This window comes from Lagenorhynchus albirostris, chromosome 8 (assembly GCF_949774975.1).
Source record: "Lagenorhynchus albirostris chromosome 8, mLagAlb1.1, whole genome shotgun sequence".
Classification (NCBI taxonomy): Eukaryota; Metazoa; Chordata; class Mammalia; order Artiodactyla; family Delphinidae; genus Lagenorhynchus; species Lagenorhynchus albirostris.
The window spans coordinates 35956892-36234203 of NC_083102.1; the positions used below are offsets into that span (position 1 = coordinate 35956892).

The window sequence follows — 277312 nt, forward strand, 5'->3', positions numbered from 1 at the left end:
CCCATGCCACCTCCAGCGTCTCATCTCCTACCATTCCTTCCCTAAATCTGTGTTCCAGCCTAACTGACTTCTTTGCTGTTCCTGCAACAGACCATGGACATGCTCTCCTAAGGGCCTTGGCTCTGCCTAGAAGGTTCTTTCCCCAGATATAGGTAAATCTTCTCTACTTCCTACATCTTTCTGCAAACCAAGGTGCAAATCCCAGCACCACCCACCACCATTTCTATGACTCTACCATGTTTACCTATCCCTTCTTCTATCCCAGTCTCTTTTTCTGTAGATATGAAATAATACCACATACCTGGGCCTTTGTTCTTATGGTTCTCTTTGCTCAATAACCATTACACCCAGATTTCTGCTTAGGTCTACCTCATTTCCTTCAGGACTCTGCTTACATTTTTTTCTTTATCAGAAACATTCTTTGGTCATCCCATATAAAACAGCATACATATCACCCCCTTTGTCTTCCATCTCACTTTACTCTGCTTTATTTCTCTTCAGAGCACTTTTTAACCACCTCCCATATTGTCTACTTACTCATTTGCTTATGGTCTGTCGTCCCTCACTAAAACAAAAAGTTCCTTTTTGATACTTTCATCTGTTTTGTTCATTGTTGTAACCCAGCATCTAGAATTGTGTCTGGCAAATACTCAGAGGTTAACAAATACGTATTTGTTGAACAAGTTAAAGAATGAAAGAACATGCATTTCACTCAAGGTGAATTCATTCTGTAAATTAATCAGAGGGATTATTTCTGAAATACTACATGGCTTTCAATATGACCCAAGTTTCTCCTATATTACACAATATATATATATGGAGAATGGTAGCCTTTACTTCAGCATGACTCACACTGTGTATGCTCACAAGATAAACTAGGGATGTAGCAAAATAAACACCAATCTAGATAATGCTGGCCCTCAGAGTAATTACAGAGTAGTTCAGAAATAATACATTTTAATCATCTACAATAATGAAATTATCTAACAACCTTCTGAAACCTCTACTCCATCTGTGTGTGTGAATGGTTTGGGGCATTAAATCCAAACTGAAGGATATCTGATATGATTATAAAAGCCAATGCAGGGATCTGCATTTATCGGCTCAAGAACTAAAACGATCATTGTTCCCATGCTAAGACCAGTTTTATTTCTTGTCAGCAGGTCTATTCATTGTTTTCTATGAAGAAGCCCTAAGAGATTACATATCTTTAAGTAACAGACTCGTTTTAATGAACTCTTTTCCATATTTAAAATGGCCCTACTACATATGTCTGCATCAAAGAGCCAAAGGAATTTAATCATCTCCAAGATTACATGCAAATGCAAATTTTTATGTTGGGGATTCTGTTTTATATTGGAAATATATCCTTCCTTGAGACCACTTCTTTCTCTGGAAATCACTCCTTGGCGAAAACAATATGAATTCCCTAGCTGCTTTCTCAAGCAGGAAATATATAAAGTTCAAATTAAACAGTGTAAAAAAAGACCAACTTTATTAGATTATTAAAATAGATAACCTCAAAAATAGATTTTCTGGTAAAATGCTAAAAATATTTTATATTAACTAAATCTATTAACTAACATATATTAAATTTTTGTCAGGTTATTTTTTTCTATTCAGTGTAACTATGGGTATATCTCATTTTATTGCACTTCACAGAGAGTGCATTTTTTTTTACAAATTGAAGCTCTGTGGTAACCTTGCCTGGAGCAATCTATTGGCACCATTTTTCCAACAGCATTTGCTCATTTCATGTCTCTGCGTCACATTTTGGTAACTCTCAGGATATTTCAAACTTTTTCATATTAATATATTTGTTTTGGTGATCTGTGATCAGTGATTTTTGATGTTACTATTGTAATTGTTTTCAGGCACCACAAATCACACCCATATAAGACAGTGAACTTAACTGATAAAACGTGTGTGTTCTGACTGCTCCATTGACAGGCTAATCCCATCTCTTTCCTGCTCCTCAGGCCTCCCTATTCCCTGAGACACTATAATATTGAAATTAGGCCAGTTAATTACCCTACAATGGCCTCTAAGTGTTCAAGTGAAAGGAAGAGTCAACCAATGTGACAAACTTCATTGTTGTCTTACTTAAGAAATCACCACAGCCATGCCAACCTTCAGCCGCCACCACCCTGATCAGTCAGGAACTAGCAATAAAAAGGCAAGACCCTCCACCAGCAAAAAGATTACCACTCACTGAAGGCTCAGATTTTGGTTAGCAATTTTTAGCAAGAAAGTATTTTTTAATTAAGGAATGTACATTTTTTGACATAATGCTATTGCACATGTAATAGACTACAGTATAGTGTAAACATAACCTTTATATGCACTGAGAAACCAAAAAATTCATGTGAATCCCTTTATTGTGATATTCACTTTATTGCAGTGGTCTAGAACCTTAGTATCTCCAAGGTATGCCTTTATTCAAAATCCTTATAATATATTGCAAGATTCTAAAGGAGTAGATTAGGATTGGGTATTTTACAATAGGCTTAGTCTGTAAAGAAAATATAGGAAAGAAAAATGATTTTCATATTCACATGAAATAGAGCAATATAGTACAATTCCAACTCTACACTATATTAATATATACAATGTGTTTCCAAACTGCTATGTCTGTATGTAAAGTTGGCTTTCACAATATGAAGCCACTGTCAAACATATCACTTTTATGCTGAAGATGGTGTAAAGAAAATAAATCAAGCCCAAATCAAATGAAACTCTATTCCATTCTTTCCCTCCAGGAATATCAGAATTCATTTAACTATCCATTTGTCCTAATGAAATCTTCTGCTGTACTCATAATGCAGGTGAGCTGAGCAGCATCCCCAATTTGATCTGCTCTCACAAACCAGAACAAACTACCAGAATGGTGAAACAGAAAGCACTGCAGATCAGGTTACACCCTGGCTCCTCAGCCAACTATATGGTTTGATTCTGTTTCCTCATGTGGAACATGTAGGAAATAAACCAGAGGGCTTCTAAGGGTAAAGAAGAGAGAGAGTTTGTTTCTTCAATGATTGCAGCAATAACGTTTCTCTAAAAGTACAGAAGAGAATTTTAGAGCTATTGAGATCTAGAGATTGTTAAAGTGGGAGATTTGATGCTGTTATCCACTCCCTGCTTCCAGAACTTTTATCAAAGTTTTTGTTATAAAATCTGATGATGTCATACCTCTGGTTAAAAGTTTTTGCTTCTCCACTTGCTTAATGGCTGATCTGGACATCCTTATACTTAGCACTAGAGACAAAGATCCATGCAATTTGGTCCACTGAACCACTGGTGCCCCATTCCCTACCATGCCTTTCATTCTTTTCATACATCCCAGGAGACGATATCCTAAGAAGTTCTACACATCTGTACATATGGTTCCTCCACCTTCAGTGTCGTTATTCCCTTTTTCCCTTGGCAAACTCCCACCTAGAGGGATGGTCCCCATTGAGTACTTACAACTATTTATTGATATTTCTATCACAACCTTTATTACACTGTACTGTAATTTCCCTTTTAAAATCTGTCTTACTCACTAAACCATTTCTTTTTGTGGGAAAGAGATCATGTCTTACTTATCTTTGTGTTGCAAGTGCCCAGTACCACGCCTGGCATGTAATGAGTGTTCTACAAGTATGTGCTTTATATGGAACTGTATAGATTTAGGCAATGAATAATAACTGCTATGAGCTAGCTCAGTTGCTGCCTGATGTTAATACAGTGACCTAAAAGCTACAAAAACATCCCCAGCATACATAATATTCCTCTTCATAATAAGTATGAAGGGTGAAAGGTTTCCTCAGTCAGAAAAAAATTAGCACATCCTTCACTATGCATTTTTTTAAAAGAGCAAAGAGTAGTTATCAACAGAAATTTATTCATAAACGCTTGTGTTTGTTCCAAATGGATGAAACAACTTTACAGAGCATGCTGAGTTTTGAGAAATTTGGAAAGTTTGAGAGGTCAGTTTTCCCCACAAAAAATCTGCCTCAGGACATCCTTTGTCACTTGCAAGCTCCTTTGAGCCTCACCATTTGCTTGCATATGAGGTTAAAATATAACTGAAAAGGCTCTCTCTGCAAAGTTAATAAACTCAAGTAAAGACTGGCTGGTGATTAGGGAAAAAATGACTATAAATCTGGTGTGTTTAAATTTATTGACACATACTGTTAATTATTGCAGTAGTAGGAGCAGCACCAAACTATTTTGGGAAGAGCATCCTATAAGCAAAAAGTTCTTGTTCTGAAATGGTTCTGCAAAATCAAAATAGATGATTTTTAGAGAGCCCAGAAATAAATCAATGCATCTACAGTCAACTAATCTTCATCAAGGGTGCCAAAATGAGGAAAGAACTGTCTCTCCAATCAATGGTGTTGGGCAAACTTGATATCCCCATGCAGAAGAATGATATTGGACACTTATCTCACACCATATCAAAAAATAAATGCAAAATTGAATAAAGACCTAAACCTAAGACCTAAAACTGTAAAACTACTAGAAGAAAACATAGACAAAAAGCTTACTGATGTTAGTTTCGGCAATGATTTTTTGAATATGACACCAAAACCACAGGCAACAAAAGCAAAAGTAGACAAATGATACTGCATCAAACTAAAAAGCTTCTGCAGCTCTCAGCCTTAGCACCATCTTCTTAGAAACCTTTGCATCATGAGAGCCAAGTGGAGGGAGAAGCAAATGCACAGGCTGAAGTGCAAAAGAAGAAAGATGAGGCAGAGCTCCAAAGTAAACTGCTAGCCTATGCACCTATGGAAGAGACAGGAGCAACAATATGGAAAGCTGGAGGCCAGGAACACAGGTAGAAATTGCTGGACTGGATGCTACTATCTAGAATTGTCTCATTGAATCTAGCACATCCATTGCCATCTGATCCTTGTGACCGACCACCTCTGAAAGACCTACCTTGCTTATACCAAAACAGTCCCTTTTGGTCCTTTGCTCTGGACTTGGTGACATTCTGGGCTACTTCTGTTCTCAGTTGTGGCTGACTATAACATGTGTACAATAAATCATCTCTTCTGCTGCCTTAGCTGAAGAATAAATAAATAAATAAGCTTCTCCACAGCAAAGGAAAAAATCAACAGATTGAAAAGTCAACCTACAGAAGAAAATATTTGTAAACCATATACCTGATAATGGATTAATATCCCAAATATGTAAGGAATTCATCCAAAAATCAAATAACCCAATTTAAAATGGCAAAAGGCCTGAACAGATATCTATCAAAAAAGACATACAAATGGCCAACAGATTTATGAAAAGGTGCTCAACTTCACTAATCATCAGGGAAATGCAAACCAAAACCACAATGAAATATTACTTCATACCTGTTAGAATGGCTATTATCAGAAAGATGAAAAACATGTATTGGCAAAGATGCAGAGAAAAGTAACCCTTGTATGCTGTTACTGAGAATGTAAGCTGGTATAGCCATTATGGAAAACAGTGGGAAGGTTTCTCAAAAAATTAAAAATAGTACTAACTTATGATCCAGAAATCCTACTTCTGGCTATATATCCAAAAACAAAAAAAAGAAAGAAAGAAATCAGTATCTCAAAGAGGTATCTGCACTCCCATGTTAATTTCAGCATTATTCACAATAGCCAAGATATGGAAACAACCTGTCTGTGGATAAATGGAAAAAGAAAATGTGGTATGTACATACAATGGAATATCGTTCAGCCTTTAAAAAGAAGGAAATCCCACTATTTGCAGCGACACAGATGAGCCTGTAGGACATTATGCTAAGTGAAATCAGCCAGATGCAGAAAGACAAATATTGCATAATCTCAATTATATGTGGAATCTAAAATAGTCAATCTCATGGAAGAAGAGAATAGAATGGTGGCTACCAGGAGCTGGGGAAAGGGGAAAATGGAGAGACATTGGTTAAGGAGTACAAAATTTCAGTTATGTAGGATGAATAAATTCTGGAGATCTAATGTACAACAATGTGACTACAGTTAACAATACTTTACTGTATACTCGAAATTTGCTAAGATGATAGATTTAAAGTGTTCTCATCTCACACACACAGTAAAGAAAATGGTAATTATCTGAGGTGACAGATACGTTAATGATCTTGATTGTGGTGGTAATTTCACAGCATATACATTATGTATATCAAATCATAATTGTATACCTCAAATATATACAATTTTTAATTTTCAAATATATCTCAAAAAAAATCAACATGAATTCTATATCATTTTTTGGTCACTTCCTAAACAAAGACAGGAGAATTATGTATATTATAAAAGTCAGCATTTTACAGTCTTTTCAATATCTGAATCAATTCAATCTGCTAAAAATAAAAGAAAATGTTTTCCTATAAAAACTCCTATATGGACTGCATGTGTTACAAAGAACATAATATAATGTCTATCTAATAACTTACATTTATTGAACACATACCATGTGCCAGGCCTAAATTGCTTGTCATGTAATAACTCAATCAACATAACAATCTTCTAGGTAGGAATTATGATTTTAATTTTTCACTTGAGGAGACTGAAGCACAGAGAGACTACATAATTTTTCATATCACCTGACTTGTTAGGGTCAGAGCTACATTACAAATCCAGAACCAACACTTGTAATCATATCACCTCATTCTTCAACACTGGACTACACTAACTTCTATACAAGAGCAATTTTAAAAAGTAAATAACTTTAATTGGTGATTTTTTTCCTGATAATAAAAATGAATCATGTTCATTGGAGAACATTTTTGTAATCAAAAATATAATAAAATCATATTTTAAAAGAAAGTAACCCAAAGAGGTTGAAATAGTACAAATTGTACCAGTGTGGCAATAGAATTAACTGTGGAATTTTAGGACCCACAGAAAGAGAGCAGCAGACCTCATTATTAGTTTGAGTCATATTCCATTCTATAGATGACACTCTTCTTGATAAGAAAGTAGCCACGACCTCAGTATCATGAGATATTTTATACATAGGTCCAGCTCCAACACCAAAAAATAGGGCATCAGTGGTCAGAAACATCTCTCTATAGTTACTGTTCTTTACTATGATTCACAAGAGTATAAAAGCTTGATATAATGGAAGGCATTTTTGTGTCAGCAAAGCACGTAATGACTTTTTCTGGTAGGTTCCTCAATTGCTTCATTTTGTTTAAGAAAAACTTAGAAGGAATTAGAGTAGCCTCAAGAATGCTCAAAGTTTTTCCTTTATTTTTAAAGAAGATGCATTTTTTTATTTTACATGATATAACTTGGATAGCATGAATATAAAAATTGCTAATGCTAAGACTAGGAAAAAGATACTAGAATTATTCTTATTACATTTTTATCTTTTTTCATTCAGATATATTGTGTATCAAATCACATAGAAATTTCTAAACTTTTCCTATGAGTTCTTAGTATGTTGGTCTTACATGAAATATGGATCTACCCTGAATGCTAGAAGGTCTCCATGAAGCACTAGAAAATTAAAGGAGGGAGCAAAACTTTAAATTTTTAGAATACTTCATATTCACCATATAGTTACATAATAATATCAAACTTGGTGTTTGTAGTGACCTCAACAACTTAGGTTAAGTATCTTGTGAAAAATAATTATAGAAGATATATGTATGTATTACATGTTTCGAAATACTAACATAGAAAGTTATAGATATATATTCATCCATCTAACAATACAATGTTGAAGGCAATAACAGCCAGCCTATTAACATCTAGCAAGTAGTAGGTGCAAAATAAATATTACTCACTGAAAGTAGATTATCCAAAAATAGCACTTTCATTATTCTTTATTACAAAGATTAAAATGAAACAACAGAAACTGGCATGTGTGATATTGTCAATAATCTGAAATAGATTAGAATTGATTGAATAAAACTAAAATGACATGAGGTAAAGCATCTCTGTTTCTAAACTAAATTAGGATGAAATCTACATCTAAATCTACTTAATGCAGCCTAGGCTAGAAATGAAATAGTGGACATGAAATGATAAATCATGTCAGTATTTTCTAGGCCTTAGCTTTTTATTTATTTTTTTTTCAAAATTTATTTTATTTATTTTTATTTTTGGCTGCATTGGGTCTTCATTGCTGCATGCGGGCTTTTCTCTGGTTGCAGCGAGCAGGGGCTGCTCTTTGTTGCAGTGGGCTTCTCATTGCGGTGCGTTCTCTTGTGGAATACGGGCTCTAGGCACGCAGGCTTCAGTAGTTGTGGCCCACGGGCTCTAGAACGCAGGCTCAGTAGTTGTGGCGCACGGGCCTAGTTGCTCCGCGGCATGTGGAATCTTCCTGGACCAGGGATCGAACCCGTGTCCCCTGCACTGTCAGGCAGATTCTTAACCACTGTGCCACCAGGGAAGCCCTAGGCCTTAGTTTTTTAAAAACAAAGTTCAAGTAGACCATTTGATCAGAGTCAAAGTAGACTGAAAATCAAGTGTGATGGATTTTAGCCATTAGTCATGATTAGAGCTATTAGAACAGTTAACAGAGGAAAACTTTTAGATACCAAAAAAAAATCCCGTAAGATTGTTGGTATCTTTTGATTTATCTGAAATCAATGCAGTAAGCTTCATCAATTATGTTGTTTTGCCAAAATAATTAATTGCAAAATGTGTCTCATCTTCAGAGAGCCTGCCATTTAACTTTCTTTATCAATCTTACCACATGCATGATGGAGAATTTAATTCTAGATGTATTCAAAAATAGTTATATAGAAATAAGTATTTTTATAAATTTCTACCTTCATCTTTGTATATGCTATAAACTGATGCCAAAATATCACAGATTGTATGTTATTTCTGAGCCTTTCCTGTTTATGTTCTCTGGAGTTCATGTAAAAGAAGTTCTTAATCTTTTAGGAATCATGGATCTTTTTAGAATATGATGATACCTATGATGTTTCCCTTTTTAAAAAAAATGTACATATTCACAGTTTGCATCCAATTTCAGATCATCTATGGACACAGGTTAAGAACTTGTGGTCTATAACAAATACTTGATTTTTCCGGAGGGGATGTATGAAATGTGTTGGACTTCTCAAAGGAAAAATGGATCAGTGAGCTTACTGAATGGAATCTTAGAATATTTTGGGGGGTGATTACATACAGCATTGGAAGTGGAATTTATCCGTTTATTGAGAAACATATCTCATTTCCATAGATGAATGCTTTTATATCAACAAAAGGGCCTCCACTGGCTTATTCATCTCTTTGGTGAGATGTCTTCTCCACGGTTTTCATCATTGTCAATTCAAGTGGCTTGGTGCTGCCAGCACAAGTAAAATGGTTCTTCTCCCCCATTCATTCATTTATTAAACAGATATTTATTGAGTACCTGTTACATGCTAGGATCCTCCTAGAACTTTCTTTGTGTCTATACCCTCCTAGGCTTTGAGGATATAGACACAAACAAAAAAATACAAGGTTCCCACTCTCATGGAGCTTGCTTTCTAGTAGAAAGCAAGAGGAATAATAAACAAGTAAACAAATAACCAAGATAATTTCAGAGAATGATAGGTTCATGATGACCATAAATGAAGGTCATGTGATGAGTCACCAAGGTGAGGGGAAAGACTCTAGAATGTGATATGAAATGTGATCTGAAATCTCAAAGGATGAGATTTAGCCAATAGTGGAAGAGAGTACCTAGCAAAGGGACCGTCAAGTAAAGGGCCCTGAGATGAGAGCATGCTTGGCTTATTCAAGAAACATAAATATGATCAGTATGGCTAGAGTATTCTAAGGGTGAGATGAAGTCAGGTGGATGGGTGGAGTGCAGATCCTGTAGGACCTTGCATATTATTAAAAGGATTCTGGATTTTATTCAAAATGTGATGAGAAGCCATTAAAGAGTTTTAAGCAGAGAAGTGACTAGCATAACCAGATTTATATTTTGTAAAGATGATTTTGTCTGATATGACCTTAGACCCAATTGTAGCCACAATAGAAAATGCAGCATTCAGGGCAGATAAATGAAAATTTCCACTGCTGATAGCAAGCAAAGCAAGTTACAGACTGTAAGTAAGAAGTTACCTTATGACTAACAACATATATATTTTAAGATTTGCTATTAACCATTAATTTATAATAATGTGAGACTTCAAAAATCTCTGGTTCTATCTGTACCTTACTGAAAGATCTAACCTTCCATTTGTCCAATAACTAATTATTGAATAACTTCTGTATCCAGGTATTGTTCTGCCTAGTGCTTTTCAAACTATCTGTGGAGAAGGACCAGTTTTTTCATTGTTGACTAATATTTTTATAAAATACATAAAAATAAGTTATTAAAAATAATTTTAAAAGGTGAAAACAAGCTTAATTTATTATTATCAGATTTAACAAACATAAAATTACATTTCAATAGATGTAATCAGAAGAAACATAACCAAAGCAGAGAAAAAGAATTGCAAAACTAAGCAAGTTTAAAAGTGTGTGCACAGGTGATTAATAGAGAATTTAATACATTTGTAATTTTTTGTCATTCCACAATAGTAACTAAAGAGTATTTGAGGAAATAGTGACTTCCCACATTAAATACCTATTCACACACTTCAAACACCAAGATATCAATATTTAAAGTTTTTAGTGCAATAAATGAGCTTTCTTCTTGCTTGTCAAATTATCTAATCAAGAGAGCAGTTTCTCAGAGTTATCTGAAACACTGTCTCCCAGGCTGCAGTTCTCATTTTGCCCCAAATAAAACTTTACTCACAGCTCTCACAGTTGTGCATATATATTTTTTTAAGTCAACAGTTATGGCGACCACGAATAAGGGACCCAGATTGGACTTCTCTCCTTCACCTGAACTCTGCAAGGAACCAGAGCCTTGGTACCAGCAGAGGCTGCTTGCACCCATCCACCTCCTCGGAGAGTCCAGACGAATCTGGACAATTCCACATGAGAATAGGCACCATGAAGATATATGAAGCAGACTGTGAGTTTCTGTGCCCTTAAGTGATCCATATTTGTTGTTTTCTTTTCGTTTTCCAACTTTGGTTAAATGAATAAGTATTGTTTCACAGTGACCTATGATCCTGTTGTGTTTTAAAAACTTTTTGATATTTTTAACGAACTTCTCAAAATCTAACTAAATTTGCTTTGGAAATTTATCTGAAATCCCTAACGTCTCATATGTCTTGATATAATGTCATAATTCCAGTTATTCTAAAATGCTGTATGTCACAGAAATATCCAAGTTTCTACTAATTGCATTATACTCAAATCTTTAACCATGCTATTTTAAGTTTTGTCCGATGCTTTTACAAAATGAAGATTTTCAAGAAGACTCATAAAAAGAACTTTTTAAACAAACACAAGTTTCTGATGGCCTTTAGATAATACCACTGAACTATGTAACAAATGACGGAAAACCTGATTACTTTATCCAACAACAGGAATCAATTACATGGGACTGAATGAACTGATGAATATGATTTATAACTTTATGACTTTGGGAAATATACTAGCTTTAATCTTTGTTTTTCAGAAAAACCTTTTCTCTTATGCTATGACTTACAAGTTGCTAAAGTAAACACTTGTAAACAAAGATAAAACATTTATCTTTTTCGCTCTACCTGATCCTACCAGAATTTGGCTTCTCCAAGTGGCTCTCCTATGGACTTGATGGTTTACTGCAACTAGATTACAACTAGTTATACTAATTGTTTTAATTTGTTCTTTGTTTCCAAATTGTTTATGATTGTGTCTCCCTGCTGCATTATGACTTTGCCAATATTACTAGCTGCATTACTTATCCTGTCTATTTCATAAGATTGTTGTCTCTTACAGCACTCAGTGATAGTAACCAGGCTACTAGCCTACTGAATTCTTAGGTCTCTATGATGAGAAAAGCAGTGCTACAAAACTGCGTGGTCCTTGACATCCTTACAGCATCTCAGGGAGGTACCTGTGCCACAATTCAAACTGAACGCTGTGTTTTCATATCTGATGAATCCTCTGATATAACACGTTTAATTAACCATATGAAAAATCAGATTTTTGCCTTAAGTGACCCACTCCCAAGTCTTGATGACCTCTTAGAAAAATGGTTTGGCATGGGAAGCTCTTGGCTTAAATATTTACTTATAACTCAATTAATGTTATTGGCTATATTATTTGTATTTTGCCTGTTTTACAAGATTATTATTTCTTGTATTACTAAATATATGACTGAGCCTCCAACAAAAATAATGATAACTAGGCGACTTGAAGCAGTTGATCAAATATATAGTTCTGTATGCGATCAACGATTGTAATAATGCAACTCTAGATACGGGAAGATGCAACTAGGGAAAACATTTCCTGGATCAAATTAAATTAGTAAGACAGAGGATCCAGGAATCTTTAATTATCAACAGGGCCTAATCCGAAAATTAGCACCTGGAGTGGCATATCAACAGCAATTTTCGTCTGATCTGGGATGAGCCTCCCAGCACCGTGGGACAAAATTTGGTCATGAAATGTTTTCCAAATATTGGTCGCATTCCTGACCAAGAGGAGGATATCTGAGAAATGAAATATTTTCTGCCATATCAATAAACAAAGGATGTCACAGTCATCAACAACTGTAGCCCTCCAACGTGAGCCTAGCCGAGGAAACTCAGGGCTGAAAAGAATACCTGCCATCTAGCAGCCATCAGACTGCAGCTGGTGAGTCCTGAGGAAACTCAGGATGTGTCAGGATACTGGCCCCAGATGGCTGAGGTGCATATCACAGGAATGATGTCAGTGAGCCAAGACTCTTGCATCTTCCCATAAAGAGAAAAGCGCTAAATTCCTTAACTTGAAATATCTGGTTTTCTTTAACAATAATCTTTTGACGTTTCTGACTACCTGTCCTTTGTTGCAAAACTCCTCTATATCCTGGCTTCTCCCCTCACCTCCTCAAGGCAGTTTCTCAGAGCTATCTGAAATGCTGTCTCCTGGGCTACAGTCCTCATTTTGCCCCAAACAAAACTACGCACAGCTCTCACGTTGTGCATATATTCTTTTTAAGTCAACAATCCCATGAGTGTATTATTTTACACAGCCAGGCCAAAGGGACTTTGAAGATAACGTTAAAACTGTAAACTTTAAAATAGGGAGAGTACCCTGGATTATTCTGATGGGCCCAGTATAATTACATGAGCCCTTAAAAACAGAAGGAGGCAAAAGAGCTGTCAAAGAGATGCAACCCGGGGAGAAGAGGCAACAGAAAGTCAAAGCATGACAGGGACTTGACCTGTCATTGCTAGCGTTCATTATGGAGGAAGCAGACTATGAACCTAGTAATCCAACGGCCTCCAGAATCTGGGAATGGCTCTCAAATGACAACCAGCAAAGAAACAGTCCTATAAATGCAAGGAACTGAATTCTGCCAACAACTTGAATAAGCAAGAAAACATTTTCATCTAGAGCCTCCAGAGAGGAACAGCCTGCTGACACCGTGATTCTAACCTGTGTCAGATTCGACCTGTGTCATTTTCTTACAACACTGTAAGAAAATAAATGTGTGTTAAACTGCTAAAAAAAAAAAAGAAAAATTATCTAATCAAGATCGGACTGACAACAATGTATTTCTAAACAGCTTCTGTTTTGTTTTTAATAACACTCAAAAGTAGAGAAACCAGTCTTGCAGAAGAATATTGATAGGAATGAAAAAGATTTTAAAGCAATTTTGGCAAGCTCGAGATATTCACTTTTAACTTTTATACAAAATAAAGTGATATATTTTCAAAATTAATCTTCAATCCCTCATCATAGTCAGATATAACAAATTACTCTATAAAAATATAGCTAAAACCCAAACTGCCTATTCCCCATTCAATGACTATAATCCTATCTTATAAATCCACTGATCATGAACTTGGATGTTGCAACAATGTCAAATTACTATAGAAGTTTCCAAACCCTTACTTCAACTTCTGCCTGTTTCTCATCACAGAAGTTACACACAGTTCTTCGACCCACACCGCTTGTGAACTATAGTTTGGGGAGCACTACTCCAGACTACCCTTTCTATGAACAAAATAAAGCTGTATGTTTTCAAAATCATTGAATTCACTGTAGAGGGATGCTTTCTACTCATCAGTGTTATAAGTCACAAATATTAGAAATAGCAATAAAAGTCAGTGTTAACCTGGAGGGATATCTCTCCAGATAAAAAATGATTTGGGGTAATTTATGTCTCTGACTACCTGGCTCTATTTCTGATGTCTGGGATTTGTTTAACACAGAATTTCCTGCAATGATCATCTGTTTAGAAGTACTCAGATCTTTTTCCTGCTTCACTCCTCTCAAAAACAAACAAAAAAGAAACAAAAAAATACATATATATTAATTTAGCATATAACACAATCTATTAGGATTTTTCAAAACTTCATTTAAAACAATCTTATAATTTCAACTTTCATTAGGTCAAATGACGATTTATAAAAATGGAATTAAAACCACTGGTTGGCTGCAGTTGGCCCATACTGGTTTGGGAGAACCAATTATGTGCATATCTTCCCACTCAGCTTTCAGTGGTATCAGGTTGGTAACTGAAATCAGCCTTGGTGAAAGTATTTACACCATGGAGATCAGCAAACACTACTAGTCAAGGCTTTTTTCTTTCCAGAGAGCTGGTTATTAAACATTTACAGTAATAACTGGTTGTAATTAATGTTAATTTCAAATTTCTTTAGAGTAAGAAGAATTGACAGAAATGGCATTATAAAATTTGAAATATTTCAGGTATTATTTTCAAGATGGTCTCATTCATGGCCTTTAACATCCGGCTAAGAACAAAAAAAAAAGTCTTCCTGGATTATATAAAATAATCTGTCATTCAGGATAAATTTATATCATACATACACACACCAAATCACAAGTAAGAATAGCAACAGGTATACAAGAAGAATAATAGTATATGTGGGTTTATGAGTGTAAAATTGTTTTCAAATGTGATTTAATAAATTATCTTTATGTTGGTCATAATACACTAGAAAAACTCCAACAATTTATTCTAGACAATAGCAAAAACTAGAGCTGATGAAAAGCTTTTTGAAACAATGGAGAAGCACAAGTCACTGTACAGGTGAAGGCTGTATTATTGAAGATAATAATAATAGCATTACTATTTCCAATAATAGTATTAAAGGTAGACCTCATGGCTTGCTTCTATAAACAAACAACAAGCTACACTAAAACAAATTAAATCCATTGTTGAGAAATTACATAAATTGTTTTTTAATAGTGTGCTCGGGGCACACTATCACCTATTCTGCCTTTTATTAATTTTATTTATTTATTTTTGCTGTGTTGGGTCCTTGCCTCTGTGCAAGGGCTTTCTCTAGTTATGGCAAGCGGGGGCCACTCTTCATCGCGGTGCGCAGGCCTCTCACCATCGTGGCCTCTCTTGTTGAGGAGCACAGGCTCCAGACACGCAGGCTCAGCAGTTGTGGCCCACAAGCCCAGTTGCTCCGCGGCCTGTGGGATCCTCCCAGACCAGGGCTCGAACCCGCGTCCCCTGCATTAGCAGGCAGACTCCCAACCACTGCGCCACCAGGGAAGCCCCAAGAAATTATATAAATTTTTAAAACAAAATCATTTTTAACAGAAATGGGAAAATGATAAATATAGGGATCTAATAAATGTTTGGTGAGAGAACAGATAAATGACTACCAAATAACATTTAAAGAAACAAGCGAGTTGCCTCGCTAATTAGAGTGTGGTTCCAAAGAAGTTAAGGGCAGGTTAGGTCACTCTAAAGCATGACCCTAGACTGAACACTTAGTCTGACTGAAAAATGAAAGCCTAGAGCCACAGGAGAAAGGCAGCAAATTCAATTCACCATTATGGTGAATAACCTACTGGTAACATACTAATTCATCGCTTGTGACTCTTGGGGGCAGTGGGCCAGTAGCCCAGCTTCTGATATCAGGGGTTTCATAAATCATTAACATCTACCTTGTTTCTATTCATTTCTTCTCCTGACAAGCAAAAGCACAGTGAAAACTAAATTGGAAATAAGAGCAATTCCAAACTTTAGGATAAACTATTTTTCAAATATGGTGAAAGATGTTTACAGCAAAAATGTTTAATACATTAGCCTCATCTGCACCTTGCAATACTATCTGTTCAAAAGAAATCCTCTTAAGGATTGCTATCTTTTCCTTTGAATAGTTATCTTTCTTATGCTATTTGAATCTGAGCTGATTTTCACAGCACAACAAAAACAGGATCTTACGGAGATTTAAATGCCACTTAAAATAATGAAATAGAGAATTAAGAAGCTATTCTTATCATAATATGTCTACCTTTCCCATTTTGTAAGGATTTTCTTATATTGAAAAAATTTTTTTAGTGACTAGGAATCAAAAGTCTGCTGCTTTTTAAATTATATGACAGATAATCTCTCTATTCTCAGTTTCTTGCTTTCTTTTCTTATTCAGGGAGGAAAAAGCCCCATCACAGTGCTGCTCACAAGCTCTAGTTAATAGTCTTTTTTTTTTTTTTAATAGTGTGCTCGGGGCACACTATCACCTATTCTGCCTTTTATTAATTTTATTTATTTATTTTTGCTGTGTTGGGTCTTCGTCTCTGTGCGAGGGCTTTCTCTAGTTGTGGCAAGCGGGGGCCACTCTTCATCACGGTGCACGGGCCTCTCACCATCGTGGCCTCTCTTGTTGCAGAGCACAGGCTCCAGACGCGCAGGCTCAGCAGTTGTGGCTCACGGGCCTAGTTGCTCCGTGGCATGTGGGATCCTCCCAGACCAGGGCTCGAACCCGTGTCCCCTGCATTAGCAGGCAGATTCTCAACCACTGCGCCACCAGCCCCTACTTAATAGTCTTCTTAAGTGAGCTGTGTCAGGTGATTGATTCCCTGTTCCCTGACACCGGCAGCCCTTTAATAACTCCCAGTGATAGCTGAGTGCCCCATGGTTTTACCAACTATATTATATCTTCCTCAAACATTTCTTACTTTCATAGACAAAATAAGGTTTATGTCAATATTAACTTCAACAATACTCGTTTAGCAGCTACAAAAATTTTTTCTTAAAATTAAAAAATATGCCAAATTTCAATTGATGTAAACATCAAAGAAAAACAAGATGCCCTCTCCATTTCCTGATCTTTCTATTACTGATTCACTGATTCAGTAAGTTGCTGGACTTACTTTGATGAAATTTTTTAAATTGAAAAATATAATGGCAAATATGATAGTATTCTTGGGATTTTCAAAAGGCTGCATAATTGTAGTCAACTGATAATAACCTCTTCATTTGAAATGGTTTTCTTGTCATAGGATTAGAACACACCTGACACTAAGCAATAGCAGTAAATAAGATCAAAGATTAATAAAAAACCATTTGTGTTCAAGTTTCAAGGCAAGCTCTCAGGCATAATTATATATTCTCCTAAGTCATGAACTTAACTTCACCTATTTCTTTACATTTTGGGAAATAACAAAAGAAATCTCAACACATTTAATTTTTAAATGGCTGTATTTTTCCTGCATTATCATATATAATCCCCACATGAAGAATTAACTATTATTATTCCCATTTTATGGATGAAACAATGGGGGCAGGATACAAATGACTTTAAGTTTTGAAGCCAATGCTCATTTACCATTCCAAAACTCCTAGAGCCCTTGAGAATTATGCTAAATCTACTCTGTGTCTATTCTATAAATTGAAAAACAAACCTTCTATGACAGCACATTTGTTTAAACTTGGTTTACTGAATGTTTTAAGGCCACTGTTGAGACCTATTGCTCAGAAAAAAAAGATCACTGCTTATTGACAATACACCTGGGTCACGCAAGAGCTTTGATGGAGATATACCACAAGATTAATGTTGTTTTCTTGCCCGCTATCACAACATTCATTCTGTAGCTCATGGATCAAGGAGTCATTCTGACTCTCAAGTCTTATGATTTAGGAAATACAATTTATAAGGCTATAACTGGCATAAATATTAATTCCTCTGAGAGATCTGGTCAACGTTAATTGAAAACCTTCTGGAAAAGATTCACTATTCTAGATGTTATTAAGAACATTCATGGGAAGAAGTCAAAATATCAACACTAACAGGAGTTTGGAAAAAGTTGATTCCAACTCTCATGGATGATTTTGAGGGGTTCAAGACTTCAGTGGAGTAAGTAAAAGTGTTTCAAATTCCACCACTGCAGTTGTGGTGGAAATAGCAAGAGAACTAGAAGTGAATCTGGAAGATGTAAGTGAATTGCTGCAATCTCATGATAAAAGTTTAATATAGGAGGAGGTGCTCCTTATGGAAGAGCAAAGCGAGTTATTTCTTGAGGTGGAATCTACTCCTGGTGAAGACTGTTGAAAGGACAAAAAAAAAGTGATTTAGAATATTATATAAAATTATTTGAAAAGCAGAGGCAGGGCTTGAGAGGATTGGCTCCAATTTTGAAAGAAGTTGTACTGTGGATAAAATGCTATCAAACAGCATCACATGCTACAGAGAAATTATCAGTTGATGCAGCAAACTTCGCTGTCTTATTTTAAGAAAGTGCACAGCCACCCAGTCTTCAGCCACCACTACCCTGATCAGTCAAGAGCTATCAATATCAAGGCAAGACCCTTCACCAGCAAGAAGATTATGACTTGTTAAAGGCTCAGATGATGGTCAGCATTGTTCAGCAACAAAGTATTTTTAAATTAAGGTATGTACATTACGGTTTTAGACATCATGCTATTGTACACTTAACAGACTACACTATAGTATAAACATAACTTTTATATGCACTGGGAAGCCAAAAAATTTATGTTACTCGCTTTACTGCAATATTTGCTTTACTGCAGTAGTATGGAACCAAAACCACAATATCTCCAGGGTATGCCTGTAATCTAATTGATTGCATTGTACTTGACCATATCTGAAATAGCTAATATAAAACACAACTAATCATATCAGTAATTCAGTACTTATTAGGTAAACAAAAGAAAAACTAGATCTCTTTTGTCACACTGAAGTTACCCGCTTGCAGCTAGACTTTAAAAAATAATTTGAAACACTTTTTATCTAATAGAAATGTATTTTCTACTATAAAGTAATTCATGCATCTTGTAAAAAGTTCAGACAATATGAAAGTACATAAAGCACAAAATTAAAGTCACCTTGTAATATTAACCTTGTTTCTAGTTTTCTAGGGAAATCTTACTTTGCCCTTGCAAAGTATGTTTTTAGATCATCTTCTAAGTTCCTAAGCAATCATGTAATCTCAAAATTGTAAATGGAAAAATCAAATTGTGATATTTAGGCAAAGAAATGCTTATGAAGACAGAGAAAAAACAAATTCCCTGCCACTTAGCAGAAAGTTTGTATTGTTTACTCTTGCTTCTTTAACACATCTGTTTATTATTTCTAAATTCAACTCCTTTAATCAATGAATATTTGGTGTTACAAGTTGCAATTTTTTCCATGATCATCCATTTAATTTTTATTTTTTAATTTAATTTACCCATCAGAAAATAACTATTACAACAAAACACAGAAAACTCATGTTCCAATTTGCATAAGTTGCTAGACTTACTTTGATGAATCAGATACTACATCTCTATTAGTGGTTCCCAAATTCCCAAACTTTAAGTGCGTATCAGAATCATCTAAAGGGCTTGTCTAAACACAGATTGCTGGGCCCCCATGTCTAGACTTTCTGAATTCCACAGATCTGGGAATGAGACAGGAGAATTTGTGTTTTGAACAAGTTCCCAGGCAACAGTGGTGGGGCTAGCAGAGACCACATTTTGAGAACTAGCGATCTATATAAAGACATTAAACACCACTTTAGAGCTCATCTAAGATTTATTGTCACTGGATCTTGATTTTAATGGACAATTTAGTGCCGTGTATATAGTAGGTTTCAGTAAATGTTATTAACTGATCAATTCTAAAATTAAATATAAAATAAATTGGGTTATAAATCTACCAGTTATTAAATAACCCATTTCCCCCCAATTTACCAATTGAGAAAATCTTGGCCAAGTTTTCAGAGAGCATACATACATAAAATGGTCTTTGGATACAGAATCTTTCTACCTATTAAGTTTCTTTACAGTGTACTTTTATTTTACTTACTGACAATAACAATCACAGTCATTCTGGTACAGGCAATATAATGGTAAAATAAAATGTGCTTAATGAAACATTAGTAAAATTGCTGATTAGATTGTTGATTCAAAGAATTTTTTTAGAAGCAGTGTTTTGATAATAGTAGAGAATGATTTTTGGAACAAAGGAGATCACAGCTTGCTTTTTTTAGTTTTAGTACAACATTAAGCTCATGTTGCTAAAATCTGGAATGTGCCTATTAGTTTGTTTTGATGTCTATGTTTCACCCTGCATGACTAATTTAAGTGAGACATTTTTTCTGTTTCCAACCCTACAGTGAGATGTTTTAAGTCTTTTCCCATAGTTACACCAGTTCTACCAAATTCTGAATGCTAGTTGAAGTATCAGTAGTACTGGGAGAAAATACTTAATGATTTTTCCTTTTCCTTTGTCAATATGTTATGGTATTCATATGACTCCCTCTGGTGGCAAATGCAGTATGGAACGTTAATCTTTTTCAAGAAATGTACATGTATATATTTCTCTTCTTATAAAGTCAATGATTTATTTTTTCCCTCCTGCCTGAAGTTTTTTTCTGTATCTTACTTATTAATGCTATGCATAATCTAATGTGACCATTGGAAGTCATCAAAAATGATTAGTTCAATCAATACAAAGATGGACTGAATCTCTCTGTAAAAAATCAGCCTGGAAAATGGAGTCAAATAGTTTTTGTAGCCTTTTAATAATCACACCAGAATATTAAAATACTAAAACAACTGATTAAAGAAAATGACTCCCCAAAATTCAATCTCAATTCCTCTACACATAGTTCATTCACAGTCATGTATATACTTAGTCTAAGAAACCTAAGTATTGGACTTCCCTGGTGGCACAGTGGTTGAGAGTCCACCTGCCAATGCACGGGATACGAGTTCACACATGCCATTGAGCAGCTAAGCCCATGTGCCACAACTACTGAGCCTGCACTCTAGAGCCTGCGAGCCACAACTACTGAAGCCTGCATGCCTAGAGGCCGTGCTCTGCAACAAGAGAAGCCACCACAGTGAGAAGCCCACGCACCGCAACGAAGAGTAGCCCCCACTGGCCGCAACTAGAGAATTCCCGCGTGCGGCAACGAAGACACAACACAGCCAAAAAATAAATAAATTTATTTTTTAAAAAAGGGGGCTTCCCTGGTGGCGCAGTGGTTGAGAGTCCGCCTGCCGATGCAGGGGACATGGGTTCGTGCCCTGGTCTGGGAAGATCCCACATGCCGCGGAGCAGCTAGGCCCGTGAGCCATGGCCGCTGAGCATGCGCGTCCGGAGCCTGTGCTCCGCAACGGGAAAGGCCACAGCAGTGAGAGGCCCACGTACCACAAAAAAAAAAAAAAACAGAAAGAAACCTAAGTATCTGCATTCAGAAAATGCCCTCAGAGCTCCATACAAATATAATATAGAGTCATTCAGAGATGAATTTGAATTCTACCTCTGCCACCTGATGGATGAGTAACCTACGTCAGGTTATGTAACTGCTGTGAGATATGATTTTCATATCTATAAAGTGAAATAATACCTACTTTATGAACTTTATAAGAATTAAACAAGACAATGTTAAAACCTAGCACTGTGCCTTATGTTTAGTAAGACACTAGCTATTATTATAGCTATTCCTTTTAACTAACAAACTGAAGCAAACACCTCATATTATCTATAGGAATTATTATCAACTGTCCCCTCTCCTACACTCTGTCTCACACAGGATCCTTTCAATTATACCATATTACAATGCCCCACATTTATCTACTCCTTCTGTCCTCTTGTGCGTCAGTCAGGGCCCCGGCAGAAAACAGATGGTACGTTAAGCTACATAATTTGATAGGAGCTTAATAATGAGAATATTTACAAAGGGCCTGAAGGAAACCATAAGGGTAATACAGTGATGCCTTGGGAGCTACCACACCTCGGCCAGAACGGGCGAGACTAGTAAGTGGCTACCAGACCTGGAGAGAAGAGTTATATGGATAGGGCTGCCAGACACAAGCTATAGGCTTTGCTGGCGGGATGCTGCCAACCTGCAGTGACCAAACTAAGAAAGATCTGCGGGGAACTGGTATCTCACCCTCACTCTTCTCCTTCCCTCTGATCACCTACGGGTGTCTCCCATTGGCCACATATACCTGGAAGCTGTAGGGCAAAGGTGATATAGCCCCTAAGGGGCAGCTTCCCAAGGCCCAGTGTAGCAGCAAGAAAGGCAGACAGGGGGATCAGGAGATGCAACAAAAGATTTCAAACACGTCCTGCAAACCCATAATTTTATTACAGTGGCCATCATCCCCTGCCTGGATTATTTCAATATCCTCCTAACTGGTCTCCTTGCCTCCAGTCTTGCTTCCTTCTAGTCCATTATTCATACAAGACAGAGTGATCTTTCTAAAAGTATAAATCTGCTTAGGTCACTTCCCTATTAAGTCATCCAATGGCTCCCACTGTTCTTGGGACAAATTCCAAATCCCTTAACATGTGTTTTATGAGGCCTTTGACTATCCAGCCTTGAAGAGCTCTCCAATCTCATTACTCACTGTTTTCCTGGTCACTTCACATAAGCTGAAGGGAATACAGGTCTTCTAATAAGTCGTGCTCACTTTCAGATCTATCTGCATGATGGTCCTTTTGCCTGAGTACTTTTTACCACCCTCTCTGCAGGTTTAGCTCAAGACTACCTCCCAAAAGTCTCCTCCTCTAGGGAGCTTTCTCCGTCTTCCCAGAATTAGGTCATATGTCTTCCTGGAACAGCTCCATCTGCTCCAGACATGGCACTAATACATTATTTTAATTGCCTCTTTACTTATCTATTCCCCCCCTAGAGAATCTGTGCTACTTGAGCACAAAAAGATTACACTGTTCATCATTGTCACCCCACCTCCAACCCAGGCGTGGCATCATGTGGGCACCAAGGGAACTTTTACTGAATGATTAAATAAACTAAAAGAAAAAATTCCAATCTCTTCATAATGACTTCCAGACTCTCCATAATCTACCTGACATTACAAAATCACTTCACCTCATATTATCCTATCTCCAACATCTGTTCCCCCAGTCCTACCCCCATCATAAACTCATCTGTCCAACCATATTTCCTCCCTAGATAGGAAATTAAAGGTCCCCTTTCCTTCCTTAACCCCTCTCCTAAAAATGGGTTAAAATGTAGGACTTCAATTCTATCTCCAAGGAGGAACAGTGTGCTCCTTGATTAGACTACAGCACAAAAGTACAGAGTATTAAACAGGTTTGAAAGATTACACAAATATAAAGATGGTTCTTTGGGGGTTTTCCTTCCAAGAGACTGGAAGGGTAAGGCAGGGCTCCAACCTGCCCCTCTGTTTCCAGTCAGTGAGTAAGATAGGCCTGGAAGTCTTTCCCTTTCCCCACACCACACCTGGGCATTGAGGCAAACCCTCTGTCTCTTACACACTCTTCTGTTTTTTGCTGTCATACTGTCTCACAAACCACACTGGAATTGTAGGTAATCTTAGTGTCCAGGTTAACAGCGCGTAACACTGAGGTTTAATGTTAAGGCCTCAGCTTATAGTCAAGGGTTAGCTTACCTGGCTTCCATTGTGTGAATTGCTTTCTTGGGATCTCAAGCATCAGGTACTTCATTTGAAGTAAGATTCAGATCTTTCTGTGAACTGGAAAAATACCATCTTTTCAGTTTTTAAAGTTGTTGCTGTTTCAATTTTCTTTTTGTTTTTTAAATACCACATGTACATGGAAAAAAATTCAAAACTTTACAGTGAGATGTGTCCCTCCTTCCCAGGTTCTGTCTCCTGGGAATTAGAAGAAGTATCTGCTAATTATATTTTACTATAAATATGTTCTTCACAAGTTTGCATTCTTTTCTGGGGTTTTTATATATATTGTGATTGGATACACCAGAACAATCTAATATCATCCAGAATGATACCAACCTCCGTGGAACCAATTAAGACTACTTATGAAAAACCTTCCATGAAGCCTGAAATACCTGCCAGGAGTACTGCTCAGAAAAACATGAGCTTTAACATCTAAATTATTAGGAGTTATGCTCAAAGAAATAGCCCTGCCACTGTAACCCGTTATCTCCTTGACCTCATCTTCTATTACTCTCCCCTCTGGCCCATTCCACTCTAGCTTCAAAGAAGCCAGACTTGCCTCAAAAAGGCCTTTAAAACATTTGCATTGCCTCTTCCTTCTGTCTTGGGCACTCTTCTCTCAGATAGCCACAGGGCTAATTCCCTCTAGCTCACTTTCTGCATGTCACCTGAGTGGAGCTACCTTCCTGACCACAGAGAAATCATTATTTTATGGTACCTATACCAATTTGTATTTATTCATTATTTACTTGTTTGTCTAATTGAAAGTTCTGTGAAGACAGGGACTTTGTTTTGTTCCCCACTGTCTGTTTAACAAATAGCCATTCAGTACCAACTATGTGCCAAGCACCATTTTAAGGGACACAGCTATGAAAGAAGTTTATATTATAGAAGAGTGAGAGGGGGACAGACAATAAAAGTATACACGTAAAATAGCGGGATAGTTGAGAGAGTAACCAATGATTTGAAGAAAACAGACAAGGGAATGTGATAAAGAGTGACTAAGGGTTGGAGGATTAATTTACATTGGCTGGTCAGGGAAGACCTCTCTAAGGAAGTAACGAGTTGAGATGGGAATTATATGAAGGAGACAGCCGTGAGACGTCCTGGTGGCTGAGCACTCCAGAAAGAGAAAACAAAGTGCAAAGGACCCAAGGCAGGAAAATCTTTGACATTAAGGGGCATGAAGAAGTCCATTGTGTCTAGGGCTTTGTGAATGACAGGAATGAGATGAAATGGGAATGGCAAGCAGGGGACAGCTCACATAGGGCACTGTAGATCATGCTGAAGCATTAGGTTACTTTGCCTGATATGTGTAGAATTAGATTATAGAAGAGCAAGAGCAGAGTCAGCAGGGAGGTGTGTCCTGGCAGATATAGGAGATTAACAGTGACTTGGATCAGGTATAGGTAGAGAGAAGTGGAAAAAGTAGAGATAGATAGTAGAAGTGGAATTGCCAAAACTTGCTGATGGACTGAACGTGTGCAGTGAAGGAAAAAGAGGAATCAGGATGACTCCCAGACTTCGGTCCGGACTTATCTGGTGGACGGATGGCATTTCCACTTACTAAGGCAAGTATTCAGTGCTTGTCACATGATAAGTGCTTAATAGTTATTGAACACATCAAACAGTACTGAGGTTCTGGGTGAAATTTTGTTTGAATACAACAGTTTTGATGAAAACAGAGGTTGAAACTACTGCCGTTAGGGAGATCAGAGTTGTACATGCTGTTTTTAATCTCATTTGGGTGACTTAGAGGAGATGGCTCTTCTATTACAATTTCCCTTGGCAATGCCTCCGATGCAGTAACAATGGGTACATGCATTCACAGAGCTGGCTTCTGGTATGGTGAGGGTAATGGGTGGTCCTTGAGAGGTTTGAAGATTACAGCCTATGAAACTAGGGCACTTTGGTTGTGAAGAAGTTCTCAATTGCGAGACCAATGGCTTAGTCAAATACAGCAGAGGTTGATGTTGATTAACAAGGAATTATAAAAACTAAAAAAATCAAAGAGTGAGCAGAAGTTTGGATTTCATCCAGGGAGGATGACTGTCTCCCAAATCATTTATATCCTTTTAAATAAAGTAATTTGAGGTCTTCTAGACATGCCAATTTTATAGGAAGTTAATCCCTGGAAATTGGGTGAGGAGTGAGAGGGTGGGACAAGGTATATCAAGGTCCTTTGCTGAGGGTCTCATAAATCACACCATAGAAGCAGTTACCTTATTTAACTGCACATAAAACCACTCTTAATTCTGATTGGTTGAACAAAGTAATCATGTTTGGAGAGATTATATGCCTTGCAGAACTGCTGGGAAAGAGAGTGGAGCAGAACCAAGAGCAAATACTTTTATCTCCTGATCAACACTGGAAGTTTAGATCGCTCAAACATGGGTAATCTAGAAACCTGCTGGCACTGGCACTGCAGCTAATAGGAACCAGCAGCAGCCTCACAGCTGCCCAGCGGAGACCTACTGGAGTGTCCGCAGTTGAAGTTTATAGATGTCCACTGGTGTGTCCTCTCCGGAAAGCTAGAGCTCAATTTCAGCAGGATTATGAGGCTTAATTGATTAGTGCTGCTAAAGTGTATACCATCTAGTTGTAGAGCTTGTAGTCTTAGCTTCATAGAATTGAGTTAATTTCTTCCCAAGGGAGGTATTTGCAATTTTCTTAAGTGATAGCTTTAACCTAATACCCTCAATGGTTAAAATCCTGATAGTTAAAAGTTAATGGGTTTTTAACAAGCTATTCCCAACATATGCATAATTTGTTTTCTTTTCTTTTCCATGGTAGTTCCACGTTAAGGTTGAACTGGATAAAACAAAAGAAATGCAAAATTCTTCTTCAGAATTTGGTTTCTGAGATAATATCAAGTTCCAGACCGTATTTTTAAAAACAATGGAATTTTCATTTTCATTGAAAAATGCTATTATTTTCTGACTATAAGAATTAACGGTGCTGAATTAAAATTCTACCACCTTGTAAATTTGGGCAAATTACTTAATTTCTCTAAGTCTTAATTTCCTCACCTGTAATACTGAGATAATAATAGTTGTGACTATTAAACGAGACAATGCAGGAACAAGAGTTAATACTTGTTTGGCAGAAAAATATTTTCTCAGTTTATTATTATTATTAAATGTTTTGAGAAGTGGTTTTATCCTCCAATTAAATAATTATGCATGTGGGTGTTTAATCCGTAGGGCCAAACTTGAGCTCCAAAGCTTGAGCAAAGACAAATATTTTAAATGATTTTTCAACTTATTTTCTGTTATTCCTTCATGTCAAATCTGTCTAATGTACCTGGCAGAACACCCCCTAAAGGAAGTGATTATTATCCTGACAACTCCAATTATCCAATCTTTTAAAAATCCTAATACACATATGTATTTTCACAGTAATCTTTGAATTTTCCAAGGTTATTAATTAGTTAAAAGAATGGCCTATCTGACAAGATAGTTCTTTGTCTATATTTACAGAAGGAAAGGGCACATGCTACTGTTCTGTTTTATTGATTGAAATAACCTGGGTTAATTCCTAATCTTACCACTAGGATAGTCTTAAAGAACAGTATATATATATTCAACTCTAGTGTTTAATCAGTATCCTTCTCTATCCTGCTATGTGCAAGGCACTGAAAATACAGTAATTAAGTCACTAAGAAGCAAGAGAAGCCGCTGCATTTTTTGTATAGCCTGTCTGTACCAGAAGCTGGTAGATCTTGCGAAAAAGGCTGTTTCAACAATTAAAAGAGCTTTCTTAATCTCTAATATAAAGAGAGTGAAAGAGTGAATATGTATTGAGAACACACCACCCCCCCAAAAAATCTAAATCTACATTTGAAGCTAACAATAAAGTATGTTTAAAGGTATAAAATGTTGGTCTGATTTTTATGTTGACCCTTAAAGATGTGTTAGGCTCTACCTTCATCCACACCTAACTAGGACTGAGCTATCCTCTGCCAATAACATTAGAAAACTCAGAACTATATGCTTCCCAGCAACAGAGTAAATTCAAAAACTTTTATGGTAGAAAAGGAAACTTCAGTTGAGCTTGTCCTTTGGGCCATTGAGCAAATTTAGAATAACGGAACCTACTTTTTTTTTTTTTAACAAATACTTAGACCAGGAAAAAAATGCAACAAGCAGCCTTAAAACTGTAGAAGTCTATGTATAAAACTTTATGGATTATAATGAAAATAAAAATTAATAGCATAAAAATTAACAGTCACAGTTAATCCCCAAACCTTTTTTTTATTAATCATGTCTCCCTTTTCACAAAACATCTTGTTCCCTATGCTAAATTATTTAGTATATAAATGAGCAGAGTTTTATCTGTAAAAAAAATTAGGTGGTGTATTTAATTCTGTATATATATATATATATATATATATATATAAAAATCAAAATATGTTGCTTTTATTAAAAAGCAGTAAGCTAGGGCTTCCCTGGTGGTGCAGTGGTTGAGAGTCCGCCTGCCAATGCAGGGGACATGGGTTCGTGCCCCGGTCTGGGAAGATCCCACATGCCGCAGAGCAGCTGGGCCCGTGAGCCATGGCCACTGAGCCCGCACATCCGGAGCCTGTGCTCCGCAATGGGAGAGGCCACAGCAGTGAGAGGCCCGCATACCGCAAAAAAAAAAAAAAAAAAAAGCAGTAAGCTAACAAATTAGCCTGCCACAAGCTAACATACTAGCTACTTGCAAGTTAAAAGGTAGCCTACCACAGTTTCATGGGTACTGGTAGAAGACATGAACCTCCTTAGAGACAAAACACAGGTAATGACTCAAAGCAATAGCAATAGCCAGACTGTCAGCATTTGCATTGATACCCAGCCCTACATTCCCATAACATTTAATAGAAAGAGAGGTACCCTGAGCTTAGGGAACACAAATCTTGTATTTGTGAGAGTTCCTGCCCACTGCTCCAGACAGAGATACTATCTCTATCTTCCTAGACTATAAACAATCCTACCCTTTTCTCTGGAGGGAGACAAAATCTCCATCTTCCAAGTCTTTTCTTTATACAAACATCCTTAAAACATAGTCAAGAACAAAGAGTAGTCAGTGCCTTGCTTTGCAAGAGGTGCAGAAATGCAGGACTCATGGAAGACTGTCTCTCAACAAATCTAAGCAGTGATTTCCAGGGAAAGAGTTTGGAGGAAGAAAGAGAATCCTGTCCTGGTGACTTTTCTGGTACTGAGGTTAGATGAATCCTCTTCATACTGGGTAATATGATGAGAGAATTTAGTCTGAGGTGAGCTTCCACTGCCACATGTGACCTGAGAAGAAGAAAATTCCATCTCCTATTCTTCCTTTTCACCCTGTCTCAATATCTCAGTTTCCCAGAACATATTTTAGTTTAGTCTTGGCATCCTGAAGTCTGACTTGGATATCAATTACCTTAGAAATAATTTACAATGGCAGTCAAACTCCCTGACTATTCCTCTCACTGCCTCCCATCTCAATCTCCCCAAAGGCCCTATTAACTGACAATGTAACTGATTTATAGAACATTCAGTTTCAACTGCATTTTGAATTAAATAAAATTGGCTGCCTAGCTGGATACCATAACCACTTATGGAGTCTCTAGTGTGGGAAAATGTGTCTTTATTAACAAATGCACTTAACAAATGATTTTATCAGCCATGCCTCTTATTATATTGCATCTCTGTATTTAATAAACAAGTTTTTAGAATGTTATTAGAGGAAATTTACTTTTGCAAATGTCTATGAAAAATGGCACTATTTTCTATGGCAGCAAAAAAGTTATCCCAAGCCAAAAGCCTGGAGAAAAAGTAGACTTACTCACTAACAGGAGATTAAAGTTAAGTGTATGAGCCAACATGCTGTCAGATTATCATATTCTCTCCCTAGAGAAGTGTAATGGCCAAAAAGCAAGCAGTAAAAGAAAAAAAATATTTTCATGATAGTTCACAAAATCCTTGAAAAATGGCAAGTTTATACTATGTCAGGGAGAAAAAAAAAAGGAATTATATCTCTCTCACTGGACAAGGATTATACCTTTGAGAACCTCTCTGAGCATTTCCAATTTACATTCAAATTCTCCTGTTTCGAGGAGCTCTTACTATGCAATGGAACATTGCCGCTTGTCATCAAAATACTCTCTGTGATATTCCACTTTCAAGTTTGCTTTGCTTGACTTCACCCCATTGCACACAGCTATAGAATGTTTTCTTATCTGCATTCCCATTTAGAACTTGTCAAACATTTTTATCATTTTTATATCAATTTTTACATAATTTTTTAGAATTCATGCTCCTTTTTTTCTGGTTGAAAAAACTATCCAGTTAGTTCTATTTTTCCCATGTGAGGAGACTAGAATGAAAGCAGACTAGCAAAGTCAAATGTGATTTTCTTCAGTTGTAGTGGGGGGGGGGGAATTCACTACTTCTGTGCTCTGAAAGATTGCTAACATTTTTTTCCATCAAAGTAAGGGTTTTGGGGGTAACTTTTCCACATTTAACTGTCCTTTACTTTTGCCCTTTTCATAGGATCTTACTTCATGTTGATCTGGGGGTAAAAATACCTTTGGTTCACTTGTAATTAAGGTGTTCCATCTCTTGATTTATCTTATTGTTGAATTTTTATCTTATTTTTCACATTTCTAGGGCATATTCTTGAAATTTTACAAAATATTATTTTAAAATGTCAAATTACTAAACTATTCTAGGAGGCCATTTTGAATAAAAAAGGAAAGTTCATATTAATTGACCCCCCAAAATTAAAAATATAAATGAATATTATCTCCTTCACTATAACTTAGGAATTTCTACTTTTATTCCATTGATCTTGCCATTGTTTAAAACAATTTGGGGGACTCCTCTTTTGGATTTGCCTTTAGAATCTGCTGCTTTATTTTAAATGAACTCAGTGGTAGTAAATCTTCAGCCTTTAAGTGTGGACTTTAATTTTTGGACAGAGGTAACTGTCATCCATAGTCTATACAGGTTGATGATCAGACCGGGAGAAAAAGTATCTGACTATAAGGAATGAGGGTAATATTCTTGTTTGACTAAACTCGCTGTGAAGACAACTTCAGGAAAAACTTCTAGAAAGTTCTTGAGCTTTGTCAAGAGCAACTGACTGCCATACATCCAGCTCCTGTGTAGATCCCTGGTTCAGCCAGTGGTAGTGGTATATCACATAGGTCCTAAACTCACCTGGTAGACCATTTTACTCTAAAGGAAATGGGGAGTCATTGGAGGGTTGTGGGCAGATGAGTGCCGTGAACAGGCATGTTTTTAAAAGATCACTCTGGAATGCTCTTTTGAGAAGACACTGAAAATGTAAGGGCAGAAGGTGGGACAGATGCTAGAAGTCTAATTAGGAAGCTACTGCAGTAATCCAGACAAGGGATGGTGGTGGCTTGAACAAAGATAGAAAAGGGAAGTGGTGAGAAGTGGTTGAATTCTGAATATATTTTGAAGATACAGTCAATAGGATTTCCCGATATTAGCCTAGATTTGGGCCTCGGCCAGGGACCATTTTCCCCCAAGAGGCATTTGGCAGTGTCTGGAGACATCTTTGATTGTCATGACTAAAAGCATGCTATAGACATTTAGTGAATAGAGGCTAGGGCTGCTGCTAAGCATTCTGCTAAGCATTCTTTGTTTAGCACAACAAAGAATTATCTAGTCCAAAAATGCCAATTGTGCTGAGGTCGAGAAACACTGCTCCAGTTGCACTTTGAGCATTACCCTTTGAATTTCCCCACTATATGCTTTAGGAGAGCCCTCTGTAACAATTTTGACACTAAGCTAAAACTATTGTTGAAATGCCCATGGAAGAGGACAGACTCTAGCAAAATCCATTCTGCCAGTGGACTCAGCCTAAATTAGAAAGAAACCTCCCCAATGAGCTTGTTCTAAGAATAATGAGTAAGCCTGTTTGGAGGTGGCTTTATTCACCAACACATCCAGATGGATGTGACCATAGTCAGGACTTCTGCTTAGATGCCCAGCATCCAGCCTCTACAGGAGCCAATGAAGTCTAAATTTATGAGAGTTCCTTCTGATTTTCCTGGCAGAGAGGGAGGAACAAATAGCGACAAATCCTTTCTTCATGAGCCCAAGTGGAGTCTGCCCTACCAAGTGTCCCAGGCCCATTACGCCAGAGGAGGGAATCTGTTGGCCACCATAGCAAGGCAGCCACTGGACAGATTTGCCATTTTAAGAATTAATCTAGTTGGATAGCCTCACTTTCTGAAGACATATCAACTCTATGATAGGTGTCAAATAATTACAACTTGGAGCACTACTCTATGAATGTAGGCATCCTTTTACTTTTAGAAATCTTTGGTTTGAGAAAAGAATCATCAAATCTCTAAATCCCAATTCTAGAAAACAGAGCTACTAGGTTGGAACCAATATCAAAGTAATGTGGGCGCTTCTACTGTCAATAACACATTAGGAAGGACAAGCCATAAGATTCCTGCCCTGAGTAGACACAAAATTATACAGGCCATCCTTTTTATCTACATATGTATTATTCAGGCTCTCAAACTTACAAGGTTTCATAGGCAAGCAAAACTATTATGACACAAGAATATTTGCTAAGGAACTCCCAAACATAAAATTAGTTCATACTCAAAAATCCTTTCCTGCTTCACACTAGCTTTTATCCTATGCACCATTTTCATATCTTTGACATTTTCTTACAAAAATTATGACATGTTATAATTATCAGTGAAACTGAAAATCTTACAAAAGGTGCAGGCTTTCTTGACGTCCATAAAAGTAAAATTAGAAAACAGATAAGCCACTGAGAAATAAAGATCTGATGACAAAGTAAATGCTTCAGAAGAGGCTTTGAAGAAGCCCTTGAATATTTTGCAAAAATAACTCTCTTTATGAGCATGCTACAAAAGTCAAGTGAGAAGTGAAGGATGCCCTATGGTGCCATTCTATAACTTGGTTAGAAAAATTAACCCCTCAAAAAGCCTTTGATTTATTTTTTTGTGCATCCTAAGAATTAGCATAATCATATGCAAACTCTAACCTAGATGTTGTTAATTAGGAAATAAAATAAGCTTATTTTCATAGTTTACAGACTAACAGCTTTATTCTTCAATATAAAAATACACAGGAATTTTCCTCCAAATTCCCTTATTCCCTGTCATACCCACCACTCACATTATAAACTCAATTAAACTTAAAGCTACAGTTGGCTTCTGTCTGCTTATTACAGTCTGAAATGCATCCTCTGCCCCAAGACTAGTACAAATTCCTTTTCTGCTCAGTGGTTATACACTGGCTGGATTAGTCACTGCCATTAGCTGGACACTTAACTCCAAAGAGCTATAGGAACACCTCAAAGTACCTCAAGAAGCTCCAGAACCCATTGAAATGTTCTATTAGATTGGGTTAAGACCAAAGCCTGTTTGGGAAACTTGCTATCTCAACAAATGGATGATCCTCCCCAAATCTCCAAAATTGTTTCACTGGGTCCCATTTCTTCCTGTCTTTTAAAAAAAAAGAAATAAATATATAGAGAGACAGATATAGATGTATAGATATGGATATAGATATGGCAGAAGCATAATTATTTTAAGTTCCCTTTTAGGGCCAGTGTTAATTGCACAGCCTCAACTGACTGTCTAAAACTTCAATATTTTTACTACATATAAGCAAACAAGGCTTTTACAAGTAAAAATTTCTAAGATTTAGGCTCTCTTTTTGCTGCCACAAGAGTTCCATTATAATGGTGGTTCTCAAAGGGTGGTCCCAGGACCAGTAGCATCAACATCCTCTAGGAACGTTTTAGAAATGCAAATATTTGCTCCCCCACCACTTCCCATACCTATTGAATCAGAAAGTATAGGGGTGGGGTCCAGCAACCTCTGAACAAGACTTCCATGTGATTCTAATGTTCGAGAGTACTGCATTTTAGAGATTATTTTTAAGGTCCTTGAAATCATGAATGGTGTCTTTCCATCTTTATATCACTACCATGAGTGTCCAATACTATGTATGCCCTGGCACACAATATTTAGTAAATACTTCTTCTATGAATGAATTTAATGATTGGTCTATCATTTCTATGATTTGTTTGGCATTGTCTTCTCCTGACTTCTCTCTTCTTCACATTTGTCATCCATAAAACTGAGGTAATAGTATGAAGAAGAGTTAAGTATGAACTGAACATGACTCTCACCGGGCTGTCACTGTTCTCTCAACACAATACTCTCAGTGTTTTAAATTCACCATGATCCGTATTTTTTCAGGATGCTTAAAAGTAACTTGCATACCAAGCAGGAAGAGCACAAAGAAACTGCAGGATTTTGAACTGTGCAGAACACTGCATTACACTTATATTATCATACCTTATTTCTCTCCACAATGCAAGAGAGAAAGTGTCATCAGATAAGCATTTAGCAGTTTCTGCCACATTGTACCCAAAATATATAGCCAGGAAGATTAACAATGATATTTGAAACTGTAGGTATAATTCTATGCTGCAGAAGTAGTATTTGCCTGACCTGGAAATTATATAAGAACATAGTTATTGTTTTTTTTCTTCAGAGAAAAGAATATCTTCATGAAGCTATCAAAAACACTGTACTTCTATATTTCATGAAATATTTACAGATAATGACAAGTTTGCTGAAATTATGTAATCAGCAATTCCTAAATGGGTACTGTTATAATTAATGTTTATTTGAAAATCCTGAGAGACAGAAGAAACATCTCCAGTTTTGTAATGATATGGGGTATTCTCCTGGCTGCTCTTCCAAACACCTGGGCTAATACAAATGTAAATCACCCAGTGCTAATTTCTGCATATTAATGAGGGTCAAGCTTTACTGTTCCCATAGCTAATTTTTTAAAAATTTCCTCCCTTTGACACTATTATCAACAGATTCTCAAACATAACACTAAAGAATAGAAACCTCCTCCATCATGCTTCTAATATCTCATCTCTCTTATTTTAAGATCCTCTTGATTGCCATTTCTAATAGCTTTGTCTGATGTGTTGTGCTATAGTATAAAGAGCCTTGTACTTGGGTTCTAAAAACCTGAGTTTCAATCCTTTAGCTTCTATTAAAGGCAAACACTGCTCCTTTGAACTGCAATCTCCACATCTGTAAAGAAAAGACGATAGCTTGGTGAAAGGGACCTTTAAAAAGTCACTTGCTGGAGCTGTTATCAAAACAAAACAAAACTTCAAAACAACCAGAAAATAACAAGTGTTGGCAAGGCTGGAGAAAAACTGAAACCCCTCTGCACTGTTGGTAGGAATGTAAAATGGTGCAGTCACAATGGAAAAACAGTATGGCAATTCCTCAAAAAATTAAAAATAGAATTACCAAATGATCTGGCAATTCTCCTTCTAGGTATATACACAAAAGAACTAAAAGCAGCATCTCAAAGAGATATTTGTACACCCATATTCATAACAGCATGATTCACAATAGTCAAGAGGTGGAAACAACCCAAGTGTCCATTGACAGATAAATGGATAAACAAAATGTGATACATATAATGGAATATTATTCAAACTTAAAAAGGAAGAAAATTCTGACTACACATAAACAAATCTTGAGGACATTATGCTAAGTGAAATAAGCCAGTCACAAAATATATACTGTATGATTTCAGTTATATGAGGTATCAAGAGCAATCAAACTCACAGAAACAGAAAATAAAATGGTTGTTGCCAGGTGGTAGGGACAGGAGGAAATGGAGAGTAGTTGTTTGATGGGTATAGTGTTTCAGTTTCGAAGATGAAAAAGTTCTAGAGATTGGTTGCACAATAATGTGAATATACTTACTACTGAACTATACAAAGAAGTTAAGAAATTAAAACAACGAGATATCACTACACACCTATTAGAATGACCAAAATCCAGAACGCAGACAACACTAAATGCTGGCGAGGATACAGAACAACAGGAACTCTCATTTATTGCCAGTGGGACTGCAATGTGGTACAGTCACTGTGGAAGATAGTTTGGCAGTTTCTTACAAAACTAGACACACTCTTACCATACAACCCAGCAACTGCACTCCTTGAAATTACCCAAAGGAATTGAAATGTTATGTCCACACAAAAACCTGCATATGGATGTTCATATCAGCTTTATTCATAATTGCCAAACACTGGAAGCAACCAAGAAGTCCTTAAGTAGGAGAATGGATAAACTGTGGTACATCCAGACAATGGAATATTATTTGACAATAAAAGGAAATGCACTATCAAGCCATGAAAAGTCACGGAGGAACCTTATATGTATATTACTAGGTGAAAGAAGCCAGTATGAAAAGACTACATACTGTATGATTCCACCTACTGTATATAACATTCTGGAAAAGGCAAAAGTATATACAGTAAAAAGATCAATGGTTTCCAAGGGCTGGGGGAGGGAGGGACGATAGATGGAACACAGAGGATTATTTAGGGCAGTGAAACTATTCTGTATGATACTGTATTGTTGGATACATGTCACTACAAATTTCTCCAACATAGAATGTACAACACCAAGAGTGAACCCTAATGCAAATTATGGACTTTGGGTGATAATGATGTGTCAGTGTAGATTCATCAATTATAACAAACGTACCACTGTGGGGGTAGGAGGGGAATACCGATATATATGGGGGGGCAGGGGTATATGGAACATCTCTGTACCTTTCTCTCAATTTTGCTACAAATCTAACATTCTTCTAAAAGAATGAAGTTTTTAAACTGAAAAAACAGTTAAGAAAAATTTTATGTTATTTGTATTTTATCTCAATTAAAAATAAAATCAGTTGCTATATAAAATTTAACTTCTTGAAAGTATTCCATATCAGTTTGCTATTTATCATTATACCTCAGTGTTATTATCCCCCCAAAAGAATAATCATAAAAGTATAATAAAAATATAATAGGGGACTTCCCTGGTGGTCCAGTGGGTAAGGCTCCCCGCTCCCAATTCCGGGGGACCGAATTCGAACCCTGGACGGGGAACTAGATTCCGCATGAATGCCACAACTAAGAAGCCTGCATGCTGCAACTAAAAAAGATCCCACATGCCACAACGAAGATCCCTCATGCCGCAACTAAGACCCGGTGCGGCTAAAATAAAAATAAATGTTTTAAAATATATATATAATAAAAGTATAGAGCTATATAGAATGTATCTTAGTTCCTTATATGGAAAATCCAGTGGAGCTTTAGAAATGTCACAAGTCTTCTACTTAAATTGACTCCCAGACTCTGCACTGGAGACAGGAGCAAGTGGAGTATTTTTATTAAGAGAGAACATTTCTCCAGTGGGAGAGGGGCTCTTTTTCCACTCACCAACCTAGTCTCTTTTTTCTGTCAGTCTGAGGGCGTGTGCAGTCCACAGGGCACAGCACTGAAAATGGCTGAGAGGACAGGTGGAGGCGATTGTAAGAAGCAGGCTCCATGAGTGCTGAGTGACTATTTGTCACAGCACCCTTCTTCTCTTCCTCCTTTGCTTCTCACAATCCCTTCCTTTCCCCCAGAATGAAAGTCTCATGAATGCAAAAACCAAGATAAGGCAGTGACCTTTCTCAAGGCTCCAAAGGCAACCATGGTGACAGTTCAGCTATTCTCTGGAGAATTCAACAGATAACCAGTTGGAAGAAATGTCCCCCCACCCCACCCCCTTTTTAGCCCTCTTTGCCATAAAGAGAAAACCAAGGTAGTAAGTTGGGCTGGCTCTCTGTCTTTCACAGGTGGGCTAACTTGTAAAGGAGGTCCAGTTTCTTCTCTGTTGACCATACCCCACTACCCGCCACCACCACAGTCATGAGCACCTTCTCTGTGCCAGCCCCCCATTCAGAGAGGGTCTCCACACCGGCCAGCCCTCTCCTTCCTGCTCCAAAGACTCTGAAAACAAACATTCCAGATTCTAAACTTTTCCCTCCTCCATTTCTCATCCCTCTTCTTCAGAAATGAAGGCTTTTTCTGTGCTAAATTTCTCCAACTGATGACAAACTAGCTAAAATGCCATACTGGTTGACACTAGGTTTTAATTGTTGATTAAGATTTATCTCCAGAATAATTCCCATTTTTGAACAGTATTCAAGGCCCAAACATAAAGTAAATATTTGTAAACCTAAGGTGAGAACCCCAGGCACTATATTACATCTGACAAATTAAGGGACCAGGCAGTCTTTTTAGTGCCTTTCAAATCACGTCAAGTGATTGCGGTCTGCTCTGCTACGCTAATCCACTTTACTCTTTCAACTTTGCTCATGCAGCTGTTCTTTCGTCACCAGAAAAGCCCACGGGGGTCCCCGGGAAAAATAATAAGATAGCGTTTAGGTGATAAAATAAGGTCTAACCTCTTTTTCTCGGTCCAGTTTCACCTGCTTATAGTGGGTCGGGTGCAGAGGCTTTGTGCCTAACGCGTCAGACCTCGGTTTCCACAGCAGACCTCATTCAAGATGGCGGCGGCCTGCAGCGTGCAGAGACGCTGTATCCCGCACTTCAGTCTGAAGTGCCGCGAGAGCAGCATAGCCACACCCGACCCACGAGAACGCTCCAGTTCTCCCCACCCACCCGCGAGAACTCTATAAACCAGCCCCGCCCATCACCTATTGGGGAGAGTTGTGCTCTATAGTGCGAGCTGGCGTCTCTGCCTTCTTTCATCAAAGAATCAAGCTTTCTTTTGCTACGGAACCGAACTGAGTCTCGTTCTCTTGGCTCGAATGACACCAAGCAGGAGCACCCTTCCTGGGGACTGACTCGTGAGGGTCGGTAGCACTTTCAATAACTACGTACTAAGCCCATGCTGAGTACAGGATACTGTACTTCAACCATTTCCTCAGCAACCCTACACACAGCCTTTGCCCACTGCTCACCAAAATGTGAAATAAAGACACAGAAAGAAGAAAGGAACTCACTACCACACTGGTAATCAAGACGGAAGCTAGCCTAACTCTAGTATGTGGGAAAGAGTAATGCTAATTCCAAAGCAGGGAGAACTTGATAGAGGCATCTTCTCAGAGATAAGGACATAACATTTCCCACCTCCAGTGTATAAAAAAGAAAACAATAAATAGTGCACTGCTTTTAAGGCCTGGATCCTAACATAGAATACAGTAAATATTTTATACAAGTAATTAAGATTCGTGATAAAAACTGTTTTCCTCTTCAATGTTACCATTGTCTCCAAATAGGCGTGGTTCTTCTGCAGAGTTCCTTTACCTCTGGTTTAAAATAAACAATTGAACAGGCTTTAATTTCTCCATTTTTACATTATACTGCTTATTTAATCCTTTATAATAAAATGATAATAAATTCAACATATTGTTGCCAGATTTGCATAGAAGCCTCATTTATGCATTCTCTTTTTTGATAACAGCATTTCATGGCTGACTCACATCCAGTTTAAAGTATGCTAACACTCCTAGAGCTTACAGTTTCTTTCCAATATCGCCATTAACTATTCTTCTCCTATAACTGATTTTCATTAGTTTCTGCCAGCCCTATGTTTTTAAAATAGTATCTGAAGTGCAGAACAGTTGCACAATCAACACAATTCAAGTAAATTCGGTTTTTTAAAGAGAGAGCACCTCAAAAATGTAAATAAGAAAACAAAAGCTGACCTCTGTTCTCAAGCAAATCCCACCTTAAAAAAACTGTTTTTATCTAGATGCATTTGAAACAAGTTAACAATTACTGGAGATGACAGTAAACTGGCATGAAAATTACTTAAATTATTCCATCTGGAGAAAAGAAAATGGAAGATAATCATAGATTTAAGACGTAAGGGATTATTTTAAAATGTATTCCAAATAGCAAACCTGTCCAAAAATGTATGCTCATTTATAGATGAAGAAACAGAAGTGTTAATTAATCATTGATCAATATAGGGAGAAGAACAGAAAACTTTCTGAATTTGAGGGTCTTTTAGTTTGTTTTGTGCTCCAACCAGTATGCACTTCTCCATTTCAAATGTATCACCAAATAATAAGAATGCAAAGAAAAGAGACATGAAGAAAGACTTCAAGCTTAAAATGACATAAGAACAAAACAGAAACATATTAGTAGCTTAGGCATAGCCACGTTTGCAAGCAACAATTTTGTGGAAGATAATGAACTATCATATGGTACAAAGGACTAAATGTTCACTGCTGACTCTCTAAAATAATGTTATGGAAAACGTTCACTTTTACAGCACTGTTTCCTTTATTAAATATTATGTGCCATAGCCCAGATGTAAGTCTGACCTAGCTTTTGGTCCAAGATAGCCCCTGAGAATACTAGAAAAGCTAAATGTCAGGATTATGCAGAGCCAAAATTAGCTGAGCATGGATAAAAGTGTGGAAAGATATACCCCAAATTGCTAACAGTGGTTGCCTCTGCAGGATGGAAGTAGAGCTGGGGAAAGAGGAGAATTATCACTTTTAAATCATGTATTTTCTGTTAAAAATTTTTTGTTTAGATTGGTTAAAATGATCACATGTTAAGGTTTTTAGGAAGATGGCGGAAGAGTAAGACGCAGAGATCACCTTCCTCCCCACAGATTACACCAGAAATACATCTACACGTGGAACAACTCCTACAGAACACCTACTGAAGGCTGGCAGAAGACCTCAGACCTCCCAAAAGGCAAGAAACTCCCCACGTACCTGGGTAGGGCAAAAGAAAAAAAAAAAAAAAGGAAAAACAGAGACAAAAGAATAGGGACAGCACCTGCACCAGTGGGACGGAGCTGTGAAGGAGGAAAAGTTTCCACACACTAGGAAGCCCCTTCGCGGGCGGAGACTGCGGGAGGCGGAGGGGGGAGCTTCGAAGCCGCGGAGGAGTGCACAGCAACGGGTGCGGAGGGCAAAGCGGGGAGATTCCCGCACAGAGGATCGGTGCCGACCGGCACTCACCAGCCCGAGAGGCTTGTCTGCTCCCCCGCCGGGGCGGGCGGGGCTGCGAGCTGAGGCTCTGAGGCTCGGGTTTCGGTTTCGGACGGAGCGCAGGGAGAGGACTGGGGTTGGCGGCTTGAACATAGCCTGAAGGGGTTGGTGCACCACGGCTAGCCGGGAGGGAGTCCAGGGAAACGTCTGCACCTGCCGAAGAGGCAAGAGACTTTTTCTTCCCTCTTTGTTTCCTAGTGCGTGAGGAGAGGGGTTTAAGAACGCTGCTTAAAGGAACTCCAGAGACGGGCGCGAGCCGCGGCTAAAAGCGCGAACCCCAGAGACGGGCGCGAGCCGCGGCTAAAAGCGCGGACCCCAGAGACGGGCGCGAGCCGCGGCTGAAAGCGCGGACCCCAGAGACGGGCGGGAGACGCTAAGGCTGCTGCTGCCGCCACCAAGGGGCCTGTGTGTGAGCACAGGTCGCTCTCCACACCCCTCTTCCGCGGAGGCTGTGCAGCCCGCCACTGCCAGGTTCCCGGGATCCAGGGACAACTTACCCGGGAGAACGCACGGCGGGCCTCAGGCTGGTGCAAAGTCACGCCGGACTTTGCCGCCGCAGGCCCGCCCCTGCACTCCGTGCCCCTCCCTCCCCGCCGGCCTGAGTGCGCCAGAGCCCCCGAATCAGCGGCTCCTTTAACCCCGTCCTGTCTGAGCAAAAAACAGACGCCCTCCAGCGACCTACGCGCAGAGGCAGGGCCAAATCCAAAGCTGAGCCCCTGTGAGCTGTGAGAACAAAGAGAAAGGGAAATCTCTCCCAGCAGCCTCAGAAGCAGCGGATTAAAGCTCCACAATCAACTTGATATACCCTGCATCTGTGGAATACCTGAATAGACAACCAATCATCCCAAATTAAGGAAGTGGACTTTAGGAGCAAGATCTATGATTTTTTTCCCTATTCCTCTTTTTGTGAATGTGTATGTGTATGCTTCTGTGTGAGATTTTGTCTGTATAGTCTTGCTTCCACCATTTGTCCTAGGGTTCTATCCGTCCATGTTTTTTTTTTTAAATTTTATTCTTAATAATCAATTTTAATTTTAATAACGTTATTATACTTTACCTTCTTTCTTTCGTTCCTTCCTTCCCTCCTTTAGACAACAAATCATCCCAAATTGAGGAGGTGGTCTCTGACAGCAAGATTTATGATTTTTCCCCCTTTACCTCTTTTAGTGAGGGTGTATGTGTATGCTTCTGTGTGAGATTTTGTCTGTATAGCTTTGCTTCCAACATTTGTCCTAAGGTTCTATCCGTCCCTTTTTTTTTCTAAATAAGAATTTAATTCAATAATTTTATTATACTTTATTTTATTTTTACTGTATCTTCTTTCTTTCTGTCTTTTTTCCTTCTTCCCCTCCTTCCTTCCTTCCTCCCTCCCTCCCTCCTTTCTTTCCTTCTTGCCTTCTTTCCTTCTTTGCTTCTTTCTTTCTTTCTTCCTTCCTTCCTTCCTTCCCTCCTTTCCTTCTTTCTTTCCTCATACTTCTACTAATTCCCTCTACTTTTTCTCCCTTTTATTCTGAGCCGTGTGGATGAAAAGCTCTTGGTGCTCCAGCCAGGAGTCAGGGCTCTGCCTCTGAGGTAGGAGAGCTAACTTCAGGACACTGGTCAACAAGAGGCCTCCCAGCTCCACATAATATCAAACGGCGAAAATCTCCCAGAGACCTCCATCTTAATACCAGCACCCAGCTTCACTCAATGACCAGCAAGCCACAGTGCTGGACGACCTATGCCAAACAACTAGCAAAACAGGAACACAACCCCACCCATTAGCAGAGAGGCTGCCTAAAATCATAATAAGGCCACAGACACCCCAAAACACACCACCAGACGTGAACCTGCCCACTAGAGAGACAAGATCCAGCCTCATCCACCACAACACAGGCACTAGCCCCCTCCACCAGGAAACCTACACAACCCACTGAACCAACCTTAGCCACTGGAGACAGACATCAAAAACAGTGGGAATTACGAACCTGCAGTCTGCAAAAAGGAGACGCCAAACACAGTAAGATAAGCAAAATGAGAAGACAGAAAAACACACAGCAGATACAGGAGCAAGATAAAAATGCACCAGACCTAACAAATGAAGAGGAAATAGGCAGTCTACCTGAAAAAGAATTCAGAATAATGATAGTAAGGATGATCTGAAATCTTGGAAACAGAATGGACAAAATGCAAGAAACAGTCAACAAGGACCTAGAAGAAATAAAGATGAAACAAGCAACGATGAACAACACAATAAATGAAATTAAAAGTACTCTAGATGGGATCAATAGCAGAATAACTGAGGCAGAAGAACGGATAAGTGACCTGGAAGATAAAGTAGTGGAAATAACTACTGCAGAGCAGAATAAAGAACAAAGAATGAAAAGAACTGAGGACAGTCTCAGAGACCTCTGGGACAACATTAAACGCACCAACATTCAAATTACAGGGGTTACAGAAGAAGAAGAGAAAAACAAGGGACTGAGAAAATATTTGAAAAGATTATAGTTGAAAACTTCCCTAATATGGGAAAGGAAATAGTTAATCAAGTCCAGGAAGCACAGAGAGTGTCATACAGGATAAATACAAGGAGAAATATGCCAAGACACATATTAATCAAACTGTCAAAAATTAAATACAAAGAAAGCATATTAAAAGCAGCAAGGGAAAAACAACAAATAACACATAAGGGAATCCCCATAAGGTTAACAGCTGACCTCTCAGCAGAAACCCTACAAGACATAAGGGAGTGGCAGGACATAGTGAAAGTGATGAAGGAGAAAAACATGCAGCCAAGACTACTCTACCCAGCAAGGATCTCATTCAGATTTGACGGAGAAATTAAAACCTTTACAGACAAGCAAAAGCTGAGAGAGTTCAGCACCACCAAACCAGCTTTAAAACAAATGATAAAGGATCTTCTCTAGGCAAGAAACACAACAGAAGGAAAAGACCTATAATAACGAACCCAAAACAATTTAAAAAATGGGAATAGGAACATACATATCGATAATTACCTTAAATGTAAATGGACTAAATGCTCCCACCAAAAGACACAGATTAGCTGAATGGATACAAAAGCAAGACCTTTATATATGCTGTCTACAAGAGACCCACTTCAGACCTAGAGACACATACAGACTGAAAGTAAGGGGATGGAAAAAGATATTCCATGCAAATGGAAACCAAAAGAAAGCTGGAGTAGCAATTCTCATATCAGACAAAATAGACTTTAAAATAAGGACTATTAAAAGAGACAAAGAAGGACACTACGTAATGATCAAGGGATTGATCCAAGAAGAAGATATAACAATTGTAAATATTTATGCACCCAACATAGGAGCACCTCAATACATAAGGCAAGTACTAACAGCCATAAAAGGGGAAATCGACACTAACACATTCATAGTAGGGGACTTAAACACCCCACTTTCATCCATGGACAGATCATGCAAAATGAAAATAAATAAGGAAACACAAGCTTTAAATGCTACATTAAACAAGAAAATAAATAAGGAAACACAAGCTTTAAATGCTACATTAATTGATATTTAGAGGAGACTCCATCCAAAAACAACAGAATACACATTTTTCTCAAGTGCTCATGGAACATTCTCCAGGATAAATCATTTCTTGGGTCACAAATCAAGCCTTGGTAAATTTAAGAAAATTGAAATTGTATCAAGTATCTTTTCTGACCACAACGCCATTAGACTAGATATCAATTACAGGAAAAGATCTGTAAAAAATACAAACACATGGAGGCTAAACAATACACTACTTAATAACGAAGTGATCACTGAAGAAATCAAAGAGGAAATCAAAAAATGCCTAGAAACAAATGACAATGGAGACACAACGACCCAAAACCTATGGGATGCAGCAAAAGCAGTTCTAAGGGGGAAGTTTGTAACAATACAAGCCCACCTTAAGAAGCAGGAAACATCTCGAATAAACAACCTAACCTTGCACCTCAAGCAATTAGAGAAAGAAGAACAAAAAAAACCCCAAAGCTAGCAGAAGGAAAGAAATCATAAAAATCAGATCAGAAATAAATGGAAAAGAAATGAAGGAAACAATAGCAAAGATCAATAAAACTAAAAGCTGGTTCTTTGAGAAGATAAACAAAATTGATAAACCACTAGCCAGACTCATCAAGAAAAAAAGGGAGAAGAATCAAATCAATAGAATTAGAAATGAAAAAGGAGAGGTAACAACTGACACTGCAGAAATAAAAAAGATCATGAGAGATTACTACAAGCAACACTATGCCAATAAAATGGACAACCTGGAAGAAATGGGCAAATTCTTAGAAATGCACAACCTGCCAAGACTGAATCAGGAAGAAATAGAAAATATGAACAGACCAATCGCAAGCACTGAAATTGAAACTGTGATTAAAAATCTTCCAACAAACAAAAGCCCAGGACCAGATGGCTTCACAGGCAAATTCTATCAAACATTTAGAGAAGAGCTAACACCTATCCTTCTCAAACTCTTCCAAAATATAGCAGAGGGAGGAACACTCCCAAACTCATTCTACGAAGCCACCATCACCTTGATACCAAAACCAGACAAGGATGTCACAAAGAAAGAAAACTACAGGCCAATATCACTGATGAACATAGATGCAAAAATCCTCAACAAAATACTAGCAAACAGAATCCAACAGCACATTAAAAGGATCATACACCATGATCAAGTGGGGTTTATTCCAGGAATGCAAGGATTCTTCAATATACGCAAATCTATCAATGTGATACACCATATTAACAAATTGAAGGAGAAAAACCATATGATCATCTCAATAGATGCAGAAAAAGCTTTTGACAAAATTCAACACCCATTTATGATAAAAACCCTGCAGAAAGTAGGCATAGAGGGAACTTACCTCAACATAATAAAGGCCATATATGACAAGCCCACAGCAAACATCATCCTCATTGGTGAAAAACTGAAAGCATTTCCACTAAGATCAGGAACAAGACAAGGTTGCCCACTCTCACCACTCTTATTCAACATAGTTTTGGAAGTTTTAGCCACAGCAATCAGAGCAGAAAAGGAAATAAAAGGAATCCAAATCGGAAAAGAAGAAGTAAAGCTGTCACTGTTTGCAGATGACATGATCCTATACATAGAGAATCCTAAAGATGCTACCAGAAAACTACTAGAGCTAATCAATGAATTTGGTAAAGTGGCAGGATACAAAATTAATGCACAGAAATCTCTGGCATTCCCATACACTAATGATGAAAAATCTGAAAGTGAAATCAAGAAAACACTCCCATTTACCATTGCAACAAAAAGAATAAAATATCTAGGAATAAACCTACCTAAGGAGACAAAAGACCTGTATGCAGAAAATTATAAGACACTGATGAAAGATATTAAAGATGATACAAATAGATGGAGAGATATACCATGTTCTTGGATTGGAAGAATCAACATTGTGAAAATGACTCTACTACCCAAAGCAATCTATAGATTCAATGCAATCCCTATCAAACTACCACTGGCATTTTTCACAGAACTAGAACAAAAAATTTCACAATTTGTATGGAAACACAAAAGACCCCGAATAGCCAAAGCAATCTTGAGAGCGAAAAACTGAGCTGGAGGAATCAGGCTCCCTGACTTCAGACTATACTACAAAGCTACAGTTATCAAGATGGTATGGTACTGGCACAAAAACAGAAAGATAGATCAATGGAACAGGATAGAGAGCCCAGAGATAAACCCATGCACATATGGACACCTTATCTTTGATAAAGGTGGCAGGAATGTACAGTGGAGAAAGGACAGCCTCTTCAATAAGTGGTGCTGGGAAAACTGGACAGTTACATGTAAAAGTATGAGATTAGATCACTCCCTAACACCATACACAAAAATAAGCTCAAAATGGATTAAAGACCTAAATGTAAGGCCAGAAACTATCAAACTCTTAGAGGAAAACATAGGCAGAACACTCTATGACTTAAATCACAGCAAGATCCTTTCTGACCCACCTCCTAGAGTAATGGAAATAAAAACAAAAATAAACAAATGAGACCTAATGAAACTTCAAAGCTTTTGCACAGCAAAGGAAACCATAAACAAGACCAAAAGACAACCCTCAGAATGGGAGAAAATATTTGCAAATGAAGCAACCGACAAAGGATTAATCTCCAAAATTTACAAGCAGTTCATGCAGCTCAATAACAAAAAAACAAACAATCCAATCCAAAAATGGGCAGAAGACCTAAATAGACATTTCTCCAAAGAAGATATACAGACTGCCAACAAACACATGAAAGAATGCTCAACATCATTAATCATTAGAGAAATGCAAATCAAAACTACAATGAGATATCATCTCACACCAGTCAGAATGGCCATCATCAAAAAATCTAGAAACAATAAATGCTGGAGAGGGTGTGGAGAAAAGGGAACACTCTTGCACTGCTGGTGGGAATGTGAATTGGTTCAGCCACTATGGAGAACAGTATGGAGGTTCCTTAAAAAACTACAAATAGAACTACCATATGACCCAGCAATTCCACTACTGGGCATATACCCTGAGAAAACCAAAATTCAAAAAGAGTCATGTACCAAAATGTTCATTGCAGCTCTATTTACAATAGCCCAGAGATGGAAACAACCTAAGTGCCCATTATCTGATGAATGGATAAAGAAGATGTGGCACATATATACAATGGAATATTACTCAGCCATAAAAAGAAACGAAATTGAGCTATTTGTAATGAGGTGGATAGACCTAGAGTCTGTCATACAGAGTGAAGTAAGTCAGAAAGAAAAAGACAAATACCGTATGCTAACACATATATATGGAATTTAAGAAAAAAAAATGTCATGAAGAACCTAGGGGTAAGGCAGGAATAAAGATGCAGACCTCCTAGAGAACGGACTTGAGGTTATGGGGAGGGGGAAGGGTGAGCTGTGACAGGGCAAGAGAGAGTCATGGACATATACACACTAACAAACGTAGTAAGGTAGATAGCTTGTGGGAAGCAGCCGCATGGCACAGGGATATTGGCTCGGTGCTTTGTGACAGCCTGGAGGGGTGGGATAGGGAGGGTGGGAGGGAGGGAGACGCAAGAGGGAAGACATATGGGAACATATGTTTATGTATGACTGATTCACTTTGTTATAAAGCAGAAACTAACACACCATTGTAAAGCAATTATACCCCAATAAAGATGTTAAAAAAAAAATTAAACCAAGTATTTAAATAAAGTTGAAAAAAATGATCACATGTTACTTTTATAATTTAAAAAATTCATTACTGAAACTTCCGACCAGATGTCAAATAATGTTGCTTCTCAGTTGAAGCAATATCTGACTTAAGAGAAACAGCACTTACTGATGATCCACAAATTCCATTCCCTGAACTGTATCTCTACCTTTTCTCCCTCTATTTGGACATATCAACAGCCCCACAGAAAAGTCCCAGAACTATTGCCAGGTGAGCTATCATAAGATGTAGAAAAGGAGCAGTACAGGTAGGCAGAATTTTTTTAGACAATCCTTACATTCAGAAGAGTGAGTAAGGGAAGAAGTTGTGAAAACAGTGAACACACCCTGAATCCAGTTTCCCAAATGGAACTTCTTGCTTGAATATTGTCCTGCATGCCCAAAATATTTCCTGGTTTGTTTGGGTTTTTTTCACTTCAGTTATTACACCATAGAATGGTACTATAGAATTCTACCAAAAAGATAATCCTCTGGTTTACATCTTTCTTTAAAATACAAATTCTTCTTGAAAGGGTAAATGGCTCTCCACTCTTCCCACATTAGTAAACGTTAGTTTAATCACATATCCTCATAACAGCCAGCTGAAATTAGACTTGCTGTTGAGAGAAAAAGCATATGAGAGAGTGTAATTACCAATGGGAGACATGGATGTTGAACTGAAGAGAACTTGGTACAAATGAAAGCATGTAAGCTAGGAACTACAAGAGGGCCCTGGAAAGTCATAAAAAAAGATGGGTCGTAAAGGAAGGTAAAGGATACCAGAAAAACTGTGGACTGCAGAATAAAAGCACCCAATGAAAAAAAATAGACTCCTTTTGTTCCCTTCACCTTCTCTTCTTTCCTCTCCTTCCTTCTCTTTTACTTCAAATACTAAAGCAAGTATGAGTACCACATGTGAGTTATATACAGTGGCCTAAATAAACTTCAGCTGAAGCGCCCTCCTCCATCCCTCTACTGCAAAGACTCACCACCACCTCCCACAGATTAAACACACAGTCATTTGTCCACTGCCCAGGAAAAGGTTTGAGAAATACTCATTGAACACTGCCAGACAGAAGTATATTTTGTCAATAATATTTCTATGGACTGGACGTTTATGCACCCCCCCCTCCCAAATTCATATGTTGTAACCTAATCCCCAATGTGATGGTATTTGGCAGTGGGACCTTTGGGAGGTAATTAGGTCATGAGGATGGAGTCCTCATGAAAGGAATAAGTGCCATCCTTATTCTCCATCCTGGCCTGAGTCATATTGCCTCTACCAAAGACTCATTACACTCCCTTGTAGGTTTTAGAGCTCTTTGGAACACAGACCTGAAATAAGACTCAGGGATTCTGAGATGAGCCTTCTGTGCATCCCAAAGACAAAGCAAATCAGCCAGGAACAGAGATGGCTGTGCCTTGTAAAACTGTGGTCATGAAATCCAACCAGGACAGCCAGGGATAGAGAACTCACTACACACACCATCAAAAGTGGTTGATAAAGTGAGCTAAATGAAAGAGTGACATTCACTAGAGGTGTTTTCTTAGTTTCCCAGTATCATCTCTTAATTGAAGATGCCTAATACTTTTAAGGAGGACTGGGAAGATAAGTGAGATAACACAAACTGTTTGGAGCACTCAATTCAAGACCAGGTATCCTAGGATTAGCTAGAAATATTTACATATTATATATAGGCCGTGGGGCCTATATAAATACAGGACTTGAGGCCATGGGGAGGGGGAAGGGTAAGCTGGGACGAAGTGAGAGAGTGGCATGGACATATATACACTACCAAATGTAAAACAGATAGCTAGTGGGAAGCAGCCACATAGCACAGGGAGATGAGCTCGGTGCTTTGTGACCACCTAGAGGGGTAGGTTAGGGACGGTGGGAGGGAGACGCAAGAGGGAAGGGATATGGGGATATAGGTATATGTGTAGCTGATTCACTTTGTTATAAAGCAGAAACTAACCCACCATTGTAAAGCAATTATACTCCAATAAAGATGTTTAAAATATATAAATAAATAAATAAAATAGATTTAAAAAATCATTAAACAATTTTTGACCACCAATTTACATTAACCTCCCTCATACTTATGCTTTCCCAGATATTTCACCTTTCTTCCTCTCAGTATAAATGCACTAAAAGAACAAAAGCATTCTGCTGAAGCAAAAGTAGTAAAAGCATTCTCATAGGCAATGGCTTTTATGCAAAAATCCAGAGGACTTGGGAAAAAACAGAGCTTATGCAGTTTCTTTTGGGGACACATTGGTTTCCCTTGTAGCCTTTCTGATCCCAATCTCAATTTTTGTAGTCCATTTAGCATATACAGGTGATAGGAGGATTAGAACTAGAGTCCCCTAGTGGAGGAACAGAAAAATGTGTGTGAAGATCATGGAACTGTAGAATAATGGGTAACCAAGAGCCAGATGGTCCAGATTCAAAATCTCAGCTCTTCCCCTCACTAACTACATGACTGTGGACAAGTTAACCTCTCTGTGCCTCAGTTTCCTCATTTATAAAGTTGGGATAATAAGTACCTGCTTTCCAAGGTTGGATAAATTGAGTAAATTCATATAAAGTGCTTAGGACATAGTCTAACGTATAATAAGACCTCAATAAACTTGACCATTAATATTGGAAGCATCATATTAACTTTTGTGGCACTTTAGGAACTCATACTGTGGTTTACTTGGAGTTGTCACTGGAAGGTAGGAAATGAGACTGCAGAAAAAGGCTGTCTTTACTCTCACAATCCTTTTGAGAGCATTTCAGCTTGTAAATGGAGAAATATAAAGGTTTCTTAATAATCATAATGATTCCATAATAATAATAAAGCACAAAATTTATAATTTACTTATGAGTCAATAAGATTAAATTATCAGTGTGAAAACTGAATTTAAAAAAGGAATAAAAATTTTATTCCCTGTTAACCAAGTGAATTTTAGCATTGGAAATGACTTTCCACTTCTTTACATAACTATAGCTAGGACATAAACGTTAAAAGATCTCTGGTCTTGCATAATTTTACGTTCAACCATAGTTAAAGGAAACAAATAGGAATAAATGTGGATACATGATGAAAAATTTTGCAATAAGCAAAGAATAATTTTTAACACTAGAAGAATTATTCATTTTACCAGACAGCTTAATATCTCACATAACAGTGAGATAGAACCTAACACCTGCAGGTAAGACAGGGTGGGTGAGAGAAGCTGATATTGAACGATTACATAAAATGACACTTGGCAAACAGAGAAAACCAAAGAATGACTGCAAATGTTCCATCACTGGTAGTTTGATACTAAGGAGTAGATAAATAAAAGAGGAAATTGGGAGGCATGTGAGGAATTGCTAAAACAGAGCTATGAGAGTTAGGAATACAAAGTTGCTTCAAAAAAGCATCAGAAATTTTCCAAATAACATGGATTCCCAAGTATTGCTTAATAAGAACTTTGGATGGAATAATACTATAATAGTCTCTGCAGCTTCAAGTTTTCTTGCTGTCCCCAAAGGCAAACACATAGGGCTTCTGGTTTAAGGGGATGACAGAACCAAAATGCATGGGAAAATCACGAAGTTTAAGTAATCTTATTATGTTCTTATGACTAGGTTTCCTGATCTATGGTTGTTGACTTCTGAGTGGTCATTGGAAGAACCACTGGACTTCTGCTGCTTAAGACTTACTCTTGAATGTGATTCTTTAATCTTCCCCTGTCCACTACATCTTCAGCCCACGTCTTTTGCCTAGAGAGAGACAATGACAACCGTTCATTCAAGAAGGACCCCCATGCAGAACTGAGGACCCAATCAGTGAAGAGCAAATACCAGCTTTTCCATGCAGTGGATGACAACCAATTCAACAGGTTCCTATCCTTCATGAGAATGTTGTCTTTGGAACATTTCCTTACAAGGAGTCCTATTGTCATTTGATCACCAGTTTGAAATATATTATTGCAATTGCAATATTTGTTGTTAACTTTTTAAAAAACACAAAGTGATGAAAATCACTGGATGTGATCAAGTTCAAACAGTCTAAACTATGCTCCCAAACTCCAAATTGATTCAAATTAAATGATGATTTTAGGGTTAAAATATCTCAATGAGAAATCTAAAAGTTAAAAATAAGCAAAATAACAAAAACATCTAAATACCAGAGTAGTCTTCTCTTTAGTTTAATCTCATATTGATGTTGTTTTTTTTTTAATTTTTATTTATTTATTTATTTTTAGCTGCGTTGGGTCTTCCTTGCTGCGTGCAGGCTTTCTCTAGTTGTGGTGAGTGGGCACTACACTTTGTTGCAGTGCGCAGGCCTCTCATTGCGGTGGCTTCTCTTGTTGCAGAGCACAGGCTCTAGGCACGTGGGATTCAGTAGTTGTGGCACACAGGCTCAGGAGTTGTGGCTCATGAGCCCTAGAGCACAGGCTCAGTAGTTATAGTGCACAGGCTTAGTTACACCACAGAATGTGGGATCTTCCCGGACCAGGACTCGAACCCATGTCCCCTGCATTGGCAGGCGGATTCTTAACCACAGCACTAGCAGGGAAGTCCCTCATATTGATGTTTTAAATGTACATACCATCTGTATACTTCTGAGCTATTAATCAACACTTCTGTTTTCTTTAATTTTTTGCCTCTTTTGACCTAAAATAAATTTTAAATGTAATATTTAGATATTAAAATTTTCCACTTTCACATTTTTGCAACTCTTTTAATCTGTGATTGAAGTTAAGGAATCTTCAAAAATGTTTTCATACCTTGAATGAGTGACATTGCCCTTATTTACAAAGGGTCTTTACTCTGAGATAATTGATAACAGAATTATATTTATGAGGATCCAAGCCCCAAAGTACCAAATGAGTAAATATGCATTTTCTACGGTTCATCATAAAGCTTAGAGAGAGCATGTAAAAATTTTCTCTTAGAAAGTAATTAAGATAAGTTGAAAGAATAATTAATAATTGTATGGGTTAATTTCATCCTGCGGTTCATAACTTTATTCTGAACCAAATATTTTTAATTTGGAAAGTTTTATGATTAATGTCATTTGATCTAAATCAAATTCATCAGTCCAAATTAAGGTATCGATGTAAGAAGCTTTAGTAATCAATCTTTGGTTTATTGCAGCCATCAAATCATTTATCCATGAATAATTTAGATCAATTCAAAAGAATCATATCTTTCAGCTATACATTTCCCAAATACGTGTGGTGAGGAATAGCAGTAATTGTTCAATATGCTACTAATAACATTATTTTATTTTCACAAAAATCGACTTTATATCAAATTGTTTTTTATTCTTTTCCCTCTCTTGTTAAAAAAAAAAGAAGAATATACACTTTCAGTTACCTGCATTCATGGCCAGATTTTTTTGATGAGTCAGTTAGTTGGTGGATCCATATATTGCTTGAGATCACCATCAACTCTTCTTATTAGGCATTTATCTCGTCAAGGCAGATATATCAGATGATTGTCAAAACAATCAAGCTTCTTGAGGGCAATTTAATGCTTCCTTGTAAAATAAAATACCACACAGAGAGAAGTCAGTCAAACAATAAAACAATAAAAATTTGAAGTTGAAGTGTTTTAAATTCTAGTAAGAAATAGCATGAAATGCCAAAATGTATGAGTAGAATGTCTCCTTTCATGTGAAAATACTGCTAGGCTTGGGGGTGAGGGTGGGGGTGGGATGAATTGGGAGATTTGGATTGACATATATACACTAATATGGATAAAATAGATAACAAATAAGAACCCGCTGTATAAAAAATTAAATTAAAAATTAAAATGGCAGATATGTTGATGGAATATTTATATGGAAAAATATGTGAAAATTGTTTAGCAAAGCTGTGTGTCCACTGATAAAAAGGGCCAAGGAAAAAGAATTGAAGAATATGAATAAAGGACATACCGTTGACTAAAAAAAAAAAAATACTGCTAGGCTTAAACAGCTATCATACTGAGACTTGATATTTTACAACTTAGGGCTTTTCCATAACTATGTAGCCAATAAGCTCCATCTCTAAACATATCAACAGTTTATATCCATGAAACCTAGGTCATAGAACATTAATGTGTATCAGATGCAGATGGACAACTCAACAGGTACAATTCTTAAGACAATTATAATTGGTGCTATCCTGAGGGTATGGATGGAAAAGGAGGTTGACAGAGAAACAAAACCAACTGACTGGACATGTATGACTCTCGGATGCTTTATGATACCACTGAGTACACGAGGGCACATACAGAAGAGCATTGATGTATGTGCAAGAGCTCATTGGCTGTTGCCATGGAGGCAGCCAGTAATGGTGTGCAGGGAACAAACAGAAGGACATAAAAAGAGATGACTGTGCCACATGTACTGAGAAAGAAACCTGTGAAATTCTCTCCGCTCATTGGCCATCACTATGGAGACAGTCTTTAAAAGCCCATAGGAAATGGAAATTAGATTCTGGTTTAAACACACACACACACACACACACACACACACACACACACACACACACACATATACCTCATAGAGGTGAGTATAAACATGAAAAATATTTAAGATCAATTTCATAAGCTGTTTTCAGGAACAATTACTAACATATAGCAAAATCCCCCTAGACAGAAAACATTGACATTATTCAATAATTATAGAGAGTATCTTTTTTCCTACCCTGGTATTCATTTCCAAAAGTTACCCATTTTGCTCAATTTTATCTGTAGGTTGTATGTCAGATGCCAATACCACTGTATGCTGTTAAAAGATCACTCTTTCAAGTGATGAATACAACCCCCTGCTGTAAAGCAAGGGCTTAGAGACCTTGAAACCCTGATGTTTGGCAGGTAGATATATTTCAAGTTTTATCAGCTCTTTGTACATTGGGTAAATGTTTTTCTGTGACGCATTATTAACAAGGCTCATCAACATCCTGTTATGCAAAAAAAAAAAAAAAAATCAGTTGAGCTTTAACCCGCTACTCATGAGGCATAAAGGAAATCGAGGTTTCTTAAATTATCCTCTTTTCTTTTTTTTGCATTAGAGTAGTTTGCCCTGACTCAATTACCAATACAACCATCATCTCTTGAATTCTTTTCAATTTTTCATTTGCTCTAGCCTCCTGCTATGTGTAGTAGCTGAGCTGCCTAAAGCTTAGGTTTATCTTGGTCCCCCAAAATACACAGACATATACAACTTGGTCTAAGGAAAATACGTATTGTAGGAAAAAATACAAAAATGATGACTTTTGAGAATATGGAAATTAATTGCCACTACTTATTTACTAAGAAAAAGAAAAGGACTATTCTAACCATGGAATGGAGCTTGAGAGAGAGGAAAAAGAGAGTCACAGGTGGCAAAACCCCCTAATTTACTCCTGGTAACTTTAAAATGGAAATTCTCAACCAAGGGAGGCACATACTTCTGTTGCAAAAGTCAAAATATTAATAGAGGTATAAATTACTGCAGAATGTTCTGAGTTTCCCCTCTAGCTGGGTGGAAGGGTTATATCTTCTGCCTGAGAAAGAGAGCGCTAGAGAGAGGAAGGCCGAAATAAGGGTAGACTTATCTACCAACTCTATGCAAGCAAACATTTAAAACAAACACTTCTGTCACCCAAAGGCATAGCCAAATGAGCTAGTTGATGGCAACATAACTGAGTCCTCATTGTAAGTCAGGATGCCCCCAAATTACAAATTTTCTTGGCTAGGGGTCAGCCTGTATTTGGAAATGATAAAGTTCTATCCATGTACTTGGTGTCAGAAGCAATCGTGATCCCAGTATGCCCTAACATTTGTCGAACACATCTGCTGCAAGCTGCCTGTACAACAGTGTGACAGATAAAGAAGCATCAGAACTATTAAGAGGATAAGCTGGATCTTATCAGTTAGACTGAAAAGTGTGCTTATATGGGCTCTGAAATGCTCCACAGTATCTAACTTTATTTCTCTGATGCCTAAAGAATGTGATTCAGCCTTTAAGCATGACTGGTGTGCTATTTTTAGGCAGAGGGGGAAATCTGGTTCAGTGTCACTATTAAGTACCATTGTTTATATAGGTCTTTTTATACTAGGATTTGACCTGAACTTTTAGCAAGTTGAGGGGTGGGTTGTGAAGCATATTATCTCATTCCCTTGATCCTAAACACTATCCTCAAAAATTTCATTTGCAGGATGAGTTTCATTTTCAAAGGACTTACTATAAATAATAATAACAACTTATTTCATGCTATCATAAAGGTGTAAAAAGCTTTTAGAGAATGTTTAATTTTCCTGGGGGTGTCTAATGTTCTTATTTTAGGTTATTTTGCACAGAGATCATTAATATTTTTTAAGCTGATTGAATTTTCATGCTCTAAATTTAGTTACCTCTCTACAGATCTTCAGTTGAAAAAAAAAAAAAACTCTAGGGGTTATTTCTAAGTTACATACCTGAAATTCCTGTAATTAGCCAGCCAATAAATTAGAACACCTAGGCTATGGCCTCCAGATCCAAAAAGTCTGACTTTCCATTACTGTATAATGAAAATAAAACATTTATTTATACTCAATTATGTTACTTCTATAAAATATTTACTCACATTATGATGTTATATTTCAGCAGTAAATATAGCAAAGTTTTAACATTCCTACAAATATATTCATCAAATCAGTAAGAAAAGTCACAAAAATCACAATAACAGATGAGAAAGGGCATGAATGAATCAACAGTTCACCTAAGATGATGACTAGAAAAAATGTTCAAACTCACTAAAATCTAAATATGCAAAATGAAATAATAGTTTAGCATATTATAGTTAAATTGCCCAAAATAAATAATGATACATCTTAGAGCTTATAAATTTAGAACAAATGATAAAATGAAAATGATAGCTTTTAAAGATTAGATAATTTAGATCAAAGTTTGAAAAAGTACAAATATTTGGGGAAAAATTTTATTTTTTTGGCTCTACCGTGAAGTTTTATCCACTGGACCACCAGGAAAGTCCTAACTGGGCAAAATTTGAGAACATCTTCATTAACTTGTAACAATTATGAATCTTAATCCAATTATATTCCCTACAGATTTAAACAGAGTATTGTTGTTCTCAAGTTTTGGAAGTCCAAAGTTCCTCAATTGTTGGAGTTAAAATTTTACTGCACCTTTTCTCATTTTAATAGTTATCTATGATCTCAGCTTACCTTTGACTTAGCTAGTGAATTCCCCAGAGGTTTAAGTCCCTTTGCCTCCGAGTTCTAGCTTTTCCTTCCTTATACGATTTGACAGAAAGAACCCAAGGTTGAATATGTCCTATATTTTCCAGTATAACTTCCATGTGACAGCATTTTTCAAATCAGCAGAAAAATTTCCTCTTCTGAACATATTTCTTTTTCATGCCCATTCTTCTTCCTTTAAGAAGCCAGGACTGGTTTAACTCCAACTTTGTACTGTATACTTAGGCTCATATTGCATTTTCCCTTGGTAATGGGTACAGGAGGTTTTAGATCACTCATAAATCTACTTGTTTTTGTTGTTATTTAAAATGGCATGGCCTTTCCATTTCAAAACAGACTATAACATACATTTAAACAGATATATAAAATTGTTTCTTTCTCTATATCAACTAAATAAACTGTCCTCACAGCTGCTCAAAAGCACAGATTCAATCTACTACAACATTTTCCTAATTCAGTGTTCCTTGAAAACAAACTACAAATTCAGAAATTTCATATTTCTTAATGATATGACCATATTAAACTTTTCATAAAACAAATAATGTTCCATATTTGGAAACACATAAAATATCTGTGATCCCACACTAGCTTATCAGACACTTTCAGTCATTGGAGGTAAACTCTGTATTTTCAGTAGATAAATTATTTTTTAAATTCCTATTTAGATAGCACCTAATAGTAAAATTATAGTTTCTAAAAATAGTAAACTTGATATAGTTGTCTCCATTTTTAGTTAAAACATTTCAATTTTAATAGTTTCCTTTATTCACCAGGAAAAAAATTCTAACTTTGTCATAATATGGGAAAAGAATTACCTTTTCAGCCTTACTTTCTGCTAACACTTTCCTGCCTGCTATTATATCCATCTGCCTGATATACCCTTGAGCTTTTTTTTCACATTTGACAGATTTGGTATTATTTTTCAAGGCCAACTCAAAGGTACTATATGAAGCCATCATTAACGACTAGATTTGAATTACTTATTGCATTGCACTGCTGACCTAAAACAAATAGATTGCCAGTTATTTCTGCATCAAAAATGGGTTTATTTGAATTCAGCAAAGAATTGTTATACAGGGGGATTGGAACCAAGATGGCAGACTAGAAGGACGTGCTCTCAATCCCTCCTGTGAGAACACCAGAATCACATCTAGCTGCTGGACAATCATCAACAGGAAGACACTGGAACTCACCAAAAAAGAGACCCCACATCCAAAGACAAAAGAGAAGCCAAAATGAGATGGTAGGAGGGCACAATCACAGCAAAATCAAATCCCATAACTGCTAGGTGGGTGACTCACAGACTGGAGAACACTTATACCACAGAAGTCCACCCACTGGAGTGAAGGTTCTGAGCCCCACGTCAGGCTTCCCAACCTGGGGGTCAAGCAATGGGAGGAGGAATTCCTAGAGAATCAGACATTGAAGGCTAGTGGGATTTGATTGCAGGACTTGGACAGGACTGGGGGGAACAGAGACTCTACTCTTGGAGGGCACACACAAAGGAGTGTGCGCATTGGGACCCAGGGGAAGGAGCAGTGACCCTGGGGGAGACTGAACTGAACCAGACCTACCTGCTAGTGTTGGAGGGTCTCCTGCAGAGGCAGGGGGTGGCTGTGGCTCACAGTGGGGACAAGAACACTGGCAGCAGAAGTTCTGGGAAGTACTCCTTGGCGTGAGCCCTCCCAGAGTCTGCCATTAACCCAACCAAAGAACCCAGGTAGGATCCAGTGTTGGGTTGCCTCAGGCCAAACCTCCAACAGGGAGGGAACCCAGCCCCACCCACCAGCAGTCAAGTGGATTAAAGTTTTACTGAGCTCTGCCCACCAGAGCAACAGCCATCTCTACCCACTGCCAGTCCCTCCCATCAGGAAAGCTGCACAAGCCTCTTAGACAGCCTCATCCACCAGAGGGCAGATAGCAGAAGAAAGAACTACAATCCTGCAGCCTTTGGAACAAAAACCACATTCACAGAAAGAAAGACAAGATGAGAAGGCAGAGGGCTATGTACCAGATGAAGGAACAAGATAAAACCCCAGAAAAACAACTAACTGAAGTGGAGATAGGCAACCTTCCAGAAAAAGAATTCAGAATAATGATAGTGAAGATGATCCAAGACCTGGGAAAAAGAATGGAGGCAAAGATCAAGAAGATGCAAGAAATGTTTAATGAAGACCTAGAAGAATTAAAGAACAAACAAACGGAGATGAACAATACAATAGCAGAAATGAAAACTACACTAGAAGGAATCAATAGCAGAATAACTGAGGCAGAAGAACGGATAAGTGACCTGGAAGACGGAGTGGTGGAATTCACTGCTGTGGAAGAGAATAAAGGAAAAAGAATGAAAAGAAATGAAGACAACCTAAGAGACTTCTGGGACAACATTAGACGCAACAACATTTGCATTATAGGGGTCCCAGAAGGAGAAGAGAGAGAGAAAGGACCCGAGAAAATATTTGAAGTGATTATAGTCAAAAACTTCCCTAACATAGGAAAGAAAAGAGTCACCCAAGTCCAGGAAGCCCAGAGAGTCCCATACAGGATAAACCCAAGGAGAAACACACTGAGACACAGTAATCAAATTGGCAAAAATTGAAGACAAAGAAAAATTATTGAAAGCAACAAGGGAAAAATGACAAATAACATACAAGGGAACTCCCATAAGGTTAACAGCTGATTTCTCAGCAGAAACTCTACAAGCCAGAAGGGAGTGGCATGACATAGTGATGAAAAGGAAGAAACTACAACCAAGATTACTCTACCCGGCAAGGATCTCATTCAGATTTGATGGAGAAACCATAAGCTTTACAGACAAGCAAAAGCTAAGAGAATTCAGCACCACCAAACCAGCTCTACAAGAAATGCTCAAGGAACTTCCCTAAGTGGGAAACACAAAAGAAGAAAAGACCTACAGAAACAAACCCAAAACAATTAACAAAATGGTCATAGGAACATACATATCGATAATTACCTTAAACGTGAATGGATTAAATGCTCCAACCAAAAGACACTGGTTTGCTGAATGGATACAAAAACAAGACCCATATATATGCTGTCTACAAGAGACCCACTTCAGACCTAGGGACACATACAGACTGAAAGTGATGGAATGGAAAAAGATATTCCATGCAAATGGAAATCAAATGAAAGCTGGAGTAGCAATTCTCATATCAGACAAAATATGCTTTAAAATAAAGAATGTTACAAGAGACAAAGAAGGACACTACATAATGATCAAGGGATCAATCCAAGAAGAAGATATAACAATTATAAATATATACACACCCAACATAGGAGCACCTAAATACATAAGGCAAGTGCTAACAGCTGTAAAACAGGAAATCGACAGTAACACAATAATAGTGGGGGACTTTAACACCTCACTAACACCAGTGGACAGATCATCCAAACAGAAAATTAATGAGGAAACAGAAGCTTTAAGTGACACAATAAACCAGATAGATTTAATTTTTTTTTTTTTTTTTGCGGTACGCGGGGCTCTTACTGCTGTGGCCTCTCCCGTTGCAGAACACAGGCTCTGGATGCGCAGGCTCAGTGGCCATGGTTCACGGGCCCAGCCGCTCTGTGGCATGTGGGATCTTCCCGGACCAGGGCACGAACCCGTGTCCTCTGCATCGGCAGGTGGAATCTCAGCCACTGTGCCACCAGGGAAGCCCCAGATAGATTTAATTGATATTTATAGGACATTCCATCCCAAAACAGCAGATTACACTTTCTTCTCAAGTGCGCATGGAACATTCTCCAGGATAGATCACATCTTGGGTCACAAATCAAGCCTCAGTAAATTTAAGAAAATTGAAATCATATCAAGCATCTTTTCTGACCACAATGTTATGAGATTAGAAATGAAATACAGGGGGAAGAATGTAAAAAACACAAACACGTGGAGATTAAACACTATGTTACTAACTAAGAGGTCACTGAAGAAATCAAAGAGGAAATCAAAAAATACCTAGAAACAAATGACAATGATAACACGACAATCCAAAACCTATGGGATGCAGCAAAAGCAGTTCTAAGAGGGAAGTTTATAGCAATAAAAGTCTCAAGAAACAAGAAAAATCTCAAATAAATTATCTAACCTTACACCTAAAGGAACTAGAGAAAGAAGAGCAAACAAAACCCAAAGTTAGCAGAAGGAAAGAAATCATAAAGATCAGAGCAGAAATAAATGAAATAGAAACAAAGAAAACAATAGCAAAGATCAAGAAAACTAAAAGATGGTTCTTTGAGAAGATAAACAAAATTGATAAAGCATTAACCAGACTCATCAGGAAAAAGAGGGAAAGAACTCAAATCAATAAAATTAGAAATGAAAAAGGAGAAGTTACAACAGACACCGCAGAAACACAAAGCATCCTAAGAGACTACTGCTAGCCAATAAACACTATGCCACTAACACTATGCCAATAAAATGGACAACCTGGAAGAAATGGGCAAATTCTTAGAAAGGTGTAACCTTCCAAGACTGAACCAGGAAGAAACAGAAAATATGAACAGACCAATCACAAGTAATGAAATTGAAACTGTGATTAAAAATCATCCAACAAAAAAAGTCCAGGACAGGATGGCTTCACAGGTGAATTCTATCAAACATTTAGAGAAGAGCTAACACCCATCCTTCTCAAACTCTTCCCAAAAATTACAGAGGAAGGAACACTCCCAAACTCATTCTATGAGGCCACCATCACCCTGATACTAAAACCAAAGATACTACAAAGAAAGAAAATTACAGACCAATATCACTGATGAATATAGATGCAAAAATCCTCAACAAAATATTAGCAAACAGAATCCAACAACACATTAAAAGGATCATACACCATGATCAAGTGGGATTTATCCCAGCGATACAAGGATTCTTCAATATATGCAAATCAATCAACGTGATACACCATATTAACAAACTGAAAAATAAAAACCATATGATCATCTTAATAGGTGCAGGAAAAGCTTTTGACAAAGTTCAACACCCATTTATGATAAAAACTCTACAGAAATTAGGCACAGACAGAACCTACCTCAACTTAATAAAGGCATATACAAGAAACCCACAGCAAACATCATTATCAATGGTGAAAAACTGAAAGCACTTCCTGTAAGATCAGGAATGAGACAAGGATTTCCACTCTCACTGCTATTATTCAACTTAGTTTTGGAAGTCCTAGCCTCGGCAATCAGTGAAGAAAAAGAAATAAAAGGAATACAAATTGGAAAAGAAGAAGTAAAACTGTCACTCTTTGCAGATGACATGATACTATATGTAGTGAATCCTAAAGATGCCAGCAGAAAACTACTAGAGTTAATCAATGAATTTGGTAAATTTGCAGGATACAAAATTAATGCACGGAAATCTCTTGCATTCCTATACACTAATGTTGAAATATCTGAAAGGGAAATTAAGGAAGCACTTCCATTTACCACTGCAACAAAGGAATAAAATACCTAGGGATAAACCTACCTAGGGAGACAAAAGACCTGTATGCAGAAAACTGTAAGACACTGATGCAAGTAATTAAAGATGATACCAACAGATGGAGAGATATGCCATGTTCTTGGATTGGAAGAATCAATATTGTGAAAATGACTATACTACCCAAAGCAATCTACAGATTCAATGCAATACCTATCAAATTACCAATGGCATTTTTTATGGAACTAGAACAAAAGAATCTTAAAATTTGTATGGAGAAACAAAGACCCTGAATAGCCAAAGCAGTCTTTAGGGAAAAAAATGGAGCTGGAGGAATCAGACTCTCTGACTTCAGACTATACTACAAAGCTACAGTAATCAAGACAACATGGTACTGGCACAGAAACAGAAACATAGATCAATGAAACAAGATAGGAAGCCCAGAGATAAACCCACACACATATGGTCAACTAATCTACGACAAAGGAGGCAAGAATATACAATGGAGAAAAGACAGCCTCTTCAATAAATGGTGCTGGGAAAACTGGACAGCTACATGTAAAAGCATGAAATTAGAACACTCCCTAACACAATACACAAAAATAAACTCAAAATGGATTAGAGACCTAAATGTAAGACCAGACACTATAAAACACTTAGAGTAAAACGTAGGAAGAACACTCTTTGATATAAATCACAGCAAGATCTTTTCTGATCCACCTCCTAGAGTAATGGAAATAAAAACAAAAATAAACAAATGGGACCTAATGAAACTTCAAAGCTTTTGCACAGAAAAGGAGACCATAAAGAAGACCAAAAGACAACTTCAGAATGGGAGAAAATATTTGCAAACATATCAACGGACAAAGGATTAATCTCCAAAATATATAAACAGCTCATGCAGCTCAATATTAAAAGAATAAACAACCCAATCAAAAAATGGGCAGAAGACCTAAATAGACATTTCCCCAAAGAAGATATACAGATGACCAAGAAGCACATGACATCTGCTCACCATCACTAATTATTAGAGAAATGCAGATCAAAACAATGAGCTATCATCTCACACCAGTTAGAATGGGCTTCATCAGAAAATCTACAAACAACAAATGCTGGAGAGGGTGTGGAGAAAAGGGAATCCTCTTGCACTGTTGGTGGGAATGTAAACTGATACAGCCACTATGGAGAACAGTATGGAGGTTCCTTAAAAAAGTAAAAATAGAATTACTATATGATCCAGCAATCCCACTACTGGGCACTCACCCAGAGAAAACTGCAATTCAAAAAGACACATGCACCCCAATGTTCATTGCAGCACTATTTACAACAGCCAGGTCATGGAAGCAACCTAAATGCCCATCGACAGGCAGATGAATGGATAAAGAAGATGTGGTACATATATACAACAGAATATTACTCAGCCATAAAAAGGAACAAAATTGGGTCATTTGTTGAGAAGTGGATAGATCTAGAGACTGTCATACAGAGTGAAGTAAGTCAGAAAGAGAAAAACAAATATTGTATATTAACACGTATATGTGGAACCTAGAAAAATGGTACAGGTGAACCAGTTTGCAGGGCAGAAATTAAGACACAGATGTAGAGAACAAACGTATGGACAACAAGGGGGGAAATCTGCAGGGGTGTGGTGGTGGTGGTGTGATGAATTGGGCGATTGTGATTGACATATATACACTGATATGTATAAAATTGATGACTATTAAGAACCTGCTGTATAAAATAAAAAATAGAGAAAACCTATTTATTAAATAAAAAAGAATTGTAATTTAGGTTGTGTAACCGTGGCGAGCCATGTGCAAGTCCCCAGAAAAAAATGGAGAGAATTCTTTCATAGAGGGGAAAAGGAACTTGGGAGGCCTATAGTAAACAAAGACTCCATGACTTTTCATTGGCTGAATTGTGACTGTCTCTCATTGGCTGAGCTCTTGCCAGGAAGGAGGAAGAAGTCTTCTTCCTGTTGGGCTCCCACTGTTGTTGGTCATAGGGCATGAGAGATCCCCCTTCTGTTCACCTGACTCTATTTTTTTGTTTGTTTCTTTTGGTTTTTGGTTTTTCTGGCCACAACCAGCAGCTTGCAGGATCTTAGTTCCCCAACCAAGTATTGAACGCGGGACCCCTGCAGTGGAAGCACGGAATCCTAACCACTGGTCTGCCAGGGAATTCCCTGACTCTATTTAACTGAGGTTTCCTTGTATTAATTTTTTATAGCACTATCTGTGATCTCCTAGGTCTTTGTCCACACTTCTTTCTAAACACTTGTTATCTTTTATTATGTTATAGACATGTGTCATCTCACATAGGTCTATATCTCCTTCTAGACTGTAAGATACTTAAGAGTAAGCAACATATCCTGTTTACCTTTATATCTTCAGGATCTTACAAAATAGCTGCTATATCAATAAAATACTGCCACACAAACATTTAATGAAAAAAATCATTATTGAGATTATAAACAGGCAGAATGGTAAAACCTATAAGGGAAGCAAAGTACTTCTTTGTCTGAAACAAGAGGAAAGAAAGTTGTCCATATATAGCATTGCTCCTTTGTGAGGTGTTTTCACCATTTCAAAGTTAAGGTTAAAAATCTTGGGGGAAACACTGTTTCAGCTAATTATGAATTTGTGTCCTAGATATTCATATTTTTAGTTTGGCCAAACTACAAATAGTTGTAAATAAACTTTACAAGATATTCTCCAAGGAAGCAGGAATAAACAAAGAATGTGATCCAGAAAATTAGAGAATAGTTCAATGGGGTGATTAACATCCTATCCATTTTCAGACCAGGCTGTCCTGAGGAAGAACACACTCAGCTTAAACCTATTTTAGGACCAGGGCTAGGAAGCAAGAGTCTATGAAGTCTTGAATGCCTGCAATATCTAAATGCAGGTATCCTTTTCTTCTTCAAAGGCACGGAGTATTTATTTTCATGAAACTTCTGAGTGGGCTGTGTGATATTGTGATTTATAATAAGAAACATATATCTGGTTTTTATCCCCATTAAAGTCATAGAGCTCCTAAAACCCTTGAAATTTCCTAAGTGACAAAAGCAATAAAGGTGTCTTTTGTTATGTTCTTGATGGAAACTTTTGGAAAACCCTTAGGTAACCTAGGGTGGGGGCTGATTACCAAGGGAATCAACCATGTGATTAAAGGGATGGAACTATCAGTTGTACATCCTGACCTTCCTGGGAAGGGAGAGGAGCTGGAGTTCAATGTCCAATGGCCAGTGATTTAATCAATCATGACTATGTAATGAAGCCTTCAAAAAACTCAAAAGTATGGGGTTTGGAGAGCTTCTGGGTTGGTGAACATGTGGAGATTCAGGGAAAGTGGAACTCCCTGAGAGCATGGACGTTCTGAGCCCTTTTCCTGTACCTTACCCTGTTCATCACTTCCATCTGGTTGTTCCTGAATTATATCCTTTTATAATAAATCAGTGATCTAGTGAGTAAACAGGTTTCCTAAGTACTGTGAGTCACTCTAGCAAATTAATCAAACCCAAGGAGAGAGCCGTGGGAACCTCTGATCTATAGCCAGTTGGTCAGATATACAGGTAATAACCAGGGCTTATGATATGAGTTGGAGGAGGTTGTTAGAACCTCCAATTTGTAGCCAGTTTGTCAGAAGCACAGGTAAAAACTTGGACTTGTGACTGATTGGCATCTCAGATGAGAGGAGGAGTGATCTTGTAAGACTGAGCCCTTAACCTGTGGAATCTGATGCTACCTCCCAGTAGATAGAGTCAGAATTAAAGAACACCCACCTGGTAACCTGAGCATTGCTTGTTGGTGTGGGGAACACCCTTCTCCAACATACATACACAAATTGGAATTGGGTCTAAGAACCCCCAAAAGACAAGATTTTAGATAAACTAGTTCTTATTCTTCAAGCTAGTGAGTAGCCATTCTCCCACACAAGCAATTGTAAAACTGTGCCTATGCTTTGATCAGAGTGAGCAGAGTGTGCAAGTAAACACACAGACTCTTGGTCCTGTTCTCCAGACCGTTTCAAATTTTCCCTCTTCTGTAAACCAATCTATCTTCAGATATGTGTCAATATCATTAGGCTCTAGCTTCTTTCACATTTACTCTTACTTTTAAATATATTTCTAGGTGCAATTCTCCTAACTTGACCCACAGATTTGCTAATTTAGTCAATTATATGAAGGTGTTCGTTATTTAGCTCTTAGAATTTCACCTTAATTTTTCTAGTTGTAAGATCATCTCACTCTAGCCCTTAGTACACTCTCTCTAATTCTCAGTGGATTACATAAATTATATCTGTACAAGCCTAATGTTTTAAGCCTTTATGAAGACTACAGTTGGACAAAAATAATGTCCTTAGGCAACTTTCATAACCATTTCCTACAGTCAATCAACTCCATTCTTACTGAAGGGGAAGATTTTTGCAAAACTTGACATTGCCCAAGTTAGGCAGCTTGTTCAGCAACCCTGAAGTGTAGACATCTAATCATCATTAATTGAGAAATCTTCCAAGATTTATTTGTTCAGCTTAGACTTTCTAACCCTTGGAATTAGATGTATCATGGAGACACTGTTTTATGGGCCTCCAGATAAGGTAAAAAGGTTTTTATAATATATTAGCCATAAGAGCTACAGAAGATAAGTTCTTTTGAAAACATCTACATCATTTCCTTTGGAGTCAACCTTGATCCTCAGTTCACATTCAATCTTCAAGAAATTTTAATGGCTCTTCTTTCAAAATATATCAGAATCTGACCATCTCTCACTCCTCTCCACCTCCCATGGCAGTGCCAGCACCTCTATAGACCACTATGAATTACTACACCTTGAATTACAATCTGCCCTCCACGTGCACCAATTTTGCATCCACGGATTCAACCAACTGCAGATTGAAAATATTTTTTTTAATTCCAGAAAGTTCCAAAAAGCAAAACGAATTTGCTGTGGACCAGCAACTACTTACATAGCATTTACATTGTATTAGGTATTATAAGTAGTCTAGAGGTGATTTAAAGTATGGAAGGGTGTATGTATATTATATGCAAATACTACAACATTTTATATAAGGTACTTGAGCTCCCTCAGATTTTGGTACCTGCAGGGGCCCTAGAACCAGCTCCCCGCAGTTACCAAGGGACGACTGGACTATAATGGCCTCACAACTGCTCTATTTTTATACTTTCTCTCCTATAGTCTGCCTTCAACACAGACATTAAAACATTAATCTGCTCTCCTCTGCTCGAAACCTTAGAGGGGTTCTCCTTCATTTAGGGAAGAGAGAACTCTGATTTCTACCAAGAATGTGGAAGAATAAAAGACCAAGCATTGCCAAGCATTCTGGCAACAAAGCCTGATTTTAAGACCTATTTTAGAAATTTTCACTAAGAAAAGAATATACAATTTGGGAAAAGATGCAAAGAAGACATACACATCAAGATCTATGTGCCTTCATGAACAGATGCTCAACATCGCTAATTACTAGAAAAATGCAAATCAAAACTACAATGAGGTATCACCTCACACCAGTTAGAATGGCCATCATTAAAATGTTGACAAATAACAAATGCTGGAGAGGGTGTGGAGAAAAGGGAACCCTCCTACACTGTTGGTGGAAATGTAAGTTGGTGCAGCCACTATGGAGAACAGTATGGAGGTTCCTCAGAAAGCTAAAAATAGAACTACCATATAACCCAGCAATCCCACTCCTGGGCATACGTCTGGTGAAAACTTTAATTCAGAAAGATACTACATGCACCCCAACATTCATAGCAACTCTATTTACAATAACAAAGGCATGGAAGCAACCTAAGTGTCCATCAACAGATGAATAGATAAAGAAGATGTGAGATATACATATATATATATGTACACACACACACACACACACACAATGGAATACTATTTAGTTATAAAAAAGAATGAAATTTTGTCACTTGCAACAATGTGGATGGACTTGGAGGACATTGTGCTAAGTGAAATAAGTCAGAGAAAGACAAATACTGTATGACATTGCTTATATGTGGAATCTAAAAAGTACAACAAACTAGTGAATATAACAAAAAAAAAGCAGACTCACAGATATAGAGAACAAACTAGTGATTATAGTGGGGAGGAGGGGGAGGGGCAATATAAGGGTAGGGGAGTGGGAGGTACAAACCACTGGGTGTAAGATAGGCTACAAGGATGTATTGTACAACATGGGGAATATAGCCAGTAATCTGTAATAACTGTAAATACAGTGTAACCTTTAAAAATTGTTTAAAAATTGTATAAGGACTTCCCTGGTGGCTCAGTGGTTGGGAATCCGCCTGCCAATGCAGGGGACACAGGTTTGATCCCTGGTCTGGGAAAATCCCACATGCAGCGGAGCAACTAAGCCCGTGCGCCACAGCTGAGCCTGCCCACCACAACTGCTGAAGCCTGCATGCCTAGAGCCTGTGCTCTGCAACAAGAGAAGCCACCACAATGAGAAGCCCCCACTCGCTGCAACTAGGGAAAGCCCGCACGCATCAACAAAGACCCAATGCAGCCAAAAATAAATAAATAAATTTATTTTTAAAATATTGTATAAAAATTAAAATTAGAAAAAATCCTATGTTCCTATATTCTGGTGAGGAGTGGTCCTTACAAAGGTCTACTGCCTGACTCTCAGGGACTGGGGCTTACTTCCTGGTCCCCACTTCTACCCCAGGATACCCCAGGCTACCTGGGTGGCACTTCTAACGCAAAAGCCTCTACCTCGGTCTCAGTCACTTCTGGCCTGAAAATTGCTGCTCCCCATTATAGATCTATTTGGTGGAGATGGAAGGAGCTGTTTCTGCCCTCTTCTCAGTTTTGACCTGGGTGTTTGCATCTTCTGCTCATTTTTTCCCCTTTGCCCATGATAAAAGCAAATATTTTTTTTCAAAAGGTTCAATTAAAAACCTAGAGTAAGGCTAATGGACAGATTAGGTTATGTTGTCAGACTTAAATCTTGAAATAACATGTCAGAAAGTCTGAAGAATTGGTTAACCTATTACCTTTTCCTCAAACTGTTCACAGAATTGCAGTGTTTCAATCATAGTTATAAATCCCAGGACTTTCAGACAAAGAGTTCAGCTACAATAACAATGTTGTAAATAGGCACAATTCTTTTTCTCTTTTATCCAATATAGTCATTACCTAAATAAAATATACGTATCTGGTCTGTCCATTCTGTTTAAAGTGGAAATAAACTTTTACGGGATACCTTACCCTTTTAGCGTTGAATTTTGTGGAGATTCAAAATGTCATACATGGGGCTTCCCTGGTGGTGCAGTGGTTAAGAATCCACCTGCCAATTGAGGGCATATGGGTTCAAGCCCTGGTCCAGCAAGATCCCACATGCCGCGGAGCAACTAAGCCCGTGCACCACAACTACTGAGCCTGCGCTCTATAATCCATGAGCCACAGCTACTGAAGTCTGTGTGCCACAACTACTGAAGACCTGATGCCTAGAGCCCATGCTCTGCAACAAGAGAAGCCACAGCAATGAGAAGCCTGCCCACAGCAACCAAGAGTATCCCCCAGCAACTAGAGAAAGTCTGCGTGCAGCAGCGAAGACCCCAAGCAGCCAAAAATAAATAAATAAATAAATTTATAATAAAAAATAGTTTAAAAAAAAATGTCGTACATATGTCCATATCTCTACTGACAATTTCCACATCAGGGAATGTGTGTGTATTTAAGGGTAACTGAAACTATTAGAAATAATAAGAAAATTCATGTCCATGGGTTACAGAGCTAATATTAAAAATAACGTTAGCTTTCCAATATTTAAGCAACAACGATACAAACTGCAGTGGAAGAAATTATCTTTTACAAGAACAATAATAAGATTAAATGTCTAAATATTAACTTACAGGAATTTTACAGAATCTCTATTCCTAAAACTTTAAAACTACACTGAGGAGTGTATAAAAAGATTTTTAAAAATTATTATGCACACTATCCACTTGTATACAAGGGAGACAATATTGTCATTTCCTTTCTAAATTACTCTATAGGTTAAATGTAGTCACAAAACACCAAAAGGATGATTTTTGCACCTGGACAAAGTTATACTAAAGATCATTTGGAAAAATAAACACACAAAGATGTTGAAGAAAATTCTAAAACAAAAGAGTGAATGGGGCTAGCCCTATTAGCTCTTAAGACATCGTGTAGTTTCCATAATTAAACAGATTGGAACATGAAAAGAAATAGATCAATGAAACAGAACAAAGTCAAAAAATAGTGTGCAGGACGCACAGAGATGTCCTTTATATTAAAATTGTGTTTCACATAGATGTGAAAAAACTTCTGTATGGCTAAAACTAAAATTATAACTGTAAACAAAGTTAATGAACATATACAAAAAAATATTTGTAACATGTTAAAAAAGGATTAATTTACAAAGAACTCATATAAATTAATAAGGAAAGAAAGAATCATTTTGTAGGAGAGAATAAGAGGAATGAGTTGGTTTTTTTTTTTTCTGGAAAAAAGCAAGAAAATGGTGCCTATCATTACTTTACACAAAGAAGACTGTGGTTGTGAGTGAAGCTGTTTAGAGAGACATGGGAAAAAGAGGCTCTACCTTTCAGTTTGTATCTTTCTCTACAACATGGATTTTTCTAATTATATTCAAGTATGTATTCATTTAACATGTCAACATATTACCTGGGTGATAGGATTTTAGGCCAGTATTTATTTTCATTATTTTACTTATTTATAAATAAACCCATATTATTGTTATTTTTAACATTTTAAAGAAATTGCTCTATATTATCTGTAATTTACTTTAGAATACCCCAGTGTAAATGGAGATATATATGAGTTTCTATTTAATTTTACCGTAGGAGCAAGTAATTATCATTGAAGTGTCCTGATCAGGAACATACACTTCATGGGTGGTTAACTGGCTTTGAATAGCTCTAACTAAAACAATCCAGAAACACCTACACCAGCCTTTCAAATATCTTTTTTTTTTTTTTTTTTTTTTGCGGTACGCGGGCCTCTCACTGCTGTGGCCTCTCCCGTGGCGGAGCACAGGTTCCGGACGCGCAGGCTCAGCGGCCATGGCTCACGGGCCCAGCCGCTCCGCAGCATGTGGGATCTTCCCGGACGGGGCACGAACCCGCGTCCCCTGCATCGGCAGGCGGACTCTCAGCCACTGCGCCACCAGGGAAGCCCCTCAAATATCTTTATCTCCAATCAGCACAAGAGGCTTTGATATATGTTAGAAGTAATTTTTCACTGTGAAATGAATAGTGTTTAAGATATATGCATTGGCTAGAAATATTATACAGATTTTCATATGTTTGAATGAATAACCTAATATCTAAGCAATCCAATAGCCTACACCTTTTAGAATAAAGCACTGATTTAGGATTATAAATAAATTGTTTGGCTGCCTAATGACAGATTTTCTCAACTGACTCTAACTAAAACGTTAGCTATATTTGACATTAAAATATAATCACGGGCTTCCCTGGTGGCGCAGTTGTTGGAAGTCCGCCTGCTGATGCAAGGGACACGGGTTCGTGCCCCAGTATGGGAGGATCCCGCGTGCCGCAGAGTGGCTAGGCCCGTGGGCCATGGCCGCTGGGCCTGCGCGTCTGGAGCCTGTGCTCCGCAGCGGGAGAGGCCGCAACAGTGAGAGGCCCACGTACCACACACACACAAAAATAAATTATATATATATATATATAATCACATCCATCTATATTGAAGCTTGTAGGCAAGATTCTGTCAGAGTGCCTAAAATGATGCAATTTATAGAGCATGATGACTTTTCCCAATAAACATTTCTATGTAATGTTTGTATGTGTGGCAAATTCGAGCTTCTTTCATTATGACATTTCACCTTACGGTGAAGCTATGGGGGAGAAGACCTACAGTCTCACCTAAATTTTAAGGGAGGTCACTCCACTTATCTACCCCAGAAGCTTAATTATTATGAATGACCAAATTACCTTAGGTCAATTTACAACACATTTATAATAGGGGTCTTAGGGGTGGCAGCTCTGAGAAGGAGAAAGCTTGGAAACAATCTCAGCATGGTATCCTCCCTCCCAGTTATCATAATTAGTCTCCAGAAATATAGACATAGAATTCAAAATGTAAGATTCAATCGTGGCTTTGATAAGGGTCTTTGTATCTCTTTATTAAGCTTATAGAGATATCTATCCTCCCTTTTCTATGTCACTATTATATTCCCAATTCTCCACCCCAATGAGCCTCTTCGCCAGGTGTATTACCAACTATTTTTTGGAGATATGCTAAGTATTCTGCTGGTTTCTGAATTTGCAATACCCAAGGGCTTGTTTAGGGCCTTTGATCATTCTGCTGAAAGCCCTGACAAACTCTGCTGACTTGAAAAATTAACAGTAAAAATAGAACCTCCATAATGTAAATTTCTCTGTTTTCATTCCATTTGTCCACATTTAGAATTGCCAGGCTACCTGAATTACCTGAAATAATAAACATTTGGGCAAAGTTTATTTTCTTGCTAACTTTATAGGTATGTGTCGCTTCTTAATTCCCCATACAAAAATTTAAATTATCTAATCCTTTGTACATTTATTAATCAATTCTTGGAATTTCATTTAGGTCTATTTTAAAAGTTTTTTCTTGGGCTTCCCTGGTGGTGCAGTGGTTGAGAGTCCGCCTGCCCATGCAGGGGACACGGGTTCGTGCCCCAGTCTGGGAAGATCCCACATGCTGTGGAGTGGCTGGGCCCATGGGCCATGGCTGCTGAGCCTGCGCGTCCGGAACCTGCGCGTCCGGAGCCTGTGCTCCGCAATGAAAAAGAAAGTTTTTTCTTAAAATCTACTGTAGTCTCTAGAATAGTTCACAGAAATTTGAATGCCCTACCTTTGCAAATCTAAATCTTCTGTGTATTTGACGGATAATTTCAATCTTGCCATCTCAAGTTTCAATCTCTAGCATTATTAATTCAAATTATAATCAGAGTTTCTTCAGTCTCATACCATCCTTCCCTATGTCCCTTAACAAAACAAATTTAATCTTTTCATCTGGAAACAGTTCATTCCACATCTTGTCATGAGCTCACTACACTCTCAGATCACCTGATATCTGTGAAAACAGATGTCTAACAATTATTAGAAACAAAATCTGTAAAAGGTCTCTGAGATATCTGGTTCAGCAGATTATCTTATTTTAGAGGTAAACTGTGTTTCCCAGAGAGGTTTAGCAAGTCTCTCAGTTATTCATCAACTTAGGGTCAAAGCTAAATTATTCAGAACCTAAATTTCCTTACTCCCTTAGGCCATTTCCCCCAAGGATACCACACCACTTCCTTATTCAATTGTCTGAATCACTAAGAGCCAACATTTCAGCAGTGGAAATACGGTGAAGTTGAAATAAAATCTATATGGAAATTTCAAGCTTTATTATTTAGATCTAGAAAAATACCCTAGGAATAGCAACATTAATTCTTTGACAGTTTTTAACAACAACAAAAATACTATCTCTTTTATACTTTCTTCTTTATATTCCCAGATTATAGGAGGTGGAGAGGACCGTAGTCTTATTTCTCTTTCCTCTCTTTGAAGCCATCACATAAAGTTAAGAACCCTTAAGCTCTTGCTCTGATTGAGCCATTCCTGAAGCATCTTTTTCACGTTCCATTCATTGTGTAATAATTTTGCTTCTAACCCTAAAACTGTCAACTTTTTTCCGTGTCCTTTTTTTTAGCTTTACATGAATTGACGAAGGATGAACAAATAGGTCAATAAATGAATGAGACTGTAAAATGGGTTCTTCCATTCTGAAACCAAGGTAATTTTTCAGTTATATATAATTAATGCTTTCTGATAATTGGCAAAGAACCTCAATGGTATTGTATCCAAATGACTGACAGACTCTATAGCATCAGAAATGATAGTGATAATATGGGATATGCTACCCAGAAAAAGCAAGGTTGACATCTATCAAATTATGTATGAAATCTAACATCTGTTAGAGCCATTCAAGGTGCAAAATAACTTAGTGAGTTAATATATACAATAACTTAGAAATGTCTAAATATTGTTAAGTTATTGCTGATTAAATTTTTAAAGATTTAGTTTCGCATTTTCTTTTTTCTTTTTTTTTTTCTTTTTTGCGGTACGGGGGCCTTTCATCGCCGCGGTCTATCCCGTCGCGGAGCACAGGCTCCAGATGCGCAGGCCCAGCGGCCATGGCCCACGAGCCCAGCCACTCCGCGGCATGTGGGATCACTCCCGGACCGGGGCACGAACCCGCGTCCCCCGCATCGGCAGGTGGACCCTCAACCACTGCGCCACCAGGGAAGCCCTCCCATTTTCTTTTTTTATTTGATCATATATGTTGTATTGAGCTTTTAAGTATCCCTCTCTAAAAAACTCTTAAGTCATTTTTGCTATCTAATCTGCACTGCTATCAATTTGCTATCAATGCAATCCCATTTCTCACTCTTGTAGTGTAGCTCTTTTTTCTTTTCAAGTACCAAAAATAAACATTTAACATTTGCAAACAGAAAACTCTATGTTTCTACATGCATGAGACATGAAAGACTTGGAGAAATGATTATCAACTGAATTCAGATATGGGAGAATGAAAGATGTCAATTTTAAAATGTTTTTTCACTTCCTTATGGAATCTCAGTGATCAGCTTCTGTGAACTTTCTTTCCTCATCTGTATAACAGGGATGCTAAGCTATATAACCTAAAATCTAATTATAGGAAATTAAAATAGCCACTTCAATGTCTATCCCATGATATATCATGGTAATATAATCAGATAATAATATAGTTCAGCAATTTGTTAGCCAGCAAATGCATCTCCTCTTTCATGCTGCTTTACTAAATTCAGGTTTTTAATAAACATTCATTTCTGAAAGGTCCATAAAGGTATAATTATGAGATTTTCCCATTATGGTGGCAGGTCTACAGAAGAACGAAGTGATAGTCTGATTATAAAATTATAACACATGCAATATGAGAGACACTATGGTAAGCCTAATCAGCTTCCTATAAAGTATTCAGAATTTTAAAGATGACATACATTCTATGAAGTTGCAACTGTCTAATCCATGTAATTGCTCTTTTTTCCCCACTTAAATTTTGAACTATTTCCTTTGTGTGGTTAGAACTGGAAAAAAAAACTGACAATAAATCAGCATTATACCATATATTGGAACGCTTAGTAAGTAAAACATCATACATTACTATTATAAAATTATAAAAAATCAATTATGGTATTGGGTTATAGATTCTTATGATAAAATATTTATTTTGTTTAGCAATAATAGCAATATAGTAAAATGAACTAAACTGGAAAAACTAAAAATCCCCCTCACCACTTTGTCAAGAGTACACACAGGAATGATGAAAGATTCCTTATTCTGTTTGTTTAATGTTTGGATTTCAGTGATGCCTACCTCTGAAGATAATCTTGAGTGGCACATTTGACATTATATGAATCTAAAGTAAGTTTGATGCCACATTTTCAAATACAATGAGATACTGCATTTCACTGTCAATTTCTCTGTTTCTAGAGAATTTCACAATCATGCAAGAAATATTAAGAATCAGCTCCTATCTTCTTATTTGTGAATATGAATTATTTCAAAATATATAGCATAAGGAGAGGAAGAGAAAATTTAAGGAAAATAATAGTATTACCTGGTCAAAGAAATCTAAATAGCTTTCAGTTAGAAACCCTAGTAATTAACATCATGAGTTTAATAATGAACAGTCAAGAAGATTTCAACCTTGATGTATTATACTTCTTGGGCTACTATAACAAAGTATCACACACTGGGTGGCTTAAACAACAAAAATTCATTTTCTCACAGAAGTCCAGGAGCAAGGCACTGGCAATGTTTGGTTTCTGGTGAGACCTCCCTTCCTGACTTGCAGAGAATCACCTTCTCAGTGTGTCCTCACATGGCCTTTCCTCTGTGTGTGTATATGCAGAGAGAGTGAGCGAGCTGTGGTGTCTCTTCCTCTTCCCATAAAGACATCTGTTCTGTTGGACTAGAGCCTCACCCTTATGATCTCATTTACTTCAATTACCTCCTTAAAGGCCTTATCTCCAAGTACAGTCACATTGAAGGTTAGGCTTTTTTTTCCTTTCTTTTGTGCTGTGCCATACAGCTTGTGGTATCTTAAGCCATGCGGCATGTGGCATCTTAGTTCCCTGAACCCGTGCCCCCTGCGGTGGAAGCACGTAGTCTTAACCCCTGGACCACCAGGGAAGTCCCCGAGGGTTACGCTTTTAACATAAGAACTTTGTAGGAACATGATTCAGTTTATAATATTTGGTATCCATTGGAAACCCCTCAAAATATTTCTCTCTCTACTTTAGGTCAAGCTAGGAATAACTGGCATAAGGTATTTATTAATTGTGACAATTGCAAGAAATTTATTCTCAATTAGAAGGAACATCTCAGTATTCTCATATTATAATTTTAGCCTTTACCTCCAGAAGAAGAATACAGAGGCATTATAACACAATCTAGAAGAAATACATTTTAAGACATTTTTTCCTATTGCTGAGTAGTATTCCATTGTATAAATATATCATAATTAGTTTATTAAACTGTTGTTGGTTTTGAATTGTTTCTGCTATTAACATTTGTTTGCAAGTATTTGTATGGACATATGTTTTCATTTCTCTTGATTAATAACCTAGAAATAGAAATGTTAAGTCATAGGACATATATATTTTACTTTATAAGAAACTGCCAAAAATTTTTCCAGAGTGGCTCTATCATTTAACACTCCCACCAGCAATGTATGAAGGTTCCAGTTGCTCTGCATCCTTGTTGATATTTGGTATTGTCATCTTTTAAATTTTAGCTATTTTAAGGGTATGAAATGGTATTTCATTGTGTTTTTAATTTGCATTTTCCTGATGACTAATGAAATTGATCATTTTTTCATATGCTTATTGTACTTTTTAGTTCTAGAATTTCCATTTGGTTCTCTTATATAGTTTCATTTCTCTGCTGAGATTTGCCTATCCGTTCACTCATTCTGATCATCTTTTTCCTAAGTCATGAACATCTTAATAATTATTTCTTTAAAGTACTTGCCTGATAATTTTAACATCTGGATCACCTTGGGATTTCTTCCTATTGATTCTTTTTTCTCTTGACTAGGGAGACTCTTTGTTTCTTGATATGTCTATTACTTTTTGATTGCACACTGAATATTGTGGATGATGTATTGTAAAGACTCCAGATTTCATTATATTTCTCTGAGAAGTGTTGATTTTAGTGTGACCAGGCAATTAAGTTACTGGCTGATATCCATGAACTTGTGGAGGCTTGATTTGAAAGAAGCCAGACACAAAGGCATATTTACTGTATGATTCCTTTTATATTCCTTTTATAATAAGCTGAAGAACAGGAAAAACATTCCTATGGTGACACAGTCAGAACATCAGTTGTATATGGGGAGTGGAGACTGAATGCAAGGTGCACAGTATAATTTCTTGGAGTGATAAAAACATTCCAAATCTTATTTGAATTGATGCTTACATGATCGTATTCATCTGTTGTAACTCACCAAACTGTATGTAAATTTTTCTCAATAAAAATGGTATCAGGGCTTCCCTGATGGCGCAGTGGTTGAGAGTCCGCCTGCCGATGCAGGGGACACGGGATCGTGCCCCGGTCTGGGAAGATCCCACATGCCGCAGAGTGGCTAGGCCCGTGAGCCATGGCCACTGAGCCTGCGTGTCCAGATCCTGTGCTCTGCAGCGGGAGAGGCCACAACAGTGAGAGGCCTGCGTACCGCAAAAAAAAAAAAAAAAAAAAAAAAAAATGGTATCAGAAAGTATCTGTAGACTACATATTCACTTATAAAATTTAAATTCCTCAATATCATTAGAGAATATGGACCTATTGCATATAATTGTCCTCCATGAATAGTTATCACTATATATAGTTTTCCATGCAATCAAATATAAATTCTAAATATAGAAAGCAATGAGAAAAAAAAAAAAGGAGCAAGAAATTTTCCAAACTTACAAAACAGTGCTTACTTAGGAGAGGGAAACTGCAAAGATATTTTCTGTTCCTCGTTAAGACCCTTTTTGCATTCAGGATTCCAATTTACATTTTAAGAGGGAGAGAATTCAAATTGTTCCACTCCTCTGGAATGGATTCTGTGTCCAGCTAAAGAGAATAATTATTTATAACATGGCATTTTATCTTGCATACTTATCTTATCCTAAAATATTTTAAGTTAAAAAAACAGTGACATATTGAAAGTGAACTCACATTCTGATAGAAAAAGTTGTCACTAGTGGTGCATGGTCAAAAACAAACAAACAAAAGGCAATAAAGGAGTATGTCATCCTAAAGCAATGGTTCTCAACTCCAGCTGTACATTAGAATAACCTAGGCAGATTGTAAAATAATAAATACTAAGTCTTAAGCCTCACTAATTACAGCAGAATCCTTGAGTTATTATCCTCCCTGAAATAAAAACTTCATGAGGGAAGAGCTGTTTTTTGATTTTTTTCTCTTTTGTTCATTCTTATATCCCCAGAGCTTAGAACAATGCCTGGCACTAGTATGCTCTCGATATTTGATGAACCAGTGAAGAGTAAACAAGTTATTACAAGCCAAGGACAATTTTGGTCTTGTTCAAAATGGCAGAATTCTTCTAGATAATAAAGAATACAGCAGTGTGAAGAAGTTATTTTACAAAAATGTCTGATGATTTGTATTCATTTTATTTTATTTGTTTATATTTTATACAGCAAGTTCTTATTAGCTATCTATTTTATACATATTAGTGTATATATGTCAATCCCAATCTCCCAATTCATCCCACCACCGCCACCCCCACACACATACGTCCATACGTTTGGTGTCCATACGTTTGTTCTCTACATCTGTGTCTCTATTTCTGCCTTGCAAACCAGTACATCTGTACCATTTTTCTAGATTCCACATATATGCATTAATACATTGTATCTGTTTTTCTCTCTCTGACTTACTTCACTCTGTATGTCAGTCTCTAGGTCCATCCACATCTCTAAAAATGACCCAATTTTGTTCCTTTTTATGGCTGAGTAATATTCCATTGTGTACATGTACCACATCTTCTTTATCCATTCGTCTGTCGATGGGCATTTAGGTTGCTTCCATGACCTGGCTATTGTAAATAGTGCTGCAATGAACATTGGGGTTCATGTGTATTCATTTTAGCTGAAAATTATTATACTAAGCATTTATTGAGCATTTCCTATGTATCAGGAATTATGCTCAGAGTAAGGTATACAAATGTTAATAAGGCATAGTTCTGCATTTGAGAAGCTTCCAGTCTGTTAGGGATTAGTGGTAAAGAGAAAGTCTAGCACAAAAACATATATCTATTTATTCATTCATTCAACACTTATTTATTAATTATTTACTCTGCGTCATGGACATATGTGCCAGTATATGCTGTGGTAAACAAGGCAAATATGATAACTCTCCTCCTGTCTAGTGAGGGAGAAAGATAATAAACAAGAGAAAAGAAAGAATTACAATTTGTGATAAATATTATGAAGGAAATGATTATAATGTTGTGATGGAGAATTTGGGTCAGGAAAAAGGCACTGTTTTGTATTGGATGGTCAGGAAATACCTCTCTAGGGAGAAACTTTAATGATGAGAAGAAGTCAAGAATGCAAAGTGCATAGAGAGTTTCTAGCGGAAGCAATATGTTCAAAATACTTGAGGTTGGAAAGAACTTAGCATGTTCAAGGACCTGAAAGAATCCAATGGCTAGAGCATAAATAGAAAGTAGAACAAGTTGAAAGTGGATTAATAGATGGGGTTATTAAATTCACAGCCTTGTAGGCCATGGTAGAAAGTTTGGATTTTATTCTAAGGGCAATATGAATCTATTAAGTGGTTTTAAACAATAAAATGGCATGATACAATTTATATATTTAAAAGATTAAAAAGATTTCTTTTTCCAAATTTAAAATAGATTAGAAGGTGGACAAAACAGAGGTGTGAATATTAGTTAGGAAGTTTTACAGAAGTCCAGGTGAGCGATGACAGAGGCAGTGAATTACAGAGATTCCAGTACATATGGAGAAAAGTGAGCTGCTCTGAATATATCCGAAGACAGATTTGATAGGACTTGGTGAGGAATTGAATGTGAGTGAGGGAGAAAGAAGAATCAGTAATGACCCATAGGTTTCTGGTTTACAAGAATGGGAGGATCAAGTGAATATGTACATAGATGGGGAAGAATAGGTCAACTCCAACATTTAAAATTTGGATAGAAAAGGAACCAAGGAAGAATATAGAATAACCAGAGAGGGAGCAGAGAACTCTAGAGCATGAGGTATCTCAGAATCTAAAAATCTCCCTAAAAGAGGAGAGTATTTCAAGAAGGAAGAAGTGATCAAATATGTTCAATGGGGTTAAGGGCAGAGAAGTATCCACTGGATATGGAAAACTGAAGGTTGTTTGCAATCTTGATTAAAGCAATTTCAGTAGAATTATTGGAACAAAATTCAGATGAAAGAGGACTGAAGAGTAAATGGGAAGGAAGGCAATGGAGGAAGCAGGAGTAGACAACAGTTTCAAGAAGTTTAGTTTCAAAGGGAAGCAGAAAAATGGAATGAGAGGTGGTATTGAATCAAGAGGAGATACCACAGCATATTTGTACATTGATGGGGATGCTCTAGTACAAAGAGACTGATGGTTCAGGGAAAGAGGGAGTATTAATAAAGAAGTCTGAGGAAGGAGCATGGTAATTGGGATGTCCTTGAGAGAATGATGACCTGTGGAATCTAAGCTGGACAAGGAGGGGAGAGGATATGAAAGCTAAACAAAGCTATGAATAAAGAAAGCTAAAAATAAATAAATAAATATAAATTTAAAAATAAAGAAAGCTAGAAAGAGCAATGAATACTTGACCTTCTGAGAAGGAAGCATGCTTGGAAAAGGAAGAGGACGACCTCATGGAGACATAAGGTTGAGCGAAAGTTGTATGGTCTTCTGAGACTATTACGGAGAATGGAGGCAGTGAAAAGAGATGAAACTTGAAAGCTAGCTTTTGAAGGATACTGCATGACTGCCAAAGAATTTGAACTTAATTTGTTAACAACCATAATTATTAAGACTCTTTGAGTTGCAAATAACAGATATCTACTTGGGTGGTATCTACAATGAAAGGGGTAAGGATATAGGTGTCTTACAGAATTCAAGAATGAAAAAGAAGTAATGGCCTGGGAAGCACTGGAATATAGTGTGTTTATTGTCACTCATTTCTCCTTTTCTTTTCTTTTCCAGTCTGTTTAATTCTTCTCCATTTCATATATTAGAATATGGTGACCCCATTGCTCATAAGTTTTTACAGGAGGGAGAGAGATTGAGCCAGTTCAGGTATCTACTTCTGTTCCAATCAACTATGGCTGGAGAGTGGGTTGTCACTGAATAAATATGGTTTCTGGAAGCCCATTCCTGTGGATCACTAGCTGAGTTCATAGAAGATAATATTTTTAGAAGTTTAGCAGGCAGCCCTCAAATCATCAAGACATAGGAGGATTTATTTTTTTTAATACGGAATTAACGTGATCAAACCCAACATTTAAAAAGATAACTCTGGCAGCAATATAAAGAATACATAGAGACAAACTAGATTCAGAAAGATAGTCGAGTTAGGAAAACACTAAGAAAAATGCCAAGCAAAAAAATAAAACGAACTCGGTTTGGGATAGCAGTAGTAGCAATGGAAAGTCGTGGACGGATATCAGACACATTTCAGAGGTTGGATGGACTTTAATATAAGCAGTGAGGAAAGGTGAAAAAGGACCAGACTTTAATATAAGCAGTGAGGAATGGTGAAAAAGAAAAGATTACTCCAAGATTTCTAGCTTGGGCAACAGGGTAAATATGATTGCTGATAACTGAGACATGAAAAACAAGAAAAGAAACAAACAAAAAACCCCACCAAGGTTTGAGGGGGCAATATCAAGACTGAAGAGTTACAGTAAATCCAATGACAAATCCAAAGCTCAAGAAAGAGTTGAAAAATCAGTATTTCAGAGACACAAAGGCAATAGTTGGAATGTTAGGATTGCATGAGATCATTCAGGAAGATCATGTAAAGTGAGAAAAGATAGTAACTCCCTTGGGAAACTCCATCAGAAGAGATGGAACTAGGAGAAAAGTAAAGAGCAGTCAGAGACGTTAGGGAAGAATAAGAGATAACTGTGTCTTAGAAGCCAAGAAAGAGCTTTACAGGAAAAAAAAAAAAGATCAAAGATATCAAATTCTGCTGGAAGGAAATATAGGCTGAGAGCTGAAAAGAGGCTAACGTATTTGGCAATCACATGATTGCTAACCTTTCTCACAGCAATTTCAGTAGGGTGGTGGGGGTGGAAGCCAGATTGCAGTGGTTTGAGAAGTGACTGAGAGAAGAGGAAGTGGAGGCAGTGCTTATGACCTGCTCTTTCCAAAAGTTGCCTATAAACTAGTCTATATACCAGCATAGAATGATTTATTCTATTAAAACTTATTTTTTCATTATTTTGGATTGAACTAAAACTAAATCATTGACAAAGCTCCAATTGAACCATGGACTCCTTACTCACAAATATCTAGAGATCACTTTATCTTTAAATAAATTAATCCTGTGGGCTCTTAGAGAGGTAGATCCAATGGTACTATATCTCATCTTTATTTTTACTGGTTTTCATGCCATGGTCTTTAATGATTTCTCCCATTATCATTCCTTTTTACTCCATCTCAGCTCTCAGACACATGACCCTTTTGCCAATCTCATTAAAGCTTGTGCTCATTTTCTCAAGTTTCCTATCAATCTGGGTAATTTCTTCCTACACAAAACCCAGTCTCCTATTAACTGGCTCATTACCTTGAGTTAAAAGTTTAGAAACTTCAAACTGAAATCACTGCAGTGTCCTGAAAAGAAACTACTTTTGAAGATGCTGACACATCTGTAAGCCAAGACATTTTTTAGATTGAATTATTGTTTTACAGCTCCAACTTATTCCTTGTCAAGTTCCTATTTTCACCAGTTTTCCTTCCTCACTGTAATGGTACATTTATTACTCTCCAGGTCATAACAGTTGCAAACATCTGGAGTAGTAGAGGACAAAAATCAGTTAATGTGTTGATCACAGCTCTGCCTGTGTTGACAGAGCTATGTGGTTCAGAAAATGTATACTATTAATGTTACTCCAGTTCTCTCTCCAGTTGAAGACAACTAGGTTAATAAACATTTCTCCTCATTTATTTGCATGCTAACTAGTTTTATCTTTGCATTTTTGGGCTTACCTCACTGATGCTGAACATCCTAAAAAACCGTTGCTGCTTTGGATCAGTGAGAAAGACCAAGAGACATGAAGAGAAAAAAAAAAAAGATTGAAAAAAATGTAATAAGATAAATGATCCAAACTCATTATACCTAATGAGTAATTAAAAATCTCCTTTGGTAGTACAGGTAAACATCTCCTTAAATAGATTTTTTTACAAAGCATCTATAATAAGTTCAAGATATACATCACTTCAAGCAGAATAACGTCTCCTAAAAAGAACTAAGATGCCCCAGTATTCAGCTGCCCTTTCTATCAAATATTTATTTAGTGCATATTTCATGGTGGTCACTGTGATATAGAGATATGGGCCTTGGTTTGTGTTTTGAGAACCATGTTGTGGGTTGAGGAGAAAGAATATCCTATCCACAGGAAAGTAAGTAATAATATAAGACAGTATATTTTCAGTGACAAATGAATTTTACAGATTATAAGAGCTGTCAGATTCCATATTGGTATTAGCATACCGATATGGAATAATTTAGAAAAGATTTCATGAAGGAAGTGCTCCTTGTGCTGGATCTTGGAGGAAGTATAAGACATAGGCTAGCAAAAAGGCATGGGGAAGACATTATAGGCAGAGGACAAAACTTAAACAATGATCCGGAGGAGATGTAGAATTGCTGAAGAATCAGGCCTGAAGGCCTGCAAGTGTCTTTCATTCTCTGGAGGAAGTTAGCCACCATGAATAAAGTCTAACTACCCTAAGCCTATCATCATGCTGTGAGAAGCCCCACCTACCCATGTGGAGAGGTCACATGGAGACCTGAGGCCACTGGTCCTGAGTTCCCAGCTGAAACAGCCAGCACCAATATGCCAGAAACATGAGTGAGGCCACCTTGGAAGTGGGTTTTCTAGGAGTAATTGAGCTACTTACCTGATACCATTGCTCAGCCCTGCCTAAATTTTGGAATTTTGAGCAAATAAATGATTGATACTATTTTAAATCATTAAATTTTGGAATGAATCACTGCCTCTTTTCTTGATATGGGTTAAAATTATAACAAGCAAAATTTATCTGTGAAGATCTCTTGCTTCAGTATTATTCACTTTCCCAACTTTGTCTTCTCTACCATGTAGCATAAATCTTTATCCTCAAAATCCATATCATATGATGACTGGTTAATTTATTTTTAAAAAAGGTCAAAATGTTCCTCTTTTTTTTAACATCTTTATTGGAGTATAATTGCTTTACAATGGTGTGTTAGTTTCTGCTTTATAACAAAGTGAATCAGCTATACATATACATATATCCCCATATCACCTCCCTCTTGCATCTCCCTCCCACCCTCCCTATCCCACCTCTATATGTAGTCTCAAAGCACCGAGCCGATCTCTCTGTGCTATGTGACTGCTTCCCACTAGCTATTTTACATTTGGTAGTGTATATATGTCCATGCCACTAGGGGCAGGACAGGAATAAAGATGCAGATGTAGAGAATGGACCTGAAGACACGGGGAGGGGGAAGGGTAAGCTCGGACGAAGTGAGAGAGTGGCATGGACAAAATGTTCCTTCTAATGTTATTCATCTTTTAACAAAGGAAGATAGGAATATCTTTTTATTTATTTATTTATTTTTGGCTGCATTGGGTCTTCATTGCTGCATGAGGGCATTCTCTAGTTGCAGCGAACAGGGGCTACTCTTCGTGTGGCGCACAGGCTTCTCATTGCAGTGGCTTTTCCTGTTGCAGAGCACAGGTTCTAGGTGCGTGGGCTTCAGTAGTTGTGGCTCGCAGGCTTAGTTGCTCCACAGCATGTGGGATCTTCCTGGACCAGGTCTCAAACCTGTGTGCCCTGCATTGGCAGGCGGATTCTTAACCACTGATCCACCAGGGAAGTTCCAGATAGGAATATCTTTAAGATGCAAGTGCTGAAAAGGAGGTAGGGTGGGAATGTAATGAAAAAGAAAGAAAAGAAAAAGTATAAAATCACCATATAAAAGTCCCAAACATCCAATTTAAGCTATATTGCTTCAGGTTATCTAGATCACAATTTTTCTTTTCTTGATTTCTCTACTTTAAAGTGTATGTCACTTCCGTAGGTTTTCTTTCTTTCAGTTGAGAAAAGTTAATTACTAACTATGATTGCTTTATAAACCTCATATGCCAATTTATTATAGGCTAAAATCAACTTGACAGATAAATATTTTAAAATAATCAACAAACAAAAGATTTTCCCCATGTCATGCTTTTTCTAAAACATGTAAAGTGAACAAAAGGGTAAAACAAAAATGTATTATATTCCTCTTCAACTGGTCTGCCACTAGTTCTCTTTAACTAGTCTGATATTTTAATGGGAATTTTCTTTTTCCATTTAAGAAAACATATTCTCCTAAAATTAAGTAGCACATATTTCAATTCAACACAAAAATCCAGTTTCTATCACTGTCACTTCTGGGAATTAAACCAAATTAAGAATTTAGGGGGAAGATGGCAGAAGAGTAAGATGCGGAGATGACCTTCCTCCCCACAGATACACCAGAAATACATCTACACGTGGAACAACTCCTACAGAACACCTACTAAATGCTGGCAGAAGACCTCAGACATCTCAAAAGGCAAGAAAGTAACCACGTACCTGGGTAGGGCAAAAGAAAAAGGAATAAACAGAGACAAAAGGATAGGGATGGAGCCTGCACCAGTGGGAGGGAGCCGTGAAGGAGGAAAGGATTCCACACACTAGGAAGCCCCTTCACGGGTGGAGACTGTGGGTGGTGGAGGGGGAAAGATTCGGGGCCGCGGAGAAGAGCACAGCAACAAGGGTGTGGGGGGAAAAGCAGAGAGATTTCCGCACAGAGGATCAGTGCCACTTTAGCACTGGGGACACACATCAAAAACAACGGGAACTACGAACCTGCAGCCTACAAAAAATGGAGACCCCAAACACAATAAGATAAGCAAAATAAGAAGACAGAAAAACACACAGCAGATGAAGGAGCAAGATAAAAACCCACCAGACCTAACAAATGAAGAGGAAATAGGCAGTCTACCTGAAAAAGAATTCAGAATAATGATAGTAAAGATGATCCAAAATCTTGGAAATAGAATACAGAAAATGCAAGAAACATTTAACAAGGACCTAGAAGAACTAAAGATGAAACAAGCAATGATGAACAACACAATAAATGAAATTTAAAATACTATAGATGGGATCAACAGCAGAATAACTGAGGCAGAAGAACTGATAAGTGACCTGGAAGATAAAATAGTGGAAATAACTATTGCAGAGCAGAATAAAGAACAAAGAATGAAAAGAACTGAGGACAGTCTCAGAGACCTCTGGAACAACATTAAACACAACAACATTTGATGTATAGGGGTCCCAGAAGAAGAAGAGAAAACGAAAGGGACTGAGAAAATATTTGAAGAGATTATAGTTGAAAACTTCCCTAATATGGGAAAGGAAATAGTTAATCAAGTCCAGGAAGCACAGAGAATCCCATACAGGATAAATACAAGGAGAAATACGCCAAGACACATATTAATCAAACTGTCAAAAATTAAATACAAAGAAAACATATTAAAAGCAGCAAGGGAAAAACAACAAATAACACACAAGGGAATCCCCATAAGGTTAACAGCTGATCTTTCAGCAGAAACTCTGCAAGCCAGAAGGGACTGGCAGGACATATTTAAAGTGATGAAGGAGAAAAACCTGCAACCAAGATTACTCTACCCAGCAAGGATCTCATTCAGATTTGATGGAGAAATTAAAACCTTTACAGACAAGCAAAAGCTGAGAGAGTTCAGCACCACCAAACCAGCTTTACAACAAATGATAAAGGATCTTCTCTAGGCAAGAAACACAAGAGAAGGAAGACCTACAATAATGAACCCAAAATAATTAAGAAGAAGGGAATAGGAACATACATATCGATAATTACCTTAAATGTAAATGGACTAAATGCTCCCACCAAAAGACACAGATTTGCTGAATGGATAAAAAAACAAGACCCATATATATTCTGTCTACAAGAGACCCACTACAGACCTAGGGACACATACAGACTGAAAGTAAGGGGATGGAAAAAGACATTCCATGCAAATGGAAACCAAAAGAAAGCTGGAGTAGCAATTCTCATATCAGACAAAATAGACTTTAAAATAAAGACTATTACAAGAGACAAAGACAGACACTACATAATGATCAAGGGATTGATCCAAGAAGAAGATATAACAATTGTAAATATTTATGCACCCAACATAGGAGCACCTCAATACATAAGGCAAGTACTAACAGCCATAAAAGGGGAAATCGACACTAACACATTCATAGTAGGGGACTTTAACACCCCACTTTCATCCATGGACAGATCATCCAAAATGAAAATAAATAAGGAAACACACGCTTTAAATGATACATTAAACAAGATGGACTTAATTGATATTTATAAGACATTCCATCCAAAAACAACAGAATACAATTTTTCTCAAGTATTCATGGAACATTCTCCAGGATAGATCATATCTTGGGTCACAAATCAAGCCTTGGTAAATTTAAGAAAATTGAAATTGTATCAAGTATCTTTTCTGACCACAACGCTATGAGACTAGGTATCAATTACAGGAAAATATCTGTAAAAAATACAAACACATGGAGGCTAAACAATACACTACTTAATAACGAAGTGATCACTGAAGAAATCAAAGAGGAAATCAAAAAATACCTAGAAACAAATGACAGTGGAGACACGACGACCAAAAACCTATGGGATGCAGCAAAAGCAGTTCTAGGAAGGAAGTTTATAGCAATACAATCCTACCTTAAGAAACAGGAAACATCTCAAATAAACAACCTAACCTTGCACCTAAAGCAATTAGAGAAAGAAAAGCAAAAAACCCCAAAGCTAGCAGAAGGAAAGAAATCATAAAAATCAGATCAGAAATAAATGAAAAAGAAATGAAGGAAACGAAACAAAGATCAATAAAACTAAAAGCTGGTTCTTTGAGAAGATAAACAAAATTGATAAACCATTAGCCAGACCCATCAAGAAAAAAAGGGAGCAGACTCAAATCAATAGAATTAGAAATGAAAAAGGACAAGTAATAACTTACACTGCAGAAATACAAAAGATCATGAGAGATTACTACAAGCAACTCTATGCCAAGAAAATGGACAACCTGGAAGAAATGGACAAATTCTTGGAAATGCATAGCCTGCCAAGACTGAATAAGGAAGAAATAGAAAATATGAACAGACCAATCAGAAGCACTGAAATTGAAACTGTGATTAAAAATCTTCCAACAAACAAAAGCCCAGGACAGGTGGCTTCACAGGTGAATTCTATCAAACATTTAGAGAAGAGCTAACACCTATCCTTCTCAAACTCTTCCAAAATATAGCAGAGGGAGGAACACTCCCAAACTCCTTCTACGAGGCCACCATCCCCTTGATACCAAAACCAGACAAAGATGTCACAAAGAAAGAAAACTACAGGCCAATATCACTGATGAACATAGATGCAAAAATCCTCAACAAAATACTAGCAAACAGAATCCAACAGGACATTAAAAGGATCATACACCATGGTCAAGTGGGGTTTATCACAGGAATGCAAGGATACTTCAATATACAAAATCAATCAACGTGATACACCATATTAACCAATTGAAGGAGAAAAACCATATGATCATCTCAATAGATGCAGAAAAAGCTTTTGACAAAATTCAACACCCATTTATGATAAAAACCCTCCAGAAAGTAGGCATAGAGGGAACTTACCTCAACATAATAAAGGCCATATATGACAAACCCACAGTCAACATAGTCCTCAATGGTGAAAAACTGAAAACATTTCCACTAAGATCAGGAAAAAGACAAGGTTGCCCACTCTTACCACTCTTATTTCACATAGTTTTGGAAGTTTTAGCCACAGCAATCAGAGAAGAAAGGGAAATAAAAGGAATCCAAATCGAAAAAGAAGAAGTAAATCTGTCACTGTTTGCAGAGGACATGATAATATACACAGAGAATCCTAAAGATGCTACCAGAAAACTACTAGAGCTAATCATTGAATTTGGTAAAGTAGCAGGATAAAAAATTAATGCACAGAAATCTCTAGCATTCCTATACACTAATGATGAAAAATCTGAAAGTGAAATCAAGAAAACACTCCCATTTACCATTGCAACAAAAAGATTAAAATATCTAGGAATAAACCTACCTAAGGAGACAAAAGACCTCTATGCAGAAAATTATAAGACACTGATGAAAGAAATTAAAGATGATACAAATAGATGGAGAGATATACCGTGTTCTTGGATTGGAAGAATCAACATTGTGAAAATGACTCTACTACCCAAAGCAATCTATAGATTCAATGCAATCCCTATCAAACTACCACTGGCATTTTTCACAGAACTAGAGAAAAAATTTCACAATTTTTATGGAAATACAGAAGACCCTGAATAGCCAAAGCAATCTTGAGAGCGAAAAACTGAGCTGGAGGAATCAGGCTCCCTGACTTCAGACTATACTACAAAGCTACAGGAATCAAGGCAGTATGGTACTGGCACTAAAACAGAAAGATAGATCTGTGGAACAGGATAGAAAGCCCAGAGATAAACCCACACACCTATGGTCACCTAATCTTTGATAAAGGAGGCAGTAATGTATAATGGAGAAAGGACAGCCTCTTCAATAAGTGGTGCTGGGAAAGCTGGACAGGTACATGTAAAATTATGAGAGTAGGTCACTCCCTAACACCATACCCAAAAATAAGCTCAAAATGGATTAAAGACCTAAGTGTAAGGCCAGAAACTATCAAACTCTTAGAGGAAAACATAGGCAGAACACTGTATGACATAATTCACAGCCAGATCCTTTTTGACCCACCTCCTAGAGAAATGGAAATAAAAACAAAAATAAACAAATGTGACCTAATGAAACTTCAAAGCTTTTGCACAGCAAAGGAAACCATAAACAAGACCAAAAGACAACCCTCAGAATGGGAGAAAATATTTGCAAATGAAGCAACTGACAAAGGATTAATCTCCAAAATTTACAAGCAGCTCATGCAGCTCAATAACAAAAAAACAAACAACCCAATCCAAAAATGGGCAGAAGACCTAAATAGACATTTCTCCAAAGAAGATATACAGATTGCCAACAAACACATGAAAGGATGCTCAAGATGATTAATCATTAGAGAAATGCAAATCAAAAATACAATGAGATATCATCTCACACCAGTCAGAATGGCCATCATCAAAATATCTAGAAGTAATAAATGCTGGAGAGGGTGTGGAGAAAAGAGAACACTCTTGCACTGCTGGTGGGAATGTCACTTGATACAGCCACTATGGAGAACAGTATGGAGGTTCCTTAAAAAACTACAAATAGAACTACCTTATGACCCAGCAATCCCACTACTGGGCATATACCCTGAGAAAACCATAATTCAAAAAGAGTCATGTACCAAAATGTTCATTGCAGCTCTATTTACAATAGCCCGGAGATGGAAACAACCTAAGTGCCCGTCATCGGATGAATGGATAAAGAAGATGTGGCACATATATACAATGGAATATTACTCAGCCATAAAAAGAAACGAAATTGAGCTATTTGTAATGAGGTGGATGGACCTAGAGTCTGTCAGACAGACTGAAGTAAGTCAGAAAGAGAAAAACAAATATCATATGCTAACACATATATATGGAATCTAAGAAAAAATAATGTCATGAGGAACCTAGGGGTAAGACAGGAATAAAGACACAGACCTACTAGAGAATAGGCTTGAGGATATGGGGAGAAGGAAGGGTAAGCTGTGACAGAGCGAGAGAGTGGCATGGACATATATACAGTACCAAACGTAAAGTAGATAGTTAGTGGCAAGCAGCTGCATAGCAAAGGGAGATCAGCTCAGTGCTTTGTGACCACCTAGACGGGTGAGATAGGGAGGGTGGGAGGGAGGGAGATGCAAGAGGGAAGAGATATGGGACATATGTATATATATAACTGATTCACTTTGTTATAAAACAGAAACTAACACACCATTGTAAAGCAATTATACTCCAATAAAGATGTAAAAAAAAAAGAATTTAAAACTTTGTCTATCGCTTTCTATTTTAAAGTTATGGACACTGTTAAGAGATATAGTCAAGAAGTATTTGATATCTCTCTTTCACTTTTATATATCTTCTCATTTAACAGATATGCTGAGTCCTTGCTATGTTTACACTAAATTTATCTAGGTAGCAAAATAAGTAAGTAGTTTGTATCAAATTTCCACTTACTTTATTTTATAAATAGTACATAAATAAGAATTCCATTGGTTTGCATCCTCTTACTAGTAACTGCTAACTTCATGAAAATATAGACAATCTCTCTTTTTTTTTTTGCCACTGAAGCTACAATACCTAGCAGAATGTCTGGCATATAATAGGTGTTGAATATATTATTTTTAACAGATTTATTGAGGTACAATTAATATACAACAAAGAACATGCATTTAAAATGTACAGTGTGACAAATTTTTACATCTGTACAGACTCATAAGACTACCACCAAATTCAGGATAATAAACATATCCATTGTCCTCAAAAGTTTTCTCATGCTCCTTTGTAATCCCTCCTATCATGACTACTGATCCACTTTCTGTCACTATAGATTAGTTTGCATTTTCCAGAGTTCTATGTAAGTGAAATAATAAAGTATGGTTTGCTTTCTGTCTAGCTTCTTTTACTCAGCTTAATTATTTTGAGATTATTTTTTGTTGTGTGAATCAATAGTTTATTTCTTCTTATTGCTGACAAGTATTCTGTTGTATGGCTAAACCACAGTTTGTTTATCCATTCATCTGCTGAGGGACATTTTGGTTGTTTCATTTGGGGCTGTTACACATAAAGCTGCTGTGAACATTCATGTATGTCTTTATATAGATATGTACTTTCATTTCTCTTGGGTAAATACTTAGGAGTGGTATGGCTGGATCATATGGTAGGTGTATTTTTAGTTTTTTAAGAGTGTCAAACCATTTTCCAAAGTAGTAGCACCATTTAACGTTTGCACCTGCATTGTATGAGAATTCTCCTTTCTCTATGTTCAAACCAATACTTGGTATGGCCAAACTTTTAAATTTTAGTCATTAGCACTGATGTGTAGTGGTAGCTCATTGTGATTTTAACTTGCTTGCCCCTAATGACTAACGATATTGAGCACTTTTTCACACACTTTTTGCCAACTATTTGCCCAACCCAAGGTCATAAAGATTTTCATCTAAAAGTCTTACAGTGTTAGATTTTATATTTAGGTCTATGTTCTATTTGGAGTTAATTTTTATATATGGCATGAAGCAGGGACTGACGAACATTGTTTTGCATATGGATGTCCAATTTTTCCAGCAACCTTTGCCAAAAACACTATCCTTTCTCCACCAATAAGCTTTGCAACTTTGTGGAAAAACCAGTTGTCTATACATGTATGGGTCTATTTCTGAATGTTCTCTCCTGTTTCATTGAAGTATTTGTTTCTCTTTATGCCACTGCCACACTGTCTTGATTATTGTGGCCATATACTAAATCTTGAGATCTCCAACTTTGTTCTTCATTTTCAAAATTGTTTTGAATCTTCTGAGTTTTTTTTTTTTTCCACATGAACTTTAGAATCAGCTTGTCAAGTTCTACAAAAAGGCTTGCTTGGATTTTGATTGGGATTACCCTGAATCTTTACAACAATTTAGGGAGAATCGACATTCTAACAACATTGAGTCTTCTGACCAATGGCTGAATACATTTTTAAGGGATAAAAGAAGAATTGTTGAAGTTCAGTTTTAGAATAAAGAATTTTAAGAAACTCTAGGTAAATTAGAAATATCATGTTTATTAAAATGTTATGGCGGGGAATTTTGATTTGGCTTTTCATAAAACATTCTAATTATACTTTCAAAATTTGGGGGAGATACGGTCAACTTTAGGAAATGTATTGTAATTGCTTCATTCTTTGACATATAACACCTTGTAATTTCAGAACTAATACGAGATCTTTGGAGCATGCTCTACCTTTAGAAAAAGAAAAAGAAAATAGTGATTTGGTGACAAACTATTAAAATCTAAAGGGAGACAGATGAACATTCAATAAAAGAATGTCTAGATTTAGCTTCCTGCATCCAGGCAATTTCACTTTTTCAGGTCCCTTAAAAACAAATAATACCTATCACATTCATTTGCTTTTGTAATTTTTTAACTTTTCAAAGCACTTTCAGTTCACGATTTTCTTTTATTCATACAACTTTGTGAAGTAAGAATGACAAGTCGCCATCATTGACAGCTGAGGAAATTGAGGAACCCAGCAGATAACAGATCACCAAAAGTCACAGTGAGAGCTAGTGAAAACTGCTTTCAGGTCACCTAATTCTCTTCTGAGATGTTTCTTCATTAGACACTTCTGTGCAAAAAATAGAATTCACTCTAGCTGTTCGAATAGAAAAGGCATTTATTAAAGGATGTTAGGTGTCCCCCTAATCTCCAGAAGGACCAGTGAGGCAGACTTGCAGACTACCCAGCCCAGATCAACACCTAAGTCAGACCCAGTGACTAATGTGCTAGGTCAGACCTCACTACCTTTGTTTTTTGGCTTAAAGGGCAAATGTTGGACACTAGAAGACAGGACCTCGGTCACTATGATCCTAAAAGACCCACACCAGCACAGTCTCCCTCAACGAACCAAAAGGTTCCCTGTAGCTTCTGCTTCATTGTTCTGCCCTTTTCTGAACAGACAGGTCACTCCAGAGAATATGATTAGCAGAGTCCAGTCACTTATTTGAGCCTACATTCATAATGGGGGAAATTCCCCAAACATAAAAATGAAATTTAAAAAGGAGTGAATAGCCTCAACAAGGCAAGGTACATGTCACAAAGCATTCTTAAAATCATTGTGAGTCACTGAATGACAGTGGTTTGGGGGTTGACAGGGATCTTTTAAATTGCCAATATTTTCCAAATTTTAGCCATGACTCATTAGAACATCATAAAAATCAATGTAGTGTGCTCCATAGTTTTAAAAATTAAAATAGAATTGAAAATACCACTATGGATTGCACTTAGGGAAGGTAAGTACTGTCTGGTGAAACTTTTGTCCTAATTGTATATGTGTGTCTACATGTGTATATATATGTATATGTACAATATATATGTATTCATACATATGTATAATATATATTTATATTTGTATATATATATAGTGTGTGTATATATATATATATATATATACATATATCTATATATATATTTTTTTTTTTTTTTACTTTGGGGCTTGGGTACATCCCAAGCCCCAATGTAAAATGTTTTTTACTGTGAGTCGTGGTGAATATAAAAAATTGAAAAATGCTAGTCTAATCCAATCTCTTCATTTTACATTTAAAGGAGAAAAAATAAGGCTCAGAGAAATCAAGTACCTTGCTCTGGCGGTTAGCATAAAGCTGGAATCAAGATGCAGAAAATCTCTCAGTCCTACTCTGCATTATAAGGACATCATCTATCACCTAGAAGAATACTTCCCATTTCCTAAGTAGATCTTCTCCTACATTAGCCTTGTTGTGGTAATTAAATGTATTTCATAATTAGTAAATCACAAAAATATTGTAAATTTTATAGTTGCATTTGGAGTGAGGCAGTAGTTAATTGTTACCACTTGCTGTAGTTAATACTAGTCTTAACACCATTCTGCATTTTAACTCTGGAAAGACAGCTAACCTCTGTTATTTTAGAGATTTTTATGTTGGCAGATATGTTAAGAATTGCAGGTGACACATTGTACTAGTTACTATAAACAAATTTTTAAAGAAAATAATTTTATTTTCAATAAATAGAAGGAATTTTAAAGTTGTAATCTGCCATACTGAATGAAGATATATCATTGAAAATATTTCTTTTCTTGCTAGTTCTCTGCTATGTTTGTTTCTATCAAAACATTAAATACATATTCCAAAAAAAGTTTCTGTGATTTGAAATAAAATTTGAAAAACAAAAGCTTCTCAACAGTTTCTCTAAATGTGCCCAATTAATGATACCTCTACACTTTAAAAATTTGAATTACTAGAAACAAAGTACTTAAACTTCATGGATATTTTTATATTAAGGGGTAAGAGTTATACAAATAATATATAAATATTTAAAAAAATAATATAGATTTTACTTTTCCAGTCCTCATTTTAACTGAATTTCTAAAAATTCTATTTCTAAATAGCCATGAGCCAAAGATTAAGCCAGCTTGCAATATCTCTATCTTCAATAATAAAGAGGTTCATCAAGTCTTTTTGCACTGTTGCACACCACTGTGTATTTTATAAACAGAAATTTAATATAAATACTTCTATTACACATTAAAACCTAATTGCTTTTAAGATTTTGATGATAAAGAGGGTCAAAGAGGAGTAAAAAATACCAATGATTAATGCTTTAGATAATCAAAGAACCCCAACTTCCATTGTGTAGGCTTCTCCCTCCTACAGGAAAACTCAATAAATGTAGCAATGAAAAGTACAACACTTTTGCAAAGTGCACCCAGAATCTTTCTATTTGCTAACTCAGTGCCACTACCCAGATTTTGATATGGATCCTACAAGTTTACTTTTCATCACCAGTTAATATGTTTTGAACTAATACTGAAAATAGAATGCACTTTATTTTTACATGTTGTCTCTTCTCGTTGCCTGTGGGAACTTGTTTTCCTTACAAAGAACATAGCTGCAAACAAAGAAGACACGGTATTTTTCTTGCCAACGATATTTTCCTATACTGAGTGGTCCTTTGACATAGGAAGCTTACTATGACATACCAAATGTGCATGGGAAAGGGTGCAAAAGTCCGTCAGGTAAGGTAAAGAATGAGGGTGAGAAATTTAGTTATCAGGGGTTTAGTGTAGTCGTTAGGAATGTTTCTTCCTCCCAGACTGTTTTGTCCCGTTCAGTGAATACTGTTTTATTCCAACATCCCTTTTCCCAAGAGCCATTTATAATAATAATGAGAAAAAAATTTTAAAGATATTTACAGTAAATGAAATTCTGTCACACATAGAGAGGGTAGGGGGAAGATGCTGATATTTTCCTGAGCATAGGATATGCTCGTTGAATATGGCACCAAACCTACTTTCTGCAGTGAATTCTTCTTACCAGCAATTGGGACAATTATTTTACTTAAATGGAAAATATTGCTACCATTCTTCTGCTACCTTAACAGCCAGAAAGCTTTTCCCAATATTGCTAATCACACTGGAGGAAGATTGTAAACTCCTTTTTATACTGTGGTCTATGGCTGGTTGCCACAGCCCTCCAAAGAAAATTCAGTATTGATGTATCTCAGGACATGTTGGCCTTCTGCCCTATGTGAATTCATTCAAATTTAGAATAAAATCCAGCTGTTTAGTTTCTAATCTTGAGTTGCTTCTCGAGAAAATATGAAATCAAAAAACAAATTAAAAGTGTGGAGCTCTTCAATTTGCTTGAAAAATGACAACTAGATAGTCTTAAATAAGTTCCTTTTACTTGCTCTTATATTAGTATTTAGTGTTAAAAATTATGCCAACCAGAATAGCCAGTTAAGAAACAGCAGAAAATTCCCACATGTTTCTTAAAAATAGAGACCTTTAAAAAAATCTCATTAATGACTTTGTAAATGGTACTACCTATAGTTGGTAAGGGTGCAATCAAATGAACACTCACAGTTACTGCTGGAGGTGACATAAACTGCTACCACTTTTCAGAAAAGACAATTTGACAATATACGTGAAAAACCTTAACATGTTTGATCCTTTGATTCAGAAATTCAACTTTTAGAAACTTAGTCTAGTGAAATGTATAATTAAAGAAATGGACAAGCATTTGTGTACAAGGGTGTTCATCAAAGCATTACTTGGAATACAGAAAAACTGGAAAAAACCTAAATATACAATAGCTGGGAATTGGTTACTAAAACGATAGGCTATTCATATAATAGAATATCACACAGCCATAAGAAATACCTCATTTGAAGTAAGTATGTACAAGCAAAGGAAAAAAAAAAGCACTGTTATCTTTCAATGCTGGGTTTCCAGGTGACTTTTACTTTTTTTCCACCAGCTTTATTGAGATGTAATTGACACATAATATTGTGTAAGTTTAAGGCATCCAATTGACTTGAAACTTTTATAAACTGCAAAATGATTACCACCGTAGTATTAGCTACCACCTCCATCCCATCACAGTTACCACTTCTTCTTGTGATGGAAACATTTAAGATCTACTCTCTTAGCACTTTTACTTTCTTTACTACTTTCTGTATTTTCCAGGTGTCCTTCAGTGTAATTTTTACTTTTTAAAAGGACTTTAAAATTCATGTGCTAGTAGTCGCATGGAGGGAAAAAAATTTTTTTAACTACAATTCAGTATAAATGAAATTTAATGCTCTCTTTACTATGATTATAACTTCCAAATATTTGCACCTCTTTCTGCCTCCGATAAATATTAAAATACGTAAGAGCCAAACGAGGTATGTCTTTTCAAGCTCCCTTTTTTCCCAAATGAAATCCCCCCAAATAAGACCCCCATATTCTCATGAAGCATATCCTCATTTTATTAGGCATGTCCATGTAATTTCTCCTCATAATTACAATTAGTTCTTACGAAGTTTATCTGTGTTTCATCTGCTTCTTCTCTGTGCTGGTAGGGACATAATCTTCCATCTTAAATTTCACCAGTATCTGCTTTCACTTCTTCCCTCTTGCTTCTCCTATGTTCTTGAGAGTGTATGCTACGTTCTTCAGGGTCTTCTTTATTCAGAAGGTGCCATACAAAACGGTTACATAACGCAGGCTTCATTCATATTTATAAAATTACTGATCAGATAGTTACTGCAACAATTTCCAAACAACATCATTTAACCGACAACTGCAGTGCGGTGGGTGGAGTGCGGGGGCTACAACCTAACACAATTCATTAAGGGCTCTCAGCTGGTTGACAATCTCACACTCCAGCAGTCTCTCTCTCTCTGTCTCTCTCTCTCTGTCTCTCTCTCTCTGTCTCTCTCTCTCTCTCTCTCCCTCGCAGCGTTCCACCTTTCTGGGGCAGAAGTCAGTAACCATATTCTCCATGAGCTTCCCATGAGAAGATGTAAGGGGAGGGAGGTAGAACTAACCTACCAAATAAAAGGCAGGAGGTCACCCAACCCAACTTTAAAAGCGCTCAGAGCTCTGACGCAAATTAGACCAACGCAGGCTTTCTCTGATACCCGGGCCACCACGAAACTTCTTGAAGTCATCTGTTGTGGATTCCCCATCTTTCCTTTCCCCTCTTCCATCTTATATTGTTTTTATTGCCCCTCTCCTCTCCCCAAGTTCTGTGCTTTTCGCCCAGCACTTGCACTACAGGCATTAACCATTGTTGGCCCGTGAATTAAGCCAGTACTTGGCAGCCATACCTCTCTTGCGCCCACCAAAGCATCCATGCCTGGGTTCCTTAAAGTCTAAAATTCTAGTGCTGCCAAGTCACCTCTAAAGCGCTTCTCAGGGCTACACAGCTAAAGGGAACCTACAACCGACAAGGTGCAGCGGGGGCTCAGGTAGAGGACCCTGGCTGCAACACACCAGAATATAACTCGCAAAAGGGGGAATAGCTAGAAGACGAAAGAACGCTAGGCGGTAGAAAGATGCCCAACCTAAGCAAGCTCAGACGCGCAAGCGCGTGGCTCACGGCGCGTCTCCGTGGCCTCACCACAGCGCCTGCGCACAGGATCCCCGGAGCGGCGGGGAGAGGAGAGGAGCAGTCGGGCCTGGCGCTCCTACCGCCTCGGCAACTCCAGCCTGCTAACTCCGCCTCCTTCAGCTGCTCGCCTTCCCAAACAAGCGGGTGCGTCCCTGGCGCTCTCCGTCCATTGGCCGTTGGCCTTTTCCGTTTCCGCCCAGCCCTCCAGAGTCCACCAATCAGCTTGTGCGTTTGGGTAAGTGGCCACCTCCTAGGCCGTCGCTCCAGGTTCTCTGTCTCCTCCCGCTGCTGCCTCCGCTGCTGCCGCCTCCTTCCCCACCTCCTCCGTCAGGCGGGCGGCTGCGGGGGCCCGAGGGGCGGCGGCGGCGGCAGCGATATGGAGCCGGGGGCCGGCGGCCGAAGCGCTGCTCGCGGGCACGGGGCCAGGCCCCCGAGCATTCCGCCGCCCAGGGAGCAGGAGCGGAAGCTGGAGCAGGAGAAGCTCTCCGGGGTGGTAAAGAGCGTCCACCGGCGGCTCCGCAAGAAGTACCGGGAAGGTAAACAGCGAGCTGAGCGGGGGGAAGGGGAGGCCTCGTCGCCCCCAGCCCCTTGTCAACCGCTCCCCTCCCCCCAAGGGGCCACCATTACAACCTGAAGGAGCTGCACGTCAGCCCCTGCTAGGGCCGCTCTCTCAGGTCCGGACGCCCCCTTCTCGGTCGAGTACTCGGTCGGCGTCAGGCGTGCTCCTCCCGCCCCCTTTTCTTCGAGGGCCCTTCAGGAGAGTTCCAGGCCTGTGGAGGAGCCGAGTGCCCACCTCCCCCATCCCCTGTCCCCAGCCGGGGTGCTGAGATTGTTGTCACCACACACACAAGCACGTAAATCCTCTCACAGGAGGCGGAGGTCGCTCGCTGCGAGAGACATGAAGCTAAAACACGAAGGCAGGTAGAATCCATTCGAGAAAGACGAACTGAAAGAAGCCCGAGTTACCCTTCGCTGCCTCGCGCCTGATGAGCCTGTTTGATTTGCTGCCCCGTCAGACCCCCTTCCTAGTACCTAATTCCTGCGGCTTTAGCCTGGGCCGGAGCTTCCTCGCATTGGCTTCCAGGGCTGCGAAGTCAGCAGGCCTTAGAGCTGACTAGACTTCACCTTGTTAAAAGGGGGAGGGGTTCCATCCTTGCTCCCCCCCCCATTCTTCAAATGCTGCATCTTAGGGTTTATTTAGGCGGGAGAGGAAGAGATCTGGGGCAGGTTCTCAAAATACTGTTTAGATTTGACTAATCCGTAACTACCAAGCCGCCTAAGGATACAGACCCTGGTGAAGCCGGCCGTCGCTGGGAACCCCTCTTATGGAAGGTCTTGAGCAAAGGAAGAAGCCATAGTAGCTTTTGCTTGGGCCTGAGGAAGGTTTATAGTTGGGATCTACAGTTATCCTTGGTATTTTAAAATATAGGCTTTTTTACAGAGCTATTTTATAAGAAACTAACAGTGAAAATTCTCAGTTTTTTCATGCGCTCAGGAGACATTTCTTCTAAAGATCAAAACGAGGGATAACTTTCTTCTGTCTTTAGCTTAATTGCAAACAAAAGTCGGCAGTCTTATACTTAGTTAAGTTAGGATTAGAAGCAAAATTATGACAGTGAAGGAACAGATAGGTAAGATCATGTTACTTTCGAGTTACAAACACTTTTCAATTACTCTGGAAGATAAAAACTAAGTGTCTTTTGTTCTCTTGAGTGTAGGTGATGTGTTTCATTTTTCAAACTTTAAGAGTTTTTTCCCCTTGGCAACTCAAGCCTCAGTTTTTTAATAGCTGCTTAAATAGTCCTCCTCAAAGCTAGCCTATAGTTATTGTTTAATAGGTAGCAATATAAAGAGACTTATCGGGCATACTGAGATGTTAAAATTTGTTTTTTAAAAGAATGCTTTAAACCCCAACCCACAATTTATTCAATAAAATGAGTAGTTACCATAGCAATCGTTGCATCATTCTTGATATTCATAGAGTGCACTTACATAATGGCATTCAGTGTAGGTTCTTGTGTTGTTTGGAGAAATGAGCAAATAAAACGGACACACTTTAATTTATCATGCTATTTTGCATAAACTTAAGCAAGTACATCTTTTTAAAGAAAAATGGGTAGCATATAATTCAGTTTCCATTTTTACCTTTTTATAATTATTATTCATTATTAACTTATTCATAAATGAATATATTCCACTTAATATACTACTAATGTGTCATCATGCGTTCAAGAGCTGTTTATATTTCCTTAGTTCTCACATGTTGAAACATGTCTTTAAGCCTGAATATTAACCAAGGGAACACTTGTTTATAATGAGAATTAGTATTTGGAAGTTATGAGAGCTAGAACAGATACATGTAGTACATAAGTGAATGATCTAGTGTGCTTTAGGGCAGGTAAAGTCCTGGCAGTTTGTAAACATGAATGAGACTGTTCTTTAGGCGTTTTAATGCCCTGAATTCCACCAGTGATCTAGACTTCTCTAGGCTTTACTCTAATGATATACAAAGCCCCATCAGTGAATTAGCAAAGTAAAAGATCCTAAAGAGTCTGCCCTTTCTACCTTTATTTCTGACCTGTAGGTCAAATCTTAGTTGTGATTTGACAAAAATCCATGAAAAGGCCATCTGTGAAAAAGTCTGATTATGCACATAATAATACCAAAGAAGTAATTTTTAGTGCTTTCCTTTGAGGTCTTAGTATCATTATCATATCATTTGCAAAGTCATCTCTGGTTATAAAATAATAATATAAATGGTGCTTAGGTTCTAGGTCAGGTTACAAAGGCCTGTTTGATCAGTAACATGCCTGCACTGTAACACCAATAACTATGGAAACTTTACTCCTTTTATAACAATATTCCTATCAGAAAATGCAGTGAAAATTCCAGCTTAGAATCTTGGAATGTTAAACTAGAAGGAACTTTAGCATTTATCAGTGATTCCCAAACATGGATAAACAATAGACTTATATGGGTGCCTTTTAGAAAATTACTCCATTCCACCTCAGATGTACAGTTTCAGAATCCCTATCAGTGGTGCTTGGAAATTGGTCAGCCAGATTTTGGACTGGTAATCTAAACTACTTCCTTTTTACACATGAGTGAGCTGAATCCTAAAAATAGTAAAATAACTTGCTTGAAGTTTGGATAGTTTATCATTAGCACAGAACGTATTTTATGGGAATAATGTGTTTTTCTTTCCAATTCAAAGCCTAATGGTGTCTCCAAATGTTGGAGTGGTAGGGAAAATGGGAAGCAGGACGTAGCCCTAGAATTTGTATTGGGTAAGAGGATGTAAACTGACGGGGATGGGGCAATCCATGGGATAGGTATGGTTCGCTGAGTTAGGGCTATGTGAGATGTGGGTTTCTTAAGGAGTTTTGGCAAAGAAGGAAATAAGTTGGGGTAGAATAAAGAAGGAGGCAAAACATTCACTGGGTAGTAAAGACAGGAGTGAGACCTGGATAATGAGTGTAGGGTTGGATAATATAGTTTTCCCTTTCCTTATCTCTGGTAGTGGAATTGAACATGAAGCAGGAATAAGATTGAAAATAAGATTTTTCTGATGTGGTAGAAAAAGGTTTTTCTCCATCCTTCCCAGTCCATTTGTCCAAACTGATGCTTGTTGTGGCAGTGAGCAGGCTTGGGGTAGGGGGTAGTGGATAGGATTGTAAAGACTAGCAGGTAAGTTTAATGTACTCTTTTACCACTTTTCCCCTCTCTGCTCCATTTTACTGCCTGTCCTGTGTCACCACTTAGAGATCCTTTCTCTATTTGTATAAGAGTAAAGTGAGAACTGGAGATAAACGTCAGTGTTCCAGGCAGTGCTGATATCTGAAGTAGTTACCAAAAGGAAATGGTAGGGAAATGTTTAGCAATGGTGATGAGAAGGGGTGTTTCTGGTGTCAGCCATTTATAGATAAGGGACAGTCTTTTAGACTGAGTTTATATAAATGGAAATATGCTTGCAGATGTAGGTGTTTTCTTTCTTTGCTATACAGAATTTTCAAAATAATGGCCTTGATATAAGCCAAAAATATTTAAAAATATATCATAGGATTGGAGACAGCTTTTAAATAAGAAACAGCTAGTTTTTCTTTCCAAACAGGGAGTTTGGAACAGGGAGTCATTGTTTAATCAAATCTGCCTGATAAGTACATATCCAATTGAGAACTGAAGTAGAGCCGTGTGTATTTTCAGTTGACTTTGTATGATTTTTTCCATAATCCTAGTCACATAATCTTATTCCTGTAATGATTGTTATTATGTTTGGCATCTCTTTTTAAATTGAAAGTATCCGTGTAAAAACTACAAGAAAATGTAAAGGCTACAGCTGTTAGGAATAAAAGTATGATCCCCATTCCTTAGTTTTGATTTTTTAACTTATCTTGTGAATGTCTTTACTTTAGCAATTTTCATCAACTTAATTAAGTCTCTGAATTTACTTATTCTGTATGCCAAAACAGGTTAAACAAGTTTGTCACATATATCCGTGTAGGTTATCAATCAGACAAAAACAAAAATGCACGTTACCCTGTTAACAGTGATATTCTCAAAGTCATGGTTTAATGGGAGATCTTTATTATACTTTTCTACATTAAAAAAAATCAATCTTATTAGTAGCAATGATAATATTATAAAAGTGGTTAGAGTACGTAAGACAGATTACTGATACTGAAACAGAAAAGGAGAACACAGAGTAGGTTGGTTCTGTAGACTAAGTCTGGAAAACATTGTTACAAAGGTTAACAGCTGTGAGCAGCATTTTAAGAGTCAACTACTAAATAGCCTAGTTTAGATGTTTACTTCTTATTGATTATTGAAATTATTCTTCCTTGTTTGAGACAAAGGGTGAGCTAGAATAGCAGTTTAGGATAAGCTGAAAAATACATTTGTGATTGAGTTTTCTTTAGCATACATCTAAAATGAGAATTGTAGGGGGGAAGGAAAAAAACATTTGAATTAGAAATAATTTTAAACTAAAACCAAAAGGTCTAAAAATGAAAGAATAAATGTATCGTCAGAGTTTTTCCTGAAACAAAGTTTTGAAATTGTTTTTAAAATTAGGATAACAGACTATGTGGGTTTTTTTTTTTTTTTTTTTTTTTTTTTTGCGGTACGCGGGCCTCTCACTGTTGTGGCCTCTCCCGTTGCGGAGCACAGGCTCCGGACGCGCAGGCTCAGCGGCCATGGCTCACGGGCCCAGCCGCGCCGCGGCATGTGGGATCTTCCCGGACCGGGGCACGAAGCCGTGTCCCCTGCATCCGCAGGCGGACTCTCAACCACTGTGCCACCAGGGAAGCCCAGACTATGTGTTTTTAACTGAAATTTTCTAATTTTTTTTTCCTTTGGTGGCTTTCAAAACTGTTTCAAAATACTGACCAACTCGATGACCCCAAGGCACTTTTCACAGGTTCTCCTTGTTTTACTTTTTTTTTTCTTGCGGTACGCGAGCCTCTCACTGTTGTGGCCTCTCCCACTGCGGAGCACAGGCTTTGGACGCGCAGGCCCAGCGGCCATGGCTCACGGACTCAGCCGCTCCGCAGCTGGGGCACGAACCCGCGTCCCCTGCATCGGCAGGCGGACTCTCAACCACTGCGCCACCAGGGAAGCCCTTTTTTATCAAGTGAAGTTTTACTCTTTTTTCTTTACATGGTCTTTTCTGATTCTGATATAGAATCTGAAAATGCTGGGTTTTTTGGTAGAATCTTTGCTCAATCAACAAAATAAGGTGAAAAGTGTCCACAGAAATGCTTGTTAACTTGGCCCTAGGAGAGTTTGAACTGCCATTCTAGCAGGGGGAACAAAAATGAAAAGAGTTTAATAATTAGTAACACTAAAAGATAAAGGGAACATTGATAAACAGTCAGCTCAGTGAGGTACACATAGTATATTAACTATTTGATTTCTAGTCATCTTTGTATCTTTTTAGGAATTTTTTGTATTTAAAAAGGTACGGTAAAACTAAAAAGTATTGGTATAGATCCTTTGATAGTTTTGTGGGGAAAAAATATAACAACAAATGCAGTGGATATTAGCCTTGATTCCACATCAGTATCATCTCTGGACCTTTGTGGAACACAGGCATCTGTATTATTTAAAAGCTCCATAGATTATACAGTGGACAAAAGGGTTGAGGAACACCTAGCTAAAGTACTCTAGATTGGAGTAGGAAGGATCTAGAAGAAAGCAGATCAGCTAGGAGACTCTTACACTAATCTATTTTTTAAAGGTGAATAATAGCATAAATAACAGTAGTGATCATGAAAATAGAGAAAGGTAAGTCAAATAGTCAAACATAAGTCGAAGTCAAAGTGAGCAGTTTTAATGAAGGTAAAGGGGAAAAGAGTCATTGATGATGCCAAGATTTCTTGCCTGGAAAAATATAAATAGCCATTTCCATCCAGTTTGGAAATGTCTGTGTTGAGGTGGGAGCAGGGAGAAAGGAGTAGACAGGCAGGTTGGCTTGTCATAGGGATAGTGGTAATGATTTAGTTTGGAATGTATCCCTTGGAAGTGAAGCTCTTGAAGTTGTAGCTTTGAGGGCAGATGAATGACCCAATGGAGTGATGGTAATGTATAACTGAGGACAGATCCTTGGAAGATACCAGTAGTGTCCAGTTTTACGTAAGTACTGCCCATTCTACCGTATGCTCCCATGGCACAATTGCCTTGCTTTTATCATAGTTATCACTTATCAGTTCACTTGTCTTTCTCACTGAATTTAGTTACTTGAGTAGGACTCTGCCTTTTATCTTTGTATCCCTAGTACCTAGCACCTTGCCTTGTAGATTTAAGGCACACACACACAAAAGAAAGAAGCTGATATACATATTTCCTTATAGTTTGAGTCTAATCTTTTTGTATTCATAACTTTAAAATTTTAACTTTGGATACAAATTTTTTGTAATGAATTTATTGTCATATCTTTTAAAGTGAGTATATTAGATTAATTTAACCTTTTGAAAATGGTCCAAATTATCATTATTAGTATCATTCCATTTTTTTATTAAAAAAACTGTAAATAGTGGCAAATATAGATTAAAAAAATTTTTGTTCTCAGAAAATGAGAACTAATAAGGATATAGTGTGTGGTATAATGTGTCTCTGTGTGTGTTGGTATAAGAAGGTGATAATTTTGTGTATGTGTATATATATTATATCCTCTAATTTCACACACAAAATTTTGCAACCCCAATATCAATTGCCTAAATTTTGGAGGTGAAATTTTTACTTGTTGTAAAATCCAAACATCTGAGAACCACTGATCTAAACTGTACTAATTTATTGTGCTTTAAGTGTAGGTATATTGATGCTCATTGCAAGGGTTATTTTAGAACCCCATGCCTTTAGAGGGACATCTGAGTATCCCCTATTCTCATTTATACAGAAATTGCTCTACTTATATAGAAATTCCTATTCCCATTTATATAAAAATTTAAGTCCCAGAAGTTTCTCCATAAGTCCTTTGCTTACACTAAACAAGAGATCTGTGTGGTGGTACACATTTCGGTAAAGTTGTTTCACAGGGGAATAACAGATACTGATGCCATTATTTCTAACTTCTTGATTTTTTCCATCTCTTGTACAGGATGTGTTCAAAGTTTTACATTTCAATTAACTTTTTTATCATACATATGTTTATAGTAAGAGAGTGCTCCATGCACAGAAGATGCACCATGGGCCAAACTGTGTTTATAAATGTGAACTTTAATCTATGCAGTGTTTTGTTTTTTAATTAAATTTTTGACTCTTCAGTTTGCCCCAGGTCTCAATTGCTCTGTGTATTATTTCACCAGACTTTTGAGTTTACAGTCTTGCCATAGACCCATGGCTTTAAGCCATGGCTGCACAGTGGATTCATTTGGGGAGCAGTGAAATAAATGACCAGTTCCCACCTCAGACCAATTAAATGAAACTTCTAGGGGATTCCAGTGTGCAGCCAGAGTTGAAATCACTGCCAGAAATCTCACAAATAATGCAGTTGCAGAGAGAAAATAACTGCGTTTGACTGACAAAAGACCATTTGTTTGTGGCTAGTAGAGTCAGTGTACTTTGCTTTAGTGCAAAGCTTTGTTCATATCCATGAAAGTTTATAAATTAAAAACTCATAAAGAGAGGCAAGGTGGTATAGCGGTTATGAGCATGGACTTAGGCACTTGACTGCCAGGTTTGATGTGTACCCTTGAGAAAGTTACTTAATCTCTCTATACTTCAATTTCCTTATCTGTAAAGTAAAATATCTGCCTCAATGGGTTGGTATTAGAATTAAATGAATTAATATTTGTAAAGTACTTAAAACAGTATCTGGCACATAGGAAGCATTACTTGTGTTAAATACATAATTTTAAAAATTAAAGGTGTATCTGTAGCTACCACCTGGATGCATTAAGGGCATTGAAGATTGAATGGTTTCTGGAATTTGTATCTAGACTATTCTATAGTGTCTTTCTTCTTCAGTACTAGGATTGCTGTAGTGTTTTTTCTTTTCTTTTTTTTCTTGACCCATTTGCTTTTTGTATTTCTAACTTTTTATGTGAAAGGTCCAACCTTTTTAGCACATTAGAATACTGAGTTTTTCCCCTTATCAGAGAAATGACTAGTCGCAACACGTTAGGTGTAAGATGCAGGTTTTCAGGTGGTTCGTTTGTTTGATTCTCAGGAGCTGCTTCAACACCAAACATCTTGGATGTTTTTGTCCCACCTCTATGTGTGTCACTATATCAGATGCTCAAGAATACTGAGAAAGCTGGTCTGTGTGTGGTTTAACTATGTTCGTGAGACAATCTTGTCCTGATCACTTTGTTTTAATGTCTTGGAATGGCTGCTGAACTTGTTTCCACTTGGTCATGAGTTTCTCTGCTTACTTCATATTAGAGAAAATGACCTTTAAATGTTCTTTGAACTTGAATTTGGTAATCTGGTCATCTATTTGGTAATATACCTAAGTAAAAGTGAAAATTTTCTGAATTTCTAAAAGTTTAAGACTTGTTTGTGATACTCAAGGTAACTCCTTGTTTTTGTTTTCAGAGTATTTGATGACCCTCAAATTTAATGAAATACAGTTTTTATTTTGTAACTTTTGCTGTGTTCACAGCACGTCATATTTTAAAATGAAATTTATTGAGGTACAATTTATATACAATAAACTACACACAGTTAAAGTATATAATTCACTGGGTTTGACAGATGTATACACCCTATATTCTTTTAGCACAATCAAGACACAGAACATTTCTGTTGCCCCCCAAATTTCCTCGTGCTCCTTTGCAGTCATTCTCTCACTCTACTCTTGGTCCCACTGATCTCTTGTCCCTGTAGATTTGTTTTCATATTTTAGAATTTTATATACATGGAATCATGTGATAGCTTCTCCATTGCATTGTACGCCACTTAAGGACCACAATAGTGCAATGTTAATCTTTGGTATTGTGACTCACAAGGCTAAACTGACAAGAATGACATGCTATTCTTATCTTAAATTGGCCTCAGATTTACACTTGCTAAATGTCTTACCTTCTGTGCTTTATATTCTGTCTTTTTATACTGAGAATTAGAATAGAGTTATTGAAAAAATAATATTATTTCTAATGTACTTCTAAACATCAAATGGTCCCAGCATGAAAAAATGCATGAACCTTAGCACCTCTTATTCATTTTATTCATTTATAAGTAATTTTTTATCTATGTAATGTGTTACCAATAATTTCTTCTTAACCTTATAGATTTTCCAAAAAGACCCATGTACTATAATCGAAGAATTTAATAGATGTGATTGTGTTTCCACTTGCAAGTTTGGTTGTTTTTTTTTTTTTGACAATAATGTGAAGTGAAAAAAAATGATAAGTTAGCTTAAAACAGTGGAGAGATTCTCCAGAAAATTGACTTTGAACCTATTGGTTTCCTAAACGTCTCGTAACTAATATTTTGAGAACACTGTTTGAAGTATTCAAATTTTACTGCTTATTCATCACTATTATCTATTGACAGTTATGAACTGTAATTTGAATTTTACTCTAGCAACTATTTAATTTGTAATTTTTGGTGTTTCTTATAATTTTTTTTTTTTGTTTGCCGTACGCGGGCCTCCCACTGTTGTGGCCTCTCCCGTTGCGGAGCACAGGCTCCAGACGCACAGGCTCAGCGGCCATGGCTCACAGGCCCAGCTGCTCCGCAGCATGTGGGATCCTCCCGGACCGGGGCACGAACCCGTGTTCCCTGCATCGGCAGGTGGACTCTCAACCACTGTGCCACCAGAGAAGCCCTTCTTATAATTTTTGAGCACGGTGAAAATTTAAATATTTTCTCCCCCATTAATGGGGTACCATGATTAACTTCTATAGCTTATATAAGTTATAAATCAAAAGTAGTCTTTGCCTTTCAATTTATACTTTCTAATGGGAAAAATCACACCTGGTTTTAATAGAAAACTCTTTATATAAACAAGTGACAGAGTACTATAAGGATGGCAACTGCATATGGGGGGAATTGTAAGATGATCAAATGGGAGGCAGGTAAATCCTCTTGAAGAACATGGGAATTCAGTTATGTTTTGAAGGCATGAGAGAGGTTAATTCAAAAAGGAAGAATAGTATCCATTCTAAAGAGACAGTTTAGAGATTCCATTGGTTCACCTGAGTTTGGACCTGTAATACAGCTGTTCTTGAGCAACAATAAATAACTCCTTAACTTATTATACTTGGTTCTTACAAAGACACCTGCAGTCAAAGTAATAATATCTTAAACTAATCACAAAATTCTTAAAAATGGAACTTTTTTTTAACAGCTCTATGACATGTTTATTTTATAACTGGAAGTTTGTACCTTTTGACCCCCTTCACCTATTTTGCCCACTCCCCTACCCTCTGCCTTTGGCAACTACCAGTCTGTTCTCTGTATCTATGAGCTTGCTTGGTTTTTTTTTTCCTTCTTAGATTCCATAGAACTTTGTCTTTTTAATCAACTAATGAATGTGCTATTTTTTCCTAGTTATTGTCTTTTCATAGGAAGTAACTTATATTTATTCTTTAGTTGTTGCATATGTTTGTGAAGGTGAGTTTAGTCAATAATTATGGTATTATTCCTGACAGTAGGACCAAGCTTCAGAATAATTTGGTTCATCCGATTTCCATACTGAATTTGGTTTGGCAACTTTAAGTTGGCATCACTTGTGTTTTGAATTATTAATTAATTTTTTAATTAGTGTTTTTAAAAATTTAAATGTAAAGAGAATATAATGAATAGAAGTCATGTTAATGTGAACTTCATTCTAGAATTTTATGAGAATCAGGTGACTTTATCTTTAAGACCTGGCAGAGCTTTAAGTTGATCTTAAAATGATGTATTTGAACAAATGAATACTGATTCCTTCTCTAGATTTATTATTTTAGTCTGACTATAAAATGTTTATTAACTATTAATTTCAAGTTAGGCTGCAGGACATATATATATTTAATTGTGCTTTCTAAATATAATTTTTTAATTGCCCAGACTTCTCTGTGTTAGGGCAAATTTGAATGTATGCATTAATTAGAGATTTTCCTCTCCTTCTCTCCATTTCCTTCTCTTCACTTCGCCCCTCCCCCCTTTTCTCTCTCTCTGTCTCTCTTTTTAACTAAGATACATTCATATTTTTATAGGATGCCTGTAAGAAATAAGTAAGGAAATAGATTATTAATCACAATGATTTTGAGTCATCACAAATACCAATATATAAAAATCATTATAAAGCTAATTATTAATTCATTGAGACCTCTGATTGATTGAATTTTAATACTTAAGCATTTCTTGTTCTGTTGAGTAGATCTTTGATGCAGACCTCAGGAAGTTCTTAGTTCTTAATTTACCTTTCGATAATGAATAAGTATTTCCTTTTAAATAAGACAGTCTTTTAAATATTGGTTGACCTAATAACTAAAAGATAACAACAACCAAAAAATCCTCAGAATTGAGTTTTAACATATTTTTTTGCATATGCAGTTTGACCAAGTTAGCAGCAGAGTTTTGAATTTGTATACTGGGCACTGGTGAACTTTAACTTTTTTTGACTTCTGGAACCCAAATCATAAATTATTTTGAAAATACAGTGATTAAAAGGTAAATAGCACTATTTTGAATACTGTAAAAACAAATAATGGGCTATTATGAAAAAATACTGAATTTTCCCATTCTGTTTTCAATAAATTTATTTATTTTAAAAATAACCTTTCAAGGGTATTCTGGAAAGTGGAATTTCTGAAGGCTAACTATATTTTTTGTTCAACTTTGTAACCACCAGACATATAACATAGTGTATACCTAGTAGTTGGGGTTTGATACTTTTTGTTGAATAAATACATGATTTAAAAGTTCTGGGTCCAGAATGGCTTACATGGACCATAGTGAATATGTCAGGTTCATATCTCTATTAGAGCAGATACCACATTTTAATACATCTTCTCCCCTTCCTTTGATGCCAGTGCTTGCTCGTTAGCTTTATTATTCTCTATAGTGTTTGACCTAGAGTATTTTCCCAGCAAATCTGTTGAAGGAATGAAAAGTATGTACAATTGCATTAGTTTCAATTATATATTAAGTGTACTGACTTTATTAATCACGTTAATCTCAGTATCAGCATATTTAGAGAGTCTGGAGACTCTTAAATGTTAGTGAAAACATTAAATAGAAGTTTACAATCAGTTTGATAGGCTTACAGACAAAATGTGAATCCTTCCTCAAAACTTTAGTAGAGCAGATAGTAAGCCTTAAAACTACATAAAAAATTGAAGTATTTAAAGAGAATTTTGAGTGTGAGAAACTAGAGGTCATCTAAAAAGCTGAAGGGCAATAGGTTTCCACATATATATAAACTCGTCTTTGTATCTCATAACTAGTAGAATAATTCTAGGGTAAATTGAGTTTCACAGTATACGATGTTATAGTAAGGACTCTGAGAATTTATAGTAGATGCCTTTGGCGGCTCACAGCATACCATTGGTCCTTGGGTGTGGTGGACAAACACTGTGAGCTCAGAGGCACTTGACCCCGACGGAGTCCCATTTTAAATGTGTGTTGCTTTCTTTTCTATTTTTCACCTTTTTCCAACACTGATGGAGCCCACTGAGGGAATCCCCTTTTTCAGTGCCTAAGTGTACACTTAGAGGTACAGGTTGTTAACAACCCTCAGTTAATGGGGGATAGTAACTGATAGATAAATGCTCCAGCCTCCCATCCTTTAGGTATACAATTCCAGAGGCTTTCTGTATGCTTCTGTGCTGCCCACAGCAGCAGCCTCAGTAATGCACCCTTGTATTAGCATTTTCTCCTCCCTTAACTTGTTCTCCCCACTCCCTCACTCCTGTTTCATAGGGTTCCCTCCTAAATAGACTACTTGAACCCAGGTCCTTGTCTTAAGTTGTACCTTCTGTAGAATCTAAACTAAGAAGTCTTAAAAAAAGGAAATCTGTTTAAGTATGTTAAACATAGCTTTTCCCGAACGTATTTGATCTTAAAACTTTTGTTTGAATGACTTCTATTACCAGAAAATGTAGTAAATTTATGTATTTATTTATAATATGTACATTACATAAGACAGTGAAACTTACATATTCAAACAAAGGGCCTTTTAGAGTTGACGATATCCATCTCAAAAAAAGATAAAGCACCTTTAAAATAATACTGTACCTTAATGAATCATTTGACATCAAGTCTGATGAGTAAAGTCAGTAATAGTCTTATGAACATCATAGGTTTATTAAGGTATCATTAATCAAAGTATTTGTTTCAAAGACTTTACTTCCTGTAGTCCTACTTAGATACTTGATAAATAACTACATTTGAAAGATGTTACTAAAACTGAGGGGTTTTTCTTTGAGAATGTAGAAAAAGTTGTTTGCCTGCTTTTCAGTGGACAGTTATTGCCAACCTGCTGTATAACAAATTGAGAGCCCTGTCACTACACAAATATTAGTGATTAATGAAAATATTATTGTATAAGAACATAACCATGAAAAAAGAGAAAGCTTTTCATTCTTTTGGGGTTTAAAGTCAATATTCAGACCAAGGCTGAGACTGATACATATTCATCTTAACTGAGCAATGTGAGTGTGAGGGCATATTTGTACCCTTATTGCTCTTTCTGGTATTGGTCAAACTAGAAGGCTAATAGTTTGGTTTTCAGCTCAGTATGTGCTGGGCTAAGTGCTTAAAATAACCAGTAAAGTTTTTCAAATTTTGAATAGATAAGTGTTGTTAAATTTGAACTATTATAATTCCTTTTCTGTTAAAAAAAAACCAACTCTTAAATACTGGAATCTAATTGTCTCACCTGGGGAAAGAACTTGAATATAATTATCATCCCCAAATTTGGTTGTTGTATTTATGTTTTTAAGTTTATTCTGTCGCTAAACAATTGCCTATATTTGAACATGTGGCAAGAGAACCTAGATTATGTCTAAGAACATTGATTGAAGCCAACTTGATAATTTTTTTTACTCTTTTACCTTTACAATTATGTAAATGTTATTTATTTGACTGTGGCATATTCATACCTTTCTTTATCAGAACTCACATTGATTTTTCAAATTAAATATGATGACTGATCTAATTAAAAAAGAAAAAAGGTGGTAGCTGGAAGTAATGCTGTGGCCAGATAATGTAGTCAGCTTATAATTTTTATTCATCTTATAAAGACTCAAAACTTTGGAGAGTTTTCCAAGGTAATTTCTCTAGCAACGTTTTTGCACTAGGATTATAATTTTTTAAGTGTAGTATGCCTACAGCAAGTCCAAGTGTATCAATACACAACCATTTAATTTGCATGCTAATTTACGTTGCCATCTCACTTATCAACCCCTTTTAATATAGAAAACTGATAAATTTGTAGAGATCCAAGAAAATAACAGACAAGAAGAAGGATTAAGTGGCTTCTCTGTTGCTGCAAGGTCGTATTGCCCAATGGTAGCAGGACAATTAATGTTTGAATGCCCAGCCATACTTGTCCCCTACCAGGATGTTTTTGGTTTATAAATTGATAACTTGTGTATGTCTACTTGTATTTATTAGTTTTATTCAGCTTCACAAATCCATCTGTTTAAAATGGTAAAATTTATTTGGTTATCAAATCATCATGGTTAAAATGATGGATCCAATTTGCATAAAGGAACTTCGAAAATTATGAAGTTTAAACTTCATAGAATTTTACTTCATGAGTTTGCTTTTATTCGTCTTTAAATAATTGTAGATTATGCTGAAGCTTTTAGGAGCCTGATGTATTTTAAGTCAACTTAATTTAATTTTTTCCTTGTTTTTAGTGGGAGATTTTGATAAGATCTGGCGAGAACATTGTGAGGATGAGGAAACACTTTGTGAATATGCTGTTGCAATGAAAAATTTGGCAGATAATCATTGGGCAAAAACTTGTGAGGGCGAAGGTCGTATTGAATGGTGTTGTAGGTGAGTGTTTTTATGAACTAACAGTTTTGGTTTCTAATGTATTATTTAAATTCTTAAGTCTAAGTAATGCCGTATATGATTCATTGTACCAAAATAAAAATGTTTTAAAACAGATGATGTCTTTTAAATAGCTTCTTCCCATTGCCTCACTTTCTCTATGTTTATTTCATTCACCTTTTTTTAATCAAAATGTTTTTCTTTGATATAACTTAAATTTCTTTGTTTCAACTTTTTAAGTGTATAACTTTAAATACATTTGTTTAATTAAGCATTGGTACATTTAAAATATGAGATTTAGCACTTGACTCATCATTAATAAGTTATAGTATAGAAAGTTCTTTAGATAATTATATTTGGATTCAAGTAAAAATGAATACTTTCCATTCTTTAAAGCTGAAAACATCTTAAAAGTTTCCAAATCCTGAATTTTTATATGTGATTCAGGGTATTCCAGCACTTATATTGACTTTGGATAATGTTTATTTTCTCATAGCAGAGCTTCTAATTTTAAAAACATCAGAAAATGGAATACTGCTGATCATTTCTCTCAAGTGGTAAAATAATAAGAATGAATTTGTATATTGACTGAATTTAAAAATCAATTCCCAGAAAACAAAACATTATCTTTCTGCTTGGACAATAAGTTTATGGTAACTTTAGGTTTATATTTCATTTCAATTATCTTTTATTCAAAGTTTCTGTTTTGATTTCATTTAAAAGTTATATAATAGTGCCTATTTCATTTATTCAATAAATAATCCAGAGAAAAATATGTATTTTACTTCGTTCTTTTATTTATTCATTTAATAAATAACTTTAAGTGATTGTCTTCTGTGTACCAGTCACATCATAGGCACTCTGAGTATAGCACTCAACCAAACAGATAAAATCCTTGCTCTCATTGAACTTACATGCTAGTGAGGGTTAGAAGCAAGAAACAATACATAAGTTAAATATACACTAGGTCAGATAATGGTAAGTGCTGTGAGAAAAATAAAGCAAGGAGAAATAAAACAATTTTAAAGAGGGTAGACAGAGAAGGCCTCACTAAAGTGATGTGTAAAAGACATGAAGGAAGTAAGAGAGCAAGCCTTAACAAGTCCAGAGGCCTTGAGACAGGAGCTTGCTGGCATGTTTCAGAAACAGCAAGGAGACCTGTTTGGCTAGAACAGAATGAGAAGGGGAGAGTGATAGAAAATAAGATAACAAACAGCTAGATTTTGTAGGATCTTGTGGACCATTGTGAAGACATTGGCCTTTATTCTGCATGAGATGCGAAGTCATTAAATGTTTTAAGAAGAAAAAGTTACAGGATCTTACTAATCTTTTGAAATGTGTCAAGGATTTTTAAGAACTAATTGTAGTGTTAAGATAGACTATAGAAAAGGCAAGGATGTTAGTAAGGAAACCAGTTAGGAAGCTGCTACAGTAATCAAGGCACAAAGTTATAGTGAAACAGTTTTCTTGGAGAAGGAGAGAGTGAATGGACAGACAGTGTGGTAGGATTAATGCTCAAATGAGTATAATGACTTAAGAGAGGAGCAGGGGAGATGGTGATGTATACATGGTGGTGATTATGATGATATGTAAGAAGTGAGCTGAAAATGTGAGGTAGGTGAGGAACAGTGAAAAGATTGGTATTATCAATGGATTGTGGAGCCAAAGAATTGTGGAGTTGAGGAACTAAAGGAAGGAGCCAGAATAATAAGAAATGAGATGCTTGGGATTAAAATGTTTGGGTTTTTTTTTTTCTTTTTCTAGAGAAAAAATGGTTATAAATGTGACTGTTCTACGGAGTATACATTTCTCCTTCAAGCTAAGAAACGCAAATTGAGGCATACTACTGAGCCAAATATTTCCCTTGTGACACAAAGTAATAATGTAATCCAATCAGGAAGTCAGTACCATCGCTATTTAAGACCAACATTCTTTGCTCTTAGCAGCACTGCTTTTAAATTAGTATTCCAATACATCAGGCAAGCTCTCAGACTTTATTTCAAATACCACTTTGATATGTGGTATTCTCATAGGAGCATTTGCTTGTACCTTCCACTTGAATAATGAATATGCCTCACACTTCGCTCTTCTTTCTTCTTCCTCAGATTTGTGTTTTTATCAGTAGTTTTTGTATCTACATGTGTTCTGAAAGAGGTTATTTTTAGGTCAAACTGCTGAAAAAGAACATTAATAAGAATTTAGGTCAAACTGCTGAAAAATAACAGTGGCAAAATATGGTAAAAAGATGTTACTATGGAAAGTAATCCCAAGAGAAGTTTTATAGTGTCTTTACTTTAAACTTAAAACTAGGTTGGGGAAAAAAGGCTTCAAAGCAATATTGAATTTTGAAATGAGTTATCTGTATTTCTAACTTGGGTTATATGTATTTCCTTTCCCTGTTGACAATTCTAAGAGAGCCGTGTCACTCTGAAAAGCTAAAATCAGCTTTAAAAGAGGTTTGACAAAAGTTTGCTTCCAGTAGTTATACTTAAAACTTTAGAGGAATTCGATATGTGAAATAAGTCTTACTGACATTACCTTGCTGAGATTTTGTTGACTGTTTAGCTTGAAGAATTATACATAAGATTTCCTTCTAAAAATTAGTAAAATTTTATTTGTAATATGAAGTATTTAAATTAGAAACAAAACACAATATAAAGTTATAGTTGTATGTTTAATAAAAGAATTTACCTTTTCTAACTCTCCACACAGAGGAAGGAACATATAAACACACCATTTCCTGAACCATTTGAAAGTAAATTGCAGATGACATGACATTTCATCTCCATCTCCTACATAACCACAATACTATAAACACATTAAGACAATTAACAGTAATTTCCTAAAATATCTAGTTCATAAAATTCAGATTTTTGTTATTGTCCCCATAACATGCTTTATAATTTTTTTCCCCTAAATCAAGGCTTGTGCTTTGGTGGTTAAATTTTTTAGGTTATTGTTTTTGTTTTCCCTAACATTGCATTGTTTTTAGAGAAATGTCAGTTGATTTGTAAAATATACCACATTCTGTATTTTGTGATTGTTGGTTTGAGGTGATTAGTAGCATTGTTCAAATATTCTGTATATCCTTACTGATTTTTCTTTTTGGCCTTCTATCAGTTACCAAAAGAGATGTTTCCAAGATATCATTTTACTTAATTTTTCTATAATAATTTGGCTCTTCTTTAAAGATTTCATTTTCTATTGAAGTTCTCCATATTTTCATCTATTCAGTTAATATTTTTCTCTATTAAAAAAATTTATAATAGTTATTTAAGTCCTTGTCAGCTTATTCCAACATAAAATTAATCTGTGGTTCTGTTTCTTTTGGCTGTTTTTTTCTTTTGGTTATGGATCATTTTTTTCTGCTTCCTTGTATGTCTGGTAATTTTAAAAGTACACTGGGTTGGCCAAAAAAGTTTGTTCGGGTTTTTTCGTAACCGCTTACAGAAAAACCCGAACGAACTTTTTGGCCAACCCATATATACTGGCATTATGTTTAGAAGAGACTGGGGTAAATATTATTTTCCCAGAGAGGGCATGGTTTTTTCTCTGATAGGCAGCTGGGATAAGAGATTGAACACTTTGATCTTATCAGGAGTTAGGCTGGGTTGAAGCTTGATTACCACTTTAGATAGTTTCAATTCACATCTGGCTTCAAATGCCTTGAGAGTGAGTCTTGTTCTGTGTTATTACAGGTACCACCTGTAGCAGGACTCTGGGACCTAAGCCCATGGAAGAGTGCAGAGAATTTTTTTGCTTTTTTAGTCCCACTCCAAGTCTCCAGTGCTCCCCCCTCCCCTATCTTTTTCTTACTTGAAAAAAGACCTATGGGGGAAGGCAGGAGAATGGCGAGAACAGTCTCTGCATTTGGGTTTCTTAAAGTTTCCAGTGTGTCACTCCATTCTAAGCAGCCATTGAAAGCTCTGCTGCTTTTCCTTTAATCGAACAAAATTCCTCTACCTTGGAAGGCTTGATCCTTCACCACTCATGCTCCTTTTCAGCAAATGCACAAAGTGCCTGTGGTCCCTTCCATTAGACCTCTTTGCGTACTCAGTTCTCTTGATTTCTTTTTAATACATTATTTTTAGATTGTATAGGTTTTTTTCTTTTTTCCTAGTTATAGCACAACCAGGGGTCTATTGTGATTATCTGTATCCTCATCCAAAACTAGCTTTGTGTCTTTGTTTTGGATTTATTTGATTGTTTTATCATGGTGCCATTTAACTACTTCCTCAGTCTCCTTTATTTCTTGTAAACTGAACATTGAGTCTAAAGTGTTGATTCAGGTCCCAGATTTTTGCCAAAATATTTATTAGGTGAAACTGCATACTTCACGTTGCATCACGTTAGCAAGTTCTTATTGTCAGGTTATTCCACTGTTAGAGACGATAAATTTTGCCATTTGGTTAAGGTGGTAACTACTAGATCCTTCCATTGTAAACTTATGTTTTCCTTTTGTAATTAGCCAGTCATACGTAGAGTGACATTTTTGGCTTGTGAATCAATCTTGTCTCCCAACAATCTTTCAACTAACAGGTTTACTCCATTTATTAAATAAATTTGGGGTGGTAAAATGATTTTTTTAATTGTATCATTCCTTGCATTTATTAGCGGTCATTCTTCTGTAAATAAAAACTTTCCCTTATGAACAGGGAATGATTACATGTTTTCTGGAAAGGCTAGGTAAAAGTAAACATATACATGTAATTCTTTCTGTTTAATTAGCAATTTTCAGAGTAAGGAGTTGGTGTAATGGTCAATTCCAATTGTGACAAGTGAGTTGTGGTTTTGTTGTTGTTGTTTGGTTGGTTGGTTTGGTTTTGGTGGGTTTTGTCTGTTTGTTTTTGGAATATCACTGCAGGCTCCTGGATTCACTTTTTCCATCAGTCTTTGATTTGTGTTTGAGTGTGTGTTTGTGTTCAAATTAATCTGTATTTAGCCAGTGGGAGCCTCTTCAAAGCTGGCTTCTTGGTTCTGACAGCACCTTTGAGCACTTCTTGCTATCTACTACAAGATAAGCTTTACCTTCCCAGTCAAGACCTACAATCAAGGAGCCTTAGTTTCTTGTAGTGAGAAATAGAAATTAAGATCTGGGCACTAGATATGCTTCTGCGGTGTCCTTTCTTCTAGACTTTTTCACTGAACAGAAATATTATATAGTCTTAAATTCATAATTGGTATTTGCTATTCAAATGTAACATTACAGGTTTTTTGCCTAACTTCTCTGTTTTATATTTCTATATTATCTCTTCTGTTACTCTGAAGGACTTAGTTTGGAATAACATCAACATATTTGCTTTGTTCTATAGTTCACATAAAATGGTTTCAAAATTACAGTACCAATTCTACTTCTAACAATAAACTGAGTGAAGTTTAAGATTTCTTTGCAGTTAGTTCTTTCGTCTTTAGAACATATCTCACTAAGGGTCAGAATACTGTGTGTAAAAGTTACATGAAACAATTCTTTTGTGTATAGTTATGTTACCAATTTACTATGCAGTTAGTTTCACTTTGTTTTATGGGCTTTTTTCTTATTTTCTTTTAATCTGGGGGAATATAAGGCATTTACATAGTTCAAAAGTCAAAACTTTACAAAAAGGTATACTCAGAATAGGCTCCCTTCCATTTTCTTCATTTGTTTCTTGTTTCTCCTTTTTGAAGAAATAAGCAAATTCATACAACGTATATACATGTATCCACACTGTCTTATCTCTTCAAGTGGTACATGTTTTATACTCTCTTTTGTACATTTCATTTTTACTTAATATTATGTCATGGAGTTCATTCTATTTGATATTGTATTAATCAGGGTTCTCCAGAGAATTGGCTCATGTGTTTGTAAAGGCTGACAAGTCCCAAGATCTGCAGGATGAGTTGACACGCCAGAGACCCAGGAGTTCCAAACCAGTGGTATAATTCCTATCCTGAGGCCAGCAGGCTCGAGACCCAGGAAGAGCTGCTGTTTCAGTTTGAGTCCAAGGCAGGAAAAATTCAGTGTTCCAGTTCAAAGGCAGTCAGGCAAGAAGAATCTCTCGTACTCTGAGGAGTGTCAGCTTTTTTGTTTTATGCAGACCTTCAAGTGATGGGATACAGCCTACCCTCATTAAGAAGGACAATCTGCTTTACTCAGTCTACCCATTTAAATGTTAGTCTCATCCAGAAATATCCTGACAGAAATACCCAGAACATTTGACCAGATATTTAGGCACCCCGTAGCCCAGTCAAGTTGACACATAAATTGACCACCACAAGTATATAGATGTTTTCCTCATTTTGTTAAGTTACATACAAGCTTTTTCTGTTACAAATAGTGCTGTAACGAATAACCTTGTGCATATTCATTTTGTATTTTTGGCATTGTATCTTTGTAGACGTGGAATTGCAGAGTAAAAGAGTAAATGCATATGTGATTTTGTTGGATATTGCCACATCACCCTCCATAGAGGTTATATCATTTAATTCCACCAGCAAAAATGACAATACCTGTTTCTCCAAAATCTTACCAACAGAGTATGTTGCCTACCTGTTGAATTTTTGCCAGTCTGATAGATGGGAATTGATATCTCTATGTGATTTTAATTTACGTGTCTCTTATGAATGATGTTGAGTACGTTTTCATATACTTAGGAAATATTTGCCTTTTCTTTCTGTGAATTATATGTTTGTATTTTTGATGCTTTTTTTCCTAACGGTTTTTGGTCCCTTTTTTCTTGATTTTTTTTTAGAGCTCTGTATATAATTTAGAGATATGTGCCCTTTTTCTTTGAGTTTGTATCTTTTGCCATGCAGGTTTTTGTTTTGCCATGCAGAAGGTTTTTGTTTTCACATAATCAGATATCTCTGTCTCTTCTTTTATTGCTTCAAGATTCCAGTTGTCTTAGAAAAGCTTTTCTGATTCCCAGACTGTAAGAATTCCTGTTAGAAATTCACTCATGTTTTCTTGTAGTACTTTTATGGTAATCATTTTTTTTTTGACATTTAGATCTCTGACCTCTTTGGAATTCATTCCAGTGTTTGTTGCAAAGTATAGATCTACCCCCCCAATAGTTATTTATTTCTCCAACATCATTTATGAAAACGTCTACCTTTTCTACAGTGATTTGACATATACTTACGTGATATACCAAGATTCCCCACATAATTGGTTCTGTTTTAGGACTTCCTGTAATGATTCCTTGTCTATATCATTTAATCCATGCTATTCTATATCATTCTTCCGCTTCCCCACCACCATTCTTCTTTCTCAGGATTTTCTTGGTTATTCTTGGTTTTTTTTTTCACCATATGTACTTTAGAATCAACGGGTCTAACTAAATTTTTTTTTTAACATCTTTATTGGGGTATAATTGCTTTACAATGGTGTGTTAGTTTCTGCTTTATAACAAAGTGAATCAGTTATACATATGTTCCCATATCTCTTCCCTCTTGCGTCTCCCTCCCTCCCACCCTCCCTATCCCACCCCTCCAGGCGGTCACAAAGCACCGAGCCGATTTCCCTGTGCCATGCGGCTGCTTCCCACTAGCTATCTACCTTAGGTTTGTTAGTGTATATATGTCCATGCCTCTCTCTCGCCCTGTCACAGCTCACCCTTCCCCCTCCCCATATCCTCAAGTCCATTCTCCAGTAGATCTGTGTCTTTATTCCTGTCTTACCCCTAGGTTCTTCATGACATTTTTTTTCCTTAAATTCCATATATATGTGTTAGCATACGGTATTTGTCTTTCTCTTTCTGACTTACTTCACTCTGTATGACAGACTCTAGGTCTATCCACCTCATTACAAATAGCTCAATTTCGTTTCTTTTTATGGCTGATAACTAAATTTTTTAAAGTTTGTATTTTTATTGGGATTACCTTAAATTTTTTAATAACTGGAAAAAAGTGGAATTTTTATAATGTTGAGTCATTGTATCCATGAAAAAGTTATATATCCTTCCATTTGTTCTAGTCCACTTTTGAATTTTCAGTAGTGTTTTAAGGTTTTCTGTATAGTGATTATGCACATTTCTTATTATGTTGATTCCTAGGTACTTTATCATTTGTTGCTATTATAAATGAAATCTTTCCTTCCGTTGTATATCCTAACAGGCTATTGTTTGTATACATGTGGAGGCTTTTGATTTTTGTATGTTTTACATCCTGTTTTACTGAATTCTCTTACTGTTTGTATTACTTTGTGATTGATTCTTTTGGATTCTCTAGGTATATTATCATATCTGTGTATATATAGAGTTTTATTTCTTTCTCTCCAATTCATTTAACTAATTATTTTTCTCTTGTCTGTTGCATTAGCTATGTTTTACTCATTCAGTGATGTGTGTGGTATGTCCCCATTATATAAGTTGCTGGCTTTTTTGGCTGATATATAGATACAATTTAACTGTTACGAAGCATTCACCAAGCCCTGATTGATTGATTGATTTTATTAGGAATAGCTGTTGGATATTGTTGAATGTCCTTTCAGTATCTATGGAAATGAATGTTTTCTCCTTGATTTGTGAATATAGTGAATTATATGGAAGGATTTTTTATATTGAATAATCCTCATATTCTTGAGATACATACTCGGTCATATTTGATTTTGTTTGTTAAAATTTTATTTCATATTTTACATTGATATTTATTTTTATATTTTGTATTTTATATTTCTGTATTTTTTGTAGACATTCTCACACCTGATTATCATTGTATTTGCTCCATAACAAATGACTTTAGAAAATTTTCCTTTGTTTATATGGTCTGGAACTGTTTAAACAGTTTTGGCGTTGCCTAATTTGTACTTGTGTGTTTTATTTATAGAGGTGACTGAGTGATGGCATGGAGAGGTCATTGCCATTGAAAGAATTTATTACTTACATGCCCTGAGAGAAGTGGGTATGCCATGTCACACAGGGAAGCACCACATTTGGTCAGGAGGCAGAAGCAGGAGTGAGGGGAAAAAATAGACCTGATCCTTTATAGGGTTTACATGGGAAAGGCAAAGCAGTGTAAACAGTATAGGACTGGCTAGTTTGAATAATTTTGGTGGGCTTTGGAACATACGAGCTGTCCCTAACTGTCTGGTACCTGGACCTGAGTTAATTTAGGATTTGGGAAACATGGACTTGTGTGAGAGTTAAATAAAGGAAATGGTTGGGTTGCAACCCATAGTTGCAACTCTGAGAGGCGCGCTCCCAAGTAAGTTGTTTATTATCTTTAGGAATTAGCTAGCCTTGGAGAGGCAGTTTCTCCCTGGGTCTGTAAGGCCCTCCCAGATGTCAGAACATCCTAAGTTACAGAAAATTAAAAGCTTGATAAATACAGGGGTTATCTGATTTTTGAAGCCTTGGTAGAATTCCTCAGTGGATACTGATGCTTTTTGGTGAAGCAACTCTTTGATAACTTTCTCTTATTTCATCTATGAATTTTGGGTTTGTTTAAATTTTGCAATTTAATTGCAAAATTAACTGCAGTTTATTAATTCTACCAGTAATCAAGAGTCAAGTTTAATAAATTTTCCTATATCCTATATTTAATATACTTACCTAGAAAAATTATGTTTCATCTAAGTTTTCAGCTTTATTTATATAAAGTTATACAAATTAAAGAACCAGTTTATGTATTTATTTGTTGGTTCTGTTTTTTCCCAACATTAATATCTTACTCCCTTTTTTTTGTTTTACTTTTTTCCCCTAATCCTTTGAGTTAGATATTTATTTTATTTATTTTGATTCTTTCATTTGTATTGATATAAATATTAAAGGTCTGAATTTTCCTCAGGTCGCTATTTTAGTGCATTTCTTAGATTCTGACTTGTGGTGGTTTTGTTATTGTTTTTTAGAAGTTCTGTGATTTTTATTAGTACTTTGACTCCAGACTTATTTAACTTTTAAAAAAATTTGCAGGTGAAATGAATTTTTTGTTTTATTTTGTTATTAGTTCTAGCCTTATTGCGTTGAGATTGGATGATTTTGTCTATTATTTTTCCTATGGCTCTTACTGTAGTTTTATTTGTGACCTAATACATGTATATGGTAATTTTTGTGAATATTCCATGTGCACTTGAAAAAGAATAGAGTGAAGTTTGTTATGCAGTGATAAGATAAACCTTATTATGCTCTTTAGGGCTTCTGTAACCTTACTTATTGTTCATTTACTTGATTGAGAGTGGTGTGTTAAAGTTCCCTGTTTTTAGTTTTGCCTGTTTCTCCATGCATCTCATGGAGTTTCTGCTTTGTAAGGATGGCTGCTATGATACATAGTACATGGCTTCACTGGGAATTGTGGTCTTCAGCATGATAAAGTATCCTTTTTTAATTCATTTAATGCTTTTTATTCTCTACCAGCCTCTTCTTCAACATTTCCCAGTCATCTCATAGATGAAGTTCATGCTTTAATAATCTTGCAACTGTGACATTCTATGAGTTCTTACCTACCAAAAGCTATATTTCTGTAGTTTTGTTACAAGGTGCATAACTTGGCTAGCTATAAAATCCTTGACTCACACTTTATTTCCTTCAGTTTTGAAAAACAAAATGTTGCTCTATTTTAGTCTCATTTTGTATCGTTTCCCCTTTTTCTCCCCCCGCCACACCCCCCTTGCCTTTTCCCTGCACTCTCTATTGAACCATTTGAAAGTCAGTTGCAGAGATCACAAGACTTTTGCTCCTGAATCCTTCAGTGTGTATCATTGCACTTAGTTGTTATCTCTCTTTGGTCTTCTTTAATCTAGGAAAATTCTCGGTCTTTTATGACATGGACATTTTGTAAAGTCAAAGTTTTACAGACTGTCTCTCAGTTTAGATTTGTATGGTTGTTTCTTTGTGATTAGGTTCAAGTTAAGCATATTATTAGCAAGAATATCACATAGGTGATATTGTATCCTTCTCAGGGTACTGCATCAAGAGGCACATGATCTATTCTGTGTTCTTTTTTTTTTTCTTTCAAATAGTCATTATTGTTTTAGAGCAGTTTTAGGTTCACAGCAAAATTAAGCAGAAAATACAGGTAGTTCCCATACATCCTGACCCCACACATAGGCAGTCACATCACAATCAACATCCATCTATAGTGCTACCTTTGTTACAGTTGATGAACCCACACTGACACATCATTAGAATCCAAAGTCCATAGTTTACATTAGGGTTCACTTTTGGTATTATATATTTTATGGGTTTTGAAAAATATATAATGACAAGTATCCACCATTATAGTATCATACAGAACAGTTTCACTGCTCTAAAAATCCTCTGTGCTCCAACTGTTAATTCCTTCTCCCCCCAACTTCCCCCCATACCCAGCAACCACTGACTGTTTTACCGTCTCCATAGTTCTGCCTTTTCTAGAATGTATGTAGGTGGAATTAAGGTATTTAACCTTTTCATATTGACATCTTTCACTTAATAATGTGCATTTAAGGTTCCACCATGTCTTTCTTGGCTTGATAGCTTATTTCTTTTTAGTGGTGAATAATATTCCATCGTGTAGATGGATCAAAGCTTGTTTATCCTTTCAGCTACTGAAGGATATCTTGGTTGCTTCCACATTTTGGCAGTTACGAACAAAACTGCTGTAGAGACTTCCCTGGTGGTCCAGTGATAAAGAATCCACCTTACAATGCAGGGGACGCAGATTCGATCTCTGGTCAGGGAACTAAGATCCCACATGCTGTGGGGCAACTAAACCTGCGCACCACAACTATTGAGCTCGAGTGCCTCAACTAGAGAGCCTGCGTGCCACAAACAACAGAGCCTGTGCTCTCTGGAGCCCGTGCTCCACAACTAGAGAGAGAAAACCCAAACGCCACAACTAGGGAGAAGCCTGTGTGGCACAACGAAAGATCCCACATGCCTCAATGAAGACCCTGTGTGCTGCAACTAAGACCCGAAGCAGTCAAAAATAAATAAAGTAAATAAATAAATAAATCTTAAAAAAAAAAAACTGTTGTAAACATCCATCTGCCGGTTGTTGTGTGGAAGTAAGTGTTCAACTCTTTTTGGAAATACCATGAAACTTGATTGCTAGATTATATGGGAAGAGTATATTTAGTTTTGTGGGAAATTACCTAACTGTCTTCCAAAGTGACTATACCATTTTGCATTACCACTAGCAGTGAATGAGAGTTCTTGTTGCTCCACACCAGCGTTTGCTGGTGTTAGTGTTTTGGTTTTCTGTCATTCTAATAATGTGTAGTAGTATCTCATTGCTATTTTAATTTGCATTTCCCCAATGACATGTGATATGGAGAGTCTTTTTCTTATGCTTATTTGATATCTGCACCTTCTTTAGTGAGGTGTCTGTTAGGTCTTTTGCCCATTTTTTAATCAAGTTGTTTGTTTTCGTAACGTTGAGTTTCGAGGGTCCTTCATATATTTTGGATAACAGTCTTTTATGAGATAGATCTTTTGAAAATATTTTCTCCTAGTCTATGGCTTGTTTTCTCATTCTATTGACATTGTCTTTTGCAGAAGTTTTTTATTTTAATTAAATCTAGTGTCTCAATTTTTTTTTTAAGGGTTGTGACTTAGGTTTGGCAATGACTTTTTAGATATAACACCCAAGTTCATCTAGATTTTCTCCTAAAAATTTATAAAACTCTCTTAAGAGTTTTAGAGTTTTGTGTTTTACATTTAGGTCTGTGATCCATTTGGAGTTAATTTTTGTGAAGAGTGTAATATCTGTGTCAGGGTTTATTTTTTTGGCATGTCGATATCCAGTTGTTCCAGCACTATTTGTTGAAAAGACTGTCTTTACTCCACTGTATTACTCCACTGCTCCTTTGTTAAAGATCAGTTGAATGTATTTACATGGAACTATATCTGGGCTCTCTCTTCTGTTCCATTGATCTACTTGTCTATTGTTCTGCCTACAACATACTGTCCTTGATTACTAATAGTAATGGTATAGTTACAGCTTTATATTAAGTCTTGAAATCAGATGGTGTCAGTCCTCCAACTTTGTTCATCACCCTCAATATTGTGTTGGCTATTCTGGGTCCTTTGCTTATCCATGTACACTTTAGAATCCATTTGTTTTATCTATAAGATATTTTGCTCTGCTTTTGATTGGGATTGTGTTGAATGTATAAGTCAATTTGGGAAGAGCTAACATAGTGACAGTATTGAGTCTTCCTATTCATATTCATGGAATATCTATTTATGTAGTTCTTCTTTATCCTCAGTTTTCTATTTAATTTCAAATTTGAAATGTTTTTCATATCTGCATTGCTTAATTATGTATAATTAATATTGAAGTGTTGTTACAGTTTTCTTCTCTTTTATAACTGTTATTTTCTGTGTTTTTGAGAATTTTCATCCACTGAAAAGTTTTGATATCTTTCTCTTCCCTTCTAATAGAAACTTGTACGATTGCTGGATTCATTGGACATCTCTTTTATGTGTTTTGTCTTTTATGTTAGACTGTGTATAGAGGTATAGGTGGAGGTTTGGGTGCTTGCTTTGTTTATTAATTCCAAAGATCCTTGCTTGATTGCTACAGATATGAAAGTGGAGTTCCTTTAATAAGTATTGTCCTCTTTTGGCTGATTTATGAATTTTTAATAGGTTTAACTTATGTCAGTATGCTCTTTATTCTTAATTGATTCTTTCCCTTTATCAACACACCTCCAGAGATACCCCCTTTTTTCAAGGTGCTTCCTTTCTCCCTCAGAAATAATATCTTCACAGAGCTCTCACCTTTGGTGACAGCCCTTCCCATATACTTTCCAGACTTTTTCCTTTTGGTCTTCCTGTGCCTAATGCCTTGTTTCACTATGTCCCATAAGTCTTAAGATCTCTCCATTCAGAGTTGGACTCTCTCTGTGGTGAACCTTAGCTAGTATTATCGATTTTTCTGTGACACCTCTAAGACCCCATCATACCTTCCTCTCTTACACAGTCCTCATCTGACTCTGTACTTCGGGTAACTCCAAAGCAAACTCAGTTGGCCTCAGATTTTTATTTCCCCAATTACATGTAAAATAAGGTGCTATTCCTGTTTCCTAGTTATGCCATAGGTGTGAACTGTGTGTGCTTTTATTTGCTCTTCCTAATGTTTTGTATATTTTTTGGAAGTTTTGTAGGGAGATTGGGGTTTAGATGGTGGTTATTATCCTATGAGTATCTGGAATTCTAGCCCTTTAAGTATTTTGCAGTCAAGTGTCTAGGTAACATTGAGATTGAACCACATAAAATTGCAATTTTTGTGGGTCAAGAACTACTGAATATCAGCAGCTCTTTGTGGTTCTACCTAATAGAAACGTAAGTAATCTCTTTACCCTTGTGTTTCATGCCTTAGTGAAATATTATATGATAAAGGTATTATTTTTAGTATTAATTCCAAGGTGATTCAGGCTATATTTTTCAATCAACCTTACTGAGGTTTAATTAATATTCAATAAAATATACCCATTCTAGTGTACAGTTCAGTGAGTAATGACAGTTGTTTACACTTGTGTAACCATCACCACTGTCTAGATACAGAACTTTTCCACGACTCTAAAAAGCTCTAGTATACACCTCTGTAGTCAGCCCACCCCCCACTCGAAGAAACCACTAAACCATTTCTGTCATTAGATTAGATTTCTAAAAAAGACCACATTCCTAAATAGGCCTGTCAGTCTTGCATGATCTGAAGTTTGTTTACCTCTCCAGTGTCATGTGGCTGTCATTCCTCTCTATATGTGTGTTGGCCTTAGGGCCTTTTCACTTATGAGTCCATCCATCCATTTTCTGCCTGGCAGTTTAAATTTCACATGCCTTGAACTGATGTCTATCTCTGCGGGATCCATGATGCTTTTCTGTTCCATGCCTTTGCTCATGCTGTTCTCTCTGCCAGGAAAGCACTTGCCTCCTTAACTAACATTCTTCCTAGCCTGATTTATTCCTACTTATCTTCCTAAAATCAGCTTATACTACTGATTTTAGATTGGGCGTTAGGTATTTATCAATTGTATTTTCTTTACTATTGGGTTGGCCCCAAAATTTCTTTTGGAAACCCACACAAACTTTTTGGCCAACCCAATATATAATTATTTGTCTCCTTCACTAGTCTGAGCTCCTTGAGGGCAGCAATGCCTTCTTCAATTTGTTTTTCCATCACCTATGTGCCTGGCACATGATAGGTACTTAATAAATGTTTGATTAATGATAAATGAGTTTCAACTCCTGTATATAATTTGAGTTAAAATTAAATCTCCATAGGATAAGTTAAAGAAGTCTTTATTAGATACTTAGACAAACTGAAATTGAACTAATAGCATCCTTTAAGTGTGAGGGGAAATAAGCATTGTTTCGTTAGACACCATAGTTCTACTTGCTGAAATCAGTTTTAAATTAATTCTTCACTTCTTCTCTAGCCATGTGTTTTTGAAACTGCACCAAGGAGTGTTTATGGAGAAAAATAGTCTAGCTTGTTCAGAGTATGAGCTATATGGAATAATAATGTGGTTTAAGAATCTAAAAATAAAGAAAATTTGTTTAGTTTCCATTTACATTCACTTTAAGCTTTGATAAGTATATCAGTTAATTGTCTAAGTATGTATCTCCTGTCATATTGTAAGCTCAAGGGCCAGAGGCAGATCATACCAGTCTTGCTTCCTTTAAGTTTTTTGTCTTTAATAGCTAGTAAGTGTTTTGAGTTGATTCTGTGGTTCATGTTTATTGTCCTGTTACATACCCAGGCATGGTACCCTACTATTTTCACCCTAAAATTGTATTAGGTATGAAGAAAATTGTTTAATCTTAATGCCAGTCATCAGTTTCTGATTACGGATAACATCCTGATATGGGCTAAACTAAATGAGTTTGAAATAATACATCTTGAAAAATCTGCATTTTAATATCCATTTATATTATAAGAATTGGGACAAGCAGTAGTGGTCTCTTGATGGACAGGAATAATTTCCAAGTGTTATAAAAATCACTATTATGTTAAAACCTTTGTTCTCTCTGAATGTATACCTTTATAATATGATACCATTTTTACCTTAACCAGATTTTTATGTTCTTCTTTCAGAGCAAATAGCATGATTCTTAATATTTTGGCAACCTGATTTTGTGACTTTTTTTTTTAACAGCAATTGGATATAGTTTAATGGAGCTTCTCTTTTGTGTGATAACTATACATATATATATATATTTTATTGGTATAGTTGTTTTACAATGTTGTGGTATGATAATATATAATATGATACCATTTTTACCTTAACCAGATTTTTATGTTCTTCTTTCAGAGCAAATAGCATGATTCTTAATATTTTGGCAACCTGATTTTGTGACTTTTTTTTTTAACAGCAATTGGATATAGTTTAATGGAGCTTCTCTTTTGTGTGATAACTATACATATATATATATATTTTATTGGTATAGTTGTTTTACAATGTTGTGGTAGTTTCTACTGTACAGCGAAGTGAATCAGCCATATGTATACATATATCTTGCTTTTTTGGATTTCCTTCCCATTTAGGTCAACACAGAGCACTAAGTAGAGTTCCCTGTGCTATACAGCAGGTTCTCATTAGTTATCTGTTTTATACATATTAGTGTATATATGTGTGACTTTGTTTTTATAAACCAGGAGGGATCTGAAAAACAACTGTCTACTACCAGCAGAGCTGGCTCAGAGTTAACTGTGACTACTTTTTGAATTCTGTCACTGAATAACAGAGTTATTTAAGCTTTTCTGGAGGAACTTATGTTTTAGCTAAGAATAAAGTTCAGCAAAACATACAGGCACATTGTACTTCTGAAAAAACACTTTTAAACATAATCTATGATCATGCTTTGTTGTATGGTAATTTTAAAAATTTGAAAATGCTACAGGTGCTCAAACTTACCTCAATGTGACATTTTAAAAATAGGACACTATAATTTGAAAATTTCCCATTTTGATTAATAAAGGTTAATATTTTCCCATTTTATTTTATATTCATACCTATTGTTTTAAAATATAACTTTATTTTGCCTTGTAGTGTATGCAGAGAATATTTTCAAAATGGTGGGAAGAGAAAAGCACTTGAAAAAGATGAAAAAAGAGCTGTACTCGCCACTAAGACCACTCCAGCCTTAAATACGCATGAATCTTCTAAACTTGAAGGTCATTTAACCAACCTCAGCTTTACAAACCCTGAATTTATAACTGAGTAAGTATACTTTTCTACTTAGATTATTAACATTATCCTGGATAGCTGTGTTAATAATGTAAAATAGTGTAATGGTTTACACCAAGTAGTGGGCATTTTGCTTGCTTCTCTGGTCATATGTTAGTCTGAGAAATGTAAATTTGTTATATTATTAGGTAGGAAAGTAGCATAAAATTTTAAGGGATATCTGGGAAACTAGTAGTTCCATAACATCGATTGTTCTCACTAAAAATGAGAAAGAATCATTCATTAAATGTTACATTTTATGGTAATACAAAGAATCAAAACAGTGAAATCCAATTAAATTAAATATAAAGTGTCTATCCACTGACAAATCACAAATAAGGAATTAATGGAAGATTATTAATAGAACCAATTCCCATTATTTTATTTTCAATATAAAAATCTGCCTGCTGGTAATATTTATATATATGCATATAGGCATAAATTTTATTTAATAAGTACATGAGTATTTTCCCAGTTTTACTGAGATATAATTGACATGTAACACTGTTTAACACATACAACAAAGTGATTTAATATATGTATATATTGTGAAATGATTACCACAGTAAGTTTAGTTAACCATCCCTCACCTCACCTAACTACCATTTTTTTTCCTTATGAGAACTTTTAGCAATTTTCAAATATACAATACAGTATTGTTAACTATAGTTACCATGCTGGATATTACATCTCCAGAACTTATTTATCTTATAATTGGAAGTACCTTTCACCCAATCCCTAAATTTGTGATCTGACAGTCACAAATCTGATTTTGTTTCTATGAGTTTGACTTTTTTTTTTGACTCTACATAGAAGTAAGATCATACAGTATTTGTCTTTTCGTGTCTGACTTACTTAGTGCAGTGACCTCAAGGTCCATCCATGTTGTTGCAAATGGCAGGATTTCCCATTTTTTATGGCTAAATAATATTTCATTGTGTATGTATTATAATCCAATTAATTTTAGTAGTATTAAAATTATTTATATACCTTAGTACCAGAATAAATTTGTGGAATCGAGTAATATTGTATTACTCTCTTGAAAATGTTAAGCTCGAATAATTCTAGAAACATTCCTAATAGACACTGCAGGCTAACCATGGAAATAAAATTAAATTAACCTCTTAAAACATTTCCAAACCTGTAGATATCAACATAACATTACCTTTGGTTACTTTGATTTTATACCATGTTGAAATATTATCTAGTTAGGTATAAGCAGTTTCATTCAAAAATTAATATATACCTTTGATTAGTTCTGTAGGAAAAGATCTTTACTTTTATTCAAAGGTTACTACAAAGCTTACAAAGCATAATGAGTTACTAAACATCTTATAACTCAGGTGTTACGAACATTCTTGAATATTTTTAAAATATTGACCAGCATAAGAAATTATATAGTTAACAGTGCTATCAAAAACAGGTACATATGGAAAACGTGAACCCTAGAATTTCTATATCGTTCTTTTTTATAGTCTCTGTTTCATTGTTGAGATTACTTTGTTTGTTAAGTCATTGTCATATTTTCCTTTTACTCTTCTGAACGTGGTTTCTTTGAATTCTTTGAACATTTTTATAATAGCTGATTTGAGGTCTTTGCTAAATACAACATTTGGGCTCACTCAGAATCTATTTACTGCTCTTTTTCTTGAATATGGACTACACTTTCCTGTTTTTCTCTGCATGTCTCATAATTTTTTGTTGAAAACTGTCCAGTATATTTTTGAAGTTATAGAAACTCTTGTTTTGGATTTTTCCCCAAGGAGGGTGGCGATGGTGGTGGTGGTTTTTAGTAATCTCCCTGCACTTAATCTGTGGAGTCTGTTTCCCTGGTAGTTTGTACATTACTATTATTTTTATTTTTTTAGGCTGGTTTCCTACAGCTTGTACTTGTGTCTGCACAGATTAGGGGTCAATGATAGGTCAGAGGTTGTGCTCAAACACCTCTCCAGCCTGTAAGGCTCCCACCCTCTGCCAGTGGATGTGTGTTGATTTGGGAGTACATTTAAAATTCAGGCAGTTTCCAAGTCTGCCTCACTTTTTGCTTTCCATCAGGCCCTCGTGGGTCTCCCGTGCATGTTCATTTAGCCTCCCAATCAACCAAGGCTATGTGGAAAGCTTATTTAGCCCTTCTGTGCCTCTTTCATTTCCAGGATATTTCTGGAATTTCTAAATTTCTGACCAGTCTTCCAGTCTACAGCTCTGGCCAACCAAAACTGCAGCCTGAAGCTGGCATAGCTGCTGACTTGCCCTGTTTGTTTCTTACCATTTTGTTACTTTTACTGACATTGTTCTGTGGGTTTTTCACCCTCTGCTCCAAATCCTGTTAACCCCTTCCAGCAGGGAATTTGCTGTTTCTCACAGCCAGCCCTGTCCTCAAAGAACTTCCATACCAACTGAGCAAAGGGCGGGGATGATGAGAGTGGCTTCAGGCAAAGACACCACAGATCCCCACTGTTGTTAGCTAAGATTTAGCTGGTTTTCATGAATGAACACTTTGCAACGTGTTTGCCTAGGTTTGAGCCCTGAAATGGTTGTGTTTGATGATTGTGTTCTTTGTTATAGTTGTTTACTGAGGAGTGGATTTGCCACCAGCCTCTCCCCTGCCATAGTCAAGAAATTTCAGTCTCTGTTTTAATTTTAAAGGAGAAAAAGTAGTTTTAAGTATTTAAAGGAAATATGATTGTTATAGGTCAGGACTTACTTAGTATTGAAATTAAGCATTGAAACATCTTAGCCTAGGATGGCTAGGTTTAGATTTTCTTCATTCTAGAAACTACTTTGTATAGCATTTGGCCCCAACATGTGTATGTAGACTTATCCCTCCCACTCCTCCTACCATTATTGCAGCCCATATTCTAGTCTTATGGAACTGTTTAAATTCCCCTAGTGGCACATGCATGTTCTCACTTTCTGGCATTTGCAAGTACAATATATCCTCTTTCTGATCAACTGTTGCTGTATTATATTAGGCTATATTTGAAGCATCTTCCCTTCCAGAACTTAACTTGAACTTCTCAAAAGAATTGGTACTCTGGTACCAATATCAAACTTTTAATATCTCTATTACAGTACTTATCATGTTGTATTAAAATCAGTATTTTATATTTTCCTGACTGCAGATGAAATAAGATAACAGTATGAAAAATTTGCATGTAGAGAAGATTATAGGTGTAGAAAAATTATTACTCAATCCTGGTTACATTTAGGTGTATTTCTTTCCAGTCTTTTTAATAGGCACTGTTTTCTTACACAATAGAGACCATGCAGTATAAAAAATTTTGTGTAAACTGCTCTTCCTATGCTATTAAAACACTCATTCTGCATTATATTTTATCATAAATATCTACCACTTTATGTGTCTAAATATAAAGTGATACTCATACAAAATAATAATCAATTTTTCCAAAGAGAATTTCTCGCTCTCTTACACATACACACTTCTAGAGAGGTAGATGAAATAGTCAAAGGTCTGATGTTTACTCTCTTTATTTATAGATATTATTATTTAGGAAGATATGTATTTGTTACTATCTAAATCTGTTTGACTTCCGACTTTGGATAGCAAGTGTAGCTAGCAAGGGTTATCTTTTTCCCAGTGTTATCACAAAATCAAGTCATTTTGATTTCCGAGTTCAGATAGTGATGGCTCACATAGCAAAAATACCTTGGGTTTTTTTAACTTACATTTCATGAAAACCAAAAATTTATTACTACTAGAGTCACTTTTTTTTCTTCTAACTTTATTGAGATATAATTGACATATAACGTTGTGTAAGTTTAAGGTTACGATGTAATGATTTTATACATGCATATGTTACAAACTGATTACAACAATAAGGTTAGTTAATACAGCAGTTACTTCACATAGTTAGAATTCTGTGTGTGTTTGTGAGGAGAGAACTTTTAAAATCTCTCTTAGACAACATTCAAATATAAAATACAGTATTGTTAACTATATTCACGTACAGAACATTACCTTACATTACATCCCCAGAAACTGATTCCTCTTATAAGTGGAAATTTGTACCCTTTGGCCACCTTTACCATTTTCTCCCCCTCCACCTCCTGCCGCTGACAATCTGCTCTCTGTTTCTATGAGTTCGGTTTTTATAGATTCCACATTTAAGTGGGATCATAAGTGTTTTTCTCTGTCTGACTTATTTCCCTAAGCATAATGCCCTCAAGTTATATCCACGTTGTTGCATATGGCAGAATTTCCTTCTTTTATGGCTGAATAACATTCCAGTGTGTGTGTGTGTGTGTGTGTCTATCACATTTTCTTTCTTAAACACCTTTATTGGAGTATAATTGCTTTACAATGATGTGTTAGTTTCTGCTTTAGAACAAAGTGAATCAGTTATACATATACATATGTTCCCATATCTCTTCCCTCTTGCATCTCCTTCCCTCCCACTCTCCCTATCGCACCCCTCTAGGTGGTCACAAAGCACCCAGCTGATCTCCCTGTGCTATGCGGCTGCTTCCCACTAGCTATCTATTTTACCTTTGGTAGTGTATATATGTCCATGCCACTCTCTCACTTTGTCACAGCTTACCCTTCCCCCTCCCCATATCCTCAAGTCCATTCTCTAGTAGGTCTGTGTATTTATTCCCATCTTAGCCCTAAGTTCTTCATGACTTTTTTTTTCTTTTCTTAGATTCCATATATATGTGTTAGCATACGGTGTTTGTTTTTCTCTTTCTGACTTATTTCACTCTGTATGACAGACTTTAGGTCCATCCACCTCACTACAAATAACTCAATTTCGTTTCGTTTTATGTCCAAGTAATATTCCATTGTATATATGTGCCACATCTTCTTCATCCATTCATCTGTTGATGGATACTTAGGTTGCTTCCATGTCCTGGCTATTGTAAATAGAGCTGCAATGAACATTTTGGTACATGACTCTTTGAATTATGGTTTTCTCAGGGTATATGCCCAGTAGTGGGATTTCTGGGTCGTATGGTAGTTCTATTTTTAGTTTTTAAAGGAACCTCCATACTGTTCTCCATAGTGGCTGTATCAAGTGACATTCCCACCAACAGTGCAAGAGGGTTCCCTTTTCTCCACACCCTCTCCAGCATTTATTGTTTGTAGATTTTTTGATGATGGCCATTCTGACCGGTGTGAGATGATATCTCATTGTAGTTTTCATTCGCATTTCTCTAATGATTAATGATGTTGAGCATTCTTCCATGTGTTTGTTGGCAATCTGTATATCTTCTTTGGAGAAATGTCTATTTAGGTCTTCTGCCCATTTTTGGATTGGGTTGATTGTTTTTTTCATAGTGAGCTGCATGAGCTGCTTGTAAATTTTGCAGATGAATCCTTTGTCAGTTGCTTCATTTGCAAATATTTTCTTCCATTCTGAGGTTTGTCTTGTTCATGGTTTCCTTTGCTGTGCAAAAGCTTTTCAGTTTCATTAGGTTGCATTTGTTTATTTTTGTTTTCATTTCCTTTCTCTAGGAGGTGGGTCAAAAAGGATCTGGCTGTGATTGATGTCATAGAGTGTTCTGCCTATGTTTTCCTCTAAGAGTTTGATAGTTTCTGGCCTTACATTTAGGTCTTTAATCCATTTTGACTTTATCTTTGTGCATGGTGTTAGGGAGTGATCTAATTTCATACTTTTACATGTAGCTGTCCAGTTGTCCCAGCACCACTTTTTGAAGAGGCTGTCTTTTCTCCACTGTATATTCTTGCCTCCTTTATCAAAGATAAGGTGACCATATGTGCATGGGTTTATCTCTGAACTTTCTATCCTGTACCATTGATCTATATTTCTGTTTTTGTGCCAGTTCCATACTGTCTTGATTCCTGTAGCTTTGTAGTATAGTCTGAAGTCAGGGAGCCTGATTCCTCCAGCTCCGTTTTTCGTTCTCAAGATTGCTTTGGCTATTCGGGGTCTTTTGTGTTTCCACAAAAATTGTGAAATTTTCTGTTCTAGTTCTGTGAAAAATACCAGTGGTAGTTTGATAGGGATTGCATTGATTCTGTAGATTGCTTTGGGTAGTAGAGTCATTTTCACAATGTTGATTCTTCCAGTCCAAGAACATGGTATATCTCTCCATCTATTTGTATCATCTTTAATTTCTTTCATCAGTGTCTTATAATTTTCTGCATACAGGTCTTTTGTCTCCTTAGGTAGGTTTATTCCTAGATATTCTTTTGTTGCAATGGTAAATGGGAGTGTCTTCTTAATTTCACTTTCAGATTGTTCATCATTAGTGTATAGGAATGCCAGAGATTTCTGTGCATTAATTTTGTATCCTGCTACTTTACCAAATTCATTGATTAGCTCTAGTAGTTTTCTGGTAGCATCTTTAGGATTCTCTGTGTATAGTATCATGTCATCTGAAAACAGTGACAGCTTTACTTCTTTTCCAATTTGGATTCCTTCTTTTCCAATTTGGATTCTTTTTATTAATTTGGATTCCTTTTATTCCTTTTATTTCCAATTTGGATTCTCTGTGTATAGTATCATGTCATCTGCAAACAGTGACAGCTTTACTTCTTTTCCAATTTGGATTCCTTTTATTCCTTTTACTTCTCTGATTACTGTGGCTAAAACTTCCAAAACTGTGTTGAATAAGAGTGGTGAGAGTGGGCAACCTTGTCTTCCTCCTGATCTTAGTGGAAATGGTTTCAGTTTTTCACCAGTGAGGACGATGTTGGCTGTGGGTTTGTCATATATGGGCTTTATTATGTTGAGGAAGGTTCCCTCTGTGCCTACTTTCTGGAGGATTTTTATCATAAATGGGTGTTGAATTTTGTCAGAAGCTTTCTCTGCATCTATTGAGATGATCATATGGTTTTTCTCCTTTAGTTTGTTAATATGGTTTATCACATTGATTGCTTTGCGTATATTGAAGAATCCTTGCATTCCTGGGATAACCCCCACTTGATCATGGTGTATGATCCTTTTAATGTGCTGTTGGATACTGTTTGCTAATACTTTGTTGAGGATTTTCGCATCTATGTTCATCAGTGATATTGGCCTGTAGTTTTCTTTCTTTGTGACATCTTTGTATGGTTTTGGTATCAGGGTGATGGTGGCCTCGTAGAATGAGTTTGGGAGTGTTCCTCCCTCTGCTATATTTTGGAAGAGGTTGAGAAGGATAGGTGTTAGCTCTTCTCTAAATGTTTGATAGAATTCGCCTGTGAAGCCATCTGGTCCTGGGCTTTTGTTTGTTGGAAGATTTTTAATCACAGTTTCAATTTCAGGGCTTGAGATTGGCCTCTTCATATTTCTGCTCTTCCTCATTCAGTCTCAGCAGGTTGTGCATTTCTAAGAATTTGTCCATTTCTTCCAGGTTGTCCATTTTCTTGGCATAGAGTTGCTTGTAGTAATCTCGTGATCTTTTGTATTTCTGCAGTGTCAGTTGTTACTTCTCCTTTTTCATTTCTAATTCTGTTGATTTGAGTCTTCTCCCTTTTTTCTTGATGAGTCTGGCTAATGGTTTATCAATTTTGTTTATCTTCTCAAAGAACCAGCTTTTAGTTTTATTGATCTTTGCTATTGTTTCCTTCATTTCTTTTTCATTTATTTCTGATCTGTTTTTTATGATTCCTTCTGCTAACTTTGGGGGTTTTTTGCTTTTCTTTCTCTAATTGCTTTAGGTGCAAGGTTAGGTTGTTTATTCGAGATGTTTCCTGTTTCTTAAGGTAGGATTTTATTGCTATAAACTTCCCTCTTAGAACTGCTTTTGCTGCATCCCATAGGTTTTGGGTCGTCGTGTCTCCATTGTCATTTGTTTCTAGGTATTTTTTTATATCATCTTTGATTTCTTCAGTGATCACTTGGTTAATAAGTAGTTTATTGTTTAGCCTCCATGTGTTTGTATTTTTTACAGATCTTTCCTGTAATTGAAATCTAGTCTCATAGCGTTGTGGTCCGCAAAGATATTTGATACGATTACAATTTTCTTAAATTTAGCAAGGCTTGATTTGTGACCCAAGATACGATCTATCTTGGAGAATGTTCCATGAGCACTTGAGAAAAATGTGTATTCTGTTGTTTTTGGATGGAATGTCCTCTAAATATCAATTAAGTCCGTCTTGTTTAATGTATCACTTAAAGGTTGTGTTTCCTTATTTATTTTCATTATGGATGATCGTCCATTGGTGAAAGAGGGTGTTAAAGTCCCCTACTACGATTGTGTTACTGTCAATTTCCCCTTTTATGGCTGTTAGTATTTGCCTTATGTATTGAGGTGCTCCTATGTTGGGTGTGTGAATATTTACAATTGTTATATCTTCTTCTTGCATCGATCCCTTGATCATTTTGTAGTGTCCTTCTTTGTCTCTTGTAATAGTCTTTATTTTAAAGTCTATTTTGTCTGATATGAGAGTTGCTACTCCAGCTTTCTTTTGATTTCCATTTGCATGGAATATCTTTTTCCATCCCCTCACTTTCAGTCTGTGTGGGTCTCTTGTAGACAGCATATATATGCGTCTTATTTTTGTATCCATTCAGCGAGTCTTTGTCTTTTGGTGGGAGCATTTAATCCATTTACATTTAAGGTAGTTATCGATATGTATGTTCCTATGACCATTTTCTTAATTGTTTTGGTTTTGTTATTGTAGGTCTTTTCCTTCTCTTGCGTTTCTTGCCTAGAGAAGTTCCTTTAGCATTTGTTGTAAAGCTGGTTTGGTGGTGCTGAACTCTCTCAGCTTTTGCTTGTCTGTAAAGGTTTTAATTTCTCCATCAAATCTGAATGAGATCCTTGCTGGATAGAGTAATCTTGGTTGTAGGTTTTTCTCCTTCATCACTTTAAATATGTCCTGCCAGTCCCTTCTGGCTTGCAGAGTTTCTGCTGAAAGATCAGCTGTTAACCTTATGGGGATTCCCTTGGGTGTTATTTCTTGTTTTTCCCTTGCTGCTTTTAATATGTTCTCTTTGTATTTAGTTTTTGATAATTTGATTAATATGTGTCTTAGCGTGTTTCTCCTTGTATTATCCTGTATGGGACTCTCTGTGCTTCCTGGACTTGATTAACTCTTTCCTTTCCCATATTAGGGAAGTTTTCAACTATAACCTCTTCAAATATTTTCTCAGACACTTTCTTTTTCTCTTCTTTTGGGACCCCTATAATTTGAATGTTGGTGCATTTAATGTTGTTCCAGAGGTCTCTGAGACTGTCCTCAGTTCTTTTCATTCTTTGTTCTTTATTCTGCTCTGCAGTAGTTATTTCCACTATTTCATCTTCCAGGTCACTTATCCATTCTTCTGCCTCAGTTATTCTGCTATTGATCCCTTCTAGAGAATTTTTAATTTCATTTATGGTGTTGGTCATCATTGTTTGTTTGCTCTTTAGTTCTTCTAGGTCATTGTTAAACGTTTCTTGTATTTTCTGTATTCTATTTCCAAGATTTTGGATCATGTTTACTATCATTATTCTGAATTCTTTTTCAGGTAGACTGCCTATTTCCTCTTTAGAGTCACTTTTTAAAGTCATCTATAGCTCAGAATTGAGACGTGACACTTTTTGAATCTGTATATAATGTGATTGATGGAAATTTTACCCAAGCCGCAATTACTACCAATCCTTCTAATACTAAGATAGCTGTGTCCCAACCCTCCTTCTTGTTGTACATATATACTTGTAAATGATACAAAATAAGTACTTTGCTTCCTTTTAAAAAGTATTATTTTTTCAAAATGTTTACCAAATAGGCCGTAATTCTGGGCCATAAAACACACCTTAACAAATTTAGAAAGATTTGAGTTATATAAAGTATTCTCTCAGACCACAATAGAATTAAAATATAAACCAATAACAAAGAGAACTGGAAAATCCCAAAATATTTATTGATTATCTAATTAGCATGTGGGTCAAACAAGAAGTCTCAGGCGAAATTTTAAAATACTTTGCACTAATTGCACTAAATGAAAATGCATCTTATTAAAATTGAAGATATGTAGTGAAAGCATGCTTAGAGGGAAATTTTTAACATTGAAAGTATATATTAGAAAAGAAGAAAAATGTAAAATCAGTAATCTAAACTTCTACCTTAGGAAACTAGAAAAACAAGAGCAAGTTAGATCCAAAATAATCGGAGAAAAAGAAATAATAAAGATCAGAGCAGAAATTAATGAAATTGAAAACAGGAAAGCCATAGAGAAAATCAGTGAAACTAAAAGTTGGTGTTTGAAGGTCAATAAAATTGATAAACCTCTGGTCAAGCTAACCAAAAAAAAAAAAAGAAAGACAAATTACTAATATTAGAAATTAAAGAAGGGCCATCACTACTGATCTCATTGACAATAAAAGGATAATATAGGCATATTATAAATAACTCTATGCCCACAAATTTGATAACTTAGATGAAATTCCTTGAAGGACACAATCTACCAAAACTCACACAAAGAGAAATAGATCATCTGAATAGGTTTTTATTAATTAAAGAAGTTAAAGCAATAATGAATAGTCTTCCAAAAGAGAAAGCATCAGGCCTAGTTGGTTGTACTGGTGATATCTACCATTTAAGGAAAAAGAGACCAATTCTCTACAGTCTGTTCCACAATATAGAATTAGAGGGAACACTTCTGAATTCATTCTGTGAGGCCAGCAGAATGTAATTTAAGATGTTAAACCAGTCTTCCCATTTCCCAATCTAAAGTAAAAAGGAAAATTTTTAAATAAAAGAAAATCATATGAAATCAGAAAAATAAAATTCATTCTGTGATGTTCTAGTACTTGCCATGGTAGAAACATGGCATACATGGCTTTCATAATACTTTCCAAAATCCATGATAAATGTAGGTAGTTGGTCATTGGATCTTTCCTACAGAGCCTGGACTTGCCTCAGAATCCCTTTTACACAGCACTCTAAGAAGCTGTCTCCAATTAATCAGTCAATATAAGAGAAGAAACTCATCATCTGCCATTTATGTCCATTACTGTTGTTACAAATAGAACACACAGTTTTGACTCTAAGTTTCTTAGCATCTAAGCCAAGGCTTCGAATAGTATCATTTCATTATTTCTTTTTTTTTTAAGGATTGTCTGTTCATGTCATTTGCTCTCTTAAGTTTTATGATCTTAAGTCTGTCAATTTGTATGAGCTCTTTAGTACTCAGGATATTACTGGACATTTATAGTGATTTGAGTGGGGGCTTAACACATGCTTCATGGGTAAAAGAACAGACAGACAGATGGACGGATGGATGGAAGGAAATGAAAGAAGGAAAGACATATTTAGGACAGTAGAATCAGGTTTTTCTAATCATCTACTTGAGATTTAGTTAATTGGTAGAGAAAGGGGGAAGGAAGAGGTGGCACTGAGCAAAAGGAAAGACTGTTTATTAGATGGTCACTGCCAATCCAAGAGTCTTATGGACTTTACCTGCATACTGCCTTAGGATGTAAGATATTGGACATATTCTTAAAAGACTTGTGACAGAAAGAGAATATAATACATGATGATAGGTAATATCTAATAAAGAGGACCTAATTTGACATATTAATGCTGGTTTTGAGAGTTTGGTTTATAATAATTAAATAGTGGTTTTGAATACCATTTTAGTGTTCTTTTTTTTCAAAGTTTTAGTTAGCAGTTGATTTTTATTCAGTTTTTAGCATTCTTCGTATTTTCTTTGGCTTTTAACGTTGAAGGTTATCCTAGTAAGTAAAAGATATTACGGTAGTAAAGGAGGAAGTTAAATGTCTTTTGAACATAATACAGTATATAAATGAAAAATTTGTTTCAGTAGTGCTTTTCAGGTGTTTTGCTCTTAGTTTGAAATGCATTACATATTAATCAAAGCATATATACAAATATAAATTTGAACCTGAGAGTAAAATTTTTCATTTATTTCACTGAAACACTAAATGGATAAAATTGTGATTACAAGTATCAAATATGGAGTTTTAGAAATATTAAGATATTAAGTCCCACTTCCCTGGTGGCGCAGTGGTTAAGAATCCACCTGCCAGTGCAGGGGACACAGGTTCGAGTCCTGGTCTAGGATGATCCCACATGCCGCAGAGCAACTAAGCCCGTGCGCCACAACTACTGGGCCTGCGCTCTAGACCCTGCAAGCCACAACTACTGAAGCCCATGTGCCACAACTACTGAAGCCTGTGTGCCTAAATCCCATGCTCTACAACAAGAGAAGCCACTGCAATGAGAAACCCATGCACCGCAACGAACGTAGCCCCCACTCGCTGCAACTAGAGAAGAGCCTGCGCACAGCAATGAAGACCCAACGCAGACATACATACATACATACATACATAACTAAATAAATAAAATTTTAAAAAAAGAGACAGACATGGTGGCTGATGCCTTTTGTTAAAAAAAGAAAAGATATTAAGTCCCATTTAAAGCCATGTATAATATTTTAAAGCTATTTCTACAGAAACAATGTGTATTAATTACCAATTCAAAATGTAAAGTTTTCCTCCATAGGTTTTCTTCATTTAAAAAATATATATATATTGGAGATTATGAATAAGCTGAATGCTAATAATCCATGCTTATCAGTTGCTCCTTTTTAAAACGTTAGATAGTTCCTTTCCCAATTTTAACACTGGCTCAGAGAATAACCTTGGGAAAATATCTAACATTCCTGAGTCTCCCTTTATTTATAAAAATAAAATAATGCTGTATAGTCTTCTGTTAAAAAAAAATAGGAAGAACTACGTATAAAGACCCCAAAGGTCTGAGCTTTCAGATAATGACCCAAAGTACTAGATGTTGGGAATGAAAGTAGTGATGATTATATAGGTTCAAAGCATCATTTGGGTAACAATAGCACAAGGGGCAAATTGTCATAAGAAGAATACCGTGATCCAGCCCTCTATAATCTGACTGTATATATAAAGGAAAATAATGACCAAAAAATATTTTCTACGAAAAATTCTGTTTGGAGGCATTCTGTTATTTATTTAATTTTTGGCTGTGTTGGGTCTTCACTGCTGCGCAGCGGCTTTGTCTAGTCGCGGTGAGTGGGGGCTAATTTTCGTTGTAGTGCACAGGCTTCTCATTGCGGTGGCTTCTCTTGTTGCAGAGCACGGGCTCTACGCATGTGGGCTCAGTAGTTGTGGCTTGCGGGCTGTAGAGCGCAGGCTCAGTAGTTGTGGCTCATGGGCTTAGTTGCTCCATGGCATGTGGGATCTTCCTGGACCGCGGCTTGAACCCGTGTCCCCTGCATTGGCAGATGGATTCTTAACCACTGCGCCACCAGGGAAGTCCCTGTTTGGAGGAATTCTTAAAGTAAATATGCTTCCTTAGTAAGATTTAAAGCATTCCCCCCAAATTCTGTTAACTTCAGTTTATAGGATTTTTATTATAGTTCTGTATATTATGTCCTCAACAGATAGTAAATTAAAGATTTACTATCTAAAACAAGTTGTTTATTATTTTGGTAACTGGAGTTGAATCTAATTTGATCTAATAAAAAATATAAAGCTAATTAGACTTACATGGAATTATAGAAGTATAATTTAGGAAATAGAATCTTTGGTGTTTTAACTAACAAAGTACCGTTTTCTAGTGAGTTACCTAAAGCCTAATAAAACTCATCCTGAAACAAATATCAATGAATGTTATTCATTTTATGGGGGTGGTAGAGGCATGTGCTATATTACCTATTTTATGAGTCTTAATGGTAATTTAGTGGTTATTAACAATCAACTTATGTATTCTTCTCCTTATGACTGCAGTGTTATCTTTAAAAAATAAATGTCTTCATCTTAATACATGTGCTGTAAGGACACGTCCTTTTATCAGTACATTTCTTGTCATTTCTTAATAGCAGTACATCCCCTTTCTTTGCCTCTTAAATGCTGGTCCTGTGCTCTCTACTCTTCATTTTCATATCCTCTCATGGCAGCTTAATTTACTTCCATAGTTTTGGTTACCACGTATATGCTGGTGATACCAAATCTGTATTTCCAGTTCAGAGCTCTGATCTGAGCTTCATATATCTATCTAGGTGCCTACTAAACTCTGTTTGCGTTTGTGCCTGTGAGATACCCTTGTATCATGAGCAAGCTAATATTCTCCCCTTTCCTACACTCTGAATCACCCAAATTTGTTCCTCTTCCAATGTTCCCTGTTTCATTAAACGCATCTGTATGCCCAAGCTAGAAACTTAAAGATTTTATCTTGACTCCTTCCCTGTCTCACTTCCCACATCCAGTTAATCACCAAGTCCTATTATCATTTCTAAGTTCTCAATATCACTTCAGTCAGTCTACATCTCTCTGTCCTCTTCTCCCACCAGGGCAATTACAATAGACTTCTATTTCCAGTCTTACTGCAATTCATTCTCCACAGTTCATCCTGAGAATTTTTTTCTGAAACATAAACCTGATAATGCCAGCTCTCTTACCTAAAACTGTTCAGGGATTTTCTTTTGCTCTTCAGATAAAATGCAGGCTCCTTAACATAACATAGAAAATCCTTCATTATTGACCTCGGCATCCCTCATTTCCTCAGTACCTTTTCTTTTCAACTATATGACCTAATAATACTGATGTTTCTTTAATTCATGTAGAACTCCAGCTTCGGCCTGGTGTTTTTCCTTCTGCCCAGAGCATCCTCTCACAACCCATCATTCAACCCCTTCACCTGGATAATTTCCTGTTAATCCTTACATATAGTCTTATTCAACACTCTGAGGAGGAACTTCCTTTACTCCTAGATTTGGTATCATCAACAAGGCTACCAGAATCCTCTAACATAGCAGATTTCAAAGTGTGATCCATGGATCTCTAGGAGTCTCTGAGGCCCTTTTGGGGAGGTCTGTGAGTTCACAGTATTTCCATGTTAATATTAAAATATTATTTGCCTTTTTTACCATGTTGCTATTTGTACTGATAGTTCAGAAGCAATGGTGGATAAAGTTGCTGACATCTTAGCACAAATCAAGGCAGTGAAACCAAATTATATTAGTAGTCGTATTCTTCGCCATGAACCCACAATTTAAAAAAAAAAGTCCAGTTTCAACTTGATTGTTGGTGATGAAGCAATAAAAATTATAAATTGTATTAAACTTAACTATTGAGTAATTGTCTTTTTAATGTCATGTGATGAAATGGGAAATACACAAAAAGCACACTAAAGCATGATGGCATGATTATCCAGCTATTATCTGTTTAGCTAGACAACAGAGATCTACAAAAAAAATGTAAAACAGTGTCACTTTTCTCATTAAGTTTTTGTTTGGAAAATATAATTTTCTCCAAAAATGCTATTTATAAAGTTAGCCTGTGATGATTTTACTATTGCCATTTTTATGAATAAATTTTTAAAAATTTACTCAGCTATAATTTTTATACAGTAAATGTCAATTGATATAACCCACATAAACAAAAGTTCTTTGATGTCTTCAGTAACTTTTAAGAGTAGAAAGATATTCTGAAACCAAAAAGTTTGAAAACCCCTGCTCTAACTCATTGTATTTTCCTTATTCTGTTTATGGTTTGTCTTTCCTCTTAGACCACATTGTAAACCCCGTGAAGATAAGGTCCATGTCTGCCTTGTGGGTAACTCAGCTCCTAGCATAGTGCCAACACATACAAGGTCCCCAATAGATACTTGTTAAATTACTGAATTCAACAGCATGTGTTTATTATTATCTTGCATATTGTTGAAATGTGAGTCTAGAGCTAGGAAAAAAATTTTAAAAATCAGAAAGTAGATATAGAAGTATCATCTGCATTTGGGGATTATTTTGATTGTTGGAAGTACATGATATCATCTGGATATACAGAATATCACCTGAATCATTCTGGAGAAAAATTGTAAAGTAGAAAGAGAGAAGGAAAGAGAGAAACCTTAATTATGGAACTTTAGGGAATGCTTGTGTATAACAGGAATGAAAAGGAAGATATAATGAATGTAAGAGTTAGGAGGATAATCATTAATTGGATACAGATTGAGAGGATGTTCTTCGGGTGGGGGGGCTTTATAGAGTAATGATCCTCTAAAGAGAAGCATGATAGCAAGTGAAAAGGTTAAGATAGGATAATGTCTTTAGGGAAATTCAGGAGTTCTCCCCAAGTGACTACAACACACACATTATTTTGTACTTGTAAGTCTATAGAGTAAATTTTTTTATTATCTTGAGTCATCTAAATAAGAATTTAACTGGATTTATTTTTAATGCTAATACAACAGCATTAACTAAATTAGAGGATGGAGATATACAAGCAACTGGCTAAAGTCAAGGAACAGAGGATGTATGTATATGTATAGAACTGAGTGGGTTGAACAGTAAATTGTGTTGTTTGTGCTGCAACTTTAAATCATCACCTCCTTCTTATCCCTAGGAGAATCACTTTCTTAATAAAAATCTCCTGTTTAGTACTTCTCCAAAAGAAATGCTTTATTTACTTGAAAGCTTTGTTCTTATCCCCCGCCTCATTTGTAGGTAAGTCTTTCTGGTCCGTAATTTTTAAAATCATTCATTACACTCAGAGAATGGATTTTCTATTAGTTAGTGCTATCTTTCCTAGTTAACTAGGATAACTTGGTTTTTTGGTATTGAACCTTAGAAAACATTCACTAATTTTATATGGAGTATTCGAGAGTGATGGTACTTATGTTTTCTTTGACATTTTTTTTCTTCAGTCACTTGCCTTTTGATAAATATAACTCAATCTTTGTCACAGCATTTTGATATGAAAGTGTCAAAATATTGCTGTGATAACTGTCATGGTTAAGGATAGTACTCTACAGATTTTATAAAGCTCTTCTGAGATCTAGTACTTAGGCCTAGACAGGATCTATAGTTTGAGATCTATAGTGAAGAATAGTTAGTGTCTGGCTTTCTAAACCTTCAACCATGAAGCTTGTGGGAAAGCTGCTATTTAGAGATAAAATAGGAACTGAAACTCTGTAAACAATAAACAGCCGCCTTCCTGGGTTTCAGCCCACTCCCTCCTGACCTCTTCTGTTTCACCAGGCAGCAGCAAGTAGTTCATAGCTTTCCCTCCTTGATTCTCACCCGATAGTTTTCCTTCCTTGATTCTCGACCGTTCTCTGTGCTTCACTTGGCCCATGGAGACTGCCTACTTGCGGATCTGCCAAAGTCAGAGCTGGAGTCTTTAGATTAGTCACAGTGTTGCACAGAATTCTGAAATGTTTCCCTGCACCAAATTTAATAACACATTGTTACTAAGTTTATTCTTACTATACTGGTAATAGCCAAATTAGTGATACTGAGTAACTGTATATGGAGGAGTGAATAGACACTTCAGTTCCCAAATCATATATTATTTATGACTCTTTTTTGAAGTGGTGGTCCTCATGTAGTACTATATATTTATTATATTGTGTGTATTTCCCATTCTCACTCAGTTCAGCTCTACTTATAGAAAGCCATATGAAGATAATTCATGATGTTTTATTTATACAGCACTTACCTAAATTAGATTCCTGCTGTGTAAGTTTAAGGACAGTAAGTTTGCCTTACCACTGTATCATCAGTACCTACAGAATACCTGGCATACAATAAGTACTCAGTATATATTTGAATAAATGAAAGAAAAATGGAAACAATTGAGTAATCTAATATAGAAAGTATGAGCATAATTGCTTTACTTCTGGAGAATATTTTAAAATTAAGAATGTGGCCTTAAGAACATGACCAGACATGAAATGTGAATCTGAGGTGGAAGCCTTCTGTGAAATATGTAAGTTGTTAAAGAACCTTAGCCAGCTGGATTCTTTTCTACCTCAGTTTTCCAAAGCAGTGGTTTTTAGCCTTCAAAGAAACAATGTTACCTGTGTTAATTTTTATCTACGCAACAGTGATAGAGGTCACAGCCTACAACTTAAACTATAAATATGAGTGTAGAGTAGTAAGGTATTTCAGAATGACATTGTCTACCTCACTCAATCTCTAAGCCTTTAGGCAATGTTTATGTCTATTTCCGTGTAAGAGGAAAAGCCTATTCCTCCCAAGATCTCTGTACTGTTATGGATTAACTCTAGATTGAATACATATTCTCAAAGGTAGAAACAATTTTGAAAACCTGGGAAAGTCTGTATGTTTGAGAGAATTCACAGTAAATTAATCTAAGTAAAATAATCTACTCTATCATAAAATCACAAGAGAACTTGTGTCTGTGTCTAAAGGCCAGGTTTTCTTTAGGCTTTAGTAGTAGTTGAGAACTTTAAAAAAGGGTTAGAAAATTCTAAAAGAATTAAGTTATTCACTTTAGTAACTGGCCCAAGGGGCATTATAATCTTCCTAACCATTATAATTTTCCAGACCATGTACTGGTGTATAAAGCATCATGAGGACAGATGATCAAACTCTGTTATTCTCTGCTATAATTTGGGGGCTTAACACAGTAACCTTGCACATAAAGGAACACACTAAATCGGTGAATGAATGAATTGTTAGAAGGGACTATAAAATTAATTTTAACCAAAACCCCAAATAGTGCAAATCTCATGATTAAGTTAACTGTGACTTTAGAAAAAGATGACTTAATCAAGGTTAGAAACAGGGAAAATCAGTAGTACCCTGTTTCCTTTATTTTCTTTTTATCCCTAGAATATCTTTGCAGTTCTGTATACCATTGAGTATGGTGATGTTGGCCCAAAGTATTTAGAGTAGGATGGAGCCATAAATACAACAGATTATGGGTGATCCCAAGGAGAAACAACAAAGGATTAAAATGTTAGAAGTAGACTAAGAAAAGGTTTTAAAAAGGGGGTGCAGATGTTGGGGGGTGTTGTGTGTGACACTTTATATCTTCAGAAAACATTGGTAATCTAATATCTCTACTATTTGGCTTCTTACCCTGGTTAATAAAAGACAGTATATCTAGTTTTAGCCGACTTATATTTAACCACCCTGAATAAAGATGAGATCAGTTCAAGTAATTGCCATGGAATTAGGCCTTCATACGCAAAAATGAAGAAGAGGAAATAAAGGAGAGAGTTTTTCAAAGCATAATAGATTAGAAACCTTAAGAAAACAGAAGAGTCAGTTTACATAATAACAAAATGTGACAGAGAAAAGACCAACTATCTTAAAGAAAAGCAACAAATAATTCTAGAAACAGGCAAATTTTTTGGAGGGGCAGAGTCTTATATATCTATAAAGATGATTAATGGTCATGATGAATACCTCCAATGTCCAGAAAAGATAATGTTCAAGTCATTTTTAAGAAGACAGGTAAGAATATATTAACTCTTAAAAGATTTCCATTACATATAAAATATATTGTCACTCAAGCACTAGATCCTTGCCTTTAAAGAATCATGCCCTATCACAAAGTTTTGAGTTAAAAAATACTGAAGTGTAGGTTACCAACAAATTGTTTATTTCATAAATAACAGGTGAGAAAGTTGAAATAAACAGTATTTTTAAAATTTATTTTATTTGAGAAAGTTGAAATAAACAGTATTTTTAAAATTTATTTTATTTATTTATTTTTGGCTGCATTGAGTCTTCGTTGCTGCGCGCGGGCTTTCTCTAGTTGCAGTGAGCGGGGGCTACTCTTTGTTGTGGAACGCGGGCTTCTCATCACGGTGGCTTCTCTTGTTGCGGAGCACAGGCTCTAGGCCCACGGGCTCAGTAGTTGTGGCTTGCGGACTCTAGAGCGCAGGCTCAGTAGTTGTGGTGCATGGGCTTAGTTGCTCCGCTGCATGTGGGATCTTCCCAGACCAGGGCTCGAACCTGTGTCCCCTGCATTGGCAGGCGGATTCTTAACCACTGCGCCACCAGGGGAGCCCTAAACAGTATTTTAAAATATCACTTAGGACAAGGTCATGAGTGAATATAAATCTGCATTTCAATTAACTTTATAATTTTGAATTTTTCCAATTTCTTGCCAGATCTGATTTAGTCTTTTTTTTTTTTGCTTGCTTCAGTCTAGCTAAGAAATGTTTTTACTAGGAATCGAAGTGTCAGATCTGTTTTGTTTTGTTTTGTTTGTAACTCCCTTGCGTTTCCATTTTTAGATTATCTTCAACCTTTAAGCTTCTTTTTTTCCTTTTTTTTTTTTTTTGCGGTACGCGGGCCTCTCACTGTTGTGGCCTCTCCCGTTACGGAGCACAGGCTGTGGACGCACAGGCTCAGCAGCCATGGCTCACGGGCCTAACCGCTCCGCGGCATGTGGCATCTTCCTGGACCGGGGCACGAACCTGTGTCCCCTGCATCGGCAGTCGGACTCTCAACCATTACACCACCAGGGAAGCCTCAACCTTTAAACTTCTTTGCCAGGAATCTTGATAAGCTAGTCTTTCATGAGGCTTAGTTTAATTAAAATCAATAATTCAGTCATCTATTGACTTACCTGGGAGCAAGGAAACTCAATATATTGTGGTATGCTGCTAGGGAACAAATAGCAGGGATATGCCACTGGTATTTCTCCGTGTTTTGGAACTCCTTCTCATCTCTCAGGTAACCCTACACAAAAACAGGAAGCTTGACCACCAGATACAGGGATTCTTTTGGGGAGTGTGTATTAGTTAGTGTTTTCCAGAGGAATAGAACCAGTATAGTATGTGGGTGTGTGTAGAGGATCAGAGATTTAAGGAATTGGCTCACATGATTATAGGGACTGGCAGGTCCAAAATTGCAGGGCAGGAAAGCGGGCTAGAGACCCAGGGAAGTGGTAATGTTGCATCTTGAGTCTAAAAGTAGTCTGGAGGCAGAATTCCCTCTTCCTCATGTGACCTTAGTCTTTTTTCTGGTAAGGTTACTAATCCATTGATTAAGATGGGAAGATTATCTGGGTAGGCCTAATCTAATCACATGAGCCCTTAAAAACACAGAACTTTTTCCAAATGCAACAGAACAGGAGGGGAAAAGGAGGGTATCAGGGAGATTTGAAGCATAAGAAGGATTCAATATGCTGTTGTTGGCTTTGAAAATGGGGTGGGCCATGAGCCATGGTATACAGGTGGCCTCTAGAAGCTGAGCAGACAGCCAGCAAGAAAACAGGGCTCTCAGTCCTACATCCACATGGAACTGGTTTCTGCCAACAGCCTGAATGAGCCTAGAAATGGATTCTTCCCTCACAAAACTCTTAAATGAGAGCCTAGGCCTGCTGAAACCTTGATTTCAGCTTTATTACACCCGGAGCAGAGTACCAGGCAAGCATACCGGAACTTCTAACCTATAGAATTAGGTTGTATTTTAAAGTTAGCTTTGTGGTAGTTTATTATATAGTAATAGAAAACTAATACATATGACTAACTTGTATTCAAAATGAAGAACTCCATTTATAGTATATATTTCCATAGCATATTTATTTTATGCATGGACAACTGTTAATTTGTATCCAAACTGCTACTTCCTTCTATGCTAAACATAGTGAGCATAATTGTTAAAAGCTCAGGCTGCTGAGTTAGACAGATTTTAATTCCACCTGAAATCACTTACTAGCTTATGACCTTCCATGCATTATTTAACTTCTCTAAGCCTCATTCCCCTCATCTATAAAATGAGAGTAGTAGTACCTACTCGTAAGAATTTTACATTGCCGATATAGTGACCATTGTTACATGATTACACTGATCACCATGATGGCAACACAAAGAATGTTGTCAATAAGAGCGTGAATCTGGGCATTCATGTGAAACCATGCTGAGATCTTTTCACTTAATTTTTTATACCCTTCTCTGATCTCTGTATATGGATTTTCTGGGTCATCCTTTCAGTTTTTTTCAGATGTTTTGCTTAAAAACTAGATATCCATGCCTTTCTCATGAATCCCTATCTCGTCTCAAAAGTTTCCCAGAGAAGTTCTGTAAAATAAGTAATACATAATTTGAAAGGGAGTTTGTCAACAAAATTAATTTGGACATTAAAATTAAATTGAGTTTCTTAATTGTAGAGCTATTATATGGTTACGTGCCTGTAGCTCTTCAAAAAGAGACTATATTTTCCACATTCATTGACCTATTGACAAAGAAGCGACTTGCAAGACTATTTCGTGAAATGCACTTTGGGAAAAACTGTCCCTTCAGATATAAATCAACTCCATGAGCTAACTCTTGTTTTCTCTTTTCCTCTTAAAGCCTGACTTCATCTACTTAGTGCAGATTATTTAGCCTATAAACAACCTTTACTCACACACTTAATCTCCCTCCAATATATTTTTTGTTCTTTACTACCAAAATATGGAGGGGAAGCTGTTGTCTGGCTTTACACATTGCCATCAAAATCAATAATTGTTAGCGTCATTTCAGGGATTTGTGATACATATAGAAATGAAATGGATTATGTACAATGCTAAGAACGAGTTGCTAAATAAATGATAATAAACCAAGTCATCAGAGTCAGAAGTTTTCTATTTTAACTGTTTTTTTTTGCTGTTCCTTGAAGGAATGATTGAGACAAGAGGATAGGTGGAACTAAGGATTTTTATATGATCCAAGGTATCTAGTAATAAATTTTCCCCACTTATTTGTCATCTATCAGCCCTAAAATTTGGCTTTAGAAAAATTTCCATATATATGACTGTCATGAATTCAGAGTCAGAGTGACAGTGCTGTTGTTTTACATACTAACTCTCAAAAATGCATTTTCTTCTTGTTTTTTCTTCTCAAAAAGATAAGATATGGAAATCTAATTTCTCCCTTCCTCTACATCAAACCAGCAGGGATAATTAATAAGGCCTAGATCATTGATTTCAACCATTTTAGCCATAGAACCTTTTCTTCAGAGGAAACATTTTATGGTACGCTCAAAGGGTATAGAAGTTGTAGCCTCCAGATATCTCCCATACCTGCCTTTGTTGGCCCTTGAATGGACTCTGGAAAATACCTACAGCTTTGTAGAGAGCACTTTGAAAAACTGTTGTAAACTGCATACTTGGGTAAATATTGCCAGATTTTCTTATGTAATGAGCAAAAAATTTTACTTAGAGTTTACAGCTCCCTCTTAATATGTCTTGAGGAGTTCAAGATGCTGTTGTTGACACTGGCAGCATGCCAGACAGAAAATTTTGTAGGAAATAAAATCCTGCATTTCCTTACTAAACTCCTTAACCAGTGGATGGGAATTGAGGGGGAGAGAGTAAAGAAATGTGATGTTTTACTATAACTGTTTTGGAAAAGAGAACAAAGACAATATTGAGTAAACACCAACATGGGAAATTTAAATAGAAAGTTATCATTTGACCAGCCTATACATGTTTTTTACATATAAGATTTTTTTCTTAACACTTCTGAAAAACTGCAAATGAAGTTAGAAGACTATGAATTCTTAAGTTTTAAAAATCTTTTTAAATAATACAATTTTAAGATTCTCTGCGTAAATCTGTCTAAAGAAGCAAAATGAAAATTTACTGAGGAATGTAAATGAACATTTGAAAGAGGCATTAAAATGTAGAGGAAGCATTACAAACTTTCTAGCTAAACTTTGTTTTCTAATCAGTATGTTTTATCACTTTACAGAATGTAAATAAGTGAGTACATATATGCTGAAATTAGGAACCAATCTAACTGTATTTCAATTAGCTGTCCTTTAGAAAACCATTTGTTTCCTGACTAGTCAGACTGTTGACCTGTTATAAAGATTTTCCTGATCAGAAAAACTAATTTTTTCCAAATATTTGCCTTACCAACATTAGTAAATTCAGCCATTTCTTTTTGTTTTGTTTCTCATAAGGTATAATGACTTTGTTTTTCTTTTCCTTGATCTCTTTGGAATCACATTTTACGTGTCAAAAAAAGGCTTTAAAATCTAAGGCTTACATACAGCCTAGTGCACATTTAGAAAAATGTGTTTAAATGCCCCAGAGTAGTCTCCAGAGAACACTAACATGTTCCAACAGTGCTGCCGTAGACCACAAAATTTATTACAACTGTTTAATGAAGTTACAACTCCTACATTTCGCATTTCTTTTAAACATTCTTAATGGTGGCAGATTGTCTATTGTGGTTGAGTTTGATGTTAATTTTTGGAGAGATGTTTCAGTAGAAAATGATATAGCTGTAATAAGTCTTAGGTTGCTATGGGAAGAGGGATAAAGCATGAAAAGTATAATCTGAGAAGGGCTATCTGAGAGTTACAGGTGTCTTGGAAGGGATTTAAAGAGCACATCCTAACAAAGAATGCTAAACGTTAACTCAGAGAGGAGTTCACAAATATTACTTTATTAATCTAGCTCATATCCTGACTGTGTATGTAAATACTAACTACTCTAAACTGAAGTGAAAAATAATTATACTTTAATAGTATAGTTCAGGGATATAGGACCATGTCTATTTTTGTCATCAAAGTCCAGAAATTTTTTGTAGGCAACTGAGGCAGCTTTCTGGAAAGAAGAAGGAGACAGAAGACTATCTCCTTGGTAACTTTTCTGTTCCCATGAAGACCAACTGTGCTTCTTAAAGTTGAATTCCATGAGCTATCTTTTCATATTTAAAATAAATTTGACTTTACTTAAGCTAGTTTAAGTGGTTTTCTGTTCCTTGCAACAAAACTATACCAGACCAAGACAATGATTCTATAAAACTTTATCTTCATCATCACTGCCTATACATGGAAACTCAGATAATCCAAGCAGAGTCTGTGAACCACCCTGAATTATATAAAAATGTGATTTGTGTATCATATGTGTATTGTTGTCTAGGGGGAAAAGGCCATAGATTTCATCAAATACTCAAAGAAGTTTGTTACCCAAAAAGATTAAGAACTATTGGTAGAGAGCCTCATGCAGAGGCATCCTAAGTGACAGAGTCCCTTTCCATTTTGCCTCCATGTTGAGGCAGTGAAAGACTTTGATTCATTATTGTTGCATCTGACAGTGCCATAATTATGCCAGTTTTTATCCTATATATGGAACGTTGAAAAAGATGCCCCTTAGAGCTTTGCTGCTATTAGATGTCTATTAACAATCTGACAAAATAGATTTTCATGAAATTTGGACCTCAGGAAAATTCACTAGGTAGTAATTTTTTTAAGAAGTCTTAGTTTTTGTTTATTTGATTATTTTCAATGGGACATTGATACAGGCAGGTTTCAAATCTGCAAGAGGGTGGTATTCTATCAAGAACTGATCTAGAATTTTAGAATTAGAATGGCCTTTCATTTTACAGATGAGGAAACTGAGACGCAAAAAAGGGTAAGTAAAATTTCTAAGGTCACTTGGTAGTAAAGCAGAAGTGAAGATAGAGTTCTGTTGACTGTCTCCAGAGCCTTTTTTTTTTTTAACTGTACCAAACTTTTGATAATTATTACTTCTTTACTCCTTGTCCCCATCTATGATGCATAGTCAACTCATTTAATGTTTATACAACACTATGAAGAAGGTGCTGTTACTGGCATTTTAGTAACTACTTCTGGGGAAATTTTCTTGGGGAAATTATATTGTGAATGTTCTATTAAAATATGTAAGTCAGTTTGAAAAATAGTGCCATATACATATATGTACTTATTCATGGTAGTGGAATTAGATTTCTAGTCTTGGATAAATCAATGAAAGAGCCATTTCAGATAATATTCTTCTCTGTTTTCTAGGAAATATGTTTAGAGGCTTTTTTGTTTGTTTGCTTGTTTTTAAAATTCAAAGTTTTAAAAATGTTAAGGGCAAAAAGAACAAAAAATTGTCACTCTGGACTTAAAAACTACAATACAGTGAAATCAGTTACTGGACATTTCAAAAGGCACTTTATGAGTTTCACAGATTTTATGGAAAGTCCACACCTACTTGGAAACATGTACCTTTGCACTTACTATGCTTTCTGACTGGAATGACAGTCACCTACCTCAACAGTCCTTCCCTTTATTCTTCACCCTCCATTTCCCATTTTCTCCTGGGAGAAGCCTGCTTATCCTGCAGGTCCCAGATATGGATTTCCCTTCTCTTCTACCAGTGTTCTTCTGCTCCTATAACATTTTATACACTCCTTTACTATACAGTCATTGCATTGTTTTCATGTTGTATTTGCATGTGTGTCTTCTTTACTGAACTGAATTACTTGGGAATCTCAAGCTCCTAAAAAGAGGTAGACAGGTACAATAAGTATTCAATAAGTATTTGTCAAGTTATAGTTATGTATACATTTAAAGTATTTTTAAAAATGATACTAAAGCTATTCAGGTTTTTTGTAGAAGATTTGAAATACTGTTTTGATGAATAATTTCAATTTAAAACAACTTCTAAGCTAAGATTAAACAGTCTTAACTATATATTTATGATTATAGCTATTTAGTATAAACTTGAAAATTTCCTTCCAAAATCTAATCTTATTTTTGATTTTAGAACCTTGAGGCTTCAGACTTACATTTCCACATCAAAACTTAGAGCATACGATCTGACAAAGATTTTGTTTTGTTTTTGTGTTGTGAATGAAAGGTATTCTGAAATATAATTTGGGTGCCAGGATACTGGAATTTCAAGATCTTTCAGCTTCAGTGAGGAAGAGTAGTTTGTTGGTACTATTGAGAAAAAAAAGAAAAACGCCCTATTATACTGTTTAAGTATTTCTTTTGTTAAATGAATTACTCTTACTTTGCTGAGGCCAGTGTTTTGAATTCCAGATACCTAACCACCACCTTACCTATCATTTAACTTGCAAATAAAATGGGCTTTTCCTCCAAGTAAATTTATAATATGAGAATTTGCATAAGTAGTAATGTTTGTTGCTTAATTTTAAAGTTTTGGTGCTTCAAATACAGAAATATAGGTGCCAGGATTTAGTCATTATCAATAAAAATCATCTTGATGTGAAAGTAGTCCTTATAAATTTTATTTATTTTGGACTATGGGATTACAAATCCCATAAGAATTTATTAAGGGTAAACCTGAGAGAGACCAGGATAGCTTTTACATAGTATTAACGTAAAAGACTTGCTTATTTCTCTTGCAGAAAAATTTGAAATAGTGATTAAAATGAGAAAATTGGGTAATTCAATGTCATTTTAGTCATATCTGTATTTGGCATTTTAACTATGAAGTCTGTCATATAAGGTCACTTAAGGTTGGCTCTCTGGCCTTTTTTGATTAAGAAACTTCAAAGTCATTTGATAGATTATTCAGAGGCTATTTTTGCTCTTAGCACACCTAGTGTATTCACATAATAAGTATTTTCATATCTGTGAATAATAATGAAATACTTCTTATACTCCTTTTATAATTATTGACTCTTTTTGTCACAGACTGATTTTATGCTGACCAACTAGACTAAATTAATTTTATCTGTTTATATATTTACTTTGAAAGTTAACTAGAATATGCTAGCAGGATATTCTAACTAATCTCTCAAACTTGAAAAGAATAATTTTTTTAAAATGTTGGATAAATCTTAAAAACACCAAAGAATTGGTAGGGCCAAATGCAAATGCTGGCAGGAACCCAGAAAGGGAGGCAGAGCACAAAGCTTCTTTAGCCTTGAGAGCATTTTTCCAAACTGCAGACTTCAACTTTAGTTTTTATACTCGACTGGTTGGAGCTTCAACTCTGAAAATTACTTTCTCAGTTTAAGGGTGAACCAGAATAAATCTACCCCGTTCGTCCACAGCATGACAGACTCTGACAAGTTGAAACTACAGGACATCCTAAACATAAACTCCTAAATTCCCATCACAAGGGTGGTCCAAAAAACTTTAAACCCTGTTTATTTGGTTGAAAGTGGTCCGGCACTGGTGGTATCCCAGATTGCCTGACAGAGCAAAAATGAATACTTCTGCTCAAAGAAACTTCGTAAATAATTTTTTAAGAAAAACATCTCACAGTAAGAAGTAATTACGAAGCATGTATGGAAACAAGGAACCATGATCTAAAATCAGCACGTATCAAGAATAGATATTTAAAGGCCTCAGACACTAGAATTATGAGTCACTGTTTATAAGATAATATTTTAAAAATAAAAGAATGCTTGAAAGTTTCTGAAGGAACTAGAAACTTTAAGAACCTACAAGCCATTTGGAAAGCCAAAATTAAAAAGAAAACCTCTAGAGATAAAAAATAAAATAATTAAAATAACTCAGTGTATGACATGAATTAAAGAGGAAATTATTGAACTGAGTGAGACAGAGTAAATGAAATTATCCAGAATGCCACATATGGACAAGGAAAAAAAATAATAATGAATTAAAATGGTTAAAGACACAGAAGATAAAATAAGGTTTAACTTCTTAATGGAGTTGCAGAAGGAGAGAAAAGAATGGGAGAGAGAAATCTCTTACTAAAAGAAATTCTAGAGGTGTATTTCAAGCAGAAAGAAAATGACCCCAGATGGAAAGTCTGAAGTGAAAGAAAGAATGAACAACAACAACAACAACCGAAAAGGTAAATATGGACAAACATTTATAAAACAGAATACACAAAAAGACTAACATAACCACACAACAGAATTGTGGTCTCAAGCATTTGTATGGTTTGAGAGAAGGGTAAGATTATTCAATAGTTAAATATATATTTTTCTAAAAGAACAAACTATAAATTTTTGAAATCAGTAAAATGAAACAATATGGAATTATTAAAATTTAAAAGGAAAAATCTAAAACCAATTCTCAACCTTGGCTTACACAATACATTCACTTGGGAAGCTTTTAAAAACCCTAATGCCCAGGCTCCATCCTAAACCAATTAAATCAGAGTCTTTAAGTAATTTTGAAGCTCCCAGGGTGATTCTACAGAAAGCAAGGAGCAGAGGAAAAGAAACGTAGAACAGATAGAGCAGATAGAAGGTGCAAGGTAAGGTACTATATATAAATCAAAATATGTTGGTAAATCACTTTAAAAGTAAATGATCTAAATACTCTAATTAAAAGAAATTTTTTATTGTCATAAAAATCCAGTTTGTGTTGCTTATGAGAGACATATCCAAAATATAATATGGTAGAATAAATATAATTTCTAGAGATAAAGTATATTTCTCATAATAATAAAAGGTGTGATTTAACAGGAGAATATGTGTTTAATTTGTACGTGCCTAATAGTATAGCTTCAATATACATAAAGCAAAAATTGACAGACAAACCTACAGTTGTTTTGAGGAGGTTTGTTTTTTTTTTCCCCAGCATTAAAGTTTGATAAGTTTCAAAACTCTAAGGGAGATTTTAAGAGTAGTACAACCAATACCCTCATTTATGTTTGTTACCAAGATTCATTAACAGTTAATATTTTGCTACATTTACTCCATAAATCTGTGTGTGTATATATAGACACATTTTTCCTTTTGTTTCTTTTCTGAACCATTTGAGTTACTTCAACATTAAATACGTTATCATGTATCACCAAAGACTGAGGACATTTTCCTACATAACCACAGTACAGTTGTCATCACATTCAGGAAATTTAACATTGATATAGTTACATGTTTACATAGTTCACATTTGAATTTTCCAGATTGTTCTAATAATGTTCTTTATAACTGTGGGTTGGTAGTTTGATCCAAGATCCAATCAAATATTATATATTGTATTTAGTTGAATATCTCTTAGGCTTGATTAATCTAGAAAATTCCCCATGATAGATCCATGTTAAACATTTTTGATAGGTATAGATGATACTGTGTTCTCAGTATATCACTAAGAGGGCATATGTCAGTTTGTCCCATTATCATTCATGTTAAGTTTCATCATTTGACTAAATTGGTATCCTCCAGATTTCTTCACTGTAAAGGCACTTTTAATCTCTAATCTGTTGGGTTATACGTGAAGATCGAGACAATTTCCTGTTCCTTGACAATTTTCACTGTAACTTTAACATGGTCTTGCCTGAGTCAAGTTTTGTTTCGGTTTTTTTTTTTTTACTATAATAGTTGGAAATAGGTGATTTTTCTATTTCTAGCTTGCTTACACATTCATTGGTTGGTATTCTTCTATAAAGAAAAACTTTCCCTTTTCCCCCTCTTTTTTAAAGTTCTGTAGACTGATAGATTTTTTAAAAAATTCAGTGTGTTATAATTCATTCCTATCATTATTATGATGCTAAAATCATCTCAAATTAGGCCAGTGGAAACTCCTGTAAGCTAGCTCCTTTGACCTTTTGGTATATTCCTATTAGTTTTTGAGCGTTACCTTACTTTCTTGTACAACAAGATAGTTGAAGCTCACCTTGTACTTTCTCTGCTTCAACCCTGAAATAAGCCTTCCTGTAAAAAGTTCAGATTCCTTTTAGCAAGGGACCAAATTCTGGCATTAGGTATCCTTACTGCTACTGGGGTGTTATTGCATCTACACCCTTTCATATGAAACCTCTAATTCTAGTCTATCTCCGAAGGATTCTTTCTCTCCTTTCCCTCATTCTGAATTTGTATCTCCCAGCAACTTTAGTTTATTTCCCTATTTGCTCAGCCCTTCAATACACACAAAATAGTTTTTAAATGGCTGCAGTAGTACTACAACAACATACTAAGTATAATTCAGGATTTCTTTGCAGTTTTTTGTCCTTAAAATTTCACCCATTGATATGATTATAATCAGAATACTGTGTTCATAATTATTTAATTTCAATAACTATTATTTCAAATCAATTTATGGCGATCTTTATCTGCTTCTTTAAAAAAAAGTTGGAAGATTTTTAACACACCTTCTCAATAACAGAGAGCAAGCATTCACAGTGAGTAAGACTGTAGAGGATTTGAACAACATAATTAACAATCTAATAGCCATATATAGAATAGTGTACCCAAAAGCTACAAAGTAATATTCTTTCAAGCATACAGGTAACATTTATAAAAATGTTTTTTAAAAAATTGTGAATTTAAAAAATTATATTAAATATTTAAGGTATTATTTAATTTATAAAAATTTATAAGTCAAATGTTAGTAAGATTCAAAGGGTTGAATTATGTAGACAATGCTATTAAGCTAAAAATTGGTACCAAATTGCAATAAGGAAATACCCAAAGGTTTAGAAATTAGTAAATAACCTTCCAAAAAAAAAAATCCATTAGATGAAAATTTATAATAAAAATTAGAAAATATTTTCAACTAAATAATAATGATACTTTTTGTGAAGAAATTTTTTGTCAAAAGTTACAAATGTACTTTTTATTAAAACTTGTGGATATAGATAAAGCATCACTTAAAGGAAAATGTATAGCTTAAATGCATATATTATAAAGAAAAGCTGAAACTAGTGAACTAAGAATCTATCTCAAGAAATTAAAGATACCTCAGCAAATAAGGCCCTTTCCCCTCCAGAAAAAAATGAAAAGGAAATAGTAAAGAGCAGGAAGATAGAAAAAGTCAGAGATAAAAGTTGGAATTTTGTAATAATATTAAAGAAATTAAATCAGTGATTAAAGATCTCAGAAATAAAACTCCAGGCCTAAATGGCTTTACCAGCGAGTTCTAGTAAACATTTAAGGAAAAATGAATTCTGTTCTTACACATACTCTTTAAAAATAGAATGAAAGGAGTTATCCCACACTCATCTTAAGAGTCTAGCATAACCTTGATATTAAAACCTATCATGGACAGTACTAGCACAGAAAATTATAGTCTGATCTCACTTATGAACATAGATGCAAAAATCCATACACACACACACACACAGTTTATCCTAATTATTCAGAAATTCCATATCTGCAAATTCACCTACTCACTAAAATTCAACTCCAAGGTGAGTACTCATGGCATTTTCAGACTCGTTTGTGGACATGCTGAGGGTGGTGAAAAATTTGTCATCTGACACACACCTTCCCAGCTGAAGTTGAACAATGCAAGCTCTGCCTTACTGTTTCAGCTCTCAAGTATAAAAATGTCCCATTTTCAGTCTATTTAATATCACATTTTTTGTGCTTTATTGATTTTACGTTTATTTTTTAAATTTTATTTTTTGCTGCATTGGGTCTTCATTGCTGCGCGCGGGCTTCCTCTAGTTTCGGCAAGCGGGGACTACTTTGTCGTGATGCGGGGGCTACTTAGTTGCGATGCGCAGGCTTCTCATTGCAGTGGCTTCTCTTGTTTCAGAGCACGGCCTTTAGGCGGGCGGGCTTCAGTACTTGTGGCTCGTGGGCTCTAGAGCGCAGGCTCAGTAGTTGTGGCACATGGGCTTAGTTGCTCCGCGGCATGTGGGATCTTCCCGGACCAGGGCTTGAACCCGTGTCCCCTGCATTGGCAGGTGGATTCTTAACCACTGCGCCACCAGGGAAGCCCTATTTTGCTTTAAAAATGGCCCCTAAGCATAATGTTAAAGTTCCATCGAGCCTGTCGAAGCACAGGAATGCTGTATTATGCCTTACAGAGAAAATAGTGTATTAGATATGCTTCCCTTAGGCATGAGTTATAATGGTGTTGGCTGTGAGTTCAGTGTTGATGCATCATAATACATATTAAATAAGTTACCTTTAAACAGAAATACACATAAATCCAGGTTATGTGTTGCTCTGGTGTTGAAAGTATTGTAACCAGAGGCCTAGTCTTGTATTTCCCTTAGGAGCATGGTTTAGTGATCGTGGTGACTTTATAGACCAGACCCATCACAAATAGAACCAACTGTATATACATATATAAAACAAATCCTTTAAGTTATGAAGACAGTAATTTATCAAAACCAAATTAGATTCTTCCCAATAAGGCAAGATTGATTTAGCACTACAGAATTAATGAGTATACTGTATCACATAAACAGATCAAAGAAAAGTCATATCTCAGTAGCTGAGTACATTTGATAAAATCTAACATAGATTTGTGTGAAATTTTTTTTTAAAAGGAGCTAGCAAAATATAAAAGTAGCTTCATCAGCTTTATCAAGGATTCTATATAAAACCTGCAACAGTCATTATATTTAATGGTGAGTTATACATTAATGGTGAACATTATACTTAATGTTCCCTCTGAGACTGGAAACAAAATAGTACCTGCTTGTATTAGTCCTGTTTAATATGGTATTAGAAGTCCTGGGCAAAGCAGCGAGGCAAAAAATAGATGGGTGGGTGGGTGGATGGATAGATAAGAAAAGAAGAAATAATATTATTTTTCACAGATTATGTAACTACGTACCTAGACTAGAATACCCCAAATAATATACAGATAAGCAGTTGAGATAACAGGAATTTAGTAATGTTGCTGGATACAAATCATTGTACAAAACTGAATTGCATTTCTGTAACCAACAATGAAAAATCAAATTTTAAAAAATAACAAGGTTTATCCATAGGGGAAAAGCAATAACAGCACCAAAAAATATGAGTTAACAAGAAATACAAATCCAACAAAATATACATGGGACCTTTTAAGAGAAATTGTTAAAGCTATTGAGAGACAATGAGGAACTAAATAGATGGAGAACTATGCCATGTCCATGGATTAAAAGAGTCCATATTGTAAAGACGTTAATTCTCCCAAATGATCTTTAGATTCAGTGCCACTCTAATCAAAATCACAATGGGATGTGTTGTATAAAGGTACTATCACACAGCCATGTACATGAATTAACTACAGAAACACAAATGACACAAACTTAATATTAAATGAAAGAAGAAAGTCACAAAAGCAAATGTGTAGTGTAAAACTAAACTATGTTATTCAGAAGACAGTCATAGGTAGCAAGACTATAAAAGGAAATCAAGGGAACGATTATCACTAAAATCAGGATAGTGGCTACCATTACAGAAAGGGGTAGGGGATGTCGTCAGGGAGGATCCTGTTTCTACGGTGCAGGCAATGTGTTATTTCTTGACCTGGGTGATAATTACTTGGATATTCTGTTCACTTTGTGATTAGTCTTTAAACTAAATATATGTTGATGCAAAAAAAAATTACAGAGCTCAACCAAAGAATTTGAAATGGATTAAGTGTATTACTGAGAGTTAATGTTATTAAGTTAATCCATGATATTAAGTTATTGGTAATTATATTTCAAAGTTGAATTAAGTTGAATGATTTGGAATACTCCATCCAGGTAGAAAGGTTAATTTCTAAGAAGCACTTTTTTAAAGACTCTCAGAAATTTTTTGTTACCCAATTTACTAGAGTCTACCAGTATTCTGCTTTTACCATGTTCAGGAAGATCATTAGGGGACAAACCACAAAAGATTTTATATATAACATGATATTAATAGCTAACAATGATATCTACCACTTTTTGAGCGTTTACCATGCACCAGATACTAGGGCAAGAATTATAAACGCATAATCTCATTTAATCCTAGAAACGACTCTTAAGTGTGGGTACCATTGTTGTCCCCATATCACACAGGTAAAGGGCAGAATCACGTTTTGATTTTAGTCTCTCTTATTCCAGAACTCTTGTTCTTAACCATAGCCCCACATAAGGATTAGAATGGCAATCTAGTAGTGTACTTAGTATTACATGTTGTTATAGATTCATTTATTCAAACTGGTTATGGTTTAAGTATTCAAATTTGTTAATTTAGCAGTAAATGTCAGCTATATGCCAGGCATTTCAAGGTACCTATCTACTGGATCTTTTGCTCTGTTTAGCAACTTGGAACCTATACCACAGTAGTTCGCTGGCCTCCTTCTTCCTTAGAGCTAGTGTATTGTGATATTTCAAATATCACTAAACTTAATTCAACTTTACAGATGATTGTTATACACATCACCCAAACTACATAATAATCTACTTCCTGATTTGGCTGCAGTACAGAAAATTACCTTTTGAGCCCTAGGATCAGCTCTTGTTGCTGAGGGAGTTTCTAGCTATTCCTTTTATTTCCTTATACCCTCATAACCCCTTCTTTGGATGAGTTCTTAAATAAAATTTGGTTGACAAAAATCTTTTAATTGGTTCATATTGTTTTTATGGTACTATAAAATGCCATGTACTGTATTAAACAGGTCCTGTATACAGTTTATTTATAATCAAATGGTGATTATGGTCATTTCTATAAAATGTTAGGACATCAGGCTCTTGGTAAAAAATGTAACCCCTATTTATTGTGTTCCTTTTCTGAAAAAAAAATCAACTTTAGATTATATTATTTTATTTTGACTTACAGTGCCTTTTCCAGGAGCTTAACTACAGTCTGTAGTTTAACACCTCTCTAATGGACACTATGGCAATATGCTAGCTGAGGTAAAAGGAACAGAAGCTGGGCAGATTTTCTCTGCCCTATAGGCTTTAAAGAACCAAGATTCTGTTTTTACCCAGTTATTTCACTATATTTCTTTCCTTTATGTTTCCAGTGTCTACTCATAATTTTTTTCAGCAAAATTGTCTTAATATCAATAAAATGGCATATGTCTTAAGTTGGTTTTTATTATTGCTTTACTTGTCTGAACACTAGGACTATAGGCTTCAGACCAACAAAAATCCACTGTTTTCCTTCATCCTTATTTGCCGCTATGTAGATCCGTATTATCAATAGTTGCATTTGACTAACTTTAATGGTCATGTCCGGTTTTGTTTACCTTCTTTTTTCCTACTACTTTTGGACGCAAGGAACACTCCTGAACAAAATAAAATTTTTCATAACTTAAGAAATACTATCCTTTCATTGCTTTGCTCTTTGGTCCTTTTAAATCATTGAGACAAATTAAAGTCCAAAGACATCATTATATTGACTACTGAGAATTAATTTGTGAATGGATTCTTTCATCTACAAAGACAGTTTTCAAAGTGTGGTCTGGGGATCTGAGACCCTTCTAGGGTCTCTGTGGGGAGGAAATTATTTTCATCATAATACTAAAATATCATTTGCCTTTTCTACTCTCATCCTCTCTTGAGTGTAGGGTTGAGTTTTCTAGAAACTTCATGGCATGTGATGTTGCAACAGCTTGAATGCAAAGCAGACGTGCAAATCCATCTGTCTTCTATTAAGCCCAACATTAGAGAGACTTGAAAAAATGTAAAACAGTAACTCATTTTTACTATCTTTCTAATCTAGACTTTCATTAGAAAGTATAATTGACATTAGCATATACTATAGTGTTATTGTTTTATAAATGAATTGATGTTTTTAAACCATTGAGTTTTAATTTCAAATATGGTATTATTGATAGAACCTGCATAAACAAAAGAGCTCTTTTAGGCCCTCAGTAATTTTTAAACATGTAAAGGGATCATGAGACCAAAAAGAGAGCCAATAATCTATACTATTTTTTTTATTCTCAAATGTTTGAATTTTTCTTATATTTTATTTCATCTTATAAAAAGCATAATGAAAATAATCTATTTTTAGGTTGCTACAAACCTCAGGAAAGATCAGATTACTTGATGTTGGCAGCTGCTTTAACCCATTTCTGAAGTTTGAAGAATTTCTAACTGTTGGCATAGACATCGTACCTGCTGTAGAGGTATGCATAGTTCTGTTTGTTTTGAGATGAATATTTTACATGTATATATACAAAGGAAAGCACTGTCTTTACACTCCTGAAATAGCAAATATATTTCTTGTGTACAAGTTGATAAGAGACTATTTCTATTCAAAACTAAAAGTATATTTTGTGAAAATTTGAGCATTTAGTTAACTAATATTAATTTGACCAATACCATATTTGTCTTCATTTTGTTTTGGTCCCTGTTTATCATCTATCATTTCAATCAAGAAACTTCAGTAAGTTGCAAAGATTCCTTATTTTATTTTTTAATGCATCTCTTTCTGAAACGTACTCTGATGTAGAGCTATTATGGAATAGTGGAAAGAGCAAGGGCTTTGGAGACAGCCAAAACTTTATTAAATCCCAGCTATTTGTACTTAGTAGATTAAACATCTTTACAAAGAATGTTTCCTCTGCTTTTAAAATTAGATTTTTTTTCCCCTCAGTGACATAAGTTTATAACATTTGCCATTATACTTTTGATATGGCACCAGACACAAAAATTTTTTTACAAATTTTTATTGCTATAAAGAGATTGTGGTAGAGTATAAACTCAGGCTCAGAGATTTTTTTCCTCCACTGCTATATTCCCAGTACCTAGAAGAGTGCCTGGCATACTAAGTACTCATTAAATACTTCTTGAATAAAAGAATGAAATCTTATTTTCAACCTTGATTTGACTCTCTGAGCCTCAGTTTTCTCGTCTGTGCAGTGGGGTTTGTAATGGACTATACCTTATAAGATTGTTGTTGTGTTTACTTGAGAAAAAGTATTTAAAGCACCTAACAAAGCACCTGTTATATTGTGAGTGCTAAAGAAATGTTTGCTGTTATTATTGAAAAGTTCCTGCATGAAGAGTCAACTTTCATATGAATTTATTCTTTGATTCTTATGAGCTTGACTGTCTATATTGAATCTATGTGACTAACACTGACGAATAAGAAAATGCTAAAAGCGTTACTATTATCTCCTAAAGGTAGACAGATACTTGCTGTACGGTAAAACAGCTGTTCTTAGCTTACCACTGCAGAGAATTCCTGGGCCATTAGAAGCTGTAGTTTTAAAGTGCAGGTGGATTTGTACATGGATTCTCTCCCCTTCCTTCCTCAAGACACACATTAGAGATGTCCTTCAAGGACTGGTAAGACATGATGACCATTTGATCTAAACCTAAGGCTCAAATATTAAAATATTAAGCTTATTTATATATAGGGCTATAAATTTTCAACTGTAAAGCCATTAGATAGGCAAAAGAACTACTATACATGAGTTCAGTAGTAGAATCAGACTTTGATAGTTCCAGAACCCTATAACTAATTTTAAAACAAAGGGAAGAAACTTATACTTCCAGTCGAGATGGGGTGACAGGGACCAGACTGATGCTCTTTCCCCCTGCCTGCAGCAACTAAAAAGTGGACAAAATATTCAAAATAATATACAAGAACTGGACATCAGGTAATGAAGGACAGTGATCCCCAAGAGATGGAAAACAAATGAGATGAGCCATATGGTTGCACATACAGCCTTCAGAGAGTTTCCAATGTGTGGCACAAACAGGGGATTCCCAAGCAGAGTCCAGCTGGTAGTGAGTTGTAGAGGCAGAGGTGAGAGTCCTGAGAGACCAAGACAGCTAAGGCTCATGGACAAAGTACCAAAGATATGAGAGCTACACAGAGAGAAAACTCCAGGGGTCTGCAAAGAATCCTCCGTGAGTACTCAGCTGAGTACTTATCAGTACACGTCTGTGAGAAAACTACATGAGACTGGAGGAAGTACCACCTCAAAGATCTAGAGGTTATAGTGCCCAGCACACTCACACAGGCTGGAAGTAGCACCCGTTCCCACCAGCCACACTGGAAACCTCAAGAATCACAGTAGCCTGGGTAGAGTACACAGAAAAGCCTTGCATCAGTAGTGGAGAATAATTAGCCTTAGACTGAAGGCTGCTGTAGTCCCACCTAGCAAATCCTGAAACAAAAACCAAAAAGATCAAATTGTCTCCAGATAATTTAACTACATCCTAGAGCAAAGTTAGAATATTTATAGCAATACCAAGTCATCCAGGACGCAGCAAAGTAAAGTTCACCATGCCTAGCGTCCAATAAAAAAGTAATCAGCCAAGTAAAGAAGCAAGAAAATAGGACCCACAATGAGGAGGTCAGTCATCCAGCAAAGACCAACTGTGAACTGACACAGATGTTAAAATTCGGAAACAAGGACATTAAGATAGGGACATTATGACTGTATTCTGTATGAACAAAAAGTAAAGTAGAGACATGGAAGATAATTTTAAAAACCCAAATCTAACTTCTGGAGACGGATACTATGATCTATGATATGAAACATGTACTAAATGGGATTAACGGTACATTAGATATTGAAGAAGAAAAGTTAAACTGAGGACATGGCAATAGAAACTACCCAAAATTAAACTGAGATATTTTTTTTTAATGGAAAAGCATCAGCAAGCAGTGAGTTAATTTCAAATGGCCAAATATAAGCATAATTGGAGTCCCCCTAAGAAAGGAATGAAAGAAATAATGGTCAGAATTTTTCTGAACTTGATAAAAGCTAACTAATAGTAGAGCTGACCCTTAGCACCCAGGGGAATTGTTCCAGGACAGCCCACCACCACCACAGATATCAAAGTCTGTGGATGCTCAGGTCCTTAGAGTTGGCTCTTCATATCCCTGTGTTCCATGTCCACAGATACAGAGGACTAACTGTATATTTCTTGGAAAAATCCATGTATAATTGGACCTGTGCAGTTCAAACTCGTGTTGTTCAAGAGTCAGTTGTAATGTAGAGTTTATAATCTATATAAAAATAAAATGTATGATAACAATAGCAGAAGAGGGGAGAAAGGGAAATATACTATATGTATAGTAATAGGTTTTTATAATATATATAAAGTGGTAAAATACTATTTGAAGGTAGACTATGATAGGTTAAAGATGTAGACTATAAATTCTAAAGCAACCAGTAAAATAAAGAGTTACAGCTAATAAGCCAGCAAAGGAGATAAAATAGAATTACAAAGAAATTTCTTTAATCCAAAAGATGACAGAAAAGGGAAGGAAACAATGAACAGATGGGAAACATAGAAAATAAATAGCAAGATCATACATTTAAACTTAAGTTTACCAATAATCACATTAAATAGATATGGCCTAAATACCCCCAATTAAAAGGTGGAAATTGTCAGATTGGATTAAAAAAAGCAAGACTCAAATATATGTTGCCTATAAGAAATGCACTTCAATTATAAACACACAAAATAGGATGTGTAAAAGAAAGACACTGTGGCACTATTACAGTCAGACAAAGTAGATGTCAGAGCAATATTACCAGCAGTAAAGATGGCCATTTCATAATGATAAAAAGTTCAATTCATCAAGAGTACAAAACAATCCTCAATATATATGCATCTAATAACAGAGCTTCAAAATACGTAAACCAAAAATTGATAAGGTAGCAATTACAAATAGACATTTATAAAATTATAGTTGAAGATTTCATTACCCCTCTCTCAATAATTGATGGAACAATTAGAACATTGGTCAAAGAAGAACTCACAAGGAAAGTTAGACCATATTTTCTTTTCTTCTTTCTTTTTTTTTTTTTGCAGTACGCGGGCCTCTCACTGTTGTGGCCTCTCCCGTTGCGGAGCACAGGCTCTGGACGTGCAGGCTCAACAGCCATGGCTCACGGGCCTAGGCGCTCCGTGGCGTGTGGGATCTTCCCGGACTGGGGCACGAACCCGTGTCCCCTGCATTGGCAGGTGGACTCTCAACCACTGTGCCACCAGGGAAGCCCTAGACCATATTTTCAAATGAAGATAAATAAAAACATATGATATCAAAAACATAAGATATGCATAGGATGCCACTAAAAACACTAAAATAGTACTTAGAGGAAATTTTACAATAGTAAACACCTTTATTAGAAAAATAAGAAAGGTCTCAAAGTAATGACATCAACTTTCCAACTAGGAAAAAAACCAAACCCACATTAAATCTAAAATACAAGAAAGAAAATAATAAAGATTACAGCAGAAATCAATGAAATAGAAAACCTTTAGAAAATAGTAGGGAAAAACTGATGAAAGCAAACACTACCTCTTTGAGAAGATCAATAAAATTTATAAATCACTAGCCATACTGATTAGGAAATAAAGAGAAAGGTGTGACATCATGTATATTTTACCAATATTAAAAGAAAGGAAAATATTACAAAAAATTTTATGCCAATAAATTCCACAACTTAAGTGAAATGGTCAAACTCCTTGGAAGACACATACTGCCAAAGCTCACTCATGAAGAAATACATAACCTCAGTAGCCCTAAATGTATTAAAGAAATTTGAATTGGCAGTTAAAAACTTTCCCACAAAGAAAATTCCAGGCTCAAATGGCTTCACTTCCCAACTTATTCTATGAGGCCATTACCCCAATGCCAAAACCAGAGACATTACAGAACAAAAACAACAACTTATAGACCATATCCATCATAAACATAGAAAAGTTGTCTACAAAATTCTAGCATATTGAACCGAACAGTATTTCAAAAGGGATAATACATCATGGCTAAGTTTGATTTATTCTAGGAGTATAAGATTGGTTTAATGTTAAAAAAAATAATCTATAACACCTATACAAAAATCTACTGAAAATGGATTAAAGACCTAAATATAAGACCAGATACTATAAAACACCTAGAGGAAAACACAGGCAGAACACTCTGACATAAATTGCAACAATATTTGTTTTTTGATCCATCTCCTAGAGTAATGGAAATAAAAACAAAAATAAACAAATGGGACCTAATTAAACTTAAAAGCTTCTGCACAGCAAAGGAGACCATCAACAAAACAAAAAGACACAACCTACAGACTGGGAGAAAATATTTGCAAACAATGCTACCAATAGGGATTAATCTCCAAAATATACAAACAGCTCATACAGCTTATTATCAAAAAAACAACTCAGTCAAAAAATGGGCAAGAGACCTAAATAGACGTTTCTTCAAAGAAGACATATGAATGGCCAACAGGCACGTGAAAAGATGATCAGTATCACTAAGTATTAGAGAAATGCAAATCAAAACTACAGTGAGGCATCACGTCACAACAGTCAGAATGACCATCATTAAAAAGTCTACAAATAATAAATATTGGAGAGGGTGCGGAGAAAAAGGAACCCACTTACACTGTTGATGGGAATGTAAATTGGTGCAGCCACTATGGAGAACAGTATAGAGGTTCCTTAAAAAACTAAAAATAGAGTTACCATATGATCCTGCAATCCCACTCCTGGGCATATATCTGGAGAAAACTCCAATTTGAAAAGATACATGCACCCCAGTGTTCATAGCAGCACTATTTACAATAGCCAAGACATGGAAGCAACCTAACTGTCCATCAACAGATGAATGGATAAAGAAGATGTGGTATATATACACAATGGAATATTACTCAGCCATAACAAAGAATGAAGTAATGCCATTCGTGGCAAAATGGTTAGACCTAGAGATTATCATATTAAATGAAGTCAGACAGAGAAAGATAAATAGCATAGGGTATCACTTATATGTAGAATCTTTAAAAATAATGATACAAGTGAACTTATTTACACAACAGAAACAGACTCACAGAATACAAATGTATGGTTACCAAACGGGATAGTGGGGGATGGGTTTGGTGGCGAGATAAGTTAGGAGTTTGGGATTAACATATACACATTACTATATAGAAAATAAACAACGAAGACCTACTGTATAGCACAAGGAACTCTACTCAGTATCTTGCAATAATCTATAATGGAAAAGAATCTGAAGAATATATATATAAATGAATCACTTTGCTGTACACCTGAAACTAACACAACATTGTAAATTAACTATACTTCAGTTTAAAAATGGTTAAAAATAAAATTACATATACCATAAAAAAACCCCACTTATTCTTTTCATCACAGTAATACACTAAAAAAGAAACCTACAGCTAACATCATACTTAATAGTGAAAGAAAAATGTTTTTCCAATAAAAACTGAAAAAAGAACAAGATAAGGTTACTCTCACCATCTCTATTCAGCATTCTCTAAAGGTTTTTACCAGTGCAGGAAAGCAAGAAAAAGCAATGATAGGCATCCAAATTGGAAAATAAGATGTAAAACTGTCTTTGTTCACAGATGACATTGATCATCTATTACTTTATTCTGTGGAATCTACAGAGAAGCTACTAGAACCAGTAAGTGAGTTTAACAAGGTTGCAAGATATAAGATTAACATATAAAAATCAATTCATATGTACTAGCCACAATCAACTAGAAATTAAAAATAGTACCATTTATAATAGCATCAGAAATATGAAGTATTTAATATATGAACATATATTTATATGAAATATAAAGCTGACAAATACATGGCAAACCTGTATATTGAAAACTATAAATTATTAAGAGAAAGTAAAGAAGACCTAAATGAGTAGAGATATATACTGTGTTTATTGGTGGAAAAACTCAAAATCTTTAACACATCAATTTTCCCAAAATTGATCTATAGATTCAGTGCAATCCTGATAAAAATTCTAGCAGGTTTTTCTGTAGAAATTGAAAAATGTTCTGTAGAAATTGAAAATTCTAAAATCTGTGTGGAAATCCAAAGGTCCTAGAATAACAACTTTTTAAAAGGATAGTGTTGGAGAGTTTCGAAATTTATTTTAAAGTTATAGTAATGAAAAAAAACAGTGTGGTAGTAGTGTCAAGATTATCAATGAAATATAACAGAGAGTCCACAAATAGGGCTAAACCCCTTGTAGGGGTCCCAGAGGGAGAAGAGAGAAGAGGATCAAAAATGTATTTGAGAAAATTATGGCTGGAAACTTCCCAGACCTGAAAGAGAAAAAACTCATATCCAGGTACAGGAAGCACAGAGGGTCCCAAAAAGATGAACCCAAACAGACCCATATCAAGACATATCATAATAGAAATGGCAGATTTAAAGAGAGAATTTAAAGACAGCAAGAGAAAAACAAAGAGTCATATACAAGGGAATTCCTGTAAGGCCATCAGCTGATTTCTCTGCAGAAATTTTGCAGGCCAGAAGGGAGTGGCATGATATATTCAAAATGCTGAAAGGGAAAACCTACAAACTAGGATACCCAGCAAAACGATTATTTAGAATAGAAAGCAATAAGAACCTGCTGTATTAAAAAATTTTAAAAAGAAAAGAAAAAGAATAGAAAGCTAGATAAAGAACTTCCCAGAGAAGCAAAAAATAGTTTATCAGTACTAAGCCTACCCTAAAAGAAATGTTAAAGGCTCTTCTCTAAGTGGAAAGAAGTAAGGATCTACAGGAAAGGGAAGATCCCACTAGGAAAGGCAAATATATAGTAAAGACAGAGAATCAATTGTGAAAGCAACTGTAACTGCAATAAACAGTTAAGGGAGAATCATGCAGATGTAAAATATGACGTCAAAACACAAATGGGAGGGGAATTAAAAATGTAGATCTTTTAGAATGTGTTTGAACTTAAATGACTGTAAGTTCAAAATAAGTATTTATATTATAGGTCAATACATATGAACACTGTGGTAACCATAAATAAAAAAACTTAAAATAGATAGACAAAAATTAAAAAGAAAGGAACACAAGCTTACTACTAAAGAAAGTTCATCAAACCACAAGGGAAGAAACAAAAGAAGAAAAGAACAAAGCTACAAAAACAGCCAGAAAACAAGTAATAAAATGGCAATAAGTACATACCTATCAATAATCAGTTTAATGCCAATACACTAAATGTTCCTATCAAAAGACATAGAGTGGTTGATTGGCCTAAAAAACAAGACCCATCTATATGCTACCTATAAGAGACTCACTTCAGAGCTAAAGATACACAAGTGAGGGGATGGAAAAGATATTTCATACAATGACAAGAAAGTGGGGGTAGCAATACTCATATTAGACAAAATAGAACTTAACAGAGTGTATAACAAAAGACAAAGAAAGGCATTATATAATGATAAAGGGATCACTATAAGAAGTTTTACACTCATTAACATATATACATCCAACACAAGGGCACCTAAATATATAAAGCAAATAACTAACAGACATAAAGGGAGAAATTGACAAGAATATAATAATAGTAGGGGAATTTAACACCTTACTGACATCAATGGACAGATCACCCAGATAGGAAAAAAATAAGGTAACAGTGGTCTTAAATGACAGAATGGACCAGTTGGACTTAACAGATATCTACAGGACATTCCATCACGAAACAGCAAAATACACATTCTTTTCAAGTGCATGTGTAATGTTCTCTAGGATCGATCACATGCTAGGCCACAAAACGAGTCTCAACAAATTTAAGAGAATAGAAATTCTATCAAGCATTTTTTCCAGCCACAACAGTATGACACTAGAAATCAGTTACAGGAAGAAAAATGGGAAAAGAACAAATGGGGAGACTAAAACAACATGCTGCTAAAAAAAACAATGGTTCAATTAAGAAATCTAAGAGGAAATCAGAAAATACCTCAAGACAAATGGAAACGGAAACACAACTTCCCAAAATCTGTTGGATGCAAAAGCAATTCTAAGAGGGAAGTTTATCACAATACAGGCCTTCCTCAAGAAAAAAAATCTCAAACAACCTAATCGTGGACCACCTAAAGGAATTAGAAAAGGAAGAACAAAGCCCAAAGTCAGCAGGAGGAAGGAAATCATAAAGATCAGAGAGGAAATAAATGAAATAGAGACCACCAAAAATAATGGAAAAGATCAATGAAACCAAGAGCTGGTTTTTGAGAAGACAAACAAAATTGATAAACTTTTAGCTAGGGTCACCCAAGAAAAAAAGAAAACCCAAATTAACAAAATAAGAAATGAAAGAGGAGAAATAACAACTGATACCACAGAGATACCAAAAAATAATAATAATAATACTATGAACAGTTATATGCCAACAAATTGGACAATCTAGAAGAAATGGATAAATTTCTAGAAACATACAACCTGCCAAGACTGAATCAAGAATAAACACAATTTGAACAGACTGATCACTGGTAGTTTAACTGAATTTGTGATTTAAAAGAACGCCCAGCAAACAAAAGTCCAGGACTGGATAGCTTCACAGAGGAATTCTGCCAAACATACAAAGAAGAGCTAATATCTTTCCTTTTCAAACTAGTCCATAATATTGAAAAGGACAGAACACTCCGAAATTCATTCTACAAGCCACCATTAGCTTGATACCAAAAACAGCAAAGATACTACAGAAAAGAAAATTGCAGGCCAATATCTTTGATGAAAATAGATGCAAAAATCCTCAACAAAATATTAACTAACCAAATCCAACAACAATACATTAAAAAGATCATACACTATCATCAAGTGGGATATAGTCCAGGGATGCAAAGATATTTCAATATTTGTAAATTAATGTGATACACCACATTAACAAAAGGATAAAAGTCACATGATCATCTCAATAGACACAAAAAGCATCTAACAAAATTTAACATCCATTCGTGATAAAAACTGTCATCATAGTTGGTATAGAGGGAACATTTCTCAACATAATAAAGACCATTTATGACAAACCCACAGCTAACTTCATACTCAACTGTGAATAGCTAAAAGCCTTTCCTCTAAATTCAGTAACTAGACAAGGACGCCCGCTGTCACACTTCTATTTATCATAGTAGTGGAAGTCCTAGCCACAGCAGTCAGGCAAGAAAAGGAAATAAAATGCATCCAAGTTGAAAGGGAAGAAGTAAAACTGTTATTACTTGCAGATGACATGATAGTTTATATAGAAAACTCTGAAGTCTCCACCAAAAAACTATTAGAACTAATAAATGAATTTAGTAAAGTTGCAGGATATAAGGTTAATATACAGAAATCTTATGCTTTTCCATACACTAGTAATGAACTATTGGAAAGTGAAAGTAAAAAAAAAAAAGTCCCATTTAAAAATCACATCAAAAGGAATAAAATACCTAGGAACATACTCAACCAAGGAGGTGAAAGACCTATACTTTGAAAACTATAAAAAATTGATGAAGGAAATTGAAGATGACACATAAACTTGGAAGTATATCCTGTGCTCTTGTATTGGAAGAATTAAGGTTGTTAAAAGGGCCATACTACCCAAAGCAAACTACAGATTTAATGCAATCCATATCAAAATACCCATGACCTTTTTCACAGAACTAAAACAATTAATCCTAAAATTCATATAGTATCACAAAAGACCCCAAGTTGCCAAAGCAGTCTTGAAAAAAGAAACAAAAACAAAACTGGAGATATCATGCTCCCTGGCTTTAGACTATACTACAAAGCTACAGTATTCAAAACAGCATGGTACTGGCACAAAAACAGACACATAGATCAATGGAACAAAATAGAGAGCCCAGAAATAAACCCACACACCTATGGTCAATTAATCTATGACAAAGGAGACAAGAATATAAAATGGGCAAAAGACAGTCTCTTCAGCAGGTGGTGCTGGTAAGATTGGACAGCTGAATGTAAGCCAGTGAAGTTAGAACATGCCCTCACACCATGCACAAAAATAAACTCAAAATGGCTTAAAGACTTAAACATAAGACATGATACCATAAAACTCCTGGAAGAGAACATAGGCAGAACACTCTGACATAAATTGTAACAATATTTTTTCAGATCTGTCTCCTAGGGCAAAAGAAATAAAAGCAGTAATAAACAAATGTGACCTAATTAAACTTAAAATCTTTTGCACAGCTAAGGAAACCATTGACAATACAAAAAGACAACCCACAGAATGGGAGGAGATATTTGCAAATGATATGACTGACAAGGGGTTAATATCAAAATATATAAACAACTCATACAATTCAATATCAACAGAACAAACAACCCAGTCGAAAAATGGGCTGAACACATGAATAGACATTTTTCCAAAGAAGACATACAGATGGCTAATAGGAACATGAAAAGATGCTCAACACTGCTAATTTAGAGAAATGCAAATCAAAACAACAATGAGATATCACCTTATACCTCAGAATGGCTGTCCTCAAAGTCTGCAAATAACAAATGTTGGAGAGGATGTGGAGAAAAGGGAACCCTTGTACACTGTTGGTGGGAATGTAAATTGGTGCAGCTACTAAGGAAAATAATATAGAGGTTCTTCAATAGACTAAAAATAGATAACCATATGATCCAGCAGTTTTACTCCTGGGTATATATTAGAAGAAAATGAAAACAGTAATTCAAAAAGATAAATGCACCCTTGTTTTCATAGCAGCGTTATTTACAATAGCTGAGATAAGAAAGCAACCTAAGTGTCATCAACGGATGGATAAAGAAAATACATACACATATATATACATACACACAGGTATATACACATACATACACACACAATGGAACCTTACTCTGCCATAAAAAAGAATGAAATTTCTGCCATTTGCAAAAACATGGTTGGAACTAGAGAATATTATGCTTAGTAAAATAAGTCAGACAAAGATAAATACTATATGATATCACTTATATGTGGAATCTAAAAGATAAAACAAATGAATGTATAGTAAAACAGAAACAGACTCACAGATATAGAAAACAAACTAGTGTTACCAGTGGGGAAGAGGGAAGGGAAGAAGGGCAAGATAGGAGTATGTGATTAATAGATACAAACTACTGTGTATAAAATGGATAAGCAACAAGGATATATTATACAGCACTCTGGAATATAGCCATTTCATAATAACTTTTAATGGAGTATAATCTCTAAAAATACTGAATCACTGGGCTGTATACCTGAAACTAATATTATAAATTAACCATATTTCAATAAAAAAAGAAGACATTGTTAAAAGAATGAAAAGAAAGCCATAATCTGAGAGAAATATTTTCAAGTTATATATCAGATTAAGGACTTGAATGAAGAATAAAGAACTCTCAAAATTCAATAAAAAAATAGGTTTTTAACATTTAAAACAACCCAATCATTTTTCACTATGCAAAAAAATTGAACAAACACTTCACCAAAGAAGATACTTAGGTAAACATTACTACTCATTAGGAAAATCCAAATTAAAACTTCAATATACTACTACACACCTGTGACTATGATTAAAATTTAAAAGCCTGGCCATTCCAAGTGTTGATGAGGATTTGGAGGAACTGGAACTGCAATAAACTCCTGGTAGAAATGTAAAACTCAGTATAAGTGCTTTTGAAAATAGTTTTGAAGTTTCTTTAAAAGTTAAACATGCACGAACTGTATGATCCAGCCACCCCTTTCCTCAGTATTTGCCCAAGACAAATGAAACATGATCATTCAAAGACAAACAGGAATGCTCATAGCAGCTCTAGTTGTAATAGCCAAAAACTGGAAACAACCAAGTTATCTATGAAAGGTATATGGATAAACGAAGTGTGGTATATCTTAATATAGTAGCCTACCTCAGCAATTAAAAAGGAATAAACTATCAATACAAGCAAAAAAATGGATTAATCTGAAAATAATTGTGCTGTATGAAAATAGTACATTATTCTGTATTATTCCACTTACATAAAATTCTAGAAAATACCCATTGATCTATAGAGATAGAAGTCATATCAAAGATTGCCTAGTGGCAGGGGAAGAACAGGGAGGGTACAAGGAAGGGATTATATAAGGGGCACAGGAAAACTTTGGCAGGTGTTGGATCTATTCATTAATTTGATTGTAGTAGTGGTTTCATGAGTGTATAAATGTTAAAACTTACCAAAGTGTGTACTTTAAATGTTTGTGTGTCAGTTATACTTCAGGTTGTACATCAGTTATACTTCAATAAAGCTATCCCCCTGCCCCAAAAGGAGCAAAAGGAAGAAGAAAATCTTTTTCCGCGTAGTTCCACGTAGTAGAACTTTGTGTCGCATTTCCTAATAGATAGTCCAGATGCTTATGTGACCAGCTTGTCTACACACTAACAGAATTGAGGGACTAAGGTATTAGCTCATATCTTTGATAATTAATTAACTATTGTTGTATATAAGGGTAACTAATTTTTATCTAATTTTAAAACTGCTTTCTTATTCTGGATTATTTCCACAGAGTTTGCTTTTTTTTTCCATCTCCAAAAAAGTTTATTAGCATGATTAAAAACATTTTTTGAATAATGATAGAATTTCTAAACATAAAAGAGTATCAGTGGCTATATCCTATAACCAGTATTTGCAACTGGATGGACAACTTTATTGCCAGTCTTCATTTTATTAAAGACAATCCATATTTATTGGTTCCGTGTGAAGTCATGACTGTTGCTTTGCCTGAGAATGAGTCCCTACTGCAATTAAGTATAAAAAAAATATATTCCAGGTGAACCGGTTTGCAGGGCAGAAATAGAGACACAGATGTAGAGAACAAACATGTGGACACCAAGGGGGGAAAGTGGCCGGGGGCGGGGAGTGCTGTGATGAATTGGGAGATTGGGATTGACATATATACACTAATATGTATAAAATGGATAACTAATAAGAACCTGCTGTATAAAAAATAAATAAAATTCAAAAAAATACATATATCTCCCATAATCGGAGTGTGACCTGCATTACTGAGTAAAGAGTTAATAAAAATCCTCAAAGAATTGGGGTTTTGTTTTTCAAAAACATTTTTTACACACTACAAAGAAATAATTAGTATTTTGGCTTTTAAAATTCCTGCATGATATTTAGAATGGCAGCCCCCAAATGTCCTCCCTTCACAAAATTGAGAACACAGACCCTCTTCCGGAGCATACATTCTTGGGGTGGACTCTGAAGACTTCAACCTCCACATGTTTATACTGGTTTGAGAACAAAGACAGCGTCATCCAGAACGTAGTAGTCTTTATACATATCACCTTCACACAGGTATGGCAGTCTGGTGAAAGCTTCGATAACAAAACCAGCTTTTCTGAAAACTTCAGGTAGACTATTCACTTGTTCTTCCCAGTTCTATCCCTTGATTTTCAAAATTTCTGATGGTTTATCCCACTTGCCATCTATGTTTTCCACATAGGGATGAAAAGGTAAGACCAGACCAAGGATGACCCTGCCTCTAGTTGGCTCCAAGACGCTTCTGATATCTTTTAACAAAGTCAGGGGCTGATCACAGCGGTCCAGCAAATTCAAGCAGCTGATGATATCATACTGGAACCCTGTATTCTGCCATTCATTTTTACCAAGCACTCTGTATTTCTTCTTCTGAAGCTGCCATATTATAGTTTCAGACAGCTCAGTGGCATAAATTTCTTCAAAATGAGGGCTCATGATTTTTGTGACTTCTCCATCTCCAGCAACTAAATCAAGAAATCTGTGGGTTTTCCAGTGTGGATTAATTTTAAGCAGTCTCTGAAACTGATCTGGTGAAAACACAAACATTGAGCCTCTTCCTAGCAACCCATTGATAGATGTTCTAGACATAAACTGGCTAAAAACAGATGACACAAAAGAGTGATATAATTGGATAAATAGCCAGCCCGATTTCTCAGTGTTGTTGTTTAGGTCTGTGTTCCTTGATCAAGGTAACTCTGAACAAAGACAGCCTGGAGTGATTCGCATAGTTTCTCTCTGTTGCACACAAACCACTGGTGGTTCTTCCTGCTGTCTTCGGCTGCCGCCAGCCCACCCTGGTCCGCTCGTCATGTTCACGTACAGGGAGCGGGTGAGCGGGCTCCGCAGGGTCCACATCCTCCGCGCCAGCCACACGGACGCCGGGCTCAGACAGCCAGCCCGCGAGCAGTCTCATCGGGGGCCGCGGCCACTCGCTCCGGTCACCGCCGGTGCCGGGGCAGGGAGGAGGACGCGCTGCCGCCTCCAGCCGCCGCCGCCGCTGCCGCCTCCAGCCGCCGCCGCCGCCGCCACCGCCGCCGCCCAGGATCGAGCCATCGCGCCAAACTCGCCCATCCAGACCCTTCAGGGCAGAGGCGGAGGGTCTCCATAGAGTTTTAATATTCAGCAAATGATACAGTGCTGTTTATTTCTTTACTTGCAGTGTATCTCATGGTCATTTGACTCAGTTAATTAATTTAATACATAGTTTGTTTCAAGCCGGAGATTAGCTTTTTAATAGAATCAATATATTATTAAAATTACTTTTGAGATGGTTAAAGTTAATGGTTGAAAAGAGGTTTTTCATGACCTTAACAGTTCTGGTATTTTGCTTTTACACATTTATAACTGCTTTCATTATCCTCTTTGACTTCTTTGATTCATCTTTATTTCATGGTATTTCTTGTTTAAAGTTATTTTTATGTAAACCTGTTTTTTGGTAACTATAAATGTTTAAGTGAATATAAATATGACTAAGTTTAGAAATAAATCATCCCTGTAGGCTCTTACCCAAATAAAATTTCAAATAAACCCTTATTATTTTTAAAAAATATATACTTAAACATTATTTCTAATTTTTAATTAATTGTTACTCAGAAATATTTTTTTTAAATAATGACTAGAAATTCTTTGGGCTTAATTACTCTGAGATTTTTCTGAGTAAAAGTTTTGGTTGAATAAGTCTGTGCAAGTGGAATATTTATAAGGGAAAGGTACATAATTAAAGCTTGAATTATATAGAAATGCTATGAAATAGCTTGGTTTAAAATTTATGTAATTAGGTGGAGGTGATCTTAAAATTCTTAACATGCCTTGTTTTTCCCTTTCTGCAGAGTGTGTATAAATGTGACTTCCTGAATTTGCAGCTTCAGCAACCACTCCAGCTTGCACAGGATGCTATAGATGCCTTTTTGAAGCAGCTAAAAAACCCTATTGATTCTCTTCCTGGAGAACTTTTCCATGTGGTTGTTTTCTCTCTCCTTCTTTCCTATTTTCCATCACCTTACCAGCGATGGATTTGCTGCAAGAAAGCCCATGAACTGTTAGTGTTAAATGGTTTATTGCTTATCATCACACCTGATTCCTCCCATCAGAACCGTCACGCTATGATGATGAAAAGCTGGAAGATTGCTATAGAGTCCCTGGGCTTTAAACGTTTCAAGTATTCAAAATTTTCACATATGCATCTGATGGCATTTAGAAAAACCTCCCTAAAAACCACAAGTGACTTGGTTAGTAGGAACTACCCAGGGATGTTATATATTCCTCAAGATTTCAACAGTATAGAAGATGAGGAATATTCTAACCCTTCCTGCTACGTTCGATCAGATATAGAAGATGAACAGCTAGCATATGGTTTCACAGAGCTCCCTGATGCTCCATACGACTCAGATTCTGGAGAAAGTCAATCCAGCTCTATTCCCTTCTATGAGCTAGAAGATCCCATATTACTTTTAAGTTAATATAAAAGCAAAAGGCCCTTTCAGTCCAGACTCCTAAACTTAATTGCTTACACTAATCAGAAATACTAACATGAACTCAGTACTTAAAACCTGCTTTGCATAGAAGAAATGCAAAGGTTTACAGAGTTTGCTATTTTTTTCTACTTCTGGATTTTAAAATTTATTCTTATATAGAAAGCTTAAAGTTTCATGCAGAGTGACTCCTGTCATAGCAGAAACCACTGTTATTTTAGCATTTAGCACTAAGATATTATAGAAAGGTACCTTTTTCTCTTTAGTGCTATTGTGAAAAATGAAGCATAATTTGCTATGTATTTTTCTTATTTTCATCTTTTCAGTGTTGACTTTAAACCATTGCAATGAGAAACTAAGATATGTAGAAAGCTGTAGATTGCACTTTGATGACTCACAAGTTAAATGTGACAGAGATAGATTGGTTTAGTAGTTTTGTGATGCACTTATTCTTTTTTCTAACTAAATTGTTACCTGTTATAGAAAGCCATTTTGGCTCAGTTTTGTCTGATGATTGAACATTCCCCAAACTTTTTGGAATTAATAATTCTTATTCTTTCTTGCTTGCTCATTTGGCAGCATCAGACATTGGGGAGATATTTCCCCCAAAGTGTGTATTCTAATTTGATTAGCATAGTACAGTAAACACCATTGCCAAAATAGAGTTTTCATATCTTTCTTGTTGATTTGGGCCTTGGTGTAAAGTATATTTAACGGTGAGAATTCACTTTTACTTTTTTACATTTAGGTTTCATTTACAAAATTTTCTATTTAAGCAAGGAACAATATAATACTCAATACTGACCCGAAACACATATGTGAAAGGGTTTGCACTTGTAAGAGAGCTTATGTTCTACCTAGACCAACCTTAATAGGGTCCTCACCTTTCCATTAGGAGGTGCTGCACTACAAGTCTGGAATTATATAGAAAAATTTTAAATTAACCCTCTGCTGGTAATCTCATAAAATGGTTTTGACGTTTCGGTATTCTAATTTCTATCTAAATCCTAGCAGAAATTTTTCTTTGAATATATAAACCATTAGTTGGCTGTGGGAATTTTCCCTTTCCACATTGATAAATGCCTTTCTGTGTTTCTGAATCAGAAGCAAATGATTAAGGAGAAATATATGTCCAACAAGACAAGATTAGTTTAAATGGCTAAGAACATTTAGTCCACATTGTCTTGTCAGCCAGCAATTGTCATGTAAACTATCATTTTTAAGAGTGCCACTGTGTGGATTTTTTTTCAAGTGGTTATTACATTAAAATTACCTCATACTGAGGTTTTTGCACTGAAATATCACAGTTTCAGATTTCATGGTTAATGTTGTGTGTGTGCGTTTTTAAAGGAAATTTGCATTTTCAATAGTTGATCCTAAATTCATAAACTGAACTTCTTTACTCTGATAAAAGTGTTTTTGTGCTTATTGTGAATTGCTGTAGTTAACTCTGAATGTCAAACTTTACTTAGAAATAAAAAATTTACCCTTTAAGATATAAATGGTTGAGTGTGTATACCCAATATTTGAAATTAAATTTCACATTCTAAATTAATGAAAGTAACAAGACTGTAATTAACCTAAAAGTCAGTTGAGTAAATGCAATAAATATTGGTTGCTCAAATATGCCAGAAGTAACTTGAAGTTTTTCGTTTACTTTCAATAGCATAAGATTACTTAATAATAAGGAATAATTAGACTTTCTTTCCAATTAAGAACTACAGGTCAAGTCTTGTAACTCGCCCAAAAGAAGAAAAAAAACACTGTGTTCAGGGTAACATAGAAAAATGTGTGTTGTTAGTACCTCCTTTACCATACGGTCCGTTTTCTGTGATTTGGCTAAATGCTATCTTAAAGGCAAAGAAAAGCAACATACCAAACAAAAGCGCTTTGAAAGTAAATGAAAACAGTGCTTTTGAGAGGCTGGTGTAAGTATTGATATATGACCTTGGAGTTAGCCCATGTGTTACAGCTAAAATGTTGGTGCTATAAATTCTTCTGATTGTTTACAGATATTGATTCTGCTTATGCTCCAAAGTGTGCATGATGTATTTTAAGTAGTACTTTAAAGAAAAATCTCTTTATAAAAACCTATACTCTCACTTAGTATAAATTTGTTTGGATTTATAAATCTCGTTTGTTACTACTGTAAATTCATCTTCAAAATTAGGTTGGCGCAGGATTTAAACTAATACGTATTCCACCAAAGCCAATTCAACATATAAATGTTAAAATATAAGCAGTCATGTGGCTTGGTGCCAGATTATATATGTAATGACACAAGAAGTTATTAGAGCCTTTAATACTGTATGGGTACTCTTGAGAATGATTTTGTTTGGATATGAAGAAGTTAAGGGGCCTCCTGTCACATTCACAACAGTATTCTCCAAAATAATTTGATGTTTCAAAAACAAATGATCATTTGCTTGGTTTCTTCAGGATTATGAATAGATCAAGTGGTTTATATGGTAGTTGCCAAGTGGTGGGAGGTGGCTTACCTGAAAATGTATGTTTGTGTTTGTTGTATTTTTTCACATTTTGTGAACAAAGCACATTTATTAAAAATTTTAAATTTTCTAATATTCCTTGTCTGTTATTTACGAACTGAAAGTTTTGTGGTCTTGACCTAATCTCACTAAGTGATTTCAGAATTGGGAAGCAATTTAAAACTTAAATGACTTAGAATTTTCTATCTGGTTTCATCTAGTCCAGTCCCTTAATTTCATAAATTCATTCACTGAGATCCAGAGAGCTCAAGTGACTTATCCATTATCATGCTATTTACCGACGAACAAGGACAACAAACAACAAATTCTAGTTCATTATATGTCAACTATGTCATACCCTGCTTTTCTTGAAAGTTAATTACATCCAAGATAATTTACCTAAGTATATCAGTTATTTTAGGGCAGCAGATGGCTTTCTCATAATGTGAAAGGGTTCTTTATTCATTAAACAGATATTTGAATTCTACCAAGTGCAATATGCTGGGGAAACAGCAGGGCTTGGTGTGTTCACAGTCCCCTGCTTTCATTGGAACTTACGATCTAATGAAGACAACAAGCATTCTACATGGAGTTAACATCTGTATCTAGGAATGATTGCCTACTGATCCTATACCTTTGCTCCTGCTTAACTTCCTTAATTTGTTTCCTAAATAGAACAGGAGACAAAAAAATTTTAAAACACAACAAAAACTGTTTAGCAAATCACAAACACATTGTAGATAAGAGGGATATATTGTTCATCCCTCCAGAAAAGTGCAAACTGAAAATTCTGATTGTTAAAAGCAAGGAAAAAATGGAATTGAGCTTTTGCTCCATTTTCCCACACTTTCTGAGCACAGTGCTGCAATGGTATTCGTCTTCAAGAGTCCACATACTAGGTAAGTAGAATGTAGACTTAAGATCTGGCTCCTTCTTCGTGTTGGAAATTGTTAGACAGCAAAGGTGAAAAACAAATACCTCTAAATTACTAGTCCCAAAAAACATAACACAAACGTTTATTACAAAGAATGTTTGTATTATAGTTATTTTATTCGTTCCAAAAACTTGATTTGCAGTAACTTGCATGATAGTTCACAATAAAAAATTCATGTCAATGATCAACTGAACACAAAGCTCCCCAAAATTATTAGTGGTGGCCTATATTACATAATACCCAATAAACAAGCATGCTACAATAGCTAACAAATTAAGACCTCTAAATGTTATAAAAGGAGAGAAGTATTAGGTTTTCTAAACCCTATTTTGTCTTAGAGATATTCAAACCTTAATAATTGGAATCTCTTAATTTATTTTAAACTCAAGTTTGTATGTTTTATCCCAAATTTGTTTCAGAATGAGCTCGGTAGTTTAGTATGTATTTTTCAGATAAGAATTTGTTACAGATGGCACTGCTGAGGGGTAACTTTGAGTCTACATAAGCAGTGTTCAACTGTGAATTTTATTTTTAAACAGAACACCTTTGCTCAATTAATAGAAAGCTATTCCACTTTTTGCAATAATATAAAGCACTTGTTATTCATGTCACTGCTTGTCTTTAGTAATTGAATATATTGATAACTGTTTTGCACTATAGATTTTAACAATTTCTAAGATTGGCCCCATCAGTAGTACCAAAGATGGTACCTATGTTTTTTAACTTACAGGAAAATACAAAAATTTAGGTCATAGGCGTTGACTGCAGGATTGTTTCTTAATTTGTCAATAAGATTGTAAAACATAAATTTGTTAATATTGTTGGATTGGAATACCCACGTAAACAATAAAAGTAGTAGGAAGCATTACTCAAAAGACAAAACAATGCCTGGTAGCATTTCCTGGCACTGGGCCTATTTGCACCTCTTTACAGAGAATAGCCAGGAGAATGTACATGCATTTTTATTGCTTGTATGTCTTATCTATTGAAGGCAGACACAACCAAGTAAATCAGTGATCTCCTAATAACATTCTTTCCATATACCTTTGAGCTGGTGTGGGGGAATCAGATATCTAGAAGAATATGACTTGTTGTCACAGATACAGTCTACATGAGGCTATTATGGAATCCACATGTAAGTCATTTACATTTATTCCCTAGACCTACAAATCTTTCCTAGAGTTAACTAATGCCACGCTAGCTATTCCCATTGCCTTCTGCCAAGGAAAAAGAATACAAACATGGCCATGGCCAGTATTAATTTAGTTCTCCCTCAAACTCTTGTCCTGTAACATATCCCCTGTTTGGATAGAGTTTGCTGAGACAGGCTAAAGTATGTAGGAAAGATAAAGTCATCCAGAAACAATTATAGTTTTTAAATCGCCACAGGCCTTTTCACTAGGAATCTAAGAGATAACATTCGCAAAGCCAGGCCTAGAAGTAAAGTAGATGCATGATTGCTGGCAAGAAGAGAGGTAAGCAGGCTAAATGAGCCTGCCTGCAAGTAGAAAGATGCTTAGGAAAGAGACCTGAGACAGAAAGAGGGTCTAATGGCTTGACTGTGAAAAGGAGCTTTTATGTTTTTCAATTCCATTGAAATATTAGCACAGATTAAAGTACCAGAGTGCAGGTTACTGTGGAAAATTAGAGACCTGGGAATTTAAAAGTTAAGATAACATTTTGATAGGAAAAGCTCTGGATCTTGTGTGACCAGAAGTATTATCAAGGTAGGAGGGACCCCAGTGGCCTGGAGAATGATGCCAATTGGAATGAGCTATAGAATGGGAGTTAGAATGTCACAAACCATCTCCTTAGTCCTGCTTGATTCATCATTTGAGGTTTCATTACTATAGTATTACACTAGACTAGGTACTGTAAGGAATAGGTGTCTGTTGTGCTCTTCAGAGCTAACAATGTAACTTAAGAAAAAAAGAAATACATTTGCATTAATATGAAGCAAGAAAAACTTCAAAATTGAAGAATAGTATATTCTGGCACTGCTGCATTTGGTGATACATATCATTGAAATCTGTTCATGTGATTATGGCACACTGTTCATAACCAATCTAGATGCAATTAAATACGGGTATCTCTCATCATGGAAGTACCAAATATAAATTATGCCCCTCCCTGCCGCTCCCAATTCAACCTCCTACACTCTCTCCTTCACCTCCAATGTTAACCCCCTGAGGGTGGGGCAAGGGAGAACCCAGCCTGTGCTCACCTTTGCAACAGCTAGTCCCTCTGCCTAGAATTTCTCCCTCTTATATTGGATTTGCATGGCTAGCTGATTTTTGCTAATCAGATCTTAGCTTGCATGTCACCTCCTCAGGAGGATCTCCCCAGTCCACATAATCTAAAGTAGTCTCTGCATCACTCTATCTGAAGTTTATCCTTTTCCTTGTTTGTCTATACATATGGGCAAGGCCCTCTTCCATCCTATTCTGTATCTTCAGCTGAGAAAAGTGCCTTGCACAAACAGGTGATCAATAAATATTTGCAGATGAATTCATTTTACTTTATAGAATGCAAGCGAGATGACACAGCTTCACTGCCAATACTTAGTTTATGAATTTTTTTTCGGGGGAGGGGAGAAGGTCAAGGTCTGTTTTATATTGTTTATTACTTAATGTATTCTCAGAATCAGGATATAGCTCAATTTATACTTCAGAAAAGTCTGAATTGGTTTGTATAAAATGTAGCTTAGATCAATACTAAGTAACTTCCCCCCTCCCCCCGCTTGCTTACTCCTACCCATTTAGATTTCTTGTATCTTAATCTCAGATCCGTTCTCACCATGTCTCTGTGACATCCAATCCCCACCTCTCTCTCATTGCCAATAAAATAATTTAAGTTTGTAAGCCATCATTACCTTTACTACATACTAAAAAGAAAGACTTAGCTAATTGATATCTTTCAACTCCACAAGAGAAGTGGTACTCCAGCAGTTTCTTAATTTGTGTAAGGGATACATTATTCCAACTACTGCCCAATGACTTTATATCCAGATAGGTTTCCACCATTAAATACTATGACATCTTGGGCAAATTTCCTCGGGACTTATTTCTTAATCCACAGATTTTGCTGTGTTGAAGATAGGTTTAAAAACAATTTATATAAAGCAAGTAATACAATCTTGTCACATGGTAGGGATATAACACATAGTGAGTATTATTTGTTTTAGCAAATAGGCTTTAATAGCCCTGTTACTTTCTCTTAGTCTTGCCTGTTCTGTACCTTCCACACACATTAACCATTTCACAGCCACCATCACCACTCTCACTACTGCCCCAGGAACTTACCTTGCTTCATTCCTGCAGTTACCCAGGGAGCATAGCTTTCTGTGCCTGCTTTCTTGAGCCAATAGCTCCCAGCTGGTGCTCATAATTGGTTGAGTAAATACTTGGCATTTCAGTTTCAGCTACTAGACTTGTAAGGTTGGGGGGTGTGAGTGAAAAATGTTGGCTGCCATGTCAGTAAACAAAGAATGTTGCAGCCATCAAATTACAGGTCCCTCCCCACCCCCGGAAGGTGAGACCTGAGGAGTCAGGATGGGAAAACACAGGATACTGGCTCAAGGTAGCTGATGTACATATCAAAGAAATGATTTCAGTAAGCCCAGACTATTGCATCTTCCCATACATAGAAAAGTGTTAAATTCATTAACTTGAGATGTCTGGTTTTCTTTAATTAACACTAATCTTTTGAAATTCCGATTACTTGGTCTTTGTTGTGAAAACTCCCATATATCGAGGCTCCTCCCTTACCTCTTTGGAGCAGTCTCTCAGAGCAATCTGAGACTGTGTCCTGGGCTTAAGTCCTCTGTTTTGTCTGCCAGATAAAACATAATTCTCAACTTTTAGGTTATGCATTTTTTTCAGTCAACAGGGGAGAATTCACCACACTTGGAAACAGGGTTCAGGTGGTGGGAATCCATTAAAGGCAAGTTGAATTAGAAGTGAGGACAATATATTCAAGTAGAAACATCTAGCAGGTAGTTGGAAATGTGACGCTGTGTTCCCCAGAGAAACAGAGTTACAGATTTGGGAGCTGGGTACTGATTGAATTTAGAGTTAGACAGGAGTCTGGAGAGAATCAAACACAAAATTTTCATTTACAAATGAGGAATCTGAGTCTGAGGGTGCTTCATCACTTATAGACGTGCTGTCCACTCCAACCCCTCACCATCTATGAAATGAAAATGAAGAAATTCATACTCTGTTAGGGGAAATAGAACAAGAATATAGAAGACACTAATAGAAAATAAGTGGGAGGAGAGGACCTACTCTGTTCTATTATTTCATTTAACAAATATTTAAGTACCAACTATATATCAGGCACCACGTAGGCCTATTTAATGGTGAGCAAAACTGGACATGTCCCTGCATTTGAGGAAATGGAAGCAGGCTAGGGTGCAGAGTTGGGGGAGTGTGGTGGTGAAATCATGCAACTCAGATTGGGACTTCAACCCAGCCGGAACCCAGATTGGGACCTGAACCCACGGTCTTTTAGTTGAGATCACACAGCTGGTCTCAGGACTTAAAGAAGCTCAGGTTCTTGATGTTTCCTTGCAGAAAGAATTCAGTGAGAGACAAAGTGATAGGTAAGAAGTGAATTTACTTAGAGAGAAACACATTCCACAGAAAGAGTGTGGGTCATCTCAGAAGGCGAGAGGCCCCAAAATATGGGGTGGTTAGTTTTTATGGGCTGGGTAATTTCAAAGGCTAATTAGTGGCAGAATTATTCCAGTCATTTTGGGGAAGGGGTGGAGATTTCCAGGAGTTGGGCCACGGCCCACTTTTTGACCTTTTATGGTTGACCTCAGAACTGTCATGGCACCTGTGGGTGTGTCATTTAGCCCGCTGATGTATTACAATGAGCGTATAATGAGGCTCAAGGTCCACTGGAAGTCAAATCTTCTGCCATCTTGGACCTAGTTGGTTCTAACCAGTTTTTGTCATGTCCTACGGCTATGTCATTCTTTTAAAGGTTGTGCCCTGCCCCCTTCCCTACTGTTTCAGTTGGAGGTCAAGCTGCTGTATAGTCTGTTGTTGTGCTTTATCCCAAAGGAGATAAACCATGTAAAGGTTTTAAGATAATTTTTATTTTATTTTTTGTGGTACGCGGGCCTCTCACTGTTGTGGCCTCTCCCGTTGCGGAGCACAGGCTCCGGACGCGCAGGCTCAGCGGCCATGGCTCACGGGCCCAGCCGCTCCGCGGCATGTGGGATCTTCCCGGACCGGGGCACGAACCCGTGTCCCCTGCATCGGCAGGCGGACTCTCAACCACTGCGCCACCAGGGAAGCCCTAAGGTAATTTTTACATACATCATCTTATTTAATCCCTACAACAACCCTGTAAGGTAGGTATTATTAGCATTCTACTTACATATGAGGGAACTGGGGTTCATAGAGACTGACCTCGCTAAGTGCTATGAACAGTAGAAAATTATGGTAGGGACAGAAGGCTGGCAGGCAGGAAGGGCTTCTTGGAGAGGGAGGGGGAATTCATACTTTTTGAGGGCCTACCTTATGATGCCAGAAAAAAAAAATGTTTTACTGAATATTCACAACATAGAAGGAAGGTTTCCTTCCTTTGCAAAGGTTTTGTTACCATTTCTTAGATGGAGAAACCTAGGTGGCACATAGGAAGGGGAGAAACCAGAATTCAAACCCCAAAATCATCAGCTCCACAGCTGTTGTGAAACGCTGCCGAGGAATATCCCCTTATGTTTATTCAGTGCGTTCAGATACAAAGAAGAATTAGCCCTGGAATGTGAAGGACCCTCAGGATGCGGGGCCGGTGAACGTGTAAGGGACGGGGGGCGGGGGGAGAGGGGTAATGGAATTGGGTCAGGACTGGGGGAGCTTAGCGTTGTCGGCGGAGTAAAGACCCAGGCGGTTTATGAAAGGAAGTCTTAATTAGAAAAGGAGGCGAGGAGGGCTTTGAAGGCGAGCCTAAGGAGCTTGAGCTTTTAGCTGGTCAGGGACACAAAGCCATATATTATGCGATAGGTATTAAAGAGCAGCAACGCCTCCTACAGTATCTACTGTTCTTGTGTGGCCGGCCGGCCCGGCCGCTTTGCCCCGGTCTCGGTCAAGCCCGAGGTGGCGGCCTAGAGGCTTGATGGACACGGTCGGCCTGATCCTTCGTGGTCTTCCAGCTTCCTGTTCGCCGCCCATTCCAGGTCCAGGAAGGCGGCAGCTTGTACCCCAGATGGGGCCGTTTGCGCTCGCGCAGCGCCGAACGCACCTGGGTCCGCGGCGGCTCGGAGGGTTTGGGCGGGGAGGGGGGCAGGGCCTGGGCCGGCTCTCAGGGAGGAAGCGCGTCGTGCCGCTTGACCCCGGCGGCGTTCCGTACCGTCGCGGATCCGGCGGCGGGAATATGGCGGCCGTAACCGGGCCAGTAACGGAGAAAGTTTCCGACAAGACTGGCCTGTGCTAGAGCGTGCGGCCTCTGGCCCTCGACTCCCCTGGGGTCCCGCCTCCCCGCTGCGAGTCGCAGGCTCAGCCGCAAGGGCCCTCCCTTTACCGTGCTGGCCCCAGCGCCGACTCGGAGGGTTGAGAGAGTTGGTAGCAGCGGCCGAGTCAGGTAGGTGGGCGAGGGGGTCACTGGCGAGGCGGTGAGACCTGGGCATAGTCACCGCCCAGGGCTCAGAGTGGTGCGGGCCCCAAGCTCCGCCCAGCCGGCCTCCCGGGGCGGAGGTAGGGATACCTGCCCGGAGAGAAGTTGATGGTGTGGGGTGGAGGATGGAAGGCGGGGCGCCTCTCCGTATCCCCCAGCAGTTCCCCACTCAGCTGGATTATGGTCGACAACAGCGAGGCTTCTTCTTGGGCCTCCCACATCTTGCTAGGAGGAGGCAGAATGGAAGAAGAATTGTTATTGCTGCCCTATTGCTGAGGGATTTAGTATTCGAGGTGCCATTCTCCTTGTATGAGATGGGTCCAAAGAGTTATTATCATGAATTCATAGAACCGAAGCACTGGAATTCCCCGACCCTGGGTGCTCAGTATGTTCTTTCAGCTTTTGACACTTCCCCTAGATGGGACAGAAATAGTTTCTGAGTCTAAAGACGTTGCACGTGATATAGTGTGTCTTGGATTCCCTAGAAGTAGGACATGAAAGAGAACTTGTTGGTTTGGAGGAATTTGGATGAATTAAGTGAAGGCTGGCATAAGGCCGAGAGAGAAGCAAACCAATTAGACAGCTCGTTTACTCTTTGTATATTAATACGTGCCCTATAACTGATTGGCATTGTTGTTAAATATAGTTATTTCTGCATCACTCTTTATTTCTTCAACAAGTACGTGTTGAATACCTACTTGGTGTCGAACTTTCTGCTAAACAGAAAGTACTTTCTGCTAAACAGTATTGTCTTCAATACTGGTGTACAGTATCGAAGACAGACTTTCAGAGACCTTTTGATCTAATGGGGAATGCAGATTTTAAACAGTTGATGGTCAATATTTTGCTGTTACAGAGGAAGTACATGGATCATATAAATGAGTCAAGGTGATTGCCCTAAGAAAATCATTTAAGCTGAGGTGTAAAGAGTAAAGAATAGGAGTGAGCCAGGTGTGAGGACTGGGATGGGGCCAAGAGGAGGGAAAGCAGTGCACCTGGAGAGGGAATAGCATTAGTATGGTTCAGAATTGAAAGGTCCGTATGGCTAGAATACAAGTTCAAGAGGAAGAATGGTAAGAGATGAGGCAGGAGAATTATGCATATCCAATGAGGAGAGTGTTATAAGGCATTTTAAGGAGTTTAGACTTTGTTGCTTAGAGTGATGGGAAGCCGCTGGGGGCTTTTACGTAACAGAATGATGTGACAAATTTTGGCTTTAAAAAAAGATACTTCTTGGAGAAGGGCAAGAGTGGATGCAAGGAGACATTCAACCATGAGATGATGGTGGCCAGAACTGGGATTGTGACCTTGAGGATGAAAAGAAGTAGATACTTTTAAGAGGTGTGCAGGAAAAAGAGTGGACAAGACTTGGGTGACGATTACATACAGGTGGTGAAGGAGAAGAGGGTTTAGAGTAGTACATAGGATTTTATAAAACAGACTCTGGCAGTTGTTAGTTAACTTTTCTGGTATTCAGATTGACTCTTCTGTGCTCCTTTTTTATCTGCCTCTCAAGGAATTTCCTACTGAATCATTAGTGATGGCAGACCCACTGAAAAGGTTTGCAGTGCTTTGTTGTTTTACTCTGATTCAGGCTGTTTGTCTTTTGAAGAAGGTCAGAATGGGAAAAGACTTGTAAATTAGCTATTTAAAAATAATATTCTGTCATGTTGGTTTTGGCCTATAACAGGGTGGCTGCATATATTCCATGCTATGAATGTGCTGTACTTTATTATTTACGTGTTTTCCTTTACCTTTTTCTAAGCTTTTACCTCAGTGCAGAACCGAGCTAGTGCTTTTATTTCTGTCAGGTAGGTTTATATATATGTGTTTAAGTGTATAGTGAGAGAAGAGCCTAGGCTTGGGATTGAACATCCAAAGGATAGATTCAGAATGAAAACCCTGCAAGGAGACAGAGAGGAGAGATCAGTGAGTTAGGAAGAAAATCTGGAGTCTGGTCTTTGGAAGCTAAAGGAAGGGCAGGTTTCAGAAGGTGAAAGGAATCAAAAACGTCAAAGGTTGTTTGAGGAATGTGCAAGATAATGAGTGAAAAGAACCCATGGGATTTAGGAATTTGCAGGTTATTTTAGAACTTGGCAGAGCAGTTTGTTGTTGTGTGGTGGAAACCACTGTTTAGTTGGTATGAGAAGTAAAGCAGTCAAATATTGGCTGTCAAGAGGACCGAAGATTGAACTTGGAAGAGGAGATGAGGATTAGTGAGGATTGTTTAGTTTTGTTTGTTGTTTCTGTATTTTTTTTTTTTGGTATCATTTTTTGATTTGTTTTGTTTTGTTGTACGCGGGCCTCTCACTGTTGTGGCCTCTCCCGTTGCGGAGCACAGGCTCCAGACGCGCAGGCTCAGCGGCCATGGCTCACGGGCCCAGCAGCTCCGCGGCATGTGGGATCTTCCCGGACCGGGGCACGAACCCGTGTCCCCTGCATCGGCAGGCGGACTCTCAACCACTGCACCACCAGGGAAGCCCTGGTATCATTTTTTAAAAAGAGCTTTGCAAATGGTTGTGTCAATGGATAAGAGAAGAGTTGGAGTTTAAAGAGAGAGGAGAGAGTGTGAAGTTCTGGAAGAGGCAGAGGGGAAGGGATACGTGTGTGGCTAAAATATGTAGCCTTAGATAGGGAAGGGACAGCCTTCCTTTCTTGAATCAGGAAATGTAAATAGAGGTGAGTTTGTGGTGTTGGAAACTCAGGTAAGCTCCCTACTGATGACTTCATTGGAGGCAAAGTCATCTGGTGAGAATTTGGTGGGAAGTGGATGTCAGAGATTTGAGGATAGGGAAAAGAGGTTTGCATAATCACAGAGAATGAGAGTGTGTTGACCAGAGAAACACAGAACTATGTCTCATGAGTTGAGTGGCAACCATTTAGTCTAGTGTGTGATTTTTTTTCTCCAACAGTGTTCAGTCATCTGAGCCCAGACTGTACCATCGACCTTTTGAGGACATATATTCCAACATATTTGTTGAATGATTATATAACACATAGAAGTAATGTTTAAAAAAATGCAACGTACTCTAGATACTATCAGTTTCTTAAGTAAAAAGATAAAACCTAAATATACCAAGGAAGATATTTTCTTTAGTGGTGTGTGGTTTCTTAAGAAATGATTGAATGAAAATGTAATTGCGGAAAAATTAGCATTCTTAGTTAATTAAATAAACTTAGCTGTAAAAAATATACATGTTGAACATGTAAATTAGTAATAATACTTGGAACCTCCCAGAGACCCTAAAGCTGTCACCTGGTGACATTCTTTTCCAGCTAAATGGGTAATTAAGAGTTAATTCCAAGTTATCTCATATTTCTCTTGGGTCTTTCTTTTAGTGTCCTGCTATTAGAAAGTATAAATAAGCTGATCACAAACTAGTTACTTTTTGAGTTTTTATTGATTGAGTTCTCTATGGATATTCAGTGTGACCCTGAGCCATTGCATGGATCATTTCTTCTGAAATAGCATACTAGAAAATTTGAAGAATTATGTAGTAGATAGTTAAATCATTTTTTGACTACATCATGTTTGAAGTGCAACTTGAAGGGGCACTTAAGATTGAAATAATTATCTGGGTTCTTTGACAAATAATTGTGGTAACTTTTTAAAAGTAAAATTATAGTTTTAAAAATTTACCTTACAATAAATATTGGTCAGCATTCCAACTTTACAGTTTTGACTAGAAAGGTCCAGAATTGGTTTGCTACAAAGATTGTAGGTTTGATAATCAAAGTAATTTAGTAGAGGAAAAAGTACAGGGAGAATTATGGATCAACTTTAGTGACTGAGTAACTTTAATACAGTTAAACTTCTAATAAGTTTATTAGTTAAACACTGTTAGATTAAGATTTCATCGCATTTTAGAGGTGACTGGTAAAAAGATGTAGATGATTTTAGGCAGGTAGTAATGGTTGCTATTATTGGATACTAATGCTTTTCAAATTAGAGGTAATGATGAGGTCCCTTGTTTCATTTAAGAATTGAGTAGCTTTCCCTTGTGCCAGACGCATCTGCTACATCTAAGCTAAGTTGAATATCTCATCTTTGCGTGTTGTTGAAAAACCACGTATCGGAGTAAAAATGAATTATGTGAATTCCTCACCATCTCTGGAAAAACAGTTTCATTGATGGTGACTTAGTCATACAATCCTAGCATAGGATGAGTAGAAAAAAATCTCAATTTTTGTTTGGATAAACTGCAGAGTTTTTAAGCCAGAGACAATTACCATTAAGATACACACAAGTCACATTTTAAGCTGGGTTTCAGAACAAACTTTATTTCTCACTTATTCATTATTTTGTATAAGGAAGATACATGTGAAAGGCAAATTACATAAAATTAACAACGAAATATTTTTTCTTCTTTTTAGATCACTACAAACAAATTCCACCAGAGAAAATGCTGAAGTAGGAGTTACAGAAACATTGGATTTGCTGGATGAAATACAAGCAGTTAATTTTTGTAACGTGGGGAGAAAGCCCAGATTGACAGATTAATGTGTAAATCACTGCGTTATTGCTTTAGTCATTGTCTCTATTTAGCAATGACAAGACTGGAAGAAGTAAACAGAGAAGTGAACATGCATTCTTCAGTGCGTTATCTTGGCTATTTAGCCAGAATTAATCTACTGGTTGCTATATGCTTAGGTCTTTATGTAAGATGGGAAAAAACAGCAAATTCCTTAATTTTGGTAATTTTTATTCTTGGTCTTTTTGTTCTTGGAATTGCCAGCATACTCTATTATTATTTTTCAATGGAAGCAGCAAGTTTAAGTTTATCCAATCTTTGGTTTGGATTCTTGCTTGGCCTCCTGTGTTTTCTTGATAATTCATCCTTTAAAAATGATGTGAAAGAAGAATCAACCAAATATTTGCTTCTAACTTCCATAGTATTAAGGATACTATGCTCTTTGGTGGAGAGAATTTCTGGTTATGTCCGTCATCGACCCACCTTACTAACCACAGTTGAATTTCTGGAACTTGTTGGATTTGCCATTGCCAGCACAACTATGTTGGTGGAAAAGTCTCTGAGTGTCATTTTACTTGTTGTAGCTTTGGCCATGCTGATTATTGACCTGAGAATGAAGTCTTTTCTAGCTATTCCAAACTTAGTTATTTTTGCAGTCTTGCTGTTTTTCTCCGCATTGGAAACTCCCCAAAATCCAGTTGCTTTTGCATGTTTTTTTATTTGCCTGATAACTGATCCTTTCCTTGACATTTATTTTAGTGGACTTTCAGTGACTGAAAGGTGGAAACCCTATTTGTACCGTGGAAGAATTTGCAGAAGACTTTCTGTTGTTTTCACTGGGATGATTGAGCTTACATTTTTCATTCTTTCAGCATTTAAACTTAGAGACACTCATCTCTGGTATTTTGTAATACCAGGCTTTTCTATTTTTGGAATATTCTGGATGATTTGCCATATTATTTTTCTTTTAACTCTTTGGGGATTCCATTCCAAATTAAATGACTGCCATAAAGTATATTTTACTCACAGGGTAGATAACAATAACCTAGATCGAATCATGGCATCCAAAGGGATGCGCCACTTTTGCTTAATTTCGGAGCAGTTAGTTTTTTTTAGTCTTCTTGCAACAGCAATTTTGGGAGCAGTTTCCTGGCAGGTAAGCTTACAGTTTGTTTATTATGTCAGTGCCTATGATATGTGATTAAATGCTTGCTTCAAGAGTTGAATTATTAGAATTGAAAGGTCAAGTTCCTGATTTCAGAAGTAGATGGTGGGGCACTTAATTTTGTTCCTGGAATTGAAGTACTGAATGAATATTGACAGGATAATTTCACTTGCTTTCTAGCAAGAAGAACCAGAATATTAGGAATACTCAGCATGTGACATGCCTCCTGCCTTCTTATTGTTCATTAATGAAACACTCATGGATTAAAGATCCTTAGAATATTAACATTTGAAGGGTGCTTAGAGATTGTTCTTTAATTTTTTCACTTTACACATGAGGAAACTGAAAGCCAGAAAACATATCCAGAGTCACTGGTACTAGCCAGAACTAGGTTACCTAGCTTCTGTCTAGTCCATTGGTCTCCTCATTACATTTCTTCTATATAGTCATTTTCCTAAGATTTTATGTAAAAGGTGATTAGTTATATAGTAACATATCAGATTCTTAATTACAGATTAGAGCCTCTCCTAAGAAAGAAAAAAACTAGTTTTACAATACATTTGCTTCCCACAATATGTTTTTGTTTTTTTTTTAAAAAAGGTCTTTTGTAGACAAAGACATTCAAACTATATGGCTAGAGTTTATATCTGTAGTTTATATCAGTCTTCCATTCTCTGAACATTTATTGACTGTACTGTATATCAGGTACTGTACTGGTGCTGAAGATCTTGAGATGAGTAAAAAATGTCTCCGTCATTAAAGAAGGCACAATCTCTAATGGGAGGCGGAAGAGGCAAGGCACGTAAACCAATAATTATTATTACAGTGTCACAAATACTGTAATTTGGGTACATTAGGTTGTGATGTAGGGCAAAAATGAAGGTGAATTTTGCTTGGTGTAGTTCTCTGCTTTGCACCAGTTGCAGCAGAGTGATTTGTCAATGTGAGTGTCTGAAGAGGAGATGTGGAGACTTGCCTGGGAATGGTACATTTTAGTCATTGTGGGCTAGGGCATGGAGCCTGTGTGGGAGTCAACCAGATGATTAAAAAAGAAAAAATCATGGGTGTTGCCTGAGGATATCTTACTCTATTTGCCAGTGCTAGGGACTATCAGAACGATGATGATGGATGAGAACTCTACCAAGAGTTCTCATTCCTCTTCCTCTCTTCTCTCCTTCCTGTTAGCTCCTTTCCCAGCCCGACATTTTTTTAATTCCAAACCAGCCTCATTCATGCTTGACACCTTTCTAATCATCAAATCCTGAAACCAAATATTTTGTAAGTCACCAAATTATTGTTTTCTCATACAAGTGGTCTTAAACATGGTGTATGTACTACTGGAGATACACAGAAGCTTTCCAATGAGTCTGTCAGCAAAGATAATTTTAAGACAGTTTCCAGATTCTCACCTTCCAGTCAACTGTTTCTTAAAGTTTATCTACTTGAGATAGGTGTGGAGTGGTATCTAATTGTGATTTTAATTTGCGTGTCTCTAATGACTAATGATGTTGAGTATCTTTAATGTGTGTATTAGTCATTCACTTACCTTTGCTGAAGTATCTATTCAGATCTTTTTTTGATCTAAATTGGGTTGTCTTCTTATGATTGAATTTTTTTAAACATCTTTATTGGAGTATAATTGCTTTACAATGGTGTCTTAGTTTCTGCTGTATAACAAAGTGAATCAGCTATACATATATCCCCATATCTCCTCCCTCTTGCGTCTCCCTCTCACCCTCCCTATCCCACCCCTCTAGGTGGTCACAAAGCACCCAGCTGATCTCCCTGTGCTATGCGGCTGCTTCCCACTATCTGTTTTACATTTGGTAGTGTATATATGTCAATGCTACTCTTCACTTCGTCTCAGCTTACTCTTCTCCCTCCCTGTGTCCTCAAGTCCATTCTCTACGTCTGCGTCTTTATTCCTGTCCTGTCCCTACGTTCATCAGAACCTTTTTTTTTTTTTAGATTCCATATACATGTGTTAACTTACAGTATTTGCTTTTCTCTTTCTGACTTACTTCACTCTCTGTGACAGACTCTGGGTCCATCCACCTCACTACAAACAACTCAATTTCATATCTTTTTTTGGCTGAGTAATATTCCATTGTATGTATGTGCCACATCTTCTTTATCCATTCATCTGTCGATGGACACTTAGGTTGCTTCCACATGCTGACTATTGTAAATAGAGTTGCAGTGAACATTGTGGTACATGACTCTTTCTGAATTATGGTTTTCTCAGGGTATATGCCCAGCAGTGGGATTGCTGGGTCATATGGTAGTCCTATTTTTAGTTTTTTAAGGAACCTCAATACTGTTCTCCATACTGGCTGTATCAGTTTACATTCCCACCAACAGTGCAAGAGGGTTCCCTTTTCTCCACACCCTCTCCAGCATTTGTTGTTTGTAGATTTTTTAATGATGGCCATTCTTACTGGTGTGAAGTGATACCTCATTGTAGTTTTGATTTGCATTTCTCTAATGATTAGTGATGTTGAGCATCTTTTCATGTGTTTGTGGGCAATCTGTATATCTTCTTTGAAGAAATGTCTACTTAGGTCTTCTGCCCATTTTTGGATTGGGTTGTCTGTTTTTTTGATATTGAGCTGCATGAGCTGCTTGTATATTTTGGAGGTTAATCCTTTGTCAGTTGCTTTGTTTGAAAATATTTTCTCCCATTCTGAGGGTTGTCTTTGCGTCTGGTTTATGTTTTACTTTGCTGTGCAAAAGCTTTTAAGTTTCTTAGATCCCATTTTTTTGGTTTTTATTTCCATTTCTCTAGGAAGTGGGTCGAAAAGGATCTTGCTGTGATTGATGTCATAGAGTGTTCTGCTATGTTTTCCTCTAAGAGTTTTATAGTGTCTCCCTTACATTTAGGTGTTTAATCCATTTTGAGTTTATTTTTGTGTATGGTGTTAGGGAGAGTTCTAATTTCATTCTCTTACATGTAGCTGTCCAGTTTTCCCAGCACCACTTTTTGAAGAGGCTGTCTTTTCCTCATTGTATATTCTTGCCTTCTTTATCAAAGATAAGGTGACCATACGTGCATGTGTTTATCTCTGGGCTTTCTATCTTGTTCCATTGATCTGTATTTCTGTTTTTGTGCCAGTACCATACTGCCTTGGTTAGTGTACCTTTGTAGTGTAGTCTGAAGTCAGGGAGCCTGATTCCTCCAGCTCTGTTCTTCTTTCTCAAGATTGCTTTGGCTATTCGGGGTCCTTTGTGTCTCCCTACAAATTGTGAAATTTTTTGTTCTAGTTCTCTTAAAAATGCCAGTGGTAGTTTGATAGGGATTCCATTGAATCTGTAGATTGCTTTGGGTAGTAGAGTCATTTTCACAATGTTGATTCTTCCAATCCAAGAACATGGTCTATCTCTCAATCTGTTGGTATCATCTTTAATTTCTTTCATGAGTGTCTTACAGTTTTTTGCATACAGGTCTTTTGTCTTCTTAGGTAGGTTTATTCCTAGGTATTTTATTCTTTTTGTTGCAATGGTAAATGGGAGTGTTTCCTTAATTACTCTTTCAGAGTTTTCATCATTAGTGTATAGGAATGCAAGAGATTTATGTGCATTAATTTTGTATCCTGCTACTTTACCAAATTCATTGATTAGCTCTACTAGTTTTCTGGTAGCATCTTTAGGATTCTCTGTGTATAGTATCATGTCATCTGCATACAGTGAAAGCTTTACTTCTTTTCCAATTTGGATTCCTTTTATTTCTTTTTCTTCTCAGATTGCTGTGGTTAAAACTTCCAAAGCAATGTTGAATAATAGTGGTGAGAGTGGGCAACCTTGTCTCGTTCCTGATCTTAGTGGAAATGGTTTCAGTTTTCACCATTGAGGACTATGTTGGCTGTGGGTTTGTCATATCTGGCCTTTATTATGTTGAGGTAAGTTCCCTCTATGCCTACTTTCTGGAGAGATTTTATCATAAATGGTGTTGAATTTTGTTGAAAGCTTTTTCTGCATCTATTGAGATTATCATATGGTTTTTATCCTTTGGTTTGTTACTGTGGTGTATCACATTGATTGATTCACATATAATGAAGAATCCTTGCATTCCTGGGATAAACCCCACTTGATCATGGTGTATGATCCTTTTAATGTGCTGTTGGATTCTGTTTGCTAGTACTTTGTTGAGGATATTTGCATCTATGTTCGTCAGTGATATTGGCCTGTAGCTTTCTTTTTCTGTGACATCTTTGTCTGGTTTTGGTATCAGGGTGATGGTGACCTCATAGAATGAGCTGGGGAGCATTCCTCCCTCTGCTGTACTTTGGAGGAGTTTGAGAAGGATAGGTGTTATCTCTTCTCTAAATGTTTGATAGAATTCGTCTGTGAAGCCATCTGGTCCTGGGCTTTTGTTTGTTGGAAGGTTTTTAATCACAGTTTCAATTTCAGTGCTTGTGAGTGGTCCGTTTATATTTTCTATTTCTTCCTGGTTCAGTCTCGGAAGGTTGTGCTTTTCTAAGAATTTGTCCATTTATCCAGGTTGTCCATTTTATTGGCGTATAGTTGCTTGTAGTAATCTCTCATGATCCTGTGTATTTCTGTGGTGTCAGTTGTTAGTTCTCCTTTTTCATTTCTAATTCTGTTGATCTGAGTCTTCTCCCTTTTTTCTTGATGAGTCTGGCTAATGGTTTATCTATTTTGTTTATCTTCTCAAAGAACCAGCTTTTAGTTTTATTGATCTTTGCTATTGTGTCCTTCATTTCTTTTTCATTTATTTCTCATCTGATCTTTATGATTTCTTCCCTTCTGATAACTTTGGGTGTTTTTTTTGTTATTCTTTCTCTAATTGCTTTAGATGTAAGGTTAGGTTATTTGTTTGAGATGTTTCTTGTTTCTTGAGGTAGGATTGTATTGCTATAAACTTCCCTCTTAGAACTGCTTTTGCTGCATCCTATAGGTTTTGGGTTGTTGTGTCCACATTGTCATTTGTTTCTAGGTACTTTTGGATTTCCTCTTTGATTTCTTCAGTGATCTCTTGGTTATTGAGTAACGTATTGTTTAGCCTCTAAAGATTTTGTCCTGTAATTGATATCTAGTCCTATAGCATTTGGTCAGAAAAGGTACTTGATACGATTTCGATTTTCTTAAATTTACCAAGGTGTGACTTGTGACCCAAGATATTATCTATCCTGGAGAATGTTCCATGAGCACTTGAGAAGAAAGTGTATTCTGTTGTTTTTGGATGGAATGTCCTATAAATATCACTTAAGTCCATCTTGTTTAATGTATAATTTAGCATGTGTTTCCTTATTTATTTTTATTTTGGATGGTCTGTCTGTTGGTGAAAGTGGGGTGTTAAAGTCCCCTACTATGACTCTCTTCCTGTCAATTTCCTCTTTTATGGCCATTAGAATTTACCTTAGGTGTTGAGGTGCTCCTAGGTTGGGTGCATAAATATTTACAATTGTTATATCTTCTTCTTGGATCGATCCATTGATCATTATGTAGTGTCCTTCTTTGTCTCTTGTAGTAGTTTTTATTTTAAAGTCTGTTTTGTCTGATATGAGAATTGCTACTTCAGCTTTCTTTTGATTTCCATTTGCATGGAATATCTTTTTCTATCCCCTCACTTTCTGTCTGTATGTGTCCCTAGGTCTGAAGTGGGTCTCTTGTTGACAGCATAAATATGGGTCTTGGTTTTGTATCCATTCAGCCTGTGTCTTTTGGTTGGAGCATTTAATCCATTTACATTTAAGGTAATTATCGATATGTATGTTCCTATTTCCATTTTCTTAATTGTTTTGGATTTGTTATTGTAGGTCCTTTCCTTCTCTGTTTCCTGCCTAGAGAAGTTCCTTTAACATTTGTTGTAAAGCTCGTTTGGTGATGCTGAATTCTGTTAGCTTTTGCTTGTCTGTAAAGGTTTTAATTTCTCTGTCAAATCTGAATGAGATCCTTGCTGGGTAATCTTGGTTGTAGGTTTTTCCCTTTTATCACTTTAAATATGTCTTGCCACTCCCTTCTGGCTTGCAGAGTTTCTGCTGAAAGATCTGCTGTTAACCTTATGGGGATTCCCTTGTATGTTTTTTTTTTCTTGCTGCTTTTAATATTTTTTCTTTTTATTTAATTTTTGATAGTTTTATTAACATGTATCTTGGCATGTTTCTCCTTTGATTTATCTTGTATGGGACTCTGTGCGTATCCTCGACTTATTTCCTTTCCCATATTAGGGAAATTTTCAACTATAATCTTTTCAAATATTTTCTCAGACCCTTTCTTTTTCTCTTCTTCTGGGACTCCTATAATTTGAATGTTGGTGCATTTAATGTTGTCCCAGAGGTCTCTGTGACTATCCTCTATTCTTTTTTCTTTATTCTGCTCTGCAGTAGTTATTTCCACTATTTTATCTTCCAGGTCACTTATCTGTTCTTCTGCCTCAGTTATTCTGCTGTTGATTCCTTGTAGAGAATTTTTAATTTCATTATTGTGTTGTTCATTACTGTTTGTTTGCTGTTTAGTTCTTCTAGGTCCTTGTTAAACGTTTCTTGTATTTTCTCCATTCTATCTCCAAGATTTTGGATCATCTTTACTATCATTACTCTGAATTCTTTTTCAGGTAGACTGCCTATTTACTCTTCATTTGTTTGGTCTGGTGGGTTTTTACTTTGCTCCTTCATCTGCTGCATATTTCTGTGTCTCCTCAGTTTGCTTAGCTTACTGTGTTTGGGGTCTCCTTTTCGCAGGCTGCACGTTCATAGTTCCCATTGTTTTTGGTGTCTGCCCCTGGTGGGTAAGGTTGGTTCAGTGGGTTATGTAAGCTTTCTGGTGGAGGGGATTGGTGCCTGTGTTCTGGTGGATGAGGCTGGATCTTGTCTTTCTGGTGGGCAGGACTGTGTCCAGTGGTGTGTTTTGGGGTGTCTGTGAACTTACTATGATTTTAGGCAGCCTCTCTGCTAATGGGTGGGGTTGTGTTCCTGTCTTGTTAGTTGTTTGGCATGTTCAGCATGCCAGTTGTTTGGGTGTTCAGCACTGGTGCTTGCTGATCGTTGAGTTGAGCTGGGTCTTAGCATTGAGATGGAGATCTCTTGGAGCGCTCTCACTGATTCATATTACTTGGGGCCGGGAGGTCTCTGGTGGTCCAGTGTCCTGAATTCGGCTCTCCCACTTCAGAGGCTCAGGCCTGACACCCGACCGAGCACCAAGACCCTGTCAGCCACACAGCGGTCGATCAGCCCCCTTAGAACCAGTCTGCCCTCCTGTTAGGGATTCGATATCCTGCTGGTGTTGTAGGGTCTCCTGCAGAGGCAGTGGGTGGCTGTGGCTCATCGCGGGGAGAAGGACACTGGCAGCAGAAGTTCTCCTTATGATTGAATTTTAAGCGTTCTTTTTATATTCTGAATACAAGCCTTTTTATCAGATATATGATCTGGAAATATTTTCTTCTAGTGTGTGGCTTATCTTTTTTTTTAATGATACTTTTTTTTTTTTGTGGTACGCGGGCCTGTCACTGCTGTGGCCTCTCCTGTTGTGGAGCACAGGCTCCAGACGCGCAGGCTCAGCGGCCATGGCTCACGGTTCCAGCCTCTCCGCGGCATGTGGGATCTTCCTGGACCAGGGCACGAACCCGTTCCCCTGCATCGGCAGGCGGACTCTCAACTACTGCACCACCAGGGAAGCCCTTTAATGATAGCTTTTGAAGAGTGCAAGTTTTCAGCTTTATGAAGTCCAGTTTGTCAACTTTTTCTTTCTTTTTTTGCGGTACGCTGGCCTCTCACTGCTGTGGCCTCTCCTGTTGTGGAGCACAGGCTCCGGACGCGCAGGCTCAGCAGCCATGGTGCACGGGCCCAGCCGCTCCGCAGCATGTGGCATCTTCCCGGACCGTGGCAGGAACCCGTGTCCCCTGCATTGGCAGGTGGACTCTCAACCACTGCGCCACCAGGGAAGCCCCAACTTTTTCTTTTATGGGCTGTGCTTTTAGGATCACATCTAAGATATTCATTGCTTAGGCCTAGGTCACAAAGATTTTTCTCCTATAGTTTCTTCCAGTAGTTTTATCATTTTAGTTTTAACATTTAGGTATATGATCCATTTTGAGTTAATTTTTGTTATGGTATGAAGTAAGGATTTTTTTTTTAATATGGCTTTCTAATTGGTCCAGCACCATTTATTGAAAAGACTATCATTTCCCATGTTGAATTACCTTGGCACCTTTGTCCAAAATCAGTGTCTGAGCTCTCTTTTTTGTTCCATTGACCTGTATATCTATCCTTAAAACAGGACTATGCTGTCTCACAAGGTATGTTCTAATTTTCTTTGCAATTTCTTCTTTGACCTATGTTAAAAGTTTATTGTGTGATAGTTTAATATTTGGGGGATTTCCCACATTTTTTCTATTATTGATTTCTAATTTAATTCCAGGTGATTGGAGAACATAGTTTGTTTGATTTTAGTCTTTTATTAAGACTTGTTTTGTAGCCTGGCATGTGTTGTATTCTCGAGAATACATCGTGTTTACTTTAAAAGAGTAAGTTCCTGATGTTGTTGATTAAAGTGTTCCATAAATACCAGCTAGGTTATGTTGGTTGGTAGTGATGTTCATGTATCTATATCCTTGTTGATTTTCTAATTCTGAGAGAGTGATATTGAAAATCTCCATTAAAATTAACTAAATTGTGTACTTCTCATTTCAATTCTTTCATTTTCTTGCCTTATGTATTTTGGGGCTCTGTTTCTAGGTGTATATACATCTTTTTTTTTTTTTTTTTTTTTTTTGCGATACACGGGCCTCTCACTGTTGTGGCCCCTCCCGTTGCGGAGCACAGGCTCTGGACGCGCAGCCTCAGCGGCCATGGCTCACGGGCCCAGCCGCTCCGCGGCATGTGGGATCCTCCTGGCCTGGGGCACGAACCTGTGTCCCCTGCATCGGCAGGCGGACTCTCAACCACTGCGCCACCAGGGAAGCCTTATACATCTTTAATTATACCTTCTTAATGTATTGACCTTTTTATCTTTATGATAAACAGCATAGTTGAATAGTTACAACAGTCACCTAATGGCTTGCAAAATGTAACATTAACTAGCTAGCTGTTTACAGAGTTTGCCAACTCCTGTTTTAGGCCAGTGCTTCTCAAACTTTAATATACATAGGAATTGCGTGGGGATCTTGTTAAAATCCCAAAGACTGGAATTAAGTAGTTTTGAGGGAGAGCCTGAAACTCTGCATTTCCAGAAATCTTAAAAGTTATGCAGAAAGTCCTAGTCAGAAGTACACCTACTGAGTGGCAAGGTATTAATTTAGCTATTCAAGACTAATGTGTATCTATCAGAGTTTTGTATGCATTAGTTGCTCTTTGGTAACTGCTACTTGTGGTGTAGGCATTGTGTCTTTGATGCAATTAACTTTTTTTTTTAATTGAAGTGTAGTTGATTTACAGTGTTGTGTTAGTTTCAGGTATACAGCAAAGTGATTCAGTTTATGTATATTATATTCTTTTTCAGATTCTTTTCCCATATAGGTTATTAAAAAATATTGAGTATAGTTCCCTGGGTTATACAGTAGGTCCTTGTTGTTTATCTATTTTATATATAGTAGTGTGTTTGTTACTGTCAAATTCCTAATTTATTCCTCCTTCCCACGTTTCCCCTTTGGTAACCATAAATTTGTTCTCTATGTTTGTGAGTCTGTTTCTGTTTTGTAAATAAGTTCATTTGTATTTTTTTAGATTCCACATATAAGTGATATCATATGATATTTGTCTTTCTCAGACTTACTTCACTTAGTATGATAACCTCTAGGTCCATCCATCTGGCTGCAAATGGCATTATTTCATTCTTTTTTATGGCTGAGTAGTATTCCATTGTATATATGTGCCACATCTTTATCCATTCATCTCTCGGTGGACACTTAGGTTGCTTTCATGTCTTGGCTATTGTAAATAGTGATGCAGTGAACATTGGGGTGCATGTATCTTATTGAATTATGGTTTATATCCTCAGGAGTGGGATTGCCAGATCATATGGTAGCTCTGTTTTCAGTTTTTTAAGACCATCATCAAAAACTCTACAAATAATGAATGCTGGAGAGGGTGTGGAGAAAAGGCAACCCTCCTACACTATTGGTGAGAATGTAAATTGGTACAGCCACTATGGATAACAGTATGATGCAATTAACTTTTTAAACTTAATTTTTTAAAAAAACCATTTATTTATTTGGCTGTGCCAGGTCTTAGTTGTGGCACGTGGCATATTCACTGCCGAGTGTGGGATCTTTTTTTTAGTTGCAGCATGGGGGATCCTTAGTTGCACCATGTGGGATCTTTTAGTTGCAGCATGCAGGATCTAGTTCCCTGACCAGGGATTGAACCCAGGCCCCCTGCCTTGGGAGTGTGTAGTCTTAACTGCTGGACCACCAGGGAAGTCCCTAAACTTAATTTTAATTTAACTGATCTGTGCTCTGCCGAGTGTTCGGTGAGATCATCTCAGATTCTTCCAATTAGATTTTTCTTGAACTATTTTTGCTTAACATTCCTAAATGATATTGATACTGATTAGCTTTTTAATAATATAATCTAAACCCATTTTTCACATTTCTGTGAGAGTAATACTAAAGCATAAAACTGATTTTCCCCTCTGTCCCATTAAAATATCCTTCAATGGATGGATTTCCACTGGAAAACTGATTGGGTGGGGGCAGACCCAATGTGGCAGGAAAAAAATGAGAAACTAAAGCCTTTTGAGTAGATCAAATAGTCAGCCATAAGTAGGATCAATGAAAGTAGAGGTAGACTGAAATCTAGAAGACTAGGTAAGAGCAAGGGATAAGGACCTGGACTAAGGTGACAGGGAAAAATTGCTGAGCTAAGGATATAACTGATAGAATATCAAGGGAAAAACAGATCTTGTTGAAAAGTAAAATTTATAGAGAATTTGAAATAAATTGATGAAATTTAGAGATGAAGAGTGTTTTGACATGGTATTTAGATAGTCTAAATATTAAAAAGATGTTGAGAGGCTAAAGGGAGCGGATGGGAATGTAGGATGATGGATTTCATTGAGTTAATGACCTAGTGGGCATTTGTTATTAACAAAACATTTTAGAGTAGGTTTATTTTTTAAAGTATATTTTTAGGCAGTCAAATGTACTCTCATTTTACTACCAGAAAAGTAAAACCAAACAGACACAAAGATGAGACTAATCTGCCTCATGGAACACAATGTGGTTTAGACCTTACTTCCCAAAATGGGCTTAGCCACTTTTTCTTATTTTAAACTCTTTTGCATGTCAGTAGTTTGGGGGTTTTTTTAGTTTTACATAACTTAACAAAAATTTTTTATTAAGGAAAAATTTGCATACAGTAATATTCACCCTTTTTAGTGTACAATTCTGTGATTTTGACAAATGCATATAGTTGTATGACCACTACATTCAAAATATAGAGCAGTTCCATCACCCCCCAAAATTCCCTGCCGCCCCTTTGTAGTTAATCCTGCTCCCAATCCCCAGTACTTGGCAACTAAACTGTTTTCTGTCCCTAAACACTTTTCTAGGGTGTCATATACATGAAATAATATAGTGTATAGCTGTTTGAGTCTGGCTTCTTTCACTTAGCATAATTCATATGAGATTCATCTTATTGTTGTGTTATAATATCAGTTTATTCCTTCATATTGCTGAGCAGTATTCCATTATGTGGATGTCTCACAGTGTGTTCATTACTCAATGGAGGGACATTGAAATTAGTTTTTGGTGATTATAAATAAAGCTGCTGTAAACATTCATAGACAGGGTTTTGTGTTAACATAGGTTTTTATTTTACCTGGTGTGGGTTGTATGATAAACGTATGAGCCATGTTTAACTTTATAGAAACTGCCAAACTGTTTTCCAAAGTGGCTGTACCATTTTGCATTGTCACCCGCAATGTATGGGAGTTATCTCTTTGTTTTTTAACCATTCTTATAGGTGTGTGATGGTAACTCATTGTGGTTTTTATTTGCTGTTTCTGTAGTAGCTAAAGACGTTAAGTATCTTTTCATGTGATTCCTTGTCATGAGAATTTCAGATCTCAGCAATTTTTAAAACTGGGTTGTTTGTTTTCATGTTGTATTGAGATATAAGTCCTTTATTAGATGTATGACTTGCTAATGTTTGCTCCAAGTGGCCTTGTTTTCTGAAGAGCAGTTCTTAATTTTGCTATACTCTAATTTATCCATTTTTTTCTTTTATGAAATTATCTTTTGATGTCATACCTAAGAAATCTTTGACCTCATTTGAGTAGACTCTCTGGATAACCCCACATGGATAGCTTTGTTTTTTGTTAGTTTTACTGAATTTAATAACATTTTCAAAATGAGTCAGTAGTATCATTCCAAGTCATGTACATTAAAAAGCTGGAATTTTACAATTAACTTCTGTTGTGTTTGGTTCATAATCTCATTCCAATCTTAAAATGCAACCTTACAGCTGTTGTTTCCTGCAATTTGTGTTATGCTCATTGAATTTGCTACTTGCTTTCCTCTTTTGTACTTTTCTTCCTTAAATAAGTCAATAAGAAGTACTTACACAGTACCATAGCCATTTGGTGCTAGTTTTATTGCTCAGCCATAGGCTTTTCTGAAGTTGATACTTGACAATTCATATAAGGATAAAAAGGGAGGAAAGTGTCCAGATACCCAAGGAAGCATACCCCATGGCTTGCTCTTTTGTTTAGGAATTTTCTCTGAAATCTTTCACATGAGATTTTATATGCCTTTCCTTGCTACCATCATTTGCAGATTCCATGGGGGTCTGATGCAACTTTTTGGAGGAGCCCTTTGACCCAAACCAGAAAAACCATAATCACCGTTAATTTCTCTGTAGGGGAAGCACTAGCAATCACTGGGTTTGACAGATGTAACAAGACCAGTTTCATATCCAAGGAAGGGAGGGAATCCACAGATGCAGCACAGTTTCATTTCTAGCAAGATGGCTGGATCAGCCATATTATCTCACTTGACATGGGGAGCAGGGAGTTTTCAAATCTGTTGCCAAAACTAGAAGTTCACGTTTCATAATTTTTTGTTTTGTTTCATTTCTCTTCCTAAAGTTTTGAGATATTTTAGTCTAGATTAGAGGAGGGGACACTAAGTCTTTTTAGATTGAAGTTATACTTTTAATTTGATGTTTTATGCATTCTGCCAGAACACAATGAAACAGGAGTAGATGCTTTTTTTCCCCTAAAACAACAATAACAATGATCTGAATATTATTTTATTCATGAAACAAGCACATGAATTTCTCCTTTGCCCTGATTTTCCAGCTTTAAAAAAATTTTTTTTAATAACTGGAGATATTTTCATTTTAATAATACGGCTTACCAGTTATTAACTGTTTTTTATGTGCTATCCACCATTCTATGTACTTTGAGTGTATTTATTTAATCCTCATGACACTCTGAGATAGGTACCATTATTATTCCCATTTTGTAGAGAAGAAACATGCTTGAGAGATTAGGAAACTTGCTTGAGGCTACACAGCTGGTGTGAATCCAGGCAGTCTGCCTTCACAGCCTTTACTCTTAACCACTTTACTTAGTTCCATGTATTTTTAGAGTTGGAAATGAGCATACAGATTATTTAATGTAACATCTCTATTTTGTCCATGGGGAGAAGTAAGATTCAACACACTGTCCAAGTTTGATTCCCATACCAGTGTTTTACCTTTATCAAGATTGTGGTCTACAAAAATTTCTATTTTTGCTATCTCTTTTGAGGCTACTCGAAAAATATTTTTTTTCTAATGCATCTACTAGGGCCTTAACTCTATAAGATCTCCTAAATAGCAGTTGTCATTTAGATTAAAAGGTAATTGTCATTTAAATTTCTATTTTTTTGTTCATAATAACCTCATTGCAATTTATAAATGCTTCATTGTAAATTACAGCTACCATTTTATTGTACTAGACATATTTCACATATTTCTAATCTATGTAATAAGCTCATAAAATATCCCTCTTTTATAGATTCAGACTGAAAAGCTTAATTTGTTCATGTACACACAGATGGTAAATGACTATGCTAGGACTGAACCAAAGTCTAACTCCAAAGCTTGAGTCCTTTCCCCTACAATTTCTCTATTGCCTCTACTTAAAGAAATCGCTGCTTTAAAACTAACTGTAAAGTAGCTTTCCTAATGTTCTTAAAGTTCTGGAACTAAGCAAAGTTTTGGAAGTTGCCTATTGTTTCTTAAATATGCGTTTCTCACATTGAAGAGCATAATATCTCCATTTACATATTGCATTGTAACATACATTTATATATTGTGTTTCTTAGTTAGACTTCTATGTATAATATTTCCCAAACTTGGTTACTAATGTGACTCATACAAAAATATTTCTAAACAAACAATATTCATATCTCTTATGTAAATGCCAGGTTTTTTAAAAAAATGAAATTCCAACATTGGATAAATAGATTTTGTTCCTATTAGCTGAGAAAGTTTTAGGATATGAAAATATTGAATCTTTTGACCATGACTTGAAAGCCCAGATGAATAGAGAATAACTAGTAACTACATTTTATGGAAAGAATATTACTTAAAGTTGTTTATTGGTCTGCTATTATGTTCAGCTCATACCTGCTTTGAAATTTGAGCCATGTCTTAAAAGTTTGCTAGTGAGCTTAGGGTGATTTGTAGAAGCAAAGGAAGAAAAGTATCTATACTTACTAGTTTTGGTCAAATAAGTTGATCTTATTTGTTACAGGGAGTTGTTTAAAATGTAAGGTGTACTCCAAGTCACAAATGACTTTTAGGTTGAAGCTGTAGAATAAAGGGTTGCAGGCCAGTAAAATTGAAGCTTTCTGAGTGTGGCAAATGGACAAAACATCCTAAATTTATTTTGGCTCCCCTGGACATATTTGCCAACTGTTAAGACTCCAAATTTTTTGTATTGCCAAACTGTTCACTTTTATCTATGCTTTTTTTTAATTAAATTAAATATTTTAAATTGAAGTATAGTTGATTTACAGTGTTATGCCAATCTCTCCTGTACAGCAAAGTGACTCAGTCATACACGTATAGACATTCTTTTTTATATATATTCTTTTCCATTATGGGTTATCACAAGAGATTGAATATAGTTCCCTGCGCTGTACAGTAGGATGTTGTTGTTTATCCATCCTATATATAATAGTTTACATCTGCTAATGCCAAACTCCCGGTCCTTCCCTCCCCCACTTCCCTTCCCCTTGGCAACTACAAGTATGTTCTTTATGTCTGTGAGTCTGTTTCTGTTTTTTTAAAATCAATTTTATTTATTTATTTTTGGCTGTGTTGGGTCTTCGTTACTGTGTGCAGGCTTTCTCTAGTTGTGGCGAGCAGGGGCTACTCTTCATTGTGGTGTGCAGGCTTCTCATTGCGGTGGCTTCTCTTGTTGCGCAGCACTGGCTGTAGGAGTACAGGCTTCAGTAGATGTGGCACACGGGCTCAGTAGTTGTAGTGCATGGGCTCAGTTGCTCTGCAGCATGTGGGATCTTCCCGGACCAGGGCTCAAACCCGTGTCCCCTGCATTGGCAAGGGGATTCTTAATCACTGCACCACCAGGGAAGTCCCTATTTCTGTTTTGTAGATAGGTTCATTTGTGCCGTATTTTAGATTCTACGTGTAAGTGATATCATATAGTATTTGTCTTTCTCCTTCTAACTTCACTTAGTATGATAATCTCTAGTTGCATCTGTGTTGCTGCAAATGGCATTATTTCATTTTTTTAATGGCTGAGTAGTATTCCATTGTATATACATACCACAACTTCTTTATCAATTCATCTGTCAATGGACATTTGGGTTGTTTCCATGTCTCAGCTATTGTGAATAGTGCTGCTTATGAACATTGGGGTGTGTGTATCTTTTTGAGTTATAGTTTTGTCTGGATATATGCCCAGGAGTGGGATTGCTGGATTATATGGTAATTCTATTTTTAGTTTTCTGAGGAACCTCCATATTGTTTTCTGTAGTGACTGTACCAACTTATATTCCCACTAACAGTGTAAGGAAGGTTCCCTTTTCTTCACACTCTCTCCAGCATTTGTTATTTGTAGACTTTTTATGATGGCCATTCTGACATGTGTAAGGTGGTACCTCATTGTAGTTTTGATTTGCATTTCTCTAATAATTAGTGATGTAGAGCATCTTTTCATGTGCCTGCTGGCCATCTGTATGGCTTCTTTGGGGAAATGTCTATTAAGGTCTTCTGCCCATTTTTCAACTGGGTCGTTTGTTTTTTGTTGTTGTTGAGTTGTATGGCTGTTTGTATATTTTAGGGATTAAGCCCTTGTCTGTTGCATCATTTGCAAATATTTTCTCCCATTCCGTAGTTTGTCTTTTCGTTTTTTCAATAGTTTCCTTTGCTGTGCAAAAGCTTGTAAGTTTGATTAGGTCCCATTTGTTTAGTTTTGTTTTTATTTCTTTTGCCTTGGGAGGCTGACGTAAGAAAACATTGGTACGATTTATGTCAGAGAATGTTTTGCCTATGCTCTCTTCTAGGGGTTTTATGGTGTCATGTCTTATGTTTAAGTCTTTAAGCCATTTTGAGTTTATTTTTGTGCATGGTGTGAGGGTGTGTTCTAACTTCATTGGTTTACATGCAGCTGTCCAACTTTCCCAGCACCACTTGCTGAAGAGACTGTTTCCCATTTTATATTCTTGCCTCCTTTGTCAAAGATTAATTGACCATAGGTGTGTGGGTTTATTTCTGGCCTCTATTCTGTTACACTGATCTGTATGTCTGTTTTTGTACCAAAACCACACTGTTTTGATTACTGTAGCTTTGTAGTATTGGCTGAAGTCTGGGAGAGTTTTACCTCCTACTTTGTTTTTATTTTCCCCTCAGGATTGCTTTGGCAATTCTGGGTCTTTTATGGTTCCATATAAATTTTGGGATTATTTGTTCTAGTTCTGTGAAAAATGTCATGGGTAATATGATAGGGATCGCATTAAATCTGTAGATTGCTTTGGGTAGTATTGCCATTTTTACAATATTAATTCTTCCAATCCAAGACCATGGGATATCTTTCCATTTCTTTGAATCCTCTTTTATTTCCTTTATTAATGTTTTATAGTTCTCAGCATATAAGTCTTTCACCTTCTTGGTCAGGTTTATCTCTAGGTATTTTTTTTTTTGGTGCAATTTTAAAAGGTATATATATATTTTTTTTTTACATTCCCTTTCTGATATTTCATTGTTAATGTAAATAAATGAATGTTAATCTTGTATCCTGCTACTTTGCTGAATTCATTTATTAGATCTAATAGTCTTTGTGTTGAGTCTTTATACTATACTATATACTATATACTATAAAGACTGTATAGTCTTTATACTATACTATACTATATATAGTATTGTGTCATCTGCATATAGTGATAATTTTACCTCTTTCCTTCCCATTAGGATACCTTTTATTTCTTTTTCTTGTCTGATTGCTGTGGCTAGGACTTCCAATACTACGTTGAATAGAAGTGGTGAGAGTGGGCATCCTTTTCTTGTTCCAGATTTTAGCAGGAAGGCTTTCAGCTTTTCACTGTTGAGTATTATACTACTAGCTGTGGGTTTGTGATAAATGGCTTTTAGTATGTTGAGATATGTTCCCTCTATTCCCATTTTGGTAAGAGTTTTTATCATGAATGGATGTTGAATTTTGTCAAATGCTTTTTCTGCATCTATTGAGATGATCATGTGGTTTTTGACTTTTCTTTTGCTACTGTGGTTTATTACATTGATTGATTTGAAAATGTTGAACCAGCCTTGTGAACCTGGGATGAATCCCACTTGGTTGTGGTGTATGATCTTTTTTATGTGTTGTTGGATTTGGTTTACTAATACTTTGTTGAGAATTTTTGCATCTGTATTCATCAAAGATATTGGCCTGTAATTTTCTTTTTTAGTGATGTCTTTGTCTGCTTTTGGTACCAGGGTGATGGTGGCTTCATAGAATGTCTTTGGGAGTGTTCCTGCTTCATTCTTTTGGAAGAATTTGAGAAGAATTGTTATAAGTTCTTCTTCGTATGTTTGGTAGAATTTGCCTATGAATCCATCTGGTCCCACACTTTTGTTTGTAGGGAGTTTTTTTAATTACAGATTCTATTTCACTTCAAATGATCAGTCTGTTCACATCATTTATCTATTTCTTCTTGATTCACTTTTGGTGGGCTCTATGTTTCTAGAAAGTTGTCCATTTCTTCTAGGTTGTCAAATTTGTTGACATATAATTGTTCATAGTATTTCCTTGTGGTTTTTTGTGTTTCTGTGGTGTCAGTTGAGATTTCTCCTTTTTCATTTCTTGTTTTGTTTATTTGGGTTCTCTTTCTTCTTGGTGAGCCTGGGCAGAGGTTTGTCAATTTTGTTTACCCTCTCAAAGAACCAGCTCTTGGTTTTGTTGATTTTTTTCTGTTGTTTCTTGAATCTCTGTTTTTTCCTCCCTGATCTTTATTATTTCCTTCCTTCAGCCGACTTTAGGTTCTGTTTGTTCTTTTTCTAATTCTTTTAGGTGGTAAGTTAGGTTGTTTACTTAAGATTTTTCTTGTTTTTTGATGAAGGCCTCTATCGCTATGAACTTCCCTCTAAGAACTGCTTTTGCTGTGTCCCATAGATTTTGTATGGTTGTGTTTTCATTGTCGTTTGTCTCAAGTTATTTTTTAATTTCCTTGTTGACCCATTGGTTTTCTAGTAGCATGTTGTTTAGTCTCCACGTAGTCATTTTTTTTCTCATTTCTTTTCCTGTGGTTGATTTCTAGTTTCATGCCATTATGGTCAGAGAAGATGCTTGAAATAATTTCTGTACTCTTAAATTTGTTGAGGTTAGTTTTGTGCCCTAGTATGTGGTCAATCCTAGAGAATCTTCCATGTGTGCTTGAAAAGAATGTGTATTCAGGTTTTTTTGGATGTAATGTCCTGAAGATATCAATTAAGTCTAACTGTTCTATTGTATCATTTAGGATCTCTGTTGCCTTATTGATTCTCTCTCCGGAAGATCTGTCTGTTGATGTGAGTGGGGTGTTAAAATCTCCTACTATTATTGTATTTCCATTGATTTCTCCCTTTATGTCTGTTATTATTTGTTTTATGTATTTGTGTGCTCCTATATTATGTGCATATAAGTTGATGAGTGTAATATCGTTTTCTTGTATTGATCCTCTTATCGTTATATAGTGCTCTTCTTTATTTTTCTTCATAGTCTTTAAAGTCTATTTTGTCTGAGTATTGTAACTCCCGCTTTCCTGTCATTTCCGTTTGCCTGAAATACTTTTCCATCCCCTCACTTTCAATCTGTCTGTGTCCTTTGCCCTGAGGTGGGTCTCTTATAGGCAGCATATTGTAGGCTCTTGATTTTTATCCAGTCTGCCACTCTGTCTTTTGATTGGAGTATTCAGTCCATTGGCATGTAAGGTAATTATTGGTACATATGTATTTATTGCCATTTCAACCTTTTTTTCCAGTTGATTCTTTGTTTCTTCTTTGTTCTTCTTCTTCTTGTGGTTTGATGATTTCCTTTCATTTTATGCTTGTATTCTCTTCTTTTTGGTTTTTGTGAATCTATTGTATGTTTTTGATTTGTGGTTGCGCTGTTTTTCAAGTATGTTAAACCCTTCCTATATCTGCTTGCTTTAGACTGATAATCAATATATGGCCTTTATTATGTTGAGGTAAGTTCCCTCTATGCCCAATTTCTGGAGAGTTTTTAATCATAAATGGGTGTTGAATATTATCAAAAGCTTTTTCTGCACCTATTGAGATTATCATATGGTTTTTAGTATTCAATTTGTTGATATCACACTGATTTGCAGACATTGAAGAATCCTGGCATCCCTGGGATAAATCCCACTTGATCATGGTGTATGATCCTGTTAATGTATTGTTGGATTCGGTTTGCTAGTATTTTATTGAGTATTCTTGTGTCTATGTTCATCAGTGATACCTGTAATTTTCTTTTTTTATCATATCTTTGTCTGGTTTTGGTATCAGGGTGATGGTGGCCTCATAGAATGAGCTTGGGAATGTTCCTTCCTCTGCAGTTTTTTAGAAGGGTTTCAGAAGGATGTGTTAACTCTTCTCTAAATGTTTGAAAGAATTCACCTGTGAAGCTCTCTGGTCCTGGACTTTTGTTAGTGGGAAGTTTTTAAATCACTGTTCCAGTTTCAGTACTTGTGATTGGTCTGTTCATATTTTCTGTTTCTTCCTGGTTCAGTCTTGGAAGGTTGTACCTTTCTAAGAATTTGTCCATTTCTTTTAGGTTGTCCATTTTATTGCCATACAGTTGTTTGTAGTAGTGTCTTATGATCCTTTATATTTCTTTGGTGTCAGTTGTAACTTTTCCTTTTTCATTTCTAATTTTATTGATTTGCACCCTCTCCCTTTTTTTCTAGATGAGTCTGGCTAAAGATTTGTCAATTTCATTTATCTTTTTAAAGAACCAGCCTTTAGTCTCATTGATCTTTTCTATTATTTTCTTCATTTCTATTTCATTTAGTTTTTGCTCTGATCTTTGATTTCTTTCCTTCTACTAACTTTGGATTTTGCTTGTTCTTTTTGCTCTAGTTGCTTTAGGTGTAAGATTAGGTTGTTTGTTTGAGGTTTTTCTTATTTCCTAGGTAAGATTGTATTGCTATAAACTTCCCTCTTAGAACTGCTTTCACTGCATCCCATAGGTTCTGGATTGTCATTCTTTTGTTTTCATTTGTTTCTAGGGGTTTTTTTGTTTTTAATTTATTTTTGTCTGCGTTGGGTCTTCGTTGCTGTGTGCAGGCTTTCTCTAGTTGTAGCAGGTGGGGGCTACTCTTTGTTGTGGTGTGCAGGCTTCTTATTTTGGTGGCTTCTCTTGTTGCAGAGCATGGGCTCTAGGCATGTGGGCTTCAGTAGTTGTGACTTGCGGGCTCAGTAGCTGTGGCTTGTGGGCTCTAGAGTGCAGGCTCAGTAGTTGTGTCGCAGGGGCTTAGTTGCTCCGTGGCATGGGGGATCTTCCCAGATCAGGGCTTGAACCCATGTCCCCTACATTGGCAGGTGGATTCTTAACCACTTCACCACCAGGGAAGCCCATGTCTCCAGGTATATTTTGATTTCCTCTTTTTCTTTCTTCAGTGATCCATTGGTTGTTTAGTAGCATAGTGTTTAACCTCCATGTGTTTGTGTTTTTTTACCTTTTTTCTTACAGTTGATTTTTAATCTCATAGTGTTGTGCTCAGAAAAGATGCTTGATATGATTTCAGTTTTCTTCAATTTACTGAGACTTGCTTTGTGACCCAGTATGTGATCAATCCTGGATAATCTGCTGCTTTTGGATGAAATGCTCTATAAATATCAATGCAATCATCTGGTCTAATATGTCATTTAAGGCCTGTGTTTCCTTATTGATTTTCTACATGGATTATCTGTCCACTGATGAAAGTGGGATGTTAAAGTGCCCCACTATTATTGTGTTCCTGTTGAGTTCTCCTTTTATGGCTGTTAGCATTTGCCTTATGTATTGAGGTGCTCCTATGTTGGGTTCATATATATTTACAACTGTTATATCTTCTTCTTGGATTGATCCCTTGATCATTATGTAGTGTCTTTCTATGTCTCTTGCAACAGTCTTCATTTTAAAATCTATTTTGTCTGATATGAAAATTGCTACTCCAGCTTTCTTTGAATTCCATATGCATGGAATACCCTTTTCCATCCCTTCACTTTCAGTCTGTATGTGTCCCTAGATCTGATGTGGGTCTCTTGTAGACAGCATATATCTATGTCTTGCTTTTGTATCCATTCAGCCAGTCTGTGTCTTTTGGTTGGAGCATTTAATCCTTTTACATTTAATGTAATTATCAATATGTATGTTCTTATTGCTGTTTTGTTCATTGTTTTGGATTTGTTTTTAAAGGTCTTTTTTCTTCCCTTTTTCTTTATTCTCTTTTTACTTGATGTCTATCTTTAGGATTTCTTTTTCTTTTTTTTTTTCTTTTTTTTTTTTGCGGTACGTGGGCCTCTCACTGTTGTGGCCTCTCCCGTTGCGGAGCACAGACTCCGGATGCGCAGGCTCAGCAGCCATGGCTCACGGGCCCAGCTGCTCCGCGGCATGTGGGATCTTCCTGGACCAGGGCACGAACCTGCAACCCCTGCATTGGCAGGCGGACTCTCAGCCACTGCGCCACCAGGGAAGCCCTGCTTTTTCTTTTTTGTGTGTGTATCTATTGCAGATATTTGGTTTGTGGTTCCCATGAGGTTTTGATATAGCAGTCTGTATATGTACAATATTGTTTTAAGTCGCTGGTCTCTTATTAATTTCCAGTGCATTTCCAATATCCTGCATTTGTACTCTCCTCTTCTCACGATTTCTGGTTTTGATATTATATTTGTGTGGGGGGTGATTTCCTACCTTTGTTTTATGTTTGCCTTTACCAGTGAGCTTTCCCACTCATAATTTTCTTGTTTCTAGTTGTGGTCTTTTCTTTTTTGCCTAGAGAAGTTCCTTTAGGATTTGTTGTAAAGCTGGTTTGGTGGTGCTGAATTCTCTTAGTTTTTGTTTGTCTGTAAAGCTTTTGATTTCTCCATTTAATCTGACCAAGGGCCTTGCTGTGTAGAGTATTCTTGGTTGTAGTTTTTTTCCCTTTCATCACTTTAAATATATCATGCCACTCCCTTCTGGCCTGCAGAGTTTCTGCTGAAAAATAGCTGAAATGGGCATTCGCTTGTATGTTATTTGTTGTTTTTCCCTTAATTGCTTTTAGTATTTTTTTCTTTGTGTATAATTTTTGTCAGTTTGATTACTATGTGTCTCAGTGTGTTATTCCCTGGGTTTATCTTGTATGGGACTCTGCACTTCCTGGACTTGAGTGTTTCCTTTCTCATGTTAGGGAAGTTTTTGGCTATAATCTCTTCAAATATTTTCTCAGACCTTTTCTCTCTCTCTTCTCCTTCTGGATACCTTTAATGCAAATGTTGGTGTGTTTAGTATTGTCCCAGAGGTCTCTATAGACGGTCCTCATTTCTTTTCATTCTTTTTTCTTTATTCTGCTCTGTGGCAGTGATTTCCACCATTCTGTCTTCCAGCTCACTTACTCGTTCTTCTGCCTCAGTCATTCTGCTATTGATTCCTTCTAGTGTATTTTTCATTTCACTTATTGTATTGTTCATCTCTGTTCTTTAAATCTTGTTCTTTGTTAAACATCTCTTGTATCTTTTTGATCTGTACCTCCATTATTTTTCTGGGTTGTTGGATCATCTGTACTATCATTACTCTAATTTCTTTTGCAGGTAGGTTGCCTATCTCCTCTTCATTTGGTTGTTCTTATGGGGTTTTAATCTCATTCCTTTGTCTGGAGTATATTTCTCTGCCTTCTTATTTTGTCTAACTTTCTGTGTTTGTGGTCTCCTTTCCACTGGCTGCAGGATCGTAGCTTTTCTTACTTCTGGTGTCTGCCCCCTGCTGGGAAAGGTTGGTCCTGTGGCTTTTGTAAGCTTCCTCGTGGGAGGGACTGGTGCCTGCCCACTGGTGGGTGGAACTGGGTCTTGTCCTTCTGCTGGGCAGGACCATGTCAAGGGGTGTGCTTAGAGGTTGCTGTGAGCTCAGTACAGCTTTAGGCACGTTGTCTGCTGATGGATGGGGCTGTGTTCCTATCCTGATGGTTGTTTGGCCTGAGGCATTCTGGCACTGGAGCCTGTAGGCTGTTGGTTAGGACTAGGTCTTGATACCAAACTGGCAATGACCTCTGGGAGAACTCATGCTGATCAGTATTCTCCGGGGCCTCTGCCATCAGTGTTCTTGCTCCCCCTTCCCACTATTTAACCACAGCTGCCCCCCATCTCTGCCAGAGATCCTCCAAGTCTCGTAGGTAGGTCCAGCCCAGGTTCCTATGGAGTTACTGCTTTGTGCTGGGTCCCAGTGTATGTAAAACCTGTGTGCACCCTCCAAGAGTGGAGTCTGTGTTTCCCCCACTCCTCTGGAGCTCCTACGCTCAAGCCCTGCTGGCCTTCAAAGCCAAATGCTCTGGGGGTTCCTCCTCCTGATGCCAGACCCTCAGGCTGGGGAGCCGGACATGGGACTCAGGACTTTCACTCTTGTGGGAGAACCTCTGCAGTATAATTTTCCAGTTTGTGGGTTGTTCACCTGGCAGGTATGGGATTTGATAATGTCACAAAAGCACTCCTCCCATCATCTTGTTGTGGATTTTTCTCCGTCTTTGGATGTAAAATATCTTTTTTGGTAGGTTCCAGTCTTTTTTGTTGTTGGTTGTTCAGCAGTTAGTTGTGATTTTGGTATTTTTATGGGAGGAGGGGGGCTCAAGTCCTTCTACTCCGCCATCTTTTCCAAAATAGAGGGGCAGCTTTTAGTTTGGATGCTTGCTGTCTCTTTCCTCAGCGTGTGCTGGCCTTTACCTTTTTATGTGGGGTGTGCGGGTTCAGCGGCCCTTGTGCACTCACAGGACAGTGGGGGCAGGGCTTGGCACCTGCTTGGGGGTCTCCTGTGGGCGGCTGCTATCCGTGCACTCCTGGGATAGTGAGGGCAGCCTGCTTTTAGGTCTCATAGTGGCGACCTGTGCCCACCTCTGGAGCCCAGGATGGCAGTGATGACTTGCGCACCACCACCCCCTCCCACCAACAGCTCCTGTGGGCGGTGTCCTGTTGCCTGGGAGCACTCACAGAGAAAGGAGCTCTTAATGGTGGTCCCACCCCTCTCCCCCTGCACCCCCAACAATGGCACCTTGCCTCTGTGGCAGGCCCTGGCTTCTTCTGAGTACCCCCTCTGTTGCCACAGTCTAGCCTCTTCAGGCTGTCTCCATGCAGCCAACCCTGGTCCCTTCCCTGGGTCTGACCTCTGAAGCCTGTACTTCAGCACCTAGCCCCCACCCTCACCAACAGCTGAGCGTCTCAAGCAGGGGAGCACAGGGTGGCACTGATGACCTTCTGTGCAGGTGACTGTTTTGCCTTCTGCAAACCTGTTGCTGCACTCTCCTCCTAGGCTCCAAAGCTCCCCTCCATCCAGGCTGATTTCCCTACCAGTGAGGGGACTCCCCAAAATTCAGGAACCTTTTCTCATTCACAGCTCCCTCCCTGGGGTGCAGGCCCTGTCCCGATTTCTTTCTTTTTCGTTTTCCTTTTGTCCTACCCTGTTACATGGAGGTTTTCTTGCCCTTTGGGAAGTCTGAGGTCTTCTGCCAGTGTTCAGTAGATGTTCTATATGAATCGTTCCACTTGGAGATGTGTTTTTAATGTTTTTTTGGGGGGGGAAGGTGAGCTCCCTGTCCTACTTCTTCACCATGTTGATCACCCCACCAATAATTATTTTATATAAATGGCTGACATAATTTGAATGTACAGTCCTCCCTCGGTATCCACAGGGGATTGGTTCCAGTACCCCCTGTGAATACCAAAATTCGCAGTTGCTCAAGTCCCTTATATTTATGGTGTAGTACAGTTGGCCATCCATATCTAAAAGTTCCGTATCCACTTTTATGTGAATAAGGGTTTAATTGATCAAAGCATTTTCTATTATAATGGAGCAACATATGTAATAGAAGGTATAGGAATTGAAAATAATGAAATTATCAATATTTGTAGATAAGATGATTACCCGTTAAACCTAAGAGTTAACTGAAAAAGCAGTTGAAGTTGCTGTAGTAATAGTTGTGAGAATTGTTGCATCTTTTAAGTTGTAAGCTATGTCAAAAAATGGTAATTGTGCTCACATCATTAACCCAACCAATATACAAACTATGTAAATTCTCTTGGACATACATAAGTTGTATGAGAAGAAATGGTGTTTATAGCGGAAATATATTTTTTAATATGTACATTACATCCTTTAACGAATTTGCCTCCTGACATTGTATCCTATTAGTGATCCAACCTGGATTAAGTGGTCAAACCTGGATTAAGATATGTAGACTGTTAATAACCCCCAGCATCCTGGAAGAAACAAACATCCTCTTAGAGAAGGTATAATTATCCTAGGTCCAAAATTAATCATATAATAGTTTTTTTGCATACAGTGTTCAGCTCATAAATAAACCAGATGCACGCACACACACACACTCACATGGCATTGAGAGCAAGAAGCAGCAGAACCAACAGACAATAGGCAGACCAAAAAGTCTTGAGATATTGGAATTATCAAACAAAGAAAGCCATCATACTTAGCAAGTTGAAAAAAAAGCAAAGATAATACATAATGGTAGGAAGTTAGAAATTATAAGAAAGTGACAAGGCAGATTTGAAAAAGAACTAGACAGGTTTTAGAATCAGAAAATAAAATATCTGAAATTCATTCAGTGTGCTAGTTTAACAGATTAGACAAATGAGAAGTGAGCATTAGTGAACTGGAAAATATAGTTCAGATGAAGCTATGAAAGAAGGAGCTTAAAGAGGAAAAATAGAGAAAATACTATACAGAGAAAAGGATAAGACTCATTGAGGATACAGAGAGATATCATCTGTGTTTTACTGGAGTCCCAGAAATAAAGGAGGAAATGTAGGCAAAAGGAAATATTTGAAAGGATAGACAGATAGGCCAGTGGAACATAAGAGTATAAAAGTAGATACCAGAATACTTGATTTATGACAAAGATGGCACAGTAATGTGGAATGGTTGAGATTTTCAATAATTAGTAATTAGATAATTGGGTGTTCACATAAAAAACTTAATTTGGACTGTTACTATAAAAATAACTACATTTGGATTATAGACCTAAAAGCAAAGTGCAAAACAACAAAGCCTTTAGAGGATAATGTACAATACCTTCTTGACTTTTATGTGGGTGGAGATGATTTAACAAGACACAAAATGACTATGTTACACTTAAGAACTTAAGTTAAGCAAAAAACAGCATTAACAGTCACAGAGGGAAAGGTATTTGCAATACAACCAACTAAAGACTTTTTTTTATACATCTTTATTGGAGTAATTGCTTTACATTACTTAATTAATTACATTACATTAATTAATTGCTTGACAATGTTGTGTTAGTTTCTGCTGTACAACAAAGTGAATCAGCTATATGTATACATATTACCCATATCCCCTCCCTCTGGAGCCTCCCTCCCACACTCCCTATCCCACCTCTCTAGGTCATCACAAAGCACCGAGCTGATCTCCCTGTGCTATGCGGCTGCTTCCCACTAGCTATCTATTTTACATTTGGTAGTATATGTAAGTCCATGCCACTCTCTCACTTCGTCCCAGTTTACCCTTCCCACTCCCTGTGTCCTCAAGTCCATTCTCTACGTCTGCGTCTTTATTCCTGCCCTGCCACTAGGTTCATCAGTACCATTTTTCTAGATTCCATATATATACGTTAGCGTACGGTATTTGTTTTTCTTTTTCTGACTTACTTCACTCTGTATGACAGACTCTAGATCTATCCACCTCACTACGAATAACTCAGTTTCACTCCTTTTCATGGCTGAGTAATATTCCATTGTATATATGTGCCATATCTTCTTTATCCATTCATCTGTTGATGGACACTTAGGTTGCTTCCATGTCCTGGCTTTTGTAAATATGCTGCAGTGAACATTGTGGTACATGTCTCTTTTTGAATTATGGTTTTCTCAGGGTATATGCCCAGTAGTGGGATGGCTGGGTCATATGGTAGTTCTATTTTTAGTTTTTTAAGGAACCTCCATAGTGTTCTCCATAGTGGCTGTATCAACTTACGTTCCTGCCAACAGTGCAGGAAGGTTCCCTTTTCTTCACACCCTCTCCAGCATTTATTGTTTCTAGATTTTTTGATAATGGCCATTCTGACTGGTGTGAGGTGATACCTCATTGTGATTTTCATTTGCATTTCTCTAATGATTAGTGATGTTGAGCATCTTTTCATGTGTTTGTTGGCAATCTGTATATGTCTTCTTTGGAGAAATGTCCATTTAGGTCTTGTGCCCAGTTTTGGATTAGGTTTGTTTTTTTTTTGATATTGAGCTATATGAGCTGCTTGTATATTTCGGAGATTAATCCTTTCTCAGTTGCTTCGTTTGCAAATATTTTCTCCCATTCTGAGGGTTGTCTTTTCGTCTTGTTTATGGTTTCCTTTGCTGTGCAAAAGCTTTTAAGGTTCATTAGGTCCCATTTGTTTATTTTTGTTTTTATTTCCGTTTCTCTAGAAGGTGGGTCAAAAGGATCTTGCTGTGATTTATGTCCTAGAGTGTTCTGCCTGTGTTTTCCCCTAAGAGTTTTATAGTGTCTGGCCTTACATTTAGGTCTTTAATCCATTTTGAGTTTATTTTTGTGTATGATGTTAGGAAGTGTTCTAATTTCAGTCTTTTACATGTAGCTGTCTAGTGTTCCCAGCACCACTTATTGAAGATGCTGTCTTTTCTCCATTGTATATTCTTGCCTCCTTTGTCATATAGGTGCATGGGTTTATCTTTGAGCTTTCTATCCTGTTCCATTGATCTATATTTCTTTTTTTGTGCCAGTACCATACTGTCTTGATTACTGTAGCTTTGTAGTATCGTCTGAAGTCAGGGAGGCTGACTCCTCCAGCTCCATTTTTCTTTCTCAAGATTGCTTTAGTTATTGGGGTCTTTTGTGTTTCCATACAAATTGTAAAATTTTTTGTTCTAGTTCTGTGAAAAATGCCATTGGTAGTTTGATAGGGATTGCATTGAATCTGTAGATTGCTTTGGGTAGTAGAGTCATTTTCACAATGTTGATTCTTCCAATCCAAGAACATGGTATATCTCTCCATCTGTTTGTATCCAACTAAAGACTTTTATCTAAAATATACTGAGAGCAAAATAAAACTGTAAATCAGTGACAGAAAGGCAGCCCGGTGGCAAAATGCTTCACCAAAGATGAAACCAAAATGATCAAAGGTATTTAACATAAGTAATAATCAGAGAACTCCATACTTATTCTGGTTTTGTTTATCATAGGGGAAAATTAAAAGGAATCTAAATACAACAAATAGGAGATCAGCTAATTAAAATTTTATAAATATGATAGTAATGCCATTTGATATTTACAAATAATTTAGAATTACATTAATGGGCTTTAACATATTAAAAAGTTTGCAGAACATTATATATCATTGCACTTTGGTAAGAAACTAAATATTTGTGAATATTTATATATATTGTATGATGTCTGAACATATTTTAAAAAGTTAGCTGTGTGTGGGTGATGGTACTTGGAATTATTCTAATCATAGTTTTACTCATTTGTATTTTCTATTGTTTCTAAATTGAGCATGTACTGTATTATTTATGTAACTGATAACACAGAATGTACCAAAAATAGGGCATTATATCCATTTTTCCATTATCGGAGTCAACTTTATTTTTTTATTGAAATTCCGATCAAATGAACCACTTCTTAGTGTTAGAAAACTGTATTCATGCACATAGACACATAACTCTGTAATATGTGCAGTAGCAACACAAAAAATGTGGGATACTATCCGTATTGTAAAAATATAGGTCAGTTCTGAGTGACTCATCCTTCCTTTTCCTTTTCATTTAAATGGATCCTTTAATTTTTTGTTTGTTTCTTTTAATTGCAAATACTACTTAAATCTTGTCTTCTCTTAATATGTCTCCTGTCTCCCTTTTTCCATTCTGTTTTTAGGCTGCTTAAATGTCTTCAATATATGTCTTTATATGTATGTATGTATATATATATATATATATATATATACTTTTTTTTTAGTTTTGAATTTATAGTCTAGAGCTTTTCAAAGGAAAAGTTTGTTATAAGTTTAAGAATGGAATTCATTTTGATAGCTTTAAGGAGCTTACAGTTTAAGATTTTCTCTTAATTTCTGGACATTTCACAGGGGAAAAAAAAGCCCTTTCTGAAGTACCTTTTCTGATAAAGTAAATGAGTGTGTTATTTGTAAAATGATTTAGAGCATGTGGGTTTTAACAGGAAAGGATTTGTTTTGTGGCTTTTTCTCTGTCATATCAAGGGTGTTGTTATATTTTTGTTTTGTTTTTTAGTTTGAGTGGGATGTTACTTGACATCCCATCATAAAAATACAGCACATCATAAAAATGCAGTGTGCTGTATTTGTTTTGCCATGACTTCCAAGCAGCTTAGAGGTAAATTTAGGGTTCATTGCTTATCCATGTATACACTTGTCTCTTTCAACTTATAACGATTTTTAGGTCATTAATTATCCTTTTTATCCTTTTTGGAAGTAGAGGCAAAAAATGAATATGCGTTTATGTAAATATATATACATATACACATATATAAGTTCAGTCACACACTCTGTGTAAACATGCTGTTTTAAATTTTTTTTAGCCAACAAATGGAATCTTCTTGAGCATGTTTCTGATTGTTTTGCCATTGGAATCTATGGCTCATGGCCTCTTCCATGAATTGGGTAACTGTTTAGGAGGAACATCTGTTGGATATGCTATTGTGATTCCCACCAACTTCTGCAGGTACAGTAACCTAGTATAATAAGTAATAGCTACTTGACTCTTAATATTTTGCTAATATTGGTATAAGATGATAGCTCATATTTTCAAAACTATAATATTCTCAAAGTATAATACTCTTGCTTTTTTATTTTCCATTTATCCCAAATGTTTAAAAACCTTTATCTACTCTGAGTAATAATATAATCTTCAGGGTTCAATTAAAATTTTATTTTTGATAAATGTGATTAGCTTTTATTTTAGCTAAAAATCATAAAATATGAATGGATTTTCATAAAATATGAATGGATTTTCTAAGTAAAGTTCCTGCCCTTTCTTTAGAGAGGGATATCTTGTTTAAGAAAATGTGAAACAACATGGTGAAGTATAATAGAATGTACACTGGACCTCAGCGTTCTAAATTCTAGTTCTGTGTTACTTTAGGCAGATCATAACTTCTCTGGACCTCAGTGTCTTTATCTAAAATGCAAACAATACCATTCTGCCCATATAGAGAAATGTTATGAAGAGCTAATGAGACTATAAATGTAAAAACACTACTAGAAAGTGTCATACAAATACCACGAATTCAAAAACATTGGCAGTGAAGTGTTTGATTGCAGTTTTATTTGGAAATATTTTTGACCCCAAATGTATGGCAAACCTGTTTCAGTCTGTAAATATTGCCAAATTTTAGTTTTTCTTTTGTAGTTAAGTACCTTTGAAGTAGAAAAAAATAGTTCCTTGCCATTAATGAATTCTGTTGACCAAGCAGTCATCATACTTTCCTTGGCCAGGGGTGGGAGAGGGCTTGAAATTAAGTTTTTATCTGATTTCAAATATTTGACATAAAAACACATAGTAAATATTTCCTCCATATTAAAGACTTGATATATAAGTTGAAGATTCTCATGAGAAGTAAAAGAAATAAGTTTAGAAGGATCACATAAAGTAAGATATGACAACTCTGCAGGAAGAATATGTGGAAGTAGTAATTTGCACAGTTAGATTTTTATTCTGTTATAATTTTTGATTATGCATTGCTTTATTCTTTTGCTGTTTTGTGGCTGTTAAATGATACAGATAGGGACAAAATGTTTTGTTCTTTTAATGAAAACTTTTATAGAATTAATAGAATAGTATTGATAATACATGAAGCAAAATATAAAGTTTTCAAAATTCCTACTAGAAATCTCTTTTCTGGATAAGAGTTACGATTTTTTTCTCCCTCAATATTGATTTGATTCTGCTAGTTTTAAGACTTGGTTTATTATCTTTACTAAAGTACCATTTTACATGTATTCCAGGATCAGGTCTAAGTCTTCAGTTAGTATTCAGTAGTATATAAGGCAGTGGACCTAAATAGTAATAATTTTTTTAAAATAAATTTATTTTATGTATTCATTTTTGGCTGCGTTGGGTCTTCGTTGCTGCACCTGGGCTTTCTCTTGTTGAGGCGAGCAGGGGCTACTCTTTGTTACAGTGCGCGGGCTTCTCATTGCGGTGGCTTCTCTCATTGCAGAGCACAGGCTCTAGGTGTGCGGGCTTCAGTAGTTGCAGTGCGTGGGCTCAGTAGTTGTGGCTCACGGGCTCTAGAGTGCAGGCTCAGTACTTGTGGCACATGGGCTTAGTTGCTCCGTGGCATGTGGGATCTTCCCAGACCAGGGCTTGAACTCATGTCCCCTGCATTGGCAGGCGGATTCTTAACCACTGTGCCACCAGGGAAGTCCATAATAATTGTTTTAAAATGTCATTTATTAAAAGGTAAGTTCTATCATTTATGTACCTTAAGTTAGTAAAACTTGAACACAACTTTATAAAGGCTGTCTTTTTCAACACAAATTAAATATATAATTTAAAATATCACTTCCATATTTTGTTAAAATTTTTTTCTCAAAAAAGTACTTTCATTATTGTCCCCACCCAGGTATTCTTGAAACATTTTGGGGGTAGAATTAGTACAGTCTTGCTTTTTAAAGTTTTGTTTAATATCTGTCATTTGGTAAGAAGATATGAATAAAGAATGAAGAGTAGTACTATCTACATTTGGAGATATTCTCCCAGCTTCCAGTTTTATTGATAAGAAATATAATTTTTAGAAACTATGCTTTGATTTTCCAAGCTTAATTCTTACCACTGTAGAAAATTTAGGAAAGATATTTTTCTTAAAAAAAAATCCTGCCATTTAATTAGCCACTTATGATTCTTAGATAATTTATTATAAATGAAGAATAGGAATGTGACATAGAATGAACACTTCATAAACACTAAAATGATCTTTTTTTCTCCTTCTTCAGTCCTGATGGTCAGCCAACACTTCTTCCACCAGAACATGTACAGGAGTTAAATTTGAGGTCTACTGGCATGCTCAATGCTATCCAAAGGTTTTTTGCATATCACATGATTGAGACCTATGGATGTGACTATTCTACAAGTGGCCTGTCCTTTGATACTCTACATTCCAAACTGAAAGCTTTCCTTGAACTTCGGACTGTGGATGGACCTAGACATGATACGTATGTTTTGTATTACAGTGGGCACACCCATGGTACAGGAGAGTGGGCTCTTGCAGGTAAATCCACCTCTAGCAATTTCACTATTGTAAAAATATGCCTATTCGTGGAAATCTGTCCTTCACACTGAAACATTAAGTTTCCAAATTCTCAGTTTTCCACTTCACAGATTACCAAGTATACATACGACTGTTTTGTTTGCCTTTTCTCTGGCATACTTGTTTAGCATAATTTTAGTAATCTCTAAAGGTTTTGAAAATTACGTTTGTGTTGATTGGAAGAAAAAAATCTGACTGCTTGATCTAAGACTTATAATTAGTTTCCCTTTAAAGTATTTTCAGAATTATTAAATGTAGTTACATTTTTCAGAAGCTGATTAACTTATTTGACTAATACTTGTAAGTCTTTAAGGTGTTACAGGATGCTGATTTCAATAGTTCTTCATATATGGAGTTTTATTTATGTTAGAAAGCTCACCATAGTTTTAAGCAGCAGGTGATATGATATGGTTGGAGTAGTGCTTAGGTCAGTGCTTGGTCCTCATTTGCCCCAACAGTGTTGTTTGAGGCAAGTTTCTCTGTTTCAGTTCTCTCATCTGTAAATAGAAGGGGTAATATTAAGCCTCCTTGCCAAGGGAGAAATGAGACCCTGTAAGTCAGAGGCTTTGTTTTATGAATTACTTGCTTAGTGCCTGGAAGAGAGTCTGGCATATAGTAGGAGATCCTTAAGTAATATAGATAGATGGATGAAATCACTGAATGAATCACAAAAAAAGGTAATTTCTTATTTTAGATTAGAAATAGTTTTTAGATTTAATTATGTCCTACTTTTTTTTCTATAAAATATTTCAGATGTTTTACACCATGAACACAAATAAAATAATCATAAAATATAAGTAGAAAACGATATTCAGATCAAAGAAAAATATAAAACAAAAGTATTATGGAAGGACAGAGGTAGAGCGCCAATACAAGAACTCCAGAAGAAAGGAAATAAACTCAAGGTTAAAGGAGACACGATTCCAAACCATCATGGTCTCACTAATTTCATGCCAGATTGGTTTCCAGGGTTTTATTATAAATACATTTTTTGGTTTTGCAAATAAATATTGAATAACTCAATGGCTGTCTAGAAGGAGTAAAGGCAAACTAATACTTACTGAGCACATTTGAAGCATAGCTACTATGCTTGGTACTTTATACACATTATTAGATTTAATCTTCACTTGAAATTTTTTGAAGTAAATACTATCATCTCTATCTTCAGTTTTCAGAGGATGAAATGAAAGCTGAAAGTGGTTACATAACTTATCTATAGTCATACTACTACTAAGTGATGGAATCATGATTCAAGCCCAGATCTCCCTGACCCCTAAAATCTTCCCCCTATTGCACCATGTTGCTGCCAAAGATGAAAACCATGAAGATAGAGAAATGGCATGTTCTGGTTCAGTAGATATTTTTGTTAGCATGGTTCACCCATTTTCAAAACACTGTAATATAGAAGAAGCTAGTCAGCATTAAAACTACGTCAGTATAATGGTTTATAAAATAATTTACTTGACCTATACTTTTTAATAACAGTGTATAAAATAACTTTTTAATTTTTATGGCTATTTCAAGTTCAGGTAAAGTATAGCATTCTGTGTACTTCAGAGCACAAGAGAAAAAGTTCTAGTCTGTTCAAAAATCTTTACAGAAATATATTTCAGACCCAAAAACAGGGATTGATTATTGAAAACTACTGCAGTGCTTATAATAATAACCTCTTCCCTAAGCAAATGGGTCGAAAAAGGCATAATTTTGGTGGCCATGCATATATCCTTAGTAATTTTTAAGTTTTAAAAGAAAGTAATTTAAGAAGCAAACATGTTGTACGTTTCCATGAAGGATTTATTACTTAATGTAAACATTTTGCCAAAAGTTTGCATTTTTCTTAAGTCCTTTAAAATTTATCTCAAGTATTTTTTAAAAGGTGGCTTTGGAAATAAGTTCTAGATGTTCAGTTTACTGATTTTTTTTGTTTGTTTTTAGTTTATTTTTGTGTATGGTGTTAGGGAGTGTTCTAATTTCATTCTTTTATATGTAGCTGTCCAGTTTTCCCAGCACCACTTATTGAAGAGACTGTCTTTTCTCCATTGTATATCCTTGCCTCCTTTGTCATAGATTAGTTGACCCTAGGTGCGTGGGTTAGCTCTGGGCTTTCTATCCTGTTCCATTGATCTATGTTTCTGTTTTTGTGCCAGTACCATACTGTCTTGATTACTGTAGATTTGCAGTATAGTCTTAAGTCAGGGAGGCTGATTCCTCCAGCTCTGTTTTTTTCCCTCAAGAATGCTTTGGCTATTTGGGGTCTTTTGTGTCTCCATACAAATTTTAAGATTTTTGGTTCTAGTTCTGTAAAAAATGCCATTGGTAATTTGATCGGGATTACATTGAATCTGTAGATTGCTTTGGGCAGTATAGTCATTTTCATAATATTGATTCTTCCAATCCAAGAACATGGTATATCTCTCCATCTGTTGGTATCATCTTTAATTTCTTTCATCAGTGTCTTATAGTTTTCTGCATATAGGTCTTTTGTCTCCCTAGGTAGGATTATTCCTAGGTATTTTATTCTTTTTGTTGCAGTGGTAAATGGGGATGTTTCCTTAATTTCTTTCAGATTTTTCATCATTAGTGTATAGGAATGCAAGAGATTTCTGTGCATTAATTTTGTATCCTGCAGCTTTACCAGATTCATTGATTAGCTCTAGTAGTTTTCTGGTGCCATCTTTAGGATTCTCTATGTATAGTAGTATCATGTCATCTGCAAACAGTAACAGTTTTACTTCTTTTCCACTTTGTATTCCTTTTATTTCTTTTTCTTCTCTGATTGCTGTGGCTAGGACTTCCAAAACTATGTTGAATAATAGTGGTAAGAGTGGTCATCCTTGTCTTGTTCCTGATCTTAGAGGAACTGCTTTCAGTTTTTCACCACTGAGAATGGTTTGCCTTTATGATATATGGCCTTTATTATGTTGAGGTAGGTTCCCTCCATGCCCACTTTCTGGAGAGTTTTTATCATAAATGGGTGTTGAATTTTGTCAAAAGCTTTTTCTGCATCTGTTGAGATGATCATATGGTTTTTATTCTGCAATTTGTTAATATGGTGTATCACATTGATTTGCATATATTAAAGAACCCTTTCATCTCTGGGATAAATCCCAGTTGATCATGCATGGTGTATGATCCTTTTAACGTTGTTGGATTCTGTTTGCTAGTATTTTGTTGAGGATTTTTGCATCTATATTCATCAGTGATATTGGTCTGTAATTTTCTTTTCTTGTAGTATCTTTGTCTGGTTTTGGTATCAGGGTGATGGTGGCCTCACAGAACAAGTTTGGGAGTTTTCCTTCCTCTGCAATGTTTTGGAAGTGTCTGAGAAGGATGGGTGACAGCTCTTCTCTAAATATGTGATAGAATTCACCTGTGAAGCCATCTGGTCCTGGACTTTTGTTTGTTGGAAGATTTTTAATCACAGTTTCAATTTCATTACTTGTGATTGGTCTGTTCATATCTTCTATTTCTTCCTGGTTCAGTCTTGGAAGGTTATACCTTTCTAAGAATTTGTCCATTTCTTCCAGGTTGTCCGTTTTATTGGCATAGTGTTGCTAGCAGTAGTCTCTTACGATGCTTTGTATTTCTGCAGTGTTTGTTGTCACTTCTCCTTTTTCGCTTCTAATTTTATTGATTTGAGTCTTCTCCCTCTTTTTCTTGATGGCTAATGGCTTATCAATTTTGCTTATCTTCTCAAAGAACCAGCTTTTAGTTGTATTGATCTTTGCTATTTTCTTTGTTTCTATTATTTCATTTATTTCTGCTCTGATCTTTATGATTGCTTTCCTTCTGCTAACTTTGGGTTTTGTTTGTTCTTCTTTCTCTAGTTCCTTTAGATGTAAGGTTAGATTGTTTGAGATTTTTTTTGTTTCTTGAGGTAGGCTTGTATAGCTATAAACTTCCCTCTTAGAACTGTTTCTGCTGCATCCGAAAGGTTTTGGATCGTCGTGTTGTCATTGTCATCTGTCTCTAGGTATTTTTTAATTTCCTCTTTGATTTCTTCAGTGATCTCTTGGTTATTTAGTGACACATTGTTTAGCCTCCATATGTTCATGTTTTTTCCCCTGTAATTCATTCCTAATCTCATAGTGTTGTGGTCAGAAAAGAAGTTTGATATTTCAGTTTTCTTAAATTTACTGAGGTTTGATTTGTGACCCAAGATGTGATCTATCCTGGGGAATGTTTGTGTGCACTTGAGAAGAAAGTGTAATCTGCTGTTTTGGGATGGAATGTCCTATAAATATCAATTAAATCTATCTGGTCTATTGTGTCATTTAAAGCTTGTTTCCTTATTAATTTTCTGTTTGGATGATCTGTCCATTGGTGTAAGTGAGGTGTTAAAGTCCCCCACTATTATTGTGTTACTGTCTATTTCCTCTTTTATAGCCGTTAGCGGTTGCCTTATGTATTGAGGTGCTCCTACGTTGGGTGCGTAAATATTTACAGTTGTTACATCTTCTTCTTGGATTGATCCCTTGATCATTGTGTAGTGTCCTTCCTTGTCTCTTGTAATAATCTTTATTTTAAAGTCAATTTTATCTGATATGAGAATTGCTACTGCAGCTTTCTTTTGATTTCTATTTGCATGGACTACCTTTTTCCATCCTGTCACTTTCAGTCTGTATGTGTCCCTACGTCTGAAGTGGGTCTGTTGTAGACAGCAAATATATATGGGTCTTGTTTTTGTATCCATTCATCCAGTCTGTGTCTTTTGGTTGGAGCATCTAATCCATTTACATTTAAGATAATTATTGATATGTATGTTCCTATTACCACTTTCTTAATTTTGGGGGGTTTGTTTTTGTAGGTCTTTTCCTTCTCTTGTGTTTCCTGCCTAGAGAAGTTCCTTTAGCATTTATTGTAGAGCTGGTTTGGTGGTGCTTAATTCTCTTAGCATTTGCTTGTCTGTAAAGCCTTTAATTTATCCATTGAATCTGAATGAGATCCTTGCTGGGTAATCTTGGTTGTAGGTTCTTCCCTTTCATCACTTTAAGTATATCATGCCACTCCCTTCTGGCTTGTAGGGTTTCTGCTGAGAAATCAGCTGTTAACCTTATGGGAGTTCCCTTGTATGTTATTTCTCGTTTTTCCCTTGCTGCTGTCAATAATTTTTCTGTCTTTAATTTTTGCCAGTTTGATTACTGTGTGTCTCAGCATGTTTCTCCTTAGGTTTATCCTGTATGGGACTCTCTGCGCTTCCTGGACTTGGGTGGCTATTTCCTTTTCCATGTTAGGGAAGTTTTCAACCATAATCTCTTCAAATATTTTCTCGGGTCCTTTCTCTCTCTCCTTCTGGGACCCCTATAATGCAAATGTTGTTGCATTTAATGTTGCCTCAGAGGTCTCTTAGGCTGTCTTCATTTCTTTTCATTCTTTTTTCTTTATTCTGTTCTGCAGCAGTGAATTTCACCATTCTGTCTTCCGGGTCATATATCCGTTTTTCTGCCTCAGTTATTCTGCTATTGATTCCTTCTAGTGTAGTTTTCATTTCAGTTATTGTGTTGTTCATCTCTGTTTGTTTGTTCAGTTCTTCTAGGTCTTTGTTAAACATTTCTTGCATCTTCTTGATCTTTGCCTCCATTCTTTTTCCAAGGTCCTGGATCATCTTTACTGTCATTATTCTGAATTCTTTTTCTGGAAGGTTGCCTATCTCCACTTCATTTAGTTGTTTTTCTGGGGTTTTATCTTGTTCCTTCATCTGGTACATAGCCCTCTGCCTTTTCATCTTGTCATTCTGTGAATGTGGTTTTTGTTCCACAGGCTGCAGAACTGTAGTACTTCTTGCTTCTCAGTTTACTGATATTTATGTTATCTTTTTCATTTCTTAGGAAATGTAATAGACACCAAGATAAATAGCATAAAAGTGTTCTTAAATTTTCATTCACTATGAATAAGGAATAATTTATGAACACAAACTCTAAAGTAGGGTAGTATTTTAGGCAAATGTCTAGCAGTTACATTCTGCAGTGTTATCTTTATAATATTTTTTTAAGTATGTCAATAAGTTAACCATTATAGAATTCTTCTATTAGGCCAGAAGATCTGTTCGTGTATGTGTAACTTTCTTTGTGAGAGTCTTTGTTGTAAAAATAGGAAAAAAAAATGGAGAAAGCATAGCTTGACAGGCCTTCCCTTTCCCATGAAGGCTAGGTTTTTGTCCCATAATAATTCAGCAACTGTATACTCCCCCACGGCCTGAGGCACCTGGCTCAGTGGATGAGTCCTCTTTTCAGTCAGTTCCTGGCCTTGGCCTGCCTGAAACAACCCTCAAAGGTTGATTCTATCTCAGAAGTAGTATTGAACACCCCTGCCCTGAAGAAAATGCTTTAATTCATTCCAGGCCAAGTGACAAAGAACTCTAAGCACTGAGCTTTATCAATAGGTATTTTTCTAGAAACGTCTAAATTGGAAACATCACGACTCAATTTTACTTCAGCAAGTTAAGAGTAGGTCCAAAAATCACTGTGAGAAAGAGAATCTGTATGTGCCCTTCATCCCATACCTTTACTGTTAGTACTTCTTAGAATATGTAGTCTTCTTACGTTTATGGGGCTCCATAGTGTAGAACCTGATATTTTTGCCTGTTTGAGGGTAAAAAACAATTATGGTAATGACAAGAGAGACAGAAATACATAAAAAAATGTAGAAAACCTATAAAGCAGTTTATCACAGGTAAACAAAGCCTTTAAAAAGCAGTCTCAATTAATTACTTGAACTGTTGGCTTGAATTAGATTACTTGAATCAGATGGCTGTTATCTGAGATAAATGTAAATATTTTGCATCTGGGCCAAAAGCCAAATGCAACATAGAAACTGTTCATAGGAGAAAGCAGAGCAAAACAAAACAAAAGAGAAATAGTATAAAGGGCTTTAATACTGCTTTAAATTTCTTGCTGATATCTAAAGAGTGTGTTTATAAGAGAATTAGTGTAGAGTGTGCTGAAGAATATTTATTGAAATAGTTGTAGAAGGCAAGTTAGAACGATGATGCAGGCAAGTTAGAACAATGATGTTTTGTGGCAGATGGAATTTGTATAACTCCTCTTGTAATCTGTGTTGTCCTGGCATCTCCAGAGACGTTTAATAAAACTGGCCATAAAGAAAAGTGAGCTTGATCATATTTAAAAAGATATCTCCTGGGGCTTCCCTGGTGGCGCAGTGGTTGAGAGTCTGCCTGCTGATGCAGGGGACACGGGTTTGTGCCCCGGTCTGGGAAGATCCCACATGCCGCAAAGCGGCTAGGCCCGTGAGCCATGGCCACTGAGCCTGTGCGTCCAGAGCCTGTGTTCCGTAACGGGACAGGCCACAACAGTGAGAGGCCCGTGTACCGCAAAAAAAAAAAAAAAAAAAGACAGTAATATGTGAAAAATAGTGTCTCTGAGATGATTGATAGGTATGAGTGTAAGAGCAGTTCATGAAACAAATTTTTCATTGTCACAGTCTAAGATACAGCAGGCTGATGAATAAAAGAATATTAATTATTCATAAAGAATGTCATATACCCTGACTTTATAGGTCATATTATTAATAGAATCCAAATTCTAAAGGATTCTCTATCTCTTCAGTATTGTCATTTTGATAGTTTAGCAAAGAGCATGGTTGCTCTTGTTAAAAATACATATTCTGAAGTTAGGTTGTTGGAACTTGTATTAGTAGATTGTAGCATGTTAAAACTTTTTTCTAATTATAAAAGTAACATATATTCAACATAAAAATTTTGGATCACATGAAGAAGTACAACAAACACCACCTGAAATCCAAATACCCAGAAATAACTATTGCTGTTATTTTTGTAGATACACTTCTCTGTCATGCTTTTTCTAATATCATAGATATTTTTGTCATTAAAATTTCTTTATAAATATCATTTATTATAAACCTCTTCTCATAAGGTTATACCATAATTTATAGCCGTTCCCCCAGTAGTTTCAGATTTTACACTATCTTAGATAGCAGTGGGAAGATGAGCTTTATATGTATTTTTTTGTCTGCATTTCTGCCCTTTCCTTAGGGTAAATTCCTAGAATTGGAATGACTGGATTAGAATACCATTTGAGACAGAGCCAGGACTAGGGTGAGGTGAGCATGGCAGTTGCTTGGGGCACAGAATTTAAGAGGGTGCTAAAAATTAAATGATGAAGATAACATTTTAATGCAATATATTTAAAAATCAAAAGTTAATGCAAAAAAAACCATCCATAATGAACCACATGTAAATACTAGCTGTAAGATATATTTTTAAGTCAGAAATATATTTACTTTAGACCTTTCTGGTATATGTTTTTTTAATCCTTTATTGTTGTTCAGGTATAAAACTGATTTAAAAATAAACCCATTCCAAATTCATTCTTGTTACTGGTAGGAAGGGTGTTTTTCATCTCGTAGGTAGCTACATATGAGGAGATAAGTTAATTCATTAGAAGTGTAGAACAGGGTGAGCCAACATTTGCTGTAAGGACCAGATATTTTTGGCTTGGTAGGCCATAAAGTCCCTGTTGCAACTACTTAGCTCTACCATTGTAGTATAAAAGCAGCCATAGAATATAAATAAATGAATGTTATTTATAGAAATATGAAATATAAATTTCCTATAATTTTTACATGTCACAAACTTCTCTTTAAAAAATTTTTTTTTACCATTTAAAAATGTAAAATCAGTTCTTAGCTCTCAGGCTATGCAAAACAAGTGGCAGGCTGGATTTGACCACGAGCCATAATTTGCTGCCCCTGATGTAGCATATTTGCTTTGCTGTATAATTTTAATTTTTTTCACTAAATTGAACTTTATAAAATAATTTTATTTTATCATAGCATACCCCTTTAATGTGAATAACAGGATGATTGGGGGGTTGGGGGTGTTTTGGTTTTTTTTTTTGGTTTGATTTTTCACCTGAAGCTGAAAGTCTGTTTTTTGTTTTTAAAAATTCTTCTGAAAGAGATACTTTGAAAAAAAGGCTCCCTCTTTTTTTTTTCTTACATATTTTAAGAACTTAAAGAAAATACACTTAAGACAAAAGAGTATTCTTAGTAAGACACTTCAGAAATTCTTGCTCTACTGAACTTTCTGTTCACAGGTGGAGACATACTACGCCTTGACACACTTTTAGAATGGTGGCGAGAAAAGAATGGTTCCTTCTGTTCCCGACTTATTATCATATTAGACAGTGAGAATTCAACCCCCTGGGTGAAAGAAGTGAGAAAAATCAATGACCAGTATATTGCAGTGCAAGGAGCAGAGATGACAAAAACAATAGATATTGAAGAAGCTGACCCACCGCAGCTGGGTGACTTTACAAAAGACTGGGTAGAATATAACTGCAACTCCACTAATAACATCTGCTGGACTGAAAAGGGACGCACAGTGAAAGCAGTGTATGGTGTGTCAAAACGGTGGAGTGACTACACTCTGCATTTGCCAACGGGAAGCGATGTGGCCAAGCACTGGATGTTGTACTTTCCTCGTATTACATATCCACTAGTGCATTTGGCAAATTGGTTGTGTGGTCTGAACCTTTTTTGGATCTGCAAAACTTGTTTTAGGTGCTTGAAAAGATTAAAAATGAATTGGTTTCTTCCTACCGTGCTGGACACAGGACAAGGCTTCAAACTTGTCAAATCTTAATTTGGAACCCAAAGTGGAATATTGTTGGGAGTTCATTCTACCAGTTATCACTAACTTGCCATTTTTTGCATATTGTATTTTTATTTGTAAAAAATATCTTGTTACTTCTGTAGCTGCTCTCATTTTGTCTTTTCTCCAGTAATTATGGTATATGTAAGGTGTTGGGAATAAGCACTATTTTATACTAAAAATATGTAGGGAGTCACAAATGTTGACTTTGTAAATGCATAAGAGATGTTAAAAATAATAACAATGCACTTTGAGGAATGTTTGCATATGCCTCTGATTAGAAAGAAGACACTCTGCTCTGCAGTGGCCAATGAAGAATTACTAATGCCTTATTTTCTAGGCATAGATTAAAGAATGTAAACCAGACAATTTGTTTACTATTATAAGAAAACTACCAATTTGCTTACAGAAGATTATTTTTTGTGAACAGTAGGTTTGAGTTCAAGGCCATTTGAAGAATTACAAGCTCTCTCTCAGAAAAGGGAAAAAGGAAGAAGTCTGCTTAAAATGAATGCAAAATTTGCTTGTAGTCCATCACGTTTAGTTTCTTGGCTATGACCTGTTATCGGTATCACAGAGAAGCCCAAATCACTGTTTAAACAGGTCAAGACATTCTTCATATAGGTAACTGTAAGAAGCTAGAGCCTACAAATTGCTCCTTCATGCATTGTTAGGGGCCTATGAAAGCACTGGCAGTTTTAAGGGTCTTTCTCAGGGTAACAATGTTTTCTTAATGAACAATGTTTCCAGCTGCAAATTCCTTCCAAATAAATTGTCTTCCCTTTCAAAAAGTAATCTTAAGAAGTTTAGCCATTTGTCGTTGATTTAGGCTATTTTCAGTACTGAGAAATGATTTTGATCTCTATAGAGTTAATGCTCTGTCATGAAAACTATTTTTCAGATCCCCATTAGTGGTAACACTTTTTTCTACTGAAGGTCAAAGGATTGGAAACAGGTGATTTTTCTTCATGTATACATGTAATGTATTATGTAAAAAAGTATTCATATTGGCAATTTTACTTAAGCATAATGGTGTGGTTGTAATTTTTAAAACTTAATGCAGTGTTTTCTCGGATTAAAGCAGGCATGGATCAGGGTATCTCCTAAGAGGTAATTTACCTCCTATTCCCTTCCAATAATCCTTACATTCTAAGTTTTCATCTCTGAGAAATAACAAGAAGGGAATAGAATTAAATTGGGGGATAATCTAATCTTTGTTGTTTAAATGGTGTGACGTCTCACCATTAAAGCCGTTTTTTCCAGCCTCAGAGAGAGTAAATAATGCCTCTACCATCTTCTACCTGGTGACTTGAAGTTTTAGTTAGGAAGAAGTCACTTAGCGTCAGGGAACTTGTATACCACTATCTATGCAGCGTTGTTATATAGAGTCTGATTATTTCTGCGTTTTGAGTATGATTTTCCTAATGTTCTGAATAAAATTTTGTCAAAAATTAATTTTTCACATAATGTGCAAATAACAGTTATTGAATGTTTTAGTGTATTAAGAGAGAGAGTCATAAAAAATGTCCAAGTATTAGAGTTCATGGTTAGTAGCACGTTGATTTAAAATTTTCCAATATTTGGTTACATATTTATATAAACATCATCCAAATGAAATAGTATATAGTGTTTCATTACTATTCAAAAATAGTGTAGCAGACAAGCCAAGTGTTAAAATTATGAGCTTACAGCTAAAAAACAGTTTAATTAACGTTAAGTAAAATCATCTTTTAAATTCTGAGCCAGTATTAAGCCAACTAGCTTTAACTAAAGTGTATCTCTTTGAGAAAGCCAAACATAAAAGTATATCCTACATTCTTTATAAAGTGATACTAAGATTTTACTAAAAATCACATTCAAAAGGTAGCAGACATTTTTACAGCCACAAAGCTAATATTTTGATAAATATTTTCTATAAAGTACAACCAAAAAAGGTCTGGGCTAAAAATGTGACTTGAGCCTATTTATTAAGTTTGATGAATTCTCCTACCCATACAAATAAGACACTATAAATGACTCTTAGGAGATGGCATCCTAAATTAAAGATGCCTATTTAAAAACATTCAAGTATGATAAATGATAGTATGGAGAAGGAATATTACAGGAAGGCTAAATTGATTGGTTATTTTTACCTAAAGATTAAAAAACAGACCTGACAATGAGACTAATTTTCTTATGGCTTCCATTTTATATATCATGTTTAGGAAGGAGTTACTTGAAGTGATAGAATTTATGTTAGGGCAAAATTTTACCATTCCACTAAAAAGAGATAACATGGAAATGTTTTTCAACATAATGTTGACTTAATTTGTTTCCTTATATGATACCTTGCTAAAACCATAAAAGACTCCCCTCTAAAAACATCTTTTTCAAATGTATACACTGTTATGTGATAAATTAAGGAGTCAAGTTCTTTTTCTCATAAGTTTTTGGTTATGTTATTATTTCATTCAAAAGTTTAATTTGCTCTGACTAAACTCTTGGGATATTTGGATTTATCTTTGCATAGCTTTCTATCTCACTCTTCTTAATAAATATGAAATTCTATAGACAAGACCTTTTTCAGAAAACCATTTTTATGAACACTTTTCATAAATTACATACTTTTTAAAAGTTACATTGCTAATTCAAATGCATTTATATTTAATGCATTAGTGGGTAGAATTTTTTTGGAGTAAAATCTTCACTAAAGTCTATTTGTAACTGTACATTTTGTTTGTAAATTTTGGCTTGAATATATTTGCTGTTTTGGATACTGCATTTTTTATAGGTATCCTTTCACATTTAGAGCATAGTCTCTTTCAAAATAATGTTCTACATTACCTTTCCACAGGTGATGTGATAGTTAATATTATGTATGCCAAAAGAAAATGGCTTAATTTTAAGCATGTGATTAAGTATATTTGATAGTAAGTGCTCAAAGGAGTTAGATCTGTCAGTACTTTTGAACATCTCCTCTGTTGGGAAGTAACTAGACTGTCATCTCTTTTCAGGCAGAGGCTTGCACATCTTGGTATTTCTGGTACACAATTACCCAGAAGAGTGCCTTGCCTATAATTCTTATTATTTAAAAAATATTTTTGACTGAGTGAATGAATTTAGACTCCTAATGAGAAATTGGAATAACTTGATTGTAAATTATTACATTTTCTTGACAGTTTTACCTTAAGTGGATATTATTTCAAGATCCTCATTAAATTAATAATTACCAAAGACAGTTACAGAATCAGTGAAAGGAAAACTAATATCACATTTGTAGTTAAAGAGCCATAGGATCAAGATTAGGGAAGGAAAAACTTTGTTTGAATGAAAACATAGCTGATATCAATCACCAAAAAGTGGCTTTTTGTGGGTTGAGTCCCTTTTCCTCATGTCTCCAATATGATTAAGGTTGAATCTTTCATTGATTTCCCATTAGAAACATATAGACAGGTTGGAGATTTATCACAAATGGAAATTATTGAAAGAAAGTCTGACAGATGAACAAAGAAAGAATTCGGCTGTGCCTGTCACTGACAACTAGACTGTAAAATCAGAGAAAATGGGCCTGTGAACATAAGCAGGTTCAGGACAAGTTAGGGAAACTAAAATTATATCAGCTTTGGAGTATCCTCACTAGTTGCAACACATAGGTGTACAGTATGATACAATGAAATTTAAGCAACAATTGTTCTGAGCAACTATTTTGATAAAGTAATTTACATTTATGTTTTTTAGGAAATATTACTTAGACCAAAGATGATTCAAAATTGAAATCTGTAGGCTAATCACTAAGGTTTCTTCAATATTAATATGTAGAAACCCTTTTGATTGATTTAAAAGTCAAATTGGCCAATCATCTTGTGTGATGACCTCAGTATTTTTTTTTTAAGTATCAACTTAAAATAAGTAGAGTAAGTAGACAAGTTTAGTAAAATTCTGTTGTTACTGTTTGGTTTGGACCTAAAAATCTTGATCTATCTTAAATCAGTGTGGCAGGGTCAGTGAGAAATATGGCATATCTCCCTAGATCAGCAATATTTACTCCATGTGAAGTAAAAATATTTTTATATTAAAACATACCAATGTACTGAGCAATATTTGCATTAATTTTTAGTGTAAATCACAAGACTTCAAAGCATTTTAATATTGCACTAGGTCCTTTGTTCTCCTTACTGCAGAACACTGAAGATTCTTTGGACACAATTTTGGACGTTAATGATACTCTATATTAAAAAGAAAAAAAATCCTTTGTCTTATGTCCTGGAAACACAAATAGCACGATGAATTTTCGCTAAAAAAATAATTTTGTTTGAATATATATGGAACTTCAGGTGGGTACTGTTTTAATGCAGTTTTATAATAGATATTTCTAGGTTCTTTGGAGTCCTTATACATACTGATTTCTTGTTCTACACAACTAGGTATTGGTAAGGAAAGTGGGGTGAGGACTTTGATTTGTAATCTACATCCCCATGCATTCATACTCATTCTGACCTATTTCTCTGCTATCTAATTAGAAGAGATACTACTCTTTCCAAAACCTAACCTTTGGATTCCTTTCCTCCTTTCTACATAAAACTAATTCATCAATAACAATAAAAGTGACAATGGCTATCATCTGTTGAATGTTTTTTTATGTTCTAGGCACTGTGCTAACCACTTCTGTATACATGATTTCATTAAACCCTCACAACCACCTTTTGTGATGGATGTACTTTTATTTTATGAATGAGGAAACTGAGTCAATGAACTTAAGTAACTTTCCCCACATGACACATCTATGGATAAGAAGTTGGGTCTCAAACTCAGCTCTAAACCAGATTTTATGTTGTGGGGACTCCCACATACCAAGAAAAGGAAGGTTTTACTCGGGTATGTATACCTACATACCCTTTGGAGAACTGTTTGTGTATTTTGTCAAGGGGGTAGACACCTGGCTATAAGCATGTAAGCATAGGGAAGAGGGACAATTGGTCAATATAAAGACCTTCAATTATTAATTGTACTAATATCAGCCCCACTTCTCAGCTCCTTCCTTAATTTTCTAGCAGTCTCTGATGCTAGAGCCTTTCTGGGGTTGTACTGGACTGCTCAGACACACCGCCCCAGAAGCATATTCTGGGAGGCTGCTAGGCTAGTGCTTGCTTTTCTCTGCCACCCAGTTCATACTCTTTTATCCATTTTGTCTTTGAATGTGTGCTGAAATCTCTGGTCTGATAATAGATCCCCCCATTCCCTACATCTTGATGGTATAGTCACTTGTTTATTCCTTTAAACTGGAGGAGAAGATATAGAGGCATGTGTTCACTATCTTGAACTCAAAGCCAAAGTAAGTTTCATTAAAAAAAAATGGTGAGGGCTTCCCTGGTGGCGCAGTGGTTGAGAGTCCGCCTGCCGATGCAGGGGACACGGGTTCGTGCCCCGGTCCAGGAAGATCCCACATGCCACGGAGCGGCTGGGCCCGTGAGCCATGGCCGCTGAGCCTGCGCGTCCGGAGCCTGTGCTCCGCAACGGGAGAGGCCACAACAGTGAGGCCCGCGTACCGCAAAAAAAAAAAAAAAAAAAACGGTGCAATTGACTTTTACTTCTGGTTTGTATATAAAATACAAAAGAACTTTGATCCAGTGGAAACATTAGAAAAATTCCAGGTTAAAATAAACATACTCTTTATTGGAGCTGCTGCAGAATAGTACATACAAACAAATCTAGGGGAAATAAATCCCAGAGAGCAATAAATTCTTCATAAATAAGCAGAGACTGCAGCAGCTTCTATACCTGGGGCAAATGCCTGCCTTGAGTGCTAGCTAGTATGTTAGAATCGGAGCTGCCATGGACTGGGAGATTTTGCAGGAAAGAGGAAACCAGGCAAACTTTTGACAGCATTGTGGGCTGGTGAGATGGGTCTGCAAGGGCAGTAAGCACTTGACCCAACAATTCTGCCCCCTTTCCCTGGAATTTTGCCAAGAAAGTGGCAGTGGAGGAGAGCCTCATAAATGAAGAAATTCATGCAGCTTTGCACATCACACTTAATTGCCAGGGTTGGAATCAAATATGAATCTGAACTATGTAAAACAGACTTATTCCGGTTAAAACACTAAAAAGATCAAATCACTCAGTATCTTGGCAGATAAGGCATGGGAAGTTAGGGACTGGGCTAACTGAAGGTGAACTGAATCTGATTAAAGCTTCTGCCCAGCTCTGGCTCAGGTAAACCTGTGGGAGATTCGGAAGGGTAAGTCCCTCACCTAAACCACCTAGAATGAAAGGCATGCCATTTCTGAACAGACACAAATTACACTTTTCACTGTTCTTATATGCATAATACAGAATACATTTTTTTAAATTATAAGACATGAAGAGGGGAGGAACTGGACCCATTATCAAGAGTAAGCAGTCAAAAACTAGACTTGTAGATTACTAGCACACAAGAATTTTCAAACCAAATGGATATTCTAGGACTAATAAATATGTCAGAAAACTTTAAATCACTGGATGGTACTTGAGGGTGAGGGTTAGTCCCTAGCATAGGGTGTCAGAGTGTGGCAGGAACCACAAAGCAGAGCTATCTGGCATAGACTAAGGAGGACATCCACACCAGGGACAAGGGAAAGATGATAATGGGAGATTGGTTACATAAGCATGGATTTATCAAACATGAAAATATATTTAAGATGATGGGAGCAGATTCTTCTGTTGAAGAAGGGAATTGCAAACATGGAAATGGAGAGAGCTAGAATAGTCACTAAGGTGTTGGATTCGAAGAGGCAGTATTAGATATAGAAATTAATAAGATGTAAATATGTGTAAGGATATGTGTTTATGTTTTTATACATGTAATCCCTAGCTTTGTTTACTAAGAAGGTCTGAGATTACCAGTGCCCCCATAGCAATGAACACACCTAGATCCCAGATCATGGCTTCTGAATATTATTCTCCACTGAAAGGATCCAGGGCTCTTTGGAGAAATAACTGATTACTTCTGATGAGCCTGGAATATGTTAGTTCCAGAGAGCTGGGACAATTTGAGCGTTAGGAAACTAAGTGCCCTTACTAAGTGCCCATACACACATATATGTATAACTATATGTGTATATGTATACATATATACATATGCATACATACTTCATGACTTTGATGAACAGGACAGTAATGTTAAAGAGGCAGAGGAGGAACCAAGATGGAGGAGTAGAAGGACGTGCTCTCACTCCCTCTTGCGAGAGCACCAGAATCACAACTAGCTACTGGACAGTTGTCAACAGGAAGACGCTGGAACTCACCAAAAAAGATACCGCACATCCAAAGACAAAGGAGAAGCCACAATGAGACGGTAGGAGGGGTGCAATCACAGTAAAATCAAATCCCATAACTGGTGGGTGGGTGACTCACGACTTGCGAACACTTATACCACAGAAGTCCACCCACTACAGTGAAGGTTCTGAGCCCCACGTCAGGCTTCCCAACCTGGGGGTCCGGCAATGGGAGGAGGAATTCCTAGAGCATCAGACTTTGAAGCCTAGTGGGAATTGATTGCAGGACTTTGACAGGACTGGGGGAAACAGAGACTCCACTATTGGAGGGCACACACAAAGTAGTGTGAGCATCGGGACCCAGGGGAAGGAGCAGTGACCCCAAGGGAGACTAAACCAGACCTACCTGCTAGTGTTTGAGGGTCCCCTGCAGGGGAGGCAGGGGGTGGCTCTGTTTCACTGTTGGGACAAGGACACTGGCAACAGAAGTTCTGGGAAGTGCTCCTTGGTGTGAGCCCTCCCAAAGTCTGTCATAAGCCCCAACAAAGAGCCCAGGTAGGCTCCAGTGTTGGCTTGCCTCAGGTCAAACAACCAACAGGGAGGGAACACAGCCCCATCCATCAGCAGGCAAGTGGATTAAAGTTTTACTGAGCTCCGCCCACCAGAGCAACAGTCAGCTCTACCCACCATCAGTCTCTCCCATCAAGCCTCTTAGATAGCCTCATCCATCAGAGGGCAGACAGCAGAAGCACTACAATCCTGCAGCCTGTGGAACATAAAACACATTCACAGTAAGATAGACAAGATGAAAAGGCAGAGGGCTATGTACCAGATGAAGGAAAAAGATAAAACCCCAGAAGAACAATTAAATGAAGAAGAGATAGGCAACCTTCCAGAAAAAGAATTCAGAATAATGATAGTGAAGATGATCCAGGGCCTCAGAAAAAGAATAGAGGCAAAGATCGAGAAGATGCAAGAAATGTTTATCAAAGACCTAGAAGAATTAAAGAACAAACATACAGAGATGAACAACACAATAACTGAAATGAAAACTACACTAGAAGGAATCAATAAGAGAATAACTGAGGCAGAAGACCGGATAAGTGACCTGGAAAACAGAATGGTGGAATTCACTGCTGCCGAACAGACTAAAGAAAAAAGAATGAAAAGAAATGAAGACAGCCTAAGAGACCTCTGGGACAACATTAAATGCAACAACATTTGCATTATAGGGGTCCCAGAAGGAGAAGAGAGAGAAAGGACCCGAGAAAATATTTGAAGAGATTATAGTCGAAAACTTCCCTAACATGAGAAAGGAAATAGCCACCCAAGTCCAGGAAGCACAGCAAGTCCCATACAGGATAAACCCAAGGAGAAACATGCTGAGACACATAGTAATCAAACTGGCAAAAATTAAAGACAAAGAAAAATTATTAAAAGCAACAAGGGAAAAACAACAACATACAGGGAACTCCCATAAGGTTAACAGCTGATTTCTCTCTCAGCAGAAACTCTACAAGCCAGAAGGGAGTGGCATGATATACTTAAAGTGATGAAAAGAAAGAACCTACAACCAAGATTACTCCACCCAGCAATGATCTCATTCAGATTACATGGAGAAATCAAAAGCTTTAGAGACAAGCAAAAGCTAAGAGAATGCAGTACCACCAAACCAGCTCTATGACAAATGCTAAAGGAACTTCCCTAAGTGGGAAACACAGAGAAGAAAAGGACCTATAAAAACAAACCCAAAACAATTAAGAAAATGGTCATAGGAACATACATATCGATAATTAGCTTAAACGTGAATGGATTAAATGCTCCAACCAAAAGACACAGGTTTCCTGAATGGATACAAAAACAAGACCCATATATATGCCGTCTATAAGAGACCCACTTCAGACCCAGGGACACATACAGACTGAAAGTGAGGGGATGGAAAACGATATTCCATGCAAATTGAAATCAAAAGAAAGCTGCAGTAGCAATACTCATATCAAATATAAATAGACTTTGAAATAAAGAATGTTGCAAGAAACAAGGAAGACCACTACTTAATGATCAAGGGATCAATCCAAGAAGAAGATATAACAATTATAAATATATATGCACCCAACATAGGAGTATCTCAATACATAAGGCAACTGCTAACAGCTATAAAAGAGGAAATCAACAGTAACACAATAATAGTGGGGGACTTTAACACCTCACTTACACCAATGCACAGATCATCCAAAATGAAAATAAATAAGGAAACAGAAGCTTTAAATGACACAATAGGCCAGATAGATTTAATTGATATTTATAGGACATTCCATCCAAAAACAGCAGATTACACTTTCTTCTCAAGTGTGCATGGAACATTCTCCAGGATAGATCACATCTTGGGTCACAAATCAAGCCTCAGTAAATTTAAGAAAATTGAAATCATATCAAGCATCTTTTCTGACCACAACGCTATAAGATTAGAATCAACTACAGGGACAAAAATGTAAAAAACGCAAACACATGAAGGCTAAACAATACATTACTAAATAACCAAGAGATCACTGAAGAAATCAAAGAGGAAATCAAAAACTACCTAGAGACAAATGACAATGAAAACATGATGATCCAAAACCTATGGGATGCAGCAAAAGCAGTTCTAAGAGAGAAGTATATAGCTATACAAGCCTACCTCAAGAAACAAGAAAATCTCAAGTAAACAATCTAATGTTACACCTAAAGGAACTAGAGAAAGAAGAACAAACAAAACCCAAAGTTAGCAGAAGTAAAGAAATCATAAAGATCAGAGCAGAAATAAATGAAATAGAAACAAAGAAAACAGTAGCAAAGAGCAATAAAATTAAAAGCTGGTTCTTTCAGAAGATAAACAAAATTGATAAACCATTAGCCAGACTCATCAAGAAAAAGAGAGAGGACTCAAATCAATAAAACTAGAAATGAAAACGGAGAAGTTACAAAAGACACCACAGAAATACAAAGCGTCCTAAGAGACTACTACAAGCAACACTATGCCAATAAAATGGACAACCTCGAAGAAATGGACAAATTCTTAGAAAGGTATAACCTTCCAAGACTGAACCAGGAAGAAATAGAAGATATGAACAGACCAATCACAAGTAATGAAATTGAAACTGTGATTAAAAATCTTCCAAAAAACAAAAGTCCAGGACCAGATGGCTTCACAGGTGGATTCTATCAAACATTTAGAGAAGAGCTAACACCCACACTTCGCAAACTCTTCCAAAAAATTGCAGAGGAAGGAACACTCCCAAACTCATTCTATGAGGCCACCATCATCCTGATACCAAAACCAGAGAAAGATACTACAAAAAAGAGAAAATTACAGACCAGTATCACTCATGAATACAGATGCAAAAATCCTCATCAAAATACTAGCAAACAGAACCCAACAACACATTAAAAGGATCATACACCACAATCAATTCGGATTTATCCCAGGGATGCAAGGATTCTTCAATATACGCAAATCAATGTGATACACCATATTAACAAATTGAAGAAGAAAAACCATATGATCATCTCAATAGATGCAGAAAAAGCTTTTGACAAAATTCAACACCCATTTAGATAAAAACTCTCCAGAAAGTGGGCATAGAGGGAACCTACCTCAACATAATAAGGGCCATATATGACAAACCCACAGCAAATATCATTCTCAATGGTGAAAACTGAAAGCATTTCTTCTAAGATCAGGAACGAGACAAGGATATCCACTCTCACCAGTATTATTCAACATAGTTTTGGAAGTCCTAGCCACAGCAATCAGAGAAGAAAAAGCAATAAAAGGAATACAGATTGGAAAAGAAGTAGTAAAACTGTCACTGTTTGCAGATGAGATGATACTATACATAGAAAATCCTAAACATGCCACCAGAAAAGTACTAGAGCTATTCAATGAATTTGGTAATGTTGCAGGATACAAAATTAATGCACAGAAATCTCTTGCATTCCTATACACTAATGATGAAAAATCTGAAAGAGAAATTATGGAAACACTCCCATTTACCATTGCAACAAAAAGAATAAAATACCTAGGAATAAACCTACCTAGGGAGAAAAAAGACCTGTATGCAGAAAAGTATAAGACACTGATGAGGGCTTCCCTGGTGGCGCAGCAGTTGAGAGTCTGCCTGCCGATGCAGGGGACATGGGCTTGTGTCCCGGTCTGGGAAGATCCCACATGCCACGGAGCGGCTGGGCCCGTGAGCCATGGCCACTGAGCCTGCACATCCGGAGCCTGTGCTCCGCAACAGGAGAGGCCACAACAGTGACAGGCCCGTTTACCGCAAAAAAAAAAAGACACTGATGAAAGAAATTAAAGATGATACCAACAGATGGAGAGATGTACCATGTTCTTGTATTGGAGGAATCAAATTTGTGAAAATGACTATGCTACCCAAAGCAATCTACAGATTCAGTGCAATCCCTATCAAATTACCAATGGCATTTTTTACAGAACTAGAACAAATCATCTTAAAATTTGTATGGAGACACAAAAGACCCCAAATAGCCAAAGCATTCTTGAGGGAAAAAATCGTAGCTGGAGGAATCAGACTCCCTAACTTCAGAGTATACTTTAAAGCTACAGTAATCAAGACAATATGGTACTGGCACAAAAACAGAAACATAGATCAATGAAACAAGATAGAAAGCCCAGAGATAAACCCACGCACCTATGGTCAACTAATCTATGACAATGGAGGCAAAGATATACAATGGAGAAAAGACAGTCTCTTCAATAAGTGGTGCTGGGAAAACTGGACAGCTACATCTAAAAGAATGAAATTAGAACACTCCCTAACAGCATAAACAAAAATAAACTCAAAATGGATTTGAGACGTAAATGTAAGACCAGACACTATAAAACTCTTAGAGGAAAACATAGGAAGAACACTCCTTGACATAAATCACAGCAAGATCTTTTTTGATCCACCTCCTAGAGTAATGGAAATAAAAACAAAAATAAACAAATGGGACCTAATGAAACTTCAAAGGTTTTGCACAGCAAAGGAAACCATAAACAAGACAAAAGGACAACCCTCAGAATGGGAGAAAATATTTGCAAACAAATCAATGGACAAAGGATTAATCTCCAAAATACATAAACAGCTCATGCAGCTCAATATTAAAGAAACAAATAACCCAACCAGAAATGGGCAGAAATAGACATTTCTCCAAAGAAGCCATACAGATGGCCAAGAAGTTCATGAAAAGCTGCTCAACATCACTAATTATTACAGGAATGCAAATCAAAACTACAATGAGGTATCACCTCACACCAGTTAGAATGGGCATCATCAGAAAATCTACAAACAACAAATGCCTGAGAGGGTGCAGAGAAAAGGGAATCCTCTTGCACTGTTGGTGGGAATGTAGATTGATACAGCCACTATGGAGAACAGTATGGAGGTTCCTTAAAAAACTAAAAATAGAATTACCATATGATCCAGCAATCCCACTACTGGGCATATACCCAGGGAAAACCATAATCCAAAAAGACACATGCACCCCAATGTTCATTGCAGCACTATTTACAATAGCCAGGTCATGGAAGCAACCTAAATGCCCATCAATGGACAACTGGATAAAGAAGAGGTGGTACATATATACAATGGAATATTACTCAGTCATAAAAAGGAACGAAATTGAGTCATTTGTTGAGACCTGGACGGACCTAGAGACTGTCACACAGAGTGAAGTAAGTCAGAAAGAGAAAAACAAATATCGTATATTAACGCATGTATGTGGAACCTAGAAAAATGGTACAGATGAGCCAGTTTGCAGGGCAGAAGTTGAGACACAGATGTAGAGAACAGACGTGTGGACACCAAGCGGGGAAAACCGCGGTGTGGTGGGCATGGTGGTGTGCTGAATTGGGCGATTGGGATTGACATGTATACACTGATGTGTATAAAATGGATGACTAGTAAGTACCTGCAGTATAAAAAAACAAACAGACAAACAAAATAACTAATACTAAACTTTCTTTGGGTTATTTGTATGGAAATATGTTAATATAAATGTTTCAGACATTACATGAAATTTCTAAAAATCTTATATATTCTGGTATAATGTTATAAGTCATAATTCTAGTTATTACTTTAAAATGTATATCTCAGAAATAACTAGATTTCCTTGTCAATTGCATTATTATGAACTTTCATCAAATCTTTAACCGTGGTCATTTTTAAGTCTTTTGTCACTTACAGACAGTTCTGTGTGTACTGTGATGGTTTTGCAAATATTTTCCTATAAAAGGGTTTCATCTTCAAGGAATTCATGGAAAAGTCTCTGACAAGTACAGGTTTTTGGTAACTGACTATACTGCTGAACTGAATGAATAAGCATTTTCAGAACTCTAATGGAAAACTGATGAACTCATAAAAGTGCTAACAAAAGATCAAGATGAAAAAAATTAATTACACAGGACTGAGTGAACTGATGAGGGTGATTATAATTTTTGTAACTTTGTTTGAATAAAAAAAAATATCCCACAAGGACTCAGAGGCAAAAAATATACAAATCAATTTTCACTGCAAAGTAAAGGAGCTGTTACAGTGGAGGATTACTGGACTGAATGTCAATATTATGACATAGTATGAATGTGTTTCGTGTTTGGTAATTGCAATCATTGTTGCTTTTGTTGTGGTCATCTATTTACAATGCTTGGTGTCAGTCTATTTATCTCTTGTAAAAATAAAATACAGTGTGTGTGTGTGAAAAACAAAACAAAGACAAAACAAAAACAAAGAAAAATAATGCTCTATTTTACATACTTAATATCTAATTTACAATACATATTATATAACACATTTATAGCATATATATTATATATGCATAAATTAGAACATTATTTTCCAAATGGACTAGACTATGTATATAAAAGACTACACACACACACCAAGGAGAAGACTTTTTAAAGAACAAAAGGACTGCTTTACTTCTTAAAAAAAAAGAAAAGAAAAAAACAAAGAGGCATATTTTAAAAAATCAGTAGAGGAGATAAAATAGAATACTAAATATATATACATATATATGTGTATGTATGTATATATTTGATTAATTCCAAAGAAGGTAGGAAAGGAAGAACAGAGAACCATTAAGAAAAATAGAAAACAAATAGTGAGATGCCAGATTTAAAATTAAGCTTATTGATAATTATATTGAATATAAATGAAGTAATGGCTTCAATTAAAAGTGAGAGAGTTTTCAAACTAGATCAGAGTTTCTCAGCCTCAGCACTACTGACATTTTAGGCCACGTAATTGTTGTAAGAGGTGCACTGCAGACTATTTAACAGAATCTGTGGGCTCTACCCACTAGATACCAGTAACACCATCCCTTTCCCTTCAGTTATGACAACCAAAATTGTCTCCAGATATTCCCAAATGTGCCCTGAGGGACAAAATCAGCCCTGATTGAGAACCACTTGGCTAGATGAAAACCAAGGCCAACAATATGCTGTTTACAAAAAACCACATGTTAATTATAAAGACACAGATAGTTTTAAAGGAAACGGATGGGGTAAAGATGCAAATATTAACTGTAAGAAAGCTGGTATGACTATATTAATATCAGACAATGCAGATTTGAAGACAAAGGGCATTTCCAGAAAAAGAGATATTTCATAATGATAAAAACAATCTACCTATCAAAAGGACTTAAATGTGCATGCACCTAGTAACAGAGCTTCAAAATACATGAACCATAGATTGACAGAAACAAAGAAAAAAGACAAAATCTATAACCATATTTGGAGACTGAAACACTGCTCTTTCATTAACTGCTAGAATAACTAGATGAAAATCAGTAAGGTTATACAAGATTTGACGCTTTTAACCAACTTGACCTAAATGATACTTCTAGAATATTACAGTCAACAACTGCAGAGTATATAGTCTTTTCAAGTGCACCTGGAAGGTTCACCAAGATAGACCATATGCTGGGCCAAAATACGAGTCTCATTAAGTTACAGATGACTGCAATCAAACGAAACACTTTCTATGAAAACAGGAATAAATTAAAAATCAAAAATGAAAAGGTATCTACAAAAATCCTCAAATATTTTAAAGTAACATACTTCTAGGTAACTACTGGGTCAAAGACAAAGTCACAGGGTAATTTAAAAATATTTTAAATTCAACATCAATGTTCTTCAGAATAATTTGTTTTCATACACCCTTTCTCAGGACCAATTGGCTTTGGATGGTCAAAAAAAAAAAAACTTCATTAAAACCATTCAATTGCTTTCCTTGAATCCTTCCTTGGTCAGTCAGTTACCTTTTGTTTTTAACCTCACACCTATAGGAATGGAAAGCTAAAAAAAGCACTGTTATATTCAGTTTGTTATTCAGGGAAAGGTGGAAAATAAATAAAAAGATTTCCAGCTTCCCTTATTTTATAAGTCCAGATATTATTGTTTTCTTTGAGTGTAATGGGTATTAGGACTGTAGAAAATTATGGTTATAACTAGCTTTTTGCAAGTAAGGTGTTTGCAAGTAGGAATGATCTTATAATGTTAACTGTGATGTGAAAAGGAATTATTTTAATGATGGATTTTGATCAAGATAAAATTTTTAAAAATCTACATGTAGACATATCAGTGAAATTGCAGGAAAAAAAAATCTAAAGCAACTAGTTTTTTTTTTTAAGGATAGGTTATCTTCAAAAAGGCAAAATGTATACTGACAACTCTACTTAAGCAAGGGCACAATAGAATCAAAGCACAATAGAATTATGCAATCAATGTGCTGAAAGAAAATAATGACCAACATAGAAGTCTACATCCAGCACAAATATCCTTCAGGCATGAAGATGAAATAAAGATATTGTTGGGGAAAAATTTAGAGAATTTACTACCAGCAGACCTTCAGGAAGGAATTAAGTATATCCTTTGGGCAGAAGGAAATCTTAATGGTTTAGAAGGTTAGCTATGTAGGAAGGAAAGAATTCCAAAGAAAGCCATAAATACATGGTAAATCTAAATGAACATTGACTATGTAAAGTAATAATAATAACCTGATGTTTAAAGTATAGAGAGTATTAAAATAGAAAGCATATGTAAATAATAGCATATTGGTTGTATTTTCCTGTGGAGGGTTAAAGTACTAATTAACTTACCATTTCTATCTAGGGTAAACAAAAATTGCCAAATTTTCAGACTAACAGAGAAAAAAGTGGAATTAAAATAATTAATGACTTCATAGAAAAGCAAGAAAGGGGAAAAAACAGAACATAGCATGAGCAGAATAGACAGAAAACAGTAAAATGGTAAATTTAAACCCACATCTGAGGACAGTTCATGGGTGTATGATTGAAAAGAATAACTGATTTAATCACTTTACTTTGTCCTAAGAAGTTCTCCTTAATATGTTCCCATAATTGGAAATTTTAAAATGCTACTTCTCGGGCTTCCCTGGTGGCGCAGTGGTTGAGAATCCGCCTGCTGATGCAGGGGGCACGGGTTCGTGCACCGGTCCGGGAAGATCCCACATGCCGCGGAGCGGCTAGGTCCGTGAGCCATGGCCGCTGAGCCTGCGCGTCCGGAGCCTGTGCTCCGCAACGGGAGAGGCCATAACGGTTAGAGGCCCGCGTACCGCAAAAATAAATAAATAAATAAAAATGCTACTTCCTGGATACTTTAGATACTCTTAGCACCAGCAAGGCACTCTGCATGCATCCTGTCTTTTTATCCTCACAATGAACCTGCAAGGCGGGTTTTGTATACCCAAATTGGAGATGAGGATTGCCTGAGGTTGCTCAGGCGGTAAGTGACCAAACAGGATTCAAAACAGTTCAAACTCATCCCAACCAGGATATGCATCCAACCATGACACAATTCTTACCATTTAATAAACAAGGTTTGGTCATGTTATCTAACTATATCTTAAGTTTTTAACTGCCCAGAAGAAACAGAGGGACAAACGTTTTGCAACAAACCCAACTTTTAAAAAGTAAAATTCCTGAGATTCCACAAGTTAAAGAAATAGATCTTTAAAACAAATGTACCAAACTTAGCCTACAGTCCTGTGCAAAGATACTCATATTCAAAGCAAGCATTTATGGAGATGCTATGCATCCTATATTTTTCCATTTTGTGGTCCACGGTGCATATGCATTTCAGTTTCTACTTAGATCTTCATGTAATTCTGCCAAGAATATGCATTCATTTCTTGTTAAAAGTAGTTTTCATTTCTGAAGTGATTTATACCGGAGGACAATATAATTACATTAGAAGACATAATAATTTGCAAATTCATTTCCAGCCAAGATTTGTGCAAAATAAAATCTAATTTATGCCAAAGGATATCAAACTTGCTAATCAATTCTTTTTTAATGACTTTCCAGGAAGAAACTCGTGTTGGCTATGATTCTTTACACAGCACTCTTATCTTCCAACCATATTGCTTTTTACAAGTATTCAATCTATTTTTATGCTCTTTCAGAAATGAGGGTTGCATTATCTATTTACCACAAAATGAGAACTTTGTTGCTCAAATGATAAAAAAGGAAGACTTTGATTGTTTTCCTTCAAGTCATTTATTTCCAGGTATGTTCACTTTTATTTCCATCACTTCTTTACTACTTGATCCCTAATGCCTTCTGTACTGATCTGATAACTGTATTTTAATATTATTCAATATAATCCTGAAGTGACTGTAGCTTGTCCCAAGACCATTACAAGAGAACAAGTTGGAGAAAGAAAAATCGTCACTAGAAAAGATAAATGGGTGACACACTGGACCTTAAACTCTGTTTCTAATGGAAATTCCCATGCAGTAGATGAAAAGTTACCAGAAAACATGAACTGCCTCATTAACTTTATGCCCAAGTTCTATCAGCAATTGATTTTTAATGCCTATGTTCATCATTTATGAGCTCTTCCCATTCTTTATATACATTTAAAATTAAGCTTTATAAGATGAACTAGTTCCATGGTGATGCTCACTGAATCATCTATATAAAGCACTTTAAAGAATAATTCACAGAGAAGAAACATAAAGCTGATGAGCCAGAATTGTTTTGTGATACAAATTACTGATTATCAAAGTCAAATGTGGCAGCTATAATTGCCGCTCTATTTGAAATAACCTTAATAATCGTCAACATATCATGAAGATATTTTTGGAAAAATGGGGCAATATTGTTTTCTTTTTTTGTATTTCCACAGCATCTTTCAGCCAAGGTTTCTGACAATACTACAGTGTGGCCATCTGCATCACCAACATATTTGTCATTGACAGAGAGAAAACAGATTTGGAAATTGTTGCACATCAAAACAAAGCCAATTAAAGTGAGCCAAAGACATCAGTTTTCAAAGCGGGTTCTAAAATGCCAATTCTATAGACTCAGTAAATAATCCATTGAGCTTTGTAGAGTTGCTTGGAATAGTTTTTTTTTCCTTTTAATAGCCATATTTTAAAAAAGTAAGTAGAAAACTAGTTTTTAAACATGATTTTGTTAGTTTACTTATAGTTGGTGGTGAACAAAACTGTTAAGGCTAGCTTTGCTGTTACTGGAACTAAGTTAAAAATAATTTTCCAGAAGCCAGGTTGATATGGGAGATATTTTTTACTTTACCCCTAGAGGATAGCTAACATTGGCTCACATAGCCAACCTCTGTTGTAAGCCTTGATATATGTTAACTCATTCAATCCTTTCAACACTCCTGTGAAGGAGGTACTATTATTATCAATATTTCAGGAATGAGAAAATGAGGCAGAAGGGAAAAATAAATCACCTGGATCCTTCAGTAGGAAAGGGAAGGATCCCATCTAGGTGGTCTGGCTCAGAAGCCTAATTCTAACCAAAGTGCTCTCTCTCTTCAATTGAAGTGTTCAGATTGAGTGTAAAATGTTTTCTTTCATCAAAAGTGTAGAAGAATAGTTGGAGGAATTCTAGTATATTGCAGGAAGCCTCAAAGAATCTTTAAAATGGAGCCACTCATTAATTGGATTACTGAACCATCAGTGGGTTCTTCCCTCTCTAACAGAAGACTGACCTGCAGACTTTCACCTCTGACACTTAAAGTCTTGCTCAGTGCTCTACTTTATATCATTTAATCCTCACAACAACTTTATAGAATACAATGGAATTATCTTCATTTAAATCAACACACGATGTGGACTTTTGTGAAAATGAGGGCAGAGGACACTACAAATATTCTGAAAACGCCAAGGGTTAAATATAGTTCTACATCCTTTTTATATATTTGTGAAAAGTTTTCCCTTAAAAATTTGAGACCTCAAATATCAACAGATATTCTGATAGTCTGTTCTATAACAAAGTTTTCTTTTTCTTTTCTTTTTAACCGAAGTATAGTTGATTTACAATATTGTGTTAGTTTCAGATGTACAGCAAAGTGAATCAGTTGTGTGTGTGTGTATATATATATATATATATATATTTAGATTCTTTTCTTTTTTTAAAAAAATTATTTATTTATTTTTGGCTGTGTTGGGTCTTCGTTGCTGCGCACGGGCTTTCTCTAGTTGCGGTGAGCGAGGGCTACCCTTCGTTGCAGTAAGCGGGCTTCTCATTGCAGTGGCTTCTCTTGTTGCAGAGCACGGGCTCTAGAGCACAGGCTCGGTAGTTGTGGTCCACGGGCTTAGGTGCTCCGCAGCATGTGGGATCTTCCTGGACCAGGGGTTGAACCCGTGTTCCCTGCATTGGCAGACGGATTCTTAACCACTGTGCCACCAGGGAAGTCCCAGATTCTTTTCTAAGTTATTACAAGATATTGAATATAGTTCCCTGTGCTATACAGTAAATCCTTATTGTTTATCTACCATATATATAGTGGTGTGTACCTGTTAATCCCATACTCCTAACCCAACCCCTTTCCCCTTTGGTAACCGTATGTTTTTTTTCTATGTCTGTGAGAGTGTTTCTGTTTTGTAAATTCAGCTGTATTATTTTTTTTAGATTCCACATATAAGTGATATCCTATAATATTCGTCTTTCTCTGTCTGGCTTACTTTACTGTGATAATCTCTAGGTCCATCCATTATAACAAAGTCTTTCTAACATAGATAAATTAATACGGGAGATATATGGGGTGACGATGTTAAGATAATGTGGAAACTGGGTTGGTTCATAAACTGTTTTTCCAAGTCAAGGGCATTCGAAATTGCAGAAACAAAAAAAAGGAAAAGAAAAAGCCCTCTGCTGGGCTGGTAACCTGGCAACATGAGCCTTTTTTGGCTGTATTTTAGAAAAATTAGCAACAAGAGCTATTCGCAGGGCTTTCTCGGAGAGAAGCACCACAGCCTGGGGCAGTTCTTGGCTGCTGGCAGGTCCACTGCCTCCTGTGCCTGCTGTGAATGCAGCCCCACAAGTTCTGCTCTCCATGTCGTTTGGCTTCGTCTCAGCAGAGACTAGTCCTTGCCTAATTAAATTTTGCCCTCATTCCTAGTCTACTGTTTTGTGCGATCTATATTCCTTGTGGCAGATTCCAGCTACACTGAGCTGCCTGGCTTGATGGGCCATTTTAGTCCCCAGTTATGAATGAAGATTTTTTTTTTTTGGTGATGGTTGCTGTCAGTGCTCTTCTTATCATTATGTAAGATAGCTTAGAATGCAAAACAATGAAATAATCATAAACATAATCAGATGGAAAATCTTTTTTTAAATGGTAACATATTTTCAGATATTGCAGTTCTCTACCTCCATGTTTGCTTTTTTCCACCAGGTTCTAAACCTGGTGTGCGAGAGAGGAGAATATCAAAGTTGCCAAGGAAAAATTCTGTATAACTCATACCTTTCTACCCTTCCCTTCTGCAAGACTATGTTAGGTTGAAAACCACCATTCTTGTGGGGGAAAAGTGGAGTATAACCTACATTTCCCTAATCCCTCAAAATTTTAAACTCAAGGGTTTCAGGATCCTTAGGAATTTATAGATTTTTTTTTTGATGTCAGGTAGGAGGGTTCTATGTTTAAATGCACTTATGTAACAAGCTTTCCTTAGAGCAAGTAAAAGCATCCTGTTTCATGTTAAGTACTACCATGTAAGATGTATCAGTATATATTTTTTGCAGCAATTTTAAAGATTCTTTCAAATCTAGATTGACAAATAGGCTGTTTTAAAAATATCAGTTAAAGGGAAAAAACTAAAGACTCCTCCTAATTCTCTGAAGGTTTTCAGAGTAAAATTATTTCCATCTTGATTTTCATTTAAAGAAATCTTAGCTTTTTTTTCTTACTTTAAATATGTATGTACTTTGTCATTTTCTGTATCTCCCAAGTGGCTATTCTATCCTGAAGTTGGCAGGCATTCCTTTAGGCTGGTGGCCCTCAGGTGAGTAAGAAATGCAGTTGAGATTGAAGAAATGCTGTGTATGCTCAAATTATCTCCTCTTTCTTCCACTGTGTCTGCTATCTAGCTTGAAATATTTGCTATTAAAATCATACCCCCCATCCCCAAGTTAGACAATTGGGGAAATGTTGAGAATCTCTTTTATTAGTTGGGACAACTGAGTTTTATTTATTTACAATTTATACTCCATGTATTGCCAACATATTTGAGGCAGTCAACAAAACTTGTGTCCATTATGGAAATGAAAAGTAATCCTTCCCCTCTTTCGTACTTATCCCTCCTAATAATAAAAAAGCAAAAGTCAACTTTGAATCAACATTTGTTAAAATTGTCAGAAAACATAAGCCAAAATAACATTTGATTATTTCATATCAGAACATTCTGGTAATCTTAGGCAAAGGGGAAACTGGATAGGTAGGAAAAAGATTTTATTTAGGATTAAAGAAATGTGCCAGTTACTAAGATTTTGACTCTCCTTCCAGCTGTTTTATGTGATACTGGAGTAGGGACTGTGCAAACCTCTTTGCCAGATGGCTCCCTATTAAGCTCTACCAACTGTGCTCTGTGTGTGTGGGTGTGTGTGTGAGAGAGAGAGAGAGAGAAGTTTTAAATATGTACAACATCTTTCCTTTGTTCTTCCAGCTCTAAGGGAGGTAGCTGCTTCCTCATTTTCTCTTTTTTGCCTTTTCAGTCACCCAATTAACTTTATACCTAATTGATAATTACTTATGTCCTATTTTCTCTGTTAAGTGACTGGTCTGACTGCAGTCTCCTGACTAGATCTTAACGGATACCAGGCAGTGTCTCTTAACATGTTTACTTACATGAAGCAGTAAGCCTCCTAAGACAGTCACACACTCTTCCTGAGCTATTAAGGAAAAGGTCTTCCCATAATATCCAATTTTTGTTAAATATAATGTTTCTTTTAACAAAGAAGCATGAAAAGCATTGTTTTATTCCCTTTGTAATTTTTGGAAAAATACTTATTGTAAAGATTGTAATTTGCTTCCTTTGGATGTGTAAATGGACTATGTTAGTCAGACCCATGATTGCATGAATCACACATGGGTAGGAAAGCTCAAAATCACCCCCCAGGGCTAATTTTTCTATATGATAGCTTGGTAAATAAAATGAGGATTGTGGTCCTAGAAGCTTAAAAACTAAACCCAACTGGAAATCTGGTTTCTTTAATGATTCACTATCAGAATATTTAAAAACAAAAAAATTTTAAAGTTGTTAGAAAGACTGCTAATTCTATAAAGAAAGGTGATTATATTAAGAGTCAGTGATTATTTTTTGCATGAAATTTAACTTTCAGCTTTCTGACAAGCCACAGCACCATTGTTGTTATGGACAAGTAAAGTTCACTTTTTTTTCCACAGATTAGTCCATTCATTATAGGAAAGTACAATCACCAAGGCTCAGGGATTTCCAGGACTACTGTATAATGAAACATATGGCCAAGGAGTCCAGAAAAAAGGGCAATATAAGGGCCAAGGTTATGAGGCAGGAAGGACCTGGATTTTGAGTTCAAAAAGAAGGTAGAAGCCAAATTTACTTAGGATTACCTTAACAGTGGAGCGCAGAAGACAGAGGAATAGCATATTTAACATGCTGGAAGAAAAAACTATCAACCAAGAAATCTATACCCGGCAAACTTTGAGAGAACTTAGACCTGCCTAACAAATATTTACTAAAGAAAGTCCTTCAGACTACTAAGAAATGACTCAGGATGGTGACTTGAATCCACAGGAAGAAACAAAGAGCACCAGAGGGCTTCTCTGGTGGCGCAGTGGTTGAGAGTCTACCTGCCGATGCAGAGGCCATGGGTTCGTGCCCCGGTCCGGGAAGATACCACATGCCGTGAAGCGGCTGGGCCTGTGAGCCATGGCTGCTGAGCCTGCGCGTCCGGAGCCTGTGCTCCACAATGGGAGAGGCCACAGCAGTGAGAGGCCCACATACCACAAAAAAAAAAAAAAAAAAAAAAGAGCACCAGAAATGGTAAATATGTGGGTAACTATAAAAAAAAAAATGTATAAATATCCATTTTCTTTTCTTATAATTACTTTAAGAGACATAAGATCCAAATGTCCATTGGCAAGTGGAGGAGTAAACAATGATACGGAATATTTTCATTATGACAAGGATCCCTATGTTGCCCTTTCATAATCACACTCACTCCCTTCCCCACTGTACCACCCACTCCACTCCCTGCCCTGTCCCTGACCCCTGGCAACCACTAATGTCTCCTCAATTTGTATAATTTTGTCATTTCAAGAATGTTGTATGTTGGAATCACACAGATATTATCTAACCTTTTTGGATTGGGTTTTTTTCACTCATCACTATTCCCTGGAGATTCATTCAAATTGTTGCATGTATGAATAATTCATTTCTTTTTATTACTGAGTAGTATTCAAGGTTATGAATTCCAGTTCCTTTAGTCATTCACCCACTAAAGAATGTTTATTTCCAGTTTTTGGCTATTCTGAATAAAGCTGTTATAGACATTTGTTTACAAGTTTTACATGAGGATAAGTTTTTATTTTTCTGGGATAAACACCCAAGAGTACAACTGCTGGATATTATGGTAGTTGCATGTTTAGTTTAAGAAACTGCCAAACTGTTTTGCAAGAGTGGTGAGGAATTATCTTTTAAAAACTTCTAGGTGTCTACAAGAGACCCAATTCAGACCTAGAGACACATACAGACTGAAAGTAAGGGGATGGAAAAAGATATTTCATGCAAATGGAAACCAAAAGAAAGCTGGAGTAGCAATTCTCATATCAGACAAAATAGACTTTAAAATAAAGACTATTAGAAGAGACAAAGCAGGACACTACATAATGATCAAGGGATCGATCCAAGAAGAAGATATAACAATTGTAATATTTATGCACCCAACATAGGAGCACCTCAATACATAAGGCAAATACTAACAGCCATAAAGGGGAAATCGATAGTAACACATTCATAGTAGGGGACTTTAACACCCCACTTTCACCAATGGACAGATCATCCAAAATGAAAATAAATAAGGAAACACAAGCTTTAAATTATATATTAAACAAGATGGACTTAACTGATATTTATAGGACATTCCATCCAAAAACAACAGAATACACATTTTTCTCAAGTGCTCATGGAACATTCTCCAGGATAGATCTTATCTTGGGTCACAAATTAAGCCTTGGTAAATTTAAGAAAATTGAAATTGTTTCAAGTATCTTTTCCGACCACAACACTATGAGACTAGATACCAATTACAGGAAAAGATCTGTAAAAATACAAACACATGGAGGCTAAACAATACACTATTAATAACAAAGTGATCACTGAAGAAATCAAAGAGGAAATTAAAAAATACCTAGAAACAAATGACAATGGAGACACGATGACCCAAAATCTATGGGATGCAGCAAAAGCAGTTCTAAGGGGGAAGTTTATAGCAATACAATCCTACCTCAAGAAACAGGAAACATCTCAAATAAACAACCTAATCTTGCACCTAAAGCAATTAGAGAAAGAAGAACAAAAAAACCCCAAAGTTAGCAGAAGGAAAGAAATCAGATCAGAAATAAATGAAAAAGAAATGAAAGAAATGATAGCAAAGATCAATAAAATTAAAAGCTGGTTCTTTGAGAAGATAAACAAAATTAATAAACCATTAGCCAGACTTATCAAGAAAAAAAGGGAGAAGACTCAAATTAATAGAATTAGAATTGAAAAAGGAGAAGTAACAACTGACACTGCAGAAATACAAAAGATCATGAGAGATTACTACAAGCAACTCTATGCCAAGAAAATGGACAACCTGGAAGGAATGGACAAATTCTTAGAAATGCACAACCTGCCAAGACTGAATCAGGAAGAAATAGAAAATATGAACAGACCAATCACAAGCACTAAAATTGAAACTGTGATTAAAAATCTTCCTCCAACAAACAAAAGCCCTGGACCATATGGCTTCACAGGCGAATTCTATCACACATTTAAAGAAGAGCTAACACCTATCCTTCTCAAACTCTTCCAAAATATAGCAGAGGGAGGAAAACTCCCAAACTCATTCTACGAGGCCACCATCACCTTGATACCAAAACCAGACAAGGATGTCACAAAGGAAGAAAACTACAGGCCAATATCACTGATGAACATAGATGCAAAAATCCTCAACAAAATACTAGCAAACAGAATCCAACAGCACATTAAGGGGATCATACACCATGATCAAGTGGGGTTTATTTCAGAAATGCAAGGATTCCTCAATATTCGCAAAACAATCAATGTGATATACCATATTAACATATTGAAGGAGAAAAACCATATGATCATCTCAATAGATGCAGAGAAAGCTTTTGACAAAATTCAACACCTATTTATGATAAAAACCCTGCAGAAAGTAGGGATAGAGGGAACTTTCCTCAACATAATAAAGGCCATATATGACAAACCCACAGCCAACATCGTCCTCAATGGTGAAAAACTGAAAGCATTTCCACTAAGATCAGGAACAAGACAAGGTTGCCCACTCTCAACACTCGTATTGAACATAGTTTTGGAAGTTTTAGCCAGAGCAATCAGAGAAGAAAAGGAAATAAAAGGAATCCAAATCGGAAAAGAAGAAGTAAAGCTGTCACTGTTTGCAGATGACATGATACTATACATAGAGAATCCTAAAGATGCTACCAGAAAACTGCTAGAGCTAATCAATGAATTTGGTAAAGTAGCAGGATACAAAATTAATGCACAGAAATCTCTGGCATTCCTATACACTAAGGATGAAATATCTGAAGGTGAAATCAAGGAAACACTCCCATTTACCACTGCAACAAAAAGAATAAAATATCTAGGAATAAACCTATCTAAGGAGACAAAAGACCTGTATGCAGAAAATTATAAGACACTGATGAAAGAAATTAAAGATGATACAAATAGATGGAGAGATATACCATGGTTGGATTGGAAGAATCAACATTGTGAAAATGACTCTACTACCCAAAGCAATCTACAGATTCAATGCAATCCCTATCAAACTACCACTGGCATTTTTCACAGAACTAGAACAAAAAATTTCACAATTTGTATGGAAACACAAAAGACCCCGAATAGCCAAAGCAGTCTTGAGAACGAAAAATGGAGCTGGAGGAATCAGGCTCCCTGACTTCAGACTATACTACAAAGCTACAGGAATCAAGACAGTATGGTACTGGCACTAAAACAGAAAGATAGATCAATGGAAAAGGATAGAAAGCCCAGAGATAAACCCACGCACATATGGTCACCTTATCTTTGATAAAGGAGGCAGGAATGTACAGTGGAGAAAGGACAGCCTCTTCAATAAGTGGTGCTGGGAAAACTGGACAGGTACATGTAAAAGTATGAGATTAGATCACCCCCTAACATCATACACAAAAATAAGCTCAAAATGGATTAAAGACCTAAATGTAAGGCCAGAAACTATCAAACTCTTAGAGGAAAACATAGGCAGGACACTCTATGACATAAATCACAGCCAGATCCTTTCTGACCCACCTCTCAGGGAAATGGAAATAAAAACAAAAGTAAACAAATGGGACCTAATGAAACTTCAAAGCTTTTGCACAGCAAAGGAAACCATAAACAAGACAAAAAGACAACCCTCATAATGGGAGAAAATATTTGCAAATGAAGCAACTGACAAAGGATTAATCTCCAAAATTTACACGCAGCTCATGCAGCACAATAACAAAAAAACAAACAACCCAATCCAAAAATGGGCAGAAGACCTAAATAGACATTTCTCCAAAGAAGATATACAGACTGCCAACAAACACATGAAAGAATGCTCAACTTCATTAATCATTAGAGAAATGCAAATCAAAACTACAATGAGATATCATCTCACACCGGTCAGAATGGCCATCATCAAAAAATCTAGAAACAATAAATGCTGGAGAGGGTGTGGAGAAAAGGGAACGCTCTTGCACTGTTGGTGGGAATGTAAATTGATACAGCCAGTATGGGGAACAGTATGGAGGTTACTTAAAAAACTACAAATAGAACTACCTTATGACCCAGCAATCCCACTACTGGGCATATACCCTGAGAAAACCATAATTCAAAAAGAGTCATGTACCAAAATGTTCATTGCAGCTCTATTTACAATAACCTGGAGATGGTAACAACCTAAGTGTCCATCATCAGATGAATGGATAAAGAAGATGTGGCACATATATACCATGGACTATTACTCAGCCATAAAAAGAAACGAAATTGAGCTAATTGTTATGAGGTGGATAGACCTAGAGTCTGTCATACAGAGTGAAGTAAGTCAGAAAGAAAAAGACAAATACCGTATGCTAACACATATATATGGATTTAAGAGAATAAAAAATGTCATGAAGAACCTAGGGGTAAGACAGGAATAAAGACACAGACCTACTAGAGAATGGACTTGAGGATATGGGGAGGGGGAAGGGTAAGCTGTGCCAAAGCGAGAGGGAGGCATGGACATATATACACTACCAAACATAAGGTAGATAGCTAGTGGGAAGCAGCCACATAGCGCAGGGAGATCAGCTCGGTGCTTTGTGACCTCCTGGAGGGATGGGATAGGGAGGGTGAGAGGGAGGGAGAAGTAAGAGGGAAGAGATGTGGGGACATATGTATGTGTATAACTGATTCACTTTGTTATAAAGCAGAAACTAACACACCATTGTAAAGCAATTATACTCCAATAAAGATGTAAAAAGAAAAAAAAAAAAACAACTTCTAGGCTGGGAACCGGGAGCAGATCAAGTCTATTGAATGGTGTTTGCTGCCAGGCTATGGAGCAGGTAAATGAGCTAAAATGAAGGGCAATAAGGCCCTGAGTGCTGGCAACATGGATGGTGGATTACAGTGCCACTCTGAAGCAGTAAGTCAGATCCCCAGGCCCATGTGCTCTCCAGCAATTGCTCAGCATCCTACACCAAGAACAGAGACCGCCAGAAGGCTTATGAGGATGGTTGCAAAACCATTGACTTAAAACCTGACTGGGGCAAAGGCTATTTCCAAAAAGCAGCAGCTCTTGAGTTCTTAAACTTATTTAAATCTGCCACTCGAATCTATGACAAGGTTTTAAAACATGAAGCAAACGATCCCCAGCTCAAAGAGGGTTTACAGAATATCGAGCCTCAGTCAGCAGAGATGAAATTCAAGAATGCTTTCAACATGTCCGATCTGCACCAGAAGTTGGAGAGTGATCCCAGGTCAAGGACACTGCTCATGGATCCTACCTACCAGGAACTGATAGAACAATGTCAAACAGGCCGTCTGACCTGGGCAAAAACTGCAACATTCCCAGATCGTGACTACCCTCAGTGTCTCCTTTGAGGCTATCTGGGCAGTACGGATGAGGAGGAAGAAGTTGAGACACCTCCACCACCACCTTCTCCCTAAAAGGAGACCAAGTCAGAGCCAATGGAAGAAGATATTCCAGGGAATAATAAGCAGGCACTGAAAGAAAAAGTTGGGGAAGGATGCCTGTAAGCAAAAAGACTTTGACACAGCCTTGAAACAGTATGAGAGAAGCAACGGCCAGGACCCCACCAACATGACTCTCATGACCAATCAAGCAGCCATGTATTTCACAAAGGGCGACGAGAGTGAATGACAGGAGCTTTGTGAGAAGGCCATTGAAGAGAGGCTAGACAAGAAGACTGTCCTTGACAGATTGCCAAAGCTTATGTCAAATTGACAGAGCCTATTTCAAAGAAGGAAAGTACAAGGATGCCATCCATTTCTACAAATCTCTGGCAGAGCACTGAACCCCAGATGTGCTCAAGAAATGCCAACAGGCAGAGAAAATCCTGAAGGAGCAAGAGTGGCTAGACCACATAAACCCTGGCGTGGCTTTGGAAATATCCCCAGGCCAGGAAGCGCTATACAGAAGCCATCAAACAGGAACCCAAGAGATACAAAATTGTACAGCAGTCGAGCTACCTGCTTCATCAAAGTCCTGGAGTTTCAGCTGCCACTCAAGGACTGTGAGGAGTGCATCCAGCTAGAACTGACCCTCACCAAGGGTTATACACGGAAAGCAGCTGCCCTGAGAAGCAATGAAGGATCATACAAAATCCATGGATGTCTGCCAGAAGGCACTAGACCTGGACTCCATTGGAAGGAGGTAGCAGATGTTCACCATGGCTACATGATGGTCCTGTACAACCAACATGACAGCCCTGAAGATGTGAAGCGATGGGCCATGGCCAAGGTGCAGCAGATGAGTGACCTGGCCATGTGGCTCATCCTGCAACAGATGCAGAAGGACCCCCAGGCACTCAGCAGACACATGAAGAATCCTGTAATAGTGCAGAAGATCCAGAAGCTGCTGGATGTGGGTCTGATTGCAATTCAGTGATGACTTGCTCATCATAACCCTTCCCTTCACCCTCATGTGGAAAAAGGAGCGGGAACTGTGGCAAGCAGCATAGAGCAGAAGAGAGAGAAGGGGAAAAGGCGAACATCTTCTCTATATGTTTATACAGACCTATGTGGAAGATACAGAGACTTATACTGGAGTCATTTGTGCGGCCTCTGGGCCCTCCTAGCACACACACGGTCTCTCCTGCTGCCCCAGAGTTTCATGTGTCCCACCCCTGGCACTCAAGTCACTGTTCCAGCTGCTCTCGCATAGTTGGTGATTTGGGGGCCGGGAGTAGGCATGTATGTGGAGGGGAGGGTATTCTTCCCAATCTCAGGCCCCAAGTGGCTTCACACTATTAGCTCCATGACCCCTTCACCAACAACACAAGCCAGTCCAGCATGGTCACATGTTTAAAAAAAAAAAAGAAAAGAAAAAGTAGTTCTGTTTATTGTTAGTATTGACCAGACAAGAGAAAGACAAAGAAAATACATCTTTGTTCAAGCTTAGTTCTTTTACAGGAATAGGAAACTAGAAGTCAATTCAGATCCTCTTATCATAGCTTAATTAATGAGAAAAGGTGACAGTGCATTATTATCAAGGTGTCTTTGGAAAAAAAAGCAATTTATTAATAAAAGCAGCTTAAAACTTCACAACTATTTTTAATGTTGACCTAAGAGCTCAGTATCTGAAGTGCTTTCACAGTCTACTGATGTAATATTTGGCACTGAGCAGACTGAATGTTTTACTCAACGTTTTGGGATTAAAATACAGAAACGTTGCTCCCATGTTCCCAAGTATGTAAACCTATTTATCTTGATTTATTTTTATAAAAGAACAAGGCCTCAGAAATACAGATACATGTTCTCTTCCCCAAAACAAAATGAACTGTACCCTTTGAAGCTGAAAAATAAAAATTTCAGAAGATTTTTGAATAATTTAGAAAGTTCTAAACCTTGAGACATAATATTCCAATTATGAAATCGTTACTGCACAGCAAGTAATTTTGGCCCAAATCTGTTCTCTTGAAATCTGAAGTCAACAGGAGTTCTGTGCAGGAGAAAATCACGTGCAACCAGTACAGGGCCACTCCTAACCTTAAAGCTTTTCAGTTCATGAAATATTTATGCATCCTAAACCGGATTTAAAAGTCATCACAGGCATCTACCTGCAGGCAAACTATTCAGTGTTTTCTGCTTTCTCCACATACCAGCTGCCTAGGGTCCTACCCAGTCCAGTTGAGTATTTCATACTATTCTCTACACAACTCTATTCCACCACATCTGAATATCTGAATGCAAGAGATCATAGCTCCCAAGATATTTGGTGCAGGAAGGTCCCTAGAAGTCCTATGTACAATCACTGTGAGGTCTTCAGTTTCTTTTATACAGACAAAAGTCACTTCTCATCATTGATGACATTTCCCTCCTCATTCAATCCAGGTAGGAGCTGCTGCAATGTCTTTCTTTGTTCCTATCAGTTATGTATTATCAACATTCATTTACCCCTGTAGCATTTTGTATTAATTCACTATTCTTATCCGGAAAATAAAAATTTTATTTAAGTTTTTTCTAATCAGTCCAGTAGAATTCCTTCCTTTCCCATAATAACCCTCTTAATGATGAATTTTTATTTCTTATTAGTTGTTATAATACTGGCTTACTTGAAGGAGTTGTAGCCTTTCCTTATATTGAATAAATATAACATATATTCAATGAATGCCTACTATTTTCACTGTGATATCACTGGAAATTTTGTGGTGTAAAAGATGGATACATTTCCTACCCTAACGGAGCTGACAGCCTAATGGTGAAGAGAGACATTAAACCGATCATCATCACACAAGTAATTAATTACAATGCTAGCAAGCATAAGAAAAAACAATGCTACAAATGTACACATAAAGGGACTGGTAATCTGGCAGGAATTGTAGCCTAGCAAAAATGATGCTCAGGGCTTCCCTGGTGGCGCAGTCGTTGAGAGTCCGCCTGCTGATGCAGGCGACATGGGTTCATGCCCCGGTCCGGGAAGATCCCATGTGCCGCGGAGCAGCTAGGCCCGTGAGCCATGGCCATTGAGCCTGCGCGTCCGGAGCCTGTGCTCCGCAACGGGAGAGGCCACAACAGTGAGAGGCCCGCATACTGCAAAAAAAAAAAAAAAAAAAAATGATGCTCAGCCTGAGATCTGATAATGATTAGGAGTTAACAGAGACAAACGGAAGAAGTGTGTTACTAGAGTGAAAAGGATTTTGGCCTAGTTAGGAGCTCACAGAATGTCACTGTGTCTGGAACTCAGAGCATAAAGGGGAGAAAGCTGTGAAAGAAAGCTGGAGCCAGATCCTACTGAGTCTAGTAGGCTCAATTTTATTCAAGTTGCATTTGAAGTATTTTTAAGCAAGGGATTGCCATGATCAGCTTTGTACTTTAAAAGGGTCACTCCTGGAAAATGAAACAAAGTAACCATATGACTTAGATGGCTGGTGGTGGTGGTGGTGGTGGGGGGGGGGTGCCAAGAACAAAAGTGGATGACGGAGGACTATTAGGGGCCTTTTATAGATGCCTAGGAGAGAAATGATGGATTTCTTGGATGATTGTGTTGGTATTGAAGAGGAAAAATACCTTAAACGTAAAGCTAATGAGACGTGGTTTTTAACCACAGCAACTGAATGGCTTGGATAGGTTTAAGGTATATGATTTCGTTGGGACATGTTTGAATATGGGCTAGAATATGAGTTCCAGGATGATAGCTTTTTTGGCTTTTTTGTTCACTGTTGCAACCTGTGCCTCCAGAGACATTCAAGTTGAGATGTTGAATAGGCAGCGAGATTATATGGAATTGCAGCTCAGAAGAGAGATTTGGGTTGGTATTAAAAATGTGGGAGTCAGGACTTCCCTGGTGGTCCAGTGGTTAAGAATCTGCCTTCCAATGCAGGGGACAAAGGTTCGATCCCTGGTCAGGGAACTAAGATCCCACATGCCGAGGAGCAACTAAGACCTGCAACTAAGACCCAACACAGCCAAATAAATAAATATATTTTTTTTAATGTGGGAGTCTATTGTATATTAATGCATATATGAGGAATCTAGAAAAATGGTACAGGTGAGCCAGTTTGCAAGGCAGAAATAGAGACACAGATGTAGAGAACAAGCGTATGGACACCAAGGGGGGAAAGCAGGGTGGTGGTGGTGGGATGAATTGGGAGATTGGGATTGACATGTATACACTAATATGTATAAAGTAGATAGCTAATAAAAAAATAAAATAAATAAACTTTGTACCTGTTTTTAGAAAAAGAAATGTGCGAGTCAGCAGGATGTAGAATGTAGGTCCTCTCAGAAGCCAGGACAATACCGAGCTCCTCTAGGGGAAGGCTGAAGAGTGGGAAAGTCAAGATCAAGCACCGGTGACCGGCTCGCCTTCTAACAGCTCTCTGCAGCACCATGTGGTTGCCAAAGCATTTAATCATTCTCATCATGATCTCTGTGAGACCCAGTCCTTGTGCTGAAGATGTTCAGGCCCTGGTATCTCCCATTACAGCATTCAATTTAGACCTGTTCCACAGGAATACTAAGCCCTTCATCTCTCTCTCTCTCCACTCCTTCTTTCAAGAGCAGTGGATGGAAGGAAATTTAGGAAAATGGGTTACAGTATAAAATGGAACATAATGCTGAATTGTTGATGGAAGATACAGACTTTTTAAAAATTAATTAATTTCATTTTTTCGGCTGCATTGGGTCTTCGTTGCTGCATGCAGTCTTTCTCTAGGTGCAGTGAGCGGGGGGCTACTCTTCATTGTGGTGCACGGGCTTCTCATTTTGGTGGCTTCTCGTTTCGGAGCGCAGGCTCTAAGTGCGCGGGCTTCAGTAGTTGTGGCATGTGGGCTCAGTAGTTGCGGTGCATGGGCTTAGTTGCCCCGCGGCACGTGGGATCTTCCCAGACCAGGGCCCGAACCTGTGTCCCCTGCATTGGCAGGTGGATTCTTAACCACTGTGCCACCAGGGAAGTCTGGAAGATACAGATTTAATGCTTCACCCTTTCTAGCTATCAGGGCCCAAGTCAGGGTGGTAGGGTACGTTTTTTAGCCAGGAAGTCATTTCTACGCTCTTTATAACTCAGCAGACATTTCACACTTAATTTTTCCTTAATACAATACTGGTTAATAAAATGAGATCTCTTCATAGTATGACAGTTGTTAAAAAGGCAAAACTTCTAAAAACCAAACTGGTTAGAACCGGTTTAGAACCAGATTCATTTTTAGAAGTACCTATCTTATACAACAATGAATTCAAAAGTGTAATTTGTTTATTCTATCTATGTGCTTACCAGAATGTAAACTGCACTAGATAACCAGTACAAACTGTCACCGAAATGGAGAAACCAGAAGTCACTGAGAGTTATGTTAAAAGGCAAAAACAACCACCAAACTCTCTGCTCTGTGTCCAGAATAATTAAACATTTCTTTCGTAAGCAAGTTGAAATGATTTCTTTTCAAAAGACAGAGTTTAAAGATGCAGTCTGCATAAGATGCTCTTCTCAGTACATGGCCCCCAAAGAATCTCTAGTTAATGAAGTTCATTGAATAAATATGGCTATCATCGTAACTGATATCATTAGT

General features: G+C 36.5%; 2 protein-coding genes and 2 pseudogenes across 4 annotated transcripts; 3 read left to right on the forward strand and 1 right to left on the reverse strand.

Annotated features, from left to right (window-relative positions):
* The first annotated feature begins 99749 nt into the window (after positions 1-99749).
* Positions 99750-187077, forward strand: BMT2 (base methyltransferase of 25S rRNA 2 homolog). Its single transcript, XM_060156824.1, has 5 exons — positions 99750-99983; positions 114741-114882; positions 131831-132001; positions 168039-168153; positions 183856-187077. Exons 1-5 carry the CDS (start codon positions 99824-99826, stop codon positions 184483-184485), a joined length of 1218 nt encoding a protein of 405 aa, XP_060012807.1. The 5' UTR covers positions 99750-99823; the 3' UTR covers positions 184486-187077.
* LOC132524626 (protein-L-histidine N-pros-methyltransferase-like) lies at positions 181991-182939 on the reverse strand (annotated as a pseudogene).
* A 7206-nt stretch (positions 187078-194283) lies between the features above and the next one.
* TMEM168 (transmembrane protein 168) lies at positions 194284-243538 on the forward strand. Of its 3 annotated transcripts, none has more exons than XM_060156821.1 (5): positions 194284-194508; positions 198916-200169; positions 230383-230525; positions 232799-233073; positions 242187-243538. In XM_060156821.1, exons 2-5 carry the CDS (start codon positions 199042-199044, stop codon positions 242732-242734), a joined length of 2094 nt encoding a protein of 697 aa, XP_060012804.1. In that variant the 5' UTR covers positions 194284-194508; positions 198916-199041; the 3' UTR covers positions 242735-243538. The 3 variants fall into 3 exon arrangements, with proteins under 3 accessions (XP_060012804.1, XP_060012806.1, XP_060012805.1); XM_060156823.1 differs by having other exon boundaries at positions 198916-198952; XM_060156822.1 differs by lacking the exon at positions 194284-194508 and adding an exon at positions 203918-204074 and having other exon boundaries at positions 200110-200169.
* A 27582-nt stretch (positions 243539-271120) lies between these two features.
* Positions 271121-272694, forward strand: LOC132524178 (stress-induced-phosphoprotein 1-like; annotated as a pseudogene).
* Positions 272695-277312: the final 4618 nt, after the last annotated feature.

What these genes read in the sequence shown, in the direction of transcription:
- BMT2 (XM_060156824.1), top strand. Translation starts at nt 99,824, where the DNA reads ATGGAGCCGGGGGCCGGCGGCCGAAGCGCTGCTCGCGGGCACGGGGCC. An exon ending in AACCCTGAATTTATAACTGA is followed by an intron (nt 132,002 to 168,038) that starts GTAAGTATACTT and finishes ATCTATTTTTAG; the next exon opens with GTTGCTACAAACCTCAGGAA. An exon ending in ACATCGTACCTGCTGTAGAG is followed by an intron (nt 168,154 to 183,855) that starts GTATGCATAGTT and finishes CCCTTTCTGCAG; the next exon opens with AGTGTGTATAAATGTGACTT.
- TMEM168 (XM_060156821.1), top strand. Translation starts at nt 199,042, where the DNA reads ATGTGTAAATCACTGCGTTATTGCTTTAGTCATTGTCTCTATTTAGCA. An exon ending in TGGGAGCAGTTTCCTGGCAG is followed by an intron (nt 200,170 to 230,382) that starts GTAAGCTTACAG and finishes AATTTTTTTTAG; the next exon opens with CCAACAAATGGAATCTTCTT. An exon ending in ATTCCCACCAACTTCTGCAG is followed by an intron (nt 230,526 to 232,798) that starts GTACAGTAACCT and finishes CTCCTTCTTCAG; the next exon opens with TCCTGATGGTCAGCCAACAC.